The 276,586-nt window shown below is 55.0% G+C and overlaps 10 protein-coding genes across 24 annotated transcripts; 6 read left to right on the top strand and 4 right to left on the bottom strand.

Moving 5' to 3' along the window:
* The first annotated feature begins 16,576 nt into the window (after window positions 1–16,576).
* LOC105485194 (semaphorin 6B) lies at window positions 16,577–58,092 on the top strand. 2 transcript variants are annotated; one of them, XM_071087684.1, is made up of 17 exons: window positions 16,577–16,754; window positions 40,754–40,903; window positions 41,089–41,212; window positions 42,013–42,073; window positions 42,220–42,282; window positions 43,171–43,272; window positions 43,696–43,786; window positions 44,165–44,284; window positions 44,786–44,874; window positions 47,884–48,101; window positions 49,864–49,995; window positions 50,525–50,674; window positions 52,331–52,513; window positions 52,603–52,749; window positions 54,270–54,347; window positions 54,465–54,523; window positions 56,160–57,462. In XM_071087684.1, the coding sequence occupies exons 2-17, from the start codon at window positions 40,783–40,785 to the stop codon at window positions 57,083–57,085; spliced, it is 2,664 nt and encodes an 887-aa protein (XP_070943785.1). In that variant the 5' UTR covers window positions 16,577–16,754; window positions 40,754–40,782; the 3' UTR covers window positions 57,086–57,462. The 2 variants fall into 2 exon arrangements, with proteins under 2 accessions (XP_070943785.1, XP_011745745.2); XM_011747443.3 differs by lacking the exon at window positions 16,577–16,754 and adding an exon at window positions 39,412–39,698 and having other exon boundaries at window positions 56,160–58,092.
* A 2,057-nt stretch (window positions 58,093–60,149) lies between these two features.
* On the top strand, window positions 60,150–63,303 carry LOC105485222 (leucine rich alpha-2-glycoprotein 1). Of its 2 annotated transcripts, none has more exons than XM_011747458.3 (2): window positions 60,150–60,545; window positions 61,594–63,303. In XM_011747458.3, exons 1-2 carry the CDS (start codon window positions 60,406–60,408, stop codon window positions 62,573–62,575), a joined length of 1,122 nt encoding a protein of 373 aa, XP_011745760.2. In that variant the 5' UTR covers window positions 60,150–60,405; the 3' UTR covers window positions 62,576–63,303. The 2 variants fall into 2 exon arrangements, with proteins under 2 accessions (XP_011745760.2, XP_011745753.2); XM_011747451.3 differs by having other exon boundaries at window positions 60,151–60,545; window positions 61,564–63,303.
* Window positions 63,304–65,272: 1,969 nt separating this feature from the next.
* On the top strand, window positions 65,273–78,031 carry LOC105485232 (perilipin 5). Of its 2 annotated transcripts, XM_011747476.2 has the most exons (9): window positions 65,330–65,373; window positions 65,619–65,688; window positions 66,710–66,793; window positions 69,586–69,781; window positions 71,942–72,024; window positions 72,519–72,699; window positions 75,332–75,531; window positions 76,098–76,211; window positions 77,419–78,031. In XM_011747476.2, the coding sequence occupies exons 3-9, from the start codon at window positions 66,731–66,733 to the stop codon at window positions 77,968–77,970; spliced, it is 1,389 nt and encodes a 462-aa protein (XP_011745778.2). In that variant the 5' UTR covers window positions 65,330–65,373; window positions 65,619–65,688; window positions 66,710–66,730; the 3' UTR covers window positions 77,971–78,031. The 2 variants fall into 2 exon arrangements, with proteins under 2 accessions (XP_011745773.2, XP_011745778.2); XM_011747471.2 differs by lacking the exon at window positions 65,619–65,688 and having other exon boundaries at window positions 65,273–65,373.
* A 5,369-nt stretch (window positions 78,032–83,400) lies between these two features.
* On the top strand, window positions 83,401–100,719 carry LOC105487145 (perilipin 4). Of its 3 annotated transcripts, none has more exons than XM_071086040.1 (8): window positions 83,401–83,538; window positions 83,635–83,702; window positions 84,231–84,375; window positions 85,240–85,301; window positions 89,111–92,666; window positions 93,801–93,988; window positions 99,589–99,675; window positions 99,751–100,719. In XM_071086040.1, exons 2-8 carry the CDS (start codon window positions 83,652–83,654, stop codon window positions 100,081–100,083), a joined length of 4,422 nt encoding a protein of 1,473 aa, XP_070942141.1. In that variant the 5' UTR covers window positions 83,401–83,538; window positions 83,635–83,651; the 3' UTR covers window positions 100,084–100,719. The 3 variants fall into 3 exon arrangements, with proteins under 3 accessions (XP_070942141.1, XP_070942139.1, XP_070942140.1); XM_071086038.1 differs by having other exon boundaries at window positions 85,225–85,301; XM_071086039.1 differs by having other exon boundaries at window positions 83,426–83,520; window positions 85,225–85,301.
* A 722-nt stretch (window positions 100,720–101,441) lies between these two features.
* Window positions 101,442–137,953, bottom strand: HDGFL2 (HDGF like 2). Of its 3 annotated transcripts, none has more exons than XM_071086044.1 (16): window positions 137,755–137,953; window positions 134,608–134,684; window positions 134,376–134,514; window positions 118,205–118,405; window positions 114,794–114,910; window positions 114,641–114,712; window positions 111,484–111,643; window positions 111,291–111,366; window positions 110,874–111,183; window positions 108,352–108,455; window positions 106,739–106,812; window positions 106,411–106,481; window positions 105,871–105,972; window positions 104,885–105,098; window positions 103,286–103,412; window positions 101,442–102,710 (listed from the first exon to the last, which is right to left on the bottom strand). In XM_071086044.1, exons 1-16 carry the CDS (start codon window positions 137,824–137,826, stop codon window positions 102,611–102,613), a joined length of 2,016 nt encoding a protein of 671 aa, XP_070942145.1. In that variant the 5' UTR covers window positions 137,827–137,953; the 3' UTR covers window positions 101,442–102,610. The 3 variants fall into 3 exon arrangements, with proteins under 3 accessions (XP_070942145.1, XP_070942147.1, XP_070942146.1); XM_071086046.1 differs by having other exon boundaries at window positions 101,442–102,707; XM_071086045.1 differs by having other exon boundaries at window positions 111,484–111,640.
* Window positions 137,954–138,202: 249 nt separating this feature from the next.
* On the bottom strand, window positions 138,203–140,756 carry LOC139360189 (putative uncharacterized protein CCDC28A-AS1). Its single transcript, XM_071086177.1, has 4 exons — window positions 140,734–140,756; window positions 140,172–140,293; window positions 139,822–139,877; window positions 138,203–138,253 (listed from the first exon to the last, which is right to left on the bottom strand). Exons 1-4 carry the CDS (start codon window positions 140,754–140,756, stop codon window positions 138,203–138,205), a joined length of 252 nt encoding a protein of 83 aa, XP_070942278.1.
* An 11,934-nt stretch (window positions 140,757–152,690) lies between these two features.
* On the top strand, window positions 152,691–165,839 carry LOC105485264 (UBX domain protein 6). 3 transcript variants are annotated; one of them, XM_011747519.3, is made up of 11 exons: window positions 152,691–152,879; window positions 156,711–156,874; window positions 157,264–157,328; window positions 158,291–158,419; window positions 162,405–162,502; window positions 163,207–163,282; window positions 163,899–163,983; window positions 164,100–164,319; window positions 164,399–164,529; window positions 164,615–164,763; window positions 165,219–165,839. In XM_011747519.3, exons 1-11 carry the CDS (start codon window positions 152,797–152,799, stop codon window positions 165,342–165,344), a joined length of 1,326 nt encoding a protein of 441 aa, XP_011745821.2. In that variant the 5' UTR covers window positions 152,691–152,796; the 3' UTR covers window positions 165,345–165,839. The 3 variants fall into 3 exon arrangements, with proteins under 3 accessions (XP_011745821.2, XP_011745832.2, XP_070942148.1); XM_011747530.3 differs by lacking the exon at window positions 152,691–152,879 and adding an exon at window positions 153,296–153,729; XM_071086047.1 differs by lacking the exon at window positions 152,691–152,879 and adding an exon at window positions 154,210–154,351.
* Window positions 165,840–167,455: 1,616 nt separating this feature from the next.
* Window positions 167,456–209,852, bottom strand: LOC105485272 (chromatin assembly factor 1 subunit A). 3 transcript variants are annotated; one of them, XM_071086042.1, is made up of 15 exons: window positions 209,674–209,852; window positions 205,886–205,936; window positions 202,024–202,880; window positions 192,863–192,919; window positions 187,506–187,735; window positions 186,580–186,640; window positions 186,099–186,167; window positions 181,787–182,013; window positions 181,068–181,236; window positions 180,886–180,966; window positions 179,903–179,995; window positions 178,332–178,596; window positions 176,964–177,427; window positions 168,472–168,568; window positions 167,456–167,939 (listed from the first exon to the last, which is right to left on the bottom strand). In XM_071086042.1, the coding sequence occupies exons 1-15, from the start codon at window positions 209,723–209,725 to the stop codon at window positions 167,839–167,841; spliced, it is 2,874 nt and encodes a 957-aa protein (XP_070942143.1). In that variant the 5' UTR covers window positions 209,726–209,852; the 3' UTR covers window positions 167,456–167,838. The 3 variants fall into 3 exon arrangements, with proteins under 3 accessions (XP_070942143.1, XP_070942142.1, XP_070942144.1); XM_071086041.1 differs by lacking the exon at window positions 209,674–209,852 and adding an exon at window positions 209,447–209,640; XM_071086043.1 differs by lacking the exon at window positions 205,886–205,936 and having other exon boundaries at window positions 209,674–209,818.
* A 3,973-nt stretch (window positions 209,853–213,825) lies between these two features.
* Window positions 213,826–253,187, top strand: LOC105485289 (SH3 domain containing GRB2 like 1, endophilin A2). Of its 3 annotated transcripts, none has more exons than XM_011747576.2 (10): window positions 213,826–214,008; window positions 246,344–246,412; window positions 247,079–247,151; window positions 247,996–248,139; window positions 249,297–249,430; window positions 249,629–249,787; window positions 250,006–250,109; window positions 250,753–250,877; window positions 251,109–251,165; window positions 251,706–253,187. In XM_011747576.2, exons 1-10 carry the CDS (start codon window positions 213,964–213,966, stop codon window positions 251,900–251,902), a joined length of 1,107 nt encoding a protein of 368 aa, XP_011745878.1. In that variant the 5' UTR covers window positions 213,826–213,963; the 3' UTR covers window positions 251,903–253,187. The 3 variants fall into 3 exon arrangements, with proteins under 3 accessions (XP_011745878.1, XP_011745883.1, XP_011745870.2); XM_011747581.3 differs by lacking the exon at window positions 213,826–214,008 and adding an exon at window positions 224,716–225,341; XM_011747568.3 differs by lacking the exon at window positions 213,826–214,008 and adding an exon at window positions 244,168–245,665.
* Window positions 253,188–253,472: 285 nt separating this feature from the next.
* Window positions 253,473–271,587, bottom strand: LOC105487154 (MPN domain containing). 2 transcript variants are annotated; one of them, XM_071086873.1, is made up of 13 exons: window positions 271,548–271,587; window positions 271,170–271,456; window positions 269,290–269,526; window positions 261,216–261,348; window positions 259,550–259,634; window positions 259,259–259,355; window positions 258,633–258,705; window positions 258,480–258,556; window positions 256,049–256,217; window positions 255,883–255,953; window positions 255,297–255,386; window positions 254,296–254,388; window positions 253,473–253,635 (listed from the first exon to the last, which is right to left on the bottom strand). In XM_071086873.1, exons 1-13 carry the CDS (start codon window positions 271,552–271,554, stop codon window positions 253,549–253,551), a joined length of 1,506 nt encoding a protein of 501 aa, XP_070942974.1. In that variant the 5' UTR covers window positions 271,555–271,587; the 3' UTR covers window positions 253,473–253,548. The 2 variants fall into 2 exon arrangements, with proteins under 2 accessions (XP_070942974.1, XP_070942975.1); XM_071086874.1 differs by lacking the exons at window positions 258,480–258,556; window positions 258,633–258,705.
* Between the last annotated feature and the right edge of the window lie 4,999 nt (window positions 271,588–276,586).

Below are 276,586 nucleotides of genomic sequence, written 5' to 3'. Positions count from 1 at the left end.
TCACTCTGTCGCCCAGCCTGGAGTGCTGTGGTGCAATCAGAGCTCACTGCAGCCTCGACCTCCTGGGCTCAAGCAATCCTCCCACCTAAGCCTCCAAGTAGCTAGGACTATAGACACACACCACCACACCCAGCTAATTTTATTTTATTATTTTATTTTTTATTTTTGGTAGAGACAGGGTCTCACTATGTTGCCCAGGCTGGTCTCAAACTCCTGGGCTCAAGCCATCCCCCAACCCACCTCAGCCTCTGAAAGTGCTGGAATTACAGTCGTAAGCCAGTGCACTCAGCCTCAAGTCACCATGTAAGCCTGAATAGCCACATGGCTGCTGACTACTGTGTTAGCTCAGATTTCAAACACCTCTTTCACTGCAGGAAGTTCTGTTGGAACCTTGCTGTGGGAGAATCTACTTATCTGTGACTTGGCACAGATATGATGAGAGCTCAGGCCCTGTGAAGTTACAGTTAACTTGATCATTTCTGTCTGTCTAGCAGAAAAGAGAACCCCAATTAGGGCTTTACTGAAATAATGATCATTAACTCATTTGTATCTAGCCGGATCCTTTTTTTTTTTTTTTTTTTTTGAGACGGAGTCTCGCTCTGTCGCCCAGACTGGAGTGCAATGGCCGGATCTCAGCTCACTGCAAGCTCCGCCTCCCGGGTTCACGCCATTCTCCTGCCTCAGCCTCCCGAGTAGCTGGGACTACAGGCGCCCGCCACCGCGCCCGCCACCTCGCCCGGCTAGTTTTTTGTATTTTTTAGTAGAGACGGGGTTTCACCGTGTTAGCCAGGATGGTCTCGATCTCCTGACCTCGTGATCCGCCCATCTCGGCCTCCCAAAGTGCTGGGATTACAGGCTTGAGCCACCGCGCCCGGCCGATCTAGCTGGATCTTAATCTGACATTCCCCCTTAAAAAAAAAAAATCTCGGGCTGGGTGTGGTGACTCACGCCTGTAATCCCAGCACTTTGGGAGACTGAGGCAGGAGGATTACCTGAGGTCAGGAGTTCGAGATCAGCCTGGCTAACATGGTGAAACCCCATCTCTACTAAATATACAAAATTAGCTGGGCATGGTGGTGCATGCCTGTAATCCCAGCTACTTGGGAGGCTGAGGCAGGAGAATCGCTTGAACCTGGGAGGCAGATGTTACAGTGAGCCGGAATTGTGCCACCTCACTCCAACCTGGGTGACAGTGAGACTCCATCCCGAAAAAAACAAAAAACAAAAGCAAAAAAACAGCCTGGCCAACACGGTGAAACCCCATCTCTACTAAAGATACAAAAAATTAGCAGCCGGGCGCGGTGGCTCAAGCCTGTAATCCCAGCGCTTTGGGAGGCCGAGACGGACGGATCACAAGGTCAGGAGATCGAGACCATCCTGGTTAACACGGTGAAACCCCGTCTCTACTAAAAAATATGAAAAACTATGGCCGGGCGCGGTGGCTCAAGCCTGTAATCCCAGCACTTTGGGAGGCCGAGACGGACGGATCACAAGGTCAGGAGATCGAGACCATCCTGGCTAACACGGTGAAACCCCGTCTCTACTAAAAAAATACAAAAAACTAGCCGGGCGAGGTGGCGGGCGCCTGTAGTCCCAGCTACTCGGGAGGCTGAGGCAGGAGAATGGCGTGAACCCGGGAGGCGGAGCTTGCAGTGAGCTGAGATCCGGCCACTGCACTCCAGCCTGGGCGACAGAGCGAGACTCTGTCTCAAAAAAAAAAAAAAAGAAAGAAAGAAAAACTAGCCGGGTGAGGTGGCAGGCGCCTGTAGTCCCAGCTACTCCAGAGGCTGAGGCAGGAGAATGGCGTGAACGCGGGAGGCGGAGCTTGCAGTGAGCCGAGATAGTGCCACTGCACTCCAGCCTGGGCGGCAGAGCGAGACTCCATCTCAAAAAAAAAAAAAGAAATTAGCTAGGCCTGGTGGCACCTGCCTATAATCCCAGCTACTTGGGAGGCTGAGGCAGGAGAATTGCTTGAATCTGGGAGGCAGAGGTTGCAGTGAGCGGAGATTGTGCCACTGCACTCCTGTCTGGGCAACAGGGCAAGACTCCATCTCAAAAAAAAAAAAAATCTCGGACTGTGCAAGGTGGCCCAAAGTGCTGTAATCCCAGCACTTTGGGAGGCTGAGGTGGGCGGATCATAAGGTCAGAAGTTCAAGACCAGCCTGGCCAAAATGATGAAACCCTGTCTCGACTAGCCTGGCCAAAATGGTGAAACCCAGTCTCTACTAAAAATACAAAAACATTAGCCGGGCATGGTGGCACACCCTGTAATGCCAGCTACTTGAGAGGTTGAGGCAGGAGAATTGCTTGAACCCAGGAGGCAGAGGTTGCAGTGAGCTGAGATCACGCCACTGCACTCCAGCCTGGGCAACAAGAGTGCAACTCCGTCTAAAAAAAAAAAAAATCTTGGCCAGGCACAGTGGCTCATGCCTGTAATCCCAGCACTTTGGGAGGCTGAAGTGGGCAGATCACCTGAGGTCAGGAGTTCCAGACCAGCCTGGCCAACATGGTGAAAACTCGTCTCTAATAAAAATACAAAAAGTTAGCCAGGCGTGGTGGTGGGTGCCTGTAATCCCAGCTACTTGGGAGGCTGAGGCAGGAGAATTGCTTGAACCAGGGAGGCAGAGGTTGCAGTGAGCCAAGATTGCGCCATTGCACGCCAGCCTGGCAACAAGAGCAAAACTCTGTCTCAAAAAAAAAAAAAAAAAAAAAATCTCCATAGATACCTAGTTCCTCAAATACTCTTAGAACCAGCCTCAACATTTGATTGGCTCCCTGAGTAATAAGCTAATGAATCATGGACATGTGCTTACTTGACGTTTGGGTGACTCAAGTTTTCAGCTTTGCTTTTCTTTCTTTCTTTATTTTTAGAGATGGGGCCTCGCTCTGTTGCCCAGGCTGGAATGCAGTGGTGCAATCATAGCTCACTGCAGCCTCCAATTCCTGGGCTCAAGCGAGCCTCCTGCCTCAGCCTCCCAAGTAGCTGGGACTACAAGCAAGCACCACCATGCCCTGTTAATGTTTTCAAAAAAATTTTTTTAGAGAAGGGAGTCTTGCTGTGTTGCCCAGTCTCAACTTTTTTTTTTTTTTTGAGACAGAGTCTTACTCTGTTGCCCAGGCTGGAGCGCAGTGGCCGGATCTCGGCTCACTGCAAGCTCCGCCTCCCGGGTTTATGCCATTCTCCTGCCTCAGCCTCCCGAGTAGCTGGGACTACAGGCGCCCGCCACCTCGCCCGGCTAGTTTTTTGTATTTTTTAGTAGAGACGGGGTTTCACTGTGTTAGCCAGGATGGTCTCGATCTCCTGACCTCGTGATCCACCCGTCTCGGCCTCCCAAAGTGCTGGGATTACAGGCTTGAGCCACCGCGCCCGGCCTCAACTTTTTGAGAACTGTACATGTCTTTTTTTTTTTTTTTTTTTTAAGTTTATCTTATCTTTAACTGAACTGAACCTGGAAGAGAAATGTACATGTAAATCCCCATTTTGCAGACAGGGAAACTGAGGCCAGCTCCTTGCCTCCCCTCCATCCCAGACCCCCTCCAAGCTCAGGGGTCCAGTTGCATACCTAGCTTTCCTCATTTGAGCACCCACCCTCCCACTGCCCGCCCAACTTCTAGAAGCAACTCTGAGAACCTGTCTTTCTCCTGCCGCAGCCAAGAACCAGGTCAGCCCAACGCCGGGACATCAAAGGGAATCTATAAATACAGCTGCAGGAGGAAAAATAGACACTTTCCTGGCCCCTCCCAGTCTTCCTTCTCTCCCACTCCAGATCTTTCCTGGCTGGGTTCCCACCCCAGGAGCTGGGCTGAAGCCCTCAACCCCAGGGACCCCCTACAGGAAGGCAGTGGAGGGGAACAGCCGATGGCACCCCAGTTTCCCCCAAGAAACTCAACTTCCTCTGCCCTCTTGTCCCCTATCAGCCAGCTGAGAAAAGAGGGATATGGCCAGGTCTGTCCCTGACAAGTGCAGATGTGGTTCTGACCAGAGGTGCGCATTACCAGCTTGTCAAAATCTTCACTCCCCAGAACCCGGGAATCTTCTTTCCGTCTCCTGGGAAACTTGTAGGGCTTCTGCCCTGTGCTGGGCTCTGGGAAGCTGGCAAGAACAAGGCTGACTTAGTTGGGGCAGTCAAGGAGAGCTTCCTGGTGGAGGTGATACGAGCTGAGCCCAAAGGATGATGGGAATGATGGAGAGGGTGAAGAACAGGTGGGGAGGGGTATGGAAGGGAAAGAGTTCAGAGTCCTCCTTCATTCTTCCCTCTTCATATGTATATATTTCCTCCCCATCTGACCCCTACTCCTCTTTCAGGTCTCAGCTCAATGTTACCTCCTCAGGTCTTCCCTGATGCCCCCAGAGAATTGCTGCTCTTCATTTTCTCTCTTTTTTTATTTTTATTTTCCTTTTTTCTTTTTTTTTTTTTTTTTTTGAGACAGGGTCTCACTCTGTCATCCAGGCCGGAGTGCAGTGGTACCACTACAGCTCACTGCAGCCTCAACCTCCCTGGCTCAAGCGATCCTCCCGTCTCAGCCTCCTGAGCAGCTGGTACCACAGGCATGTGCCACCATGCCTGGCTATATTATTTTATTTTGTATTTTATTTTATTTTTGAGACGGAGTCTCACTGTTGCCCAGGAGTGCAGTGGCATGACCTTGGCTCACTGCAACCTCCATATCCCGGGTTGAAATGATTCTCCTGCCTCAGCCTCCCAAGTAGCTGGGATTACAGGTGCCCGCCACCATGCCTGGCTATTTTTTTGTATTTTTAGTAGAGTCGGGGTTTTGCCATGTTGGCCAGGCTGGTCTCGAACTCCTGACCTGAGGTGATCCACCCACCTTGACCTCCCTAAGTGCTGGGATAACAGGCGTGAGCCTCTGTGCCCGGCCTCCTTCATTTCTTTTCTTCCTGGTCCTTATAATAATCTGAAATCATTGTAGCCAATTACTTGTTTCCCCATTATCTGTCTGCAAATGCCTGGAGAGGGCAGAGACCCTGACCACCTAGATTATCTCCCCGTCTCTGTCTGGAACTCACCTCCACGGGCCTCAGTTTCCCCATCTGTAAAGCAGTGTGGGAGTGTGACAAGTCGCTTCCATGGAGAAACTGCCAGCCTCATTTGTCATTAAATTTACTATTTTTCTTGCAACCGGCTTGCCTGGTTCTGTAGACTCTTGTAATCGATATGATAATTGATGCAGATTTTATGTAAATGACACGGATGTTTATTTCTCCCTAGAAATTCCCCACTGGCCTTGGGGATCCCCAAAGAAGCCGGGGAGGGGAGAGAGCTGTCTCAGCCCAGGTTCCTTGGGGACCCACCCACACTTAAGTGGGTGAGGGCTGAGGGAGTAGTCTTGGAGCATCTGAACTTCCCCTACCCCCTCCTCCTCCCTGGCCTCCAGGCTTTGCCCAAAGGTGAGCAAATCTCTAGACCCTGGGGTGGGGATGGGAATGGGGGGATAGAATCTGGAGACCCAGGGGAAAGACTGAGACAGAGACAGTGAGAGAGGAAAATTGAGAGATGAGGAAGCAGGTGGCGAGACGGACCTAGAGACAGAGACGAAAGGAGAGAGGCCGGGAGGGGTGAGGTGAGAGGGCAAGGCAGGTTCCCCCTGCAGCCTCAGAGCAGACTGGGGACGGACTGCAGAGGGACCTGTCCCCCGCCATGCTTCTGGAGCAGAGGAATGACCTTCCCATCTCCATCCTGGACGCAGCCTCTTGGAATCTTCTGGAAGGGAAAACTGAGTCCAGATAAGGAGAGTCACCAGCCTCACCATTATTGCAGGGCAGCGGCAGGGAGGCTTCCTTGACAGTCTCCTGAACCTTACCAAACACTTATTGAGTGCCTACTGTATGCCAACTCTATGTTGGGCAGTGCTGGACACCACCTTGGTCAGGACAGTTCTGGGACAGGTCCTTGGGCTCCCAGTCTGGTGTGGGGATTCAAACTAAGACATTTACCTTGGGAATGAAGGAGGACGGGTTGAACAGGTCAACCTGGGGGGAGAGGGAGGCAGAAGGCCAGGAGGAGAGAAGAGCCTGTGCAAAGGCCCTGAGGCAGGGTAGAGCTTGGCACCCTAGATGAGCTGAATTAATTCCAAAGGCCCCCTCACCTGCCTGCCCTCCCCTCCTCCCACTCCTCACTGTGTTCCAGCCGCACGGGCCTCCTCACTGTTCCTCCAACACGCCAGGCATGGTCCTGCCCCAGGACATTTGCACGGGCTGTGCTCACCCACCTATTACACTCTTTCCCTAGGTACCTGCATGATTTATTTATTTATTTATTCGTTTGTTTATTTATTTATTTATTTATTGAGACAGCTCTGTCGCCCAGGTTGGCAATACAATTTTAGAGATACAATCTCTGCTTACTGCAACCTCCGCCTCCCGGGTTCAAGTGATCCTCAGCCTCCTGAGTAGCTGGGATTACAGGTGTGTGCCACGACGCCCAGCTAATTTTTGTAGTTTTAGTAGCGATGGGGTTTTATCATGTTGGCCAGGCCAGCCTTGAACTCCTGGGACCTCAAGTGATCTACCTACCTCGGCTTCCCAAAGTGTTGGGATTACAGGCATGAGCCACCGTGCCTGGCCACTCCATGATTTTCTACTCCCTCTTCTTCAGGTCTCTGCTCAGATATCACCTCTTCAGTGAAGCCTTCCCTGACCACCTGTTTAAAAATCTTTCTGCTAGGCCAGGCGTGGTGGCTCATGCCTGTAATCCCAGCACTTTGGGGAGGCTGAGGTAGGAGGATCACTCAGAGCCAGGAGTTTGAGACCAGCCTGGACAACACAGTGAGATCTCTCTATCTCTACAAAAAACAAAATACTTGGCCGGGCGCAGTGGCTCACGACTCTAATCTCAGCACTTTGGGAGGCCAAGGCGGGCGGATTATGAGGTCAGGAGATCGAGACCATCCTGGCTAACACGGTGAAACCCCATGTCTACTAAAAAATACAAAAAATTAGCCAGTCGCGGTGGCGGGCGCCTGTAGTCCCAGCTACTCAGGAGGCTGAGGCAGGAAAATGGCGTGAACCTGGGAGGTGGAGCTTGCAGTGAGCGGAGACCACGCCACTGCACTGCAGCCTGGGCGACAGAGCGAGACTCTGTCTCAAAATAAAATAAAATAAAATAAAATATTTAGCTGGGCGTGGTGGCATGTGCTTGTACTCAAGAGGCTGAGGTGGGAGGATCCCTAGAGCGTGGGAGTTGGAGGCTGCAGTGAGCTATGATCAGGCCACTACACTCCAGCCCAGGGCCACAGAGTGAGACTGTATCTCTAAAAACTAAAATCAAACGAGTGAATCCTCTCCTCTGATCTCTGAACTCTGCCAAGATGAGGGTCCAGTTGTGTCTTGTTCACCACTGTGTCCCCAGCACTGCCTAGTAGAGCCCAGTACACAGTAGGTGTTCAATAAAGCTAGCTGAATAATAGGCCAGCAAGGGGCTCAGTTCTGCTTCCGGGGCAAGGCCCCTGAGGCTCAGTTCTGCTTCCTGAAGGTGTCGGAGGTTTTGTAGCCGAGGCTGAGCAGGCCCCTGCTGGGGTGGGAAGGGTGTGATCTGAGCTCAACACCCTTGATGGCCTCTCTGCACACTGTCAGTGTCACCTGTGTGACTGGCCCTGGTGGCAATGACAAACTGCCACTAGCTGAGGTCATTCACACACACACCCTCCACCATCACTGCCTGTTTCTGCTGTTGCTATTATTTGTATTTATTTATTCATTTTGAGGCAGAGTCTCATTCTGCCACCCAGCCCGGAATGCAATGGCATGATCTTGACTCACTGCAATCTCTGCCTCCTGGATTGAAGTGATTCTCTTGCTTCAGCCTCCCAAGCAGCTGGGATGACAGGCACCCACCACTACACCTGGCTAATTTTTTTTTTTTTTTTTGAGACGGAGTCTCGTTCTGTCGCCCAGCCTGGAGTGCAGTGGCATGATCTCGGCTCACTGCAACCTCCACCTCCCGGGTTCAAGTGATTCTCCTGCCTCAGCCTCCTGAGTAGCTGGGATTACAGGCTCCTGCCACCACACCGGGCTAATTTTAGTATTTTTAGTAGAGATGGGGTTTCTCCATGTTGGCCAGCCTGGTCTCGAACTCCTGACCTCAGGCGATCCACCTGCCTCGGCCTCCCAAAGTGCTGGGATTACAGGTGTGAGCCACCGTGCCCAGGATATTGTTTTTTGTTTCTGTTTTTGTTTTTGGTTTGTTTCTTCGTTTTTTGAGACAGAGTTTCGCTCTTGTTTCCCAGGCTGGAGTGCAATGGCGCTATCTCAGCTCACCGCAACTTCTGCCTCTCAGGTTCAAGCAATTCTCCTGCCTCAGCCTCCCAAATAGCTGGGATTGCAGGCGTGCACCACCACCCCTGGCTAATTCTGTATTTTTCATAGAGATGGGGTTTCTCCACATTGGGCAGGCTGGTCTCGAACTCCCAACCTCAGGTGATCCGCCTGTCTCGGCCTCCCAAAGTGCTGAGATTACAGGCATGAGCCACCGCACCCGGCCATATTGTGTTTTTAATACATTTTTTTTTTTTTCTGTGCTTGGATCTTGTCACCCTTTCTGCACACCAGTTTTGGTTTTTTCTCTATCTTTAAAGAAAAAAATGTGGTAAAACACGCATCACACACAATTTTAACAATTTCTAAGTCACAGTTCAGCAGCATTAAGCACATTCCCGTGGTTGTGCAACCATCACAACCATCCTCTGCAGAACTTTCTCCTCTTCCCAAGCTGAAACTCTGTCCCCGTGAAACACTCACTCCCCACGCCTCTCCCCAGCTCCTGGCACTCCCCATTCTACTTTCTGTCTCTGTGAATCTGATGACTCTCGGGACCTCCTAGGAGTGGAACCACACAGGCTTTGGCCTTCTGCGTCTGGCTTATTTCACTGAGTGTGACGTCCTCAAGGTGCGTCCACATCTGAAGCCTGTGATGGCTGAATCATATTTCACTGTGTCTATGGACCCTCTTATGTAGATCCATGTATCTGTTCTTTGGCAGTTGGTTTGCTTCTGACCTTTTGCTGCTGTGAACATGGGTGTGCAAGGATCTGTTCTGGTCATCTGTTTTTCTCTTTTGACAACACCCTACACAACCATAAGGGCATCAAAGCTCCTTCCCACAGCTTCCAAGAGAGGATGAAGATTAGGAAAAATCACTAAGAGGAAGAAACAAAGAATCTCAGGACCTCCCATGGAAGAGATTACTTACCTTTATTAAGCACCAGCTATGTGACAGGCCCCAGTATTTTTTTTTTTTAATGAGGGGACCGAGTCTCACTCTATCGCCCAGGTTAGAGTACAGTGGCACGATCTCGGCTCACTGCAACATCTGCCTCCCGGGTTCAAGCCATTCTCGTGCCTCAGCCTCCCAAGTAGCTGGGATTACAGGCACACACCACCATGCCTGGCTAGTTTTTGTATTTTTTTAAGTAGAGACAGGGTTTCACCATGTTGGCCAGGTCGGTTTCGAACTCCTGACCTCAGGCGATCCACCCACCTCAGCCTCCCAAAGTGCTGGGATTACAGGCAGGAGCCATGGCGTCTGTCCTAGGCTCCGGCATCTTTTGGAGTATTCTTATGTTAAACAACTTGCTCACAGCTGGTGAGTGGTAAAGCTGGGGGTTGGATGCCACTGTGTGAGCTGCAGAGATCATATCCAGTCCACTATCTGCTTGCTTGCCTCTGATGATAGGCAGCTTACTACCGCATCACTGATTTTAGAGAAAAGAAGGCAGGGGGTGGAAAACAGCCACCTCCTCCAACTCGGGATGATCAGGGAAGGCCTCTCAGAGAAGGGAACGTTGGTAGGGAACAGCTTCCAGGCAGAGGGAACAGCAAGTGCCAAGGCCGGGAGGCAGGAGTGAGCTGAGTGTGCTCACTAGGCCAGAATGGAAAGCCTAGGGGAAGGGAGATTGGTTGATTGATTGGTTGATTGATTGATTGATTGATGGAGACGGAGTCTTGCTCAGTCGCCCAAGTTGAAGTGCAGTGGCGCGATCTCAGCTCGCGGCAAGCTCCACCTCCCGGGTTCACGCCATTCTCCTGCCTCAGCCTCCGGAGTAGCTGGGACTACAGGCACCTGCCACCACGCCCAGCTAATTTTTTTGTATTTTTGGTAGAGACGGGGTTTCATCATATTAGCCAGGATGGTCTCGATCTCCTGACCTTGCGATCTGCCCGCCTTGGCCTCCCAAAGTGCTGGGATTACAGGTGTGAGTCACCACGCCGGGCCTAATTTTTATTTTTTGAGATAGAGTCTTGCTCTGTTGCCCAGGCTGGAGTGCAGCAGCGCGATCATCTCGGCTCACTGAAACCTCCGTCTCCCGGGTTCAAGGGATTCTCTTGCCTCAGCCTCCCGAGTAGTTGGAATTACAGGCATGCACAACCGCATCGGCTGACTTTTTGTGTTTTTAGTAGAGATGGGGTTTTGCCATGTTGCCCAGGCTGGTCTCGAATTCCTCAGCTCGGGCGATCCGCCCTCCTCGGCCTCCCAAATTGCTAGGATTACGGGCGTGAGCCACCGTACCCGGCCAGAGGGGAGATTTTGAATGCGGAGGATGTGACACCTGCCCCTGTCCAAATGACACTCACCTCCTGTGCCTCAGTTTCCTATCTATGCCCAAGGACAGACCCCAGGGAGCTTGAAGGTCCCTGGACACCCTCCCTCCACCCACAGATTCCGTGTTATGGAGACCAGGATGCCACTGCCTCATTTGCCATGCCTAGGGGGAGGGGGGTTCTTCACCAACCCAGCACACACACGGGCCTTTCTGGGGGATTTCTCAGTTTCTGAGAAGGAGGAAGCCTTGTAATTGCTCTAATTTCGACTTATAAATCAGGCGGCAGGTCCTGCTGCTTCCGTCTCTAATTTAATGTTTCCCGCTTGCAAGCATGGTGCTGTCAGCTCCAGCCAGACACACAGCCCGAACCTCGGGCCCAGGGTCTGAGGGGCTGCAGAGGGGGCCTCAGGCACAGTGGGGACCACTGCCTCCCTGGCTGAAGGTCTCCTGTGCACCCAGAGCTTGCATATATAACCCCTCTCTCAATGTGCGAGGAGGCAGCGAGTTGTAGGGAACTCAGGCTGACCGTGGGGACCAGGAGTTCTGGGATCTGGGTTGGAGTCCTTGCCTCCATTCAAAATGTGCAAAGCACCTGGAGCTGTGCAGTGCACACAGTAGGTGCTTAATAAGTTTCTGAGGTTATTATTTCCCTGGATACCTCTATTGCATACTGGGGAGGTGGCCACCATTATGTCCTGTTTTGCTAAAGAGAAAAATAAGTGACTCTGGTCTCACTTTCTGATCAATGGGCCTCAGTTTCCCCTTTGATACAATGAAGGCAAGTCCCGTTGAAATCTCAGACTTCCATTCATTCATTCACCACATGTGTTGAGTGCCTACTGTGTGCTTGGCTCTGTTTTTTTTTTTTTTTTTTTTGAGACGGAGTCTCGCTGTGTCGCCCAGGCTGGAGTGCAGTGGCCGGATCTCAGCTCACTGCAAGCTCTGCCTCCCGGGTTTTTATGCCATTCTCCTGCCTCAGCCTCCCGAGTAGCCGGGACTACAGGCGCCCGCCACCTCGCCCGGCTAGTTTTTTGTATTTTTTAGTAGAGACGGGGTTTCACCGTGTTAGCCAGGATGGTCTCGATCTCCTGACCTCGTGATCCGCCCGTCTCGGCCTCCCAAAGTGCTGGGATTACAGGCTTGAGCCACCGCGCCCGGCAGCTTGGCTCTGTTTTAAGCCTCGTGACACAGTGGAGTCCTGGACAGACCTGGGAACTTGACTGTCTTGGGGAGGGATTGGAAGAGAAACGAGTAAATGCATGAGAGAAAGTCTTATTGGTGAAAAGTTGAGCAAAGCCATCAAAACAGGGTAAAGAGAGATGAGGAGGGAAATTATTATTTTTTATTTATGTATTCAGTTTAGAGACAGGGTCTTGTTCTGTTACCCAAGCTGGAATGCAGTGGTGCAATCCTAGATCACTGCAGAGTGATTACTGAAATGAGGGAGGTTAGGGAAACATTGGAATTGAGATTTGGGGAAGGTGAGGAAAGGAGCCATTTGGACATCTAGGGAAAGAGTGCACCAGGCAGAGGGGACAGGCAGTGTACAGGCTCTGGGGCAGTACAAGCTCTGTGCAAACCCTACATACTCAGAGACACTGGCTGTCCCAATAAAGCTGTACCCTTGGCATTTCAGAATGGAGCTTCCTCCTCCTCCAGGAAGCCCTCCTGGATCTTCAATGACAATCATGATTAGGCTGAAGAAGCAAGGTGGGGAGGCAGTCCATGTCAGGCTCCAGGGCACCAGGCAGGGGGACAGGGAAGAGGTCTAAGAGACCCCACTCACTCAGCCCAGGTCACACTCACTTGCCTTAGGACCCCTCCAATTAGGGGATCCCTGAGACACTAATGTCCTGAGAATTCTTCCAGGACAGCGGCACCTTCTTCTTAAAAGCTGGGGTTCAAATCCTGGCTCCACCATTTCCTGGCTATGGGATCAGTCAAGTCACGGCTCTCTGGGCCTCAGTTTCCACCCTTGAAAATGGAATAATAGCATAATAGTCCTAGAATCGTGGGGGTGCATATAGCAGAGGCCTAATATGTTAACTCATCATTATAATTATTAATATATGCGCAATACAGGGCATATTTTGGGCAGCAGGCCCAGGGATGCTGTGTGGTTTTTGGAAAGGGCTCCACCCTCTCTGGGCGCCAGACTCCCCCAAAGCCTCTCAGCAGCTCCAGGAGGGAATTGGAGGTTGAGAAAGGGTCCTCAACAGAATCCCTGCCCCATTCCGCGAAGAGTCAGGGGTCAAAGAACAGGGAGCGAGGAAGGGTCAGAACCATGCGGCCACCACTCCCCCAGCCCCGGGGCTCCAGGCGGTTAGCTCCGCGGAGGACCAGCTGGGCGGATTTAGCCGGCGCATCTGCCGCCTGAGCAGCTGCCGTTCTGGGGGGGCCGGAGGGGGATTTGGGACGAGGGAAAAATCTGTCCGAGGAGAATCGCGTCTGCGCGGCCCAGCTGCCCGCTTGAGCTGGGGGGACACCCCGAATCCGCTCGGACCCCGGGCCCCTCCCCCGCCGCGACCGCCCCCACGTGCCTCTAGGGGAGGGGGCGTCGGGAGGCTCTGACGTCACATGTGGCCCCAGCCAATCGGAGCTGCCCTTTCGGAGCCCCCAGGGGATTCCCTGGCCTGAGCAGAGACCCGGGGGTGCAACCTGGCAGTGAGGACCCCCAGTCTGGGGTTAAAGAGGGCCTGCACCTGACCGGGAAAACTGAGGCTGGGGGCCCTTTGGGGAAGGGATGGGACGCAGGCGACCTCTCTGAGCGGCTGCCCGTGAGCCTGACTCCAGCCCGGCCCAGAGAGGGCCAGGGACCCCCGGGAGTCACACAGCGGGGCGGCGAGGCGAGTGGTCCTGATGGGGGCGCACAGGCATTGGGGCGGGGCTTCCCTTCCTCGCAGGCGCCGGCAGTAAGGGGCCGAGCTCAGCCTCACCCCATCCCGGGGGCGCCGAAGGCCTTCTGACCTCCTCCGGGTCTCCCCGGGCCTCCTCGGACCCGGGGCCGCAGCCCGGGCCGCACTGGGAAGGTGTCGGTGGCCGCGGGCGCTCGCAAAAACCCGCACTGGAATCCACCCGGTCGGAGCAGGACGGGAGCGCTGCGCTGCCAACGCGCCCGCCCAGGCCGGGGAAACTGAGGCTCAGCGGGGCAGGTCTTTGCTCAGAATCCCACGGCTGGGAGGGCGCTGCTGGCTCTGGTGACCTCGGGCAAGGCCCTGCCCCTCCCTGGGCCTCCCTGGCCCGTCCTGCCGCTGTCCTCCAGGTCAGGGCTCAGACAGCCAGGAGCCCTGGGCGGGAGGAGGGAGACGCCCGGCCTGACCTTGCCCCGGTCCAGGACATGAAAGACCCATTCATGGTCGCAGAAGCCTGGGTGGCAGCTGAGCCACCGGTGGGGGTGGGGCCTCCCTCAAGGCCTTTGTCCCGGAGGTCTCTCTGCCTAGAACGCCCTCCCTGCACACCCCCTACCCCCACCTCCTGCTTGGATCTATGGTCCCTCTGAGACCTCCGTGTCACCTCCTCGAGGTCCTCCTGGACCTCCAGCCAGTCTATCTCAGCCTGCAGTTCTGTGCCCACTGGTTTCTATATCCCCAGGCTAGACAGAAGGCACGGGGCAGTTTTGTCTTGTTGACAGCTCAGTCCAGGATCTGGTACACAGTAGGCTCTCAATAAATGTTTGTTGAATGACTGGGGTGCAGAACTGCCCAGCTGGTCACAGTCAAGAAGTCAGGAGAGGGAGGGGATGCCAGAGGCTGGGTACAGCACAGGGAAGGGAGTGTAGGTGGGAGGCTGGGCCCCTCCCTCGTGGAGCAAGCCTCAGTGGCCCCCAGTGGGCAGGACACCCAGCGGGGTGGGGACCAGACACCAGCAGGTGCCTTGGCTGATTTGCCTGGGATGCTGGGGCGGCCGGAAGGCGGGAAGGGCAAAACCACCAGCAGGAAGGCCTGGCTGCTCCCGGAGGTTTGTGGTCACCAGAATGGCCCTGGGAACGTGCCGAGGAATTGGAAGACCAGGGCTGTCTCCATGGGTGCCAGGGAGCCTGCAAATTGCCCTGGGCCTGGGGTGGCCTGGGGAGTGGGGTTCAAGTTCTGACACCCAGTCCCCACTGAGTGGCTGCTGGAAGCCAGTACACAACCTTTCTGGACCCCTTGGATGGCAGGGAGCCAAGGATGGGGCATAGTGGTCCCAGCACTCAGTAAGTGTGCAAGAAAAGTCACGAGCTACATAATAACAAAGTGTTGGCTGGGCTCAGTGGCCCCGCACTTTGGGAGGCCAAGGTGGGAGGATCACTTGAGGTCAGTAGTTCAAGACCAGCCTGGGCAATGTAGCAAGACCCCGGTCTCTACAAATAATAACAAATTTTTTTTTTTTTTTTTTTTTTTTTTGAGACGGGGTCTCGCTCTGTCACCCAGGCTGGAGTGCAGTGGCCGGATCTCAGCTCACTGCAAGCTCCGCCTCCCGGGTTCACGCCATTCTCCTGCCTCAGCCTCCCAAGTAGCTGGGACTACAGGCGCCCGCCACCTCGCCCGGCTAGTTTTTTGTATTTTTTAGTAGAGACGGGGTTTCACCGGGTTAGCCAGGATGGTCTCGATCTCCTGACCTCGTGATCCACCCGTCTCGGCCTCCCAAAGTGCTGGGATTACAGGCTTGAGCCACCGCGCCCGGCCTATAACAAATTTTTAAAAACAATCATCCATCCTCTCTCTCCCCCACTTCTCTATTATCTATCTAAATTATAGAAAAACAGAAAAGAGGACCGGCGCGGTGACTCACGCCTCTAATTCCAGCACTTTGGGAGGCCGAGGTGGGTGGATCACCTGAGGCCAGGAGTTTGAGACCAGCCTGGCCAACATTATGAAACCCCATCTCTACTAAAAATACAAAAATTAGCCAGGCATGGTGGCAGGCACCTGCAATCCCAGCTACTTAGGAGGCTGAGGCAGGAGAATTGCTTGAACCTGGGAGGCGGAGGCTGCAGTGAGTCAAGATCATACCACTGAACTCTAGCCTGGGTGACAGAGCAAGACTCCATCTCAAAGAAAGAAAGAAAAAGATAAGAAAAACAGAAAAGACAAGAAAAAATAAGTGTTTACAGAGCATCTACTGCATCGAGAGAGGTCAGAGCGACCAGGACAGCACTCAGTCCGGTGGGGGAGACGTACAGGGTCACATCCACATGGGGAGGTACTTTGGGCGGGCAGGGGCACTGAGGCAGGAAGAGGGGCCCCTGCTGTCCTGAATTCATTTGAAGGGTCAGGAAGGTTACAGGAAGGTCTCTGAAACCTCCAGGCTCTGCCCTGGGGTCTCAAATTCATGGGGGGACCTGCAGTCCTCGAAGAACTCCTTTCTGGGCCAGACCCCACAGGGCGCTGGTGACAGAAGGGCAGGTCCGGGAGAGGTGAACCATGTAGATCTCTGCGGCCAGTTTGCTCAGGTTCAAAACCCCCTGCCACTCTCTAACTGGGTGACCTTGGACAAGACTTCCCTGTGCCTCAGTTTCCTGAAGTGTCGAGTGAGTGTTGCTAAATGGAATGCTTGTGGATTGAAGAAATGGCCTCGTCTATGAAGGGGGCCACCCAGACCGCAGGGTTCCTGACAGCCTCATTGACCCCATGGGCTGGGTGTGATTGGAGCTGGATCCTGGGGACGCGAGTTTGAACAGAGGGGACCAGGAGATGAAGTTGGAGCGGCTCAATTAATAAGCCCACCACCTGGACCAAAGCATGGTGACCCCCTTGGGTCTCCCCCAACAACCCACCCAAACGCCACCCACCGGCTCCGCCCTCCGCTCCGCGCCGCGGTCGCTCCGGGCCGGGTTTTGCGCGGCTCCAGCTTGGCTTTGGGGAGGTGGGGGGGTTGCTGGAAAGGGGGGGCGGAGGTGGCAGAGCCGCGAGTCGCAGCGGCGGCCGCGGCGGGCGGAGGAGATGCGGCCGCGGCGCGCCCCCGGTCCGGCCGCCGCGCAGCGCCCCCCCGGGAGCCGACGCCAGCGCGCGGGGGGCCGGGGCTGAGCCCCCTCCCCCAGCGCAGCGCCGCGGGCCCGGGGGCGGGGTGAGCGCGCGCCCCCAGCCCCCCTCCCCAGCCGGGGATGCCGGGCTGAGCGCCCCGGCCGGGACAGGTGCGCGCACGGACCCCCCCAGCCCGCGCCCTCCCGCCCTCGCGCCTCCCGCCCGCGCACTCGCGGCGGCCGCGGCTCCGAGGTAAGCGCCCCGGGGCGTCTGCGGAGGGGGTTGGGGGAGGCGCGGGGATGGGGGCGTCTGTCGGCACGCAGCTAGGGGGCCGAAAGGCTGGCTGGGGTGGCCGGGTCTGGCGCTACGATTGGGGGGCCTGCGGGCCCTGCCACTGGGAGGGGACGGATTTGGGCTGGGGAGGGGGTTTGGGGAGCGCTAGAACGAGGGGAGGAATCTCTCAGCCACGCAACTGGGGAGGGGACCAGATTGGAGAGGGGGTCGCTGGCGGTATGGAGGGGTCCGGTTGGGGTCCGGTGGCATCGCTTTGGAGGGGCTGGATTTTGGCCTGGGGCGCTCCCTGAGGCTCCATTATGGGGGTGTCTAATGGCACTGCAACGTGGGGGGGCGCTTGGATTGTTGACTGGGGGCCTGTATGTGCAGCTAGGTTGGGGGTTCTGTCGGCACCGCAGCGGGTGGAGATTTTGTCCTGGGGGGGCCCGGAGGAGACATAATAATGGGGCTCGCGGCTGCGCCGCTGGGGAGCTGGATTGGGGCCCAGGTGGGGGGTTCGGGGCAGGCAGGGGGCCTGTTGGTCGGGGGTTGGGGGTGGCGTTGGGGGGCGGGGTCCTGAGAGCCAAGTCGAGGCGACGCGGGGCTGGTGTGGGGGTCCTGACACCGGGAGGCCCCTCCGCCCCACTTCGCGTGCCCCACTTCGCGTCCTGCCGCCGCACCTTGGGCGCCCGAGTCCTCTCCGGCCTCCTGTCCAGCCCAGAACAGGACGAGTCCCGGCTCCAGGCCGCGAGGCAGGGGTCACAGTGGTGTTGGAGGGGAGGGCCGGCCGGTTTGGATGCCCCCCGCCGCAGTGGGGGCCTGGGGGTTCGGGGCCCCCCAAGAGCTGACAAAAGGACAAAGAAAACGTTTCTCTCCACGCGCGCCGGGATGGGTGGGGGGCGCCGAGTGTGGCCCCCTCCCGCGGGCGCTGATTGGTCCCCGGGGCGGGGGTCACGTGCCCCTCCTGTCCTGCTCTCCGCCTGTGGGCGCCCTCCGAGTTTGGGGCACCTCCCAGAGGGGGCGCTACTGTCATGAACCCCCACCTCTGCCCCGGCCGGGTTAATGCTGGAGCTAGGAGCGTTTGCAGGCGTCCTGGGGTTGGGGGAGGGATTCGCAGACCCTCGCCCCCGCCCCCATGTGGCCCTCCCTCTCTCGCTGAGGTCTTTGACATCCTCTACCTGAGGCTGTCATCTTTGACCCCTAGACTGGAGCGGAATAGGTGCTTGGAGTTACTGGGGTGCCCTGAGGCTTTGGGGTTCTGGGTTTGGGTTGAAGGAGGGAGGAGGGGGAGAGGGACTCGTGGCTGTGGTGACTGAAGGAGGCCTCTGCCCCATTTGCAAAATCGCATTTCTATTTTTCTGTGTTCCTTTAGCATGTCAGAAGGCCCAAACTCCCTCTCCAAAATAAAAATTCCGGACACCTGGGGCATCCGCCTTGCCCCCAAACCCTTTCCCACATCCCAGGAGACCAGTTTCTTTCAGGGGTGGGACTTCGGGCTGTGCCTGCCCCATTGCTTTAAACTCTACTTAGGGAGAGTACAGGTTGTCGGGTGGGTGGAGGGGGATGGCTGGGACCGAGGCTGAGTTGGAACCCACCTGGAAGGGGGTCTTAAACTCTACGGGAAGTTGTCTGGGAGTCACTGCCACCCACACAGAGACGCCTCGGATATTGGGTAGGTGGCAGCCTGGCGTCAGCCTCTTGTCTGTTCTGAACTGGCCCATTCCCAACAGCAGGCAGGGAAACTGAGGACCGAGGAAGCCGCTGAAACCCAAGAACCCTGCTGCATCCCAGCTCCTCGCTGAGGGTTGCCCTGAAGCTGTGCTCCTCCCTTCTTCCCCTTGACTCTGGGCTATGCAGGATTCAGACCTGGAGCTTTGAGAGGAGGCGCTTCGCTGTGTGGCCTCAGGCTGGTCCCTAGTCCTCTCTGGGCTTCAGTCTCCCCGGGAGATGTGCTTTGGTTTTGGACTGGAGTGGGGGGAGGTGAGGCAGAGAGAGGTCGCTTGAAACTGTCTTGATCTGTGCCTGCCCCACTTTGCCTCTGGTTCCCCCAGCAGACTCCACTGCGGCTGAGCCCCGACAGGATCTTAGGGCCCGTGTTGCCTCCTTGGCTTTGGAGTTGTCTCCAAGCCTAGGTATCGAGTCCCCCCAGGAGGGTCCTTTCCCCCTGAGACCTCAGTCCTTGCCTCTGTCTGATGGGCATAGAAGGGGCTGGAGATGTGGCATGTCCTCTGCAGTGGCCACACCGAGCTGGCGGCAGAAGTTTGCTGGGGTTACCGGGACTGGGCCTGGAAGATAGAAATCAAACTGCCCTTGGAAAGGTGACCATGACGTCAGCCTGCGGGACAGGTGAGCTGGATCCCCAGGGACTGAAGGATATCGCTGGTCACCGTCCGTCTCCCAGGAAGGAAGGTGTCCCGAGCTGACCCTGGGCGTGGCCCTGTCCTGTGGGCCTGGAAAGGGAGATGCTGGAGGGAGAAACTTCCAGGGCAGTGGTCAGGACAGGTGGGAGCAGGGAAGGCTGCCCGGAAGAGGGAGTACTGGGACTGGGCTTGAAGGCGGAGAAGAATTCTGCCAGGAGGAGAGGGGGACAGGCATTGCAGGCAGAGGGAACAGCAAGGCAGGGTATGTTGGAGGAGGCCTGAGTGGCTGGACTATTTAAGAGGACCATGAGGTAGGTAGTAGCCTTGAATGCCAAGCCGAGGAGCGAACTTTATCCCAAGGGCAATAGGGAGCCATGGAAAGTTATAGAGCAGGGGGGAGGGGCATGGGTCACATTTCAGATCTTGAGGAAGGGTAGCTACAAGGAGACAGGCTCCTTGGAAACCAAATGCATTGCTGGAAGGAGTGGTGAGCTGCCCCTCATGGGAGGCAGGCCAGCGGGGTTGGACGGCCGTCTTTCCAGAATCCTGGATGAATAATCCTGATATTGGTCAGGCCCAAGTGACCTTCTAGATTTTTTTTTCTTTCAATTTCCAGGTCCTGTGGGTTTTCTGAACTGCTGTCCTGTTTAAGATAGCAGGGTTCTGAGATTCTCAGGTGTTTAAGGGGCTGTGGGCCTCAGGCTGTGGTTCCTCCAAAACCCAGCTGTGATTTGGTTGGGCTGTGGCTTTCTCTTGGCCATGGTGGTGCGGTTCTTCTGTCCCTGTCTTCATGTAGCAGCAGTAGGGAAACAGGCTCAAAGCAGCCGAAGACTCAGGCCCCAGCCACCAGCCCCATGTCCTCTGGCTGAATTATCCCAAAACAGACCCTTCACCCTAGACACCCTCACCATCATGAACGGCAGTGCTGAGGTCAGGCATGTGGCCATAGGAACCCAGGCACACAGTCCTCTTTCCTTATCACAGTCCTTCATCACCTCTCCTCCAGGGACATCCAGATGAAGTGCAGACATTAGGACAAGTAAGAAAGTAGCGGTGGCTCATGCCTGTAATCCCAGCACTTTGGGAGGCCGAGGCGGGCAGATAACCTGAGGTCAGGAGTTCAAGACCAGCCTGGCCAACATAGTGAAACCCCGTCTCTACTAAAAATACAAAAGAAAATTAACCGAGTGCAGTGGCAGGTGCCTATGATCCCAGCTACTTGGGAGGCTGAGGCAGGAGAATCACTTGAACCCAGGAGGCAGAGGTTGCAGTGAGCCAAGATCGCGCCATTGCACTCCAGCCTGGGCAACTTCAGCCTGGGCAACAAAAGCGAAACTTCATCTCAAAAAAAGAAAGAAAGAAAGAAAGAAAGTTACTTGAGGCCGAGCGCAGTGGCTCACGCCTGTAATCCCAACACTTTGGGAGGCTGAGGCAGGAGGATCACTTTTGGGAGGCCGAATCAGGAGTTCAAGACCAGCCTGGCCAACATGGCGAAACCCCGTCTCTACTAAAAATACAAAAATTAGCCGGGCATGGTGGTGGGTGCCTGTAATCCCAGCTACTCAGGAGGCTGAGGCAGGAGAATCGCTTGAACCCAGCAGGCGGAGGTTGCAAGGACCTGAGATTGTGCCACTACACTCCAGCCTGGGGGACAGAGCAAGACTCCGTCTCAAAAAAAAAAAAAAAAAAAGGAAAAAGAAAAAGTAAGAGACTTGGGAGGCTGGGGACCACCCTTCGGGCTCTTTGGGTCCCCACTACTTGCCACCCTCAATGGCCCTTCTCCATCTGGCCCCAGGGGCCAAAGGTGGCCACCCCAGGGCCCCACTGGGAGGTAAAGCCCACTCTAGACTACATTTCCCAGGATGCACCATGGCCCGGCTAAGCCAGCCTTCCAAGGACGGACCTAGGAGGGAACTTCCCAAATACGGAGCCCAGAGGAGGATTGTGGGTTCTCAGGTGGGCCTGATTCCAGGCAATTAGGTCAATCAGTCAGTCAACAGATGCTGCCAGCGGCCCCCGTGTGCTGTGCCCTGTGCTGGGTAATGCTAGGATCCCAAAGAGGTAACCTTAACTCCGCTGTCTAGTTGGAGGGGCTTCCAGGCTAGAGGAAGAGAAACAGGGGCAGGCATTGGCCCCCTGTGCTATGCGTTTTCAGGGCTAGGGCAGAGGGAGCAACTGGGGCTAGGGAAAGCTATACCCTGCCTCATGGATCAGGGAAGATGTACCAGGAAGGGGCATTGTAGCTAGGGCCATGATGGATGTTTAGGAGCTCACTAGGGGGTGGCCATATGTTTTCTGATGATTGCAGAAGAACCTCCCTCCCCTGAAGGCCATGGACTCAGAGCCCCTGGGGAAGTTGAAGTAGCAATTCTGAATTATCTCCCTTAGAGGCAGCCGTAGCATTTGGATCAGACTGACTTGAGATTGAATCAGTTTCTTCTCTCACTTACTCATGCCCCCTCTCTGAGCCTCAGTTTCCCCATCTGTAAAACGGGTTGCTATTCTGCCTCCCTTAGGGTTGACCATTTAAATGAGAGGATGCAGGCAAAATGCCAAATATAGTTCTCTTGGACTTCTGACTCCAGAAAAAGGAACAATCTTGCAAAGCAGAAACTGGAGCTTCTGGTCATGATCTCATTTGGAGCTGTGGGAGCGTTGCTTGCATTTAACAAGTGGACTGATGTTTAGTGAGCACCTGTTAAGTGCCAGGTGCCACGGACCCAGCAACGACCAAGGCAGACTACTGTGTCCGGTCCTTCTTGAATTCCCAGCTGGGCGGGGGGTGGGGGCGGGCAGGGGAGCACAGACACTAACTAGAGAAAGTGACAAGGTAAATCAGGTATAGTCAGTGCCCTGAAGACAATTATCCTGGAAGTGACTGAGAAGGCCGGGGCTGTGTTCACTGAGGCTGTCGGGGAGGGTGTCTCTGAGGAGGTGACATTTGAGCTGAGACCTGGAAGATGAGAAGGAGCTGGTCGTGCAGAGATCTTGGGAAGCAGCACTCCAGGCAGAGGGCATGGCCCGTGCAAAGGTCCTGGGGCAGGACCTCACCTGGGGTATTGGAGGAACACCAAGGAGGCCCATGTGGCTGGAGCAGAGTGCGGAGGGGGAGAATGGGAGGAGGGAAGGGCAAGGAGAGTACAGGCCGGTCATGCAGGGCCCTTGTGGGCTGCAGTGAGGACTTGAGCTTTGATCCCCAGGGAGGTGGGAGCCATGGAGTGCCGCGGGAAGAGTACAGATGGGATCTGACTCTTGGTGCCCTCTGGTGGCATCTTTGGGAAAGACAGACGGGGCAAGGCTGCAACTGAAGACCAGGTCCTGGTAATAATTGATGGGGGTGGGCCAGGCAAGGGCAGTAGAGGGGGAAAAGGTGGATGGATAGGGAAAACTTGCTGAGATGGATGTGAAGAGGCTGAAAGCTCCTTTCTCTGGGGCAGGGCAGTGCTGTGGTTAAGAGCGCAGCGTCTGGACTCCTGGGCCTGGGTTCAAATCCCAGCTTGGCCATTTCTGGGCTGTGCGACCTTGGGCCCATCCCTTGGCCACCCTGGCCCCGAGTTTTCCCACTTATGGAATCGTCAGAAGAGCCCCTCTCACCTCCCCTGCTGGGCTGAGGGACAGGGCTGGGAGCATGGGGTAGGCGCCCCGTAAGTGTTTGCTGTCGTCCGTCTTTGAAGGTCAGTGCCTCAGGCTCTGGGGAGCAATGAGGCACAGATGGGGGTGACAGGTTCCCTGAGATGACCCAGCAAACCGGGGGGCCCCTTCCCCTCAAACGCTGTTCTCCACAGTTTGACGGTTCTCAAGCCCCATCCCCCAGTGCCCACGTCACTCTGCCAGCCCCTCCACCATTCCTGAGCCCTGACTCACCAGGACTTGTGGTCCGCTCTGACCCCGGGCCTTTCCCCTGGGACCTATTTCCCGCCTTTGTCTTCTTCAAGTTCATTCACCAGGTCTTCCGTTCCCAGCAGCACTTGGCACTCCTGAGACCCCCCACCCCCATTCCCCACCACAGGTCTCAGCGGGGACCCCCTCCAGGCCTCTCACACCGGTCCCGACCACTTGGGGATCCCCGGCCTCTGGGGAGGGGCAGTGACTGGCGGAATTCTGGGGGAGGAGTTCAGCAGTGGGGGGAAGGGCGCCCAGAACTCCAAGTTGGAGGGGAAAGGCTCCTCGTCTGCCCCTAGATCAAGCTCCCAAAGGCGGGGCCATCTTTCTTTCTTCCTCCCTAAGTGGAGTCCCTATAACAGAGCCTTATTCTCCTCTGAACCCCACAGCTGGGTCCCAAGCTCAGGACCCACCACTCTGTACTTCCTCCAAATCGGGTCTGAAGGGAGGACCTGTCCATCCCCAAACCTGCTTGGGAATCTGTGGGTGCCTGATGCCCCAGCCCCAGCCTGGATTCCCTGGAAGCCCCAGCCTCCCCGAGCCGCCCCTCCTGGACCCCTTAATTACCCGCTGGGTGTAAATGACACTTTAATTTCCTCTGAATGGTCGTTGCAACCCCCCCCACCTGCCACCCATTCCTAATTACAAGTTGCTGTTTCCGACTTGCCTCCTGGTGGCCCAATTTCAAAACAGTAATTAAAATTAATTACCCAGGAGCCCCCTCCCCAGAGGGGAGGAGGCCCAGGAGCCCCAGAGACATATCCATGTCCCCACTGGAGGTTCTGCCTGGGCTCCCACACCCTGACTTCCCAAGCGGCCTGGGGACAGGGACAGCCTCTCTCTGGGTCTCTGCTTGCCTGTCTGTGAAGTACTTTAGCTGGCCAGAAGCGGTGGCTCACGCTTGTAATCCCAACACTTTGGCAGGCCGAGGCAGGTGGATCACTAGAGGTCAGGAGTTCGAGACCAGCCTGACCACCATGGTGAAACCCCGTCTCTACTAAAAACACAAAAATTAGCCGGGCATGGTGGCACGTGCCTGTAGTCCCAACTACTTGGGAGGCTGTGGCAGGAGAATCGCTTGAACCGGGAGGAGGAGGTTGCAGTGAACCTAGATCGTACCACTGCACTCCAGCCTGGGTGACAGAGCAAGACTCTGTCTCAAAAAAGAAAAACAAAATGTAGGGTGTGCCACCATCATGGGCAGGGAACGCGTTGTGAGCACTTGGTAAATGTCAGCAAGAGGTGACCTCACACAGTGGCTCACACCTTTAATCCCAACACTTCGGGAGGCTGAGGCAGGAGAATCGTTTGAACCCAAGAGTTCAAGACCAGCCTGGGTATCATACCCCTCTCTACAAAAAATTAGCCGGATGTGGTGGTGCACACCTGTAGTCCCAGCTACTCAGGAGGTTGAGGCAGGAGGATTGGTTGAGCCTGGGAGGTCAAGGTTGCAGTGAGCCGAGATCACGCCACTGCACTCCAGCCTGGGTGACAGAGACCCTGTCTCCAAAAAAAAAAAAAAAAAAGAAAAAGAAAAAAAAAGTCAGCAAGAAGCAAGATCACCTTTGCATCCCTGGCACCCTTGTGTGCTATGTGACCTCAGCAAAATGGCTTAACCTCTCTGAGCTTCAGTTTTTCATCTGCAAACAGGGATGAGCATGCTGGTCTCTGAGGGTTGATGCGGGCAGGAAATGAGTTCATATGCGGGAAAAGCATGGCGCATAGCAGGTGCAGCCTTCCTAAATCTGTTCTTGAATTCCCGCTCTCCTGGCCTGCTGTGAGTTGAATGTGGAAGGCGGCTCAGGGTAGAGTCCCATCCTCTGCAAAAGACGCACTCAGCATTAATTGAGTGCTTCCTGCATGCTGGGCTCTGTGCCAAGCCCTGGACGTGCACAACCCCGAGCCATGTTGGTGCACAGTAGGTGTTTAAGAAGTCTGGAATGAACATATCCTTGCAACTATTTTAATTAATTTATTTATTTATTTGAGATGGAGTCTTGCTGTGTCGCCCAGGCTGGAGTACAGTGGTGCGATCTCAGCTCACTGTATCCTCCACCTCCCGGGTTCACACCATTCTCCTGCCTCAGCCTCCCGAGTAGCTGGGATTACAGGCGCCCACCACCACGCCCACCTAATTTTTGTATTTTTAGTAGAGACGGGGGTTTCACCATGTTGACCAGGCTGGTCTCGAACTCCTAACTTCAGGTGACCTTCCAGCTTCGGCCTCCCAAAGTGTCGGCATTACAGGCGTGAGCCACCGCACCCGGCCGACTATTTTATTTTTAAACTATTATTATTATTATTATTATCATTCTTGTTATTATTTGAGGCAGGGCTCTCTGTCATCCAGGCTGGAGTGCAGTGAGGCCATCACAGCTCACTGTAGCCTTGACCTCCTGGGCTCTAGTGATCCTCCCACCTCAGCCTCCCAAGTAGCATGTCGCACCACACTCAGCTAATTATTGCTATTTTTTTTTTTTTTTTTTGAGACGGAGTCTCGCTCTGTCACCCAGGCTGGAGTGCAGTGGCCGGATCTCAGCTCACTGCAAGCTCCGCCTCCTGGGTCTACGCCATTCTCCTGCCTCAGCCTCCCAAGTAGCTGGGACTACAGGCGCCTGCCACCTCGCCCGGCTAAGTTTTTGTATTTTTAGTAGAGACGGGGTTTCACTGTGTTAGCCAGGATGGCTATTTTTTTTTAGAGATGGGGTCTGGCTGTGTTGCCCTGGCTAGTCTCGAACTGGCCTCAAGGGAGCCCCTGCCTCAGCCTTCCAAAGCACTGGGATCACAGGCGTGAGCCACCTTGCCCGGCCCCGTTGGAACTATTTTATAAGTGGGGGCTCTTCCTGGGACATTCATTCAGCTGATTTGTTGAGCACCTACTGTGTGCCAGGCCCCATGCTGGGTACTGGGGTCACAGCAGTAACTGAGACACACCCCCTGCCCCTGTGGAGCCAATGTTTTTATCCTCATCTTTCAGAGGAGGAAACAAGCTCAGAGATGGGAGGGTTCTAACCCATGGCAGTGCAGCATCACAACAGTTAATTAAGCACGTATCACGATTGCTCATTACCCCTCGTGAGAAGCCGATGTGGATGGTTATCATGCTTGGTTCGCTGATGGGGAAACTGAGGCTCTGAGAACTGAGGACTCGGTAAGGGAGGTCAAGAGTGGAGGGGAGGCCGGGCACAGTGGCTTAGGCCGGGTGCAGTGGCTCACACCTGTCATCCCAGCACTTTAGGAGGCCGAGGCGGGCAGATCACCTGAGGTCAGGAGTTCGAGACCAGCCTGGCCAACTTGGCGAAACCCCATCTCTACTAAAAATACAAAAATTAGTCAGGTGTGGTGGCGTGCACCTGTAATTCCAGCTACTCAGGAGGCTGAGGCAGGAGAATCACTTGGAACTGGAAGGCGGAGGTTGCAGTGAGCCTAGATTATGCCACTGCACTCTAGCCCGGGTGACACAGGCTAGAAAAAAATAAATAAAAGTGGAGGGGAGGCTCACAAGCCACCTCCCAGGCTGGGCAGGGATGAGTTAACCGACATCCAGTAGGATGGGGGGTATGGGAGCCTCTCTCTTCTGCCCCACCCCTCATGCCCAGGCCCTAGGGACTCCCTCCAGCCTTCCTGCCAAGTTCCTAGACAGCCCCAGAGCCTGGCTGGGCTATGATGGGGGCTACCGAAGCAGCTGGAGGGGCAGCTGTAAGCAGAGCCCGTAACCAGACCTGGACGGCCCTGGGGCCCCGTTGCCGGGACCAGGTTACTCGATCCCCCTGGGGACGCTGGCCCTGGAGCCAGAATACTGGGGCAGCCGGGACGATAGGGAGCTCCTTGTATGGAACTGGAGACAGACATCCCACCCCCGTCCCTTGTGCTGTGGCAGATGGAGAAATGGAGGCTCCAAGCCTGCCTGGGATCACTGTCTTTTATCGTGGAACAGAGACGCCCAGAGAGGGTGTGTAGCTGGCCAAAGGTCACACAGCAAGGTCATTTAACCTAAAGTGAATGCTTGTGTGCCAGGCCCTGAGCTGGTGTCTTTATTTTATGGACAAGAAAAAGAGACTGGCTGGGCACAGTGGCTCACGCCTGTAATCCCAGCAGTTTGGGAGGCCGGAGTGGCAGGATCACTTGAGGCCAAGAGTTTGAGACCAGCCTGGCCAACATAGCGAAACCCCATCTCTACAAAAAGTACAAAAATGGACTGGGGATGGTGACGCACACCTATGATCCCAGCTTACTGGGGAGGCTGAGACAGGAGGATTGCTTGAGCCAGGGAGGTTGAGACTGCAGTGGGTTATGATGGTACCACTGTACTCAACCTGGGCAACAGACCAAGACCCTGTCCTTGGGAACAAACAAGAAATGAGGCTGAGTGTCATGTCTGAGTGAAGGGGAGAGTCCCAGGAGTCCTTTCTGCGACGTGCCAGCCTCCCCGTCCACCTTGACCTTCTGTCTCTTCCTCTAGTGGTCCCAGTCTCCACGCTTTTTCCTCTGCAGTTCCTTCCCCTTGGAGCACCTTCCTCACCTTGTCACGAGGTCTCCCCTTCGACCTTCAGGCCTCAGCTCAGATGTCCCCTGCCCTAATCATTCCTCGTGTTTTTATGGTCGTGCTTATTATTGTCAGAAGCTATTGAGTTCCGATGTTGGTTAACGTGTGTAGTGTACCCCCGTCTCCCCCACGGGGCTGGGAGCCCCATACTGGTAGGGCTTTTGTAGTTGTCTCGGTCATGGCTGTGTCCCCATGCCCGGAGCACGTGTCTGGTATACAGCTGGTGCCCAATAATTACTAATCCAATGAGTAAGTGAATGACTTCCAGTTTGGGGCGCAGGGAGCCAGAGCTGGACGTAGTTGCTTCCAGGTTGGCGGTTGAGTGAAGACGAGGGCAGGGTGGTTGTGGCTGGGGGAACCCAGAGAAATTGAAGCCCAGTCAGGGCAGTCAGAGAAGGCTTCCTGGAGGGAAGGGACACGCATGCATGGCCTTGACTGGTGAGCAGGAGTCAGCTGTAGGGCTTGGAGGACAGAGAGTGAGGTTACTATGTCTGACTGGTTGGGAGGGCAGCTGGGCCTTGAGAAGGCTAAAAAGGTTCCCCAGCAGTGGGGACAGCCTGAGCCAAGGTCTGCAGGAAGGGGCTGGAAATGCCTGATAGTAGGTGAGGGCAAGAAGAAGGTTCAAGTCATTCCTAGGGCGGGAGGTGTCCTTGAACATTGAGGTGTAAAAAAAATTGGTTCTTCTTCTGTGGGGCACTGGGGAGCCATGGTAGGCCTTTGAGCAGGGGAGTGGCAGGGTCAGAGCTGAGCTTGGAATACACAGTAAAGGGGTGGCTTGGTGGTGGTGCCGGGGTCAGAGAGGAGAGTGGGCATTGTCCTTGAAGGACAGCTCAATACCCAGGCTAGGAATGCCCCTTGGGACAGAGCCAGGGACCAAGCCAGCTTGTGGAAGCAAGAAAGATTCAAAGTAGATTGAAAGTAGAACTTCCATGCTCAGGCAAAAAAAAAAATAAGGCCCTGGCGCCGTGAGTCACGCCTGTCATCCCAGCATTTTGGGAGGCCGAGGCAGGCGGATCACCTGAGGGTAGGAGTTCAAGATCAGCCTGGCCGACATGGCGAAACCCCCGTCTCTACTAAAAATACGAAAAAATTAGCTGGGCGTGGTGGCAGGTGCCTGTAATCCCAGCTACTCGGTGGGCTGAGGCAGGAGAATCGCTTGAAGCCAGGAGGCGGAGGTTTCAGTGAGCTGAGATGGAATGAGGTTGAGTGAGCCCAGTGCACTCTAGCCTGGGCAAAAACAATGAGACTCCGTCTCAAAAAAAAGAGAGAGAATTTTAGCTACAGACCAGCTATCAGGAAACAAAAAAGATGTAGAAAGAAACATATTTCACCTGCTGTGTATTGGTTCAGATTATTACACTCTTTCTTCCTCATGGAGGTGATTTAGGGTTGAATTTTAAATCACCCACAGTGTATAGATGGGGAAACTGAACCCTGGAGAAGGGAAGTGACTGTCTGCAGTCAAACAGCTGAGGCAGAGCTGGGGTTTGAACCTGGGCTGTGTGGTTCTGGAGCCAAACCTCTTCTTCTGGGACTTTTTTTTTTTTTGAGACGGAGTCTCACTCTGTCGCCCAGGCTGGAGTGCAGTGGCCGGATCTCAGCTCACTGCAAGCTCCGCCTCCCGGGTTCACGCCATTCTCCTGCCTCAGCCTCCCGAGTAGCTGGGACTACAGGCGCCCACCACCTCGCCCGGCTAGTTTTTTTGTATTTTTAGTAGAGACGGGGTTTCACCGTGTTCGCCAGGATGGTCTCGATCTCCTGACCTCGTGATCCGCCCGCCTCGGCCTCCCAAAGTGCTGGGATTACAGGCTTCAGCCACCGCGCCCGGCCTATTCTTTTTTTTTTGAGACAGAGTCTCACTCTGTTACCCAGGCAATGGCACAATCTTGGCTCACTGCAACCTCCGCCTCCCCGGTTTCCGTGATTGTGCAATGGTGCGATCTCGGCTCACAGTAACCTCTGCCTCCTGGTTCAAGCGATTCTCCTGCCTCAGTATCCTGAGTAGCTGGGATTACAGGCATGCACCATCACGCCTGGCTAATTTTTGTATTTTTAGTAGAGATGGGGTTTCTCCATATTGGCCAGACTGGTCTCAAACTCCTGACCTCAGGTGATCCACCCACCTCTGCCTCCCAAAGTGCTGGGATTACAGGCGTGAGTCACTATGCCCGGCCCCAGCAAGGAATTATTTTTATTTTATTTTATTTGAGACAAGGTCTTGCTGTGTCACTCAAGAGTGCAGTGGTACAATCTCAGCTCTCTGCAGCCTCAACCTCCTGGGCTCAAGCGATCCTCCCACCTCAGCCTCCCAAGTAGCTGGGACCACAGGCACACATCACCACCACGCCCAGCTAATTTTTGCATTTTTTTGTAGAGATGGGGTCTTTCTATGTTGCCCAGGCTGGTCTGAAACTCCTGAGCTCAAGTGATCCTCCCGCCTTGGCCTCCCAAAGCTCTGGGATTGTAGGCATGAGACACCACACCCGGCCCAACCAGCAATTGAGTCCCAGTGGTGTGCTGGACCTTGGGGGCAGAGGTCATTCGCCAGGACTCATCTGCCCTGCCTCAAGGGGCTTCCGGTGCAGCGAGGTAGATGGGCTCTGAGCAGTCCCATAGGGGGCAATTGTTTTGTTTATTTATTTATTTATTTTTATTTGTTATTGTTTGATTATTATTATTTTTTTGAGGCATAGTTTTGCTGTGTCACTCAGGCTGGAGTGTGATGGCGCGATCTCGGTTCACTGCAACCTCTGCCTCCCAGGTTCAAGCAATTCTCCTGCCTCAGCCTCCCGAGTACCTGGAATTACAGGTGCGCACCACCACGCCCGCCTCATTTTTCGTATTTTTAGTAGAGACAGGGTTTCGCCATGTTGGCCAGTCTGTTCTCGAACTCCTGACCTCAGGTGATCCACCCGCCCCCCGCCCTTGGCCTCCCAAAGTGCTGGGCTTACAAGTGTGGCTCACCATGTCTGGCCTCATTATTTTTTTCTTTTTCTTTTTTTGAGATGGAGTCTTGCTCTGTCACCCAGGCTGGCGTGCAGTGGTGTAATCTCAGCTCACTGCAACCTCTGCATCCCCGGTTCAAGCGATTCTCCTGCCTCAGCCTCCCGAGTAGCTGGGGCTATAGGTGCGCACCACCACGCCCAGCTAATTTTTGTATTTTTAGTGGAGACGGGGTTTCACAACATTGACCAGGCTGGTCTCAAACTCCTGACCTTGTGATCCACCTGCCTCGGCCTCCCAAAGTGCTGGGATTACAGGTGTGAACCACCATGCCCGACCCCAGGTGATTATTTTAATTGTGGAATCCACACATGAAGCTGCACCTCTCAGAGTTTGTGATGCACGTGGATCCCTGCAGGATCTTGATCAGGTGCAGGCCTGGGTGAGCGGGCCTGGGCCCCAGGATTCTGCATTTCTGACAGTGGTGGCCATGCTGCTGTTCCGAGACCCACACTCCCAGCAGCCTGAGTGTGATGGGGGAGGAGAGGAGGGCATAACGTGGGGAGGGCAGAGACGTCCGGGTTCCAGGAAGGTGTAGGGGGAGCCTGTCTTAGATGACCGGAAGTGAGGAAGTGAGTTGTGTGTGTATCTTTGGGAAGAGTGCTCCTGGCAGAGGGCACAGCCTGGGCAAAGGCCCTAGGGCAGGACCATGCCTGGCCTGTTGGAGGAACAGCAAGGAGGCCCGTGTGGCTAGAGTCAAGTCAGGGGTGGGAGAGAACGAGGAGGAGAGGGTAGACAGGGGATGAGGCAGGTCGTACAGGGCCTTGTGGGCTGCAGGGAAGACTCCGGCTTTGACCCCGAGGCAGGTGGGAGCCATGGAGGGGTAAGGGCAGAGGAGGGACGGGACCTGACTCATGTGCTCAGAGGCGTCCTCTGGTGGCTGCTTCTGGAAGGACAGTCTGGGGACCAGGGCAAGAGGGGACTGGGCTGGGCTGGGCCAGGCAGGCGGGGATGCGAGTGGCCACGGTGTGGATGGGAAGCGGTGAGTTCTGCATAAACTCGAAGGCAGAGGCCGCAGGAGTGGCTAATGCTGGCTGTGAGGCTGGTGGAGTGGGGTGTAGCGGGGAAGTCGAGATGAGCTCCAGGTGCGGCCTAAGCCATCAGCTGAGACGGAGGACGCAGGAGAAGTGGGGCCGAGGAGGAGGGACATCGACCATCCGTTGACCCCGATTGGATCGGTAGCCTCAGCGCCACTCCAGCGAGAACCCCGTTAGGGTTTTTGTTTTATTTGTTTGTCTTCAAACTCACAGCCGGATCCTAAACTTTACACCGAAGCCTCAGGGACCAAGAACAGCCCAGACACGCTGGCCTGGAGGAGAGAAGGTGGGGTGAGAGCTCCCCCAGGAAATTCAGGCCCATGACAGGGCGGCAATAGCTGGGGCCGCGTGGTTCTGGGGTTGCGCCCAGCATGGCTCAGGGTGAGACTTCATGAGTCCCATGCGTGGAGCGGCTGAGGGGCAGCTGTACCCCGAATCCGGAGCTGGGGGAGGCCCGGCTAGAGTCAGGACTGTGGGTGTCATCAGGTATAGACGGGGTTTAGAGCCCCAGGAGTGGACAGGGCCGCCCAAGACGGGCGTGAGTGGAGGGAAAAGAGAGACGGGGAGGTGGCGGTCGAGGAGGGTGCAGGGCGGGACAAAGTTGGGAGTGAGGCTGGCGAGTGTGGGGCACGGGGGGCCACCAGAGGACAGAGCTCCTAGGAAGAGGAGCTGAACTAGGGGGTCCTCGAGGACATTTCCATCCCCGAGCCTCAGTTTCCACATCTGCACAGTGGGCTCGTGTTTGCAGAGCTGGAGGGACAGCCGGGGGTCTCCGGGAGGGATCTGTTGCTTTCTGGCCCCTCTCCCGCAACAACGCGCCCCCACAGCTTACATGCAAGTCCCCAGGGTTGCAGGCAGGAGTCCCCCAATCCCTGGGGCACGCAGACATGTGGGTGCACGGGTGCCCTGGAGAACCCTGCACACCACCGGCAGCCCCGTGGCTCCCTGTGACCAGGTGTCCGGCAGCCGCAGCGTGGCAGGTGGTGGGGCCGCTTCCGGGCGGGCAGGCGCCGAGCGGCTGCTGGCGGAGGCTCCTCGAGTTTCATGGAGAGAAGCAGATGGCCTTGGGGGTAGCGGGAGGTGCACAGGCCTCGGGTAACCCCAGATTGAGGGGGTAAACTGAGGCCAGGTAGATGGGGTTCGTTGTGAAGTGGCCCGGACTCCCCGCAATGAATATTTGGGGTTCCGTTGTGTGTTATTATCAAAATAAGTAAAATTGAGCGGGATCTAATGTGGGCTTTGTGATCCCTGACTTTGGGCAAATGACTTTACCTTTCTGTGCCTCAGTTTCTGTCTGTATAAGGGGCCTATTAAGAGAACTTACCAGGCTGGGCGCGGTGGGTCACGCCTGTAATCCCAGCACTTGAGAGGAGGCTGAGGAGGGTGGATCACTTGAGGCCAAGAGTTCGAAACCAGCCTAGGCAACATGGTGAAAACCGGTCTCTACTAAAAATACAAAAATAAGCTGGGTGTGGTGGTGCATACCTGCAATCCCAGCTACTCAGGAGGCTGAGGCAGGAGAATTGCTTGAACCCGGGAAGCCGAGGTTGCAGTGAGCAGAGATCGTACCACTGTACTCCATCCTGGGCGACAGAGCGAGACTCTATGTCTCCAAAAAAAGAAAAATAGCACTCATCCCTTGGGGGTGATGTGAAGATTAAATGAGTTAAGTACTTAAGACAGTGCCTGACACCTAGCAAGTGCTTTGTGTTTGCTAGGTGGTTTTTTGTTGTTGTTACTTTATATTTTTGAGACAGGGTCTCACTTGGTCGCCCAGACTGGAGTACAGTGGCCCAATCATAGCTCATTGCATTCTTGAACTCCTGGGCTCGAGCGATCCTCCTGCTTCAGCCTGGAAAGTAGCTAGGACTAACAGGCATGTGCCACCACACCTGGTTAATTTTTTATTTTCTGTAGAAATTGTGGGAGGGTGTCTCACTATGTTGCCCAGGCTGGTCTCAAACTCATGAGCTCAAGCAATCCCCTTGCTTTGGCCTCCCAAAGTGTTTTACAAAATTAATACAAAAATTAACTGGGTGTGGCAGTGCGCACCTGTAATCCTAGCTTCTTGGGAGGCTGAGACACGAGAATCGCTCGAACCTGGGAGGTGGAGGTTGCAGTGAGCCAATAGTGAACCACTGCACTCCAGCCTGGGCCACAGAGTGAGACTCTGTCCTCGCCCCTCCCCCACTGCCACCAAAAAAAAAAAAAAAAAGCCGGGCATGGTGGTGCACACCTATGGTCCCAGCTACTCGAGAGGCTGAGGCAGGAGGATCGCTTGAGTCCGGAGCTCAAGGCTGCAGTGGGTGGTGATTGTGCCACTGTACTCCAGCCTGGGCGACAGAGCCAGACCCTGTCTCTTGAAACAATGTTTAAAGAAATAGTTTCTAGAGTTATATACTATTCTGATAAAACACATGAGGCTTGGCCGGGCGCGGTGGCTCAAGCCTGTAATCCCAGCACTTTGGGAGGCCGAGACGGGCGGATCACGAGGTCAGGAGATCGAGACCATCCTGGCTAACACGGTGAAACCCCATCTCTACTAAAAAAAAATACAAAAAAGTAGCCGGGTGAGGTGGCGGGCGCCTGTAGTCCCAGCTACTCGGGAGGCTGAGGCAGGAGAATGGCGTAAACCTGGGAGGCGGAGCTTGCAGTGAGCTGAGATCCGGCCACTGCACCCCAGCCTGGGCGGCAGAGCAAGACTCCGTCTCAAAAAAACAAAACAAAACAAAACAAAACAAAAACACATGAGGCCGGGCGCGGTGCCCCACACCTGTAATCCAAGCACTTTGGGAGGCCGAGGCGGGCGGATCACAAGGTCAGGAGATCGAGACCATCCTGGCTAACACAGTGAAACCCTGTCTCTACTAAAAACTACAAAAAACTAGCCAGGCGTGGTGGTGGCAGTAGCCTATAGTCCCAGCTACTCGGGAGGCTGAGGCAGGAGACTGGCGTGAACCCGGGAGGCGGAGCTTGCAGCAAGCCGAGATCGCGCCACTGTACTCCAGCCTGGGCGACAGAGCGAGACTCCATCTCAAAAAAAAAAAACCACACAAGATGAAAGACACACCATGTCACACCTATTAGAACGGCTACTGTCAAAAAACTGGAAGGTTGCTGGGCTTGGTGGCTCACACCTGTAATCCTCGCACTTTGGGAGGCCAAGGCGGGTGGATCACCTGAGGTCAGGAGTTCAATACCAGCCTGGACAACATGGTGAAACCCCATCTGTACTAAAAATACAAAAATCAGCTGGGCGTGGTGGCACGTGCCTGTGGTCTCAGGTACTGGGGAGGCTGAGGCGGGAGGATCGCTTGAACCCGGGAGGCAGAGATTGCGGTGAACCAAGACCATGCCACTGCACTCCAGCCTGGGTGACAGAGCGAGACTCCATCTCAAAAAAATAATAAGAATGAAGGAGGCTGGGCATGGTAGCTCATGCCTGTAATCCCAGCACTTTGGGAGGCCGAGGTGGGTGGATTGCCTGAGGTCAGGAGTTCAAGACCAGCCTGACCAACATGGTGAAACCCTGTGTGTACTAAAAATGCAAAAAAAAAAAAAAAAAATTAGCCGGGCATAGTGGCGTGCACTATGCAGTCCCAGCTACCTGGGAGGCTGAGAAAGGAGAATCGCTTGAACCAGGGAGGTGGGGGTTGCAGTGAGCTGAGATCATGCCACTGCATTCCGGCCTGGGAGACAGAGCAAAGCTCCGTCTCAAAAAAAAAAAAAAAGGGAAGGAAACCATGACGCAGGTCACAGTGTGGATGCATCTTGAGGCAATCACGCTCAGTGAGAGAAGCCAGACACGAAAGGACAAACACTGTGTGATTCCACTTCTAGGAAGTCCCTAGAGTCATCAGGTTCACAGAGACAGTGGCATGGGAGGTGCCAGGGGCTGGGGAGGGGGGTGAGGAGTGAGTGTTTCATGGGGACAGAATTTCAGTTTGAGAAGCTGAGAAAGTTCTGGAGATGCTGGTGGTGATGGTTGCACAATTATGTGGATGTTCTTTTTTTTTTTTTTTTTAATTTTTTTTTTTTTTTTTTTTGAGACGGAGTCTCGCGCTGTGTCACCCAGGCTGGAGTGCAGTGGCGCGATCTCGGCTCACTGCACGCTCCGAAAGCTCCGCCTCCCGGGTTCACGCCATTCTCCTGCCTCAGCCTCCGAGTAGCTGGGACTACAGGCGCCCGCCACCACGCCCGGCTAGTTTTTGTATTTTTAGTAGAGACGGGGTTTCACCATGTTAGCCAGGATGGTCTCGATCTCCTGACCTCGTGATCCACCCGCCTCGGCCTCCCAAAGTGCTGGGATTACAGTTGTGAGCCACTGCACCCGGCCGCCCTTAACCGTTTTTAAGTACACACAGTTCACTGGCATTAAGAACATCCACATGCCAGTGAACTGTGTGTACTTAAAAACTGGCATTAAGAACATCCACATGCCAGTGAACTGTGTGTACTTAAAAACGGTTAAGGGCGGCCGGGTGCAGTGGCTCACAACTGTAATCCCAGCACTTTGGGAGGCCAAGGCAGGCGGATCACCTGAGGTCAGGAGTTTCAGACCAGCCTGGCCAATATGGCAAAACGCCGTCTCTACTAAAAATACAAAAATTAGCCGGGCATGATGACGGGCGCTTGTGATCCCAGTTACTCAGGAGGCTGAGGCAGGAGAATTGCTTGAACCCAGGAAGCCGAAGTTGCAGTGAGTCGAGATCGCGCCATTGCACTCCAGCCTGGGTGACAGAGCAAGACTCTGTCTCAAAAAAAAAAAAAAAAGAAAAAGAAAAAGAAAAAAAAAAGTGCACTCACTCCTTGGGGGTGTTATAAAGATTAAATGAGTTAATTTAAGTACTTATGATAGTGCCTGGCACCTAGCAAGTGCTCTGTGTTTGCTAGTTTTGTTGTTGTTGTTGTTGTTGTTGTTGTTTTTGAGACGGAGTCTCGCTCTGCCGCCCAGGCTGGAGTGCAGTGGCCGGATCTCGGCTCACTGCAAGCTCCGCCTCCCGGGTTCACGCCATTCTCCTGCCTCAGCCTCCCGAGTAGCTGGGACTACAGGCGCCCGCCACCGCGCCCGGCTAGTTTTTTGTATTTTTTAGTAGAGACGGGGTTTCACTGTGTTAGCCAGGATGGTCTCGATCTCCTGACCTCGTGATCCGCCCGTCTCGGCCTCCCAAAGTGCTGGGATTACAGGCTTGAGCCACCGCGCCCGGCCTGTTGTTGTTTTTATTTTATTTTACTATTTTGAGACAGGATCTCACTTGGTCGCCCACAGTGGAGTACAATGGCCCAATCATAGCTCATTGCATTCTTGAACTCCTGGGCTCAAGCGATCCTCCTGCTTCAGCCTTGCAAGCAGCTGGGACTACAGGCATGTGCCACCACGCCTGGTTAATCTTTTATTTTCTGTAGAGATTGTGGGGGGTTGTCTTGCTATATTGCCCAGGCTGGTCTCAAACTCGTGAGCTCCAGCGATCCTCTTGCCTTGGCCTCCCAAAGTTTTACAAAATGAATACAAAAATTAACTGGGCGTGGCAGTGTGCACCTGTAATTCCAGGTTCTTAGGAGGCTGAGACACGAGAATCGCTTGAACCTGGGAGGTAGAGGTTGCAGTGAGCCAAGATCATGCCACTGCACCCCAGCCTGGGCGACAGAGCGAGACTCTGTCCACCTCCCCCGGCTCCCCGCCCCCCCTTAGAAAAAGGCCAGGCATGGTGGTGCACACCTGTGGTCCCAGCTCCTTGGGAGGTTGAGGCAGGAGGATCGCTTGAGCCCGGAAGTTCAAGGCTGTCGTGAGTGGTGATTGTGCTACTGTACTCCAGCCTGGGTGACAGAGCCAGACCCTGTCTCTTAAAACAATGTTTATAGAAACAGTTTCTATAATTAAATATTATCTGATAAAACACAAGATGAAGGGCACACCATGTCACACCCATTAGGATGGCTACTGTCAAAAAACCAGAAGGTGGCCAGGTGTGGTGGCTCATACCTGTAATCCTAGCACTTTGGGAGGACAAGGCGGGTGGATCACCTGAGGTCAGGAGTTCGACATCAGCCTGGCCAACATGGTGAAACTCTGTCCATACTAAAAATACAAAAATTAGCTGGGCGTGGTGGCACGTGCCTGTGGTCTCAGGTACTCAGGAGGCTGAGGCGGGAGGATCGCTTGAACCTGGGAGGTGGGGGTTGCAGTGAGCTGAGATCACGCCACTGCACTCCGGCCTGGGAGACAGAGCAAAGCTCTGTCTCAAAAAAAAAAAAAAAAAAAAAAAAAAAAAAAAAAAGGGAAGGAAACCCTGACACAGGTCACAGTGTGGATGCATCTTGAGGCAATCACGCTCAGTGAGAGAAGCCAGACACGAAAGGACAAACACTGTGTGATTCTACTTCTAGGAATCCCTAGAGTCATCAGGTTCACAGAGACAGTAGCATGGGAGGTGTCGGGGGGTGGGGAGGGGGGTGAGGAGTGAGTGTTTCATGGGGACAGAATGTCAGTTTGGGAAGCTGAGAAAGTTCTGGAGATGCTGGTGGTGATGGTTGCACAATTATGTGGATGTTCTTAATGCCAGTGAACTGTGTGTACTTAAAAATGGTTAAGGGCGGCCGGGTGCGGTGGCTCACAACTGTAATCCCAGCACTTTGGGAGGCCAAGGTGGGCGGATCACCTGAGGTCAGGAGTTCAAGAGCAGCCTGACCAATATGGCAAAACTCCCTCTCTACTAAAAATACAAAAATTAGCCGGGCGTGGTGGCGGGCGCTTGTGATCCCAGCTACTCGAGAGGCTGAGGCCTGAGAATCGCTTGAACCTGGAAGGCAGAGGCTACAGTGAGCCGAGATGGCACCACTGCACTCCAGCCTGGGTGACAGAGCAATACTCTTTCTCAAATAATAATAATAATAATTAAATGAAAATGGTTAAGAGGACAACTTTTATGTTACATGTATTTTAGCCATTTTATTTTATTTTTTTATTTTTTATTTTTTTTGAGACGGAGTCTCGCTCTGTCACCCAGGCTGGAGTGCAGTGGCCGGATCTCAGCTCACTGCAAGCTCCGCCTCCCGGGTTCACGCCATTCTCCTGCCTCAGCCTCCCGAGTAGCTGGGACTACAGGCGCCCGCCACCTCGCCTGGCTAAGTTTTTGTATTTTTAGTAGAGACGGGGTTTCACTGTGTTAGCCAGGATGGTCTCGATCTCCTGACCTCGTGATCCTCCCGTCTCGGCCTCCCAAAGTGCTGGGATTACAGGCTTGAGCCACCGCGCCCGGCCTATTTTAGCCATTTTAAAATTTTTTTTTATTTTTAATTTTATTTATTTATTTATTTATTTATTTATTTTTTGAGACGGAGTCTCACTCTGTCGCCCAGGCTGTAGTGCAGTGGCCGGATCTCGGCTCACTGAAAGCTCCGCCTTCCGGGTTTACGCCATTCTCCTGCCTCAGCCTGGGTTTCACTGTGTTAGCCAGGATGGTCTCGATCTCCTAACCTCGTGATCCACCCGCCTCGGCCTCCCAAAGTGCTGGGATTACAGGCGTGAGCCACCGCGCCCGACCGCCATTTTTTTTTTAAAGGCACAGGGCAGACATGGCTCTTCGGTAGGTTCTGGGGTAGGGGCTAGAAGAGCCCGTGATATGAGGGAAGGGGAGGCCGAAGGGGAGTCTGAGGTCAGGAGCCTTGAATCCCAGGGAGAGGCTGGGGCCTGGACTCAGGGGTCCCTGGGAGCCACAGGAGGCTGTAGAGTAGGGGAGGAGCCAGGGAAGGAAACTCTGAAGGAAACAGGGCCGTGCCCTGAACACACGTGGAATCCGGGTGCTAGCTGAGTCACAAATCCTGGAAGCTCAGGGTCGTGGAGAGGAAGCCCTGCCGCTCTATGCAAGGTCTTCCTGTTTTTGGAGGAGGCAGGCACTCCAGGGCCGATAGTCTCGAATCACCTTCACCTCTGGGGGCTCAGAATCCCTGAGCCACAAAGCTGGGGCAGGGCTGGGGGATACCCCTGCTGCTCAGACAGGGAAATGGGCACGGAGCTTGCCCAGTACTTCCCAGAAGGACGAGGCTGCTGAGCTTCTCATTCGGGGCTCCGGGACCTGGACTGTACCCCTTTCTGGTAGGGGGTGCCCTGAACTGAGACCTTCAGGCATGGAGGGCGGGGACTCAGAGGTTGAATTCTGCTTCCATGTCATTACCTGGGTGGGAGAGGGCCTCCACTCCACACACCTAGAAGTTTCTGCAAAATTACCTTGAATGGGAGTGAGAAGCAGGCCCCCTTGAGAGGTAGTGAGGCGCCTGTCATGGAGGTATGCAAGCGGAGGACGAAAAGGCTGGACTTGAGAAGGAGGTCAGACCTCCAGGGTCACAGAGGCCCTTGGCATGGGGAATAGTCTGTGACTCTGTAGTTATGTAGTACTGTCATTCCCAGCTTGTGGCATTTTTTTTGTTTGTTTTTGTTTTTTGTTTTTGGATGGAATCTTGCTTTGTTGCCCAGGCTGGAATGCAATGGTGCGATCTTGGCTCACTGCAACCTCCACCTCCTGGGTTCAAGGGATTCTCCTGCCTCAGCTCCCCAGCAGCAGGGATTACAGGCATGCGCCACCACGCCAGGCTAATTTTTGTATTTTTTTTTTGTAGAGATGGGCTTTCGCTATGTTGGCCAGGCTTGTCTTGAACTCCTGACCTCAGGCGATCCTCCCACCTCGGCCTCCCAAAGTGTTGGGATTACAGGCGTGAGCCACTGCACACAGCCAGCTTGTGGCTTATAAAATTCCAACTGTCTTTGACTTTTTTTTTTTTTTGCCTTTGAGTTTAATATTTTTGTGTTTTAATTCGAAGGATTTTTATGCGTGTATTTTGAGATTGCATTTTTAAATGTGTGTTTTAGGATATTCGTATCTATTATAATTATTATTATTAGTTTTTAATTACTGAATGCATTTTTGTTTGAAGTCGTTTCCTGGGCTTTCACGCACACATGACCATAAAGCTGTTCTGATAATTAAATCAGTGCTGTATATTATTATTATTATTGCCACTATTGTTATTATTAATTATCATCCCCGGGGGCAATTTTTCTGGGATTTGAAGGAGCGGCTGAGGCTCTCGCGTGCCCTCTTGTGGCCGCGAGTCGGACAGCAGGCCGCTCACCTCGCCGCCCCTCACCCGCAGGCGTCACCTCCTGTCGCCTCGCCCTCGCCATGCAGACCCCGCAAGCGTCCCCTCCCCGCCCGGCCCTGCTACTTCTGCTGCTGCTACTGGGGGGCGCCCACGGCCTCTTTCCTGAGGAGCCGCCACCGCTCAGCGTGGCCCCCAGGGACTGTGAGTCTGGGGGTATCTTGCGGGGGATGGAGTCCCGTGGGAGTGTCTGGGTTCCCGATTGGGTCTGCTGCCCCCACTGGGGAACTCAACCAGTTCAGGAGACACCCCTAGAAGGGGCATGACCTCGAGCCGCCCTCTCTTCACCCCCAGCCCTTGCTCACACCCCTCTCCACCCCCTCACTCAGACCTGAACCACTATCCCGTGTTTGTGGGCAGCGGACCCGGACGCCTCGCCCCCGCAGAAGGTGCTGAGGACCTCAACATCCAGCGAGTCCTGCGAGTCAACAGGACGCTGTTCATTGGCGACAGGTATTGCTGGGGACAGCGAGGAGGTCTGTGTGACTGAAGCAGAATGAGCGAAGGGGGGAGAGAGAGGAGGGGAGTGCAGGGAGGGGACGGGACAAATCGTGCAGAGCCTGTTGGGTCATTGGGAGGACTTAGGCTTTGACCCGGAGGAAGGTGGGAGCCACAGAGGGTTGTAGGTGGAGGGAGGACTGGACCTGACTCAGGTGCTCACACGCGCCCTCTGGTGGCTGCTTCTGGGAGGGGGCGAGAATGGAAGCCAGGGGACCAGGGTAGAGGGGACTGGGCTTTCCAGGCTGGCTATGATGAGGCTGGACCAGGTGGAAGCTGTCGTGGGGAGAAGCGAGTGTGAGATTACGGGGCTTCTAGGGATGGGCATCCCAGGAAGGAGAGATGCCGGACAGATCAGATGCTTTGGAGAGAATGTGGAGGATGGAGAAGGGACCACTGGGCTTAACCACACAAGGTCACCAATGATGTTGAGCAGGGCGACTTCCTCGGCATGGGTGTGACCGGGGAGAGACTGGTGGGCGCCTGGGAGGCGCCGAATGGGGCACCTGGCCTAAGGCCATGGGACGAGGTGTTGGGGGCAGCCCGTGGGGCGTGTCGGGCAGGAGGTGGAGGGCAGGGTATGAAGTCCTGCTGGGGCCCTTAGGAGGGGTGTGGTCGGCGCTGGAGTTGCTGGTGTCAGAGACGTTGGCATGTGCCTGCGTGCCCCCGTGTGCACGCCACATTGGCAGTGGGAAGGATGGAATGGGAGAGAGCGGTGGAGCCCCCATGTCTCACTAACTATGCCCCTCCCCCAGGGACAACCTCTACAGGGTGGAGCTGGAGCCCCCCACGTCCACGGAGCTGCGGTACCAGAGGGTGAGGAAGGGGTGCAGGTGGGAGTGGAGGGGTAGGGCGGGGGGGCTTGGCACTGCACCGCAGGGCTGGGTGAATTCGGCCCTGCATGACGGGATCACTTAGGGCTGCTGGGACCCGATACCCCCTCACCAGCTCTCTGTCTGCAGAAGCTGACCTGGAGATCGAATCCCAGCGATATAAACGTGTGTCGGATGAAGGGCAAACAGGAGGTGAGTGAGCCCTGATTGGGTCCCGGCCCCCGCAAATCAGCCCTGGCATTACCCATGCCCCGCCCCAATCAGGCCAGGCCACGCCCACTCCGCCAGCCCTGGCCACGCCCCAACCCACCTCCTGTCAGCCCTGGCCACGCCCAACCGCCAGCCCTGGCCACATCCCCAAACAACCATGGCCACGGCCACGTCCCCACTCAATTGGTCCTAGCCCGGCCCCCAACCTAGCCACAATTAGCCATAACCACGCCCCAAATAGTTCTGGCTACGCCCACACCTCTGCCCCAGTCAGTCCTACCACTACCCCCATTCTCGTTCCAACAAGCCCAGGCCATGCTCACACCCCACCCAATCGCTCATACCCCACCCAATCGATCAGGTCCCCATCCCGACCCCTCCCCTATCAGCCCTGCCCGCCCCACCCCGCCCCTGGCCCGCCCCAATAAGCCCAGGCCACACCCACCCCACCAACTCTGGCCATGCTCCCAACCTGGCCCCAATCAGCCATAACCATGCCCACCACGCCCCAGTTAGTTCTGGTCACGCCCATGCCCCACCCCAGTTGGCCCTGACCACACCCAGGGCGGATCCTTCTCCTCCTCCATCCCAGGTTGGGACTCTGCTGTTGCCATGGTTATGCCCACAGTCTGAACATGCCCACAATCCTGGCTTTGCCTGCACTGCTGATACAGTGTTACCCTGTCTGGGCCGCACCGTGTCCCCAGCCAGTCCTAGGTTCAGCCCCTGCCTTGACCCCAAGGAGGGCCCCAGACTTGGCCATGCACACCACAGACCGGCCCTCCACCCACAAAGCTCAGGTTCTGGCCACGCCTGTGACCATGAGCACGCCCACATCGCGCTCCCCACTTCCTCCTGTCCCCACCCCAGGGCGAGTGTCGAAACTTTGTAAAGGTGCTGCTCCTTCGGGACGAGTCCACGCTCTTTGTGTGCGGTTCCAACGCCTTCAACCCGGTGTGCGCCAACTACAGCGTGAGTCTTAAGACTCCCTGCGCCCCAGGTCCAACCTCCAGGCCTCTGCTCGCCCGACCTCTGCTGGCCATGACTTTTCCCCAGGCCATGTCACCTCCTCCAGGAAGCCTTCCTGGATATACTCTCCCTGCCTCCTGCCCCTGAGCTCAAGAGGAGTCACTGCTGTCCAAACAAGGCCTGTACAGGGTGCCAGGGAAGCCATAGCTACTTAGACAATGAGCCAGTTGCAGGTCTAACTAGAGATCGACTCTTAAACCCATTTACAGATCAGTAAACTGAGGCCCTGAGAGATTAAGTGAGTGGCCAAGGTCACACAGTAATCCATGGTGGACCAGGATTCCCCCTAGAGTGGGGGGCTGAGGGAGCCAGGGGCTGCTAGGTGGGGTCAGGAGATCTGTCACTCAGCCCCCATGGTCCCTGCAGATAGACACCCTGCAGCCCGTGGGAGACAGCATCAGTGGTATGGCCCGCTGCCCGTACGACCCCAAGCACGCCAATGTTGCCCTCTTCTCTGGTAAGTACCCCCCCAACCTCCATCTGATCAGCCCCAGCCAGAGGCAAGACCTAGCGTTTTCTACTCCAGCGTCTGGGTCATTTAGAAGGCAGCTGGATGGCCACTCATCCCAGCTGTGACGTGGGCAGACTCTTAGCCCAGGTTTGGGGCTCAGCTGGGATTGAGGCTCAGCAGGGCTCGGGGCTTAGCCAGGGTCAGGGGCTCAGTTAAGGTCAGGGCTTGGATGGAGGTGGGGCTGGGATGGGATCAGGGCTCAGCCTGGAGACAGGGGCTCCCCTAGGCTCAGGGTTCAGTCTCAGAAAATCGAGTTTCGACCCACCCAGCCCCTGGCCTCTGCGGTCTCATCTCTTGCCTGCCTTCCCCACCCACCCCATCCAGACGGGATGCTCTTCACAGCTACTGTTACCGACTTCCTAGCCATTGACGCTGTCATCTACCGCAGCCTCGGGGACAGGCCCACCCTGCGCACCGTGAAACACGACTCCAAGTGGTTCAAAGGTGAGACCAGGAAGAGCAGTGGGCCCAGACCTGGCAAGGCCCAGAACCTGACGTTTATCAAGTCCCCCCACCAGAATAAGAGTCTCAGAGGAGCTGGGTGGGAGGATTTCCACCACATCTTTGGAATCTGTTGGCCTTTTTGAAGGCTGGAAAGCTAGAGGAACAAGTTTAGTTGGATCTAAAGTAGAACCTGCTGGAAGTGGGTGGCTTAGAAGCCCAAAATGGAACCACAGAAAAGATACAGCAAGACTCAGCTCTTCAACGCATGAGGGAGGAAGATAACAAAAAATAGTTGATGTTGCCATTTGCAGCAAGAGACACAGCGATTTTAGGCTCTTCTGACCTCCCTTCCCCTGCAAAAAACCAAACTTTGAGTCTGTTTCATTTTGCCTGGGTAACCAGCCTAGGTCCCCCCTTCACCATAAAAGCCAGTGAGTTCTTAGCCCCAGAAATCCCCTTTGTCATGTCAGGGGCTGAGTTCTGACCCCTCCTCTCCTGCAGAGCCTTACTTTGTCCATGCGGTGGAGTGGGGCAGCCATGTCTACTTCTTCTTCCGGGAGATCGCGATGGAGTTTAACTACCTGGAGAAGGTGAGGCCAGTGCAGTGGGGCATGGAGTTGAGAGGCTGTGATCATGCAAAGTAGAGGGGGCAGAGGTGGATCCATGAATGCCTACATGGGGCAAGAGGGTCCTGCCCTCCATTTCTGGTTCCCAGGGCCTCCCTTCCAGCCATGATCAGGCCCCGAGCCTGAAGGCATCTACAGAGCAGCCGTGGAGCACTCAGTCCTGACGACGGACATGAGTTGGAAGTCAGATACACCTGGTGCCGTTGCTGTTCACCTGTCCACCCACCCAGCCACAATCACTTATCCATCCTTCATCCCCTGTCCATCCGTCTACCTGCTCACCCTCCCACTTACCCATCTGCCTGTTTTTCAGCCCACCCACACTTTCATGAATCCATTAATCCATCTACTCATCCACCCACTACCCATCCATCCATCCATGCACTTATCCATCTGTCCACGCATCCATCCACCCATCAGTTCATCCAACCACCTTTCCATCCTATCCGTCCATGAGTCCATCCCTCAGTCTGTCCATCTAGCCATCATCTTTCCATCCATCTGCCAATCCATTCATCCATCCGTCCATCCCATCCACCCATCCATGCACCCACCCATCCATCCATTTATCTACCCATCCATCCATCCATCCATCCCTCCATCCCTCCATCCCATCCATCCGCCAATCCATCCACCCATCCATTCGTCCATCTACCTGTCCAGCCACTCATCCATCCATCATTCATCTATCCATCCATCTGCCAATCCATCCACCCATCCATTCGTCCATCCACCCTTCCATCCCATGCATCGATCCATCTCATCCACCCACTCATCATCTATGCACCCACTTATCTATCCATCCATTTATCTGCCCATCTACCCACACACCCATCCATCCATCTATCCATCCATCCATCCATCCATCCATCCATCCATCCATCCACCCATCCATCCACTCACCCATCCAACCATCCACCCACCCAACTCACCAATCCATCCATCCATCCACTCACCCATCCAACCATCCACCCACCCAACTCATCCATCCATCCATCCATCCATCCATCCACCCACTCATCCACTCACCCATCCAACCATCCACCCACCCAACTCATCCATCCATCCATCCATCCATGCATCCACTCATCCACTCACCCATCCAACCATCCACCCACCCAACTCACCAATCCATCCATCCATCCATCCATCCATCCACTCACCCATCCAACCATCCACCCACCCAACTCATCCATCCATCCATCCATCCCATTCATCTGCCAGTCCATCCACCCATCCATTCATCCATCTACCTATCCAACCACCCATCCATCCATCCATCCATCATTCATCTGTCCATCTATCTGCCAATCTATCCACCCATCCATTCACCCTTCCATCCCATCCATCCATCCACCCACTCACCCATCCATCCATCCACCCACTCACCCATCCTACCATCCACCCACCCAACTCACCAATCCATCCATCCATCCAACCATCATCCACTCACCCATCCAACCATCCACCCACTCAACTCACCCATTCATCCATCCATCCATCCATCCATCCACACATCCATCCATCCGCCAATCCATCCAGCCATCCATTCATCCATCCACCCTTCCATCCCATCCATCCATCCACACATCCATCCATCCGCCAATCCATCCAGCCATCCATTCATCCATCCACCCTTCCATCCCATCCATCCATCCATCCATCCGTCCACCCACTTACCCATCCATCCATCCATCCACCCACTCACCCATCCTACCATCCACCCACCCAACTCACCAATCCATCCATCCACACATCCATCCATCCGCCAATCCATCCAGCCATCCATTCATCCATCCACCCTTCCATCCCGTCCATCCACCCTTACATCCCATCCATCCATCCATCTCATCCACCCACTCATCATCTATGCACCCACCCATCTATTCATCCATTTATCTGCCCATCCACCTACACATCCATCCATCCATCCATCCATCCATCCATCCATCCATCATTCATCCATCCATCCATCCACCCATCCATTCATCCATCTACCTATCCAACCACCCATCCATCCATCCATCATTCATCTGTCCATCCATCTGCCAATCCATCCACCATCCATTCATCCATCCACCCTTCCATCCCATGCATCCATCCATCTCATCCACACACTCATCATCTATGCACCCACCCATCTATCCATCCATTTATCTGCCCATTCACCCACACACCCATCCATCCACCCACCCACTCACTGATCCAACCATCCACTCACCCAACTCACCCATCCTTCCTTCCTTCCTTCCTTCCATCCACCCACCCATCCATCCATCCATCCATCCATCCATCCATCCACCCACTTATCCATCCATTCATTCATGCACTTATTCACCTATCCATGCATCCGTCCATCCATTCACCTAGCTTTCTCTCCATCCATCTGTTCATCCATCCACCCACCCATCCATCTACTTATCTACCAACTGCCTAATTACCTTGTCCTCTGTCATCATCTCCTCCATTATCTATCATCCTTTTTCAGACGTATTCATTTATCCATCCACCCACTCATCCCTCTATTGTAATCATCCATCCATCTATTCATCCACTCATCCATCCATCCAGGCATCCTGTGCTGAAGTGCACAGACTGCCACTAACTACTATTGTGACCTTGGCCAGTCCCTTCCTTTTATCCGTGCCTCTTATCAGTTTCTCCATATGTACGATGGGGGGATATCAGTAGGCAGCCCTCAGAAAGAGTGTAAGAGATGTGAGAATAAAACATTTCTTCACGGAAGCAGTGATGATTACGGTTGTCACTGTTGCTATTATCATCACTGACATTCCCACTGGGGATTTCTGCAAGGGAAGCCGGTGCCCAGAGAGGAACGGTGACTGGCCGGGGTCCCACCAGAGCCAGGGTCAGACTCCTCCATCCCGGCTTGGGTGGTGGGTGGTACAGCCTGTGAGCAGCCCTTCCTGGGACACAGAGCTCAGGCCTCCGTCTGTCCACTGTCACGCCCAGGTGGTGGTGTCCCGCGTGGCCCGAGTGTGCAAGAACGACGTGGGAGGCTCCCCCCGCGTGCTGGAGAAGCAGTGGACGTCCTTCCTGAAGGCGCGGCTCAACTGCTCTGTGCCCGGGGACTCCCACTTCTACTTCAACGTGCTGCAGGCTGTCACAAGTGTGGTCAGCCTCGGGGGCCGGCCCGTGGTCCTGGCTGTGTTTTCCACGCCCAGCAACAGGTCAGCGCCCACCAATGGGAGCGAACTGGGAGCATTTGGTAGGCATGGGTAGAGAGGGCTTGCATTCACTCCTCAGATATGCCCAGGGTCCTAGGTTGGGCACCACTGGATTAGACCCCTGAGAGGCCTCGGCCCCAGGCTGGGGTGAGACAAGCTGACAATGACCCTCTAAGTCCCTTTGGTCAGAACTGGGCCAGAGATATCCTCATCCTCTGCCTTTGGGGAGAGGAGCAGGGAGGGCTTCCTGGAGGAGGGGACATTGGAACTAGGCTTCAGGTGTGAGATGGAGGAAGAGGGAAGGGTGTTCAAAGTTGGAGAAACAGCACATGCAAAGGTCCTGAGGCTGCAGTGAGTTCGGTATATTTAAGGAATCTCGAGAGGGCCTGTGTGGGAAGGGAACCAGGGGAGAATGGACAACACGAGGGCAGGGAAGTGATGGGACGGATCAGGCAAGGCCTTGTGAGCTGCAGGCAGAAACCTGGGCTTTTTCCTGAGAGCACTGGGAGTCATGGAAGAGTGAAGAGCAAGAGGGATGAGATCAGGTTTGCATTTTTGTTTGTTTGTTTTTGAGACGAGTCTCGCTCTGTCGCCCAGGCTGGAGTGCAGTGGCACTATCTCGGCTCACTGCAACCTCCGCCTCCCGGGTTCAAGCATTTCTCTACCTCAGCCTCCCAAGTGGCTGGGATTACAGGCACCTACCACCACTCCTGGCTAACTTTTTTTGTATTTTTAGTAGAGATGGGGTTTCACCATCTTGGCCAGGCTGGTCTTGAACTCCTAACCTTGTGATCCACCCGCCTCGGCCTCCCAAAGTGCTGGGATTACAGGCGTGAGCCCCCGCACCCGGCGATTTGGTTTTTTTTTTGAGACGGAGTTTCACTCTTGTTGCCCAGGCTGGAGTGCAGTGGTACGATCTTGGCTCACCACAACCTCTGCCTCCCCAGTTCAAGCAATTCTCCTGCTTCAGCCTCCTGAGTAGCTGGGATTACTGGCGCATGCCACCATGCCCGGCTTATTTTGTATTCTTAGTAGAGACGGGGTTTCTCCACTTTGGTCAGGCTGGTCTCAAACTCCTGACCTCGTGATCCACCCTCCATGACCTCCCAAAGTGCTGGAATTACAGACGTGGGCCACCGTACCCGGCCCAGATTTTCGTTTTTAAAAAGCCTGCTTGTGGGCCGGGCACAGTGGCTCATGCCTGTAATCCCAGCACTTTGAGAGGCTGAGGAGGGCAGATCACTTGAGGTCAGGAGTTTGAAACCAGCCTGGCCAACATGGTGAAACCCCGTCTCTACTAAAAATACAAAAATTGGCTGGGTGTGGTGGCAGGCACCTGTAATTCCAGCTACTTGGGAGGCAGAGGCAGGAGAATTGCTTGAAGCCGGGTGGTGTAGGTTACAGTGACCCGAGATTACACCACTGCACTCCAGCCTGGGCGACAGAGCAAGACTGGGTCTCAAAAAAAGAAAAAGCTTGCTGGGGAATGGGTTCTAACAGTGGCAGTGGGGAGGCAGGACATCCAATGAAACAGGGATGGGGGCCTGGACAGGGGGCGGCCTCGTAGACCCTGAACTGTGGTCCAATCTGAGATGTTACTTAGGAGGAACGGCTGCATTTGACAGATGCGGGAGGGACACGGGATCTCTCTGGCGCAGGAAGACTGAAGATTCGCTGGATCCTGCAGACAGAGGCTCCTGCATGTGATTGTCTGAGATGGGGCCTCCCAGTGGGCTCACCAAATTCTTTCATCCCAACCCCTCAGCATCCCTGGCTCGGCTGTCTGCGCCTTTGACATGACACAGGTGGCAGCTGTGTTTGAAGGCCGCTTCCGAGAGCAGAAGTCCCCCGAGTCCATCTGGACGCCGGTGCCGGAGGATCAGGTGCCTCGACCCCGGTGAGAATCCCCCCCATCCTGAGTCACGTGCCCAGATGAGGTCCTGATCCCCAGGGCCAGGGACTGAGGCTTCCAGGTGGTTATTTAGCTGATGCTGAGTTCAGCTATACCCATTATGCAAATAGGAAAAACTGAGGCTGGGCGCGGTGGCTCACGCCTGTAATCCCAGCACTCTGGGAGGCTGAGGTGGGCGGATCACCTGAGGTTAAGGGTTTCAGACCAGCCTGACCAACGTGGCGAACCCCTGTCTATACTAAAAATACAAAAATTAGCTGGGCGTGGTGGCACTATGCCTGTAATGCCAGCCACTCGGGTGGCTGAGGAGAAGAATCGCTTGAACCCAGGAGGTGGAGGTTGCAGTGAGCCAAAGCACTCCAGCCTGGGCGACAGATTGAGATTCCGTCTCAAAAAAAAAAAAAAGAAAAAAAAACTGAGGGCCGTTGGGCAAAGCAATGGGTACCCCTGGTGAACCAGTCCCCTTTATGAGGACCTTTGCGTTCTTCCTGACCACACCCTTTGCCACCCCCAGGCCTGGGTGCTGCGCAGCCCCCGGGATGCAGTACAATGCCTCCAGCGCCCTGCCGGACGACATCCTAAACTTTGTCAAGACCCACCCTCTGATGGACGAGGCGGTGCCCTCGCTGGGCCACGCGCCCTGGATCGTGCGGACCCTGATGAGGTCAGTCCTGGAGGGGCACGGCGTGGCGAGGGGAGAGAGGATGCAGATGCTCAACACAGCTGAGCCCATGGCTGCCGGCGCTGCCCAGAGAGCTGGAGACAGAGACACAGACAGAGAGGGAAAGATGGAGAGACACTAGGAGAGAGATAGAGAATAAAGAGATAGAGAGGCATCAAGAGGTGACAGGCAGGGTGCCAGGCACAGTGGCTCATGCTTGTAATCCCAGCACTTTGGGAGGCCGAGGTGGCCAGATCACCTAAGGCCAGGAGTTTGAAACCACCCTGGCCAACATGGAGAAACCTCGTCTCTACTTAAAATACAAAAATTAGCCAGGCGTGGTGGCAGGTGCCTGTAGTCCCAGCTACTCGGGAGGCCGAGGCAGGAGAATCACTTGAACCCAGTGAGCCAAGATCATGCCACTGCACTCCAACCTTGGGCCAGCGGGAGACTACGTCTCAAAAAAAAAAAAAAAAAAGAGGTAGACAAACAGACACACACTAGGAGAACAAAGGAGGAGAGAGACAGAGACAAGGAGAGAGACAATCAGAGACAGACACCCAAAGAGACAGACAGGGAAGAGACTAAAAGAGAGAAAGAGACTAAAAGGTACACAGACACACATACACATCAGGAGAAAGGGGGGCCGGGCACAGTGGCCCACGCCTGTAATCCCAGCACTTTGGGAGGCCGAGGTGGGAGGACCACTTGAGGTCAGGAGTTTGAAACCAGCCTGGTCAAATGGTGAAACCCTGTCTCTACTAAAAATACAAAAATAATCAGCTGGGTGTGGTGGCGGGTGCCTGTAGTCCCAGCTACTTGGGAGGCTGAGGCGGGAGAATCACTTGAACCCAGGAGGCAGAGGATGCAGTGAGCCGAGATCACGTCACTGCACTACAGCCTGGGCGACAGAGCGAGACTCTGTCTCAAGAAAACAAAACAAGGCCGGGCGCGGTGGCTCAAGCCTGTAATCCCAGCACTTTGGGAGGCCGAGACGGGCGGATCACGAGGTCAGGAGATCGAGACCATCCTGGCTAACACGGTGAAACCCCGTCTCTACTAAAAATACAAGAAAATTAGCCGGGCGAGGTGGCGGGCGCCTGTAGTCCCAGCTACTTGGGAGGCTGAGGCAGGAGAATGGCATGAACCCAGCGGGGCGGAGCTTGCAGTGAGCCGAGATCGTGCCACTGCACTCCAGCCTGGGGCACAGAGCAAGACTCCGTCTCAAAAACAAAACAAAACAAAACAAAACAAAACAAAAATTGGCCAGGCGTGATGGCACGCACCTATAGTCCCCGCTACTCAGGAGGCTGACGTAAGAGAATCGCTTGAACCTGGGAGGCGGAGGTTGCAGTGAGCTGAGATTGTGCCACTGCACTCCAGCCTGGGCGACAGAACGAGACTCTGTCTCAACAAAAGCGACAGGGCCAAGTAGAGTCTGGTTTGGGGTTATGTTTCTGGCGAGTGTGCCCACGTGCCTGTGTGATCACCCATGTCTCCGGCATCCATGCACACACGCATTTGTTGCTGTCACGTGGTGTGTCACTGTCTGTGTGCACCCGTGTAACCATGCCCATGCCCGTGTTGGTGGCAGGTGGTGGCTGGAGGACCCCTGGGGGATATGGGGCCAGCCTGACCCTCCCCTGCCCTGTCCCCCAGGCACCAGCTGACTCGAGTGGCTGTGGACGTGGGAGCCGGCCCCTGGGGCAACCAGACTGTTGTCTTCCTGGGTTCTGAGGCAGGGACCGTCCTCAAGTTCCTCGTCCGGCCCAACGCCAGTACCTCAGGGACATCTGGGCTCAGTGTCTTCCTGGAAGAGTTTGAGACCTACCGGCCAGACAGGTGGGTCCAGGCAAAGACGGGGAGGGGTCGCCAGCAGGAGGGGAGATGGGCTGAGTTGCCCTCAGCCTCACCACTCTGCTTGTCCCCAGGTGTGGACGGCCGGGCGGTGGCGAGACAGGGCAGCGGCTGCTGAGCTTGGAGCTGGACGCAGCTTCAGGGGGCCTGCTGGCTGCCTTCCCCCGCTGCGTGGTCCGAGTGCCCGTGGCTCGCTGCCAGCAGTACTCTGGGTGTATGAAGTGAGTGTCTACCCCAGGCCCGCCATGGGCAGGAAATGAGGGAGGATGGGCACAGGGAGGGAGAGCTGGGTTCCAATCAACAGCCCAACAACATCCTAGTCATTGAGCTGGGCAGAGGGCACGGCCCATGCAAGGCCCAGGGGCAGGACCACGCCTGGTGTGTTGGAAGAACAGTGAGGTGGCCGGTGTGGCTGCAGCAGAATGAGCAAGGGGGAGAGAGGGAGGAGGGGAGGACGGGGAGGGGATGGGAGGGGACGGGGCGGTTTGTGCAGAGCTTTGTGGGCCTCAGGGAGGACTTGGGCTTTGACCTCGAGGGAGGTGGGAGCCATGTAGGGTTGCAGGCAGAGGAGGGACTGGCCGTGACTCCGGTGCTTACAGGTGCCCTCTGGTGGCTGCTCCAGGAGGAGACTGCAGGGGAAGGAGAACCAGGGACCACGGCGGAGGCCGTTTCCCTGTCTCTAAAATGGGAGGAAAGCTAGGATGCATGCCAGTGCTGGCGCACGCCTGGGCTCCGTGTGAGCCGTCAGTGCAGAGGACCCTGCCTCCTGCCCACCGTTATCGCCACGATGACCCAGTGGCTCCAAGTCCAAGGGCACAGCCTCTGGCACGAGGCCTGGGCTCCCATCTCAGCTCTGCCGCTTGGGCAGACGTTTACTTTCTGGAGCCTCAGTTCACTTACCTGTAAAATGGGGAGTGAACAGTGTCCTGCACACGGGTTTGTTCTAAGGACTCCAGGAGTTGCTATTAAGAGGAGGGACTGGGCTTCATAGCTCACGCCTGTCGTCCCGGCACTTTGGAAGGCCAAGGCAGGAGGACTGCTGCTTGAGCCCAGGAGTTCGAGACCAGTCTGGGCAACACAGCATAGTGAGACCCTGTCTCTAAAAAAAAAAAAGTCAGCAGGGCGTGGTGGCACACATCTGTGGTCCCAACTACTCAGAAAGCTGAGGCAGGAGGATCACTTGAGCCTGGGAGGTTGAGGCTGCAGTGAACTATGATCATGCCACTGTACTCCAGCCTGAGTGACAGAGCATGACCCTGTCTCTTAAAAAAAAAATTAAATTTTAATTTAAAAAAATTTTTTTTAATTTAAAAATTAAAAAAACGCCAGGCATGGTGGCTCGCACCTGTAATCCCACCACTTTGGGAGTCTGAGGCGGATGGATCACCTGAGGTCAGGAGTTCCAGACCAGCATGGCCAACCTGGTGAAACCCTGACTCTACTAAAAATGCAAAGATTAGCCAGGTATGGTGGTATGTGCCTGTAATCCCTGCTACCTGGGAGGCTGAGGCAGCAGAATTGCTTGAACCTGGGAGGCAGAGGTTGCAGTGAACCAAGATGCTGCCACTACACTCCAGCCTGGGCAACAAGAGTGAAATTCCGTCTCAAAAATAAGTAAATAAATAAATAAAATAAAAATAAAGAGGCAGGTGCTTGGAACAGGGCCCACAGGTCACCATCACCGTTGAGGCTGTGTGAGTGACTTGGACACTTGTCCCATTCGGTCCCTGGTCTGCTCTAGGAACTGTATCGGCAGTCAGGACCCCTACTGCGGGTGGGCCCCAGATGGCTCCTGCATCTTCCTCAGCCCAGGCACCAGGTACTGTGGGAGAGGGAGGTGGGTGGAGGGTGTGTCAGACCCGCCCATGATCCAGGATCCCCTGGATCTCTGACTGTGAAAGGGGCCTCTGCTGACGGTGCCTCCTCTCCCCATTAGAGCCACCTTTGAGCAGGACGTGTCCGGGGCCAGCACCTCAGGCTTAGGGGACTGCACAGGTGAGTTGGGAGAATGGCAGGCTAAGACCCCCTCCCCCACTACCATGGGGGAGGGGAGGGAGGAGGCTACAGGACCCTCGAATCCTCTGGGAGGTGGGTGGGGAAACTGGACTCCATCAGAGCTTTAGAAAGGCATGGAAAGGTCTTTCTATGCCTTTCTAAAGGTTATTGGGGAGGGAGATAGGGGAAGAACAGAGACCCCAGAAGACAGACACACCAAGAAACAGGCTTTGACAAGGACGAAGAGACAACAGAAGGCAGACAGACAAACTTCAATAGGACAGAAGGGGCCCGGCGGTGGCAACTCCTGCCTATAATCCCAGCATTCTGAGTGGCCAAGACAGGAGGGTCACTTGAGGTCAGGAGTTCGAGACCAGCCTGGGCAACATAGTGAAACCCTGTCTCTAAAACAAAAACCCAAAAATAATCCAGACGTGGCAGTGCATGCCTGTAGTCCCAGCTACTCGGGAGGCTGAGGCAGGAGGATCGCTTGAGCCAGGGAGGTGGAGGCTGCAATGAACTGTGGTCAGGCCACTGCACTCCAGCTTGGGCAACAGAGCAAGAATCTGTCTTTTTTTTTTTTTTTTTTTTGAGACAGAGTTTTACTCTGTCACCCAGGCTAGAGTACAGTGGTGTGATCTCAGCTCACTGCCACCTCCATCTCCTGGGTTCAGTTGACTTGTTGGCCAGGCTGGTCTCAAACTCCTGACGTCAGGTGATCTGCCCGCCTCAGCCTCCCAAAATGCTGGGATTACAGGTGTGAGCCACCGTGCCTGGCCGAGATCCTGTCTTTAATAAAACAGAGGTATCTGGAGGCAGGGTCGCACTGAGCTGCACCACTGCACTGCAGCCTGGGGGACTCTGTCTCAAAACAAAAACAAAAAAATTTAAAAATAAAACAATTAGGCCAGGTGAGGTGGCTCATGCCTGTAATCCCAGCACTTTGGGAGGCAGAGGTGGGCGGATCACGAGATCAGGAGTTTGAGACCAGCCTGGCCAACATGGTGAAACCCTGTCTCTACTAAAAATACAAAAATTAGCTGGGTCCACGTGGTGGCGTACACCTGTAGTCCCAGCTACTCTAGAGGCTAAGGCAGGAGAATCACTTGAACCTGGGAGGTGGAGGTTGCAAAGAGTCGAGATCACCCCACTGCACTCCAGCCTGGCACACAAAGTAAGACTCCATCTAAAAAAATAATAAAAAGGCCGGGCACAGTGGCTCACGCCTGTAATCCCAGCACTTTGGGAGGCCGAGGTGGGCGGATCATGGGGTCAGGAGATCGAGACCATCTTGGCTAACACGATGAAAATCTCTACTAAAAATACAAAAAATTAGCCTGGTGCGGTGGCGCCTGTGGTCCTAGCTACTCGGGAGGCTGAGGCAGGAGAATGGCGTGAACCCGGGAGGCGGAGCTTGCAGTGAGCAGAGATCACCCCACTGCACTCCAGCCTGGGCAACAGAGCGAGACTCCCTCTCAAAAAAATAAATAAATAAATAAATAAATAAATAAATAAAAATAAAATAATAATAACAACAAATAAAAATAATGAAAAAGAGGACAGAGGGCCTGAGGAGGTAGGAGAGGTGCCCGGGCCCCCCCTCGGCCCCGCTAACCCCCCTGTGCTCCCCCGCTAGGACTCCTGCGGGCCAGCCTCTCAGAGGACCGCGCGGGGCTGGTGTCGGTGAACCTGCTGGTGACATCGTCGGTGGCGGCCTTCGTGGTGGGAGCCGTGGTGTCCGGCTTCAGCGTGGGCTGGTTCGTGGGCCTCCGTGAGAGGCGGGAGCTGGCCCGGCGCAAGGACAAGGAGGCCATCCTGGCGCACGGGGCGGGCGAGGCGGTGCTGAGCGTCAGCCGCCTGGGCGAGCGCAGGGCGCAGGGTCCCGGGGGCCGGGGCGGAGGCGGCGGCGGCGCCGGGGTTCCCCCCGAGGCCCTGCTGGCGCCCCTGATGCAGAACGGCTGGGCCAAGGCCACGCTGCTGCAGGGCGGGCCCCACGACCTGGACTCGGGGCTGCTGCCCACGCCCGAGCAGACGCCGCTGCCGCAGAAGCGCCTGCCCACCCCGCACCCGCACCCCCACGCCCTGGGCCCGCGCGCCTGGGACCACGGCCACCCCCTGCTCCCCGCCTCCGCTTCGTCCTCCCTCCTACTTCTGGCGCCCTCCCGGGCCCCCGAGCAGCCCTCTGCGCCTGGGGAGCCGACCCCCGACGCCCGCCTCTATGCTGCCCGGCCCGGCCGCGCCTCCCACGGCGACTTCCCGCTCACCCCCCACGCCAGCCCGGACCGCCGGCGGGTGGTGTCGGCGCCCACGGGCCCCTTGGACCCAGCCTCAGCCGCCGATGGCCTCCCGCGGCCCTGGAGCCCGTCCCCGACGGGCAGCCTGCGGAGGCCGCCGGGCCCCCACGCCCCTCCGGCCGCCACCCTGCGCCGCACCCACACGTTCAACAGCGGCGAGGCCCGGCCTGGGGACCGCCACCGCGGCTGCCACGCCCGGCCCGGCACAGACTTGGCCCACCTCCTCCCCTATGGGGGGGCGGACAGGACTGCGCCCCCCGTGCCCTAGGCCAGGGGCCCCCCGATGCCTTGGCAGTGCCAGCCACGGGAACCAGGAGCGAGAGACGGTGCCAGAACGCCGGGGCCCGGGGCAACTCCGAGTGGGTGCTCAAGCCCCCCCCGCGACCCACCCGCGGAGTAGGGGGCCCTCTCCGCCACAAGGAAGCACAACCAGCTCGCCCTCCCCTCACCCGGGGCCGCAGGACGCTGAGACGGTTTGGGGGTGGGTGGGCGGGAGGACTTTGCTATGGATTTGAGGTTGACCTTATGCGCGTAGGTTTTGGTTTCTTTTGCAGTTTTGGTTTCTTTTGCGGTTTTCTAACCAATTGCACAACTCCGTTCTCGGGGTGGCGGCAGGCAGGGGAGGCTTGGACGCCGGTGAGGAATGGGGGGCCACAGCTGCAGACTCAAGCCCTCCCCCACCCCTGGAAAGGTCCCTCCCCGACCCAGGCCCCTGGCGTGTGTGGGTGTGCGTGCGTGTGTGTGCCGTGTTCGTGTGCAAGGGGCCGGGGAGGTGGGCGTGCGTGTGCGTGCCAGCGAGGGCTGCTGTGGGCGTGTGTGTCAGGTGGGCCACGCGTGCAGGGTGTGTGTCCACAAGCGACGATCGTGGTGCCTCCAGCGGCCTGGGCGTTGGCTGAGCCGACGCTGGGGCTTCCAGAAGGCCGGGGGCCTCCGAGGTGCCGGTTAGGAGTTTGAACCCCGCTCTGCAGAGGGAAGCGGGGACAATGCCGGGGTTTCAGGCAGGGGACACGGGGAGGGCCTGTCCAGAAGTCACATCGGCAGCAGCTGTCTAAAGGGCTTGGGGCCTGGGGGACGTTGAAGGTGGGCGGGGCCCCTCTGTAAATACGGCCCCAGGGTGGTGAGAGACTCCCATGCCACCCGTCCCCTTGTGACCTACCCCCTCTGACCTCCAGCTGACCATGCATGCCACGTGGCCGGCTGGGTCCTCCACCCTCTCTGGAGTTTGCCTCCCCCAGCCCCCTCCCCATCAATAAAACTCTGTTTACAACCACCGGCCCCCATGACTCTGGCTCTGCTCTGCCTCCTAGGGGTGGCATGGGTGGGAGGGCACCCTCAAAAGTCAAGACCAGGCCAGGTGTGGTGGCTCATGGCCTGTAATCCTGGCACTTTGGGAGGCCGAGGTGGGTGGATCACTTGAGGTCAAGAGTTCAAGACCAGCCTGGCCAACATGGCAAAACCCTGTCTCTACTAAAAATACGAAAAAATTAGCCAGGTGTGGTGGTGGGTGCCTGTAATCCCAGCTACTCGGCCGACTGAGGCAGGAGAATCGCTTGAATCTGGGAGTCAGAGGTTTCAGTGAGCTGAGGTCATACCACTGCACTCCAGCCTGGGGTGACAGAGCAAGACTATCTCAAAGAAAGAAAGAAAGAAAGAAAAGGCTGGGTCAAAACAAATCTGGGGAGCTGAGTGTGGGAACGTCTTCAACTGCATAGCAGCCAGTTTCTTTCTTTTTTTTTTTTTGAGACGGAGTCTCGCTCTGTCGCCCAGGCTGGAGTGCAGTGGTGTGATCTCGGCTCACTGCAGCCCCCACATCCCAGGTTCAAGTGATTCTCCTTTCTCAGCCTCTCGAGTAGCTGGGACTACAGGCACCCACCACCATGCCTGGCTAATTTTTGTAATTTTAGTAGAGACGGGGTTTCATCATATTGGTCAGGCTGGTCTTGAACTCCTGACCTCAGGTGATCTGCCCACCTCGGCCTCCCAAAGTGCTGGGATTACAGGCGTGAGCCACCATGCCCGGCCAGCCTTATGAATTTTGTTTTAAGTGGGACAGGAAGTCACCAGAGAGTTTTAAGCAGGGATGTGATCTGATTTCATTTTAAGGGATCATTTTGTTACTGTGTCACCACATTTCACAAGCCTTCCTTTCTCTCAGCCCATGTTGATTAAGACCTATGAACGGCTGGGCTCTGGGGACAGGGCAAGGCACAAGACAGATTGAGTGCAGTGGCTCACGGCTCAGAGAGACTGAGAGGATTCCTTGAGCCCAGCAGTTCAAGACCAGCCTCCTCCTACAAAAAAAAATTTTAAAATTAGCTGGGCATGGTAGCATGTGCCTATATTCCCAGCTACTCGGGAGGCTGAGGCAGGAGAATTGCTTGAACCCAGGAGGTGGAGGTTGCAGTGAGCCGAGATCGTGCCACTGCACTCCAGCCTGGGCAACAGTGCAAGACTCGGTCTCAAAAAAAAGAAAAGAAAAAGTCATAGGTGCAGATAAAGCTGACACATCATACCTAAATATTTAGAACTCAACAAGAATGCAAGCACTCTGTAGCCAAGTCCATGAGATGCAGCCAAAGCTGTTCTCAAAGGGAAATTTGTAGCCTCCAAATGCATTTAATAGGAAATGAGGAGGAATGGAAACAATAGCATGGATGTCAGATTCAGATGAAGAGAAAAAGGGGCAGAAAGAGCCCTCAGAGATCTGAGTTCAGCTTCATAGATGGGGAAACTGAGGCCAAGAACAGTTAAGTCACTTGCCAAAGGTTACAGAGCAAAGCTGTTTATGACAGAGCTGGAATTCAGAACCAGGTTTGGTTCCTCCCAAGCCACTGTCCAAGAACCATAGAGACTTTTGGCTTTACTCACTATTGAATTGTATTTTTTAAATGACTTCATTTAAAAAAAGCAATATCAACATACCACGAAGTCAAGACAAGAGTTTTTTTGTTCTTTTCTTTTTTTTTTTTTTTTTTTTTTTTTTTTTTGAGACAGAGTCTTGCTCTGTGCCCCAGGCTGGAGTGCAGTGGCGCGATCTCGGCTCACTGCAAGCTCCGCCCCCCCGGGCTCACGCCATTCTTCTGCCTCAGCCTCCCGAGTAGCTGGGACTACAGGCGCCTGCCACCTCGCCCGGCTAATTTTCTTGTATTTTTAGTAGAGACGGGGTTTCACCGTGTTAGCCAGGATGGTCTCGATCTCCTGACCTCGTGATCCGCCCGTCTCGGCCTCCCAAAGTGCTAGGATTACAGGCTTGAGCCACTGCGCCCGGCCTTTTTTGTTCTTTTCAGTGAGCTTTCTGGTTGCTCAAGTTTATGGTAAATAACTCCTCTTGCTAAGAGCTGTCGCTATCTCCAAGAATGGTGCCTTGCAAACCTTGATCCTTGAACTCTGGGTTGGGGGAAGTGAGGATGCAACTAGAGAGACTCTTGGATGTCCCCCAAAAATCAGGAAACAAGGAAAGAAAAACCTGGGTTTTAGAAGCAGGGTCAAAAAGAGGTTGAACAGGAAACAATTTCCAGGAAGCAATTTTGTAATCCTGACCCCTCCCCTTTTCCCGCCTGGCTTAGCCTCAGCCCCTGTCAGGAACTGATGGGGGTGGGGACTTTCCCGGGGTTGGTTCCCCGGCCCCCAGTCCAGGCAGGTATAAGGCCACCTCCCCAGGCCAGGACAACCCAAAAGCAAAAGAGAAGAGCTACTATGGCCTCTTGGAGCCGACAGCGACCCGAAAGGTAGGTCCCCACACTACCTGTCCTAGGCAGGTCTGACCCACATTCCAGCTGACCCACTGAAGTCACAGGGAGCAGATACAGACCTGGAGCCTGGGACAGATCAACCTTAACTATGACAGAAAGACTGACACATACACACAGACACACACACACACACACACACATCCCTGCAGAAGCCCAGGTGGGCATGGGCAGGATGGAGCCGGGGGAGGCTTTTTGTTAGAGGTCTGGGGCCACAGTGACCAAGGCTGTCCAGATCATGTCTGATGGCTGCTGGGCCAGGGAAGCCCTGGAGACTGAGGGGAAGCCCCAGGCTTCCAAGGGTGCTAAATGTAAACCACCCCTTCCCAAGGCCAAATGCCCACCCTCAGACCGGGCCAAAGCAGGATACACTTTTCATGTTCAGAGGCTGCAGTGAGCTATGATCATACCAATGCCCTCCAGCCTGGGCAACCGAGCAAGACCCTGTCTCAAAAACGTGAACCTGAACATCTGTCTTCCTCCAAGCACCCAACTGGTCAAGGCTGGACAGAAAGACCAGGATCCCAGAGCAGAGAAGTCTTCATGGAAAAGAGGGCATTGGAGCTGGGGCTTTGCAGGATGAATAGGAGTTCACATCAAAACACAGAGCCAGGGAGACAAGGACTGACCCAGAAAACAAGCCAGATCAGAAGAAACTAGCAAGTTGGACTGTGAATAATTAGCAGCTCATGGGGGCTAGGCTGGTGATGGGGAAGTATACTCATATTATGTGGGAGTTACACCCAGAAACTCAACTTTCCTAGAATTGTAATTCTCCCTGCAACAGGCGCCACTTCTGGCAGCTGTGGGGGGTGAGGGTAGAAGCTGGGAGAGGAGAAGGAAGCAACTGCCCTAGTCCAGGTAAGAGATGAGGCAGCATAGTCCAGGCTGGCAGCCGCAGAGATGGGAAGAAGTGGGCAAATTTGGGGGTGTATTTTCACCTAGCTGAGTGTATTTTCACTGTGGGTTAGTAAGCATCTTCTGTTACTGCCTGCAGCCCAGGGGACTTTCAACCCCATCTTTCTAGAACCCTGTTCCTGCTGCTGCTATTGGCGGCCTCAGCCTGTGGGGTCACCCTGAGCCCCAAAGACTGCCAGGTGTTCCGCTCAGACCATGGCAGCTCCATCTCCTGCCAACCACCTGCCAAAATCCCCAGCTACCTGCCAGCCGACACTGTGCACCTGGCCGTGGAGTTCTTCAACCTGACCCTCCTGCCAGCCACCCTCCTCCAGGGCGCCTCTAAGCTCCAAGAATTGCACCTCTCCAGCAACAGGCTGGAAAGCCTCTCACCCGAGTTCCTGCGGCCAGTGCCGCAGCTGAGGGTGCTGGATCTAACTCGAAACTCCCTGACCGGGCTGCCCCCAGGCCTCTTCCAGGCCTCAGCCACCCTGGACACCCTGGTGTTGAAAGAAAACCAGCTGGAGGTCCTGGAGGCCTCGTGGCTGCACGGTCTGAAAGCCCTGAGGCATCTGGACCTGTCTGGGAACTGCCTCCGGAAACTGCCCCCTGGGCTGCTGGCCAACTTCACCCTCCTGCGCACCCTTGACCTTGCGGAGAACCAGTTGGAGACCTTGCCCCCTGACCTTCTGCAGGGTCCGCTGCAGTTAGAACGGCTACATCTAGAAGGCAACAAATTGCAAGAACTGGGAAAGGATCTCCTCGTGCCGCAGCCAGACCTGCGCTACCTTTTCCTGAACGGCAACAAGCTGGCCAGGGTGGCAGCCGGTGCCTTCCAGGGCCTGCGGCAGCTGGACATGCTGGACCTCTCCAATAACTCGCTGGCCAGTGTGCCCGAGGGGCTCTGGACATCCCTAGGGCAGCCAAACCGGGACATGCGGGATGGCTTTGACATCTCCAGCAACCCCTGGATCTGTGACCAGAACCTGAGCGACCTCTATCGTTGGCTTCAGGCCCAAAAAGACAAGATGTTTTCCCAGAATGACACGCGCTGTGCTGGGCCTGAAGCCATGAAGGGCCAGACGCTCCTGGCAGTGGCCGAGTCCCAGTGAGACCTGGGGCTGGGGTTGAGGGTGGGGGGTCTGGTAGAACACTGCAACCCACTTAGCAAATAATCCTGCCTTTGGCCAGGCGCGGTGGCTCACGCCTGTAATCCCAGCACTTCGGGAGGCCAAGGCGGGCGGATCACGAGGTCAAGAGATTGAGACCATCCTGGCTAACACGGTGAAACCCCATCTCTACTAAAAATACAAAAAAAATTAGCCAGATGTGGTGGCGGGCACCTGTAGTCTCAGCTACTCGGGAGGCTGAGGCAGGAGAATGGCGTGAACCGGGGAGGCGGAGCTTGCAGCGAGCAGAGATTGCACCACTGCACTCTAGCCTGGGCAACAGAGCGAGATTCCGTCTCAAAAATAAAAAATAAAAATAAAAAACAAATAATCCTGCCTTCTACAGGTGAGACTCAGGGCTGTCCATTATGGCTGGGACCCCGTTTCACCCACGCATGCTTCTAAAACACACGATGGACTTTCCTGACCCGTGCCCAAGATGTGCCCTCTCTCTGGAATGCCGTTCCCCGTTTCCCAGATCTCTTGATCTCTGGGTTCTCCCAGCCCCCTTGTCCTTCCCTCCGGCTGAGCCCTGGCCACACTGGGCCTGCCTTTCTCTGACTCTGTCTTCCCCAAGTCAGGGGGCTCTCTGAGTGCAGGGTCTGGTGCTGAGTCCCACTTAGCTTGGGGTCAGACCCAAGGGGTTTAATAAATAACTCTTGAAAACTGGATAGGATGAATTGGCTTTTGTTGTGTTCCTAGCATCTTCTCAAATCAACTTCCTAGGACTCCAGGGTGCAGGAGGAAAAGAGGCATGGCCCAGGCCCTGGGGTGTGGGAGGCGGTCTCCCTAGGGGGTGACAGTTGGGATCAAAGACCTGTGACTTTTCCTCTCCCTTCCCCCATCCTGGGACCTAACTGGAAATAAAACCTTGACCGTTGCCCGGGTGTCATTTTACCAGTGGATTTCTGCCAGGGCTTGTGTCCTAGGAGAAGGTTTAAGTTAAACCAGATTGCCCAGGTCTCCAAACAATTTGTCATGCCGGCCTGAGATCATCTAAGGGGGCACCTGCCCCGTGCAAGGTTGCAGGGGCGGGATGGGGCCGAAGGGATGGGCGGGGTCCCAGGCCCACCTGCTTATATGGCATTGACCATGTGGGGGCTATAGTCAGATTTGGGAGACCCTGGGGATTGGGGATATGACCAGTTTTCGCAGCTCCCTAAAAAATGGACGTACACCCTGGTGCCGTGGCTCACACATGTAATCCCTTTGGGATTACAGCACTTTGAGAGGCTGAGGCAGGCAGATCACGCAAGGTCAGGAGTTCGATACCAGCCTGGCCAACATGGCAAAACCCCGTCTCTACTAAAATACAAAATACAAAAATTAGCCAGGCATAATGGCATGTGCCTGTCATACCAGCTACTCGGGAGGGTCAGGCACGAGAATCGCTCGAACCTGGGAGGTGGAGGTTACAGTGAGCCAAGATCGTGCCACTGCACTCCAGTCTGGGCGACAGAGTGAAACTGTGTCTCTAAATAAGTACATAAATAAATAGACCATGCCTACATCTGTGGTCATTCCAGGCACGGCAATGAACAGGCAGGGTTCTGGGGTCCAGCAGGGCTAGGTTTGAATAGGATCCCTGGCCGGGCGTGGTGACTCATGCCTGTAATCCTAGCACTTTGGGAGGCCAAGACGGGTGAATCATGAAGTCAGGAGTTCAAGACCAGCCTGACCCATATGGCGAAACCCCGTGTCTACTAAAAATACAAAAATTAGCTAGGTATGGTGGCAGGCGCCTGTAATCCCAGCTACTCGGGAGGCTGAGGCAGGAGAATCACTTGAACCCAGGGGGTGGAGGTTGCAGTGAGCCGAGATTGCACCACTGCACTCCAGCCTGGGTGACAGAGTCAGATGCTGTCTCAAAAAATAAATAAATAAATAAAAAGGAATAGGATATTCACCTGCTATGGTATGCAGGGCAAGTGATTTACCATATCTGAGCCTCAGCTTGCTCAGCTGTAAAATGGGGATCCTAGGGAAAGGGCAGGCCTGGCTTCTGGTTAGTTAAGGAGCAGATTAAGAAATAAAAAGAAGCTGGGTGCAATGGCTCACACCTGTAATCCCAGCAATTCGGGAGGCTGAGGTGGAAGGATCACTTGGGCCTTAGGGGTTCAAGACCAACCTGGTCAACACAGGGAGCTCTCATCTCTACAAAAAGTAAAAAAAAAAGTTAGCTGGGCGTGGTGGTGTGTGCCTGTGGTCCCAGCTACTCAGGAGGCTGAGGCGGGAGGATGACCTGAGCCTGGGAAGGCAAGGCTGCAGTGAGCTGTGATCACACCACTGCACTCTAGCCCTGGGCAACCGAGCAAGACCCAGTCTCAAAAATCGATAAATAATAATAATTAATGATAAGAAAAGTCATCAGCGACTTGGCCAAGGTCACTCAGCAGGGCCATGGGGGCTGTGATCGCATGGACCATCTCCATGGCAACAGCAGTGAGGGTGACAGGTGGACAAACTTGGTATAATAAAGTATAATAGATCAGTCTTTTGCATCCAGCGTTCCCAGATTGCTATGGCAACCGCAGAGCACGGGGCTAGCCCAAGGAGAGGGCGAGGGAAGCCTGGAGCCACACCCCCTGGGCACGCCCCCGCACGGCCTCTCCCCATTGGTCAGTTCCGGAGGCCCCCACTCCGCAAGCAGATATAAGATGGGCGGGGCCGGTGAGCAGGGGGTGGAGACTTCAGCGTGGGGTCAGCGGAGACACCTGGGGTCTGAAGCCGCTCGCGCACAGGTGAGTGCCCTGAGAGCGGCGTCCAGGGGCGTCCCCCGGGCTCAGGAGAGGAGCTCCAGATAGGGTGGTTGGGCGAAGGTCTGGCGGTGTGGGACGGGTACGACGGGCCAGAGCAGGTGGCTGGGACCCTTGGCCCAGTTGGCCCCAGCTCAGGACCCAGTTGGGCGAGGACCAGTCCTGAGAGGACGCGGGGTGCAACCGGAGGGATCGCAGGCGGCAAGTCGAACTCCCCCCTCTAACTCTAGCTGGCTGCGTGACCTTGGGACCAGTGTGGATCTGTTGCGTGCCTCAGTTGCCCTGCCTGTCAAATGAGCTGTGAGTGGACTAGGACCACTCAGTAGCTATCACCTCCAGCCGTCCGGGGTGCTTGGGCAGTTCTGGGCCCAGGCAGGGGCTGCAGGGGTAGCAGGGACCTCCCCCATCTAACAAAACAGGAAACAGCCCAGAGAGGTGAAGGCGCTTGCCAAAAATCACACAGCAGGCCAGGTGCAGTGTCTCATGCCTGTAATCCCAGCACTTTGGGAGGCTGAGGCGGACGGATCACTTGAGCCCAGGAGTTTGAGACGTGCCTGGGCAACACGGTGAAACCCCGTTTCTACTAAAAATTAAAAAATTAACCGAGCATGGTGGCACGTGGGTAATCCCAGCTAACTGGGAGGCTGAGGCGGAGATTGCAGTGAGCTGAGATGGCGCCACTGCTCTCCAGCCTGGGCAAGAGAGAGATTCTGTCTTTTTTTTTTTTTTTTTTTTTTTTTTTTTGAGACGGAGTCTCGCTCTGTCGCCCAGGCTGGAGTGCAGTGGCCGGATCTCAGCTCACTGCAAGCTCCGCCTCCCGGGTTTACGTCATTCTCCTGCCTCCGCCTCCCGAGTAGCTGGGACTACAGGCGCCCGCCACCGTGCCGGCTAGTTTTTTGTATTTTTAGTAGAGACGGGGTTTCACCGTGTTAGCCAGGATGGTCTCGATCTCCTGACCTCGTGATCCACCCGCCTCCGCCTCCCAAAGTGCTGGGATTACAGGCTTGAGCCACCGCGCCCGGCCAGATTCTGTCTTTAAAAAATAATAAATAAATAAATAAAAATAACACCGCAATTAATGGTAGCATTTGAACCCAGGTCTCTCTCACCTCAGAGACCATGCTTCAAGTCACTCCAGCAACCCCACCTTGCCAGAGGCTCATTATTAGACACCTTCTGTGTACAGAGCTCTGGACATGCATTGTCTGAACCCCGCAGAATGCCCCATTATTCAGATGAAGAAACTGAGGCCCCAAGAGGTTTATTTGACAGGATCTGACGCCTGGGCAGGTGCCCCCCCTTACTCAATCCTGCCCTGCAGGGTGACCCTGTTTGCAGCACGATGTCCGAAGAGGAGGCGGCTCACATCCCCAGACCCAGCGGCTCAGATTCCCAGACCCAGCAGGTGAGGGCTGCGCCTCCCATGGAGCGGGGACACAAGGAATTGTGTGGGACAGTCCCTTCTAGGAGCGTTTCAGGCCAGGTATCCTGCCCCACTCCTCTCCTTGCTGGGAAAACCTGACTCATAAAATATTTTGGTCCATGGAGGAGACGGTCTATTTCCTAGTGGGGGCTTAATGAGGCCCTGGGAGGGGAGTGTCTCAAAGACACCCAGCTGGCTTTTGTGGCCCCTACCCAACCCTTTCCCTCTCCTCTGATCCCTGGGTCTCCACCTGTATCCTTTTGTCTCCACGTCCACCATCATGGCGCCCTCAATAACAATAGTAAGAGCAGCAATCACTGTATCGGTTGCAAGAGTTCCATGTATATTGGCTCCTTGAATACCCCATCACAACTCTAGTAATGCATTTCGTAGATGGGGAAACCAAGGCACCGAATGGTTCAGTTCCTTGCCCAAGTTCACACAGCTTGGAGGCAGTTGAACCAGAAGTGAACAGAGGCCATTGTGCTCCAGGGGCGGTGCTCTGAACCCCCAAACTCTAACATCTCCTCCCTCGAGCAGACAGATCACAGTCGACCCTTTAACAACACGGGTTTGAACTGCACAGGTCAGGCTGGGCACGGTGGCTCACGCCTGTAATCCCAGCGCTTTGAGAGGCCAAACGGGCAGATCACCTGAGGTCAGGAGTTTGAGACCAGCCTGGCCAACATGGTGAAACCCTGTCTGTACTAAAAGTACGAGAATTAGCCGGGCATGGTGGCAGGTGCCACCTACTGTATTCCCAGCTACTCAGGAGCCTGAGGCAGGAGAAACGCTTGAACCCTGGAGACGGGGGTTGCAGTGAGCCGAGATCATGCCACTGCACTCCAGCCTGGGTAACAAGAACGAGACTCCATCTCAAAAAAAAAAAAAAAAAAGGCCGGGCGCGGTGGCTCACGCCTGTAATCCCAGCACTTTGGGAGGCCGAGGCGGGCGGATCACAAGGTCAGGAGATCGAGACCACGGTGAAACCCCGTCTCTACTAAAAATACAAAAAATTAGCCGGGCGCGGTTGTGGGCGCCTGTAGTCCCAGCTACTCGGGAGGCTGAGGCAGGAGAATGGCGTGAACCCGGGAGGCGGAGCTTGCAGTGAGCCGAGATCGCGCCACTGCACTCCAGCCTGGGCGACAGAGCGAGACTCCGTCTCAAAAAAAAAAAAAAAAAAGGTGGGGTGGTGGCTGCCTGTAATTCAGCTAATTGGGAGGCTGAGGCAGGAGAATCTCTTGAACCCAGGAGACAGAAGTATGCAGACCTTTTCCAACCAAATGCAGATCAAAAAATATAGTATTTGGCCAGGTGCAGTGGTTCACGCCTATAATCCCAGCATATTAGGAGACTGAAGCGGGAGGATCACTTGAGCCAGGAGTTCAAGACCAGCATGGGTAACACAGCAAGACCCCATCTCTATAAAATAAAATAAAATTGGCCGGGCGCGGTGGCTCAAGCCTGTAATCCCAGCACTTTGGGAGGCCGAGACGGGCGGATCACGAGGTCAGGAGATCGAGACCATCCTGGCTAACACAGTGAAACCCCGTCTCTACTAAAAAATACAAAAAACTAGCCGGGCGAGGTGGTGGGCGCCTGTAGTCCCAGCTACTCGGGAGGCTGAGGCAGGAGAATGGCGTGGACCCGGGAGGCGGAGCTTGCAGTGAGCTGAGATCCGGCCACTGCGCTCCAGCCTGGGCGACAGAGTAAGACTCCGTCTCAAAAAAAAATAAAAAATAAAAAAAAATAAAATTAGCTGGGCACAGTGGTGTGCACCTGTAATCACAGGTACTTGGAGACTGAGGTGGGAGGATTGCTTGAGCCTGGGAGGCTGAGGCTGCAGGGAGCCATGCTTGAATCATTGCCCTCCAGCCTGGGCAACAGAGCAGGACCTTGTCTCTATTGAAAACAAAAAAATTGTGACCAGGCGCCGTGGCTCAAGCCTGTAATCCCAGCACTTTGGGAGGCTGAGTTGGGTGGATCACCTGAGGTCAGGAGTTCGAGACCAGCCTGGCCAACATAGTGAAACCCTGTTTCTACTTAAAAAAAAAAAAAAAAAAATTGGCTGGGCGCGGTGGCTCACACCTGTAATCCCAGCACTTTGGGAGGCCGAGGTGGGTGGATCACCTGAGGTTGGGAGTTTGAGACCAGCCTGACCAACGTGGAGAAACCCCATCTCTACTAAAAATACAAAAAAAAAAAAAAAAAAAGCCAGATATGGTGGTGCATCCCTGTAATCCCAGCTCTTCGGGAGGCTGAGGCAGGAGAATCACTTGAACCCAGGAGGTGAAGGTTGCACTGAGCTGAGATCACACCATTGCACTCCAGCCTGGGCAATAACAGCAAAACTCTGTCTTAAATAACAATAATAACAATAACAATTGCCAGGTGTGGTGGCGGGCGCCTGTAATCCCAGCTACTTGGGAGGCTGAGGCAGGAGAATCATTTGAATCCAAGAGGAGGAGGTTGCAGTGAGCTGAGATGGTGCCACTGTGCTCCAGCCTGGGTGACAAGAGTGAAACCCCATCTCAACAAAAGAAAACAAAATTGTAATGTTCTGTGTACACCATGGGAAGAGGAGCCTGTGAGTTAAGGAACCATGACATTCTCACATCCACATGTATCTTCACTGCCTCTACATGGCGGGGTGTTCAGTACTCTATCCTTCCACTCTACCATCCCTTGTCCTGGCCTAGAGAGGGGAAGTAGGTTGAGGTATGGCTGGGGCCCCACTTCCCCCAGGGCCCCCCTGATGCCAGCCTTTCCCACAGAATGTGGTGCAGCGTGTGGTGGCTCTGCCCCTGGTCAGGGCCACGTGCACCGCGGTCTGCGATGCTTACAGCGCAGCCAAGGACAGGCACCCGCTGCTGGGCTCTGCCTGCCGCCTGGCTGAGAACTGCGTGTGCGACCTGACCACCCGTGCCCTGGACCACGCCCAGCCGCTGCTCGAGCACCTGCAGCCCCAGCGTGAGTGCCCCAGCTCGTTTTCCCAGAACTGTGGCTTGTCCCCGTCCCATCCTCCTTGGTCTATCTGCATGACATTCCTGGGAGTCATCTTCAGCCTAGCCACCTGTCCCACTGCCATGCCACCTCTCCTCAATCTCTGCACTTAAGTCCCTCTTTAATGTGATCACCAGCTGGGCATGGCGGTTCATGCCTATGATCCCAGTGCTTTGGGAGGCCGAGGCAGGAGGCCTCACTTGAGGCCAGGAATTCAAGACCAGCCAAGGCAACATAGTGAGATCCTGTATCTCAAAAAAAAAATTTTTTTTTTTAATCTGGCTGGGTGTGGTGGCTCATGCCTGTAATCCCAGCACTTTGTGAGGCTGAGGTAAGCAGATCACGAGGTCAGGAGTTCAAGACCAGCCTGGCAAACATAGTGAAACCCCATCTCTACTAAAAATACAAAACTTAGCCAGGTGTGGTGGCAGGCACCTGTAATCCCAGGTCCTCGGGAGGCTGAGGCAGAAGAATTGTTTGAACCTGGGAGGCAGAGGTTGCAGTGAGCCAAGACTGCACCATTGCACTCCAGCCTGGGCAGCAGAGTGAGACTCCATCTCAAAAAATATATATATATGTGTGTGTGTGTGTGTGTGTGTGTGTGTGTGTGTGTGTATATATATATAAAATCTGATCCCCTGCCAGGCATGGTGGCTCATGCCTGTAATCCCAGTACTTTAGGAGTCTGAGGCAGGCGGATCACTTGAGGTCAGGAGTTCGAGACCAGCCTGGCCAACATAGTGAAACCCCGTCTCTACTAAAAATATAAAACTTAGCCGAGTGTGGTGGCAGGCACCTGTAATCCCAGGTACTCAGGAGGCTGAGGCAGGAGAATCGTTTGAACCTGGGAGGCAGAGGTTGCAGTGAGCCAAGACTGCACCATTGCACTCCAGCCTGGGCAAGAGAGTGAGACTCCATCTCAAAAAAATATATATATATATATATGTGTATATATATATATGTGTGTGTGTGTGTATGTATGTGTGTGTATATATATAAAATCTGATCCCCCGCCAGGCATGGTGGCTCATGCCTGTAATCCCAGTACTTTAGGAGTCTGAGGCAGGCGGATCACTTGAGGTCAGGAGTTCGAGACCAGGCTGGCCAACATGGTGAAACCCCATCTCTACTAAAAATACAAAAATTAGCCAGGCATGGTGGTGGGCGCCTGTAATCCCAGCTCCAACGGAGGCTGAGGCAGGAGAATCGCTTGAACCTGGGAGACGGGTCCCAGGGTCCAGTGGCAAGCCGAAATTGTGCCACTGCACTCCAGCCTGGGTGACATAGCTAGACTGTGTCTCAAAAATAAATAAATCTGATCTCCGGCCCTCTCCCCTTACCTGTTTACTGGTGGGGCCCCTCCTCTCTGTCCGTATTCCATCTGTCTCCCTGTTCCCCCTCGTTTGTTGGCCTGACGTGCCTTGGGTCCATTTGTCTCTCCAGGCCCCTTCCCCTCTGTGCCTGCCTCTGCCTGTCCTGAGCCCTGCAGCCTCCGCTCTGCAGTTCTCACATTTCTGTGGACCCCTGAGCCGATGACGGGGTGAGGGGGTGGGGGGGACTGTAGGACCCTTGGCCTATAGTCTGACCCATGAAGAAGGTCACCTGAGGGTCCCAGCCTAGCACCTCCTCACCTGCCTCTCAGCCAGATTCTGTGCCCTTGAGTCTGTCCGCTGGGCCATCTGAGCTGGGCACAGCTGCAAAGTCACCTTGGTGCTGGGAGAATAGGGTGGGTGGCAGAGCCCAGGCAGGAGAACAGAGGAGGCAGTGCCCAACCCAGTGGCATACCCACACCCTCAGGGCCCCCAGTCTCACCTAGGGAGGCAGCCAGGTCCCCCTGTGGTCTAAGCCTTCTCCACATCTCCCTCTGCTGGCGTCTGTCTCCAGGAGCCTCAGGTATCTGCTCCAGCGTCTTGGTGGCTTCTTGCTGTAAGGTCTCAGGAAGCCTGTGCCTCTCCTGGTGTGGGTCTCGTCTCCGTCATTCTCTGTGGTCTCTCCCTGTCTCTCCTGGTCTCCTTCCTTCTCTGTCTCTGCTTCTCTCTCTAGCATTCCCTCCCTCTACAACTCTCACTGTGTCCCTATCTCCCTCTGCATCTCCCCGAGTCTCCTTGCCTCTCTCCCTCCCTTCAGTGGCCTCCGTGAACAGTTTCGCCTGCAGGGGCCTGGACAAGCTGGAGGAGAAGCTTCCCTTTCTACAGCAACCTTCGGAGACGGTACCCCAGATAACTAGACATGGGGACCTCCAGTGGGGGCAGGCCAGAGTAGAGGTGGGAGGGAGGAAGGGATGGTGCCAGCCAGGCTTTTAGTTAACTCGAGAAAAAACAGCCAGGTTAAGATAACTGCAATATATATATACACACACACACACACACATATATACACACACATACATGTATATATAGTATACATGTACATATAGTATATATACACATATATTTACATGTATATATGTATGTGTGTATATGCATATATAGGTATATGTGTGTGTATATGTGTGTGTGTATATATATGTATTGCTAGTAAGGGCGGGTAACTGCCTCAACACCCTCTGAGGGAAGGGTTTCATCATCCCTTTTATAGGGGAAACTGAGGCACGGAGCCAGGAGGAAGTCCAGGGATCTTTGAGTCCCAGCCCCAGGGAACTAGGGTGGCAGAAATGGAGCTGGAGTCCCGCGGTGCCTGGAGTAGGGGGGGCCCTTCCTTCCAGGTGGTGACCTCGGCCAAGGACGCGGTGGCCAGCAGTGTCACGGGTGTGGTGGACCTGGCCCGGCGTGGCCGGCGCTGGAGCGTGGAGCTGAAGCGCTCTGTGAGCCATGCCATGGACGTTGTGCTGGAAAAATCAGAGGAGCTGGTGGATCACTTCCTGCCCATGACGGAGGAAGAGCTCGGTGAGGACGACACCCTCATCCCTAACCGCTGAGTCCTCCTGCCCAGTCCACATCCCCCTGTGATACAGATCAGAGAGGTCTGAGACTCACCCAAGGTCACACAGCAGATCAGGAAACACAGTACTTGAAACCAGGCCCGTCCTCCCTCCCAGTCACTTCCATGGTCTCCTAACCTGCATCCTGCCAGGAGTCAGAATACCCAGACCCTAAGGGCGTATAGGCCTTTTAGACTTGAGGTCCCAAACTGGTGGACCCCCAAATGCCCATGCAGTGTGTTTTAAATATTTTCATTCTTTGCATGCATTTAACAACCAGATTTTGCATTACATGTCCCAATTCTTGGCTTGTTTTGAAAAACTAGAGACACTCCCAGGCACGGTGACTCACGCCTGTAATCCCAGCACTTTGTGAGGCCAAGGCGGGCAGATCACGAGGTCAGGAGATCGAGACCAGCCTGGCCAACATAGTGAAACCACATCTCTACTAAAAATACAAAAAATTAGCTGGGTGTGTTGGTGGGTGCCTGTAATCCCAGTTACTTGGGAGGCTGAGGCAGGAGAATCACTTGAACCTAGGAAGCGGAGCTTGCAGTGAGTCGAGATGGCACCATTGTACTTCTGCCTGGGTGACAGACCAAGACTCCATCTCCAAAAACAAAAAACAAACAAAAAAAAAAACCGCAGTGAGGCATTGATTAGGTACTTCTTGTGTGCCAGGCGCTCCTGAATTTTTTTTTTTTTTTTTGAGACAAAATTTCACTCTGTCACCCAGGCTGGAGTGCAGTATTGCGATCTCAGCTCACTACAACCTCTGCCTCCTGGGTTCAAGCGATTCTCCGGCCTCGGCCTCCTGATTAACTGGGATAACAGGCGTCCACCACTACACCCGGCTATTTTTGTGTATTTAGTAGAGATGCAGTTTCGCATGTTGACCAAACTCCTGACCTCAGGTGATCCGCTTGCCTTGACCTCCCAAAGTGCTGGGATTACAGGCGTGAGTCCACCACACCCAATCACCTTTTTTTTTTTTTTTTTTGAAATGGAGTCTCGCTCTGTCGCCCAGGCTGAAGTGCAGTGGTGTGATCTCGGCTCACTGCAGCTTCTGCCTCCGGGGTTCAAGTGATTCTCCTGCCTCATCTTCCTGGACAGCTGGGAATAGAGGTGCATACCACCACATCTGGCTGATTAAAAAAATTTTTTTTGTAGAGATGGTGTCTTGCTATGTTGGCCAGGCTGGTCTCCAACTCCTGGGCTCAAGTGATCCCCCTGCCTTGGCCTCCCAAAGTGCTGAGATTATAGGTGTGAGCCACTGTGCCTGGACTATGATATATTCTTTTTTATTTTCACCATGTCTTGTGTGGATTTTTTTTTTATTTTTTCATTCTTTTTTAAATTTTAATCTTTTTTGAGATGGGGTCTTGCTCTGTTACCTAGGCTACAGGGCAGTGGCGTGATCATAGCTCACTGCAGCCTTGAATTCCTGGGCTCATGTGATCCTCCTGCCTCAGCTTCTCAAGCAGCTGGGACTACAGGCACACGCCACATTGTGCCCGGCCCTGGCTAATTTCTGTATTTCTTTTCTAGAGATGGGGTCTTGCTATATTGCCTGAGCTGGTCTCAAAGTAATCCTCCCTAGGCTCAAGCAGTCCTCCTATCTCAGCCTCCCAAAGTGCTGGGATTACAGGTGCATGCCGCTGCACCCAACCTATATGTTTTAAAGGCTGCTTAACCCAGCACTTTGGGAGTCCGAGGCAGGCGGATCAGTTGAGCTCAGGAGTTCTAGACCAGCCTGGCCAACATGGTGAAACCCTACTAAAAAAACAAAACTTTAGTAGAGGTTTCACCTCTACTAAAAATAGAGGTGAAACCTCTACTAAAAATACAAAACTTAATCGAGTGTGGAGGTGCACGCCTGTGGTCCCAGCTCCTTAGGAGGCTGAGGCAGGAGAATTGCTTGATCCTGGGAGGCGGAGGTTGCAGTGAGTTGGGATAGCGCCATTGCACTCCAGTCTGGGGGACAGAGCAAGACTCCATCTCAAAAAAAAAAAAAAGAAAAACTTTGGGAGGCTGAGGCGGGCGGATCACGAGGTCAGGAGATCGAGACCATCCTGGCTAACACGGTGAAACCCCGTCTCTACTAAAAATACAAGAAAATTAGCCGGGCGAGGTGGCGGGCGCCTGTAGTCCCAGCTACTCGGGAGGCTGAGGCAGGAGAATGGCGTGAACCCGGGGCGGGGGGCGGAGCTTGCAGTGAGCCGAGATCACGCCACTGCACTCCAGCCTGGGGCACACAGCAAGACTCCATCTCAAAAAAAAAAAAAAAAAAAAAATGGTTAAGCAGTTTGGGGCCAACGTGCCTGGGTTCCAATCCAGATATGCTTCTTGCATCTTGCAGGATCTCACCTCTCCCTTGCCTCAGTTTTCCTCTGTAAAACAGGACCCACCATAGTGCCTACATCTTACAGCTTGGGGAAGACCAAATGGGTTGATGTCAGTCGAGGGGAACTGTGAATGTGGGAACCTGTGGCTTCTGTACCCAGAGGTGGGAGAGCAGAGGTGGAGAGGGGGTGGCCGTGCTGACCCCGCGCTGTCCCCGCGCTGTCCCCGCGCTGTCCCCGAATCCTGTCCTCCAGCGGCACTGGCGGCTGAGGCCGAGGGCCCGGAAGTGGGTTCGGTGGAGGATCAGAGGAGACAGCAGGGCTACTTTGTGCGCCTCGGCTCCCTGTCAGCGCGGATTCGCCACCTGGCCTACGAGCACTCTCTGGGGAAACTGAGGCAGAGCAAACACCGTGCCCAGGACACCCTGGCCCAGCTGCAGGAGACGCTGGAGCTGGTGAGAGCCCGCGGCCTACCCCTGCTCCAGGATGCAGGCCAATCAGTATGGATTGAGCGCCAACTGAATACCGGATCCCGGGCTAGCCCGAAGTGGGAGGCGGAGCTGGGTGCAGCTGTCTCCAGCTGTGTGTATTCAGCGCTGGGGGACCCGGGCCTGGAGGAGCCCAGGGGTGTCATGACTCTGCCTGGGGAGTCGGGGAGGGGTTTTGTGGAAGAGGGGAAGGAGGAGCTGGAATTTAGAGCGAGTTAGGGTAGGTCAGAAGAGAACCTTCCTCTTCTGGTGCCCTCCTCATCAGAATCCTCCCATCCTCAGCGCGTCCCTCCCCACAGCAGCCACCAGAGGGCACCTGTGAGCCCCTGAGTCAGGTCCGTCTCTTCTCTGCCCACAGCCCTCTATGGCTCCCACCTGCCTTGGGGTCCAAGCCCAAGTCTTCCCCAGGGCCCTGCACAACCTGCCTCTGTCTCCTAAATGCTTACTGAGGCCAAATCATTGGTCCTGGACCCCACCCCCACCCCCACCCCCAGATCCCTCAGCTCTGAAGACCACCATCTCTGTCCTTGCAGATAGACCACATGCAGTGTGGGGTGACCCCCACCACCCCGGCCTGCCCCGGGAAGGTGCACGAACTATGGGGGGAATGGGGCCAGTGCAATCCGAAGACCCGCCGCCGGAGCCAGGTGAGACTTTCAGGGCGCCAGGTGAGACCGCAGGAGTGCCAGGTGAGGTGGTGTCTGCCGCCAGGCCGTGGAGGAAGACGGGGAGTGACGGTTTGCAGATCAGCCCAGTGCTGTCGGGGACCCAGCTCAAGCTATCTCAAACCAAGTGCGGAGTCAGCTAGTCGAGGTGTCCATGGGGGGAAACTGAGGCAGGTTTAAGTCCCACTGTGTGTTTATTTTACTTATGTATGTATTTTGAGATGGAGTTTTATTGTTTTATTATTTATTTATTTTTGAGATGCAGGGAGGTGAGGGAAGAAGGGGTGCTGGCCCAGGCAGGCAGTTGTCCCTGGCTTCCCGCTCCTTCTCTCTTTCCCGCCCTCCACATTCTCTCCCTGATCCTATAGCCTAGAAACCATGTCTCCACCTTCCACTTTATTTATTTATTTATTTTTTGAGACGGAGTCTGGCTCTGTCGCCCAGGCTGGAGTGCAGTGGCCGGATCTCAGCTCACTGCAAGCTCCGCCTCCTGGGTTCACGCCATTCTCCTGCCTCAGCCTCCCGAGTAGCTGGGACTACAGGCGCCCGCCACCTCGCCCGGCTAGTTTTTTGTATTTTTTAGTAGAGACGGGGTTTCACTGGGTTAGCCAGGATGGTCTATATGTCCTGACCTCGTGATCCGCCTGTCTCAGCCTCCCGAAGTGCTGGGATTACAGGCTTGAGCCACTGTGCCCAGCCCACTTGATTTTTATTTATTATTTATTTGAGATGGAGTCTCACTCTGTCGCCCAGGCTGGAGTGCAGTGGCGCGATCTCAGCTCACTGCAACCTCCGCCTCCCGGGTTCAAGCGATTCTCCTGTCTTAGCCTCCTGAGTAGCTGGGACTACAGGTGCCCATCACCACACTTGGCTAATTTTTGTATTTTTGGTAGACACGGGATTTTGCCATGTTGACCAGGCTAGTCTTGAACTCCTGACCTCAGGTGATCTGCCCGACTCGGCCACCCAAAGTGCTGGGATTACAGGTGTGAGCTACTGCGCCCAGCCCCATTGTGTGTTTATAAAGGAGACCAAGGCAGGGCTGGGTCACATTCTGTGTCTATGGGGGACAGGACTATGAGGTCTATGAGACAGGTTGACAGCCCCACTGTAGGTCCATCAGAGAAACTGAGGCAGGACAGCAGTCCTGGGCGTCCATAGGGGGAACTGAGGTCCCTGCCCCCTGCAGGCAGAGCTGGAGACGCTGGTGCTGTCCCGCAGCCTGACGCAGGAGCTACAGGGCATGATAGAGGCACTGGAGTCCAGTGTGCGGGGCCTGCCCCCCAGCGCCCAGGAGAAGGTGGCTGAGGTGCGGCGCAGCGTGGACGCCCTGCAGGCTGCCTTCGCTGATGCCCGCTGCTTCGGGGATGTGCCAGCAGCCGTGCTGGCCGAGGGCCGGGGTAGCGTGGCCCGTGCACACGCCTGCGTGGATGAGCTGCTGGAGCTGGTGGTGCAGGCCGTGCCGCTGCCCTGGCTGGTGGGACCCTTTGCACCCATCCTTGTGGAGCGACCCGAGCCCCTGCCTGACCTGGCGGACCAGGTGGATGAGGTCATCGGGGGCCCTGACCCCCGCTGGGCGCACCTGGACTGGCCGGCCCAGCAGAGAGCCTGGGAGGCCCAGCACAGGGATGGGAATGGTGATGGGGACGGGATGGGTGTCGCCGGGGACATCTGTGAGCAGGAACCCGAAACCCCCAGCTGCTCGGTCAAGCACACCCTGATGCCCGAGCTGGACTTCTGACCACATGGGCCAGTGGAGGCTGGGAGGAAAGGCCACCTGCATGCCCAGATCCCTGCTGCCCACACGTAAGCACGAGGTCTTGGCCTTGACTCTTCTGTAGAATCAGACCCAACTCAGGATCCCTGACCACGTTTTTGGTATTAGACTCTCCCATTTTTTCCTTGCACACATGGACAAAGAGGCCCAGGGGGAGCAGGACCTCGAACCCAATTCAGGCCAGCTTGAGCCACGAGCTGGTTCTTCACCTGTGTCCTGCTCCCTGGCTCCATGAAGCTAATCCAAACCTCTCCAAGAGGCTGGGCACAGTGGCTGATGCCTCTAATCTCAGCACTTTGGGAGGCTGAGGCCGGTGGATCATCTGAGGTCAGGAGTTCGAGACCATCCTGGCCAACATGATGAAACCCCATCTCTAAAAGAAAAAAAAAAAAAAAAAAGCCAGGCGTGGTGGTGTGCACCTGTAAGTCCCAGCTACTTGTGAGGCTGAGGCAGGAGAATTGCTTGAACCCGAGAGGCGGGAGGTTGCAGTGCGCAGAGATTGCGCCACTGTACACCAGCCTGGGTGACAGAGCAAGACTCTATCTAAAAAATAATAACAGCCTCCCCAAGAAACAAACACACATTTTGCCCAATGCCTGCTGTTTGGGGCTTTGAAAAGTGAGCCCTGACTGGGTGTGGTGGCTGACGCCTGTAATCACAGCACTTTGGGAGGCCAAGGTGGGAGGACTGCTTGAGCCCAGGAGTTGGAGGCTACAGTCAGCCATGATCTGGCCCCTGCACTCTTGCCTGGGTGACAAAGCAAGACCTTATCTCATTTTTTAAAAAAATACTTTCCAGGGAAACACACCTTTTCCCCTATTTGGAACTTGGAAAAGGGAGTCCTCCTCCTCCCTCAGTTTTTACATCCTGGACTGGTGGGTTCCCCGAAGATGCCCGTGGGCTGAGCTGCTCAGCCTGCCACACCCGCTTGCTTTGCTGTTTGAGATTTGCCCCCAGAATAAAGGTCCTTTTTGATGTTGAAAGGCCCATGTGTGTTCCAGCCAGGGTGGGTCTCAATCCCAGGGGGCTGGGGGCCACGGAGGTGTGTCACCGCAGAGACGGAGAGGGAGGGGCTGTGTAGAGCCAGGGTTCAAGATCTGGAAGAATGGTGCTTCTCTGACCTGCCTGTCATCCTGTCTGGGATCCATCATTACTGCCCAGCCCACGTGGGGTAAGCATTGCAACTTAAAACTAGTCGGGCAGCCGGGCGCAGTGGCTCAAGCCTGTAATCCCAGCACTTTGGGAGGCCGAGACGGGCGGATCACGAGGTCAGGAGATCGAGACCATCCTGGCTAACGTGGTGAAACCCCATCTCTACTAAAAAATACAAAAAACTAGCCGGGCGAGGTGGCGGGCGCCTGTAGTCCCAGCTACTCGGGAGGCTGAGGCAGGAGAATGGCGTGAACCCGGGAGGCGGAGCTTGCAGTGAGCTGAGATCCGGCCACTGCACTCTAGCCTGGGCGACAGAGCGAGACTCCGTCTCAAAAAAAAAAAAAAACTAGCCGGGCAAAGTGGCGAGCGCCTGTAGTCCCAGCTACTCGGGAGGCTGAGGCAGGAGAATGGCGTTAACCCGGGAGGCGGAGCTTGCAGTGAGCTGAGATCCAGCCACTGCACTCCAGCCTGGGCGACAGAGCGAGAGTCTGTTTCAAAAAAAAAAAATTGTCGGGCATATGGCTCACACCTGTAATCCCAGCACTTTGGGAGGCTGAGGTGGGAGGATTGTATGAGCCCAGGAGTTTTGACACCAACCTGGGCAACATAGCGAGACCTTCTCTCTACAAAAAATTTTAAAAATAGGCATGGTGCGAGCCTGTGCCCCAGCTACTCAGGAGGCTGAGGCAGCAGGATCCCTCTAACCCAGGATGTTGAAGCTGCAGTGAGCTTTGATTGGTAACCACTCCGCTCCAGTCTGGGCAACAGAGCGAGACCCTGTCTCTAAAAATAAACAAGAGCATCGCCCCTTCGGTCGCATGGAAGCTGTTCGCATCTTGGTCCAGGTGAATTTCGTGGAAATTGCAGGGAGCAGAACAGAAGGGGAAGGAGTCAGATAGAGCAGCTGTCTTCCCACCTCCTGGTCCTGCAGGAGCTGGTCTTGCTGTGGTCTCTCCATCTGCGCTGGTCAGGATGGGAAGACAGAGGCAGGGCAAGGGCCATGGGCTGGTCTCGGGGGTTCCCTCCTGTCCTCTGACCGCATTTCTGGCTGCTCCGTCAACTCCCCTGGGACTGGGTAGGGTGTTAGGAAACCATAGCGTGGTATGGTGAGGTCAGGGTGGCCCCTGACTTCCCTGGGACGTGGTCCAGAGGGCGGCTCTGGGATCTCCGACCACTTCCACCAGCCAAATCCACCTCCCTGATCCTGTTCTGGAACTTCCCACAAGTCCCCGCTGCCCACAGACCAAACTCTTCACCTTCCAACTTCCTCCTCCAGCCTGACCTGGATACTTTGCTCTTCGCCCATGGAAGTGGGCACATTCCCACCTCCGGGCCTTTGCTGAGGCTGTGTGGCCACCTGGAATGCCCTTCCCACCCCCTATCCGTCCCTCGGACACATCTCATACATCCTGAAGGCCCAGCCTCAATGCCGCCTCCTCCAGGAAGGCTTCCTGGGCTCTATCCCAGCTGGATACCTCCCTCCTCCGGTCCTCCACAGGTCACCTTCTCAAGGTTTCTTGCCCTTTCCACCTTGACTTATAACGACAGGCAGCCTTGTCTTTTCCCACATGAGGCTGGGGGCTCCTGGCAGGGCCAGGCCTGTTGAGGATGATCAGAACACACAGGGATAAGCATTTTGGCAGAGGGAACAGCTTAGGGAAAGGCACAGCAGTAGGGAAATCAGTTTCACTGGAGCAGAGGTGAGGAAAAGAGAATGGGTTGAGCTAAGCTCTGGGATTTATTTATTTATTTATTTATTTATTGAGACAGAGTCTGTCTCTGTCACCCAGGCTGGAGTGCAGTGGCGCGATCTCAGCTCACTGCAACCTCCACCTCCCGGGTTCAAGTGATTCTCCTGCCTCAGCCTCCTGAGTAGCTGGGACTACAGGCGTGTGCCACCACACACAGCTGACTTTTGTATTTTTAGTGGAGATAGGGTTTCGCCATGTTGGTCAGACTGGTCTCAAACTCCTGACCTCAGGTGATCCACCGGCCTTAGCCTCCCAAAGTGCTGGGATTACAGGCATGAACCACTGTGCCTGGCCCATTAATTTGTTTAATTTTTATTTAAAAATATTTTTTGGGCGGCCGGGTACGGTGGCTCACGCCTATAATCCCAGCACTTTGGGAGGCCAAGGTGGGTGGATCACGAGGTCAGGAGATCGAGACCATCTTGCCTAGCACAGTGAAACCCCGTCTCTACTAAAAATACAAAAAATTAGCCGGGTGTGGTGGCGGGAGCTTGTAGTCCCAGCTACTTGGGAGGCTGGGGCAGGAGAACGGCATGAATCCAGGAGGTGGAGCTTGCAGTGAGCCGAGATGGCGCCATTGCACTCCAGCCTGGGTGACAGAGCGAGACTCCGTCTCAAAAGAAAAAATATATATATTTAAATATACATAAATATATGTAAATTTATTTTATTTATTTATTTTTCGTTTGAGATGTGGATCTCGCTCTGTCACCCAGGCTGGTCTCAAACTCCTGATCTCAAGCCAATCCTCCTGCCTGGGTCTCCCTAAATGCTAGGATTACAGACTGAGCCATGGCACCTGGCCTGAGGTATATATTTTTTAAAGGGAGAGGGGATCCAGGAGGGCCTCTTGGAGGAAGTGATATTCGAGGAAAGATTTGGAAGGAGGTGAGGGATATGAGAAAGGGTGCTGGAGGCAAAAGCAACAACCTGCATGAAGGCCCTGAGGCAGGGTGTTGGGGGCTAAGCAGGCACAGTCACGTGTGTCTTTGAGGGACTCCACTGTCCTGGTGTGTTATGGGAACAGTGAAAAGGCCCGTGTTACTGGAGCAGAGTGAGGAGAAGGAAGAGGGGAAGGTGGGGAGAGGATGAGGCAGGTTATGCAGGGCCTAGCGGGCTGTAGGGAGTGGGGACTTGGGCTTTGACCCCTGGCTCCTACCCCGGGGAAGGTGGGAGCCATGGAGGGTGCTGGGCAGAGGAGGGGCAGGTCCTGGCTGGGATGTTTGTGATCACTTATTTATTTTTTCTCCCCACACACTGGGCTGTGGCCGCCCTTTGGGAAGGGGAGGGGCACCCAGAGCTCTCCCAGCCACCCTTGGGAAGCACTGGCTGGTAGGAGAGGTTGGGGGACACCCCCCCGTTGTTCCCCCACTGTTTAGCAAACACAGTGTCGGCTCCAAGGAGACAGACGGCCTGGGAATCATCAGATCCTGTGGCTGGACCCTCCCTCCTCCCAGCCCAGTGCCCAGAGCCACCCATGGGGTCTGCCCTCTCACCCCCAATAACACAGGGCTAGGAATCCTGTCTCGGAGGCAGGTAGGAGGGGGACACAGCCCAGGGTGGGCGTCACAGCCATTCCTCTGCCCACCCACCCACAGCCAGCCCAGCACATAGGCTGGGCTCGGCACGAAGGTTCCGGGTCTGGGTTTGAATCCCGTCCTAACCAGTTTTTTTTGGAACAGGACGCCTTCTCCAGGGAGCCTCCGTGGGTTGGCCCAAGCCCCCCAGGTTGGGTTTTCACTCCTAGGGTGCCCCCAGCTTGGCTGGTGCTCCATCTTGGTCTGCATTTTGGTCTAAGTCCCTTCTGGAGAGTGACAGGCTCCCCTCCACACTGAGGACACCCTCTGCTCCTCGCAGAGACCCTGAGACCCTGAGACCCTGCTTCTGCCTGGGTAACGCAAAGGTAGCATTTGTTCAGTGCATGACCTCATCTCACAGAGGCTCACAATCACTCTCTGTTGTTCTACTGAGCCAAACGGTATTAAGCACCAAATGTACGCCAGGCACTGTTCTGTGGGAACCTGTGGGGAGGTGTTCCAGGCAGAGGGCACGGCCCGTGCAGAGGCCCTAAGGCAGGACAGTGCCAGGTGTGCTAGAGGCACAGCAAGGAGGCCTGTGTGACTGGGGTGAAGCAAGTGAAGGAGGAAGCTGGACACTACGGGACATGGTGCAGAGTACGAGACAGGAAACTGAGGCACAAAGATGGTAACGAGTCAAGGCGTCCTGGCACAGTGGGGATTTGAACTATACCCATCTTGTGGATGGAACTGGAGGCAGGATGGGCACATAGGCAGTCCCTCGGGGGGGAAGGGAAGGGAGCCCAGCTGGCCTGTGAGCCACTCAGCCTGGTGCAAGCTGTGGGCAGGGAACAGGGGAAAGGTGCTGGGCCCGGGCCCACACTGGGCTGGGCAGGTGGTCACGTGACCGTCCAGGCTGCCTCCCCCGGGCCCATTGGCCGCTTGCCCCTGCCGGCTGGGCCTGCGCCTGCCCTGGACCCTATAAGGCCAGGGAGCCGAGGGCAGAGCCAGCTGCCAGCCGGGCCAGTCCGTCCTCAGGGGGACCCTCGCGCAGTCCAGGTGAACGGGGCCGCGTCTGCTTCAGTGACACCAGGGTGAGGCCAGGCCTGCAGGTGGGTGTCGGGGACTGCTGAGGCTCTCGGGAGGAGTGGGTGTGGGATGGGAGGCTGGGGAACCCCTATTCACGCACCTTCTCTACCCCCTTCCAGCTTCTCACATTCTCACTATGTCTGCTCCAGACGAAGGGAGACGGGATCCCCCCAAACCCAAGGGCAAGGTAAAGAAAGGAAACGGGGGGCAGATTCTTGCTGGGGCCTGGAGATGCTCCAGAGTCAGGGAAGGTGACCTCCATAGTCCTGGGGTCTCACGTCTGGAGAGGTGCTTCCTTGGTGGGCTGGCGGGGAGGCTCTGGGAGCCATGATGCCAACCCCTTCCTTCCTGACCCAAGCTGGAGGTGGGGGACCCACGCAGACCTTGGCACCTTCCCCAGCGGGTGACCTTGGGCCGGCCTCAGCTCTGCCCCTCTCTGAGCCTCAGTTTCCCCATCTGTGCAGTGGAGGTCCTGGAAGGAAAAGGTCTTTGGAGAAAAGGTCTTTGGAGATCTTTTCCTCTGTGCACGGGAGGCAAGCTGAGTCTGCCCATTGCCCAGGTGTGGAAACTGAGGCTGAGTGGCTGAAACAGTTTCCCGAGGTCACCTGGGAGCAAGGGGCTGGGGCGGCACTGGGCTGATCGATGCTTCCTGGGACCCCTGTCCCTGCCGAGGCTTGGCCCGCTCATCCTGCACACCTCCCCCTCCCCAATGCAGACCCTGGGCAGCTTCTTTGGGTCCCTGCCTGGCTTCAGCTCTGCCCGGAACCTGGTGGCCAATGCACATAGCTCGGCGAGAGCCCGGCCAGCCACTGACCCCGCAGGAGCGCCTGCCGCCGAGGCTGCCCGACCACAGGCTCAGGGTGAGTGCCGGCCCAGCTGGGGGTGCGGGGGAACTCTACACATGGACCTGGGAGGAGGAGCTCCCCCCGCAGGGACTTCTGGCCATTTGGCGAGCCCTCCATATTTGCCTGTGTGGGGGACATCTTGTGGCGGATGGGGAAACTGAGGCATAAATATGGGGGGTGAGTGACCGAAGGTGGCTTTCAACCCAGCCTGTCTCCCTGCAATGCCCCCCACTCAGTCCCTCGGCCATTCCCCCACCCTGCACCCCGTTTCTGATGCACCATGGACCAGGCTGGGTGCTCTGCCCCTCTGGGCTCATCAGAGTGAGATCCAGACTCCCAGGCAGAAGCAGCAGCTCCCCTGGGGTCACACAGCCCGGGAGCTCCCCAGCCTCCTGTGGCTCAGCTTGAGCAATCAGGGACAATGACAGGGAACCCAGGAATGGGGCGGCCGCCTGAGCTGGGCCTCCCTCTGGGCCCAGAGCCCCAGGCAGCTGACTTCTGCTCCACATACCTTGGCCTGGCGACAGGCAGCAGGCAGCTGCAGCGGGGGCGGGGTGGGTTGGGCAAGGGGCTGCTCCCCGACCCCAGGCTCTGTGAATCCCGGGACTCAGGGTGGGTGTCCAGCACCCAGCAGAGGAAGTACCATGGAACCCTGCTTCGGGGAACAGCGGCCCTAGGCTTGGGGGGAGCCCCCAGCACTGTTGGGGGGAGACCAGTTCTGGCTGGTAGCCGTGGATGTCACCTCCTGCTGTCCCTGGCGGGGTAGCTGAAACATTCCTGACCTTTCAGGCCGTGCCTGGCTATTGCACAATGGGCAGCCCGGTAGATGGTCCTAACCTGCATCCCCTCGCCCTCCCTGACCAGCCCCTGTCCCCACAGTGGCCGCCCACCCAGAGCAGACGGCCCCATGGACGGAGAAGGAGTTGCAACCTTCGGAAAAGGTGAGAGGCACGTGCAGGGCAGGGTCTGATGTGGCAGGAGCCCTGGGGGTGCCCCCTCCTGGGACATTTTAGCTCCTGCCATCTGGGGGGCTGCTGTGGGCCTCAGGGAAGGCAGACAGCCTGGGGATCCCAGGCAGAGCTTCCCCTCTGAGCCTCTATTTCCACATCTGTGAAATGGGTGCGGTGCTACCTCACTCTAATCACGTAAGGCTCCAGTCTACACAGGGCTGTGCCTGGCACGATGCAACCAAATCAACAGCAGCGTAACCACTTTATTTCTTCTACTTTTATTTTTTTGAGACGTAGTTTCGCTGTTTCACCCAGGCTGGAGTGCAATGGCACGATCTCAGCTCACTGCAACCTCTACCTCCCAGGTTCAAGCGATTCTCCTGCCTCAGCCTCCCGAGTAGCTGGGACAAGTGCCCACCACCATGCCCGGCTAATGTTTTTTTTTTTTTTTTTTTTTTTTTTTTTTTTTTTTGAGATGGAGTCTTGCTGTGTCGCCCAGGCTGGAGTGCAGTGGGATGATCTCAGCTCACTGCAAGCTCCGCCTCCCAGGTTCACACCATTCTCCTGCCTCAGCCTCCCGAGTAGCTGGGACTACAGGCACCCACCACCACGCCTGGCTAATTTTTTGTATTTTTTAGTAGAGACGGGGTTTCATCGTGTTAGCCAGGATGGTGGCGATCTTCTGATCTCGTGATCTACCCACCTCAGCCTCCCAAAGTGCTGGGATTACAGGTGTGAGCCACCGCGCCCGGCCTTAATTTTTGTATTTTTAGTAGAGATGGGGTTTCACCATGTTGGTCGGGTTGGTCTCGAACTCTTGACCTCGTGATCCACCCACCTCAGCCTCCCAAAGTGCTGGGATTAAAGGCGTGAGCCACCACGCCCGGCAAGAGGAGCTGTTTTAATCAGCATTTTCCAGACGAGGATATGAGCTCAGAGAGGGCATGTGACTTGCCTAAGGACACACAGTGAGTGTTGGGCAGGAGAGGGTAAAAAGCTGTGACTTGAATCTGGGTCTCTCCAACTACAGAGCCCAAGGTGCTCACCTGAGCCAAAGTTAGTGGGGAGACGGGTTCTGAGAAGATAATTTCAGGGCTTCTCAATCTCAGTCCTGCGGATATTTGGGGTTGGATCATTCTCTGGGGTGGGGCCATCCTGGGCACTGCAGGGTGCCGAGCAGCATCCCTGGCCTCCACCTACTCCGTGCCAGGAGTCTCCCCAAGTTGTGACAACTACAGATATCTCCAGACATCACCCAGTGCCCCCTGGAGGCAGAATCACCCAGTTGAGAACTTACTGAATTAAAACAGCACCTTGGCCGGGCGTGGTGGCTCATGCCTGTAATCCCAACACTTTGGGGAGGCTGAGGCAGGCAGATCAATTGAGCTCAGGAGTTTGAGACCAGCCTGGCCAACATGGTGAAACCCCGTCTCTACTAAAAATACAAAAAGTAGCCGAGCGTGGTGGCAGGCACCTGTAATCCCAGCTACTCAGGAGGCTGAGGCAGGAAAATTGCTTGAACCCAGGAGGCAGAGACTGCAGTGAGCTGAGATTGTGCCACTGCACTCCAGCCTGGGTGACAGGGTGAGACTCTGTCTCAAAAAACAAACAAAACAGTACCTCATAGGTACACCTGAGTGTTAGAACTCCTAGGCTATCACCGTCATTCATTTTTGCTTTTATTTTTTTACTTTTTTTTTTTTTTTTTTTGAGACGGAGTCTCACGCTGTTGCCCAGGCTGGAGTGCAGTGGCGCGATCTCGGCTCACTGCAAGCTCCGCCTCCCGGGTTCCCGCCATTCTCCTGCCTCAGCCTCCTGAGTAGCTGGGACTACAGGCGCCCGCCACCGCGCCTGGCTAATTTTTTTTTTTGTATTTTTAGTAGAGACGGGGTTTCACTGTGGTCTCGATCTCCTGACCTTGTGATCCGCCCGCCTCGGCCTCCCAAAGTGCTGGGATTACAGGCTTGAGCCACTGCGCCCGGCCTATTTTTTTACTTTTATTACTATTTTTTTTTTTTTTTTTTTGAGACGGAGTCTCGCTCTGCCGCCCAGGCTGGAGTGCAGTGGCCGGATCTCAGCTCACTGCAGGCTCCGCCTCCCGGGTTCACGCAATTCTCCTGCCTCAGCCTCCCCAGTAGCTGGGACTACAGGCGCCCGCCACCTCGCCCGGCTAGTTTTTTGTATTTTTTAGTAGAGACGGGGTTTCACCATGTCAGCCAGGATGGTCTCGATCTCCTGACCTCGTGATCCGCCCGCCTCGGCCTCCCAAAGTGCTGGGATTACAGGCTTGAGCCACCGCGCCCGGCCTACTTTTATTACTATTAATATATATATATTTTTTTGAGACCGAGTCTCACTATGTTGCCCAGGCTGGAGTGCAGTGGCGCGATCTCGGCTCACTGCAAGCTCCGCCTCCCTGGCTCACGCCATTCTCCCGCCTCAGCCTCCCAAGTAGCTGGGACTACAGGCGCCCGCCACCATGCCTGGCTAATATTTTGTATTTTTAGTAGAGACGGGGTTTCACTGTGTTATCCAGGATGGTCTCAATCTCCTGACCTCGTGATCCGCCCGTCTCGGCCTCCCAAAGTGCTGGGGTTACAGGCGTGAGCCACCGCGCCTGGCCTACTTTTATTATTTTTTTGAGACAGAGTCTTGCTCTGTCACCCAGGCTGGAGTGCAATGGCGCGATCTCGGCTCACTGCAACTTCCGCCTCCTGGGTTCAAGTGATTCTCCTGCCTCAGCCTCCAGAGTAGCTGGGATTACAAGTGCCCACTACCAGGCCCAGCTAATTTTTGTATTTTTAGTAGAGATGGAGTTTCACCATGTTGGTCAGGCTGGTCTCGAACTCTTGACCTCAGGTGATCCACTTGCCTTGGCCTCCCAAAGTGCTGGGATTACAGGCACGAGCCCCAATTACTCCTTGTAATTACATGGGGTCTCACTGTTGCCCAGGCTGCTCTTAAACTCCTGGGCTCAAGCAATCCTCCCACCTTAGCCACCCACAGTGCTGGGATTACAGGCGTGAACCACTGCGCCCAGCCTGAATATATTATTATTTTTGAGACAGAATCTTATTCTGTTGCCCAGGCTGGAGTACAGTGGTATGATCATATTTCACTACAGCCTCAACCTTCTGGACTCAAGCAATCCTCCCGCCTCAGCCTCCCAAGTAGCTGGGACTACAGGTGTGCACCACCACCCAGCCAATTGTTAAAATTTTGTAGAGACTGGGTCTTGTTTGGTTACCCAGGCTGATCTTGAATTCCTGGGCTCAAGTGATCCTCCCACCTTGGGCTCCCAACGTGCTAAGATTGCAGGCATCAGCCATCACACCCAGCCTGGATATAATGATTTTTAATAAGCAGTTTTGGTCTCCCTGGTGTCACTAGGGCACCAGGCTCAACATTTGCCATGAATGGAGAATAAGCAGGAGGAACAGAGAGGTAACTGTAAGACCTGCGCCGAGTCCAGGCCTGGGGACCTTGGTTGAGTCCAGGCCTGGGACGTGCTGTCATGGACGAGGCCTGCCTACAGCAGGGGAAGGGGATGCGTGAGAATGAAAGAGGCTGGTGCTGTGAGCTCATGAGGACTTTGTCCTGGAGAGCCAGGGTGCCACCCTACAGCCTGATGAGTGGTTGACCAGGGTTGGGGTGAGGAAGCAGCTTGCTTTTTGAGAAGGTGGGGGCCTCTGGGTGGCTGCAGTTCCTTGCCTCAAGGCACACTAGGGGGCTGGGCTGGCGGACATCGGGGTGGAGTATGCCTCTCAGTCCTTCTCTTGATCACCTGTGTCCTTTCTCAGCAAATGGTGTCCGGGGCCAAAGACCTGGTGTGTTCCAAGATGTCCAGGGCCAAGGATGCCGTCTCCTCCGGGATGGCCAGCGTGGTGGATGCGGCTAAGGGAGTGGTCCAGGGAGGCCTGGATACCACTCGGTCTGCACTCACGGGCACCAAGGAGGTGGTGTCCAGCGGGGTCACGGGGGCTGTGGACATGGCTAAGGGGGCCGCCCAAGGGGGTCTGGACACCTCGAAGGCTGTCCTCACCGGCACCAAGGACACGGTGTCCGCTGGGCTCACGGGGGCAGTGAATGTGGCCAAAGGGACCGTACAGGCCGGTGTGGACACCACCAAGACAGTGCTGACCGGCACCAAAGACACAGTGACTACTGGGGTCATGGGGGCAGTGAACTTGGCCAAAGGGACTGTCCAGACCGGCGTGGACACCTCCAAGGCTGTGCTGACTGGCACCAAAGATGCTGTGTCCACTGGGCTCACAGGGGCAGTGAATGTGGCCAGAGGAACCATTCAGACCGGTGTGGACACTAGTAAGACTGTCCTAACAGGTACCAAGGACACCGTCTGTAGTGGGGTGACTGGTGCCGTGAACGTGGCCAAAGGAACCATCCAGACCGGCGTGGACACCACCAAGACTGTCCTAACTGGTACCAAGGACACCGTCTGCAGTGGGGTGACCGGTGCCATGAACTTGGCCAAAGGGGCCGTCCAGGGGGGCCTGGACACCACCAAGTCTGTGGTCATGGGTACAAAAGACACAGTGTCCACTGGGTTCATGGGGGCAGCGAACGTGGCCAAGGGGGCCGTGCAAACTGGGCTGAATACAACCCAAAATATCGCAGCAGGTACAAAGGACACCATCTGTAGTGGGGTAACTGGTGCCATGAACTTGGCTAGAGGAACCATCCAGACAGGCATGGACACCACCAAGACGGTCCTAACAGGTACCAAGGACACTGTCTGCGGTGGGGTGACCGGTGCCATGAATGTGGCCAAAGGGGCCGTCCAGGGGGGCCTGGACACCACCAAGTCTGTCCTGACTGGCACTAAAGACGCTGTGTCCACCGGGCTCATGGGGACAGCGAACGTAGCCAAGGGAGCCGTCCAGACGGGTGTAGACACAGCCAAGACCGTGCTGACCGGCACCAAGGACACAGTGACTACCGGGCTCATGGGGGCAGTGAATGTCGCCAAAGGGACTGTCCAGACCGGCGTGGACACCACCAAGACCGTGCTGACCGGCACTAAGAATACAGTCTGCAGTGGGGTGACTGGTGCCGCGAATGTGGCCAAAGGGGCCGTCCAGGGGGGCCTGGACACCACCAAGTCTGTCCTGACTGGCACTAAAGACGCTGTGTCCACTGGGCTCACGGGGGCTGTAAACATGGCCAAAGGGACTGTCCAGACCGGCGTGGACACCACCAAGACTGTGTTAACCGGTACCAAGGACACCGTCTGCAGTGGGGTCACTGGTGCAGTGAACGTGGCCAAAGGGGCCGTCCAGGGGGGCCTGGACACCACCAAGTCTGTGGTCATGGGTACGAAAGACACAGTGTCCACCGGGCTCACGGGGGCAGCGAACGTGGCCAAGGGGGCCGTCCAGACGGGTGTAGACACAGCCAAGACCGTGCTGACCGGCACCAAGGACACAGTGACTACCGGGCTCATGGGAGCAGTGAATGTCGCCAAAGGGACCGTCCAGACTGGCATGGACACCACCAAGACTGTCCTAACCGGCACCAAGGACACCGTCTGCAGTGGGGTCACCGGTGCCATGAATGTGGCCAAAGGGGCCATCCAGACTGGCATGGACACCACCAAGTCTGTCCTGACCGGTACCAAGGACACTGTCTGCAGTGGGGTCACCGGTGCCGTGAACGTGGCCAAGGGGGCTGTGCAAACTGGACTGAAAACGACCCAAAATATCGCTACAGGTACAAAGAACACCCTTGGCAGTGGGGTGACCGGTGCCGTGAACGTGGCGGAAGGGGCCGTCCAGATGGGTGTAGACACAGCCAAGACCGTGCTGACCGGCACCAAGGACACAGTGACTACCGGGCTCATGGGGGCAGTGAATGTCGCCAAAGGGACCGTCCAGACTGGCATGGACACCACCAAGACTGTCCTAACCGGCACCAAGGACACTGTCTGCGGTGGGGTGACCGGTGCCGCGAATGTGGCCAAAGCGGCCGTCCAGGGGGGCCTGGACACCACCAAGTCTGTCCTGACTGGCACTAAAGACGCTGTGTCCACTGGGCTCACAGGGGCTGTGAACTTGGCCAAGGGGACTGTCCAGACCGGCGTGGACACCACCAAGACTGTGTTAACCGGTACCAAGGACACCGTCTGCAGTGGGGTCACTGGTGCCGTGAACGTGGCCAAAGGGGCCGTCCAGGGGGGCCTGGACACCACCAAGTCTGTGGTCATGGGTACGAAAGACACAGTGTCCACCGGGCTCACGGGGGCAGCGAACGTGGCCAAGGGGGCCGTCCAGACGGGTGTAGACACAGCCAAGACCGTGCTGACCGGCACCAAGGACACAGTGACTACCGGGCTCATGGGGGCAGTGAATGTCGCCAAAGGGACCGTCCAGACTGGCATGGACACCACCAAGACTGTCCTAACCGGCACCAAGGACACTGTCTGCGGTGGGGTGACCGGTGCCGCGAATGTGGCCAAAGTGGCCGTCCAGGGTGGCCTGGACACCACCAAGTCTGTCCTGACTGGCACTAAAGACGCTGTGTCCACTGGGCTCACAGGGGCTGTGAACTTGGCCAAGGGGACTGTCCAGACCGGCGTGGACACCACCAAGACTGTGTTAACCGGTACCAAGGACACCGTCTGCAGTGGAGTCACTGGTGCTGTGAATGTGGCCAAAGGGACCGTTCAGACAGGTGTGGACACAGCCAAGGCGGTGCTGAGTGGCACTAAAGATGCAGTGACTACTGGAGTCATGGGGGCAGTGAATGTGGCCAAAGGAACCATGCAGACTGGCGTGGACACCTCCAAGGCTGTGCTAACGGGTACCAAGGACACCGTCTGCAGTGGGGTGACCGGTGCCATGAGCATGGCCAAAGGGGCCGTCCAGGGGGGCCTGGACACCACCAAGGCAGTGCTGACCGGAACCAAAGATGCAGCGTCTGCTGGGCTCATGGGGTCAGGGAACGTGGCAACAGGGGCCATCCACACTGGCCTCAGCACCTTCCAGAATTGGTTACCTAGTACCCAGGCCACCTCCTGGGGTGGACGTACCAGTTCCAGGACCACAGACAATGGTGGGGAGCAGACTGCCCTGAGCCCCCGAGAGGCCCCGTTTGCTGGTGTCTCCAGGCCCCCAGAGATGCTCAGCGTAGGCCCGGAGCCTGTCTGGGAAGCTGCAGCCACAACCAAGAGCCTTGCGACTGACGTGGCCACGTTCACCCAAGGGGCCGCCCTGGGCAGGGAGGACACAGGGCCTTTGGCCACCACACACAGCCCCGACGAAGCCCCACGCTTGGCGATGCTGCAGAATGAGTTGGAGGGACTGGGGGACATCTTCCACCCCATGAATGCAGAGGAGCAAGGTGAGGGGATGCCCGGGTTCAGGCACAGCTGCTAGCGGGCCCTTGACTTTTTTTTCTTTTTTTTTTTGAGATGGAGTCTTGCTCTGTCACCCAGGCTGGAGTGCAGTGGCACAATCTCGGCTCACTGCAATCTCCGCCTCCCGGGTTCACGCCATTCTCCTGCCTCAGCCTCCGTAGTAGCTGGGACTACAAGCACCCGCCACCATGCCCGGCTAATTTTTTGTATTTTTAGCAAAGACGGAGTTTTACCATGTAAGCCAGGATGGTCTTGATCGCCTGACCTCATGATCCTCCTGTCTTGGCCTCCCAAAGTGCTGGGATTACAGGTGTGAGAGACCGTCCCCAGGCGGGCCCTTGACTTTTTTTAAAAAGACGTATTTATTTGGTTTGGGCTCAAATGATCCTCCTGCCTCAGCCTCCCAAAGTATTGGGATTCCACATGAGAGCACCTGGCCCTTTTTCGTTTTTTTTAGAGACAAGGTCTTGCTCTGTCGCCCACACTGGAGTGCAGTGGTGTGTTCATAGCTCACTACAGCCTCAACCTCTTGGGCTCAAGTGATCCTCCTGCTCCAGCCTCTCAAGGAACTAGGACCACCATGCCCGGCTATGTATTTTTTTGTAGAGACAGGTCTCCCTATGTTGCCGAAACTGGCCTCAAACTCCTGGGTTCAAGTGATCCTCCAGCCTCAGCCTCCCAAAGTACTGGGATTACAGGCATGAGCCACTATACCCAGCTTCATTTTTTATTTTTACTTAATTTTGAGGCAGAGTCTTGCTCTTGCTGCCCAGGCTGGAGTGCAGTGGCACAGTGTTGGCTCACTGCAACCTCCATGCTTCCCGGGTTCAAGGGATTCTCCTGCCTCAGCCTCCTGAGTAGCTGGGATTATAGACGCCTACCATCATACCTGGCTAATTACTATTATTATTTTGTATTTTTGGTAAAGATAAGGTTTCACCATGTTGGCCAGGCTGGTCTCGAACTCCTGACCCCAGGTGATCCACCCGCCTTGGCTTCCCAAAGCGCTGGGATTACGGGCGTGAACCACTGCGCCCGGCCTCACTTAACTTTTATAAAGCCCAAGCCCCAGTGCTCTGAGGGGCTTCTGGGACCGAGCAGTGCACCTTCCTTTCCAGCTCAGCTGGCTGCCTCCCAGCCCGGGCCGAAGGTGCTGTCGGCGGAGCAGGGGAGCTACTTCGTTCGTTTAGGTGACCTGGGTCCCAGCTTCCGCCAGCGGGCATTTGAACACGCGGTGAGCCACCTGCAGCACGGCCAGTTCCAAGCCAGAGATACTCTGGCCCAGCTCCAGGATTGCTTCAAGCTGGTAAGAGCTTCCCTCTACTGCTGCCCCTTCCCCAGGGCACTTCTTAGAACCCCTGCCCAGGACTCACCTAGCTGAAGATACTGACTGAGCGTCTAGGAGACGATGCCGTCAGCACCACCGATGGCCATGGGTCTGCACTCATGGGGCTTGCCTCCCGGCAAGGGCGACAGAGCTAGATCAGATCTTTAAAGACAGCGGGTAGCCGGGAGCGGTGGCTCACGCCTCTAATCCCAGCACTTTGGGAGGCTGAGGCACGCGGACCACTTGAGGTCAGGAGTTCGAAATCAGCCTGACCAACAGAGAAACCCTGTCTCTACTAAAAATACAAAAATTAGCCAGGCGTGGTGGCGCACGCCTGTAATCCCAGCTACCTGGGGGGCTGAGGCAGGAGAATCACTTGAACCCAGGAGGCGGAGGTTGCAGTAAGCCAAGATCATGCCACTGCACTCCAGCCTCGGCGACAGAGCAAGACTCTGTCTCAAGAAAAAAATAAATAGGCCAGGCGCGGTGGCTCAAGCCTGTAATCCCAGCACTTTGGGAGGCCAAGACGGGCGGATCACGAAGTCAGGAGATCGAGACCATCCTGGCTAACACGGTGAAACCCCGTCTCTACTAAAAAATACAAAAAAAAAACTAGCCGGGCGCGGTGGCGGGCGCCTGTAGTCCCAACTACTCGGGAGGCTGAGGCAGGAGAATGGCGTGAACCCGGGAGGCGGAGCTTGCAGTGAGCTGAGATCCGGCCACTGCACTCCAGCCTGGGCGGCAGAGCGAGACTCCGTCTCAAAAAAAAAATAATAAAAAATAAATAAATAAATAGGCCAGGCGCAGTGGCTTAAGCCTGTAATCCCAGCACTTTGGGAGGCCGAGACGGGCGGATCACGAGGTCGGGAGATCGAGACCATCCTGGCTAACACAGTGAAACCCCATCTCTACTAAAAATACAAAAAACTAGCCGGGCGAGGTGGTGGGCGCCTGTAGTCCCTGCTACTCGGGAGGCTGAGGCAGGAGAATGGCATAAACCCGGGAGGCGGAGCTTGCAGTGAGCTGAGATAGGCCACTGCACTCCAGCCTAGGTGACAGAGCGAGACTCCGTCTCAAAAAAAAAAAAAAAAAAAGAAAGAAAGAAATAAAGACAGTGGGTACACAAAGATAGCAAAACAATGTCTGCAGAGGGAGATGTGGGCTGAGCAGGAAGGCCGTCCCTCTGAGTCCCGTCCTGACTGATGGGGAGACAGCTATACAAAGCCCCCCAAAAGCAGGGACAGGACAGCAAGCTACCGGGGAGCAAGCTCGGTGTGTTCGGGGGATGGAAAGGCGGCACTGTGGCTGGGGAAAGTGAAGCCGGGATGGGCTCCAGGGAGGCCACAGGGCCTGGGGCAGCAGTACACGCAGGAAAGGACCCAACTCAAGGTGACTCAGATGCACCCAGGGGTCGCGTGCCCTGGCCAGAGTGGTCCTCTCCTCCCACTGGCCCCGCTCTCTTCCTGTGGCCTAGGGTCTCCCCTTTGGCAATGTGGACGTTGGGGTTGGATCATTCTTTGGGGTGGGGTCATCCTGGTCCCTGCAGGGAGCTGAGCAGTGTCCCTGGCCTCCAGTCTCCCCCTCCCCAGTCCTGAGGGCCAACATTTGCTCTAGATGCCGTTGTGCATCCCTGGAGGCAGAATCTCACAGGACTGCTGTAGAGTTCTGTTTTTGTTTGTTTGTTTTTTGAGACGGAGTCTTGCTCTGTTGCCCAGGCTGGAGTGCAGTGGCGTGAACTCGGCTCATTGCAAGCTCTGCCTCCCGGGTTCATGCCATTCTCCTGCCTCAGCCTCCTGAGTAGCTAGGACTACAGGCGCCCACCATCACGCCGTGTTAAATTTTTTTTTGTATTTTTTAGTAGAGATGGGGTTTCACCATGTTAGCCAGGATGGTCTTTTTTTTTTTTTTTTTTTTTTTTTTGAGACGGAGTCTCGCTCTGTCGCCCAGGCTGGAGTGCAGTGGCGCAATCTTGGCTCACTGCAAGCTCCGCCTCCCGGGTTCACGCCATTCTCCTGCCTCAGCCTCCCGAGTAGCTGGGACTACAGGCGCCCGCCCCTGCGCCCGGCTAATTTTTTGTATTTTTAGTAGAGACGGGGTTTCACCATGGTCTCGATCTCCTGACCTTGTGATCCGCCCACCTCGGCCTCCCAAAGTGCTGGGATTACAGGCGTGAGCCACCGCGACCGGCCGACCAGCCAGGATGGTCTTGATTTGTTTTTGTTTGTTTTTTGAGACGGAGTCTCGCTCTGTCGCCCAGGGTGGAGTGCAGTGGCGTGAACTCGGCTCACTGCAAGCTCCGCCTCCCGGGTTCACGCCATTCTCCTGCCTCAGTCTGCTGAGTAGCTGGGACCACAGGCGCCCGCGATCACGCCGGGTTAATTTTGTATTTTTTAGTAGAGATGGGGTTTCACCATGTTAGCCAGGATGGTCTTGATCTCTTGACCTCATGATCCACCTGCCTTGGCCTCCCAAAGTGCTGGGATTACAGGCATGAGCCACTGCGCCTGGCCGGGTGTTGTTTTTTTGAGACAGTGAGACAGGGTCTTGCTCTGCCACCCAGGCTGGACTACAGGGGCTTGATCATGGCCCACTGCAGCTTCAAACTACTGGGCTCAAGAGATCCTCCCCGCTAAGCCTCCCAGGTAACTGGACAACTGGCACGACCACCACACCCAGCTAGTATTTATTTGTATTTTTAGTAGAGAGTAGATTTTGCTATGTTGCCCAGGCTGGTCTTAAACTCCTGGGTTCAAGTGATCCTCCTGCCTCAGCCTCTGGGTGCACCTGGTTAATTTAAACTTTTTGTAGAGATGGGGCCTCCCTATGTAGCCCAGGCTGGTCTTGAGCTTCTGGGCTCCAGCGATCCCCTTGCCTCGGCCTCCCAAAGTGCTGGGGTGACAGGCGTGAGCCACCGTGCCCAGCAGTCACAGCTGTTACATGTTGGTGGACAGCAACCCCACCCCAGCGGACCGTGCGAGACCTCGAGATGCCGCCCTCGGTCAGGATTCCTGGCATGCAGCCCAGGCCACTGTGTTTTCAGTTAACATCCAGGGGTCTGTCTGTGACAAGCTGCAGTTTTGTTTTGTTTTTTTTTTTTGGAGACGGAGTCTCGCTCTGTCACCCAGACTGGAGTGCAGTGGCCGGATCTCAGCTCGCTGCAAGCTCCGCCTCCCGGGTTCACGCCATTCTCCTGCCTCAGCCTCCCGAGTAGCTGGGACTACAGGCGCCCGCCACCTCGCCCGGCTAATTTTTTGTATTTTTAGTAGAGACGAGGTTTCACTGTGTTAGCCAGGATGGTCTCAATCGCCTGACCTCGTGATCCGCCCGCCTCAGCCTCCCAAAGTGCTGGGATTACAGGTGTGAGCCACTGTGCCCGGCCGACAAGCCACAGTTTGAGGGTCTAACCCAGGGTTCTCAGTGTGGATGACCTGCCCCCAGGGGACATCTGTGGTTGTCACAACTGGGGCAAGCCCCTGGTGGAGGGAGTGGAGGCCAGGGACGCTGCTCAGCACCCTGTAGTGCCCAGGGCGGCCCCACCTCAGAGAACCATCTGGCCCCTGTGTCCACAGTGCTGGGGGCCAGTCTGTCCTGGGGACCCTTGGGACACCTCACATCACTGTGGCCACCCCCAGCTGGACAGTCGCTGCTGTACCTCTGGCACGTGGGCCCACGGCACACTTGGAAGGTGTTCTGTAAACGCCGTGGAGGAATGAAGGAACGGGCCCACCCTCGTGACGCGGTGCGAGCGGCTGATCACAAAGCCTTTTCCCACCTTTGAATCCTCACAGCAAAGTAGCCTGGGCCAGAGCTCAGCCCAGACACTTTTCAGAAGGGGAGACGGAGGCCACAGAAAGAGAAGAGCTGTGCTCAGGGCCACACGTGCAGGATGCTGGGCTGGGAAATGGGATGTGGTGTGTGACTCATCATGCCTCGCTTGTTCCTTTAAGTGCTACTGAAGGCCTTGGATATCCCAAGAACCCAGGCCTGCCCTCGATGTGGGGATGCCATTGTTGGGGAAGACAATTCATAGATGAATGTTTAGGGTGTCGGATGATGCTTGGAAACATGGAACATGTACCCGGATAAGGAAGTGGCTGTGCTGGGGCTGGTCACCCTGAAGAGGGGACTCTTGAAGTCAGGTCTAAATGACAGGGAGTGTGTCAGAATGGGCAGGAGGGTGATCTGAGAAGAGGGCACAGGCCGTGCAAAGGCCCTGGGGCAGGACTATCCCTGGCGTGTTGGAGGAACAGCAAGGAGGTCTGGGTGGCTGGAGCCGAGTGAGGAGGGGATGGGGCAGGTCAGGCTGGACCTGGGCTTCCACCTCAAGGGAGGGGGGAGCCCTGGAGGGCTCTGGGCAGAGGAGTGACCTGATCCAAGGCGGGTCTCATTTAAAAGGATCACTCTGATGAGGTCAGGCCACCGGGCGGGGGAAAGGGCCGGAGGTGGAGACAGTGGGATGTAAACCCAGACCAGTGTTGCCGGACGTCAGGAGTCACGCTGTGGTGGTGCGAAGCAGCTAGGCTCTGGGTGTTTTGAAGTCAGAGCTGCCCGGGTCCGATGTAGGTGGTGAGAGAGAGGGGACCCCAAGAGACCCCTGAGGCTTGTAATCTGAGCAGACAAGGAGAGCAGGGGCCTGAGGGGAGGCCGGGTGGGTTGCAGAGTGGATATTAGGAGCCTGGCCTTGGACAGGGTGAGGGGAGATGCCTGGGGGAGCAACGAGGGGACTCGTCTGTCTACACAGCTGGCTTCAGGTGTCCAGCACTGGTGCGGCGAGGGCTGGGAGGGCGACAGCAGTCTGGAGTTGACATTTTGACTGCCTGCCGCATCCCCACCAGCCGTTGAGATGATGAGGAAGATGGGGTCCTGTGGACAGGGTGGCAGGGCGTGGGTGCCACGTGCTGGGGACACAGCAACGAGGACAGAGTCCTGAGCGCTCCCCCTCAAAGGGCGGATAAACACAAAGTCAACGAACACCAAAGCTGCACGCTGTGCCCCCGAGGAGAGGAGCAGATATGACGGGAGGGACTGGGGCTGCCACACCACGGGCCGGGAAGGTTTCGCCAAGAGTCACCTGGAGCTGAGGCTGAACGCAGGCCTTGTGAAGGGCCCAGGAAGCAGGCTCTGGGCTGAGTGGGCAGTGTGTGCAAAGGCCCTGGGGCAGGAGGCTGCTGGAGTGGCCGCAGGGCAGAATGGAGCCAGTGTGGCCGCAGTGGAGACAGCAGTGGGGTATGATGGGAGATGAGGCCAGAGGTGTCCCAGGGGCCAGCCCACCAAGGCCATGCTGAGGAGCTGGGTTTTATCTTAAGGGTACTGGGCAGCCACAGGAGGGTTTAGGAGTGAGGAATGACATGACACCACGAATGCTGTGTTACATGTCTCCCTGATGACCTCGTGGGGAAGTGTGAACTACCACTTCTTTCTGCGAAATAACACGTCCACTTGTGGTACAACTGATGTGGAATTCGCGGCCTTTGTCCCAGGACTCTGAATGTGCCCAGGTCCCGGGACGGGGGGAGGTGGGGGCTGTGAAAGGTCATTTGCCGAGAAGCCGTCATCTCCCCACTGTACTCTCTCTCCAGATTGAAGAGGCCCAGCAGGCTCCAGACGGGCAGCCGTGTCTGGACCAGGGCTCAGGTGCCCGTGTGGAGGATGCTGCTGTCCAGGAGGTGGGTCTGGCACATGGCTGGGGTCCCCCCACCCCGCCCGTGGGTCTCCACTCACCTCGCACCTTCCTCCCACAGGAGCGGGACGCCGGGGCTCTGTCCAGGGTCTGCGGCCTTCTCCAGCAGCTGCACACGGCCTACAGTGGCCTGGCCTCCAGCCTCCAGGGCCTGCCCGCCGAGCTCCAGCAGCCGGTGAAGCGGGCGCGGCGCAGCCTCTGTGAGCTCTATGGTGTCGTGGCCTCGGCCGGCTCTGTAGAGGCGCTGCCCGCAGAGCAGCTGGTGCAGTGCCACGAGGGTGTGCACCAGGCGTGGCAGGGGCTAGAGCAGCTGCTGGAGGGCCTACAGCACAATCCCCCGCTCAGCTGGCTGGTAGGACCCTTCGCCTTGCCCCCCGGCGGGCAGCAGCTGTAGGAGCCTGCAGGCCCGGGGCAGGGTTGCCCTGCTCTGCCCAGGGAGGAGCTGCCTCAGAACATTCTCTCCAGCCCCAAACCTGGATCGGTTTCCTAAAGCCCTAGACCTTTGGGGCTGCAGCTGGCTGAGCTCTGAGGGGCTGCGGAGGCAGTGACCTTTTGAGCGGAGCCACCCCACGCCCTGCTCCGGGCCTGCCTGCACTTCCCACCTCCTCCCCAGCACTGCTTGCTCCCCTCGGAGCCTGGGGTCACTCAGCCGCCAGTCAGGAGCCTTCCCTTGAAGACCCTGAGCGAGTACTGCAATTAGGAAAGAGAAAAAGCAGCATGCCCAGTCTGGAAGGGCATCCATTTGCCCTGATAGCAACCCTTTTATATCTAGCAGGGCTCTTCCAGTCCTGCAGTACGGGCCCCCAGCTACCAGCAGTGCAGGCAGCGTTGTGGCATCCCAGGCTCCAGGCAGCTCCGTCCTTGTGCTCAAAGTGGGTCTCTGGCCTTAGCACACCTTGAGGGTTTTAAGAACCACATTCTCTCATACTAGAAGGTACTAGAAAATGTAAAACTTGGCCGGGCGCGGTGGCTCACGCCTGTAATCCCAGCACTTTGGGAGGCCGAGGCGGGCGGATCACGAGGTCAGGAGATCGAGACCATCCTGGTACAGAGCGAGACTCCGTCTCCAAAAAAAGAAAATGTCAAACTACCATCATCCCAAGGCAGGCTGCTACTGCCTTTGCTGACCCCTGGGGTGGCCTCACAGTGGGGACAGAGCTGCCAGGAGCCACAGCAGCCACAGCTGGGGCTTTGCACCAGCCTGGCTTGAGACTGCACGATTTGCAGGGGGTGGGGGGTACAAAAACAAGCAAACAGGCTTCTCTTGCCTCCAGCTGCCCACCAGAGGCCTGGCCGGGCACCTGGGGCTCTGAGGCCCCCGGGGAGGCTGGGCCCAGCGGCTGCCCCTGGAGAACACAGGCAAAGGGCTTCCTCACAGGGAACTGTGCCTCATGGAGGGATCGGACAGGGCTGGGAACAGCCACAGAGGCTGCGTGCCTGTGACACGGCACCTTCTCCCCTGCACGCTCCCCTGGGTCCTCAGGACCCACCCACCCAAGCGCTGGGCTGCAGAGGAAGCGGGGCTGGGGAGACTGTGGGCATCAGAGACACGGGCGGCAGCGGACCCACCCACCTGGCAAGGTCGCCCGACCCGGTGCTCTCAGGCTGGCCCAGGCCGTGGAGGCTGGCAGGCTCAGGTCAGGTGTGAGAAGTGCGCTGCGGCTGTGCTCAGTGCAGGGGGAAGAGCCGTTCAGCCCGGCCTCCCCAGGAAGCCATATCCCCACTCACCCGGTAAGAGAACCTTTCTATCACCTTCCCACACACTCCTAGGACACGAGCCCAGGAACCCCAGACCCGGGGGAGAGGAAGGGTGGAGGGACTGCTGGTCCCCAGGGGTCACGGTGTGCACCAGGGACCGTGAGGGGCCAGGGCATTCAGCTCAGCTCTGAACCAGGGAAGCCGGCACAGCAGGGGCAGCCTCAGGTGAGAGGGGACGGGTCAGGAGCCTTCCTGAGCCTTCTCAGCCTGACACCCATGGCCAGCGGAGGCTAGGACGCCAGACACAGCCATTTGCAGAAATCCGGCACAGGGACTGCAGCTTGCGTCCAGCCAACCAAGCATGGAGCCGGGGCTCAGGAAGTCCCTTCCCGCCATACCACAGCCTAATTCTTACTGGGACGGAGGCAACTCGGCCATGCTGGGCAGGAGGACAAACCCGAGATGCCACTGTGGAATTAGCAACTTCGGTGCACGGTGTGACTTGCTAGGGGCCGTGCCCATGTGACAGTCCCTTATGCAGAGAAGGAAAGAGAAGCCCAGAGTGGAAGGGCAACTTGCCCAAAGTCACACAATGTGCGGGCGAGTCCAGGCTGGCCCCTGAGGCCCACGCCCCTTGCACACTGGAGACCACTGTCAGCTAGCAGTGGTCCTCAGGGAAGGCCCGGTCTCCACCCTCCCAGCCCAGCCTCAGGGGCCCTCGCCCTCCCCACATCTGACCTGCTCACCTGCCTGGATGCTGGGCTGCCAGACACAGAAAGCATCAAACCCCAGCCTCCTGGGTGGGGGGCGGGGAGCAGGCATCAAAGCTTAGCAGCCCCGGTTTCTCCCTCTTGTCTCCTGGGAAGGGCTTGCTCCCGCCCAGCTCTCCCGCCACCGGCCTTTCAGGGTTGGGCTCGATGGCTCAACCCAGGCTCAAACAGGCCCAGTGACGCTGCCAACTGCTCCCCAGCTCAGGCCCCCACTGCACCAGCAATGCTAGAAAACCAAGCCAATAAAAGTGATTTCTTTTTTCATTAAAAAACCCTTTATAGTCATTTCATGGTGGTTGGAAATCACAGAAATTAGGCAGAAAAAAAAAACCCAAGGGAACCAATACAAACAGCATGGCGTTCCCCACAGTTCTCCACTCTGCTCTCCCGTGAGCCGGGGAAGGAGAGGGGCAGCCTGAGCTCGGGCGGGGGCGGGGCCTGGCTGCCCATGGCTCAGCTCTCCTCGTCCAGGGCCTCCGAGTCCCCCCGTGCCCTCTCGCGCTCCTGCCGGTCGCTCCCAGGCCTGTCCAGGTCGGGGCCCTCCCGTAGGCTGCTGGTGGGAACAGCAAAGGCAGTGTGAGGATGCCCTCCCGCCCCTGCCCTGCCTGTGGGGCGGTCAATGGGACGGGCACTGAGGAGTGGACGCCCCTTTGTGGCACCTGAGGCTGGAGTGCCACCCTCCTATCTGCCTGTCTTCTGCCACTAGAGACCACAAACATTTCCAGGGTCCCCACGCTGGCGCCAGCCAGGCCTAGCACAAGGCAGCTGCTGTGTAAGCGACTGACTCCACTGAGCCTTGTACCAGACAGCAGGCCACGGTGATGGGTGCCAGGTGCCCGTGCTCAGGGCCTGCCTGGGCCACCCTGGAGGCTCGGCAAGAAGCCGCCTTCCCGGGAGGCCAGGGGCAGGCAGCTCAAAGCCCTGGAACTGCCTCAGTGGGGGCCACTGGAAGGAAGTGCCAGCCAGCGGGGCCCTGGGGTCAGCTGTGAGGATGGGAGGCCCCTGCATGGGGGGTGACATCCCTGGGACCCTTCCCAGAGGGACTGGCACAGGAGGAGCAGCTCAGACACGGTGTGCATCACGCCACTGCCGCTCAGGAAGCCACACCCCACGGCCCGGGACACTCACTCGTGCAGGTCTTCAGAGGAACCACACCTCGGCCCCTCCTCCGAGTCCCGACCCTCCTCGTGCTCCTTGTCCTCCACACTCTCCCCCTTCTGCGACGTGGCCTCGCCATTCACCGGGGCTGAGAGATCTGAGTGGGACAGAGGGGTCACAGGTCACTGCTGGGCTCCAGCTGGGAACCCCAGAACCCTTCCCCCTCGAGGACTGGACCAGGGTTTGAGCTGAGCACCGTGGGTGACGCATGCCCATCCACCTGGACCCCGGCACCTGCTGCCTGGTCTGCAAGCTCCCGACATGGAGGCCGGGCTCTGCATGGTCCCATCCTGCAGCCGGCCCCAGCCCCAGCCACACTGGCCCGGAGAACTGGGGGCCCAGGAAATAAGGGAACGTCGGCAGCCCTGAGAAAAGCCCACAGCAGCCTGGGAAAGACAAAGGAAGATGAGGTTGGGCACGGGGGCTCACAATCCCAGCACATGGGAGGCCAAGATGTGAGGCTCACTTGAGCCCAGGAGTTCAAGACCAGCCTGAGCAACATGCCAGCAACCCTGTCTCTACAAAAAATACAAAAATTAGCGAGGCCTGACCAGGCACAGTGGCTCACGCCTGTAATCCCAGCACTTTGGGAGGCCAAAGCATGCGGGTCATGAGGTCAGGAGATCTTGGCCAACACAGTGAAACCCCGTCTCTACTAAAAAACACAAAAAACTAGCCGGGCGTGGCGGCGGGCGCCTATAGTCCCAGCTACTCGGGAGGCTGAGGCAGGAGAATGGCGTGAACCCAGGAGGCGGAGCTTGCAGTGAGCTCAGATCTCACCACTGCACTCCAGCCTGGGGGACAGCGCGAGACTCTGTCTCAAAAAAAAAAAAATTAGCAGAGCGTAGTGGTGTAGGCCTACAATCCCAGCTCCTCTGGAGGCTGAGGTGGGAGGATGGCTTGCCACCAGGAGGTCAAGGTTGCAGTGAGCTGTGATTGTACCACTGCACTCCAGCCTGGGGGACAGAGCGAGACTCCATCTCAGAAAAAAAAAAAAAAAGAAAAGAAATAAAGACACCAGCCTCCGGCTGCCCCCCTGGGCCGCAGAGTCCTGTCCCAAGTTTGCCCATCCCATCTCCAAAGGGCTGCTCTGCATACCTGTGATGGGGCCATGTCAGCCCAGCAGCCCCGAGGGTCACACCCCCGTCTCCTGTTGGACCACCAGGCAAACAAAGGCACCTGAGGCCTTCGCCCCCAAACCTCCACCGACTGCATCTCTGAACAACGTCCCACTCTGACCCTGCTGCACAGAGCCACCCCCGCTCTGGGCGTCCCGGGGCTGGAGGCGGTGGAGGCGTGTGGTGTCATGCACTGTTCCCGTCACCCCTCTGGCGTGAGCTCCAGGTTGCCTGTACCCTGGCTGCCTGGCATACAGTGGGGCTGAATGCCTCTCACTGGCTGCCCCGGGGATGAAAGCCGGGTTTGCGCGGAGACCCCAACAGGACACAACACTCTGGCGGGTTTGGGGCAGAGAGCAGAGCTGTGCTCCCCTTCTGGAACGTTCTGCAAAGCATCTGCTTCTTCAGCTGAGGAGACAGAGATTCAGGGCCCACCCCACCTGCCCCTCACCGGTGCTGGGCTTGTCTTCCGCCTTCTCCTGGGGAGCCTCCTCCCCAGCCAGCTCCTCCCCGGCCAGCTTCTCCTCGGCCTTCTCCTTCTCCGTCCCAGCCTTGTTCGCTTTCTGCACCGCCTCGATCTTTGGGCCGAGGACCCGTGACTTCAGCCGGGTGTAGACTTCTGCCGCCTTCTCCATCACGTCCTTGTTCGCTTTGTAACGGCGAATCTGGCCACCAAGAGAAGAGGCCTGGCTCACCCAAGTGCAACAGCCCTAGCCCGGGCTCTGGGCCCCCTGCCCCGGCAATGCACCCTCCCACAGCGCCTCCTGGGAGTACAACTCTGTATGCCAGGCGTTTCTTTTTTTTTTTTTTTTTTTTTGAGACAGAGTCTCGCTCTGTCACCCAGGCTGGAGTGCAGTGGCACAATCTCAGCTCACTGCGACCTCCGCCTCCCAGCTTCAAGTGATTCTCCTGCCTCAGCCTCCTGAATAGCTGGGATTACAGGGGTGAGCCACCGCGCCCGGCCAGCAACGGGCATTTCTTTTTTTTTTTTTTTTTTTTTTGAGACGGAGTCTCGCTGTGTCTCCCAGGCTGGAGTGCAGTGGCGTGATCTCGGCTCACTGCAAGCTCCGCCTGCCGGGTTCACGCCATTCTCCCGCCTCAGCCTCCCAAGTAGCTGAGACTACAGGCGCCCGCCACCACGCCCGGCTAGTTTTTTTTTTTTTGTATTTTTAGTAGAGACGGGGTTTCACCATGTTAGCCAGGATAGTCTCGATCTCCTGACCTCGTGATCCACCCGCCTCGGCCTCCCAAAGTGCTGGGATTACAGGCTTGAGCCACCGCGCCCGGCCAGCAACGGGCATTTCTACCCGGCAGCCCATGTCCTCCTCACCGACCCAGGGCTGCCCCAACAGGAACCTGCTGGGGGCCTGGGCTCCCGGGCAGACACCTGCTCCCAGCTCCCCCGCCCGCACCCTGCACCTCTGGTTCCCGCCATACCTTTTTCAAGGTGGCCACCACGTCTGTGTTCTTCTGGAGGATCTGAGAGGTCACCTGCAGGGTGCCCAGCTCCTCTAGGGCATTCAGGCACCTCTTCACGTCCTGCAGGGTGGGGTGGGAGTGAGGGGGACGGCCTGGCCGAGGGGTCCCCAGGGGTCCCAGGGCCCCAACGGGCGGAGGAGTACATCCTGGGCTCTCCCTGAGGGGGGCGGAATCTGCAGAACAGCCCCACCCCCAAGCCCCTGTCCGGCTGACGCGGAACTCCAGGGACAGGCAGATACTTGGGGTCCCAGGTGCGTGGGCGTTGGTCCTGGGGGCCTCCACGAACCACCTGCCGGGAACACTGGGTGCTGCATGTCAGGACCGGCTCCCCCAGGGCCCTGGGCCAGGAGACCCCATACGCTCACTACCAACTGGAACAGACTCCCGGCCCACCCACCCGCAGGACCCCGGCTGTCTCAGTTTCCCCAGACTTCTAAGGGAGCCCCGCGGGGAGGTGGCAGTGGGAACTGCTTGGCTCAGGGGCCCCGAGGGTCCTACCGGGCTGTCGACCTTGAGGGCGAACTTGATCTCACTGTGCAGCTTCTGCAGCTTCTCCTCCACGGAGGGCTCTGGGCGGGGGAGAGAGCACCGCATGGGCCCAGGCAGGGTCACGGGGGGCCAGCTGCTCGGGGACAGGAGACTGAGAGCCTCTGGAGGAGTTGAAATGGGGGCCCCAGGTCTGCAGGCTCAGCCCCCAACCATGCAGGCACCCCCGATGTGCTGAGCATCCTCTCTAGGGATAGGCAAGACAGGCCGGCCACGCGATGGCTGTCCCCGTTCCCCTCATCGAACTCAGTGTGGGCAGTGCTGGGCAGCCAGGCCTCACCTTTCTTCTTCTCTACCTTCCTGTCCATCGAGAAGCCCTCGGACCGCTTCCGGGTCCGCTCCACCTTCACGGGCCTGTGGAGAAGCGCTCCCCTTAGTCAGGCCCCGCCACCGGCGCTCTGCCACTGAGGGGCTAGCACCCGAGGGGGTGGACCCAAATCCGCTGCAAAGGAAACCTTGGGAGGCCCTGAGAGCTAAGCCAGGAAATGGGAGACGGGGAGGCCCTGCCATGGCCTAGGCCTAGGGCAGACCAGGGCGGACGCAGGCTCGAGCTGACCAAAGATACAAGCCTTTCCCTGGGTTCTTAAGAAATCCCGGGATTCTTTTCCTCGTTCACGTAGCCAAGGGCTGGCTTTTTCTACCCGAGTCAGTGAGCTAGGAAAAGGCCCTCAAGGGTGACACGCATGCAGGAGGGGAGGCCCATTGCTGAGGCTTGGTGCTGCGTGCCGCTCTGCACCCTGTCACTGCCATACCCTCATGCCAAGTCCTCATGGGCAGGTTTGCCCACCCGAGGCCAGATGCCATTTAGAAAGTGGGCTGGGGAACCGGGCGCGGTGGCTCACGCCTGGAATCCCAGCACTTTGGGAGGCCGAGGTAGGTGGATCACGAGGTCAGGATCTGGAGACCATCCTGGCTAACACGGTGAAACCCCGTCTCGACTACAAATACAAAAAATTAACCGGGCATGGCGGCATGCGCCTGTAGTCCCAGCTACTTGGGGGGCTGAGGCAGGAGAATCGCTTGAACCCGGGAGGCGGAGGTTGCAGTGAGCCGAGATCGCGCCACTGCACTCCAGCCTGGCAGAGCAAGACTCCATCTCAAAGACAAAAAGAAAAGAAAGTGGGCTAGGGCTGGGTGCGGTGATTCATGCTTGCAATCCCAGCACTTTGGAAGGCTGAGAAGGGCGGATCACAACGTTAAGAAGTTGAGACCAGCCTGGCCAACATGGTGAAACCTCGTGTCTACTAAAAATAGAAAAATTAGCTGGGAATGGTGGCAGGTGCCTGTAATCCCAGTTACTCGGGAGGCTGAGGCCGGAGAATCGCCTGAACCCAGGAGGCAGAGGTTGCAGTGAGCCGAGGTCGCGCCACTGCACTCTAGCCTATGAGAAAGAGCGAGACTCCGTCTCAAAAAAAAGAAAAAAGAAACCGAGCTGGGAGATGGGCTGTCTCCCCACCATAGGGGAACCAAGATGCAAGCCCCTAGGCCGGGGTGCAGTTTCTCCCTCCTCCTCTGCTCTGTAGACACTGGGGATGGACTGTTCTCTGGGATGGGTCGTTCTGGGCCCTACAGGGCGCTCAGCAGTGTCCCCGGCCTCCACTCGCTCCATTCCCAAAGCACCCCCCAGTCATGACAACCACAGATGTCCCTGGACGTGGCCCAGTGTCTCTGGGGGCGGGATCACCTCGGGGGAGGCCCCTGGGCTGGGAAAAGATCCCGCTCCCGCAGCAGCGATTCCTACGCAGCCCATACAACCCAAGGACCAGGAACTTCTACTGGGTCTGGCTCCAAGGCTGAGCTCAGAGCTGGGGCTGCCCCTGGAAGGGGTGAGGGTTGCGGGGTGATGCAGCGGGCAGGGTCCCCGGGGTGTGGAGGGGGCGGAGCAGGGCTCACTTGGCTTGTGGTTTCTCCTCGGGCCGTGCTCTCTTCTCCTTCTGGCCAGGTTTCCTGGCGGGCTCTGTGCTTGGGGACTGCAGCTTCTTCGCTGATTTCTTGGCCTACAGCAGTCAGGAAGGGCGCGTTGGAGCAGTGGAAAGGGGATTACCCAGACCCCTAGCCCATCCCACTACTAGGGGACGCAGCTGGACCCTTTCTGCTGCCCTCCACACTGTTTGAAGGTGCTGGGGCAGGATGGGAGGGGAGGGAGGACCTGGTGTCCGGTCCTGAGTGGATCGTGGAGTTCTTGGAGCCCAGGCCCACCCAGCAGAGGAGCAGCCCCCTGCACTCTTCCTGCCCAGCAGTCCTGGGCTGTGGCTGGAGCGCCTCCTGCACCAGGAGTTCCGTGCCCTTTCTGTGACAAAGGGAGTGACAGAGAGAACACGGCGTTGTTCCTGCTTTCCCCAAAGAAGGCAGGCCTGGCCGAGAGACACGTGGGGTCCAGGGCTCAGTCTAGGTCAGACTCTCTGGATTCAGGCCACACTGCCTGAATCTCCACGAGGGTAGAGGGCGTGATAGGGCCCGCAGCCCCACACGTGATACAGGTAGAGGCCCAACAGTCACCACTCTAGGAGGCCTCCTACCTGCTCCCACGCTCACCTGCAAGCTGCACCCAGCGGCAGCCAGAGGGCACCCGAGAGCACCCGAGTGAGGGCCTGTCCCTCCCCTGTCCAGTGCCCTCCGTGGCTCCCACCTCCCTCAGGGTCAAAGCCCAAATCCTCCCTGCAGCCCACGAGGCCGTGTCCGGCCTGCCCTGTCCCCTCCCCTCCTCCCCGCCCTCCCCTTTTCCCTCTCTCCCCTCCTCCCTCTGCTCCAGCCGCAGAGGCCGCCTCGCTGTTCCTCCAGCACACCAGGAGCAGCCCTCTGGGCTTCTGTGTGAGCTGCTTCTCCTGCCTAGAATGTGTCCCCTCCCAGGAGTCTTCATAGATCCCCTCCCTTCAATCGGAGTCTTTTTTTTTTTTTTTTTTTTTAAGACAGAGTCGGCCAGGCGCGGTGGCTCAAGCCTGTAATCCCAGCACTTTGGGAGGCCGAGACGGGCAGATCACGAGTTCAGGAGATCGAGACCATCCTGGCTAACATGGTGAAACCCCGTCTCTACTAAAATACAAAAAAATTAGCCGGGCGAGGTGGCGGGCGCCTGTACTCGCAGCTACTCGGGAGGCTGAGGCAGGAGAATGGCGTGAACCCGGGAGGCGGGGCTTGCAGTGAGCTGAGATCCGGCCACTGCACTCCAGCCTGGGCAACAGAGCTAGACTCCGTCTCAAAAAAAAAAAAAAAAAAAAAAAAAAAAAAAGACAGAGTCTCGCTCTGTCACCCAGGCTGGAGTGCAGTGGCACAATCTTGACTCACTGCAACCTCTGCCTCCCGGGTTTACGCCATTCTCCTGCCTTAGCCTCCCAAGTAGCTGGGACTACAGGCGCCTGCCACCACGCCTGGCTATTTTTTTTGTATTTTCAGTAGACATGGGGTTTCACCATGTTAACCAGGCTGGTTGATCTCCTGACCTCGTGATCTGCCTGCCTTGGCCTCCCAAAGTGCTAGGATTACAGGCGTGAGCCACCGCGCCTGGCCCATTCGGAGCCTTAAACTCAAACGCAAGCCTTTGGAGTCTACTCACACCTTCGGGGTCCACCCTATTTAAGAGAAACCCCTTACACCACAGTTTACCCTTCTCCTTAGCAGCAAATACTCCGGACAGCACGCACTACCCTGATGTCATCATCTGTACAGCTCCTCCCTCGTTTTGAGACAGGGTCTTGCTCTGTCGCCCAGGCTGGAGTGCAGTGGATTGATGACAGCTCACTGTAGCCTCCAACTCCTGGACTCAAGCAATCCTCCCACCTCAGCCTCCTGAGCAGCTGGGACTACAGGCGCACACTACCATGCCCAGCTATTTTTTTTTTTTTTTTTGAGATGGAGTCTTGCTCTGTCACCCAGGCTGGAGTGCAGTGGCTGGATCTCAGCTCACTGCAAGCTCCACTCCCGGGTTCATGCCATTCTCCTGCCTCAGCCTCCCGAAAAGCTGGGACTACAGGTGCCCGCCACCTCGCCCGGCTAGGTTTTTGTATTTTTTAGTAGAGACGGACTTTCACCATGTTAGCCAGGATGGTCTCAATCTCCTGACCTCGTGATCCGCCCGTTTCGGCCTCCCAAACTGTTGGGATTACAGGCGTGAGCCACCGCGCCCGGCCCAGCTAATTTTTAAAGGATTTTATATAGACGGGGTCTCGTTATCTTGCCCAGGCTGGTCTTGAACTAGGCTGAAGTAATCGTCCCACCTCAACTGCCCAAAGTGCTGAGATAACAGGCCTGAGCCACCATGCCCAGGACCCTCACTCCCGTGAACCCCTCAAGGCAGGCGTTTCTGGGCCCACACACTGCTTTCCTGCTGTGTCCCGGAACCGGGGACGCTGCCTCGTACCTAGTAGATGCTCGATGAACGTGTGAATGCAGGGACTCCGGGCGCCCTCCCGGCTCACCTCTCTCTCCAGCTCGGCCTCGGGCTCAGAGTCAGAGGAGGACGGGGGACCCCGGCCCCGGCCCTTCCGTCCTCGCTTCTTGACGGGCTCATCGTCCTCCCTGAGCTCGTCCCCGCTGCTGCCGCCGCTGCCCCGCTCAGCCTCCCCGCGCTCGGCCCGCTCGCGCCTCCGCTCCTTCTCCTCCTTCTCCTGCTCCCGCAGGCGCCGCAGCTCCTCCTCCTGCTCGCGCCGCCGCCGGGCCTCCAGCTCGCGCCTCCGCGCCTCGTCCCGCCGCTTCCACTCACTGATGCGGTCCACCTCGTCGCTGTCACTGGAGGCGGAGGGCGCGGTTGGGGACCTCCGTTCCTCCCTCGGGAGCCCGCCCTGCCCCTCAGCCGATGGAGGCGCCGCCAGGGGGACCCCAGCCCCAGCACCCACCTGTCACTGCTGGAGCTGGACGGAGGTCGTTCAGGCTTCGGTTTCCGCCCTCGCGGCTTCGGGGGAGGCTTCTCGGCTACAGCAAGAGGAGGCGGCGGTGACCTTCCCTTCCAGGGCTCCAAGGTGACCAGGGGACTGCCCGGGAGCGCCCCGGCACGGGCCAGCCAAGAGGCTGCGAGCACCAGGACCCTACCTGGCTTCCTGCCCCTCGGAGGCTTCTTCACAGACACGTCGGAGTCGGAGGAGGAGGAGGAAGACGAGGAGGAGGTCGCCGACCGCGCCACGGCCACCGTCTCAGGCTTGGCCCCGTCCGAATCTGCCTTGGAGTCGGAGTCGGAGGCTGACGGCGCCTTCTGGGGAGAAGCAGGGACAGGCGTGAGCATCAGGAAGCCCCCCGTGAGAAGCGGGGCGCCCCAGGCCAGAGGAGGCTCCTGCACCCCGGCAGCCGCCAGGCTCTGCAGGCCCCGGCTCCGAACCCCTCCGACCCACAAAACCCACCTCCGCCCCAAGTGGAAACCGGGATCCCAGGCGGCCCTGGGCACGCGGGCAGCTGCTGGCCTTTCACCTCATCTTCCTCAGTGAACCGGGGTAGATCAGAACCCCGGGGGAACTTCTCTGTGCAAAATCCTGCGTGGAGGCCACGCCACACAAGCTGCTCTGCTCTACCGCCTCCACCCCTGAGTACCCTGCCAAACACGCATGCCACACACAGACACACCACCACACACACACCACCACACACACACCACCACACTACACAGATACCACACACACCACAGATAACACACACACCACAGACACCACACAACCACACACACAGACACCACACACACACCACCACACTACACAGATACCACACACACCACAGATAACACACACACCACACACACACCACCACACTACACAGATACCACACACACCACAGATAACACACACACCACACACAGACACCACACAACCACACACACAGACACCACACACACACCACCACACTACACAGATACCACACACACCACAGATAACACACACACCACACACAGACACCACACAACCACACACACAGACACAACACCACACAGACACCACAGATACCACACACACCACAGACACCACACACACCACACAACACACACCACACAGACACCACACACACCACAGATAACACACATACACCACACAACCACACACACACCACCACACTACACACCACCACACTACACAGATACCATACACACCACAGATAACACACACACCACACACAGACACCACACACACCAGATACCACACACACCACAGATAACACACACACCACACACACAGACACCACAACACCACACAGATAACACACAACACACCACACACACAGACACCACACACACCAGATACCAGATAACACACACACCACACACACAGACACCACACACCACACAGATACACACCACACAGATAACACACACACCACATACAGACACCACACACACCACACAGATAACACACCACACACACAGACACCACACCACCACACAGACACAACACCACACAGATAACATACACACCACACAGATTAACACACACACCACACACAGACACACTACACAGACACCACACACACCACACAGATACACACACACCACACAGATAACACATACACCACAGACAACATACCACACACACCACACAGATACACCACACACCAGACACACCACACACCCACAGACACACACATAAACCACACACAACACACCCCACAGACAACACACCACACACATACCACACACACCACACACAGACAACACACACACACCACACAGACAACACACACATCACACACACACCACACACCCACAGACACACACCCACACACCACACATACCAGACACCACACACCCACAGACACACACCCACACACCACACATACCAGACACCACACACCCACAGACACACACCCACACACCACACATACCAGACACCACACACCCACAGACACACATCACACACCCACAGATACACATACCACACAGACAACACACACACCACAGACACCACACACGACACACCACGCACACCACACACAACACAGACAACATACACACCACACACACAGAGATAACACACAACATACACCACACAGACACATACGCCACACACAGAAAACACACATACCATACACACACCACACACAACACAGACACCACACACACAGACCACACACGCATAACACACATACTATACACACACCACACACACAGCACACACACACACCATACACATACACCACACATAGACCACAGACAACACAGACAACACATACGGATACACACACCACACACACAGATAACAACACACACACATCACACACACCACAAAGACACACATACCCCCCACACACCAGATAACACATAACACACCAGACACACCAGACACACACACACCTAACACACAACACACAGACCACACACATACCACACAGATAACACACCACATCATACACACACAACACAGACATATACACCAGATACACCACACAGACAACACACAAAAAAAAACATACACACAACACATGTACCACACACACACCACACACACGGACACACCAGACACAACACACAGATACAAACAAACACCATACACATACAGCAAAACATAATGCAACACAGGACATACACAAGGACATACACATGGACACATACAGACACACGAACACACTATGCACACAGGGACACACACGCACACACACAGGCATCACATATACTCACATTGGAACACAGGCACAACACACAGAGGAGAGGCACAGCACACACACACACAGGCACAGGGACACAGGCACCAGAAAAGGCACGACAGGTGCACACACAACACACACATCACACATGCACAGCCTCCACACACACTGCACACACACGTACATGGTCACAAACATGCATGCACACAAGTACACACACACACACGCACATGGACACGCGTGCACAGAGACACACAATATGCTCACACATGCACCGGCACACACCTCTCTTTCTTCTCTCCCTCTCGCTCTGTCTCCCCTCTTCTCTCTCCCTCTCACTCTCTCGTTCTCTCGCTGTCTCACTCTCACACAGGCACCTCAGGACTGCTTCCCTCCCTTCTGATGCCAGCATCCCAGAATGCCCCTTTCCAAACCGGACAGTGGGCTCCTGGAGGCAGCGTGGCCATAGCGAGGTGCCATGCTCAGGGCAGACGCGGTCCCCTGGGGTTCCCTGCGGCCTGGGTCCCACCCCCTCCAGAAATGGCCCACTCCTGTCCTGGGGACAGTGCCAGAGACCGCAGAGGTGCCCCAGGAGTGGGCATGGGAAACAAAGTCAAATGCACGCTACCTTTTTTTTCCGTCCCCCCAGGGGGCCCCTCCGCGGCGCCCGGACCACTGCTTTCTTCTCAGGTGTGAAGTCCTGGGGGACAGAAGTGAGCTGAACTGGGGCCCACTGGCAGCCACCGTGCTTCCCTGTCCTCCCAAGGAGCCACCAGCCCACCTGGTCGCTGGTCTTCTCCGACTCAGATGAGCTTTCCGAGTTCTCCTCTTCGGACGGGGACACGCTGGCCTGATCCAGGTCGCTGGAGGCCTTTCGGGCTCGTTTTGAGACCGACATCTGGAAAGGGAACCGCCTGAATGCTCAGCGACGGGCAGGCCGGGCTCCTGGCAGGAAGCCTCCCGCTGACTGCCCACCACCCGCGAGAGCTGAGCTCTGGATCTCTATGGAGGGCCAGCAACCCTGTGAGAACCTATCAAAGCCAGGGATCCTGAACCTCAAGGACATTATGCCTGGTGAAAGGAGCCAGTCACAAAAAGACCTTATAGGAGGTCCCTAGGGCCATCAGATTCACAGAGACAGAAAGTAGGGTGGGGACACCAGGGCTGTGGAGCGGGGTGGGAGTGAGTGTTTCATGGGACAGCATTTCAGCTTGGGAAGACGAGAAAGTTCTGGAGATGATGGTGGTGATGATTGCACAACCACGTGAATGTGCTTAACACTGCCAAACAGTGCACTTAAAAATGGCTAATTTTGGCTGGGCGCGGTGCCTCATGCCTGTAATTCCAGCAATTTGGGAGGCCGAGGCGGGCAGATCACCTGAGGTCGGGAGTTTGAGAACAGCCTGACCAACATGGAGAAACCCCATCTCTACTGAAAATACAAAATTAGGGCCGGGCGCGGTGGCTCACGCCTGTAATCCCAGCACTTTGGGAGGCCGAGGCGGGCAGATCACGAAGTCAGGAGATCGAGACCATCCCGGCTCACACAGTAAAACCCCGTCTCTACTAAAAATACAAAAAATTAGCTGGGCATGGTGGTGGGTGCCTGTAGTCCCAGCTACTCGGGAGGCTGAGGCAGGAGAATGGCGTGAACCCAGGAGGCAGAGCTTGCAGTGAGCCGGGATCGCGCCACTGCACTCCAGCCTGGGCGACAGAGCGAGACTCCGTCTCAAAAAAAAAAAAAAGAAAAAGAAAATACAAAATTAGCCAGGTGTGGTGGCGCATGCCTGTAATCCCAGCTACTCAGGAGGCCGAGGCAGGAGAATTGCTTGAACCTGGGAGGTGGAGGTTGCGGTGAGCCGAGATCGCACCATTGCACTCCAGCCTGGGCAACAAGAGTGAAACTCCATCCCCACCCCCCACCCCCCCTAAAAAAGAAAGAAAAAAAAGAAATAATCCTTGCTTGGCTCAGAAACCCCTCATAGGCCGGGCGCGGTGGCTCAAGCCTGTAATCCCAGCACTTTGGGAGGCCGAGACGGGCGGATCACGAGGTCAGGAGATCGAGACCATCCTGGCTAACACCGTGAAACCCCGTCTCTACTAAAAATACAAAAAACTAGCCGGGCGAGGTGGCGGCGCCTGTAGTCCCAGCTACTCCGGAGGCTGAGGCAGGAGAATGGCGTAAACCCGGGAGGCGGAGCTTGCAGTGAGCTGAGATCCGGCCACTGCACTCCAGCCCGGGCTACAGAGCAAGACTCCGTCTCAAAAAAAAAAAGAAACCCCTCATATACTACAGGTATTTTTTTCAAGCTTCTCTATGTTTTTTGCATTTTCCAAGTTATCTACTATAAATATGGCTTATCACTTTAGAATCAAAAAATAATGCAAAATACACGTTACTCTATCAAAATAATTTGCTGCTAGAATCTTTCTACACCCAAATAAGAAGTGGTCAAAAGGCAGGACAGAGACTATACCCAGGAGAATGGAAAACACACATCTGCACAAAACCCTGTCAAGAAACGTTCACGGCAGCCTGATCTGGAACGGCCCAAAAGTGGAAACCACCCAAATGGCCAGTGACAGGTGGATCAACACACCGTGTTCCCTCCACACACTGGAATCTGACCCAGCCAGGAAAAGGAAGGGAGGCGGCCGGGCGTGGTGGTTCATGCCTATAACTCCAGCACTCTGGGAGGCCGAGGCGGGCTGATTAGGAGGTCAGGAGTTCGAGACCAGCCTGGCCAACATGGAGAAACTCCATCTCTACTAAAAATACAAAATTAGCCGGGCGTGGTAGCAGGCCCCTGTAATCCCAGCTCTTCGGGAGGCTGAGGCAAAAGAACTGCTTGAACCCGGGAGGTGGAGGATGCAGTGAGCAGAGATCATGCCACTGCACTCCAGCCTGGGCGACAGAACTAGACTCCGTCTCAAAATATATAAATAAATAAAATGAATGGAGCTGACCCAGGCCGCAGCACGGATGCACCCTGAGGACGTCAAACTTGGCGAAGGAAGGCAGACACAAAGGCCATGCAGTGTGTCATCCCATTTCTATGAAATGTCTAGGACAGGCCCCTCCACAGAGGCAGGAAGGGGATGCGTGGGTGCCTGGGGCCAGAGGAGGGGCTGTGGAGTGACAGCTGATGGAAGACCAGTTTTCTTTCTGGGGTGATGGAAATCTCCTGGAATAATAGTAATGGCTGCACAATTCCGTGAACACACTAAAAACCACTGAGGTGTATACTCAGGAAGGATGAACCTCATGGTATATGGACTATAACTCAATTTTTGTTTAATGCATACTGAAAAACAGTTATATTAAAGAAAGGGGCCAGGCCAGGCACCATGGCTCACGCCTGTAATCCCAGCACAGGAAGGCCGAAGTGGGTGGATCACGAGGTCAGGAGATCAAGACCAGCCTCGCCAACATGCTGAAACTCTGTCTCTATTAAAATACAAAAATTAGCCAGGCGTGCTGGTGGACGCCTGTAATCTTAGCTACTTGGGAGGCTGAGGCAGGGGAATCTCTTGAACCCAGGAGGTGGAGGTTGTAGTGAGCTGAGATCATGCCACTACACTCCAGCCTGGGAAGAGAACGAGACTCTGTCTCAAAAAAAAAAAAAAAAAAAAAATTTAGCCGGGTGTGGTATGATGGTGGGTGCCCATATTCCCAGCTACTGGGGAGGCTCACGCAGGGTAATCGCTGGAACCCAGGTGGCGGAGGTTGCCGTGAGAGCCAAGATTGTGCGCCACTGCAATCCCGCCTGGGTGACAGAGGCAACTGTGTCTCAAAAAAATAAAAAGGCGGCCAAGTGCAGCAGCTCAAGACTGTAATCCCAGCACTTTGAGAGAATAACGTGGGCAAATCACCTCAGGTCAGGAGTTCAAGACCAACTTGGGCAACCTGGTGAAACCCCATCTTTACTAAAAATACAAAACTTAGCCCGGCGCAGTGGCGGGTGCCTGTAATCCCAGCGACTAGGGAGGCTGAGGCAGAAGAATTGCTTGAACCTGGGAGGCGGAGGTTGCAGTGAGCCGAGATCACGCCACTGCACTCCAGCCTAGGTGACAGAGTAAGACCTTGTCTCAAAAAAAAAAAAAAAAAAAAGGCAGGGGAGGGACAGCAAGCTGCCAGGAGAGACATCAGGGCGAGGAGATGAAGGGCCAGCCCGCCTTGGTCCTCCCCTACCTTTAGCGCAGGCGTCTTCCTCTTCAGGCCACTGTTGTCGCTACTCTTGTCTGAGTCCGAGTCGCTCTCCATCCTGTCGCTGGCAGCTGTGGCAGTCACCGCTGTGACGGCCATGACTCCCCGGTCCTCGTCGTCCTCGTCAGCCTCACTGCCGCCGGCGGGGTTGGCCTCAGGGGCCTCGCTGTCGGAAGAGCTCACCGGCTGTGGGAGTCGGGGCAGAGACTGCGCGTCACCGCCAGTCTTGGGCGGATTTCCCCATCAAGACTGTGACCCAGAGGACAGCAACCGCACACGGGATCCTGAATGTCAGGGGTGTTGTCTTCTGGCTTTACAAACGGGGAAACTGAGGCCCAGAAGGGCCGGAGAACGAAGGCAGGAGAGTGAAGTGGATTCGTGTATGGTGGGCACTGGGGTTGGGCCATGGGCTTCAGGGTTAAACCTGGGGCAAGTAACTTCAACCTCTCTGTGCCTCAGTGACCACATCTGGGCAATGGGGATGGCTCAGTTTTGACCTCAGAGGCCTATGACCAGGAAAGCATGGAAGTGGGAGGTAGAACACCTAGGGCAGTGACCAAACCATGTCAAGAGGTTCAGAAATGGTTGCCTTGTCCAGGCGCGGAGGCTCACGCCTGTAATCCCAGCACTTTGGGAGGCTGCAGCAGGCAGATCACCTGAGGTCAGGTGTTCAAGACCAGCCTGGCCAACGTGGCAAAACCCCATCTCTACTAAAAATACAAAAATTAGCTCGGTGTGGTGGCAGGTGCCTATAATCCCAGCTATCAGGAGGCTGAGGCAGGAGAATCACTTGAACCGGCGAGGTGGAGGTTGCAGTGAGCCGAGATCGCACCATTGCGCTCCAGCCTGGGCAACAGTGAGACTCTGTCTCAGAAAAATAAAGAAAGAAAAGAAATGGGCCGGGCGCGGTGGCTCACACCTGTAATCTCAGCACTTTGGGAGGCCGAGGCGAGCCGATCACGAGGTCAGGAGATCGAGACCATGCTGGCTAACACGGTGAAACTCCGTCTCTATTACAAAATACAAAAAATTAGCCAGGCGTGGTGGCGGGCGCCTGTAGTCCCAGCTACTCGGGAGGCTGAGGCAGGAGAACGGCGTGAACCTGGGAGGCGGAGCCTGCAGTGAGCCGACATCACACCACTGCACTCCAGCCTGGACGACAGAGCGAGACTCTGTCTCAAAAAAATAAAGAAAAGAAATGGTTGCTTTTTTTTTTTTTTTTTAAGTCATTCAATTATCATGAGGAGGAAGCCAAACTAGGACAAGACCTCTGGGCTTCTACCATCCAGGCACTGCTATTTCTCCTACACTCAAAATGCCTGCTCAGGCAGTGACAGCCACAGAAATCACAAACACCTACTGATGCTTCCTGTGTGCCAGGCACATGACCGGGTCACACACTCAGCCAAAGTCTGCTGAGCAGTCATGAGTGTCGGGCACTGGGCCGGGGGCATCAAGAATATAGAAGTGACCGTGGTATGCTCCCCTGCCCCTGGGAGCTGATTTTCTAGCGGGAGACCCTGAACATTGCCATTTAAACACAGACAATTCCAAATCGTGGTGACAGGCAGGAAGAAAACACGGGCGTATGGTTGTGAGGATTCAGAGAGGAGGAGGAGGGCTGGTGGCTCACGGCTGTAATCCCAGCACTATGGGAGCCAAGGCAGAAGGATCATTTGAGCCCAGGAGTTCAAGACCACCCTGGGTAACATGGTGAAACCCCCTCTCTACAAAAGGTGCACATATTAGCGAGTTGTGGTGGCGGGGGCCTGAGGTCCCAGCTGCTTAGGTGGTCGAGATGGGAGGATCGCTTGAGCCCAGGAGGCAGAGGTTGCAGTGAGCTGTGATCACACCACTGCACTCCAGATTGAATGACAGAGCAAGACCCTGTTTCTAAAAGAGAGAGAACCCGGGCGCGGTGGTTCACGCCTATAATCCTAGCACTTTGGGAGGCTGAGGTAGGTGGATCATGAGGTCAGGAGTTTAAGACCTGCCTGGCCAAGATGCTGAAACCCTGTCTGTACTAAAAATACAAAAAACGTTAGCCAGGTGTGGTGGCGGGCGCCTGTAATCCCAGCTACTCGGGAGGTTGAGGCAGAGAATTGCTTGAACCCAGGAAGCGGAGGTTGGAGTGAGCCGAGATCACACCACTACACTCCTGCCTGGATGACAGAGTAAGACTCCCTCTCAAAAAAAAAAAAAAGAGAGAGAGAGAGAGAAAAGAGAGGAGAGCATTTAGCATTGGGTGGTCGGGGAGGCCCCTTGGAGGATGTCACATTTTCACAGAGGAGTTGTCAGAAGCATGGGAAGGGGTAGGAGCTAGCCGCGTTCCAGAGAACAGGAACGGCACCAGTAAAGGTCCCCCTGGGAACCGGAAGCAGCAGACATAAACCCATATGGGGCACAGAGAAGGTGGTGGAGGTGGTGAAAAGGAAGATGAAGACTTAGGCCGTGGGTGGCTCATGTTTGCGGGAGGAAAATGTATGAGCACCAGGTGTATTTTTCGTATTTTTAGTACAGACGGGGTTTCACCATGTTTACCAGGATGATCTCGATCTCTTGACCTTGTGATCCGCCCGCCTTGGCCTCCCAAAGTGCTGGGATTACAGATGTGAGCCACCGTACTCGGCAGAGATGGCGATTTTTTTTTTCTTTTTCTTTTTGAGATGGAATTTCACTCTTGTTGCCCAGGCTGGAGTGCAATGGCGCGATCTCGGCCCACCGCAACCTCCACCTCCCAGGTTCAAGCAATTCTCCTGCCTCAGCCTCATTACTCATTCATTCAGGGACCATCATGGGACACCTGCTAGATCCTCCAACAAACGTCATGGGACACCTGCTAAGACAGCTAAAACGTAGTCCCTGCTGTTGGGGAGCTCATGGTCTACCGGGGAGACAGACAAGTCCATGCGGTTACAACAAACTCAAGCTGTGCTGCCACAGCTCCCAGCAAAGGCACCAAGCAGCACGCAGGCCAGCCTCGCCAGCATGGAACACCTGACCGAGTGATTTCAGGATTTCAGGTCACTTCTTTTCTCAATAACTGCTTTTTTTGAGAAGAGAGAGAGAGACTGATGTTTTGTTTTTGAGACAGAGTCTTACACTGTCACCCAAGCTGGAGTGCAGTGGCGCGATCACGGTTCACTGCAGCCTCAACTTCCTGGGCTCAGGCGATCCTCCTGCCCCAGCCTCCTGAGTAGCTGAAACTATAGGTTTGCGCCACCACACCCACCACACCTGGCTAATTTTTTTGTCTTTTTTTTTCTTTTTTTGGAGAGATGGGGTTTCACCATGTTGCCCAGGCTGATCTCAAACTCCTGGGCTTAAGCAATCCTCCCATCTTGACCTCCCAAAGCTCTGGGATTACAGGTGTGAGCTACCGCACCCCGCGAGATTTTTTTTTTTTTTTTTTGAGACAAAGTCTCGCTCTGTCGCCCAGGCTGGAGTGCAGTGGCACGATCTCGACTCACTGCAAGTTCTGCCTCCTGGGTTCACACCATTCTCCTGCCTCAGCCTCACGAGTAGCTGGGACTACAGGCGCCCGCCACCACGCCTGGCTAATTTTTTTTTTTTTGTATTTTTAGTAGAGACAGGGTTTCACCATGTTAGCCAGGTTGGTCTTGATCTCCTGACTTCGTGATCCGCCCGCCTCGGCCTCCCAAAGTGCTGGGATTACAGGTGTGAGCCACCGCGCCCAGCCAAAATTGAGATTTTTAAAAGATACATTCTCTGAAAACAACCCAAATGTCCATTAACTGATAAACAAATGTGGTATAACAATAGAATATGACTTGGCCATGGAAGGAAACCAGGCTCTGACCCAGGCCACAGCATGGATGAACTTTGAGAACGTCATGCTCAGGTGACAGAAGTGAGAGATGAAAGGCCACACGGTGTGTGATTCCATTTCTATGAAATGTCCAGGATAGGCCCATCCGGAGACAGAAGGTGGATCCATGGTTGCCTGAGGCTTGGCGCGGGGAAGAGAACTGTGAGGATACCTAGCAGGTAGAGGATTCCTTTGTGGAGCGCTGAAAATATCCTGGGCCGGGCGCGGTGGCTCACGACTGTAATCCCAGCACTTTGGGAGGCCGAGGCGGCCGGATGAGGAGGTCAGGAGATCAAGACCATCCTGGCTAACATGGTGAAACCCCGTCTCTACTAAAAATACAAAAAATTAGTCCGCCGTGATGGTGGGCACCTGTAGTCCCAGCTACTGGGGAGGCTGAGGCAGGAGAATGGCGTGAACCTGGGAGGCAGGGCTTGCAGTGAGCCGAGATCATACCACTGTACTTCAGCCTGAGCAACGAAGCAAAGACTCCATCTCAAAAAAAAAAAGAAAAAAGAAAAAAAGAAAATATCCTGGAATTAGCAGAAATGGTACACTGAGAAGGTACTAAAAGTTACTGCAAGGTATACTATTAAATCATATTAAAATGGTGAAGTTATCTCGATGAAAAAAAAAAATCATAAAACAGGTCGGGTGTGGTGGCTCATACCTGCACTCCCAGGACTTTGGGAGACTGAGGCAGGTGGATCACCTGAGGTCAGGATTTTGAGACCAGCCTGGCCAACATGGAGAAACCCTGTCTCTACTAAAAATACAAAAATTAGCTGGGTCTGGTGGTAGGCGCCTATAGTCCCAGCTACTCGGGAGGCTGAGGCATGAGAATCACTTGAACCTGGGAGGCAGAGGTTCTGCCTCTCAGAGAACTGAAATCACACCACTGCACTCCAGCCTGGGTGACAGAGACTCTGTCTCAAAAAAAAAAGCCAGGCACAGTGGCTCACACCTGTAATCCTAACACTTTGCGAGGACAAGGCAGGCAGATCATGAGGTCAGGAGATCAAGACCATCCTGGCTAACATGGTAAAACTCCATCTCTAGTAAAAATACAAAAAATTAGCCAGGCATGGTGGTATGTGCCTGTAGTCCCAGCTACTTAGGAGGCTGAGGCAGGAAAATCGCTTGAACCCAAGAGGCAGAAGTTGCAGTGAGCCGAGATAGTGCCACCGCACTCCAGCTTGGGCAACAGAGCAAGACTGTCTCAAAAAAAAAAAAAAAATGAAACACAAACGCCCCATTCTCCTGGTGTGATGACCAAGATGGCATGTGACAGGCTGGAGTGGGGCATGCATGATGTCCAGGAGACAGCAAGGTGGAGGAGATAAGGGTTTGAGAACGGGTTAGAGGCACGTCACGGGGTTCGCGGGTGATGAGGCCAGGAAGGACAGGCAGAGTGAGGACCACGTTTGTGACTGGGTGTTGCGACTGGGCCAGAGGGAGCAGGGAGGACACGGTGCAGGGCTGGGTGGATGCTGCAGGTGAGGCCAGCATCTGAGTAGCAATGCCCAGACAGAATGGAAGTGGGGGTTGAGGAATGTAAGCGTCAGTGCTGGTCAGGAGAGGTGGCCAGGAGGAGGGAACCACAGGAGGGAACCTTGGCCCTTCCTCACTTTCCCGGCTCCCTCCAGGCTTAGCCTGTTCCTCGCGCGCCCTGAGGAGAGGCTGGGAGCCCACAGCAGGCGCACACCAGCCTCCGTGTGCACAGACGCAGGCTAGCCGTCCCCAATCAGCACACAAGGAAAATGAGAACCGGGTTTGGCAACGCCCTCGCTGCTCAGCCCCGAGCACGTTTTGTCCCCCTTTCATCTTCATGGCCCAAGCAACAGGGCCCTGTCTGTGTAATTTTTGACAAGATTAAAAAGGGTAATACTAAGTAGGTCAGGCCCCAAATGGAGAAGGCTGAGAGTAATAACGCTCTCAATAACGCTCTCATGGCCAATCTCGATCACGCCTCTCCACAGAGCCTTTGGGGGAGGGCTCGCACACCTGGGGTTTCTCTTTGGAGCATCCCTGGTAAGGAGACAAGGGCTGGGGGTGGGGAGTAGCAGCTCAGAGATGAGGAGCCCCAGGCTCCTTCCAGGTTGCTCCCTCCACCCAGCCCCGCCCCTGACCCAGCCCTGATGCCCCAGGATCTTCCACAGGAGGAGCTGGTGAGTGCCACGAACCTAGGAGCCACCATCAGTTACAGGACTTATCAATGCCCCCATCTAACCGGTGGGCATGACGAGCCTGATTCTGCAGATGAGGAAAAAAGGCAGAGAGAGGTCAAGTAACAGCTCAGGATATCACAGCGAGTAACTACAGACCTGAGATGAAAGCATGAGCTAGTCTTGGCCTCGAAGCCTGGGTCACAGCCACTCCTCATTAAAAATCCTTCCTGGGCCAGGCGCGGTGGCTCAAGCCTGTAATCCCAGCACTTTGGGAGGCCGAGATGGGCGGATCACGAGGTCAGGAGATCGAGACCATCCTTGCTAACACGGTGAAACCCCGTCTCTACTAAAAAAAAATGCAAAAAAGTAGCCAGGCGAGGTGGCGGGCGCCTGTAGTCCCAGCTGCTTGGGAGGCTGAGGCAGGAGAATGGTTCTCCCAGGAGAACCCGGGAGGCAGAGCTTGCAGTGAGCCGAGATCGCGCCACTGCACTCCAGCCTGAATGACAGAGCCACACTCCGTCTCAAAAAAAATAAAATAAAATAAAAATAAAAAAAAAAAATCCTTCCTTTAGTCCCATGCCATGGTTTAGTCCTGTAATCCCAGCACGCCGGAAGGCTGAGGCAGGAGGATCACTTGAGCCCAGAAGTTCCAGACCAGCCTGGGCAACAAAGTGTTGCCTGTCCCTATGAAAAAAATAATGGCCGGGCACGGTGGCTCATGCCTATAATCCCAGCACTTGGGGAGGCTGATACGGGCGGATCATAAGGTCAGGAATTCGAGACCAGCCTGGACAATAGGTTGAAACCCCATCTCTACTAAAAATATAAAAATTAGCTGGGCTCAGTGGCGCACACCTGTAGTCCCAGCTACTCATGAGGCTGAGACAGGAGAATCACGTGAACCTGGGAGGTGGAGGCTGCGGTGAGCCGAGATGATGCCACTGCACTCCAGCCTTGGGCGACAGAGCAAGACTCCATCTCAAAAAAAAAAAAAAAAGAAAAAGAAAAAAATAACAAGGCTGGGGGTGGGGGGCGGTGAGCCACGCCTGTAATTCCAGCCCTTTGAGAGGCTGAGGCAGGTGGATCACCTGAGGTCAGGACCATGTCTGTACTAAAAATACAAAAATTAACCAGGCATGGTGGTCGGCACCTGTAGTACCAGCTACTCGGGAGGCTGAGGCAGGAGAATTGCTTGAACTTGGGAGGCAGAGGTTGCAGCGAACTGAAATGGTGCCACTTCACTCCAGCCTGGACGACAGAGCAAGACTCCACCTCAAACAAAACAAACAAACAGACCAAAAAACCCTCCTTCCTCTTGACCACCTGTGACCTACTCTGTGCCTCTGCAGCCCCGTCAGGCAACTGGGAAGACTGCGCATGTCCCATAAGTGGGGAAACTGAGTCTCTGGGAGGGAAGTGACTTCCCCTACACTGTGCATGTGGATAAAGACGGGACCCCTGGGCATCCTGGGGTCGAACAGCAAAGGTTTTAGGAAATCTAACCCACACCAAGAGGTTTGGAGGACATGAATGCTGTAGGTACAGAGAAGAACCCAGCAATAAAAGGCCAAAGCCAGGCCAGGTGCAGTGGCTCACGCCTGTAATCCCAGCACTTTGGGAGGCCGAGGCGGGCAGATCATGAGGTCGGGAGATTGAGACCATCCTGGCTAACATGGTGAAACCCCGTCTCTACTAAAAAAATACAAAAAAATTAGCCGGGCGTGGTGGCAGGCGCCTGCCTGTAGTCCTAGCTACTCGGGAGGCTGAGGCAGGAGAATGGTGTGAACCTGGGACAAGGAGCTTGCAGTGAGCCGAGATCGTGCCGTTGCACTCCAGCCTGGGTGACAGAGTGAGACTCCATCTCAAACAAAACAAAACAAAACAAACAACAACAACAAAAAATGGCCAAAGCCAGCCAACTTCCAGTCCCCCCAGCTGAGAGTGAGGGAAACAGCTCATTTCTCCAGCTGTCTTAGAGGATCAGGGTGGGGGGTGTGACTAAATTGGAAAAGGGAAGGTCAAATCCAGCTTTGCCTCCCTGTTCCCAAATATCCCCTCTGCCATCCACCGAGCGCTTCCTGAGTGTCGATGTGTAGTTTCTCACTGGACTCTCCCCAGGAGCCCGCTGAGAGGCCAGCACTACCAAATCCTCTGTTTTAGATGAGGAAACTGAGGGCCGGGCACGGTGGCTCATGCCTGTAATCCCAGCACTTTGGGAGGCTGAGGAAGGAGGATCACCTGAGGTCAAGAGATCGAGACCAGCCTGGCCAACATAGTGAAATCTCTACTAAATAATACAAAACTTGGCCGGGCGCGGTGGCTCACGCCTGTAATCCCAGCACTTTGGGAGGCCGAGACGGGCGGATCACGAGGTCAGGAGATCGAGACCATCCTGGCTAACTCGGTGAAACCTCGTCTCTACTAAAAATACAAAAAAAAAATCAGCCGGGTGTGGTGGCGGGCGCCTGTAGTCGCAGCTACTCGGCTGGCTGAGGCAGGAGAATGGCGTGAACTCGGGAGGCGGAGCTTGCAGTGAGCCAAGATCGTGCCACTGCACTCCAGCCTGGGAGACAGAGCGAGACTCCATCTCAAAAAAATAAATAAATAAATAAATAAATAAATAAATAAATAAATAATAATACAAAAATTAGCTGGGTGTGGAGGTGCATGCCTGTAATCCCAGCTACTAGAGAGGCCGAGGCAGAAGAACAGCTTGAACCTGGGAGGCAGAGGTTGCAGTGAGCCAAGATCATGCCACTGAATTCCAGCCTGGCAACAGAGTGAGACTCGGCCTCAAAAAAAAAAAAAAAAGGAAAGAAAAGGGAACTGAGGCGCACAGAGAGGATGTCAATGGTCACAGGGGATGTCAATGGTCAAGATTCGCAGTGAGCACAGGGCAGAGCCAGGCCTGGCTCCCAGGCCCACCTGCTCATACAACAGGCTCTTGGCCCCAGTTCCTCAGTTCCTACTTTTTTTTTTTTTGAGACGGAGTCTCACCCTGTACCCCAGGCGGGAGCGCAATGGCAGGATCTCAGTTCACTGCAGCCTCCACCTCCCAGGTTCAAGTGATGGTCCTGCCTCAGCCTCCCAAGTAGCTGGGATCACAGGCACCAGCATATTTTTAGTAGAAATGGGGTTTCACCACGTTGGCCAGGCTGATCTCAAACTCCTGACCTCAAGTGATCCACCTGCCTCGGCCTCCCAAAGTGCTGGGATTAACAGGCGTGAACCACTGCGCTTCCCAGCTCCTACTTCTGAGAGGTTATTCCCAGGGGCCCCCATCCTCCAGGGCCTGCCCCCGGCTTGCACCAGCCAGAAGGAAAAGAATGCCAGCCTGGGAGCTGGGGGGCCAGGGAGTCGGAGGATCTGGGAGTCGGGGAGACTGCGAGCTGGGGTCCTGGTTTCTGACCCCAGCTCAGCTCTGTTGCTCACAAGCTTGAGAACCTTGGACAGGTCTCTCTACCTCTTCATCTACCAAACAACAGGGATGTATCAGGTGGGATCCTTCTAGGCCAAATGTCTAGAGACATTCTGGTCATCAAGGTTAGTGGTGGGCGCTCCTGGCATGGAGTGAGTAGGAGCCAGGAATGCTGCCCAACACCCTGCAGTGTCCAGGACAGACCGTATGCTGCAGAATGGCCGAATGACCTGGCCCCAACTATCACTGCTATACTCTGTTGTAAGGTACTGATGCTGAGAAACCGTGGCCTATGTCTACAAGGCCTCAGACACCACCTGGGTTCCTCTGGGCATCTAAGCAAACCTTTTTTTCTTTTTGGGGGGACAGAGTCTCATTCTGTCACCCAGGCTGGAGTGCACTGGCACAATCTCGGCTCACTGCACCTCTGCCTCCTGGGTTCAAGAGATTCTCTGAACCCCCGAGTGGCTGGGATTACAGGTGCCCACTGCCACACCTGGCTAATTTTTATATTTTTGTAGAGGCGGGGTTGCACTGTGTTGGCCAGTCTGCTCTGACCTCCTGACCTCAGGTGACCCACCCTCCTTGGCCTCCCAAAGTGCTGGGATTACAGATGTGAGCCCGGCTAATTTTTGTAGTTGGGTAGAGGCGGGGTTTCTTTTCTTTTTTTTTTAGATGGAATCTCACTGTGTCGCTCAGGCTGGAGTGCAGTGGCTAGATCTCGGCTCACTGTAAGCTGCGCCTCCAGGGTTCACACCATTCTCCTGCCTCAGCCTCCAGAGTAGCTGGGACTACAGGCGCCCGCCACCTCGCCCGGCTAATTTTTTGTATTTTTTAGTAGAGACGGGGTTTCACCGTGTCAGCCAGGATGGTCTCGATCTCCTGACCTCGTGATCCGCCCGTCTCGGCCTCCCAAAGTGCTGGGATCACAGGCTTGAGCCACCGCGCCCGGCCATATATATTTTTTTAGTAGAGATGGGGTTACACCGTGTTAGCCAGGATGGTCTCGATCGCCTGACCTCATGATCTGCCCGCCTCGGCCTCCCAAAGTGCTGGGATTACAGGTATGAGCCACTGCGCCCGGCCTAATTTTTGTATTTTTGTAGAGACGGGGTTTCATTTTGTTGGCCAGTCTGGTCGTGACATCCTGACCTCAGGTGACCCCTCCTCGGCCTCCCAAAGTGCTGGAACTTCAGGCGTGAGCCCGGCTAATTTTTGTAGTGTTAGTAGAATGGGGTTTTGCCATGTTCACCAAGCTGGTCTGGAACTCCTGACCTGAAGCAATTCACCCCCCTTGGCCTCCCACAGTGCTGAGGTTACAGGTGTGAGCCATCACGCCTGGCACATCTGAGCAACCCCTTGAGTCTCATTCTGCTCATCTACTCAATGGAAAAAATAGTTTCCACTCTTGGGTGTGCTGGCTCATACCTGTAATCCCAGCACTTTGGGAGGCCGAGGTGGGCAGATCACGAGGTCAGGAGTTCGAGACCATCCGGGTCAATATGGTGAAACCCATCTCTACTAAAAATACAAAAAATTAGCCGGGTGTGGTGGTGGGTGCCTGTAATCCCAGCCACTCGGGAGGCTGAGGCAGGAGAATCGCTTGAACCTGGAAGGCGGAGGTTGTAGTGAGCAGAGATCACACCACTGCACTCTAGCCTGGGTGACAGAGCGAGACACATTCTCAAAAAAAAAACAAAAACCTCCCGTCCAGGCCACTCTGAGGATTACTATGAGGACCAAAAGGCGATGCAACTGGAACCAGGCCAAGCTGCCATGTTTCACCTACTGGCTTGGCGAGGGGATGGGACCCAGGCCTTCCTGTCCGCTCTTGGTGGCATTACTACTTGCGCTAAGGCTGTTAAAAAAAATGAGCCTGGGCTGGAATGTGGTGGCTCACACCTGTAATCCCAGCCCTTTGGGAGGCCAAGGTGGGTGGATCACCTGAGGTCAGGAGTTCAAGACCAGCCTGATTAACATGGTGAAACATTGTCTCTACTAAAAATACAAAATTAGTCAGGCATGGTAGTGGGCGCCTATAATCTCAGCTACTCGGGAGGCTGAGACAGGAGAATCGCTTGAACCCGCGAGGCAGAGGTTGCAGTGAGCCGAGATTGTGCCACTGCACTCCAGCCTGGGCGACAAGAGCGAAATTCTATCTCAAAAAAAAAAAAAAAAAAAAGAGCCTGTTCTCTGCATCGTGGTGTGGACCAAGTTTCAAGATATAAAGTTGGGTGAATAAAACACAGTTCAGAATTACATGCTTAACAACAGAAAACTGGGGATGGTTTTCTAGGAATGAAGAATCTGGGAAGGATGTTATGGGACTGGGAGCTGCAGCTATCTTGAGAGGAAAACAAAATAGAGTGACCAGCAGGCAGGAACGGGAGTGAGACTGGCTTCTCACTGTAGGCCCGTTTGTTCCTTTTGAATTTTTAACGTCTGTATTCCCACTCAAAACATAAAAACAAACTAATAGGCGGGGCACGGTGGCTGATGCCTGTGATCCCAGCACTTTGGGAGGCCAACGGGGGTGCGGATCACCTGAGGTCGGGAGTTCAAGACCAGCCTGTCCAACACGGTGAAACCCCGTCTCCACTAACAATACAAAGATTAGCCGGGTATGGTGGCTCATGCTGGTAATCCCAGCTACCTGGGAGGCTGAGGCACAAGAATTCTTTGAACCCGGGAGGTGGAGGTTGCAGGGAGTCGAGATTGCACCACGGCCCTCCAGCCTCGGCAACAGAGCAAGACTCCGTCTCTAAATAAATAAATAAATAAACAAACAAATAACTTCAAAGATGGAAAAAAGAGACGGGGCTGGGAATAATGGCTCATGCCTGTAATCCTAGTACTTTAGGAGGCCAAAGTGAGAGGATTACTTGAGGAGTTTGAGACCAACCTGGGCAACATAATGAAATCTCATGTCTACAAAAAATACAGAAATTACCTGGGTTACACAATTAAATCTACGCCTCTAGGAAAATGGCCGACAAATCTGCATCTTTCCTTTTTTTTTTTTTTTTTTTTTTTAAGTCCCAGCTACTCGGGAAGCTGAGGAGGAAGGATCACCTGAGTCTGGAGGGTTGAGGCCGCAGTGAGCCATGACTGTACCACAGTATCCCAGCCTGGGCGAAAGAATGAGACCCTGCCTCAGCCGGGCGCGGTGGCTCACGCCTGTAATCCCAGCACTTTGGGAGGCCGAGACGGGCGGATCACGAGGTCAGGAGATCGAGACCATCCTGGCTAACACGGTGAAACCCCGTCTCTACTAAAAAAATACAAAAAACTAGCCGGGCGAGGTGGCGGGCGCCTATAGTCCCAGCTACTCGGGAGGCTGAGGCAGGAGAATGGCGTGAACCCGGGAGGCGGAGCTTGCAGTGAGCTGAGATCCGGCCACCGCACTCCAGCCTGGGTGACAGAGCGAGACTCCGTCTCAAAAAAAAAAAAAAAAAAAAAAAAAAAAGAACGAGACCCTGCCTCAAAAAAAAAAAAAAAAAAAAAAAAAAAGAGACAGCTCGGATTTCCACAAAGCTGTGCTTCCAAACACCGGATATGTACTGGCTACATCAGAAGCATCCAGGACAGGACAGGCACGGTGGCTCACGCCTGTAATCCCAGAATTTTGGGAGGCTGAAGCAGGCGGATCACCTGAGGTCAGGAGGTCGAGACCAGCCTGGCCAATATGGTAAAACCCCATCTCTATAAAAATTAGCCAGGCATGGTGGTGGATGCCTGTAATTCCAGCTACTCAGGAGGCTGAGGCAGGAGAATCGCTTGAACCCGGGAGGTGGAGGTTGCAATGAGCCGAGATTACATCATTGCACTCCAGCCTGGGCGACAGAGCAAGACTCCATCTCAAAAAAAAAAAAAAAAAAAAAGGGCCGGGCGCGGTGGCTCAAGCCTGTAATCCCAGCACTTTGGGAGGCCGAGACGGGCGGATCACGAGGTCAGGAGATCGAGACCATCCTGGCTAACACGGTGAAACCCCGTCTCTACTAAAAAATACAAAAATCTAGCCGGGCGAGGTGGCGGGCGCCTGTAGTCCCAGCTACTCGGGAGGCTGAGGCAGGAGAATGGCGTGAACCCGGGAGGCGGAGCTTGCAGTGAGCTGAGATCCGGCCACTGCACTCCAGCCTGGGCGACAGAGCGAGACTCCGCCTCAAAAAAAAAAAAAAAAAAAAAAAGACAAAACTTGGCAAGAAAAACTTCAGAGCTCCTATCCTACACGATTAAATCTATGCCTCTAGGAAAATGGCCCAGGAATCTGCATTTTTTTTTTGAGATGGAGTCTCTCTCTGTTGCTCAGGCTGAAGTGCAGTGGCACGATCTTGACTCACTGCAACTTCTCCTTCCTGGGTTCAACCAATTCTCCTGCCTCAGCCTCCCAAGTAGCTGGGATTACAGGCACCTGCCACCACACCGGGCTAATATTTGTATTTTTAGTAGAGACTGGGTTTCACCATCTTGGACAGGCTGGTCTTGAACTCCTGACCTCATGATCCACCAGCCACAGCCTCCCAAAGTGCTGGGATTACAGGCGTGAGCCACAGTGCCCGGCCAGGAATCTGCATCTTAAACACACGTTCCATCTGGAAGCATAGATGGGCTAGAGAAGCTAAGAGCAGCAGTGGCCTCAACTAAAGCTACTTCTCATCTTGGGGGATCTGTACAGGGCTTGTTTAATTTCCTTTCCTCGAAGACAGGCCTCCATACAGTGCTTAGCAAGCTGTAGGTGTCCAATAAATATTAAATGGTGTGATGATTCACCAGGAGGTAATGAGCTCAGGATGGAACCAAAGAGAAATTGACCTGGGGCCAGAAAAAGATCTCACGCAACAGCTACCTTGAAGGATTTCCGACCTATCCATCCAGGCTGGGGACAGTCACAGCCTGGGGAAAGATGGCAAGTATGAAACCAGGAAAACCTCAGTTTCCTAGACACACCACAGGTGTTGAAGTAAACTACCCTCAGCATGCAACATCAGTGGGCCCCAGACCCCTGAGAAGGGGCTGCCAGATCCTCGGCGCTCAAAGTACAACTGTTGAGTGAATCCTCAGTTCTGGACCATGAGCTCCCAGAAGACAAAGGACTGTGCCTGACTGTTCCTGGTCCCCATGACACATGTGCATGGCAGGTGTCACCATCGAAACATCTGCGGATCCTGGAGCAAATGCTCACAGGCACCACCCAGCCCAGGCCGAGACGAAGGAGAGGCACAGACAGGCCTCAAGACCCCGGGTTCTCAAGCAGGACCAGGCACCGCAAAGAGACTCCATCCTCCACTCACAAAAGCCAAAGGCTGGGCCCCTCCTGCCTTCCTCCACTCAGACCACCTCGGGGGTCCTTTTCTTCCCTAACGGCCAAGCTTTCCCTAGCTTGTGGTCAGTTCCCTGGGCCTCCCTGCCAACTTCATGCCTGCCCCTGCTAAGCCTGGGCTACCCCTGGCCCCCAGCCTCTCACAGAAACCTCAAAAACGTGTGGTTACAGCGGCGGAAAGAACACCAACCCAGTTTCCCCACTCCCCATCTCACTCCAAAATACTGAAGAGTAAGGCACCTTTCTCCCATCCTTCCACGGCCTTTTAGCCATTTGCCTTCCACTGTTCTATATTCCTTTCTTTCCCTATTTCTAGAAACCCATTTGCCAACGACATGTCATCTGATTCTTGATGTTTTTTTCCACCTGAGAACGCTCACGTCTACACACCATGGCCTTTTCACTCCTCTAAAATCTGGCAGTAACAGTGGAAGAGGGGACTGTTCTCAAAAGAAAAAATCGTGTTTTCCTAAGAAAACAAAGTTTTAAGAGAGCTATGACAACACTCTGTTAGAAACTTGGGCTGGCTGGGCGCAGTGGCTCACCCCTGTAATCCCAACACTTCGGGAGGCTGAGACGGGCGGATCACCTGAGTTCAGGAGTTCGAGACCAGCCTGGCCAACATGGTGAAACCCTGTCTCTACCAAAAATACAAAAATTAGCTGGGCATGGGAGAGGGCACCTGTAATCCCAGCTACTTGGGAGTCTGAGGCAGGAGAATCAGCTGGACCCAGAGGCAGAGATTGCGGTGAGCCAAGATCCCGCCACTGCACTCCAGCCTGGGCAACAGAGCAAGACTCTGTCTCAAAAAAAAAAAAAGGATGGGCGCAGTGGCTCACGCCTGTAATCTCAGCACTTTGGGAGGCCAAGGCGGGCAGATCACAGGTCAGGAGATTGAGACCATCCTGGCTAACACGGTGAAACCCCGTCTCTACTAAAAATACAAAAAAATGGTGGTGGCGGTCACCTGTAGTCCCAGCTACTCGGGAGGCTGAGGCAGGAGAATGGCGGGAACCCAGGAGGCAGAGCTTGCAGTGAGCCAAGATTGCACCACTGCCCTCCAGCCTGGGCGACAGAACGAGACTGTCTCAAAAAAAAAAAAAAAGAAAGAAAAAAGAAACTTGGGCTGATTCTAGAGCAGGGGTTCTTGCCAGGGCTGATTCTGTCCCATTCCCCTCCACCCAGGGGACACTGGGCAATGTCTGGGGACATCTATCATCACCATGAATGGGGTGGGGGTGGCCTTGGCATGGAGTAGGTGGTGGCCAGGGACACTGCTCAGCACCTGCGGGGACCCGAACGCCCCACCACAGGGAATGATCGCGCCCCATGTGTCCACAGTGCCCAGGCGAGAGACCCTGTCTGGAGGCCTCTCGCCTCAGAAGCACCCTTCGCGCTCGCTCTCCACCACGGGTACTCACCGGAGGGGCGCTGTAGCTGGCGTGGGGGTTGTTCTGGATCTCCCACAGCCCTTCATTGAAGCCTTTCCTCTTGTTCGGTTTCCCGTACTTGTCTTTACATTTGTCATAGGGGAACAGGTCCTTGGGTCCCAGGAAGGCTCTGGAGAAGGGAAACGGGGACCAGTCTCAGGTGAGTGTGGCCACCCCAGGAGGCACCAGAGGAGAAAACCAAGCCCCAGCAGGGGACACTTACGTTTCGTGCGTGCCAAAGAAAAAGATGGGGTACTTGTTGGGTGGGGGCTTCACGGCGCCGTCAGCAATGTCATCAATCTGCAGTGAGAGGCCAGTCAGGGGCGGCTTTACCCACGGACCCAGGACATCACCAAGAAATCAGCCAAGTTATTTGGGGCAAATCACGCTGGGAGGAGGGGAGCCTTCAACCCGGGAAGCAGCAGCCCCTTCCCAATGGGAAGCTGCATTCTTCTGCGTCCCCTCCACTGCAAAGCTGTGCCTCATCCAGAGAGATCGCCCCTGACTACAGGGAGAGAGCTGGCCCACCCAGGGCAGGTGCTCTACATGAGCAAAGCCAGATCCGGCCCTCTGAAGCAACCAGGGCGTGGGGCCAAGCTCAGCGTCTATGGACTCCCAGGACCTTCCCTGGGGACCCCTCCCGCAAAGAGGGGCTCATGGGTGGTCCCCCAGAGGATGCAGCTGGCAGCTCCAAGGATGCAGAGGGTGGGGGGTGGGCTACAAGAAACGGCCCTGAGCATCCAGGAAGTCCCACCCTCTCCCTGCAGGCCCATGGGCTCCGGCAGCTGTCAGTCACCTCCCCACTGGAGGCTAACAGCCCCTTCACTTCCAATCAGGTGCTTGGAAACGTCTGGGGCTAGGAGAGCAGGCTGGAGAAGGGGGGACGGGGTAGAGAAAAGCGAGTGCTCTGGGAAGAAGAGAGCTGGGAAAGGGAGGGAAGTGCCTGGAAAGTTGCATTGCTCTGGTCTCCCCCAAGAAAGTCAGCGCGAGCACAGCAGGCTAGAGTGGTTTCTCCGCTCCCAATGAATTCCTTCCCCATCCACCTCTCCAGGTTCTGGGGGCTCCTGATCTTCCCTGCCCCACTCACCCAGCTTCCTTCTTGCTTGGGTCTCCTCGGAGCTACTCTCAGAGTCCCGGCCCCTGGGCTTGGCCATGGGCAGCCAGGCCCAGCATCCCTCTCCCACCAGAAGCATCCCAAACTCAGTCCACCCAAGGACCAGCCTGGCATGCTTCACAGGCCCCTTTTCCTCCTGCCTCACCCAGGACCCGCCCACGGTACTCCAAGGCCCATCCATCCCAGCGGCAATGCCAGCTTCAGCCCTGGGCTAGTTCTGGACCAGGGCACCGTTTGGCCTCCCCTTCCACGGCCCCTCCCTGCTGCCCCAGCCTTCCACCCCCAGTGCCAAATTCCTCAGTCCTGCCCGGCCAACTCTACCAACCTCAGCCCTGGGAGACTCAGCCCTAAGACCTGGGGATGACAAAAGCCTGGGGTCCCTGCTCCCCGCTGGCCTGTCCCGCTCAGAGCCTGGAACTCACCCCCTCCACACCTGGGACTCCAAGGTGCAGAACATCCTTCAAGCCAGGACACTTGGGACTATCCAGGTCCTCGGGACCCCAGTTTCCATAAAGGGGCATCCAAGGTCCCTTCGGCCAGCCCCCTTCCCTCAGATGCGCTCCCACTCCCTGGGCCTGTGCCTGTCTCCATTTCAAGCATTAGGGTTGGACCACCCCACCCTCAAGTCCCTCCAAAACCAGCTTCTACATCCTCCTCCCCACAGGGGGCCAGTTCCCAGGGTCCCCCAACAGCCCTGATGCTGACTTCATTCTAAGGTCTAGTTCCCTGAGTCCCAATGACCCTGTGAACAGAGCCTCCAGCCCCATTACCCCAACCCCAGCACCTCACTCAGAAGTCCCAGCTTCCCTTAGCCTTGATCCTCAACTTTCCCCCATGACTACGTCCTCCAATCGTGGACCCCTAGCACATGGCCCTCGGCCCCCCAGCCCCTCAAAACTGGGCTTCTGCAGGACCTGCAATGGAGTGCTTCAGCCTCCCATCACATCTGACCCCTGGCCTCAAATCTCAAGTTACCCAGTTTGGCTCAAACTTGAACCTTGAGCCCTCAGGCCTGGGACCCCCAGACCCTCAGGCGAGGGTCCCTCAGGTCCCAGACCCTCCCAGACACCCTGCACCTGGCTCCTCGAGGCACCCCGGACACCCCCAGATACACAAGGCGCGGCTCCCTCCGGCCCAGGACACCCCCGGACCCCCAGGGCGCAGCTCCCTCAGGCCTAGGACCCCCAGACCCCCAGGGCGAGTTTCTAAGGCCCTACATACCCCTAGAACCCCAGGGCACAGCTTTCTCAGGCCCAGGACCCCCAGACCATTGGCGCGCAGCTCCTTCAGGCCCTGGACACCCCCAAACCTCCAAGACGCGGCTCCCTTGGGCCCAGGACACCCCCTAGACCGCCACAGCATGGCTCCCTCAGGTCCAGGACCCCCGTTCCCCCAGGGTGAGAATTTATCAGGCCCCAGAGCCCCAGGGCACGGCTTCCTCCGGCCCAGGACCCCTAGAACGTTGGCAAGCGACTCCTTCAGGCCCCAAACACCCCCAAACTCCCAAGGTGTGGCTCCCTCGGGCCCAGAACACCCCCAGACTCCCAGGGTGCGACTCCCTGAACCCCAGGACCCCCACAACACAAGGGCGAGAGTCTCTCAGGCCCCAGACACCCTCAGAACCCCTGGGCGCGGCCCCCTGAGGCCCAGGACCCCCAGACCCCAGGGCGCAGCTCCTGCAGGGCTCAGGAAGCCCCAGAACACCTAGGCGTGGCCCCCTGAGGCCCAGGACCCCCAGACCCCGGGGCGCGGCTTCTGCAGGGCTCGGACACCCCCAGAACCCCAGGACTCAGCTCCCTGAGGCCAAGGACCCCCAGACCCCGGGAGGGGCTCCTGCAGGTCCAGACCGCGGGTCCGGCAGGATGCGAACACCCCCAGACTCCAAGAACACGGCTCCCTGCAGCCCAGGACCCCCAGACCCTAAGGGCGGGGCTCCCTGAGGCCCAGGACCCCTAGACCCCGGGGCGCGGCTCCTGCAGGCCCCGGACACCCCCAGACCCCCAGGGCGCGGCTTCGGCAGGCCCCGGACACCCCCAGACCCCTAGGGCGCAGCTCCCTGCAGCCCAGGACCCTCAGACCCCCAGGGCGCGGCCGCTTCGGGCCCCGGACACCCCCAGATCCCAGGAACCCCAGACCCCAGGGGCGCAGCTCCTTCAGGCCCAGGACACCCCCTGCCCTCCGGTGCGCGCCTGCCTCCGGCCCGGGGCCCCCGCTGCCCCACCCCCCCCAGCGGCCCCATCACCCGCGCGGCCTCACCCGGGCCGGCCAGTGAGGGTAGCCCTTCATCTTAGCGAACACCAAGTCCCCAGGCTTGAAGGCGTGTGGCATGCTGACGGCGGGAGGCCCAGGCCGCGGAAAGCGGCTGCGGCGGCGGCGGCAGCAGCGGCGGCAGCGGGAGGCGAAGCCGGGGGCGGGAGCGGGACGCCAAGGGGGCGGGGGCGGCTGCCTGGGCAGCCTGCCGGCGCGCGCTTATTGGGCGTTGCGCCAACGGAAGTTCAGCCCTCCGGCCGTCACGGGCCTGCAAAGCCGTCGTTCAGGACCACGTGCAGAGGACAGAGAAGCTAGGCGACCAATGAGAACAGAGGTTGGAGCACAGTAGGTAACGGGATTGGATAACGGACAGAACCAAGGGGCGTAACCCAGATACTCTAATGGGAGGTTATGGGAGGTGAAAGGGAAAGGTGGGAGGAGACGAACAGAGGCGCTAAGAGAGTGAAGGGGTGGAGCTTAAGGGAAAGAGGCGGGACATAGACCGCTACAAGACAAGGGGATATAAGTAGGGCAGAACATTGGATACCGCAGAAAAGAAGGCCAATCAGTCAACGCAAGGGGCGAGTCATTGACAGCCTCTCTCGCTCAGGAGGAGGGGCTTAAAGTAGAGATGCAAGACACTGGATACCACAAGAGAAGCGCCTCAAGGTAGGGAGCAGGCATTGGCCATTACAAGAGGCGGGGCTTCAGCGGGAACGTCGGCCATTGGCTATCGAAAGAAGAGCGATACAACATAAAACAGGGACGGGAGATTGCCAGCTCGAGGGGGCGGGGCTTAGAGGAAGGGGCAGGCTCTCGGGGAGCTCTTAGGATAAACAGTAGCAAAATGCACAGAATAGTTATTTCTTCACTTAGTTAAAAACTTACTGAGTACCTACTATATGCCAGGGCCGCCAAACGCCCCACAGACATATTCATTCAAGAAAAATGTACTGAATACCGTGGGGCCAAGGCGCTTGATTGTCCTGGGCTTTCAGTCTCTGCACTTGGAAAATGGGGCCCATGATGGTTCCGATCTTACAAGATCTTATAGGATTGTGAGGACCCTGCTCTAGACTGAGCCGGGCAACAGGAAATACAGGAAGTATTAGAAGCTATAACTCGGCCGGGCGCGGTGGCTCAGGCCTGTAATCCCAGCACTTTGGGAGGACGAAGCGGGCGGATCACGAGGTCAGGAGTTCCAGACCAGCCTGGCCAACATGGTGAAACCCCGTCTCTACTAAAAATACGAAAATTAGCCGGGCGTGGTGGCCGCTCACCTATACCAGCTACTCGGGAGGCTGAGGCAGGAGAATCACTTGAACCCAGAAGGTGGGGGTTACAGTAAGCCGAGATCGCGCCACTGCACTCCAGCCTGGGCGACAGAGCGGGGGAAAAAAAAACAGAAGAAGCTATAACTCTACCTTCCAGGAATCAAGTATACCAGGGCCAAGAAATGTTAACTTTTTAAATTCGTTGATGTTGTTATGTTTTGTTTTGCTTTTTTTTTTTTTTTTTTTGTAATTAGGATCCATGGTAAGAACTAAAAAGAACCAGGGTGCTTGAGGAAAAAAAGCTGAATAATGGAGACGACTTCTCTCCTGGGGGATCACAGAGGGTTACTGGATGAAGTCAGTTTAACCAGACACTGGGAGGATGAACAGAAGTTGGACGCTATAGTGAGGCGAGCCCTGGGAGGGCATGAGGAGCACAGGGAAGAGCAAAAACAAGCATCTGATCCTTACTTAAGGTCAGGAGTACTAGACCAGCCTGGCCAATTTGGTGAAAGCCCATCTCTAGAAAAAATACAAAACTTAGCCAGGCGTGGTGGTGGTGCCTATAGTCCTAGCTACTTGGGAGGCTGAGGCAGGAGAATCACTTGAACCTGGGAGGCAGAGGTTGCAGTGAGCCGAGACCGCGCCACTGCACTGCAACTTGGGTGACAGAGCGAGACTTCGTTTCAAAAAACAAGACCAGGCGCGGTGATTCACGCCTGTAATCCCAATACTTTGGGAGGCCGAGGTGGGTGGATCACTTGAGGTCAGGAGTTCGAGACAACCCTGGCCAACATGGTAAAACCCCATCTCTACTAAAAATGCAAAAAATTAGCTGGGCGTGGTGGCGCGCACCTGTAATTCCAGCTACCCAAGAGACTGAGGCAGGAGAATCGCTTGAACCCGGAGGCAGCGGTTGCAGTGAGATGAGATCGTGCCACTGCACTCCAACTTGGGCGACAGAGAGAGATGGGACTTCGTCTCAAAAAACTAAATAAATAGCCGGGCGCGGTGGCTCACGCCTGTAATCCCAGCACTTTGGGAGGCCGAGGCGGGCGGATCACAAGGTCAGGAGATCGAGACCACGGTGAAACCCCGTCTCTACTAAAAATACAAAAAAAAAAATTAGCCGGGCGCGGTTGTGGGCACCTGTAGTCCCAGCTACTCGGGAGGCTGAGGCAGGAGAATGGCGTGAACCCGGGAGGCGGAGCTTGCAGTGAGCCGAGATCGCGCCACTGCACTCCAGCCTGGGCGACAAAGCGAGACTCCGTCTCAAAAAAAAAAAAAAAAACCTAAATAAATAAATAAAATAAAAATTAAACATAGGCCAGGCGCCGCGGCTTACACGTGTAATCCCAGCACTTCGGGGGGCTGAGGCAGGCGGATCCCTTGAGGTCAAGAGTTTGAGACCAGCGTGGCCAACATGGTGAAGCTTTGTCTCTACTAAAAATACCAAAAATATTGGCCAGGTGTGATGGTGCATGCCTGCCATCCCAACTACTTGGGAAGCTGAGTCAGGAGGATTGCTTAAACCCGAGAGAGAGAGGTTGCAGTGAGCCGAGATTGTGCTAATGCACTCCAGCCTGGGCGACAGAGCAAGACTCTGTCTCAAAATAAGAACAAAAAGAAAAAACATAGACTTACCATATGACCCAGCAATTCCATTTCTAGCTGCTAGGGACTGAATTTTGTATCGTCCTCCCAAATGCACATGTGGAAGCACAGACCGCCCATGGATATGGCCTTTAAGGAGGCTGACCAGGCACAGTCACTGACACCTGTAATCCCAGCATTTTTGGAGGCCAAGGCAGGTGGATTACCTGAGGTTAGGAGCTTGAAGCTAGCCTGGCCAACATGGTAAAACCCTGTCTCTACTAAAAATACAAAAATTAACCTGAAGTGATGGTGCATGCCACCATTTTGGCCAGGCTGATCTTGAACTCCTGACCTCAGGTGATCTGCCCACCTTGGCCTCCCAAAGTGAACCACAGGCGTGATCCACTGGTGTGAGCCACCAAGCCCGGCCTGAGGTGTCTTTTTAGGATGATGCAAACTTTCCAAATTTAGATTGTGATGATGGTTGTACAATTCTGTAAATACGTTATAAACTTCATTGAATTATATACTAAAAGAAGTGAAATTGATGGTATGTTAATTACATATCAATAAAGCTGGGTGACCATGGTACCTGATGCCTGTAATCCTAGCACTTGAGGTGGGAGGATTGTTTGAAGGCAGGAGTTTGAGACCACCCTGGCCAGTATAGCAAGACTGTCCATACTAAAAATAAACAAACAGGAACTGGGTGTGCTGGCTCACGCCTGTAATCCCAGCACTTTGGAAGCCTGAGGCAGGTGGATCACGAGGTCAGGAGTTCAAAACCAGCCTGGCCAAGATGGTGAAACCCCATCTGTACTAAAAATACAAAAATTAGCCAGGCGTGGTGGCAGGCGCCTGTAATCCCAGCTACCCAGAAGGCTGAGGCAGGAATATTGCTTGAACCCAGGAGACGGAGGTTGCAGTGAGCCGAGATGGCACCACTGCACTTCAGCCTGGGCAGTAGAACGAGAATCTGTCTAAAAAAAAACATACATATATGTTTTTATATATAAAGATGTATTTACACATTTTTATATATTGTATATATATTATATATATATTTATATATTTTTTTATATACATATACACACAGCCTGGGCGCGGTGGCTCACACCTGTAATCCCAGCACTTTGGGAGGTCAAGGCTGGTAGATCACAAGGTCAGGAGTTCGAGACCAGCCTGACCAACATGGTGAAACCCCATCTCTACTAAAAATACTAAACAATTAGCTGGGTGTGGTGGCACACACCTGTAATCCCAGCTACTCAGGAGGCTGAGGCAGGAGAATCGCTTGAACCTGGGAGGCAGAAGTTGCAGTGAGCCAAGATCGTGCCACTGCACTCCAGCCTGGGCAACAGAGTGAGAATCCATCTCAAAACATAAAGAAACAAAGAAAGCCTTCTTTTTTTTTTTTTTTTTCCGAGACAGAGTCTTGCTCTCTTGCCCAGGATGGAGTGCAGTGTCATGATCTCGGCTCACTGCAACCTCTGCCTCCCGGATTCAAGTGACTCTCCCACCTCAGCCTCCTGAGTAGCTGGCACTACAGATGCCCACCACCACGCCCGGCTAATTTTTGTACTTTTTAGTAGAAACGGGGTTTCACCATATTGGCCAGGTGGTCTCGAACTCCTGAGCTTGCGATCTGCCTGCCTCGGCCTCCCAAAGCGCTGGGATTACAGGCGTGAGCCACCGCACTCAGCCAAAACCATTTTTTAAAAAAGATCCTTTAGCCTGCTACATTGAGAAGGGCTATAGTTAGAATTTCCAGTTAAAATTCAGTATGTCAAGTTACATCTGAAAAGCAGATATACACATCACATGATTTTCTTTGTTTTAGAGACAGGATCTCACTGTGTTGGCTAAGGTGATTGAGAACTCCTGAGCTCAAGAGATCCTTACACTTCTGTCTCCCAAAGTACTGGGATTAGAGGCATGAGCCACAACATCTGGCTGAATGATTTATTATTATAAATATCTCCCCATACAATTTTTATTTATTTATTTATTTTTATTTATTTATTTATTTTTTGAGACGGAGTCTCGCTCTGTCGCCCAGGCTGGAGTGCAGTATCATGATCTCAGCTCACTGCAAGCTCCACCTCCCAAGTTCACGCCATTCTCCTGCCTCAGCCTCCCGTAGTAACTCGGACTACAGGCGCCCGCCACCACGTCAGCTAATTTTGTGTATTTTTAGTAGAGACAGGGTTTTACCATGTTAGGGAGGATGGTCTCGATCTTCTGACCTCGTGATCCACCCGCCTCAGTCTCCCAAAGTGCTGGGATTACAGGCGTGAGTCACCGCACCCGGCTTATTTATTTATTTTTTTTGAGACAGAGTCTTGCTCTGTCACCAGGCTGGACTGCAGTGGTGCGATTTTGGCTCACTGCAACCTCCACCTCCCGGGTTCAAGTGATTCCCCTGCCTCAGCCTCCCGAGTAGCTGGGACTACAGTGTGCACCACCACGCCCAGCTAATTTTTTGTAGAGATGGGGTTTCACCATGTTGGCCTCTCTGGATGGTCTCCATCTCCTAACCTCATGATCTGCCTGCTTCAGGCTCCCAAAGTGCTGGGATTACAGGCGTGAGCCACCGCGCCCGGCAGCAATTATTATTACTATTATTTTTTTTTTTGGAGATAGGCTCTTGCTCTCTTGACCAGGCTGGAATGCAGTGAAATGATCTCGGCTCACTGCAGCCTCTACCCTTCGGACTCAAGTAATCCTCCTGCCTCAGCGTCTTGAGTAGCTGGGACTACAGATATGTGCCACCACACCTGGCTAATTTTTAATTTTTTATAAAGACGGGGTCCCACTTTGTTACCCAGACTGGTCTCAAACTCCTGAACTCAAGCAGCCCTCCTGCCTCGACCTCCCAAAGTTCTGGAATTACAGGTATGAACCACCTTGCCCGGCCCTATGCAATTTTTTTTTTTTTTTTTTTTGAGAAGGAGTCTCACTATATCACCCAGGCTGGAGTGCAGTGGTGTAATCTTGGCTCACTACAGGCTTGACCTCCTGAGCTCAAGGAATCTTCCTGCCTCAGCCCCCACAAGTAGCTGGGACTAAAGATGTGTACCACCATGGCAGGCTAATTTTTTTTTTTTTTTTTTTTTTTTTTTTTTTGTAGAGATGGGATTTCACCATGTTGCCAAGGCTGGTGCAATTTTTCTTTTCCTTTTTTTTTTTTTTTTTTTGAGACGGAGTCTCGCTCTGTCGCCCAGGCTGGAGTGCAGTGGCGCGATCTCGGCTCACTGCAAGCTCCGCCTCCCGGGTTCACGCCATTCTCCTGCCTCAGCCTCCCGAGTAGCTGGGACTACAGGCGCCCACAACCGCGCCCAGCTAATTTTTTGTATTTTTAGTAGAGACGGGGTTTCACCGTGGTCTCGATCTCCTGACCTTGTGATCCGCCCACCTCGGCCTCCCAAAGTGCTGGGATTACAGGCGTGAGCCACCGCGCCCGGCTCTTTTTTTTTTTTTTTTGAGACAGAGTCTTACTCTATCGCCCAGGCTGGAGTGCAGTGGCGCGATCTCGGCTCACTGCAAGCTCCACCTCCTAGGTTCACGCCATTCTCCTGCCTCAGCCTCCCGAGTAGCTGGGACTACAGGCGCCTGCCACCACGCCCGGCTAATTTTTGTATTGTTAGTAGAGACGGAGTTTCATCATGTTGGCCAGCCTGATCTTGAATTCCCAACCTCAAGTGATCCGCCAGCGTCGGCCTCCCAAATTGCTGGGATTACAGGCATGAGCCACCGTGCCTGGCCTGCAATATGTTTTAAAAGCTATCTGTTACACAGGCTGCAACGTAGACGAACCTTAAGGACGTTATCCTCAATGAAATCAGCCAGACGTAAAAAGACAAGTATTGTCTTCTATGTGTCCACTTGTAGGAGGTCCCTAGAGTTGTCAAATTCTAGAGAGGAAAAGGAGACTAGAGGTTACTAGGGGTTGGAGGTAGTTATTACTTAATTAGGCGGAATTTACGTTTCACAAGATGAAATGTAATGATTGCTGTAAAGGTTGCACAACAATGTGAATGTTCCTGAGGCCACTGAACTGTACACTTAAAAGTGGTTAATGGGCTGGGCAGGGTGGCTCAAACCTGTAATCCCAGCACTTTGGGAGGCCGAGATGGGCAGATCACGAGGTCAAGAGATCGAGACCATCCTGGCTAACACAGTGAAACCCCGTCTCTACTAAAAAAATACAAAAAACTAGCCAGGTGTGGTGGCAGGTGCCTGTAGTCCCAGCTACTCGGGAGGCTGAGGCAGGAGAATGGCATAAACCCGGGAGGCGGAGCTTGCAGTGAGTAAACCCGGGAGGCGGAGCTTGCAGTGAGCCGAGATCTGGCCACCGCGCTCCAGCCTGGGCGACAGAGCGAGACTCCGTTTAAAAAAAGAAAAAAAAAAAGTGGTTAATGGCCGGGCACGGCGGCTCACACCTGTAATCCAAGCACTTTGGGAGTCTGAGGCAGGCAGATCACAAGGTCAGGAGATCGAGACCATCCTAACACAGTGAAACCCCATCTCTACTAAAAATACAAAAAATTAGCCAGGTATAGTGGTGGGCACTTGTGCCAGCTACTCAGGAAGCTGAGGCAGGAGAATGGCATGAACCCAGGAGGTAGAGGTTGCAGTGAACCGAGATCGCACCATTGCACTCCAGCCAGCCTGGGCAACACAGCAAGACTCCTTATCAAAAAAAAAAAAAAAGAAAGAAAGAAAGAAAGAAAGGCGGGACACGGTGGCTCACACCTGTAATCCCAGAACTTTGGGAGGCTGAGGCAGGTGGATCATGAAGTCAGGAGTTCTAGACCAGCCTGGCCAAGATGGTGAAACCCCAACTCTACTAAAAATACAAATATTAGCTGGGCATGGTGGCACATGCCTGTAATCCTAGCTACTCGGGAGGCTGAGGCAAGAGAATCACTTGAACTCGAGAGGCGGAGGTTGCAATGGTTAAGCCAGGTGCAACCTCCGCGCCCGGCCTATTTTGTTTTTTAGTATTATTATTTTTTGAGATGGAGTCTCGCTCTGTCGCCTAGGCTGGAGTGCCGTGGTTCAATCTTGGCTCACTACAATCTCCACCTCCCAAGTTCAAGCAATTCTCTGCCTCAGCCTCCCAAGTAGCTGGGACTACAGGTGCCTGCCACCACCCCAGGCTAATTTTTGTATTTTATTTCTAGTAGAGACAAATTTTCGTCATGTTGGCCAGGCTGGTCCTGAACTCCTGACCTCGTGATCCAACTGCCTCAGACTCCTAAAGTGCTAGGATTACGGGCGTGAGCCACCACGCCTGGCCTGTTATTTTTATTTTTTAGTAGAAACAAGGTCTCTGGCTGGGCGCGGTGGCTCAAGCCTGTAATCCCAGCACTTTGGGAGGCTGAGATGGGCGGATCACGAGGTCAGGAGATGGAGACCATCCTGGCTAACGCGGTGAAACCCCGTCTCTACTAAAAATACAAGAAAATTAGCTGGGCGTGGTGGTGGGCGCCTGTAGTCCCAGCTACTCGGGAGGCTGAGGCAGGAGAATGGCGTGAACCCGGCGGGGTGGAGCTTGCAGTGAGCTGAGATCGCGCCACTGCACTCCAGCCTAGGGCACAGAGCAAGACTCCGTCTCAAAAAAAAAAAAAAAAAAAAAAGAAACAAGGTCTCACTGACCAGGCGCGGTGGCTCACGCCTGTAATCCCAGCACTTTGGGAGGCCGAGGCGAGTGGATCACGAGGTCAGGAGATCGAGACCACCCTGGCTAACACATGAAACCCTGTTTCTACTAAAAATACAAAAAATTAGCCGGGCGTGGTGGTGGGCGCCTGTAGTCCCAGCTACTTGGGAGGCTGAGGCAGGAGAATGGCATGAAGCCGGGAGGCGGAGCTTGCAGTGAGCCGAGATCATGCCACTGCACTCCAGCCTGGGTGAGAGAGTGAGACTCTGTCTCAAAAAAAAAAAAGAAAGAAAAGAAACAAGGTCTCACTATGTTACCGATCCTGGTCTTGAACATCAGGGCCCAAGCATTCCTCCTCCCTTGGCCCCCCAATGTCCTGGGATTACAGGAGTGAGCCACTGTGCATGGTTGAATAAGTTTTTAAAAATTACCCAGAGGTTGGGTGCGGTGGCTCACACCTGTAATCCTAGCACTTTGGGAGGCTGAAACAGGTGGATCACCTGAGGTTGGGAGTTCAAGACCAGCCTGACCAACATGGAGAAGCCCCGTGTCTACTAAAAATACAAAAAAGTAGCTAGGCGTGGTGGCAGGTGCCTGTAATCCCAGCTACTCGGGAGACTAAGGCAGGAGAATCCGGGAGATGGAGGTTGTGGTGAGCTGAGATTGCACCACCGCACTCCAGCCCAGGCAATAAGAGCGAAATTCCGTCTCAAAAAACAAAACAAAACAAAAAAAATTAGCTGGGTGTGGTGGCACATGCCTGCAGTCCCAGCTTCTTGGGAGGCTGAGTGGGGAGGATTGCTTGAGCCCAGAAGGGGTTCTAGGCTACAGTGAGCCATGATTTTGCCACTGCACTCCAGCCTGGGGAGGAGAGTGAGACCCTGTCTAAATAAATAAATAAATAAATAAAATACAATAAAATAAGAAAAAAGGAAAAGAAATATCCTCCCAAAGTGCTGGGATTACTGGCGTGAGCCACCGACAGCTCCTGGCAGAAATGTTGAATTATTCCATTTCATAACTTCATCCGACATGAGGAAGATAGTCAAGGAGAGTGTCATGGTGGAAGATGATTGAGGTAAGACAGATGAAGAGAAGTCCCTTCTAGTAAAGGAGAATGCCTAGGCAAAGGCGCAGAGGTGAGCTGGAAATAATTCCAGGTAACTGAGGCAGAGGTGGAAACGTGGGCAATAACAAGAAAAGAGGTTTCTGAAACCCCCAGAATACTTAGAACCTGAAATAGAAATTTATTAGGGCCTGTTAATGTTAGGACCTCCTTAGACCAGGCTGAGGGGCCCCATAGGATTTTATTCTTGGAGAAGTGGGGTGGGTCTCTGCCACTTTCTTTTTTTTTCTTTTGGTTTTTTTTTTGAGATAGAGTCTCGCTCTGTTGCCCAGGCTGGAGTGCAGTGGCAAGATCTCACTCACTGCAAGCTCCGCTTCCCAGGTTCACACCATTCTCCTGCGTCAGCCTCCCGAGTAGCTGGCACTATAAACACCCACCACTGCGCCCTGCTAATTTTTTTTGTATTTTTAGTAGAGATGGGGTTTCACTGTGTTAGCCAGGATGGTCTCAATCTCCTGATCTTGTGATCCGCCCGTCTCGGCCTCCCAAAGTGCTGGGATTACAGGTGTGAGCCACTGCACCTGGCCAGGTCTCTGCCACTTTCTAGCTGTGTGACTTTGGCCCAGTGTTGTACCTTTATTTCAGTTATAGGGTATACAATTCCTTATTCACAACAATGAGCTGTAATTTTCTTTTCTTTTCTTTTTTTTTTTTTTTTTTTGAGACGGAGTCATGCTCTGTCACCCAGGCTGGAGTGCAGTGGCCGGATCTCAGCTCACTGCAAGCTCCGCCTCCCGGGTTCACGCCATTCTCCCGCCTCAGCCTCCCAAGTAGCTGGGACTACAGGCGCCCGCCACTTCGCCCGGCTAGTTTTTTGTATTTTTTAGTAGAGACGGGGTTTCACCATGTTAGCCAGGATGGTCTCGATCTCCTGACCTCGTGATCCGCCCGTCTCGGCCTCCCAAAGTGCTGGGATTACAGGCTTGAGCCACCGCCTTTTCTTTTCTTTTCTGAGACGGAGTCTTACTCTGTCGCCCAGGCTGGAGTGCAGTGATGCAATCTTGGCTCACTGCAACCTCCACTTCCCTGATTCAAGCAATTCTCCTGCCTCAGCCTCCTGAGGAGCTGGGACTACAGGCACGTGCCACCATGCACAGCTAGTTTTTGTATTTTTAGTAGAGACAGGGTTTCACCATATTGGCCAGGATGGTTTCGATCTCTTGACCTCATGATCTGCCTGCCTTGGCCTCCCAAAGTCCTGGGATTACAGGCGTGAGCCACTGTGTCCACCCTTTTTTTTTTTTTTTTTTTTTTTTTTTTTTTTAAGACATGATCTTGCTCTGTCACCCAGCCCCTTCCGAGGTGGCTGCTGTATGCGGCTGTTGGCGGGAGGCCTCAGTTCCTCACCACGTGGGCCTCTCCGTGGAGCTGCTTGAGCTTCCTCCCATCATGGCGGATGGCTTTCCCCAGGTGAGTGAGCCCAGAGAAAGAGCAAAGAGGAAGCATCAGTGAATTTTATGTCCTAGTTTCAGAAGTCCCACATTGTTGCTTCTGCCTTATTCTATTGTTAAAAATGAGTCACAAAGTCTAGCTGACAATCAAAGAGAGAAGAAATAGACTTTGCCTTTCTTTTTTATCTTTTTTCTTCCTTTTTTATTTTTTATTTGTTAAGATAAGATCTCACTCTGTCACCCAGGCTGTAGTGCAGTGGCAGGATCACAGCTCCCTGCAACATTAACCTCCTAGGCTCAAGTGATCCTCCCACCGCCCACTCCCTAGTAGCTGGGGCTGCAGGTGTGCACCACCACACCGGCGTAATATTTTGTATTTTTTGTAGAGAAGAGGTCTCACCGTGTTGCCGATTATGGCCTCAAACTCATGAGTTTGGCCAGGCATGGTCAATCACACCTGTAATCCCAGCACTTTGGGAGGCCAAGGCAGGCAGATCACTTGAGGTGAGGAGTTGGAGACCAGCCTGGCCAACATGGTGAAATCCTACCTCTACTAAAAATACAAAAATTAGCTGGGTGTGGTGGTGAACACCTGTAATCCCACCTACCTGGGGGGCTGAGGCAGGAGAATTGCTTGAAACTGGGAGGTGGAGGTTGTGGTGAGCCAAGATCGCAGGCACCACTGAACTCTAGCCTGGGAAACAGAGCAAGACTCCGTCTCAAAAACAACAACAACAACTCATGAGCTTAAGCAATCTGCCTGCCTCAGCCTCCCAAAGTGCTGGGATTATAGGCATGAGTCACTGATTCCAGCCTGTCGTTTTCCATATAAAATATTAAGAAATGATGAAAAGAGTCTGGGCACAGTGGCTCATGCCTGTAATCCCAGCACTTTGGGAGGCTGAGGCAGGTGGGTCACTTGAGGTCAGGAATTTGAGACCAGCCTCGCCAAGATGGTGAAAACCCGTCTCTACTAAAAATACAAAAATCAGCTGGGCATGGTGGAGCATACCTGTAATCCCAGGTACTCAGGAGGCTGAGGCACGAAACTCGCTTGAACCTGGGAGGCGGAGGTTGCAGTGAGCCTACATCACACCACTGCACTCCACCCTGGGCGACAGAGTAAGACTCTGTCTCAAGGCCGGGCGCAGTGGCTCAAGCTTGTAATCCCAGCACTTTGGGAGGCCGAGACGGGCGGATCACGAGGTCAGGAGATCGAGACCATCCTGGCTAACACGGTGAAACCCCGTCTCTACTGAAAAATACAAAAAAAACTAGCCGGGCGAGGTGGCGGGCGCCTGTAGTCCCAGGTACTCGGGAGGCTGAGGCAGGAGAATGGCATGAACCCGGGAGGCGGAGCTTGCAGTGAGCTGAGATCCGGCCACTGCACAGAGCGAGACTCCGTCTCAAAAAAAAAAAAAAAAAAAGAATTAAAAAAAAAAAAAAGACTGTCTCAAAAAAAAAAAAAAAAAAGCAACAACAAAGAAAAGAGTAGTACAACCAACTCAGTATGTTCTTTTTTTTTTTTTTTTGGAGTGCAATGGCGCAATCTCAACTCACTGCAACCTCCACCTCCTGAGTTCAAGCGATTCTCCTACCTCAGCCTCTCAAGTAGCTGGGATTACTGGCGCACACCACCACATCTGGCTACTTTTTGGATTTTTAGTAGAGATGGGGTTTTGTTATGTTGGCTGGGTCGGTCTTGAACTTCTGACCTCAAGTAATCCACCCGCCTTGGCCTCCCAAAGTGCTGGGATTATAGGTGTGAGCCACTGTGCCCAGCCCAATTTTTTTTCCTCTTTTAATAAGACAGGGTCTGGCTCTTTGCCCAGGCTGGAGTGTAGTGGTGTGATCATAGCTCACTGCAGCCTCAAACTCCTGGGCTAAAGCAATCCTCCTACCTTGGCCTCCCGAAATGTTGGGACTGCAGGCCTGAGTCACTTGTCCAACCCATGTTATTTCAATTTCAGTCTTAGAGTGGGCTGTTTCCTTACCTGGAGGCCTCTCCTCCCTCAGTCTTTGTGTATCTCATTCCAACTCCTTTTTTGTTTTGTTTTGTTTTTGTTTTTGTTTTTGTTTTTTTTGAGGCACAGTCTCCCTCTGTTGCCCAGGCTGAAGTGCAGTGGTGAGATCTCCGCTCACTGCAACCACCACCTCCTGGGTTCAAGCGATTCTCCTGCCTCAGCCTCCCAAGTAGCTGGGATTACCGGCGCCGGTAGAGACAGGGTTTCACAATGTTGGCCAGGCTGGTCTCAAACTCCTGACCTCAAATGATCCGCCGGCCTCGGCCTCCCAAAGTGCTGGCATTATAGGCATGAGCCACCACGTCTGACCCCCAACTCCCTTTTTTGGAGGCTTGTTTTAACTGTCACTTTGTGTATCTTCTTTGCGAATCGCACAGCCCAAAGTACGCCACTATTAACTGGTTTCTCTGTCTTGTTCACCAAAGTGGATCCCCAGGTCCCAATTGGATGCATCCTCTTAAACAGCTTCTACCTAGGGTAAGTGGTGGTGGTGGTGGTGGTGGTGTTGGTGGGGTGGGGGGCTTCAGGGACCAAAACAGGGCCAGAAGGTGGGGGCCTCCAATACCCCACATTAAATTGGGACTTTATCACGTAAGCTCTGGGGAGACAGGGAAGGTTGGATTTTTGTTTGTTTTGCTTGAGGCAGGGTCTCTCTCTGTTGCCCAGGCTGGAATGCGGTGGCTTGATCACAGCTCACTGCAGTCTCGACCTCCTGGGTTCAAGTGGTCCTCCCGCCTCCGCCTGCCAAGTAGCTGAGAGGTGCGCGCCACCACCCTTGGCTATTATTTTATTTTACTTTTTTTTTTTTTTTTTTGGGACGGAGTCTCGCTCTGTCGCCCAGGCTGGAGTGCAGTGGCCGGATCTCAGCTCACTGCAAGCTCCGCCCCCCGGGTTCACGCCATTCTCCTGCCTCAGCCTCCCGAGTAGCTGGGACCATAGGCGCCCGCCACCTCGCCCGGCTAGTTTTTTGTATTTTTTAGTAGAGACGGGGTTTCACCGTGTTAGCCAGGATGGTCTCGATCTCCTGACCTCGTGATCCGCCCGTCTCGGCCTCCCAAAGTGCTGGGATTACAGGCGTGAGCCACCGCGCCCGGCCTTTTTTTTTTTTTTTTAAATAGAGACGGCCGGGCGTGGTGGCTCACGCCTGTAATCCCAGCACTTTGGGAGGCCGAGACGGGCGGATCACGAGGTCAGGAGATCGAGACCATCCTGGCTAAAACGGTGAAACCCCGTCTCTACTAAAAAATACAAAAAACTAGCCGGGTGAGGCGGCGGGCGCCTGTAGTCCCAGCTACTCGGGAGGCTGAGGCAGGAGAATGGCCGGAACCCGGGAGGCGGAGCTTGCAGTGAGCTGAGATCCGGCCACTGTGCTCCAGCCTGGGGGACAGAGCAAGACTCCGTCTCAAAAAAAAAAAAAAAAAAAAAAAAAAAAAAAAATAAATAAATAAATAAATAAATAAATAAATAGAGACGAGGTTTTGCCATGTTGCCCAGACCGGTCTCCAACTTCTGGAATCAAGTAATCCTCCCGCTTGAGCCTCCGAAAGTGCTGTGATTGCAGGCGTGAGCCACCGTGCCCAGCTTAGGTTGAGCAGCGAAAGGGACAGGGCCCAGTGCTTTCTCTGCGAGGTTCAGTCGTCCTGTCACCGTCTGTCACCGTTTGGGGAGCGCCACGGAAGCTGCCAGGCAAGGCACTGACTCTAATCGAGAGGCGCACTCGTCGCCCTGGCAACGGAGTCCGGAAGAACCACAGAGATGCGGCTCCAGCGTACAGAGCGGCCGCCCTGGGCCAGCGAGGCACCGAGCGCTAGAGAGGCACTTCTAGCCTATTGTCACGTGGTCGGCCTCGGGAAGGCGGGACTTCCGGCGGCGCGGTATTTTTTTTCCGGTGGCTGGTCCCGGGCGGCCCCTCCCCGACTGGGCCCTGTGCCCCCCGCCCCCGCGGCCCCTCGCCGCCGGGCCAGCCGCCACCATGAAGAAATTCTTTCAGGAGTTCAAGGCCGACATCAAGTTCAAGAGCGCGGGACCCGGTCAGAAGCTCACAGAGTCCGTGGGGTGCGTGAGGAACGCAGGGGCGGCCGGGGAGAGGGGTCTGGGGCCTCGGGCGGCTCGGGAGATCGGAGAGGGCGAGGGGCTGGGGAGCGGCAGCCGAGAGTCAGGGGAGCGGGAGAGGCTCCGGGGGCGGGGCAAGCGGGGCCAAGGATGGGCGTCAGGGGGAGGGGAGAGAGATCTGGGGTCAGGGCAGGAGGGGGCGGGTGTGAGCCGGGGGCGGGGCAAGGGAGGCGGGGGGAGGGGAACATGCGCAGGGGGCGGGGCAAGGGGGCCGGGTGGGAGGGGAGGTCTCGGGGGCGGGGCCGCAGGAGGGTCCGAGGCAGTGGCGGGGGATTAGGGCGGCGGGGCTGCAGGAAGTTGGGGGTCAGTGGAGCGACCCTGGGGGAAAAAAGGGATGATCAGTTCTGAGACGGGTGATAAGGGAGAGGTCTGGGGACCCGGCTGGTCCTTAAGTGGCCGGGATGATTTGGGGGAATCTAGGTGACCATGGATGAGAGCTGAGCTTGGAGGAAGACGCACAACTGTGGGGTGGGGTGGTGGACAGTTGTTCTGAGGCATCCATGGGAAGAGGGGTTCTGGACTTGGGATCTGGAGCACGTGGGAGGCTGATAGGAGACCAGGAAGAGTCTGGAAGGCCAAGGAGGCCGGGGTGGGTAGCGTCTTCAGTCACCTGGGAGGGGCTGAGGAAGGTGTGTGAGGAGTCTGGAGGTGAGGGACTCTGACAGATGGACTGTGACACGGGAGGGGCCTGAGAGGAGAAGACCGGCGAGATTGACGCGTCTGAGCAGGCTGGGAGAAAGGCCTTCTCTGCGAGGCTTCTCTGCCAGGTCACTGTGCCAAGTGGATTATGGAGGTGAGAGAGGAGGGGAAAGGAGATAAGTGCCGGGCAGGCTTCCGGATCGTCTAGGGAGGACTTGGAGAGAAGGGCCTGAGCAGGGCTGAGCCAGCTGGGAGGGCAGGTGGAGGGCCGGGAAAGAAGTGGCGCTGGAGAGGGTGCGAGGCTGAGGGCTGCTGGGCTGAGAAAAGGGAAGCTGGAAGAGCTGGGGCTGCTGCAGGGAGCTGGCTGGCCAGGGGGTGGTGGGGACTGATGGAGAGTGACTGAGGAAGGAGGTCAGCCAGGCAGCCAGGGTAGGGGTCTGTAAGCAATAATGGAAGGGATTGTGAAGGGGTGGGGGCTGGGAGGGGGTAGGAGGAGAGGCAGGGAGGTGGCAGGAAGTGGGGGTCAGGGAATCACGGGTTGGTGGGGTGGTGATGGAGGTAGGGGCATAGCGAGGAATTCAGGGTTCCTAGGGGAGAGCAGGAGAGCAAAGGCTGAGTGAGAGAGGGAGGGGGGTCAGGGAGAGAAGTGGACAAATGGGGGGAGCCCTTCATTGATTCAACCAGTAGTGGGTGGGGTTAGGACTGGGCGTGACAGGAAGGATGCAGGGCATCAGGGTGATGGCTGGGTCAGCCCAGAGCCTGGAGGAGAGGGGAAGGTAAGAGGGGAGACTCGGGAAGGGAAGGGGTGCGGAGGTCCCCTCTGGAGCGAGACTGGATATCCAGGGTGTGTGGGGCGTGTGGGCACCAAGTCCTGTTTTAGGCTGCAGTGGTGGACAGGAGAAGGCCTCTGCTGTCCCAGGGCTCACCTTCTAGAGGGAGCTGATGGACAAATAAACCAACAGACCTCAGAGGAGGGCTCAGGCGGTGCCCAGGGCCTTGAAGGAGGGTGAGCAGACGCCATCAGGTGGTTTGGGAAGGCCTCTCCCAGGACACAGTGAGACTCAGCCGTGGGGAAATCAGCCCCCTCCTTCTCTCCCTGTGGCAGCTCTAGCCCTTTCCAGATCCCCTGTCCTCCTCCCTCCCCGCAGGAGAACACTGTGGGCAGAAGGCACAGACAGTGCAGGGCCTTGCGGCGGGGAGCAGCTGGGGTATGGGAAGAACCGCGGGGAGCCCAGGGGAGCCAGGCCAGGGGAGGGCAGTGGGCCAGGCCGGGAAGGGCTCTCCGGCCGAGGGAGGCTTTAGGATTTCGTGGTGGGCGGGCGTCGTGCAGTGGAGTGATGCTGACGCTCCCTGGCTGAGGTTGCAGAAGGGTCCCTGTGGCTGCGCAGGGCGGGCAGGGTCCATGACCGGTTGGGGTGAGGTGCCCTGGGAAATGCCATTTTGTTGGAAAGACCTAGATATCGGATGGGGCTGGGATGGGTCTTCATGAGTCATCTCCTCTTCCACCCAAGATGCTGCGCTGTGGGAGGACTAGATAGGCAGGGGTGGGCACGAAGCTAAGCCTCGAGACGAGGAGGGAGGGCTGCCCGAGTATCTAAGCAGAGCCAGAGGAGTACAGGGCTTGAACTGAGAGCCTGGCCTCCAGGAAGTTTTAATAGACTTACGACATGGAAAGTGACACAGTCCCTGAATTCACGGGAGGGGCCTGAGAGGAGACAGGCGAGACAGACGCGTCCGAGCAGGTTGGCAGAAAGGGCTTCTCTGCCAGGCCACTGTGCCAAGTGGATTATGGAACCCTCCTTGGTGTAGGGCTCAACAGGGCGGAACCGCGAGTCCATGAGCTCTTGGTACTTGCACAGCCCTGGGCCTGGCATGGAGTGGCCAGGGCGAGGCTGGTTCTGCTGTCCGCTGACCCCAGGGTCCTGCCACAAGGGTGGTGTGGCATGGGGCACATTGCCCGGACTTCCTGACCCTCTTGGGTTTGGGAACGGGATGGTGAGGCCTCCCTGGCAGCTTGTTAGGAGGAGTCAACCAACCAAGCCGGCCGGCTCCCAGCAGGGGGCCCAGCACACAGTAGGTGCTCAGCAAACGAAGCTGTGACCTGAGGGTGGAGACTCTCACAGCAGGGAGTGGGGGAGGATGTGGCATCCCTTGAGTCTCCTCAATTCCTGAGGATGTGGGCTGGGTGCTGTGGCTCATGCCTGTAGTCCCAGCAGTTTGGGAGGCCCTGGTGGGAGGATCATTTGAGGCCAAGAGTTGGAGACCAGCCTGAGCTACACAGCGAGACCCTGTCTCGATAGAAAAATTAGCCATGCGTGGCCGGGCGCGGTGGCTCAAGCCTGTAATCCCAGCACTTTGGGAGGCCGAGACGGGCGGATCACAAGGTCAGGAGATCGAGACCAGCCTGGCTAAATACGGTAAAACCCCGTCTCTACTAAAAAATACAAAAAACTAGCCGGGTGAGGTGGTGGGCGCCTGTAGTCCCAGCTACTCGGGAGGCTGAGGCAGGAGAATGGCGTAGACCCGGGAGGCGGAGCTTGCAGTGAGCTGAGATGCGGCCACTGCACTCCAGCCTGGGCGACAGAGCGAGACTCCGTCTCAAAAAAAAAAAAAAGAAAAATTAGCCATGCGTGATGATGCTTGCCTCCAAGTCCCAGCTACTCGGGAGGCTGAGGCGGGAGGATTCCTTGAGCCTGGGAACTCAGGGTTGCAGTGAGCCGTGATCGTGCCATTGTACTCCAGCATGGGTGACAGAGCAAGACCCTGTCTCAAAAAGAAAAAAAAAAAAGGCCCTGAGGATATCAAGGTGCCTTCGCCTCGGGAGGGGTGCTGCCACCCCATTTTACAAACGAGGATGCTGAGGCCCAGTGGGGCAGGACTTGCCCTGTGGTGCAGAACTGACTGGAACCAGCATCTCCTTCCTCCAGGGGCTCTTCCGCTTGCAGAAGAACCATCTGGTGGCTGCGGGTGGCCCCTGGGTAGCAGGCGTCCTGGCCCGCATAGGCAGGGACACGTCTGACTGGTGGTGCTGGTGGCAGGAGCTGGGGAGCAGCAGAAGCTCCCCTGTGTGACCGCACGTCAGGTTTGCCGGCCACCTCAGGAGGATACACTCGCTCTCCCTCGGTCTGTCCCCAGGGAAAAGGCCCCCAAACAGAAGTCCAGCCAGCCGGCCCCGAGGCCGCCCCGCCAGGGACCCACCAATGAGGCACAGATGGCGGCCGCTGCCGCCCTGGCCCGGCTGGAGCAGAAGCAGTCCCGGGCCTGGGGCCCCACGTCGCAGGACAGCATCCGAAACCAGGGTGAGATGTGGCCCGCCCCGGGCCCAGGTCGGGGCTGTTTGAGGTTCCCAGCCTTAGTGCCTGGCCCTGGACGCAGAAGTCCAGGGCCTGGAAGCAGCTGTGGGGGTGTGAGGGTCACCCTTGGGAGCGACTCACCAAGGGCAGGTGCTGGGGGAAGGGCAGCTTCCTGGGGAGCGGGTGGGAGCAGAGACTTGGAGCAGAAACAGGGACTGCGCAGGCAGTGGGGTGCTGGCTCAGGCTGAGGGGACCTCCAGCCTGACCTCCAGCAGCAGCAGGCTGGGGTGTTGTGCATGGCTCACGGGCCCACCCCAGGAATGAGGGGGCTCGGGCCAGGACAGAGGCGTGCTCACCACCCTGGCTCTGCTTCTCCTTCTTGGGCTGCCTTCCAGTGAGAAAGGAACTGCAAGCCGAAGCCACCGTCAGCGGGAGCCCCGAGGCCCCAGGGACCAACGTGGTAAGAACAGCCACTGGTGGCACTGTCCCACGCTGAGGGGTGGGGACAGCTTGACTTCATCATGGGGGAGATGTGGCCACTGCCCTTGGGGCTCCAGGGTGGTTAGGAAACCTTGCCCTGCAAGGTGGAGGCGGGTTGTGGTGGAACATGGTGTTGTCCGGACCTTCGGGGCTCGGCAGCTGAGGATGCTGGCTCAGGCCTGGAGAAGTGGGCCTGAGGTACATAAGCCCATCGCTCCTTCCCCTTAACCCGTTAAGGTGGATGCAGTTACAGTTCTCACTTTTCAGAAAGAGAACCGGGGTTGAGAGAGGTCAAACCAGCTGTCCTCTCTCCTATACCCCCAGAACCAGCAAAGACAGGACTGGCTAGTCTGTGGCTTCAGAGCCTGTCCCCTACCACTGCCTGCTCCTGCCTGGCTTGGAGGTCAAGGGGCTCCGTGGAGACGGGTGGAATCAGGGAGGCCTTCCTGTAGGAGGTGGGCCTTGAGAGCTCTGCTGAAAGGAGTTCTAAGCAGCTTGATCCTCGAGGATTCAGTGAATTTTAGCACGCAGGGACCTTAGAGATGGCCTAGAAACGGAGGCCCAAAAGTCAGGCCTTGTCCAGGGCACTGTGCCCATGGACTCCCACACAGAGCTCCTTCCTCACCAGCTTGGGGACAGGACCAGCAGGAGCCCAGCTGCCGTCTGCTGAGTGCTTCCTGCGTGTCAGAAGCTGCTCCGTGCTTTCCTTTCCTTACCTTGTTTAGTTCTGAATAGGCTCCACAGGGACATTTGACATACCAGGGAACAGGCTGAGGGATCCAGTCACTTGGCCAGGGTGTCTCCCATGGCCACCAAGTGGAAGGGACAGCATGGGGGCTAGAGATGTCTGGTTCTGCGGGCCACACTCAGGACTGTGGTGCTCGGCGAGGCTCGGGGTGGCTTCTGTCCACAGTCCAGACTCGGACACTTTCACCGCCCCAGGTATCTGAGCCCAGAGAGGAAGGCTCTGCCCACCTGGCCGTGCCTGGTGTGTACTTCACCTGTCCGCTCACTGGGGCCACCCTGAGGAAGGACCAGCGGGACGCCCGCATCAAGGAAGCCATTCTTTCGGTGAGTGGCGCCCCGTGTGCTCCTGCCCCAACCTGTAGCTTCCTGTGCCTGCGCCACCCCCCATCGGAAGCCCAGGTGGTACAGGTCCCTCCCAGAGTCCCCAGAGCCCACTGCTAGTAGTGAAGTCCCTCTTCTGATACCCCGAATCCAGGCACACCATTGTGTATGCATCCGTATCTCCTCTCTCCCAGCTAGGTTTGTCTTTCTTTTTGAGATGGAGTCTCACTCTGTCACCCAGGCTGGAGTGCAGTGGTGCATTCTCGGCTCACTACAACCTCTGCCTCCTAGATTCAAACGATTCTCGTGCCTCAGCCTCCCAAGTAGCTGGGATTACAGGTGCCTGCCACCACGCCCAGCTAATTTTTGTATTTTTAGTAGAGATGGGGTTTTACCATGTTGACCATGCTGGTCTCGAACTTTTGCCCTCAAGTGACCCACCCGCCTCAGCCTCCCAAAGTGCTGGGATAACAGGTGTGAGCCACCGTGCCTGGCCTGGTTTTGTTTTTCATAAAAAGTTATGTATTATTTGCTTCAATACAGAAAGAACTTCCTACAAAATTAGCTGGGTGTGGTGGCATATGCCTGCAATCCCAGCTACTCGGGAGGCTGAGGCAAAAGAATTGCTTGAATCTGGGAGGCGGAGGTTGTGGTGAGCTGAGATCGTGCCATTGCATTCCAGCCTGGGCAACAAGAGCGAAACTCGGTCTCAAAAAACAAAAAACAAACAAACAAAAGAACAAAAATAACTTCCACAGCATCTTTTTTCCCCTAATACAGCAAGTCCTCACTTAACACCATCAATAGGTTCTCAGAAACCTCGGCTTTAGCCTGGGCAACATGGCAAAACCCTGTCTCTACCAAAAACAAAAACAGAAACAAATTAGTTGGGCATGCTGCCGTGCACCTGTAGTCCTTGCTACTCAGAAGGCCAAGGTAGGAGGATTGCTTGAGCCTGGGAGGTGGAGGCTGCAGTGAGCCGTGATCAGGCCACTGCACACCAGCCTGGGTGATATGTGAGACCCTTTCTCAAAAAGTAATAACAGTGGCCAGGCGCGGTGGCTCACGCCTGTAATCCCAGCACTTTGGGAGGCCGAGGCAGGTGGATCACCTGAGGTCAGAAGTTCAAGACCAGCCTGGTCAACATAGTGAAACCCTGTATCTACTAAACATACAAAAATTAGCCAGGCATGGTGACAGGCGCCTGTATCCCAGCTACTCGGGAGGCTGCGGCAGGATAATCACTTGAACCCCGGAGGCAGAGGTTGCCGTGAGCCGAGATCGTGCCATTGAGCTCCAGCCTGGGCACTGGGCGACAAGAGCAAAACTTCATCTAAAAAAAAAAAAAAAAAATAGTAACAGTTCCATGGAGACTCTCCAGACTCACACCTACTCCAGCAGTGTGTGCGAAAGCACCCGTGTCCCCATCCTCTCACCGTACTGTAAATCACCAAACTTTGATCTTTACCCCTATTGACAAGTGAAAATAACATCCCAGGATAGATTTAATTTGCACTTTCCTTATTTTAGGTTGGGTTGGCCATGTTTCATATGAAAATGCATCCTTTGGGCCGGGCGTGGTGGCTCAAGCCTGTAATCCCAGCACTTTGGGAGGCCGAGACGGGCGGATCACGAGGTCAGGAGATCGAGACCATCCTGGCTAACACGGTGAAACCCCGTCTCTACTAAAAAATACAAAAAACTAGCCGGGCGAGGTGGTGGGCGCCTGTAGTCCCAGCTACTCGGGAGGCTGAGGCAGGAGAATGGCGTAAACCCGGGAGGTAGGGCTTGCGGTGAGCTGAGATCCGGCCACTGTACTCCAGCCTGGGCGACACAGCGAGACTCCATCTCAAAAAAAAAAAAAAAAAAAAGAAAATGCATCCTTTGTACATTATTAGATAGTTTGTCTTTTTCTTAGTGATTTGTAGGCACTCTTTATATATTAGGCAATTCAGGCTTTTGCCTATGATATGAGTTGCACATATTTCCCTGTAGTTGCTCATATACTGGCTCTGCTTATGGTCGCTTTGCTGCGTAGGATTTTTTGATCTCTGTATAATTAAATGTGTCAGTCTTATTTCATGGCTTTTGGGTTTGGGGCTATTCTTAGAAATGCTTTACCCACTTCCATGCTGAGAGAATTCTTTTGTGGCCTCTCCAGGGTTATTTTATTTTATTTTTTTGAGACAGAGTCTTGCTCTGTCACTAGGCTGGAGTACAGTGGTGCAATCTCGGCTCACCGCAACCTCCGCTTCCCGGGTTCAAGGGATTCTCCTGCCTCAGCCTCCCAAGTAGCTAGGACTACAGGTGCCCGCCACCACGCCCGGCTGACTTTCGTATTTTTAGTAGAGATGGGGTTTCACCATGTTGGCCAGAATGGTCTCGATCTCCTGACCTCGTGATCCACCCGCCTCGGCCTCCCAAAGTGCTAGGATTCCAGGCGTGAGCCACCACGCCCGGCCTCCAGTGCTTTTCTTCTGGCTTCTCACTGACTGCTGGCTTGTTGTTTCTATGGTTGAAGCTTTGATCCAGCTGGAGCGTGTTATTATGTAACACGGCAGGGTGGCGCTGATGTTATTTTTTTCTAGATCTTTGCTCAGTTCTCTTCTCAGCCCCACCTGTGGAGAGCACCTGTCTTTTGCTCACAGCTGTGAAATCCCACCTTTCTTACAAAGTACATTCCTGTATGGATATGGTCGCCTTCCTGGCCACTGTTGCTTCGTCCCTTGTCTGTGCACGTACCCAGCTCCTGACCTAAGCCTGGCAGCCAGTTGCCCAAAACGCCCGAGGGCCGCTTTTGGAGCTGACGCCCTTCCCTTGGCAGGTGTGCTGTCCCGGGCACTCTGATCCCCAGGAAGCTGTTGTCCTGGGGACGGCAGGGGTGTCTCGCAGCTCTGCCTCTCTCTGCAGCCGCGTGCTCTGCCCCACTCCCCACATCACCTCGGCAACTAAACCGGCAGACTGGGCTGGGTCCCAATTTTCTGTTGGCTTGAGCCCCGGCTCAGCGTGTGGGTCATGGGTCTGTGTGACGCAGGGGGCTGCTGAGGGACCCTGTTGTGCAGTTGAGGGTGGGGGATGGTGGGTGGAGCTCTGGGCTGCCTGGGCAGGTGGCCCGAATCCTGACACGTGGTCCTGGGCGGCCCTGCTGTTCACCCGCCCTCATCTGGGCAGCCCAGGGAGGTGCGGGTGGCAGCCCTGCTTCTCAGGCCATGGGTGGCTCTCTGGGTGTGGCCGTGTGCGGTAGCTGTGCCGAGCGTGAATGGATTTGTGCCTCAGTGTTGTCCGGTTGTTACCTGTTCTCAGCCTCTCCGTGCTGGGACGCTGTACCTCACAGTCAGCAGGGCTGGCTCTGGGAAACCCCAGGAATTCCGGCTGTGACTTCTCCCCTCCCCTAGTAACATAGGCGGGACCTCGGGGTGGGGCAGGGGCTGGGGGTATCCATCTTCCAGCCATTGAGTTTCAGACATTGAGGGTTGCAGACTCATCTGTGTCCTCTCTGCCACCTGCCATCCCTGTGACAAGGGGCCTCTGGGTCTCTTTCTTGACATGAGACCCGGGAGTCGTTCCAGAACGTCCATCATGGGGCTGTGAGGTCAGGAGGGATGCGGTGTCCATGGTGGCGGGAGGTTCTGTAAGGGGCAGCGCGGCCTTGGTGGATCTCAGCACTGAGGTCGGGTTCTAAAGCCAGAGTGTGAGGCAAAGTTCTGTCACGTCACACCGGCCCCCAAGTCCCGTGGGTCTAGCCTTGAGAAGGCGGAAGGGCAGACTTGAGTTCTGCTCCGTCTTGGCTGTGTCGCCTCTGCCCTGGCGTGTGGGCAGGGCCGGGGTCTTCGAGGGTCTCTCTTTTCCTTTCTGTGATGAGTGCACAGCTAAGGGCTGCTCCACGCCGCCGCTCTGCCTTCCTCTTCCTGTCCCTGTTACCTGGGCAGCGGAGGGCCGTGTGGCCGGGGTTCTCAGTGAGCAGCTTTCCCTGTTTCCCTCCTCCCAGCACTTCTCCACCGACCCAGTGGCTGCCTCCATCATGAAGATCCACACGTTCAACAAAGACCGGGACCGGGTGAAGCTGGGCGTGGACACCATTGCCAAGTGAGTGCGTGGCCCCTTTGCCCTGCCTGGCCCCTCCGGCTCGCCCCAGCACCCTTCCCACTGGGGCTGTCACCCTCTCTGGTCCCCTCATGACCTGCTGAGGTGGGCTAGGAAGGGAGCACAGGCCGAGAGTAGTGAGGCAGCTCCACCCAGAGGCCTCGGGCAAAGGACTGGGCCTCTTTGGGTCTGTTTACCCATGTGTGAAATGAAGGTGTTTATGGAATCAGGGGTTGCCCACCCTGGCTTCCTTGGGGACCACTCGGGGAGCGTGTGGAGGAGGCGGGGTCCCACCCCACTCCCCGAGTCTCAGGATTGGGGGCAGGCCTGGAAGTCCACGCTGCCCGCCAGCCCCGAGGGAGCCCCCCACAGGAGCCCCCTGCTGCCGCTGCGGCCCCCCGGCTCTGGCTCTCCACTCTTCCGGCCCTGTGGCTCCCCCACCGCTGTGGTTAACTGGTGCCCTTCTAGGACTGGTGGGACAGTGAGGGGTTCCATGGGGCTCCTTCCGGCACCAGGGGTGGGCTCCGTGGGGTGTGCGAGGTATGCCTTCCACCCGGAGACGGTCTCCTGCCCTGGGGTCACTGGGCCGCTTCTTCCCTCTGACTAGAGGCCAAGTGTGGCTGAGCCACTGACCTGGGGCAGGAGGCACAGAGGGGCCGGGCGGGCAGCCTCGGCTGTGCCCCACTCACCCTCTCCACCTACCCCAGGTACCTGGACAACATCCACCTGCACCCCGAGGAGGAGAAGTACCGGAAGATCAAGCTGCAGAACAAGGTGTTCCAGGTGGGCGTGCCTTGTGGCCCCTGGGCCCAGGCTGGGGGTGGGGGCAGCCGGCCTGCAGGAGCCGGTGGTGGCCCACACCAGGCAGTCCCTGGAGGAGCTAGCGAGAGTTGAGCCCCAAGCAGTGAAGCGTTTGGCCAGTAGAAGGTAGCAGGACAAGATAGGGGGCAAGATTTTAATGCACCAGTCACCCCAAATCAACAAATTCTGCCTCTCCTCACCCACATCCTTTTCCTCCTCTTCAGTTGGGCTTGTTTGGGAACATGTCGGCAGTGGGGAGGTTTCTCATGCAAACCAGATGTCTGGTTCTTCTGGGGGAAACGGCAGGGTCTGGCCGCCCTGGCCTGTGTTAGCCTTGCTTCAGGCCCCAGCAGTATCTGGCTCCTCAGCCTCACTCTTCGTGCCTGGTTGTGACTTTTTCCTCTGTGCGGAGCTGGTGGAGACTCCCACCTTAGAAAAGCAGGTTTGCACCTAGTACTGAGGCACCCCCAGGGCTGGGCCCCATACAGGGGTCAACAGCTGCTCCCAATAGCGAGAGCTGGGCCCCTGGACCGGGTGAGGCGTGGCCGGGCCATGGAGGAAGCCAGGGGTCCCCAGTGACCCCCATCTCCACCCCCAGGAGCGCATTAACTGCCTGGAAGGGACCCACGAGTTTTTTGAGGCCATTGGGTTCCAGAAGGTGTTGCTTCCCATCCAGGATCAGGGTAAGCGGACAGGGCTTGGCTGAGTGGGGAATGGGGACAAGGGGCCTCGGGGCAGGAGGGCCCGGCTTGGGGGTCTCTCTGCTGCACAGTGACACCCATATCCTGCCGCGCTGTAGAGGACCCCGAGGAGTTCTACGTGCTGAGCGAGACCACCTTGGCCCAGCCCCAGAGCCTGGAGAGGCACAAGGAACAGCTGCTGGCTGCGGAGCCCGTGCGCGCCAAGCTGGACCGGCAGCGCCGCGTCTTCCAGCCCTCGCCCCTGGCCTCGCAGTTCGAACTGCCCGGGGACTTCTTCAACCTCACGGCAGAGGAGATCAAGCGGGAGCAGAGACTTAGGTGGGCCTGGTGTCCGCGGAGCGGAGTGGGGCAGGGTGGGAGAACCCGGGCCAGCTCCTGACCTGGCCCTCATGTGCAGGTCCGACGCAGTGGAGCGGCTGAGCGTGCTGCGGACCAAGGCCATGCGGGAGAAGGAGGAGCAGCGGGGGCTGCGCAAGTACACCTACACGCTGCTGCGCGTGCGCCTCCCCGACGGCTGCCTCCTGCAGGGTGGGCACTTGCGACACTCAAGGGAGGGTGGCTTGGGTTGGTGGGGGCCCTGGGCCCCACCTCCTCTGACCTCCCCACTCCCCAGGGACCTTCTACGCCCGGGAACGGCTGGGGGCAGTGTACGGGTTCGTTCGGGAGGCCCTGCAGAGCGACTGGCTGCCTTTTGAGCTGCTGGCCTCGGGAGGGCAGAAGCTGTCGGAGGACGAGAACCTGGCCTTGAATGAGTGCGGGCTGGTGAGTGTTGGCCCGCAGGGGACTGCTGACCCGGTGCCTCTGCAGGTTCTCCGGGGACCGGCACAGCCCCTCAGGAGGGAGCCTCCTTGTTTCAGAACAGGGGGCCTGGACAGGTCCCTGGGTTTGAATCCCACTTTCCCACTTACTGGCAACAGGGCCTTGAGCGAGTTCAGAACTACTCCACACCTCAGTTTCCCCTGTCAAATGGGAGCAGTGACTCATGTTAGCTAGTGCAGTAAGTTTAGGCTTAGGTTCTGGGAGTCCCGGAGGGAGAGGGCAGGAGGCCGGGGTGTGAGCCACAGCCTCCACCAGCTGAGATGGCTTCCAGGCCAGGGTATCCCCGAGCCCAGCTTGCCCGCTGAGTTTCCCGCAGCGGGAAGGGCCGACTGTGCTAGGCTCTGTCCTTCCACTGCACGGCCACGTGGAGACAGAATGACAGCCTGCCCCCACCGCAGGTGCCCTCTGCCCTCCTGACCTTCTCGTGGGACATGGCTGTGCTGGAGGACATCAAGGCTGCGGGGGTCGAGCCGGACGCCATCCTGAAACCTGAGCTCCTGTCAGCCATCGAGAAGCTCTCTTGAAATAAAAGCAGGGTTGGCCTCAGCCCTGTGGGTCTGTCTCATGCTCTCCCTGTTCCTCCCCCCACCACCCCAGGGCCTCCAAGCCACCTCTGGAAATACTTGGCTCTGCCCCATGGGCACGGGAGGGGCGCCAGCTAGCTGTGGAGCTGTGGAACTGGGCCCCGTGGCAGAGCCCCCATCTCCTGGGGGCTGTGGAGATGCGCCCAAGCCCCCGAGGGAGAGGCCTGGGGATGCCATCAAATCTAAGCCCTCCCTAGCTGCTGGTAACTGTGTCATGAAGCTGCCAGGCAGACACACGTGGCATCTCCCTGGGCAGGAGAGCAGGCATGCAGCACGGGTCCCGTTCCCGTGTGCTGTGGGTGGCAGCAGCTGCGCCTGGCACTAGGGCTGCTCTGTGGATGTGGGTGATGACGGCAGGAGGGGACGCTGGCCTTCCCGCACACAGACCTGCAGTTAGTAAATCATAAGCCCAAATAAACAGGGTGTTTGAATCTAGTTTTTTGGTGCTCCATTGAAACCATGGGACACAGGGCAGGCTCACCTGCTATAGAGCAGGCGGCACGGGGGCTGGGCATGGCTCCCTGTCAAGGCGGCACCAGGCGGATACCTGTTCTCGGGCCAATGCCTGGCCACAAGTGCCCGATGAGCCACTTGCCTGGGGAGGAAATCCCATGCGCTAGGGGAGGCTGTGCTGTGCCCACAAAGGCCCAGTCCCCGCGGGCCTCCCCCAGCTTGGGAGGCGAGTGCTGTCACAGGCCTGGCTTCCCTGTAGCCAGAGGGACAGGGCGTCCTGAGACAGCCACATCCTCTTCCTGGAACCTGCAGATGCGCGACTTCACCTGGCAAGAGGGGCTTGGATTGTATGATGAAAGGTCTTGAGCTGAGATGATCCTGGGTGGTCCAGGACCCAGTGTCCTCACAAGAGGTGGCAGGAGGGTGAGGCAGAGGTCAGAGAGAGACTGGAAGAGGCTGCACTGTGGCTGTGAAGGTGGAGGAGGGGGCCCTGAGCTGAGGGATGCAGTGCCTCTGAGTACTGGGAAAGTCTCAGGAGGGCCTGGTCTTCCTGCCCACAGCTTGATGTCAGCCTGGTGAGGCGCGCGTGCACTCTGACCCCCAGGCTGTGAGATGGTGACTGTTGCTTTAAACCAGGTGGTCTGCGGTGTGGCAGCCCCAGGAGACACAGGGACTCCGCCCTGCAGTGTGGAAGGCATGCGTACGCCGGGCCCACTGCTGACTTGGGGATGCAGGTTTGCACCTGGGGGAGGTGCCCAGGGCCTATGCTCCTGCCCCTGACCTTGCATTGGTCCCTCCCTCGCCCCTGATACTGCCCTAGCTGGTGTGGGCACCCGGCCTGTTGAGAATGAAGGCTGTCACTCCAGTCTTGCGTCCCTGCAGGCCCCAGGACCTGACTCCAGGTTGTCAGGAACCCCTGACTCTGGGTTGTCGGGAGCCCCTCTAAAGCTCGTCGAAGGTGTGGCACAGGGGCAGCCTCTGCTTCATGCACAGCCGAATCCTGCTTCCCAGCAGGAAGGCCTGGCCGGGGCCTCCTGCCGTCCCTGACTGGGTGGATGGAGGTAGCTGACACCTTTCCCACATGGGGTTCCCTGAAGGGAAGCTTAGATTTCAGGTGGGGTGTGGCCAGGAGCAGGGCTGGCGAGCGTGACCCTCCCCGTGGCTGCGTGTGCTCTGAGCTGCTCAGCACCACAGAGTCCTCCCTCGGGGACAGTGGGGATAAAGCCCACTCAACGTGGGGCAGGGAGGAGGTCACCTCCTAGCTCCAGCACTCACAAAAGATGCACCCGACCTAGGGGTGGGCTCTCACGAAGTCTCAGACTCCAAGCCAAACTCAGCTCCCAGCAGCTCTGGTTTGAGGAAGGAGACCCCAGCAGGTCCCCGGGAACACCCCCTCCTAACCCCCCAACCCAGGGCAGGAGGGATCGCTGGACAGAAGCATATGCGGAAAACCTGCACCTTGACCCAGGTCAGCCTGGTATGAGGATGACTTAGTGTCAAACAGATGGGACAGCGCTGTTGCAGGGCACAAGGCTGGCCCCAGACACGACGCACTCGGAGAGAAACACGATGTTCTCAGAAAAGACAGAGCAGCTCAGTGCTAGAGAATAAGTTTATACACTGCCTCTTTACACACTGCCTCGTTTATACATGGGGCCCGTGCACATGGCCAGGTGGGTGGTCCTGGCTCTTCAATTCATTTACAAGTACTGGATTCCACGCCTGCTCCTGTGCCCGCAGGCTTCCCCGATAGGCCAGCAATCTCAATAATGCTTTATTAAAGGGCAGATTCATATGCAGCTCTTGGGGGAATTTTTACAAATATCAAAGGAACTAATCCAGCATCCTATATAGAACTCTGCACACCTTGGGGAGGTCCGTGAAGCAGGACAAAGTGCTCTTTACACAGGAATCGAGTCGGTTCAAGTATCTGCTCCGTGGGGAGGACACCCTAAGCGTTCTACGTACGTCACCACTGCTCTCACGACGCGCCCAGTGGGCTCGCAGGCAGGGCGGCCTTGCCGGTGTCCACCCCCACACCACCCCCAGCTCCGGAAGTGGCTCCACACGGGGCTTGGACCTCTGCAGGGCAAGAAAGGGAAGGTCTTGAGCTGGCTGTGCCTGCTGGGCTCCCTGGGGGAGGACCTGTTGCCTCATGGGGCCTGCAACGGCCCCAGGGCGGAACCCTTCACCTGACAGTGGGGGCAGGCGGAAGCTGGGGCATTGTGCCCCTTCTAGAGGTGACCTGCTCACCTGCTCTCAGGCTGACCCTGCCCCCCACCACCTAGGCACACTCCTCCCGCACAGCCTGCTGCAAGGCCTCTGCACTTCCTCTTTGGGGAGTCCTCCAGAAATCCACCTGGCCCTCCCTTGCCGCCTCAGTGCAGTCTTCCCTGACCCCCATCTAACGTCCCGCCACCTGAGACTCCCAGCACAGGCCCTTGTGGCTCTGCCCAAGTGGCAGAGGACATGGCAGGATAGGAGCCACTTCCAGCTGCAAACCCTCCTGGCAGCTCACAATGGAGCGAGTCTTAGGCGGCGCCATCCCTTCCCTGTTGAGGTTTACCTCCCCCACCCCTCACCAGTGCGTTCTGCTATCTAGAGCCCTTCTCACCCGCAGCGTCCGGGACATCCACGATCATACACTCGCCCTCCTCCTCTTCCTCCTCCTCTGTGTCTGCCTGGAAGCCGTCCATGTCCTCAGCACCAACCTGGAAAGACAAGGTACATGGCCATCACCATTACAGGAGGCAGCCACACTGGTGCTGGCGGGGGTGGGGGGCCTCTGCGGGTGTGACCCCTCCCTCCCACCCCCAACACTGAAGGGAACCCAACATCCAGAACCCAATTTGGTAACAAACTGTCCAAATGTGAGGTTTATTCGAGAGGCCACAACCAGAGAACCTTGGGGGTTCCCTCAAATGAACTGGATTCATATCTCCACAAATGGCCATCATTGCCGACTACAGAATAATCTCGTCGGTGACAGGCCACATACCTGATAGTGGTCCCATCAGATTACAACTGTATTTATTTTTATTTTTGATTTTTGAGATAGAGTCTCACTCTTGTCACCCAGGCTGGAGTACAGTGGCACAATCTCAGCTCATTGCGACCTCCACCTCCTGGGTTCAAGTGATTCTCATTCTTCAGCCTCCTGAGTAGCTGGGATTACAGGTGCATGCCACCACGCCAGGCTAATTTTTGTATTTTTAGTAGAGACGGGGTTTCACCATGTTGGTCAGGCTGGTCTCAAATTCCTGACCTTGTGATCTGCCCGCCCCGGCCTCCCAAAGTGCTGGGATTACAGACAACTGTATATTTACTTATTTGGTATGTATATATTTTGAGACAGAGTCTTGCCCTATCATCCAGGCTGGACTGCAGTGGTGCTATCTTGGCTCACTGCAACCTCCGACTCCCAGGTTCAAGCAATTCTCCTGCCTCAGCCTCCCGAGTAGCTGGGATTACAGGTGCCCGCCACCATGGACAGCTAATTTTTTGTATTTTTAGTCGAGACGGGGTTTCACCATGTCGGCCAGGCTGGTCTCGAACTCCTGACCTTGGGATTCGCCCGTGTCGGCCTCTCAAAGTGCTAGGATTACAGGCGTGAGCCACCGTGCCTGGCCTTTGCTGTGCCTTTTCTATGTTAGAGACACAAATACCACTGGGTTGCAAGTGCCTACAGGGTTGAGCAGTCAGTCAGTCACCTGCTGCACAGGTCCACAGCCCAGGAGCCCTGGGCTCTGTACCACATGGCCCAGGCGTGTGGCAGGCTGTCCATCTAGGGTATGTAAAAGCAACCTAGCCCATCAGCACAACCATGAAATTGCTTGAGGACACCTCTCAAAACACATCCCTGACGTGAAGCGATGACTGTGACTTGTGATTACTTTTCTTTTTTTTAGATGGACTCTTCACTCTGTTGCCTGGGCTGGAGTGCAGTGGTGCGATCTTGGCTCGCTGCAAGCTCCACCTCCCGGGTTCACGCCATTCTCCTGCCTCAGCCTCCCGAGTAGCAGGGACTACAAGCGCCCACCATCACGCCCGGCTATTTTGTACTTTTTAGGAGAGACGGGGTTTCACCATGTTAACCAGGATGGTCTCGATCTCCTGACCTCGTGATCCACCTGCCTTGGCCTCCCAAAGTGCTGGTATTACAAGCGTGAGCCACTGCGCCCGGCCTTTTTTTTTTTTTGAAGTGGAGTCTCGCTGTCGCCCAGGCTGGAGTGCAGTGGCCAGATCTTGGCTCACTGCAAGCTCCGCCTCCCGGGTTCACGCCATTCTCCTGCCTCAGCCTCCTGAGTAGCTGGGACTACAGGCACCCGCCACCACGCCTGGCTAATTTTTTTGTATTTTTATTAGAGACAGGATTTCACCATGTTAGTCAGGATGGTCTCGATCTCCTGACCTTGTGATCCGCCTGCCTCGGCCACCCAAAGTGCTGGGATTACAGGCGTGAGTCACTGCGCCTAGCCTTTTTTTTTTTTTTAAGTAGAGACAAGGGGGTGTCACTATGTTGCCCAGGCTGGTCTCGACCTCCTGGGCTCAAGCCATCCTCCCACCTCAGCCTCCCAAAGTGCTGGGATGACAGGTGAGCCACCGCACCTGGCCCTAGTGAAATTCCTGAGCCGTTTCCATTTGCTTTCCCCAAAGGAGAAAGACAGGATGCATGGAGGCCACCACGAGCCTCTGCATCAGTGCTGACCCTCCGTGCATGAACACAAGCCCCTCCCAGGACACAGAGCCACACTTATTTCAGCAGGGAGGCTTGTCCTCAAAACACTCCAGGAAGTCTTCCTCTACAAAAACCTCCATTCGCCTAGAAAAGTGACCGCACAGCAACACAACGGCCAGGCAGTAGGCTGGTTTCGTGGGCTGTCACATAAGAGCACAGCGCCTGGCCAGACAGACTGGGTTCCTATCGTAGCCCCATCAATGCCTGGATAGGGGCTCCCCTCCTGGATCCTCTTCAGTGGCTGGGAGCCCAGGCTGTCCCTCTCCCCAGGCAGCATGGGTTGACCCTGTGAGGACATAGGAGAAACAGTCCTGCTTTGTCACCCAGGCTGGGGTGCAGTGGTGCAATCATAGGTAACTACACCTTCGAACTCCTGGCCTCAAGTGATCCTCCTGCCACAGCCTCCCAAAGTGCTGGGATTACAGGCATGAGCCACGGAGCCTGGCCTATGGCCATTTTCTTTTTTCTTTTTTTTTTTTTTGAGACGGAGTCTCGCTCTGTCGCCCAGGCTGGAGTGCAGTGGCGCGATCTCGGCTCACTGCAAGCTCCGCCTCCCGGGTTTACGCCATTCTCCTGCCTCAGCCTCCTGAGTAGCTGGGACTACAGGCGCCCGCCACCGCGCCCGGCTAATTTTTTGTATTTTTAGTAGAGACGGGGTTTCACCGTGGTCTTGATCTCCTGACCTTGTGATCCGCCCGCCTCGGCCTCCCAAAGTGCTGGGATTACAGGCGTGAGCCACCGCGCCCGGCCGGCCATTTTCAACTACCTTTTTGAAAGAATAGTTAAGCAAAGAAGAGTCTAAGAGTCCCCTGTAGACTCTGCTGAGGGACATTCTGATTTGGAGGTGTCTGGGGACATTAAACAAAAGGAACACGCCAATTTCTTCAGAGCCACCTCAAGTCACTGGGCCCTTGCTCCACACAGGAGACGTGCTGACACACTAGGCTTTTTTTGGATCCAAAATTTTTCAGAGCAATCACCACTCTTCACCCTTCAGGCTCAAGACAGGCTTTAACACATGACACCAAGCCGGCAGCTTGTTTCACAGGGATAGCTGTCATCTCGCCAGCAACACTGCAAGTGCTAAACGCAGACACGGAGGAGCGCAGACTATAGAAAACGGGAGTCAGGAAAATGTTTAGCGACTACATGGGATGAAGATGGTGTCACTAACATCTACGCCTTTTTTTTTTTTTTGAGATGGAGACTTGCTCTGTTGCCCAGGCTGGAGTGCAGTGGCACAATCTCAGCTCAAGTGCAACCTCCATCTCCTGAGTTCAAGTGATTCTCCTGCCTCAGCCTCCTGAGTAGCTGGGATCATGGGCATGCACCACCATGCTCAGCTAATTTTTGTGTTTTTAGAGATGGGGTTTCACCACGTCGGCCAGGTTGGTCTCTAACTCCTGGCCTCTCAAGTGATCCGCCTGCCTCGGTCTCCTAAAGTGCTGCAATTACAAGCCTGTGCCACCGCACCCAGCCACCTATGCTTCTTTAGTTTTATCTCGATCACATAATGTTTTGTCGGCAAGGGCAAACACATCCTTCCTTGTATTTTAAAATTTTTAAATAAAACGGAGGCCCAAAGAGTTGAGGTGTCCTAGGGCTTCACAGATACATGGCACTTCACCCCACTAGGTCAGAATGCCTTATGAGTATCTCTTTTGAGCTCTAAATAAAAAGATTTAAAGACTCCTTGGCTCAGGTCTGTAATCCCAGTACTCTGGGAGGCCGAGGCAGGTAGATTGCTTGAGCCCACAAGTTCAAAGACCAGCCTGGGCAACGTAGCAGGACCCAATATCTACAAATAATAATAATAAACCTCTTCTTGCATGAACATGGATGAAGCTGGGAACCATTATCCTCAGCAAACTAACGCAGGCACAGAAAACCAAACATCGCATGTTCTCATAGGAACATGTGGACATAAAGAGGGGAACAACAGATACTGGGGCCTACGTGACGGTGGGAGGGAGAAATTCAGAAAAAAACTTTAATACCCAATAAATCATCTATACACCAAACCCCTGTGACATGAGTTTGCCAACCTGCACATGTACCCCTGAACCTAAAATAATAAAGGGCAACAGGGCAACACCCTGTTTCTTTAAATTAGAACAAAACAAGAACAAAACAAAAAAAGATGAAAACTCTCAAATCGGGACAAAAAGTGTAACCTAGTAAAAACATATGGACGTACACCCACTTGCAGATGAACGGCTTATCACTACCCGGGGTGCAGAAGCATCAGTCAGCAGCTTTACCAAATGCCAGGAGGCTGGAGAGAGGATCGCTTGAGCCCAGGAGTTGGAGACCAGCCTGGGCAACATAGACCCTGTCTCTACAGAATACTGAAAAATTAGTTGGGCATGGTGGCACGTGTGGTGCCAACCAATTTTGGCACGTTTGTCTCAAACTGCAGGAGGTTCAGCGCTGGAGGGTAAGCATCAAGCTGGGCCTGGGTCTCCACTCCTTCACGTGTGACCTTCGTGCGTCCACTGCACTGCTGAGCCCCAGGAGGCCCTCACCTGGGCCACGCAGCAGAGACCACCAATCACGCACATGCAGCCACCACTGCCATCCATTAGCAGGTGAGATGCCATGTTTTGCTGACTCCAAGGCCCTCCCAACCTCTCTGACCCACTCTAGTTAAACTGGGTGCACCCCTCTTTCCTTGTGGTTAGGGATGATAATAGGCACTCACTGTCCCCAAAACACAGTAACTCACACGTGGTGCTGGGCGTGTGGGGCTCAGGGCGCCATTTTCTGGGTGGGGAAATGCAGGTTCCACATGTTGACAGGGAGCAAGAGCAGTGCTTGGGAGGCCGAGGCAGGGCACCACACCCCAGCTGGGAGAGTCAGTTGCCACATCAAATCAGTGGCGGTGGGTGGGGAAGGAGGCCGTCCAGGGTCTGGACTGCTGTGTGGAGCATGAGACCCCGAAGGAACATCTGAGGGACACAGGGGTTCCCAGGGGAGGGCTGATTGGTAAAGGCCCTGGAACATTGCTTGCATAGTGACACAGCCAGATAGGACCTTCCCGCCCCAATCATTTTCAGACTGGGGAGCTCTGGTTCCCTCTAAGGCTGTTCAGGTGACCAGGGAAAAAAGCACTGCTCACACAGGGCCTGGACAAAACACGTCCAGCAAAGCTGTGTGGGGGCCTCCTGGGGCCCCAGCTCCAATGCACTGGGCTCCCCTTGGCGCCAAGCGGCCTCCACAGAGCCAGGGGAGCTATGCATATGACACGCTGTAAAGGCACAGAGGCTCTAGGGAGTGCCAGGAACAGTTTCAGTCACAGCCCCAGACCCTTTGGGATGTTCTGATGGCCCCTCCTGCTGTGACAGTTGAGGGAGGTTTGCAGCATATCAAGGCCCCGCTATGCTGGCAGCATCATCTCAGGAGCCATTTCTCTCGCCTCCCTGCCCCTAATGACCACCTTTTTTTTTTGAGGTGGAGTCTCACTCTGTTGCCCAGGCTGGAGTGCAGTGGCGCGATCTCGGCTCACTGAAAGCTCTGCCTCCCGGGTTCACGCCATTCTCCTGCCTCAGCCTCCCGAGTAGCTGGGACTACAGGTGCCCGCCAACACGCCCGGCTAATTTTTTTTTGTATTTTTTAGTAGAGACGGGGTTTCACCGTGTTAGCCAGGATGGTCTCGATCTCCTGACCTTGTGATCTGCCCGTCTCGGCCTCCCAAAGTGCTGGGATTACAGGCGTGAGCCACCGCGCCCAGCCATTTTGTTGTTGTTGTTGTTGCGCAGGCTAGAGTACAACATTATGGTCTCGGCTCACTGCAACCTCCACCTCCTGGGTTCAAGCGATTCTCCTGCCTCAGCCTCCCAAGTAGCTGAGACTACAGGCGCCTGCCATCATGCCCAGCTAATTTTTGTATTTTTAGTAGAGACGGGGTTTCACCATGTTGGCCAGAATGGTCTCGAACTCCTGACTCAAGGTGATCTGCCCACCTCGGCCTCCCAAAGTGCTGGGGTTACAGGAGCGAGCCACCGCGCCCAGCCAACAACCACTTTTAATCTCAGAGAAGAGGATGCACGTGGGGGCCTGGGGTTATCCACTGTCTTGCTCCTTGTTCCAAGTCTCTGAAAACCTGTAACTCCATCAGATCGTGGCCTCGGAGGAAAGCCTAAGGTTCACAGGAACAGATAGGTCTGTGTTAAGAGTACAGATTAGAAATGAAACTCAGGGAGCCAGGCACAGTGGTTCATACCTACAATCCCAGTGCCTTGCGGGGCCAAAGCAAGGGGATTGCTTAAGCCCAGGAGTTGGAGACCAGCCTGGGCAACATGGTGAAACCCTGTCTCTACAAAAAATTAGCTGGGTGTGGTGGCATGCACCTGTAGTCCCTCTCAGCTACACAGGAGGCTGAGGTGGGAGAATCGCCTGAGACTGGGGAGGTCAAGGCTGCAGTGAGTGGTGATCTTACCACTGCACTACAGCCTAGGCAACAGAGTAAGACTCCCGACTCAAAAAACACAACAAAACAAAACAAAAAAAAAAAAAAAAAAAGAGAGAAACTCAGTTACGAACAGTGTGATAAGGACAAAAAGTATGCAATGAATGTTACTAAAGCTGATCTATGGCCAGGGGTGGGTGCCAGGGGCCACTGGCTCTATGGGCATGGGAGTTTTTTCCTAAGATCAGGCAGTGCCCCCACCACACACCCCATGGCTCCATGCACTTGTGCCTCTGAGGCACCCATGAGGCTGGAATCACACAGCCATTCATTCCCCTTACAGGCTCCTGTCTGTGGCTTACACTGGGCGGCGTTCTGCATATCCCCGTGTCTGAAAGACCGATCAGAGTGCCTGGCACACAGTAAGTGCTTAATAACTGTGCTTGAATGCAAAATTCAAGAACCGCTGAACAAAAATAAAAATGCTACCACATGGGATATTATTCGGTGTGAAAAAAAAATGAGCTATCAAGCCACGAACAGACATGGGGGAACTGTCAATGCATACCGCCAAGTGAAAGGAGCCACACGCGGTGCGATTCCAGCTACAGGGCAATCTGGAAAAGGCCGATCCACGGAGACAAACAGGCTGGTGATTTCCAGGGGATTGGACGGACAGAGCACAGGGGCCTTTCAGCAGGGAGAGGCCTCTTTGTTCAGAACAGTAAAGGTGGACGCACAGCATCCAACATCCATTCAAATCACAGAACCCTCTACACCAGGAACCAGCCCTAACAGAGACCGTAGACTCTGGGTGGTGGTGATTTTATGTATTGATTTTTAGAGACAGGGTCTCGCTGTCGCCCAGGTTGCAGTGCAGTGGCATGATCATAGCTCACTGCAGCCTCAATCTCCTAGCCTCCAGCAATCCTCCCGCCTTAGTCTCCTGAGTAGCTGAGACTACAGATGCATGCCACCGCCACTGCTTGGCTAATTTTAAAATTTTTTCTTATAGAGATGGAGTTTTGTCATGTTGCCCAGGCTGGTCTCCAACTCCCAGGCTCAAGTGATCCTCCCACCTCGGCCTCCCAAAGTGCTGGGATAACAGGCTTAAGCCACAGTGCCCGGCCTGAGTGCAATGACTGTAACCAGTCCACTGCTCTGGAAGGTGATGTTGGTAAACGCGTGGCTTGGCTTGGCTTTGGGGAAGGAGGTGTATGTGAACTTTCTGTACCTTCCAATCGATTTTGCTGTGACCCTAAAACTGCTCTAAGAGTAGTTTTAGGCTGGGCACAGTGGCTCAAGCCTGTAATCCCAGCACTTTGGGAGGCCGAGATGGGCGGATCACGAGGTCAGGAGATCGAGACCATCCTGGCTAACACGGTGAAACCCCATCTCTAAAAAATACAAAAAAACTGGCCAGGAGAGGTGGCAGGCGCCTGTTGTCCCAGCTACTCGGGAGGCTGAGGCAGGAGAATGGCGTAAACCCGGGAGGCGGAGCTTGCAGTGAGCCGAGATCTGGCCACTGCACTCCAGTCTGGGTGACAGAGCGAGACTCCGTCTCAAAAAAAAAAAAAAAAGTAGTTTTAAAAAAACACAAAAGCGCCGGGCGAGGTGGCTCACGCCTGTAATCCCAGCACTTTGGGAGGCCAAGGCAGGTGGATCACGAAGTCAGGAGTTTGAGACCAGCCTGATCAACATGGTGAAACCCTGTCTCTACTAAAAATACAAAAATTAGCCAGGTGTGGTGGTGCACACCTGTAATCCCAGCTACTCAGGAGGCTGAGGCAGGAGAATCGCTTGAACCCGGGAGGTAGAGGTTGCAGTGAGCCGAGATCGCACCACTGCACTCCAGCCTGGGTGACACAGAGCAAGACTACATTTCAAAAATAAAACAAAACAACAAAAAACAAACAAAGAAAACCGCCCCCAGGGGCACCCACTGCCCGCCCCACCTCACCTGGCCGTCGTGCCTGCGCTTCTTCATGAATTGGGTGATGCACATGCTGCCCGCTGACTTCCTCTTCAGTGAGATGGGAGTGCCCTGGCTGGGTCCCGTGGAGGGGACGCTGCCACTGTCCTCTCTGGGGGCCGAGGGCACTGAGGTCACGTAGCTCCACTGGCATGGCACGGGCAGGTGCTCCTGCTGGAAGCTCTGTAGCACCTGCGGGTGCACGTACCAGCACATCCTGAAGTCGGGCCGCTTCTCGTACACTGAGTTCTCGGAAATGAGCCGCTTGAGCCGGGACTTAGAGGGGATGGCAGCGTCCTCGCTGGTGGTGTGCAGGCAGGTAGTGGAGGGGCTTGGGGGGCTGCCGGTGTGCTTGCTGAGCAGTCCCCGGCGGCAGTGCTCCTGGAACTCCCGGATGATGACCTTGCTCCCGTTCACGTTGCCATGCAGGAGCGGCAGCAGCTGGGCCAGGACTGGCGGGAGGGAACATGGACGGGCATGAGGTTTGGGGAGCCACCTATCACCACAGGCCAAAAACCAAAACACACACAGCTCCTCCTCGCCACTGAGGCTCCGGGCATGGCCAGCTTCAGGGATAGGTGGCCTCATGAGGGCGGTCGTAAGACAGGGCAGCACCCACGCACCTGCCCAGAAGTGAGCCTTGGCCGGGCACATGCGTTGCCAGGGCTGACTTCAAATGCCTGCTGTTCCTACCCAAATGGCAGCCCTGCTCTCCTTGTGTGCCATAGTCCCTCCCCAGTTTTTTGAGTTTTTTTTTTTTTTTTTTTTTTTTTTTAGATGGGGTCTCGCTCTGTCACCCAGGCTGGAGTGCAGTGGCAGTATCATGGCTCACTGTAGTCTGGAACTCCTGGGCTCAAGCAATCCTCCCACCTCAGCCTCATGAGCAGCTGGGATCACAGGTGCATGAGACCATGCCCAGGTAATTTTGTATTTTCTGCAAAGATGAAGTTTTGCCATGTTGCCCAGGCTGGTGTCGAAGCACTAGGCTCAAGCGATCCTCCCACCTTGGCCTCCCAAAGTGCTGGAATCACAGTCTTGAGCCACTATGCCCGGCCCCTCCCTGGCTTTTGAGAAAGCGTAGCCCCCACTCCAGCACACTCTGCGCCTGAGTCCTGGTTGATAAAACAAGCCTGGACCTGCCTCGTCCTGCCGCTGGGGACATCATCGAATGTACGGATGTGTGCGGGAAGAGGGCTGGCCTCTGTTATTTGTGGAAAGAACATTTGCATCATGGACCCACTAGCCTATGAGACTCTTGCCCTCAGCCCTGAAATTAGCTGGGCCCAGGAACAGGTGGGTGGCCCGGCCACGCCCCTGAGAAGGGGAGGCCCTGTCTGAAGCCCCACCCACACTCACTCTGCTGGTCTCTGTTCTCCCGCTTGGAGGCCTTGGAAGCCTTGGGCGTCTGCTCCTCCTGGACAGGCACGGTCTCCAGGAAGCAGGCTGCGAACTGCTGCAGTACCTTCAGGTCGTCGCCTGCGCAGTCTCTGTCAGCTGCCCACACGCAGCCAATCTTGACGGGCTGCAGGACGCGAAAGCGCTTCCCCTTAGCCAGGAACTCGTCCCACTCCTTGGCCTTCAGTTTCTGGCGGACCTTATGGTTCTCAGGGTCGGCACACTCCTTGTGGGTTAGAAAGCAGAAGTTTATTTGGGGTTCATGCTCCCCTATGCCCGGGCACTCTTTTGAGGTTCCAGTCTCAGCTGGCTGGGGAGCCAGAGGAAAGGACAGGGGCGCAAAACTCACAGTGTCAGGGCCAGGGCAGAGCACACCGTGCGCTGGCTGCCCCTCTTCCAGATGGAGTAATTCACACCTGGTCTCCTTTGGGAGAGTCACAAGATATTTCTGAGCTCACCCATGAGGCCTCTTTTAACACCCCTCTGAATTTCTGGTGAATGTGTGATCGTGGAGCTGTTTAACAGGGTCGGGTGCCTACCCACATGGCCCGGGCATCTGGCAGACACATGTAGGGCCTGAGACCACTCTCTGACAGACAGTTCAGGCCTTGGTGGTCAGATATGCACAAGGAATGCATAGCCCTCCAGCACAACCATGAGACAGTCCCACCAAATCCCCACTTCCCAAACAATAGGCCTGAGATACTCCCACCAAATCCCCACTTCCCAAATGACAGGCCTTCAGAGCCCCAAAACAACTTGCTTGAAAGAAAGTTCCTGCCGGGTGCAGTGGCTCACCTGAGGTCAGGAGTTCAAGACCAGCCTGGCCAACATGGTGAAACCCTGTCTCTACTAAAAATACAAAACTTAGCCAGTTGTGGTGGCGCATGCCTGTAGTCTCAGTTACTCGGGAGGCCGAGGCAGTAGAATTGCTTGAACCCGGGAGGTGGAGGTTGCAATGAGCCAAGACCAGGCCATTGCACTCTAGCCTGGGTAACAGAATGAGATTCCGTCTCAAAAACAAAAAAAAAGAAAAAGAAAGAAAGAAAGTTCCACAACCTTACGGAATCCAGAAAGGGGTGGCAGGCAGGTTCACCTGCAGAGACGTGGGGAATCTTCTGGAGAGACAGGGAAGTTCTATGTTTTATTTTGGGTGGTGGTTACCCACATTCACTTGATTGTTATAAGTCATCAAATGCAAACTTATGATGCACACGTCTTGCTGCATGCTGACTGTATGTCAGCTAGGGTGGTTTCCAGCCTTCTAACCCAGACCACGGCCACGCTCCCTCACCAGGGTGTCTCCTCCTATGGCTCCCCTCACTTGCAAGCTCCTCCTCTGTCTGCCACCCTTCCGGGTAATACCAAGTTCAGGCCCAGCCATTCCCACAAGTGAGCTTGCTTGCTGAGAAGGCAGTCCAAATCTCGTATGGCTGGGCTGGGACCCCCGTCACCCTGCCAGGTCAGGCCACTGAGCACCAGTCCGGAAATGAGCTTTTTCTGAGCCAGTGACTCCCTCTTCACTCCCTCACCTCTGTCACACCTTCGTCCTCAGACAGGTACCCATGGGGCACAAAGAAACCATCGTCCTCATCTTCATCCTCTCCCATGTCGTCGTCATCATCCTCAAAAGGAGAAAAAAAAAAAAAAAGAGTTCAGCAGATAGAAAAGCAGAGTATATGCCTTGTTAAAAACATAAAGTAGGCCAGGCGCAGTGGCTCACACCTCTAATCCCAGCACTCTGGGAGGCTGAGGTGGGTGGATCATCTTAAGTTAGGAGTTCCAGACCAGCCTTGCCAATATGGTGAAACCCCGTCTCTACTAAAAATACAAATCTTGGCTGGGCACGGTGGCTCACGCCCGTAATCCCAGCACTTTGGGAGGTCGAGATGGGTGGATCATGAGGTCAGGATCAGGAGATGGAGACCATCCTGCCTAACATGGTGAAACCCCGTCTCTACTAAAAATACAAAAAAGAAATTAGCTGGGCGTAGTGGCGGGCGCCTGTAGTCCCAGCTACTTGGAAGCTGGGGCAGAAGAATCACTTGAGCCTGGGAGGCAGAAGTTGCAGTGAGCTGAGATCACGCCACTGTACTCGAGCCTGGGCGATAGAGTGAGACTCTGTCTTAAAGAAACAAAAAAATGTAAAGCTGTGAACATCTGCTCGGCATGGCCTCCTGACAGACACTGTGAGCGTCGGCAGAAAGCCCACTAGGTCACAGCAGCTGGGCAGTCAGGTGGAAATGGTGCGTGGCAGGCCGGCAGGAGGCGAGAGGGGGCTGTGGGGCCATGGTGCAGATGCGGACGGGCTCCCACCCCCAGCAGCCATGTGGGCGAGTGTCACCAGATGAGATTTTGGGAGAGGAGGTACGTTCGGGTTTCAGGCCGCACAGCAGGTCAAACACCAGCTGTCAGTGAGTGAACACAGCTGGGCTGCGTCCTTAGCCCCTCACTGTGGGACAGGGACTCAAATACAAGCCATCTGTCAGTGAACACAGCTAGGGCACATCCTTACCCCCTCACTGTGGGACAGGGACTCCCCGGGCTCCTCTTCTTCCCACTCCTCATCACTGTCCACCTCATAGTCGAGGAGCTTCTGAGAAAAGAAACACACGGGACTCACAGCTGCCTTCAGGGCTGGAGGAAAAGGGCACAGTGAGGAGATGCAGGGACAGAGGCACTCCGGGGCCGGCTCACCGTGTCCTGGGCCCAGGGGTCTCGTGCGCGGATGAGCACCGTCTTCTTGTTCCAGGTACCCCAGTAGGCCGGCCGGTGGTTCTCACAGAACTGCAGGAGCTTCATCCTGCTGAACTTCCTCCTCTCGGGAACGCCATCGCCCTTCCCACGCTCCACGATCACGACGTCACTGAGAAGGAAAACCCCAGGCTCAGGATTGCGCTGCCTTACAGACGTGCTCACAAACCTCTCGGGAACCTCCCAGTGAAGATGGCCTAACAATTCTAGAAAGATGGGCATTTGTTAAAAAGTAGCATTGCCTATCCCCAAAGAAAGGTCAGGAACATGGACTGGAAGGACAGACGGAGGAGGGTGCAGCCTGCAGGGGAGAGGGAAGAAGGCTGCCCAGGTGCAGCTGCAGAGCATTTTTACCAAGGGAGGTTCTGTGGAAACAGGAAATTTGCAAGATGGGGGGAGGGGAGGGGTATCCTTCACTGGAGACCAGCAGGGAAGTAAGATTCCTCCAGGAAGAGCAAGGAAGACAGGGAGAGGAAGACTTCAGGGGCTCACAGGAAGGCCAGGTGGAGAGAGGCCTTAGTCAGCACCGAAGTCCAGGGCCCGAGGGCACTAGGAGGCAAGCAGCAGAAGGACCCCAAGTTCCCACCTCGGGGACCCCAGGGTTCAGGATGCTGCCCTCCAGCGTCACTAGTGGGTGAAGGCCAACCTCCTCAGGCTCTGACCTGTTAAAAATATCTGCATTCCGGGTGGAAACCTGGGTGGGTCCGGACCTCAGGGGCCGCCGGCCTTTGAGGTCTTTCAAGAAGGAGAACTCGCCGCTCTGCTGCTGGAGAAGCTGGTCTAGCTGACTGCAGAGGTCTGGATGGAAGGCGGTCCGACGCCGAGGGGCCAGGACCATGTGCTCTTTAATTTCAAAGGGGGCAAACTTCCCACAGGAGCCAGCCAGGGTCTGAAATCAAGAAGAGACCCGATGGGGTCTTCCAGCAATGGGAGAAAGGAGGCACCATGGACGCACACAGCGGGGTGCTGGTGGGATTCATCCAGGCTAAGGTCAAGGTGCAGACTCAAAAGCCCAGGCACTGTGTGGGTCCACAGAGGCGAGTTTCCAGAGATACAGGGCAGAGGGAAGACTGGTAGTCTCAAGGGCTGGCGGTGGGGGGACAGACTACAAGGGAGCTGTTTTGAGTGATGGAAATAGTGTATTATCTTCATTATGGTTAGCTGGCCCTGTAATTTGTCAACACAAATGTCCTGAAAAGGGTGTATTTTATTGGATGTAAATTATATCTCAACAAACCTCGCTTTAAAAAAAAAAAAAGGCCGGGGGCAGGGGCTCATGTCTGTAATCCCACCACTTTGGGAGGCCGAGGAGGGCAGATCACCTGAGGTCAGGAATTCGAGACCAGCCTGGCCAACATGGTGAAACCCCATCTCTACTAAAAACACAAAGATTAGGCTGGGTGTGGTGGCTCATGCCTGTAAACCCAGCACTTTGGGAGGATGAGGCGGGTGGATCATGAGGTCAGGAGTTCGAGACCAGCCTGGCCAAGATGGCAAAACCCCGTCTCTACTAAAAATACAAAAATTAGGCCAGGTGCGGTGGCTCATGCCTGTAAACTTAGCACTTTGGGAGGCCGAGGCGGGTGGATTGTCTGAGCTCAGTTCGAGACCAGCCTGGGCAACATAGTGAAACCTGGTCTCTACTAAAATACAAAAAATTAGCCGGGCATGGTGGCATGCACCTGTAGTCCCAGCTACTTGGGAGGCCGAGGCAGGAGAATCACTTGAACTCGGGAGACGGAGGTTGCAGTGAGCCGAGATCGTGCTACTGCACTCCAGCCTGGGGGACAGAGCGAGACTCCGTCTCAAACAAAACAAAACAAAACAAAAATTAGCTGGGCATGGTGGTGGGCACCTGTAATCCCAGCTACTCAGGAGGCTGAGGCAGGAGAATCACTTGAATTCGGGAGGCAGAGGTTGCAGTGAGCCCAGATCGCACCACTGTACTCCAGCCTGGGAAACAGAGCAAGACTCCTCAAAAAAAAAAAAAAAAAAAAAAAAAAATTTTTTTTTTATGAAAGATCACAACTCCTCTTCTTTTTTCTGAGATGGAGTCTCACTTCACTGCACAGCCTGGAGTGCAGTGGTGCAATCTCGGCTCACTGCAACCTCTGCCTCCTGGGTTCAAGTGATTCTCCTGCCTGCCTCATGAGTAGCTGGCATTACAGATGCCTACCACCATGCCAGGCTAATTTTTGTATTTTTAGTAGAGACACCATGTTGGCCAGGCTGGTCTCAAACTCCTGATTTCAGGTGATCCACGCGCCTTGGCCTACCCAAGTGCTGAAATTACAGGCCTAAGCCACCGCACCTGGCCAAAAGGAGAAATGTCAGTATAATAAAGACACTGTAGCTGGGCGCGGTGGCTCACCGGTAATCCCAGCACTTCGGGAGGATAAGGTGGGCGGATCACCTGAGGTCAGGAGTTCAAGACCAGCCTGACCAACATGGAGAAACCCCGTCTCTACTAAAAATACAAAATTAGCTGGGTGTGGTGGCGCATGCCTGTAATCCCAGCTACTCGGGAGGGTGAGGCAGGAGAATCGTTTGAACCTGGGAGGCGGAGGTTGTGGTGAGCTGAGATCGCACCACTGCACTCCAGCCTGGGCAACAAGAGTGAAACTTCGTCTCAAAAAAAAAAAAAAAAAAAAAAAAAAAAAAAAAAAAAAAGACAGACACTGTAACGAAGAGGTAACAGGCTGAGACAAAATATCAGAGGATCAAATACCAGACTATGTTTTAAAAAAAAAAAAAAAAAAAAAAAAAAACCTCTTACAGAGCAGAAAAAAAAAAAAAAGAAAATACTGTAGAAAAATAGGTTAAAAAAAAAAAGGAATTGGCAAGTCATAGAAGAACTAAAATGGCAAACGAAAAGAAAAAGATGCTCAACTGCACCAAGAGTCAAGTAAAAATGGGAAGTAAAACAGTATAAATTTTTTTTGTAATCCATCAGACTGGCAAAGTTAAAAGAAAATTAATCCCCATGGAGTGATAGCAGAAAATGGGAGATTTCCACGTATTGCCAGGAATGTGCATCTAAGTTTCCCGTCTGGCGGGCACTCTGGCCATGGCTCCTGACGCTTCAGCAATGTGCTATTTTGTCCTAGAGGCAAACTCATGCTTAGTTGGCTGTCCCGGAGGAATGCATGTGTGCAGAGAAGCATGCGCAGGGGCCCCCACTGCACCACTGAGGGGCATAGAGGCTGAGATAGTGGCAGGCTCTGTGGCTCACGCCTATGATCCTAGCACGTTGGGTGACCAAAGCGAGAGAACTGCTTGAGCCCAGGAGGTCGAGACCAGCCCTGGCAACACAGTGAGACCCAGTCTCTACTAAAAATAAAATCAGGGAGGCTGAGATGGGTGGATCATCTAAGGTCAGGAGTTCAAGACCAGCCTGGTCAATATGGTGAAACCCCGTCGCTACTAAAAACACAAAAAATTAGCTGGGCGTGGTGGCGGGCACCTGTAATTCCAGCTACTCGGGAGGCTAAGGTAGAAGAATCGCTTGAACCCAGGAGACAAAAGTTGCAGTGAGCCGAGAGATGGCGCCACTGCACTCCAGCCTGGGTGACAGGGCAAGACTCCGTCTCTAAATAAATAAATAATAATTTTTGTAAAAAAAGAGAGAAACTGTAAACCGTATCATTGCATTATGAAGCATTATGCAGCAGTGAAAATACATGATGTGGATCTCTGGCTGTCACGACAGGATGTGTGGGTACAACAATGTCACACTGTGCACCTTCAAGATATGCAATTGTTGTCAAATGCTTCAAGATACAAAGGACAGGCCAGGTGCTGGGAGTCACGCCTATAATCCAAGCACTTTGAGAGGCCAAGGCTTAGAGGATCATTTGAGGCCAGGTTGTCGAGACCAACCTGGACAACACAGCAAAACCCAGTCTCTACAAAAAATTAAAAAATTAGGCCGGGCATGGTGGCTCACGCCTGTAATCCCAGCACTTCGGGAGCCAAGGCGGTCGGATCACCTGAGGTCAGGAGTTCAAGACCAGCCTAGCCAACATGGTACAACCCCGTCTATACTAAAAATACAAAAATTAGCCAGGTGTGATAGCATGCGCCTGGAATCCCAGTTACCTGGGAGGCTGAGGCAGGAGAATCACTGGAACCCGGGAGGCAGATGTTGCAGTGAGCTGAGATCGCACCACTGTACTCCAGACTGGGCGACAGAGTGAGACTCCATCTCAAAAAAAAATTTAAAAATTAGCCAGGCGTGGTGGCACATGCCTATAGTCCCAGCTACTCGGAAGGCAGAGGTGACAGGATCACCTGAGCCTGAGAGGTCAAGGCTATGGTGAGCTATGATTGTGCCACTACACTCCAGCCTGGGTGACAGTGCGAGACCCTTCCTCAAAAAATAAAGGCCAGATATATTAAAAAGAATGAAATACATCTAAATGTGGCAACGTGGCACAAATCTGAGGTGGCTAAGTACACGTGTATAAACACAGTGAGTGGAGCAGGGAAAGGCACTGAAGAACCCCTGACATCGGAGATGGGGTAAAAGGGAAGAGGGTAAAAGGAAAGGAGGCTGCGGTTTTCATGCACAGATGGTGGCTCAGGAGGTCTGAGATGCCAGGTGACCGATGCCAGGCAGGGAAAGTAAACCTCTGTGAATTCTACTGTTGTTTTACAGCTAACCTTGCTCCCTCAAGCGTAAGTTTCCCACGGGTAAAAACATGGTGAATTTCTCCTACGCCTAACACAAAATTATTCATGAAGTAACTTCTGAAAACAGCGCTGTTTAATCAGACACGCCACTTTTTACCTCTTTGGGACAAGGCGAAGGACAAAATATTGAGCCTCAAGACTTTACTAGAAATAGAAGTGCCCGAGGTCACCGGAGGCTCCCATCCTCATGAGAGGAGCTGGCTGGGGAGAGGCCCTTTCATTTTCAGAAAGGAAAAGTCGAACAGAGCTGAAACCCGAAAGCAAAGGCAGCCGGCTGCTCACCTTGGGGGCCTGTGGAGTCTTTGGTTTCTGGAAGAACCTCGTGATTTCGGCCTTCTCTGCTTTAATGCGCTGTGATGTTAAGAGACGGTGATGAGAAAGAAGAGAGGAAGAGAAATAGTACATGTTGCAAAACATGCAAAGGCCCCAGAACCGAAGCTCAAGCGTTTTAGCGTGAAGGCACTACTGTGATTTTTAGCTCTCAAAACCCACGGACCCAAAACCGAGCCAGCTAATCTCAAAATGTCCGAGTCGCCCTTGTGGGCAGAAATGCCAGGACTGCGGGGCCAGTAGGCATGTGACAGGTCAGCACTGGGAAAAAGCAACAAGAACGCATCTAGACAGACCCGCCCCTCCCTGTGGGCGCCATTTGGTTTCCCCAAACCAAGAGAATATTAGGTGTCGGCTGTGGCAAGAATTCCCACTTTGGGCATCTGCTTCTCCAACAGGCTGGGATGGGGAAGCTCTGTGGGAAACGCTCTACCTTCTCTTCTTCTCTTAACCGTTTCTCTTCTTCCTTTTTCCTTTTTTCCTCAAGTTTAGCCCTGTGAGACAGCAAATGACATTTCAGCCAACTCTTTGCTTTGGCTCTGGAAGGGACCGCAGCACTCAACTGTTAGTATATGACTAGTATTTCATTTTACATTAAATGAATATAAGTTATTTTCATGTTTACTATAAGGCTTTTACATAGGTCTTCACAATAAAAATGGAAAAGAGTTGGCCGGGCACGGTGGCTCACGCCTGTAATCCCAGCACTTTGGGAGGCCGAGGCAGGTGGATCACAAAGTCAGGAGATTGAGACCACCCTGGCGAATACGGTGAAACCCCGTCTCTACTAAAAATACAAAAAAATTAGCCAGGCATGGTGGTGGCGCTGGTAGTCCCAGCTTCTCAGGAGGCTGAGGCAGGAGAATGGCGTGAACCCGGGAGGCGGTGGAGCTTGCAGTGAGCTGAGATCGCGCCACTGCACTCCAGCCTGGGTGACAGAGCGAGACTCCGTCTCAAAAAAAAAAAAAAAAAAAAAAAAACAACAAGGAAGAGAGTCAATAAAATTTTTCCTGTGACTAGAATATATACAAAAAAACCTTTAGCCAGCCGGTGCATAATTAGCACAGACAAAACCCACAATCCTGCGATGCAAATGTCTAAGTTGGTTGGGAACTGGAAGGACAGTCAGCAGAGACAAGGGGCCCGGGGTGAGTTGGACGTAGAGGAGCACAAAAGAGCAGGGAGCTGCTTTCCACCACTCCCACGCTGGGGCCGCACGGGCACCTCACGCGGGAGAAATGGGAAGGAACGGAAGGGTGCCGCCATCTGCCTGCAAAGTGGAAAGGCCCCATCAGAGTGGCCAGGAGCGGAATCCAGCAGCAAGGAGGCAGGCCCAGCACGGCCTCTGAGGGCACTCACTCCAGGGCTTCCTGCCTCTCCTTGCGCCGCTCCTCCTTGAGCCGCTGCTTCTCCGCCTTCTCCTTCTCATCCTTCTCCCGCTTCTCCCGCCTTTCCTTTTCCTTCAGCTCCTTCTCTTCCTCCTTCTTCTTCTTGGCCTCTTCCTTGGCCCGCTTGGCCTCCTCTTTCAGCTTCTCCTTTTCTTCCCTTTCTGCGCGTAACTTGAGCTGCTTGCCCAGACGCTCCTGATCCTACAAGACAGTGTGGCAGGTGACAGGTGGCCCTCCCTCCAGCTCCCAGGAGGAAGCTCGGTTCAGAGCATGCAGGACAGCTGGGCCTGGATGGGAAGAACAGAATTCAGGGACCAAGACCGGGCGCAGTGGCTCACGCCTGTAATTCGAACACTTTGGGAGGCCGAGGTGGGTAGATCACCTGAGGTCAGGAGTTTGAGACCAGCCTGGTCAACATGGTGAGACCCTGTCTCTACTAAAAATACAAAAATTGGCCGGGCGCGGTGGCTCACGCCTGTAATCCCAGCACTTTGGGAGGCTGAGGCGAGTGGATTACCTGATGTCAGGAGTTCAAGACCAGCCTGACCAAGATGGTGAAACTCCATCTCTACTAAAAAAAAAAAAAAAACTAGCCAGGCGTCGTGGGCACCTATAATCCCAGCTACTTGGGAGTCTGAGGCGGGAGAACTGCTTGAATCCAGGAGACGGAGGTTGCAGTGAGCCAACACAGTGCCACTGCACTCCAGCCTCAGCGACAGAGTGAGACTCCATCTAAAAAAAAAAAAAAAAAAAAATTAGCCAGGCGTGGTGGCAGGTACCTGTAGTCCCAGCCACTCAGGAGGCTGGGGCAGGAGAATCGCTTGAACCAGGAGACGTAGGGTGCAGTGAGCTGATGTCACACCAGTGCACTCCAGCCTGGGTAACTAAGTGAGACTCAGTTAAAAAAAATAAATGAATAAGAAAGAATTCAGAGACCAGCTCCAGGAGGAGCCTCCAGTCAACAACCTTACACAGAAGTGATTTTATTTTTTTTGAGATGAAGTCTACTCTGTCGCCCATGGTGGAGTGCAGTGGTGCGGTCATAGCTGGCTGCAGCCTCGACCTCCCAGGCTCAAGTGACCTCCTACCTCAGACTCCTGAGTAGCAGGGACTATAGGCATACGTCACCATACCCAGCTATTTTTGTATTTTTCCTAGAGATGGGGTTTTGCTGTGTTGCCCAGGCCGGTCTTGAACACCTGGCCTCAAACAATCCCTCTGCCTCAGCCTCCCAAAGTGTTGGGATTATAGGCGTGAGCCACAGCACCCAGCCACAGGAGTGATTTTTATAATCCATTATGCATCCTTCCATCATGAGAAAAATGTTAAGAATTAGCCCTGTGTCCCGGTACTTGTGGGCAATTCAATGTAAGATTCATTTCAAACACAATCCTGCTGGGCGCACGGGGCTCACACCTGTAATCCCAGGACTTTGGGAGGCTGAGGCAGACAAATTGCTTGAGGCCAGGAGTTTGAGACCAGCCTGGCCAACAAGGTGAAACCTCAACTCTACCAAAAATACAAAAAAATTAGCTGAATGTGGTGGCGCACACCTATAGTCCCAGCTACTCAGGAGTCTGAGGCACAAGAATCGCTTAAACCCACAAGGCAGTTCAAGATCACACCACAGCACTGCAGCCTGGGTGACAAAAGCAGGACTCTGTCTGAAAAACAAAACAAACAAAAAAACATTATTTATTTGGAGATAGAGTCTCATTCTAGTGCCCAGGCTGGAGGAAGTGCAGCAGTGCTATCTTGGCTTACTGCAACCTCCGTCCTGGACTCAAAGCAATCCTCCTGCCTCAGCCTTCTGAGTAGCTGGGACCACAAGCACCTGTCACCACACCTGGCTAATTTTTGTAGAGACGGAGTCTCACTATATTGCCCAGACTGATCTTGAACTCCTGCGCTCAAGTAATCTGATCACCTCAGCCTCCCAAAGTGCTAGGATTACAGGCATGAGTCATTGCAACCAGCCCAGGAATTCTTTTTCTTTTTAGTAGAGACAAGGTCTCATTATGTTGCCCACGCTTGTCTCAAACTCCTGGGCTCAAGAAATCCTCCCACCTTGGCCTCCCAAAGTGCTGGGATTATGGGGGTGAGCCACTGCACTCAGCCTTGTTTCAAATTCTTTTTTTTTTTTGAAACGGAGTCTCGCTCTGTCACCCAGGCTGGAGTGCAGTGGCCGGATCTCAGCTCACTGCAAGCTCCACCTCCTGGGTTCACGCCATTCTCCTGCCTCAGCCTCCCAAGTAGCTGGGACTACAGGTGCCCGCCACCACGCCCGGCTACTTTTTTGTATTTTTTAGTAGAGACGGGGTTTCACCGTGTTAGCCAGAATGGTCTCGATCTCCTGACCTCGTGATCCGCCCGTCTCGGCCTCCCAAAGTGCTGGGATTACAGGCTTGAGCCACCACGCCCGGCCTCAAATTCTTTAAGGGAGTAACACTTCATCACTACATTCCTCATTCCGAAGACTTGGCAGTGGCCTGGGACACTGAATCATTTACGTAATCTGAAGTTCAATGTTAAACATGCTGAGCCGGGCGCAGTGGCTCCCACCTGTAATCCCAGCACTTTGGGAGGCTGAGGCAGGCGGATCACTTGAGGTCAGGAGTTCGAGACCTGCCTGGCCAACATGGTGAAACCCCATCTCTACTAAAAATACAAAAATTAGCTGGGCGTGGTGGCAGGCGCCTGTAATCCCAGCTACTCAGGAGAATGAGGCAGGAGAATCGCTCGGAACCTGGGAGGCAGAGGTTGCAGGGAGCGAGATCGCGCTGCTGCACTCCAGCAAGGGCAACAGAGCAAGGCTCTGTCTCAAAAAAACAAAAACAAAAACAAAAACAAAAACCCACGCTCACCTGCCCAGCTCCACAGGTACCCGCTCCTAACACCGCATGAGGACCACGTGTCATCCAATATGGGCTTCCCACGTGTCTGGAGTCTGACAGCTCAGCTTTCAGTTTGGGTTAGGAGTATCTGCCCTTGTCTCTAAGGAAATATTCTAAATGTATTCCAATACATCTCTGGTAGCTTTAACAAAAGCCACGGAGACACGGCCTGGAAGATGTCTGATGTTCATTTCCTGCCAGCGTCCTGTGTGACTGCATCTGACATACGAGACACATGAGGAAGATGACCGTCTGGACTGAACAAGTAGACTATAAACATAACTGGGTGGAGAAGAGTCTCCCGCCCTGTTGCTAAGCAGGAAATAGAAGGCTTCTAGAAACTGCAGGTAAATCAGGTGTCTTCAGCCACACTTGGGTATTTTCTCCGCACCCCCAACCAGGTATGCAGGACTCGGAGATTCCAATGAGCTTAAAAGAGCTCTTGTTCCAAAGAATGAGATAAACTGTAAAAATAAAAATCAGGCCAGGCACGTTGGCTCACACCTGTAGTCCCAGCACTCTGGGAGGCCGAGGTGGGTGGATCACCTGAAGTCAGGAGTTTGAGACCAGCGTGATATGGCGAAACCCTGTCTCTACTAAAAATACAAAAAAATTAGCCAGGCGTGGTGGTGTGTGCCTGTAATTCCAGCTACTCGAGAGGCTGAGGCAGGAGAATCGCTTGAACCCAGGAGGTAGTGGCCGCAGTGAGCTGAGATTACACCACTGCACTCCAGCCTAGGCAACAGAGACAGACTCCGTCTCAATAAAAAAAATAATAAAATAAAAATCGCCGGGCGCGGTGGCTCACGCCTGTAATCCCAGCACTTTGGGAGGCCGAGGCGGGCGGATCACAAGGTCAGGAGATCGAGACCACGGTGAAACCCCGTCTCTACTAAAAATACAAAAAATTAGCCGGGCGCGGTTGTGGGCGCCTGTAGTCCCAGCTACTCGGGAGGCTGAGGCAGGAGAATGGCGTGAACCCAGGAGGCGGAGCTTGCAGTGAGCCGAGATCGCGCCACTGCACTCCAGCCTGGGTGACAGAGCGAGACTCCGTCTCAAAAAAAAAAAAAAAAAAAAAAAAATCAACCCCAAATCTGACCCACAAAAACTCAGTGCGGCCCTCAGGAAGCTCGGGAAACACCCAGTGAACATCAGGAAGCTCAGGAAACCCTGAGTAAACGCAGAGCCCGTGGTCACCAGGGCCCTCCTGTGAGCTGGCACTGGGTAGGCAAAGCCCAGAGGCCTTCCTTGGAGTTTTGGTTTGTTTCAGTATGATCTGACATTCAATTTCTCTAATCTTTAAGCTATAAGTAAAAAGCCCCCTGCGGCCACGCGTGGTGGCTCAGGCCTGTAATCCTAGCACTTTGGGAGGCCGAGACAGGCGGACTGCCTGAGCTGAGGAGTTTCAGATCAGCCTGGGCAACATGGTGAAACCCCATCTCTACTAAAATACAAAAAATAAAAAAAATAAAAAATTAGCTGGGCATGGCAGCATGCACCTGTAGTCCCAGCTACTCAGGAGGCTGAGGCAGAAGAATTGCTTGAACCCGGGAGGCAGAGGTTGCAGTGAACCAAGATCGCGCCACTGCACTCCAGTCTGGTGACAGAGCGAGACTTCGTCTCAAAAACAAAACGAAACAAAAGACCCCTGCATTGCTGTGTGGAAAATGTGGTGATCCCCCCAGAGAATAAGAGACTCAGCAGAGTCACTAAAGGATAATCACCCACTAAGTGTAGGGGCTATTAAGAAGTTACAGCACTTAGGAATAAGTGGAACTTCAATCCCTATTAAAGAGACAGGACTGGCCGGGTGCGGTGGCCCACGCCTGTAATCCCAGCACTTTGGGAGGTCAAGGCGGGTGGATCATGAGGTCAGGAGATCGAGACCATCCTGGCTAACATGGTGAAACCCCGTCTCTACTAAAAATATAAAAAATTAGCCAGGCGTGGTGGCAGGCGCCTGTAGTCCCAGCTACTCGGGAGGCTGAGGCAGGAGAATGGCGTGAACCTGGGAGGTGGAGCTTGCAGTGAGCCGAGATCACACCACTGCACTCCAGCCTGGGCAACAGAGCGAGACACCATTTCAAAGAAAAAAAAAAGAGAGACAGGACTACAGGGAAATGTACTACGTTTTTGGAAGGTAATTTGAAGCTACAATGGGATGCTGAACCATTAAGACAGTGGTAGTACTACTGATAAAAGCTTAGAAAAGGCCACACACAAAACCTTAGGACTCACTCAGCAAAGCAAAAAATGACACAATCCACAATCCATGAAGTCCAAGTACTTAAAATGAAGCAGGAATCAAAATGATGGTCAGAGAAGGCTGGGGAAAACATAAAAACTGGACCAAAGGAACTCCAAAGGGCTTTGCTTACTATTTAATGCAAAAAGCACAGCAGGTTAATTTTCTATTTCAGGGAAAATGTCTTACTCTTTGCAGTCTGAGCTTGTTCTTCTCTGTAGAGCCTTTGACGAATTTCTTAGTTATCTGAAACAGAAGACGTTTATCTTTAAACATGGGTTATTTCAATCGCTTCGAGCAAAAGAGAAACCTTTCCAGGTGATCAGTTTTTCCACCAATAGAACCAAAATGTCATAGTAGGGTCACAAACTCCAGTTAGCATGCACACATGTGTGTATCTGGAATTAGATAACAGGGGAGACTGTGGAGGCAGATAAAGAAATGAGTGAAGCATGCCATGCACAAGACAAAGAAGGCAAGCTGAGAAATAAAGGCAACAGACAAGGCTGGGCACAGTGGCTCATGCATGTAATCCCAGCACTTTGGGACTTTGGGAGGCCAAGGTGGGCAGATCACTTAAGGTCAGGAGTTTGAGACCAGCCTGGCCAACGTGGCAAAACCCCATCTCTTCTAAAAATACAAAAATTAGACGGGTGTGGTGGCGGGTGCTTGTAATCCCAGCTACTCAGGAGGCTGAGGCAGAAGAATCACTTGAACCCAGGAGAAGGAGGTTGCAGTGAGCCAAGATTGCACCACTGTACTCCTCCCTGGGCAACAGGGTGAGACTCTGTCAAAAAAAAAAAAAAAAAAAAAAAAAAAAAAGACAGCTGGCCTGGGCAACAGGGAGGATGGATTTGTAGCAAATGAGAGAGGACCTGCCTGTCCAAAGGGAATGGAGCTCTTACAGGAACATAGGTCCCTGTTTGCTGATCCTTCCAATTTCTTCAAGAGAAGCTGATATTGGGAATTTCATGTGAATTTTTTTAGGTGTTAAAAAATGAACACAGATGGGCACAGTGGCTCATGCCTGTAATCCCAGCACTTTGGGAGGTCAAGGCAGGAGGATCGCTTGAGTCCAGGAGTTCAAGACCAGCCTGGGCAACAAAGCAAGACCCCGTCTCTAAAAAAACTTTTTTTTTTTTTTTTTTTTTTGAGACAGAGTCTGGCTCTGCCGCCCAGGCTGGAGTGCAGTGGCCGGATCTCAGCTCACTGCAAGCTCCGCCTCCCGGGTTCACGCCATTCTCCTGCCTCAGCCTCCCGAGTAGTTGGGACTACAGGCGCCCGCCACCGCGCCCGGCTAGTTTTTTGTATTTTTTAGCAGAGACGGGGTTTCACCGTGTTAGCCAGGATGGTCTCGATCTCCTGACCTCGTGATCCGCCCGTCTCGGCCTCCCAAAGTGCTGGGATTACAGGCTTGAGCCACCGCGCCCGGCCTTTTTTTTTTTTTTAAGACGGAGTCTGGCTCTGTCGTCCAGGCTGGAGTGCAGTGACCGGATCTCAGCTCACTGCAAGCTCCGCCTCCCGGGTTTACGCCATTCTCCTGCCTCAGCCTCCCTAATAGCTGGGACTATAGGCGCCTGCCACCTCGCCCGACTAGTTTTTTGTATTTTTTTAGTAGAGACGGGGTTTCACCGTGTTAGCCAGGATGGTCTCCATCTCCTGACCTCGTGATTCGCCCGTCTCGGCCTCCCAAAGTGCTGGGATTATAGATTTGAGCCACCACGCCCGGCCTTAAAAAAACTTTTTAATTAGTTAGGTGTTGTGGTGCGCATCTGTAGTCCCAGCTACTCAGGAGTCTGGGGTGGGAGGATCATTTGAGCCCAGGAGGCTGAGGCTGCACTGAGCTGTCCAACCTGGGTGACAGAGTGAGACTGTCTCAAAAAAAAAAAAAAAAAAAGGTTACTAAATCAAATAAAACATGTCTCCAGGCTGGTTTCCTGTGCACCACTAATTTACATTCTGTCTAGCTCAACTCTGCTTTTTATTTTATTTTTGAGATGGAGTCTCACTCCTGTGGCAGAGGCTGGAGTACAGTGAGTGCCATGATCTCTGATCACTGCAACATCCACCTCCAGGTTCAAGCGATTCTCCCTCCTCAGCCTCTCAAGTAGCTGGGATTATAGGCATGCACTGCCACGCCCGGCTAATTTTTGTATTTTTAGTAGAGACGGGGTTTTGCCATGTTGGCCAGGCTGGTCTTGAACTCCTGACCTCAGGTGATCCACCCACCTCGGCCTCCCAAAGTGCTAGGATTACAGGCGTGAACCACCATGCCTAGCCAACTCTGCTTTTTAGAGTGTGGAGTGAAAGCTTAAGAAAAAAGGGAAACTTGCTGGGGTTGTCTAGGACCTCTACATTCTAGGGCACAATATTTTCTATCACCTACCTTCAAACTGAGCATGAACTACTAGGAATTACCAATAGGACCCATGGTGTGAGTCACCATCCACCTGAATGGTCCCAGGGAGGAAGACGAACAGGGAGTCTGGACTTTGGCCTAAACTATCTCCCACCGGGACAGAGAATCCTGAAAACCAAACTAGAAGTGAAGAGCAGTGGGAAGACAGGCTTAACACTGGGAAGAAATAGTTCTTTGGGTTAATTGCAGACTTGCAGCGTAAGGCTGAAGTTGAACTGAAAAACCAAAGGCCCATTTTCCTAGCAATGGTCTGATGGCTCAACAAAATTATGGAAGCGAATTTTTTTTTTTTTTTTTTTTTTTGAGACGGAGTCTCACTCTGTCGCCCAGGGTGGAGTGCAGTGGTGCAATCTAGGCTCACTGCAAGCTCTGCCTCCCGGGTTCAAGCGATTCTCCTGCTTCAGTCTGCTGGGTAGTTGGGACTATAGGCGCCCACCACCATGCCTAGCTAATTTTTTTGTATTTTTAGTAGAGACGGGGTTTCACCGTGTTAGCCAGGATGGTCTCGATCTCCTCTCCTCGTGATCCACCTGCCTCGGCCTCCCAAAATGCTAGGATTAAAGGCGTGAGCCACCCCACCTGGCCAACAGTGATTTCTTTATCTGGGAAAGCTGAATCCCTGACTAGGCCCTCACAGAATAAAAGCTTCAGATGAATGAACTCAAGAAGACAGCCTTTCCACCTGGGTCCCACTGAGTCCTTTCTGGGCTAAACCTTTCTTTAGGGAAAGGCCAAGTCGTTGTGAGAAGGCTGCCCATGTTGGCGGGAGCTCCTTCACCACCGAGATCGGGCAGGGTGCTCAGTCTTTACTGAGAATGTGGCAACAGAAATGCCAGCCAGAGGCAGCCTCACCAAATGCTGCAGAAAAAGCATGTCTTTCCAGCATCCATTCTGCCTGCCAAGGCTATGTGCCCCCCGCCCCCCTCTGAGGGATTTAACTGCAGAATGTGGGACGCGCAGCTCTCCGGGGCTGCCCTTTGTGTTCAGAGATTATAGTATGGAATGTGATCTTGGGGCGCGGGGAACTCAGTTGCTTAGTCCTGCCCATACCTGAAGCTCAGCTGCACAATCTCCTGCCTTTTACAATGCTCCCCCCTCTGCTGTGAGTCCAGGAATAATAGACTTGATGTGACCTGCAAGAGCCCGCTCAATAATCCCCAACAACCAAAACAGAGCAATTATGGCTTAATTTAAAACCAGTATCTCTTTTATTTTACCAAACACTCAGACAGACCTTGATGTCTGGCGGAACTTTATCTTCTTGAAATTTGACCCAGGTGTTTATAGATCTCACTCTCAAAATTCTATGCAACGCTGCCACATTCTACCCAGCTGCAGCCGGGTCACACAGCACCCTCAACTGCCAAAAACGTGATCCAGGATCCCAGAAGGAAGCCAAAACACAAAACCCGACAATCCCAAGGAGTCGGGACAGAGCTCACTATGTGTGGGCATGAAAATTCCTGCACCCTTTCCCGGATAATCCTCTCAGAGCCTATGGACTCTGACTTTATACTAAAGGGTATCTAATTTCCAAGCCCAGACCAGATAAGCAGATAAAACCTAACAGCAGGGAAGCGAAGGCAGGGGGAAAAGAGAAAACCTGAAATTGGCCCGAGTAGAGTGCAAGCTGGGAAAATAAGAACGCACAGTTCTCCTTAACAGCCCAAGGCCACTTGTAGAAGGAAGCTCAAGGGAACAATCATTTGGTGAAAGCCAAACACAGAAATAACAGAACTGAGAAGACAGCTCTGTAACCCACACTATGGGATATCACGCAACAGAGAGTTCGATCTTTCCATCCTAACATAAAAAACATCTAAGACACCCCTGAGTAACAAAGACAGATATTTACAGTATATGTTATACACAAGGAAACAAAATGATACTGGGTGTTTCCTAGAGATCTCTCTGGATATGCAGGACACAGAAAAATACAAAGTGATGATGATGATAATAATGGCAACCTCCTGGGAGAACAGAGGGCTGCGAGGTTTCCATTCTTTCTTTCCTTTTTGTTTTTTTGAGACAGGGTCTGACTGTTGCCCAGGCTGGAGCGCAGTGCAATCATGACTCACTGCAACCTCTGCCTACTTGGCTCAAGTGATCCTTCCACCTCAGCCTCCCAAGGAGCTGGGACTTCAGGTGCATACCACCACCCTGTTAATTTTTGTATTTTTTGTACAGACAGGGTTTCACCATGTTGGTCAAGCCAGTTTTGAACTCCTAGGTTCAAGCGATCCTCCCACCTCGGCTTCCCAAAGTGCTGGGATTACAGGCATGAGCCACCACACCTGGACCATTATTTCTTTTAAACATGGAGAATTTATTACAAATGTAAGTTCAAGTATATGGAAAGAAGTTCCAGCAATCTCAGAAGAGAGGCAAGCCAAAGATTCCAGGAATACAACTGCACCAACATGATCATTTGTGGAATAATCATCTCGATCACTAACAGAAAAGGCTAAATTACAAGTCTGATTGCAAACAAACTTCAGAAATGGTTCTTTCCCACAGGGTAGAAAACTCTTAATACTAAAAAGGAACACTTCAGCCATTCAAAGCACGGATCTTTCTAAATCATTGTTTTCCAAAGTGAGATTCTCCAGATCCTGCAGTACTAAAACAACAAAAACCAAAACAAACAAAAACACGCCCTGAAGCTCCCTGAAAAGGGACAGCAGGATCTGTATAGAAACAAACTCCCATTTTCTTTTAAAGAAGGAAAAAAGAAGGCAAGCCAGCCCACAAAGTACAGTGGCAATGGCTGCCCCGGGGCTCAATGCAGATTTCACTGTACCAACTCCACGAAGAACAGACCCCAGTGACAAGCACACAGATTACACAGCAGCACGAAACAATCTGCAAGCTTCCTACCAGCTCGCCCTTGCACTCTGGAAAGAGCTGCTGGTGGGGAGGGAAAGTGTGAAAACAATGTATTCCCCAGAGTAACAGGGGTTGTCGGCAGGGGGTGGCTCGGACCTCATGGCAAGGAAAGGTGTTAAGAGTTAGGTACCAACTGGCCAGCACGGTGGCTCATGCCTGTAATCCCAGCACTTTGGGAAGCTGAGGTTGGTGGATCACGAGGTCAGGAGTTCGAGACCAGCCTGACCAACGTCGTGAAACCCCGTCTTTACTAAAAATACAAAAATTAGCCAGGCCTGGTGGCACATGCCTGTAATCCTAGCTACTTGGGAGGCTGAGACAGGAGAATCACTTGAACCCAGGAGGCAGAGGTTGCAGGAGCCGAGATCACACCATTGCACTCCAGCCTGGGCAACAGAGTGAGACTTTGTCTCAAAAAAATAAATTAAAATAAATTAAAAAAAAAAAAAAAGTTAGGTACCAAGTATGAAGCAAATCAACCAACCCAAAAATGCAGGACTCCTCAAAGGTACAGAGATAACTTAGGGGTTGGGGGTGAAGTCTCTTCCAGCTGGGATCTCAGGGAGCCCTGCCATCAGGGCATGCGGAGGCCTCCTGATAATCACTTCCCTCATAGCTTTGGTGACTGACAGGCCCTCTGGGAGTGGCTGTGGCCGCTTTCTGCCATAGGCTCTGGGCCAGCTTGAAGCCTTTACCACTTGCAAATTATCTGAAGAGTTGGGATAATACTGCCTTCGAGTGCATTCCAAAACCTCGAACCTGTGTTCAGAACAAGATCTAGCATCCTAAATGCAGGGTTTCCTAAATGTCGCACACTGGGTTCATGTGCTCAGCTGTTTTAGAAAGCAGGTAGGATGTGTCACCATGATGACCAACGAGGGGACTTCCCAGTTTGCAGACTAGGCTGTGGACATGGAAACAAACTTAATGGAAACATGTGCTTGTGTCCTGTTTTTTTTTTTTTTTTTTTTGAGACGGAGTCTCGCTCTGTCACCCAGGCTGGAGTGCAGTGGCCGGATCTCAGCTCACTGCAAGCTCCGCCTCCCGGGTTCACGCCATTCTCCTGCCTCAGCCTCCCGAGTAGCTGGGACTACAGGCGCCCGCCACCTCGCCCGGCTAAGTTTTTGTATTTTTAGTAGAGACGGGGTTTCACCGTGTTAGCCAGGATGGTCTCGATCTCCTGACCTCGTGATCCGCCCGTCTCGGCCTCCCAAAGTGCTGGGATTACAGGCTTGAGCCACCGCGCCCGGCCCTGTTCTTTTTTTTAATTTTTTTTCTGAGACGGAGTTTTGCTCGTTACCCAGACTGGAGTGCAGTGGCGCGATCTCAGGTCACCGCAACCTCTGACTCCTGGGTTCAAGCAATTCTCCTGCCTCAGCCTCCAGAGTAGCTGGGATTACAGGCACACACCACCACACCCAGCTACTTTTTTGTATTTTTAGTAGAGACGGGGTTTCTCTATGTTGGTCAGCCTGGTCTCGAACTTCCGACCTCAGGTGATCCACCCACCTCGGCCTCCCTAAGTGCTGGGATTACAGGTGTGAGCCACCGTGCCCGGCCATGTGTCCTGTTCTTGCTAAACGGCTGCAACACACCACAGGACGAAATTCTGCAAAGCGGCAGCAGCCTGGAAGAAATTAAAGTGATCGAATGTACACTACAGGATGGCCAATGGGGAAAGACTTCAACTCTGATTTTGGGAGACTGTGTGGTGCCTTAGGTAGAAGTTGAAATGTGTACATCCCAGTCTGGCACATTTAGCATCTTAGAAAAGGGTACTAGGCTTAGTACCTGAGTGATGAAATAATCTGTACAACAAACCCCCATGACAAGAGTTTACCTATATAACAAACCAGCACACACAAAAAAAGAAGACCGGGGCAGTGGCTTATGCCTGTAATCCCAGTACTTTGGGAGGCCAAGGCGAGCGGATCACTTGAGGTCAGAAGTTTGAGACCAGGCTGGCCAACGTGGTGAAACCTGTTCTCTACCCGAAAAAATACAAAAATTAGCCAGGCATGGTGGTGGGCACCTGTAATCCCAGCTACTCAGAGGCTAAGGCAGGAAAATCTCTCGAACCCAGAAGGTGGAGGTTGCAGTAAGCTGACATCATGCCGCTGCACTCCAGCCTGGGCGACAGGGTGAGACCATGTCTAAAAAAAAAAAAAAAATTTGCTCCATTTTTTAATCAACATTTCATGAACCTAAAGAGGAAGTCATTTTTTCCTTTTGCCTCTTCTCAAGTGAAAGACAAGAAATGATGTCATTCGGAAAAATAAATGGTCCCGGCCAAGCCTGTGATCCCAGCATTTTGGGAGGCCAAGGCCTCCCCTCACCTGAGGTCAGGAGTTCAAGACCAGCCTGGCCATCATGGCAAAACTCCATCTCTACTAAAAATACAAAAATTAGCTGAGCCTGGTGGCGGGTGCCTCTAATCCCAGCTACTTGAGAGGCTGAGGCAGAATTGCTTGAACCCAGGAGGCGGAGGTTGCAGTGAGCTTAGATGGCGCCACTGCACTCCAGCCTGGGTGACAGAGCAAGACTGTCTCAAAAAAAAAAAAAAAAAAAGAAAGAAAGAAAGAAAAAGAAATGGTTCCTTAGAGCTCAAAATCCCAAAAGCGAACAAGGTTGGTGGTTTATAGTCCAGGTGGTCTACTGTACCTGCTTACAGGTAGAGATTAAATGACCCATCTCAGGATCTACTCTCATATAAAGAACCAGCATGAACAAACAAAACTGCTACAAAACCAAAAACAAAAAAAAGGCACTGTCTCTTCTGGTTCTACATACTTAAGATAAAAAGTAAAAATATATAAACCAAAAAAAGACACCATTAAACACAGCATGGAACTTGTGACTGATTTTATCAGTTTGGTCCATAAGATCCTAAGGACACCATCGTGCTAATAAAAAAACAGTAACAGAGACAGTCCATGCAAAAGTCCCTCTTATGGGGTCCTTAAAAATGGTTCCAGATGGGGTCTCACTCTGTCATCCAGGCTGGAGCACAGTGGTGTGATCACAGCTCGCTGCAGCCTCCAACTCCTCAGCTCAAGTGATCCTCCTGCCTCGGCTTCCCAGGTGGCTGGGACTACAGGCATGTGCCACCATGCCCAGATAATTAAAAAAAATTTTTTTGCAGGGCTGGGTGCAGTGGCTCATGCCTGTAATTCCAGCACTTTGGGAGGCCAAGATGGGCAGATCACTTGAGGTCAGGAATTCAAGACTAGCCTGGCAAAGATAGTGAAACCCTGTCTCCACTAAAAATATAAAAATTAGCCAGGTGTGGTAGCGCACACCTATAATCCCAGCTATTAGGGAGGCTGAGGCAGGAGAATCGCTTGAACCTGGGAGGCGGAGGTTGCAGTGAGCAGAGATCACGCCACTGAACTCCAGAGGCTGGGTGATAGAGTGGCTCTGTCAAAAAAATAAAAATAATTTTTTTTTTGTAGAGATGGTGTCTTTGTTGTCCAGGTTGGTTTTGATCTTCAAGCGATCCTCCCACCTCGGCCTCCCAAAGTGCTGGGATGACAGGCATGAGCCACTGCGCCTGGCCCCAGGTGAGGTTTTTTAGATGGGTGGCTGTGCTGACTCTACAGAATTCCCCATGTCATGCTTCCTGCCGTCTCACTGCCACTTCAGTGCTCAATGCCTCCATAGCCCCGTCCCTATGCTTGGATGGGAGGGGCACAGAGAGAGCTGGACCTGGAATCTCAAGTGAGGGGTTACAGCACCAGCTCAGATCCTAATTCCCTAAAATGGCTAAGCTATCACTAATTAGATGTAAACAACGAAGGCAAAACAGCAGGGTGTTATCCACACAGTACACCAGGTACACTGTTGATGAATTAAGTCCCAGGCGCATCACAACGAATGCAGAACCGAACACTGAGTTTTGATACAAGAACTCCGTGTCGAGTCCCAGGACCCAGCCTGTGGCCCCGCTCACTCTGCCACAGACCAGCTGGGTGACCCGGTGGAGACTGACAGCGTGCTCTGAGATCCATGAGCACTGATGTGTAGGGACTCCATGGGAGATACTCACTCTGCGCACGGGCGTGGAGGTGGGGAAGGGACTGGTGCTGCTGTGTCGCTTTGTGGGAGCAGGCGGCCCCTCGGGAGAGCTGGTGGAAGAGGGAGAGCTCAGGGATGAATGGCTGAGTACAGAGTCTTCTTCAGGGCAAGATTCCAGCGCCCCGCTCTCAGGGGTCATGTCCTTGCCTTGGGGTGTGGCTGGAGGGGACTTGGTTTGGGGCGGTCTCACAGCCAAGATGTCCTGCAAGACCACCATGGGCACCTTCCCTCTGAACAGGATGCCCCCAGCTTCACTCCAACTGTCCTGCTCCTTTCTGGAGCACAGTCTCAGACCACTCGTCAGCTCCGGGCAGCTCTGTGGTGAACATTCCTGGGAGTCACCTCTCCTCCCTGCACCTCCACAGCCAACACCCTCCTCCTCTGTTTTGTAAGGAATGTTTGAAAGGGTCTCTCCAGGAAATGCCAACTTGTCGTTCTGATTGGCCTTCAACGACCCCTGCTGATCCCTAGTGTCTTCTCGGTTGCCATTTACTGCTTCCCTGGAGGGAGAAGCTTCAGAACTCAGTTTACTGTGGTCCACAAGACTGTCTGGCTGCTCATTTGAGTCCTCTGTCAAATCAATGATGACTGTGCTCTGGCCAACACTGGTTTCGACTCTGTTTCCTAAAAAGTTATCTAAGGGACCCTTCCCGTTGACAAGTTTTGGTCTAAAGTCTATGTCAGAACCCACAGGACAGTCGTTTTCCAAGGTGTCCAAAGAGGCCTCCAAATCGGGGCTTTTACTCTGCACAGAAGTAACCTGATCATCTGACATGTCATCGTCTTTCCCCTTTGGGACAAGATTCAGGCGCTTAAACGGCAGACGGGCTGAAACAAAGAGAAAGCCATCTTTAGTGAACGTTTAAAGTTACAACCACTCATGAGCTTGAAAATTATTGACTTGTTGGGACACAGGCGTGGGGGATAATTTTAAAGTTTAAAAAGGGTCTATCTGGGCGGTGGCTCACACCTGTAATCCCAGCACTTTGGGAGGCCAAGGCAGGTAGGTCACAAGGTCAGGAGTTCGAGACCAGACAGACCAAAACGGTGAAACCCTGTCTCTACTAAAAATACAAAATAGCTGGGTGTGCCGGGCGCGGTGGCTCACGCCTGTAATCCCAGCACTTTGGGAGGCCGAGGCGGGCGGATCACAAGGTCAGGAGATCGAGACCACGGTGAAACCCCGTCTCTACTAAAAATACAAAAAATTAGCCGGGCGCGGTTGTGGGCGCCTGTAGTCCCAGCTACTCGGGAGGCTGAGGCAGGAGAATGGCGTGAACCCGGGAGGCGGAGCTTGCAGTGAGCCGAGATCGCGCCACTGCACTCCAGCCTGGGCTGGGCGACAGAGCGAGACTCCGTCTCAAAAAAAAAAAAAAAAAAAAAAAAAAAAAAAAAAATAGCTGGGTGTAGTGGTACGTGCCTGTAATCCCAGCTACTTGAGAAGCTGAGGCAGGAGAACAGCTTGAACCCAGGTGCTGGGATTACAGGCGTGAGTCACCATGCCCCACTTCAACATCCTAATTTAAAAAAAACCAAAATCCTGGCCGGGCGCGGTGGCTCAAGCCTGTAATCCCAGCACTTTGGGAGGCCGAGACAGGTGGATCACGAGGTCAGGAGATAAAGACCATCCTGGCTAACACGGTGAAACCCCGTCTCTACTAAAAAATACAAAAACTAGCCGGGCGAGGTGGTGGGCGCCTATAGTCCCAACTACTCAGGAGGCTGAGGCAGGAGAATGGTGTAAACCCAGGAGGCGGAGCTTGCAGTGAGCTGAGATCTGGCGACTGCACTCCAGCCTGGGCGACAGAGCGAGACTCCGTCTCAAAAAAAAAAACAAAAACAAAATCCTGACAAGTCTTTTAGCAGAGCTACTGCCAGAATTTCAAGAGACATTTTTTGATTTCAGATCCAGTTCATATTCCAAATTTATTTATAATGGGTGAAAATCTCATTTGATGATAACTGCATCTGGTTCTCAAGTAGAAAATACACAGACATATTTGTGGACAGGGTTTTTTGTTTTGTTTTGTCTTTTTCCTGGCCTCAGCACCCCAGGCTCTGTTAGGCTTTTCTCATCAATCAGACTGTTCTCCCAGAGCCTGCCAGGATTCGGGCTCGTTAGGAGGGACACAGAAACACTTTAGAGAGTGAACATCCCAAGGAACCTATGTTCACTTACTTCCATGCCAATTCATCTTTTTATTAACTATTTCATCATGTAATAGACCAAATAAAAACCTGTTTTTTTTTTGGGGGGGGTTGTTTGTTTTGAGACAGTCTCACTCTGTCACCAGGCTGGAGTGTAATGGTACACCCTTGGCTCACTGCAACCTCTTCCTCCCGGGTTCAAGCAATTCTCTTGCCTCGGCCTCCCAAGTAGCTGGGACTACAGGTGCCCCCCACCATGCCCAGCTATTTTGTATTTTAATAGAGATGGGGTTTCACCACGTTGGCTAGGCTGGTCTCAAACTCCTGAGCTCAATCTGCCCACCTTAGCCTCCCAAAGTGCTAGAATTATAGGTGTGAGCCACCGTGTCTGGCTTCTCCCTTTTTTTCTTTTAAGAGACAGAGTCGGCCGGGCGCGGTGGCTCAAGCCTGTAATCCCAGCACTTTGGGAGGCCGAGACGGGTGGATCACGAGGTCAGGAGATCGAGACCATCCTGGCTAACACAGTGAAACCCCGCCTCTACTAAAAATACAAAAACTTAGCCGGGCGAGGTGGCAGGCGCCTGTAGTCCCAGCTACTCGGGAGGCTGAGGCAGGAGAATGGCGTGAACCCGGGAGGCGGAGCTTGCAGTGAGCTGAGATCCGGCCACTGCACTCCAGCCTGGGTGACAGAGCGAGACTCCGTCTCAAAAAAAAAAAAAAAAAAAAGAGACAGAGTCTTCCTGTGATCCAGGCTGAAGTGCAATGGTGTGATTATAGCTCACTGCAGCCTTGAACTTCCGGGCTCAAGCAATCCTCCCATCCCAGCCACTCAAATAGCTGGTTTTACAGGTATGCACCCACTGCACCCAGCCCAAGTTTGAAAAACCCAAAACTGTAGTTTCTAAAAATACAATCTGGGCTGGGCACGGTGGCTCACATCTGTAATCCTAGCACTTTGAAAGGCCAAGGCAGGGGGATCACAAGGTCAGGAGATCGAGACCATCCTGGCCAACATGCTGAAACCCTGTCTTTACTAAAAATACAAAAATTAGCTGGGTGTGGTGGCACACGCCTGTAATCCCAGCTACTTGGGAGGCTGAGGCAAGAGAATTTGCTTGAACCTGGGAGGCAGACGTTACAGTGAGCCGAGATGGCATCACTGCACTCCAGCCTGACAAGAGTGAGACTCCGTCTCAAAAAAAAAAAAAAAAAAAAAAAATCCGACCACTCATGTGGCCTAAGGGTAAATGCACTCCCCGTTTTACACAGAAGGATTTGGGAACATTTATCTTCCAGGACAACAGTGGTTTTCCACGGGGGCAGTTCTACCTCCCAGGGGACATCAGCCACATATGGAGATATTTTTGGTTGTTACAACTTGGAGGATGCACTTACTGGCATCCAGTGGGAAGACACCAGGGCTGCTGCTAAGCTCCCTACAATACACAGGACAGCTCCCCAGCTGCAGGTTACAAAATGCCAATTGTGGGTGAGTGGAGGCCTCGGGGTTTACTTGTGGGAATCCCACCAGACATTACTGTGTGAAAAGCATTTTCCCAGCTTCCTAGTCTGAAGAGGGACTGTTTCTCTCCCTTCTAGCTCCATGCTTCCACTGAGGTCTCCAACAAGAGACAAGGAAGACTATAAACTAGGAACAACTCTTTAACCCATTTCCAAATAATTACCTTGTATTAACTTCTTAACTGGAAAAGCTGGTCTATCTTTGCAATCCATGGCTGCAAATAAAAGTGTCAAAGGGTAAATTGTTAAATGTTGCAAATAATCAAGTTAGCAAACACATATGTAGAGCCAATTATGTACAAGGTGGAGGCAATTCTGACCCCTCTGCCCTCGGGGGCCATTTGGCACAGTCTAGAGATGCTTTTGGTTGTCATGATGTGGGGAGGGCTCGAAGGGATGCTTTTCACATCCGGTGGGTAGAGGCCAGGGATTCTGCTAAATATCCCACAATGCAATGCACAGCACGCCACAATGAAGAATTATATGGCCAAAAAAAAAAAATTTTTTTTTTTTTTTTTTTTTGAGACAGAGTCTTGCTCTGTCGCTGAGACTGGAGTGCAATGGTACGATCTCAGCTCAATGCAACCTCCACCTCCCGGATTCAAGTGATTATCCTGCCTCACCCTCCCAAGTAGCTGGGACTATAGGCGCGTGCCACCACCCCCAGCTAATTTTTGTATTTGTAGCAGAGACGGGGTTTCACCATGTTAGCCAGAATGGTCTCGAACTCCTGACCTCGTGATCTGCCCGCCTCGGCCTCCCAAACTGCTGGCCACAGCTCCTGGCCTCAAAATGTTAATAGTTCGAGAAATCCTACCCTAGACACTGTCATGTCTTGTTTTATTTTCTTTGTGGCATTTAATCTGAAACTTTCGTGTTTATTATGTCTCTCCCTAAACAAAATGCCAACTCTATGATAGCAGAAAGATTTGTTCCATGCTGCACCTATGGTACCTGGTTAGGGTCTGGAATACATCAGAAAGCCAGCTAAGAGAGAAACAGGAACTGTTTCATGAAATTAAAGTGGAATGAGTAAAAGTAGGGATGAGAGAAAACATCGGATTACCTATTTCATTCACATGATCCCCAAACATCTTCCTCCAACCCAAGCCCCCACACCACCACCAAATTTGTAAAATTAGAAAAAGGATCCTTTCCTTTTTAAAGAGAATTCATGAAGGTACCACAATTTAAAGCACCTGGAGCATGCCAGGCAGGAGCTGAAGTGCTATCAAGAGATGATAAGACAGGCCGGGCGCGGTGGCTCAAGCCTGTAATCCCAGCACTTTGGGAGGTCGAGACGGGCGGATCACGAGGTCAGGAGATCGAGACCATCCTGGCTAACACAGTGAAACCCCGTCTCTACTAAAAATACAAAAAAATTAGCCGGGCGAGGTGGCGGCGCCTGTAGTCCCAGCTACTCGGGAGGCTGAGGCAGGAGAATGGCGTGAACCCGGGAGGCGGAGCTTGCAGTGAGCCGAGATAGCGCCACTGCACTCCAGCCTGGGCGACAGAGCGACACTCCGTCTCAAAAAAAAAAAAAAAAAAAAAAGAGATGATAAGACAGAACATTTTCCTGCAAAAAAAATCTCAAGAAAAGCATCTAATAATATCAAAGCAGATGCCGAAGTGACCATAAATAGAACCGAGTCTTTAGATAAATACCTTAAACAGAGTAAGTTTAGGAAGTTCACACTTACCAGGACATCTGGCTTGGAAAAACCTAGTTATTTTGGTTAATCTACGTATGTTTTATAAGTGTTATATGAGTATTTTTTAAAAGCAGACTGGAGCTTCCTAAAAAACTTCATCATCCGGCCGGGCGCGGTGGCTCAAGCCTGTAATCCCACCACTTTGGGAGGCCGAGACGGGCGGATCATGAGGTCAGGAGATCGAGACCATCCTGGCTAACACGGTGAAACCCCGTCTCTACTAAAAAATACAAAACTAGCCGGGCGAGGTGGCGGGCGCCTGTAGTCCCAGCTACTCGGGAGGCTGAGGCAGGAGAATGGCGTGAACCCGGGAGGCGGAGCTTGCAGTGAGCTGAGATCCGGCCACTGCACTTCAGCCTGGGCGGCAGAGCGAGACTCCGTCTCAAAAAAAAAAAAAAAAAAAAAAAAACAACTTCATCATCCATACATGAAACCACCCCACCCTCTGCCCCAAGCTTAGCGAATAAGTAAAGGTACTGAGAAAATTCGTTTCCTTTCTAGTCACTTCAGAGAATATCATTCTCAAGTTTCCAGTTACCAAAAGACATGGATTTCTACACCCAGCTGAAGGATATGATTTTTAGTCACTTAACTTTGTTTTCAGGACAATCACAAAGATCTGTGTGGTTTTGAGTCACTAGCTTTGATGCAAGTGGAACAGAAACAACCTCACTAAAAACAGGACCCCCCTCATTAAAAAATCCTGTATATAAAACGGAGACTCCCAATCCAGGGATCCAAAGATACACACAATTAACACATATGTGTGTATAAAGTTACTAACTGCTCTTTATTCTGCGATTACATCCTAATTTTATTTGGCACTAAAATATACTTTCCTTTCATGATAGTATGGTCCTAGCGAGTAGCAATTTTTTTTTTTTTTGAATTAAATATCCTGGCCAGGCATGGTGGTTCACACCGGTAATCCCAGCACTTTGGGCGGCCGAGGCGGGTGGATCACTTGAGGTCAGGAGTTCGAGACCAGTCTGCCCAACGTGGTGAAACCCCGTCTCTACTGAAAAATAAAAAAATAGCCAGGCATGGTGGTGCAAGCCTGTAATCCCAGCTACTCAGGAGGCTGAGGCAGAAGAATCACTTGAACCCGGGAGGCAGAGGTTGCAGTGAGCTGAGATCCTGCCACTGCACTCCAGCCTGGGCCACAGAGCAAGACTGTCTCAAAATAAATAAAATAAAATAAAATAAAGTTAAACATCCTGACTTAAAACATCACAGCTCCAGGACAGTACCAACTTTATATTAATTTCATGTCTCCGTGAAATCCCAAAGGCTAGAAGGAACTACAGCCACGATTTTCAACCAAGGAGGAATCTGCTGCATAGGGAACACAGGGCAATGGTATTTTTGGTTGTTACTAAGAGTTGGGGAGAGGGGCTGTTACTGGCCTGCAAAAGGCGGAGACCAGGGATGATGCTCAGCACCCTGCAGTGCCGTGCCCAGGACAGCAACAAATATCAACACTGCTGAGATTGAGAAACTGGACTGGTGTCCATTCTAGCCCTTCATTCGTTCACATTATTTAGTGAGCACCTACTATGTGCCAAAGCGTAATGCCAAGCGCTGCCAAAGCGTTATGTAATGCAGAGTCCAGCAAGGGAGAGGAGCAGTCTGGTCTTCCTTGGCTCACCCTCCCACGTTTCGGGAAGGCTTGTTGTGGGATCCAAAGACCCCGTTCCAAGGCACAGGGAGGAGAAAGTCACGGTGCTTATCAGGCAGTAGCAAGAACTTGGGAGTCCCAGCCTCCTGGCCATCCCCACCATCCGGGTCTCTTACCCGGGCTTGCCCCGACCCGCAGAGGCATCGGTCCCGGTCCCCGAGCTCGTGCGAGCTCGGGCCTCAGTTTCCCCACCCGTTGCAAGATCCAACATGGTCAAGGGACACAAACGCACCCAGTAACCTTCAGGGCAAGCCCTTTCGTTTCCCTGGGCCTCAGTTTCCCCTGTCGGCTCCTCCGACCCGTTGCCCCAGAGGGCCCTGGAGGGACGAACTGACCCAAAAGCGCCGGAAACAATATGGTCGCGGCTACAACAATAACGTCAAGGAGGGTGCCCTTGGGGACGCCAGGCCTTCGCTGGGGATGAGAAAACTCCAGGGGGTGAACGCCCGGCCCACAGGACCAGGCTCGGCGCTGGGAGGCCCGTCCGCCTCCCATCGCCGCCTCGGCCCGTCCAGGCCGCGCGCCGCGCCCCCCCTTCCCCTCGGCGCGAGCCCGAACCGACCTGCGGTGGCTCCCCTGGCGCCGGGCGCCCCGCACTCCGGCTCCTCCAGCATCACCCCGGCAGCGGCTCGAGCTCCTCTCAGGCGGCGGAGGCGCGGGCTCCCCTCAGGCGGCCGCTGCTCTTCGCCCTCCCGCCCGCGCCGCAGCTGCTGCCGCCGCGGCCGCCGCGCTCGTATTTGGCGGGAATCGCGACTACCCCAGTGGTCCGCGCGCTAATTGGGCGAGCCCGGGTCACGTGACGGCCCGCCTCGGGAATTGAGGAGCGCCGGGGGCATCCTCGCGAGAGCCGTGACTTCTATTCCTCCCAGGGCTCGCCCATTGATATTTCCGCGGGGGACGGGGCTTCCCCTCGGAGGCCTGTCATTGGCTGGGAGGAGCTGCCCTGCGATTGGGGAAAGAAGGTGTCAAGCTGATTGTCCTGGGCTGTGACTGGCTGATCGCGTGGGATAGTCCCTAAGAGGAGGGAGGCCCAGGCTCTTACGTCACCAGGAGAACGTTTTACGCAGGGCGCAGATGACAACTTCAAAGTGGGATTTAGATGAGGAACCTGGAGTTTTGAGTTTATCCTAATGGGACATCGGCTAAATATAGCAACAGCAATTAAAATTATAAATTGCTTTCTACAAGAACTATAAAACGAAGTCTGGGGAGCGCTTCAGACGTATTTGACATTCAGTAAATAACATGTAGAATGAACGAAATGGACGAAATGGTTTCTGGTTTAATCCTCGGGAAATTGGCACATGTTATTTCTCTGCCTAGAACAATCTTTTCGCAGCTCTTTTCCTGGATAATTTATACTTTTCAGATCTTATATCGGCACCCCAGGAAGCCTTTTCTTCCCCAACCCTGACAAGATCAAGTGCCTACAGCACTGTTCTTTTTCTTAAAGCAATTACAGCTGTGTCTTTGTATTAGTTTGTTATTTGACGAATGAATTAATTTCTGCTTTTGTCATTAGTTCTGACGAGGTAGGACTCATTCCTCACTGGAACCCCAGAACCTGTTAGTAACTGATCATATTTACCAGGTCAATAAATATTTGAGTGAATATATAAATATTTGATTGAACTGAGTAGATCAAACAGATTCAAAGCCTCACACAAAACAGAGAACTTCAGTGTCAGCTTGTGAGTCTAGAAACAGGCTGACTGGCTGGCTGGCTTGCTTGCTTGCTTGCTTTTCTTTCTTTCTTTTTTTCTTTCTTTCTTTTCTTTCTTTCCTTCTTTCTTTCCCTTTCTTCCTTTTTTTCTTTCTTCTTTCTTTCCTTTTTATTTCTTTTCTTTCTTTTTTCTTTCTTTTTTTCTTTCCTTTCTTTTCTTTTTTCTTTCTTCTTTCTTTCCTTTTTTCTTTCTTCTTTCTTTCCTTTTTTCCTTTCCTTTTTCTTTCTAAAGTGTTGGGATTACAGGCGTGAGCCACCGCGCCCAGCGGAAACAGGTTTTCTTCCACACCAATTTAATCTCAGAAGGAGAGGTGAGCAGAGAAGATTGGACTTTAGCCCAAGTTTGAAATTCTATTGAAGTAGATTGGATAATTAAGCCAGTAGTGTTTGTTGGGAAAAGTGTGGAGAAATAGAAAATTTGGGGACACAACTTTGGGCAAGTCATATCATTGCTCAATATTTCATTTTCCCTGTCTGAGCTATGAAGATGTTTTCAACCCCTTCTCTGACATTCTGGTATTTTTCATTGATTTACAGCGGTGGATCACAGTTAAGGGCACATGAACAAGCTCTTATCAGAGCTTATCAGAGCACATCAATAAGCTCTTTCAAAGTATTCCTAATAGCCTCATAAAAATCTTGGGAAGTGAGGTTAGGGTGTATATATTCTGAAATAACCCCCTGATTGACCTAGTCTATTACCTTTTTTTTTTTTTTTTTTTGAGACAGAGTCTCGCTTTGTAGCCCAGGCTGGAGTGCAGTGGCGTGATCTCGGCTCACTGCAAGCTCCGCATCCCAGGTTCATGCCATTCTCCTGCCTCAGCCTCCCAAGTAGCTGGGACTACAGGTGTCCACCACCACACCTGGCTAATTTTTGTATTTTTAGTAGAGACGGGGTTTCACTGTGTTAGCCAAGATGGTCTCGATCTCCTGACCTCGTGATCCGCCCGTTTTGGCCTCCCAAAGTGCTGGGATAACAGGCGTGAGCCACTGCACCCGGCCTAGTCTACTACTTTCTTTTGAGGCTTTTGGAAACTTCCAGCAATCTTCTGCTTCAAAAAATCAACAAAATCTCTCAGCGATTTCAACACTTTTAAGTACCAAGCTTTTTAACTGTAGTCATTTTCTAGTTTCTCTTTTTTGATTCATTTAGTCATTCCAATTAATTATTTCCAATTCATTTTGTACATTTTTATCAATAACGGTTGATATAAAAATCCATATCAATAACCAGGTGTCAACCTGGGAAGTCTTCCTGGAAGAGGCGACACACCACACAGCGTCCTCTTTAGGTACAAAGGGTGGAGGAAAGACTCAGGAATAATGTAGAAGAGGGAAACGACGTTAGCAGAGTCTCATAGACAGCAAGGATTATGAATTATAGAAGAGGAAGAAAGAATAGTTGAGAAGAATCTATGGGGACTGGGAACGGCGGCTCCCGCCTGTAATCCCAGCACTCTGGGAGGCTGAGACAGGCGGATCACGAGGTCAGAAGATCGAGACCATCCTGGCTAACATGGTGAAACCCCGTCTCTACTAAAAATACAAAAAAATTAGCCAGGCAAAGTGGCCGGCACCTGTAGTCCCAGCTACATTCTCCCAGAGGCAGGAGAATGGCATAAACCTGGGAGCTGGAGCTTGCAGTGAGCCGAGATTGTGCCACTGCACTCCAGCCTGGGCGACAGAGCAAGACTCCATCTCAAAAAAAAAAAAAAAGAAAGAAAGAAAACAGAGACAGAGAGAGTTGATGGGGCCAAATTATGCAGGCTTTGTAAAATATGTTAGGAAGTCTGGAGTGTATCCTAAGGGTGGTAGGCCGAATTAAAACAGGGGACTGGTGTGATCTGAATTGCATTCTTTTTTTCTTTAGATGGAGTCTCACTCCATCGCCCAGGCTGGAGTGCAGTGGTGCGATCTCTGCTCACCGCAGCCTCCGCCTCCCAGGTTCAAGCGATTCTCCTGCCTCAGCCTCCTGAGTAGCTAGGATTACAGGAGTGCGCCAACACGCCCAGCTAATTTTTGTGTGTGTGTGTTTTTTTTTTTTTTTGTAGAAACGGGGTTTCACTATGTTGTCCAGGCTTGTCTTGAACTCCTGACCTCGTGATCCACCCGTCTCTGCCTCCCTCACTGCTGGCGTGAGCCACTGCGCCCGACCCTGAATTGCATTCTAGAAGCATCTTTCTGGCCGCCATGCCAGGGCATGAAGACAGACCTAGATGTCTCCATGTGTCACGTGGGCAACTGAATGGATGAACACAGGACAGAGAGAAAGAGAGGTGGCCAGGCACGGTGTCTCATACCTGTGATCCCAATACTTTGGGAGGCTAGGGGAGGAGAGGGTGGATCACCTGAGGTCAGGAGTTCGAGACCAGCGTGGCCAACATGGCGAAACCCTGTCTCTACTAAAAATACAAAAATTAGCCGAGCGTGGTGGTGCTCGCCTGTAATCCCAGGTACTCGGGGGGCTGAGGCAGGAGAACCGCTTGAACTCGGGAGGCGGAGGTTGCAGTGAACCGAGATCACGCCACTGTACTCCAGCTTGGGCGACAAAGCAAGACTCCGTCTCAGAAAAAAAGCAAAAAAAAAAAAAAAGAAAGAAGGGGAGGGAGCCTGAACACTTAGAGGAACTGGATTTAGGTTTAGCTAAGATGAGCAAACAGGAATCTGGAGAATCGTAACCAGGCAGAAGCCCCTTCTACTTCCCAACCTCCCTGGGCAGGTTTAAACTAAGCGCCTTTCCCAAGACGTTAGGGTCACCTCCGGGACTCCAGAGGGCGCTGAACCTGCTACGGCCCCTCTAGGCTCCCCCGGCTCAACTCACTGACAGAGGCGGTGTCTCCCGCGGCAGACAACGTGCACGTGCGCTCTCCAGCCGGCAGAGGGCGCGCGTGCGCAGACGGGGCCGGGGGCGCGCGCGGGGGCCGGCACCGGAAGCGTGCGGTTGCCATGTAATATCCTGGCCGCGCGGGCGCGCGAGCGGCTGAGGCGGCGCCGGGGCGGGCGCGGAGCTGGCAAGCGGCTGGCGGAGGCGGCGCCGACGGGGGCTGCTGAGGCGCGCAGAGGGTCGGCGGCGCCCGGGAGCCTGTCGCTGGCGCGGTCCGGGCGGGAGGCTCGGCGGCAGGCGGCAGCATGTCGGTGGCGGGGCTGAAGAAGCAGTTCTACAAGGCGAGCCAGGTGAGCTCAGGCCCAGGCAGGGGCCGAGTCCTGGGCCCCAGGCTGCCCGGATGAGGGGGCCAGGCCCGACCTGGCTCGGGAGGGGGCCGGAGGGACCGAGGTAGGGACGTTGGTGCGTGTCCCCCGCCGGGTGGGAAGAGCAAGGCACGGACGGGGGCGATGAGGTGGCTCAGGCCCTGCCTGCCATGCGGGCTCCAGAAGCGGGGACAGAACCCCTGGGAGGAGGGGAGAGGCACCCAGGGGCTGCCCAGGGACGCGGACCTCACCCCTCCTCCCCTCCCCTGCAAAGGCGGGGTGCGGGGAGAGAAGGGGAAGAGAGGAGTCCCGAGGCTGTCGACACAGGATTCTTGCCAGATAACCCAGAGCCAGGGAAAATTGCTTCTAGAGCAGTTCTGTTCAAAATCCTCCGGATGGGCAAGGTACAAAGTTGAAAAGGTAGAGGGAGAAGTCAGTTTCCTCTCTCTGCTCCTCGGGCAGCCAGCCCCGTCTCTCTCCCCAGAGACAGGGACTGTCATCGACTCCGTATGTCCCTTTCGTAAGATACGTGTGTGCCTTTCCTTTAAAAACTCGTACACTGATAGCATTTGCCACAGAATCCTGTGTGCTGTGGTTTTCATTACTTGGAGGTCACACTGGAGCGAGATTTCTCCCCCTCCGTCAGCACTGTTGACATCTGGGGCTGGATTGTTCTCCGTGGTGGGGCCATCCTGGACACTGCGGGGTGCTGAGCAGCGCCCTGGCCTCCACCCTCTCCAGGCCAGGAGCACCCCCAAGTCGTGACAACCAAAAATATCTTGAGACATCACCCTGTGTCCCCTGAGGAATAGAATCAATCTCCTTCCCTCTCTACTTCCCTTCCTTCCTTCCTCCTTCCCTCCCTCCCTGTCTCTCTCCCTTCCTTCCTTCTCTTCTTTCCTTCCTCCCTTCCTTCCCTGTCCCCCAGGACTACTGCACTAGACCATACTCCACACTTGTTGGATTTTTTTTTTTTTTTTTTTTTTTGAGACGGAGTCACTCTCTGTCACCCCAGCTGGAGTGCAATGGTGCAATCTCGGCTTACTGCAAGCTCCACCTCCTGGGTTCAAGCAATTCTCCTGCCTCAGCCTCCCCGGTAGCTGGAACTACAGGCATGTGCCACCGCACCCGGCTACTTTTTGTAATTTTAGCAGAGACAGGGTTTCTCCATTTGGCTCAGGCTGGTCTCGAACTGCTGGCCTCAAGTGATCCGTCTGCCTCGGCCTCCCAACGTGCTGGGATTACAGGTGTGAGCGACTGTGCTTGGCCTACTTGGATCTTTTTAATGGGTACATTGTATTTCATTCCATTAGGTGTACCATAATTTATTTAACCAGTTGTCAGTTGATAGATATTTCTGTTTACCGGAATTTTCTGCTACCATTACTACAATGAATAGCCAGTGAATATCTTTGCTTACCAGTGGGATTCGTTTTATAGGATGAATTCCCGGAAGTAGAATGTTGCATCCCAGCCTAAGTGCATTTGATTTGGACAGATAAAGGGTTTTTTGGAAAGTCCAGGACCCATTGCCCATGAATGTGGTGAAAGCTGTGGATCCACTCTCCATAAAACTGGGCACACTTAAAATTTTCACTTTGCAATTTCAAATCCAGCAAGCCTCGAATTTGGCTGGGCACGGTGGCTCACACCTGTAATCCCAGCACTTTTGGGAGGCCGAGGTGGGAGAATCACTTGAAGCCAGGAGTTTGAGAGCAGCCTGGGCAACATGGCAAAACCCCATCTCTACTAACAATACAAAAATTTTGTATTTTTGCCTGTAACCCCGGCTACTAAGGAGGCTGAGACAGGAGAATCTCTTGAATCCAGGAGGTAGAGGTTGCTGTGAGCCAAGATTGCGCCACTGCACTCCAGTCTGGGTGACAGAGCGAGACTCCGTCTTGAAAAAAAAAAAAAAGCCGGCCGGGCGCGGTGGCTCACGCCTGTAATCCCAGCACTTTGGGAGGCCGAGACGGGCGGATCACGAGGTCAGGAGATCGAGACCATCCTGGCTAGCACGGTGAAACCCCATCTCTACTAAAAAATACAAAAAACTAGCCGGGCGAGGTGGCGGGCGCCTGTAGTCCCAGCTACTCGGGAGGCTGAGGCAGGAGAATGGCATAAACCTGGGAGGCGGAGCTTGCAGTGAGCTGAGATCCGGCCACTGCACTCCAGCCTGGGCAACAGAGCGAGACTCCGTCTCAAAAAAAAAAAAAGCCTCAGATTGTTGAATCCTATTGGTCCATGCACTGCAGGGTGAGGTTGTGTGGAATTTGTGTGGATAGAGTCCACCGAGGAATGAGCAATGATGTGTTTTTTTTGTGTGTTTTTTTTTTTTTTTGAGATGGAGTCTCTCTGTCGCTCAGGCTGGAGTGCAGTGGCGCAATCTTGGCTCACTGCAAGCTCTGTCTCCCGGGTACACACAATTCTCCTGCCTCAGCCTCCCGTGTAGCTGGGACTACAGGTGCCGGCTACCACACCTGGCTAATTTTTTGTATTTTTAGTAGAGACGGGGTTTCACCATATTAGCTAGGATGGTCTTGATCTCTTGACTTTGTGATCTGCCCGCCTCAGCCTCCAAAGTGCTGAGATTACAGGCATGAGCCACTGCGCCCGGCCTGAGCAATGATCTTAGCAAATGCTTGGGCCGAGGTGGCAAACAGGGTTCTCTGCCCACAGTTTGGAGAGGCCCAGTGGGAGCAAAGAGAAACAAGTCCCCAGTAACACCCAGCTGGTACCTTTTGTCCCTGGAAAGAAAAAAGTAAGGACCCTGCCAGGTGCTGTGGCTCATGCCTGTAATCCCAGCACTTTGGAGGCTGAGACAGGGGTTCCCTTGAGTTCAGGAGTTCAAGACCAGCCTGGGCAATATAGGGAGAACTCATCCCTACAAAATATCGAAAAGTTAGCCAGGTGTGGCGATGTACACCTGTAGTCCCAGCTACTTGGGAGGCTGAGGTGGGAGGACCACTGGAGCCCAGCAGTTCAAGGCTACAGTGAACTATGATCGTGCTGCTGCACTCCAGCCTGGGCAACAAAGTGAGACCCTGTCTCAAAAAATAAAGTAACAACCCTAGTGGTTGTCTAGGGATATAGATACTTAGGGTCTATCTCTAGACCCCAGGTGATGGTTAAACCCTGGAGAAAGATTTAATCCGGATGAATTTTAGGATTGTCGCTGAGAATAGCCCCACCCCCTTGCCCCAGCAGTTTGAAATCAGATGGCCTGGCCCTGGGTTAGACCTTGCCCAGCAGGCGTCAGACCCTCACCTGCGGATTAGAGCATCGTAGAGCGCTGCTCCCTAGCAGGAAAGATGTTCTCAGAGGTCTCAGAGGAATTCCTGGGCCACTTTGTTCCGTGCCATAGACAGGTTTCTGGAAGCCACCCCCTCCTCCACCCCCAGCGATCAGGGCCTGTGCCCATGTTGTCCTGAGCTGACACCCTCTTTGGAGGAACGAGCCAGGCCTCTCATGCCAGCCACCAGGACTTTGTCTCTCTCGAGGGAAGCAGGATGACCTGCATTCAGATCTGTGAATGGCGCCTTGAAGCCTGGAAAGCACAGTGTGGTGTTAGCTGGGCTTAGGATTGCCTGTTTCCACATCCTGAGGCCTAGTCCCAAAGCACGATGGCCACAGCCCACCGTCAGGGCTGTCGTCTTGGCCTCCTGGTCAATTGTGTCTCGAGTCATGCTCTTAGAAGTCGCCCTGACTGCGTTCCTTGCTCTTCTGCGATCATTGCCATGGTTCCCTCTGACATCTCAGCTGTTATCTGGACATATCCAACTATTTGTGTTTCTTTTTTTGTTTTTAGTATAATAACAACTCTTTCACCCTCTCCTGTGCCTGTTGAAAAGTGACATCTCTCGGGATCTCTCCTTACCTAGTGGTATGAACATTTACTGCATTCTCACCATGTGAACGGGCGGTATGCTTTATACCAGTAGGTCTCAGCTGGTCTTGCTTATCCGGCCTAAGGGTAAAAACATTCCCCCTTTTACACAAAAGGATTTGGGGATGTTTATCTTTCTATAAAACAGGGTCACTTCTGTCTTCCAGGGGACATTGACAATGTCTGGGATCTTTTTGGTTGTCACAGCTTGGTGAGGTGCTGCTGGCTACTAGTAGGTAGAAGTCAGGGATGCTGCTCAACATCCTCCTGTGCCCAGGGCTCCCCACTGCCCCCCCAAGAATTACCTGGCCCCAAATGTCAATAGTACCAAATTTGAGAAACCCTGCTTTAAGATTTTGAAAAAAAATGAGGATAATTATACCAAAACAAAGGAACAAAAAAATCCCCACTGAGCCATTCTTAAGATTTTCCTAGTTTGGCCGGGTGCGGTGGCTCACGCTTTTAATCCCAGCAGTTTGGGAGGCACTCCAGCCTGGGGGATGAGAGCCAGACTTCGTCTCCAAAAAAAAAAATAAAGTAAAAAATAAAATAAAGATTTTCCTAGTTTGTTAAACACAGATAGCCACATGCGTAGTTTGTTTTTTGTTTTTTGTTTTGTTTTGTTTTGTTTTTGAGACAGAGTTTCTCTCTTGTTGCCTAGGCTGGAGTACAATGGCACGATCTTGGCCCACTGCAACCTCCGCCTCCCCTGTTCAAGCAATTCTCCTGCCTCAGCCTCCCGAGTAGCTGGGATTGCAGGCATCCACCACCATGCTCGGCTAATTTTTTTTTATTTTTAGTAGAGACGGGGTTTCACCATGTTGGCCAGGCTGGTCTCAAACTCCTGACCTCAGGTGATCTACCTGCCTCAGCCTCCCAAAGTGCTGAGATTAAAGGCGTAAGCCATGGCGCCCCGCCCACAGGTAGATATTTACATAAAATTCAACATCCAGACCCCAAGGTCAAGCCTACCCCCAAGTCTTTAGAAACACTCACGTATCGGCCGGGTGCGGTGGCTCAAGCCTGTAATCCCAGCACTTTGGGAGGCCGAGACGGTCGGATCACGAGGTCAGGAGATCGAGACCATCCTGGCTAACACCGTGAAACCCCGTCTCTACTAAAAATACAAAAAACTAGCCGGGCGAGGTGGCGGGCGCCTGTAGTCCCAGCTACTCCGGAGGCTGAGGCAGGAGAATGGCGTAAAAACCCGGGAGGCGGAGCTTGCAGTGAGCTGAGATCCGGCCACTGCACTCCAGCCCGGGCTACAGAGCAAGACTCCGTCTCAAAAAAAAAAAAAAAAAAGAAACACTCACGTATCTTTCAGTGTCTGGGCCTCTTTTTTAGCGGGGAGCTAGGTCCATCATAAACGTTTTATGTGTATGTGTATACCGTTTATCATATATGTATTGTGACAACGTGTGTGTGTCTGTGTGTGTGTGTGTATATATATATATATATATATATTTTTTTTTTTTCTGAGATGGAGTCTCGCTCTGTCGCCCAGGCTGGAGTGCAGTGGCACAATCTTGGCTCACTGCAACCAACCTCCGCCTCCCAGGTTCAAGCGATTCTCCTCCCTCAGCCTCCCGAATAGCTGGAATTACAGGCACACGCCACCATGCCCGGCTAAATTTTTGTTTTTTTGTGAGACGGAATCTCGCTCTGTAGCCCAGGCTAGAGTGCAGTGGCATGATCTCGGCCCACTGCAAGCTCTGCCTCCTAGGTTCACGCCATTCTCCTGCCTCAGCCTCCCAAGTAGCTGGGACTACAAGCGCCCGCAACCACGCCTGGCTAATTTTTTTTTTGTATTTTTAGTAAAGACGAGGTTTCACCATGTTGGTCAGGCTGGTGTTGAACTCCTGGACCTAGTGATCTGCCCGCCTCAGCCTCCCAAAGTGTTGGGATTACAGGCGTGAGCCACCATGCCTGGCCTAAACAATTCGTACGTATATGTACACTGCTTATCACATACATGTATTGTGGCAACCATATGTATTAATAAGCCTTGAAAAGGTAAGCACCTGTATTTTCTCCTAATTAACAATGTCAGTTTTGTCTGATATAGTCTCTATGGAATTTCCCTTATGTTTAATGACAGAAACAAAGACTGAAAAATGGTTCACAGAGAAACACAGAACATATTACATGAATCTCAGAAGAACCATGTCTCCCGCTGTGTAGGGAACTATTTTAGAGGAAACACTTTCACTCCTGGCCCCAAATGCCACCATCCACTAATGTTCTTCAGTGTGAACCTTCCAACTGATCTTGAGGAACCTTTATCGCTTGGGCCTGGGGAGGTCAAGTCTGCAGGGAGCCTGATTATACCACTGCACTTCAGCCTGGGAGACAGAGCCAGACCCTGTCTCCAAAAAAAAAAAAAAACACCATTTACAGGGACTTAGAAAAGGGAGAGTTTCCAGTGCTACACACAATGGTTCTATACACAGCTTAAAGGTTTCCAGTTCTTTGCTGGAACTTGATTTGATAGTTGAGAGACACAGGCATCGGGGCTCCTGAAGCAGGTGCACACTCCCATCAGCGCTGTCAGCCGGGGACAGCGCAGACCCCGTCCTCACTCCTCCGCTTGGCGATTGGGAGAGAGTGCTCATGGCATTGAGGGGATGGGGCCAGGGATGCTTGCCAAACATCCTACAATGCAATGTTCTTCCCCCCGCTGCAAAGGAAGAATTCTCCAGCCCTATGTTAGTAGGGTTGAGCTTAAGAAACCCTGCTTTAAACCAGGCTCTAGACTTCCAAGGGTTCTCACAGTGCCCTTTCTAAATTGAGAAACAGAGGCCGGGAGGATCCGGGAGAGAGTGCTGGGAAAGATAAACTTACTTTCTAGCAGGCGAGGCTGTGTTGTTGGTTCCGAGTTTCTGATCTCATCGCTGGTAATGGTAAGAACCTTAGTGGGTTCCAGGCTAGTTCATCTACTTGTTCAAAATTGGTTTGGGCTTGAGTGGGCAGTTTGTGAGTTTTTACTTCTTATCATGAACTGGCCATAGACTGGTTGAAGGCCTGAGCTGGGGAAAGTTGAATCATCTGGAAGAAAGCGGTAAAAGAAATAGCCATCCATCGTGGTCCCATCTCCCTGGTTCCCTCCTTTCTGCCTGTGTGACACCCACTCCCTCAAGAGCCTCCTGGCGTCCGTTCGCAACTAGAATTGGGGGACTAAGGAGGGTTAAAGAACGCCACTAGTGAGAGCTGCTCTCAGAAGTTCCCTTGGTGTGCTGGGGGTTTGGGTGACGTTATTTCCAGGCCTAAGCTGCTAACTGGCTTCCTGATAAATCTTGTGGCCGGGCTGTGTGAGATTGAGAGTGTAACTAGGGATAGAGCTGGCAGCTGCCTGGAATGCTGGCCTTTTTTTTTTTTTTTTTGGGTGTGTGAAAGGAGGGAGAGGGTTTGAATGTTTGAACGGAAAGATTGCTTCAGACTGAGCTAGGAGGAACATTCACAAGCGTCACCTCCTGTAGCTTTGAAATCTGTCTGATGCTCCTTAGGCCCTGGGTTTGTGCCTAGGAGAAAAAGAGAGGCTGGGGGGTTGAGGGAGAACTGTCTGCTGGGGGATCCTGGGCCCCACCTATTGGGGGGCTGTAGGTCAGAGTAAGCAGTGTCTGGGACATGGCTGGTGTTTCAGAATGTCCACGATACTGCTTGTTCTGACCTATTTTTATTTTTATTTTATTTTATTTTTAAGACAGAGCCTAGCTCTGTCACCCAGGCTGGAGTACAGTGGCGCGATCTTGGCTCACTGCAACCTCCATCTCCTGGGTTCAAGCAATTATCCTGCCTCGGCCTCCTGAGTAGCTGGGATTACAGACACATGCCACCACGCCCAACTCATTTTTGTATTTTTAGTAGAGACGGATTTCACATGTTGTTCAGGCTGGTCTCGAACTCCTGACCTCATGATCTACCTGCCTTGGCCTCCCAAAGTGCTGGGATTACAGGCGTAAGCCATTATGCCTGGCCTATTTTTATTTCTTTTTTAATTTTTTGTAGAGACAGTCTCACTATGTTGTCTAGGCTGGAGGCTCCTTAAACCTCACCACTCCAGGTCTTGAACTCCTAGGCTCAAGTGATCCTATCTCCTCGTTCTCTCAAAGTGCTGCGATTACAGACGTGAGCCACCGTGCCCGGCCCTGACCTCTTTTTAGTTTATTTATTGTGGTTTTTTGTTTTGTTTTGTTTTTTTGAGAAGGAGTCTCGCACTGTTGCCCAGGCTGGAGTGCAGTGGCACAATCTCAGCTCACTGCAACCTCTGCCTCCCGGATTCAAGCAATTCTTTTGCCTCAGCCTCCCAAGTAGCTGGGATTATACACTGTTGCCCAGGCTGGAGTGCAGTGGCACAATCTCAGCTCACTGCAACCTCTGCCTCCTGGGTTCAAGCAATTCTTTTGCCTCAGCCTCCCAAGTAGCTGGGATTACAAGCGCGTCACACCACATCCGGCTGATTTTTGTATCTTTAGTAGAGAAGGGGTATAACCGTGTTGACTAGGTTGGTCTCGAACTCCTGACCTCAGGTGGTGATCCTCCTGCCTCAACCTCTCAAAGTGCTGGGATTACAGGTGTGAGCCACCATGCCTGGGTTATTATGATTTTTTAAACATTTTATGTATTTGAGATGCAGTCTTGTTCTGTCTCCACTCCCAAGGTGGCATGCAGTGGCACGATCTTGGCTTACTGCAACCTCTGCCGCCCAGTTCAAGCGATTCTTCTGCCCTAGCCTCCTGAGTAGCTGGGATTACAGGTGCCTGCCACCGTGCCCAGCTAATTTTTGTATTTTTAGTAGAGACGGGGTTTTGCCTTGTTGGCCAGGCTGGTCTTGAACTCCTCAGGTGATCTGCCCTCCTTGGCCTCCCATTGTGCTGGGATTACGGGCGTGAGCCACCACGCACAACCCTGATCTCTTTTTTAAAACCTCACTTTGTGGGGCCACTCTTGGTTTTCCTACCAAAGTGCTTGACTTGTTAAGCCATAAACATGGAATGATCTTTTTTTGTGTGTGTGTGACGGAGTTTTGCTCTGTCCCAGGCTGGAGTGCAGTGGGCCGATCTCAGGTCGCTGCAACCTCCGCCTCCTGGGTCCAAGCAGTTCTCCTGCCTCAGCCTCCTGAGTAGCTGGGATTATAGTGGAGACGGGGTTTCATCATGTTGGCCAGGCTAATGTTGAACTCCTGACCTTGTGATCCTCCTGCCTCAGCCTCCCAAAGTGTTGGGATTACAGGCGTGAGCCCCTGGGAATGATCTTAAGATACAAAAATATGGGGTTCATAACCCCTTAACCTTGGCACAGATAAAAATGTATATCCTTGTGCTGGGAATGACAGGTGATTCCGAGGCCCTTTTGTGTGGGCTGGTAAGGGGCGGTGTTGGTGATTCAGAGGCTGTGCCCGAGACAAGGCTGGTGAGTCCAGCAGCTGCAGGCTGACCTCCGGAAGCCCCGTCTCCCTCGGGGAGGTGCTGGCAACAGATGTAGGAACGGGCTTTGCTTTGTGATGTCCATGTATGATGGGAATGGGGTTAAGTCCACCCTTGCAGGAAGCTCTGGTGACTGAGTCTGGAACGTGCGGCATGTGCTGGTGTGTGCCTTGAGGCATTGGAGCCGGCGATGTGGACCTTGGGCTCCCCCCAGGACGGGCAGGGCTCACTCTCCCCACTCCGCTGTGTTTCTGGCTTGCAGATGGGTGGAACCAGCAGCTGTGTGGAGGCCTGAGCTGTGTGCTGGCTGGGCTGTGTAGACACAGAGGTTTGAGACTGCCCTTCCCCGAAGGAAGCTGGAGGCTCCTTACACCCTGCTGCTCCTCGGGCCTGTCTGTGAAACCTGGCTCGCCTGGCCGGCAGGGTTGGCTGTTGGTGGTCACTGGGCACTTTGTAATCAAGCAGCATCCTGCGTTTTCCCGTCTAACAAACTCCGGTGTCTGCACCCGTGACTGCTGTACATCAGGCCCTGGAAATCAAGTCAAGGTCTGAAAGTTCGGCCAAAAGTTCATCTCTGACTCAGAATCCCGTGTTCACCAAAGACCAGTTAGGGCTCTGTGGGTGCCGATCACCCTGCTGATCTGGGTGTGTGTTAAAACCCAGCCCTGCAGTGCATAATTACATTCCGGGTGCCCCTAATAACAACCTGCGAGTGCAAGATGAGGTGTCTCACCTTATCCCGCTCAGCTGAAGACATTGGGGCCTGTCACATTTTGAGACCCCAGACCTATCAAGCACACAGAGAACGTGATACTGCTCACTCCACCCCTGGCTGCCCCGGGGTGGCCGCTGTCATGTGCGCAGTCCACCTGAGGCCTAAGCTGGCTGTTGGGCCCCTCAGGTGTCTCTGTGTGTTGCATTTTTTTCTCAGAGGAGAAATCTGCGGATTGGGGCCCGTCCTGCTCAGACCTGCCCGTGTCTCTGGTCCAGTGGACTTTGATCCAGGGGCCTAGGGTACAGCCAAGCCTTCACTGCTGCCTTGGCCCTTTTCCGCCTCTGTGATTGTCGCCAGTGTTTTGTAACTGATCTGATCTGGGGAAACGTCGTGTTGGAGTGTGCTGCCAACGTCCGCAGTAGGATTTCGGAGGCAGCTGCAGGTTTCGCCGCTGCCATGGGCATAGCTTAAAGGAGGAGCTCAGAGTGGCCTCCATGTTTCTCCTTTCCAAGCCCCTGAGGTCTCTAAGCTCCAGGAGGGTTGGATGGGGAAGCATTGCCCCGGGGTGGGGGTGGGGTGGGTGTCAGGAAGCTCAAGAGGCTCTGGAGGCATCTCAGCTGGACTTGAGCTCTCCAACTCTAATGGCTTTTTAATGTGTGAGCTGAAGTGTCAGGGGCGGTCTCTTCTGGTTCTCTTTCAAAGCTGTCCCCGGAGAGCGGAGAGCGTATGGAAGAATGTGGTGGCCAGGGCTACAGCGGGTTTTTCTTCTCTCCCTTCTCTCCTGTCCTCTTCTTCCTCTCTCTCTCTCTCTCCCCCCTCTTCTTCCTCTCTCTCTCTGTTCTCACTCTTTCCTTGTCTTTCTCTCTGTCTCTCCCTTCTTTTGCCTTCTCACCCCTTCTTCCTCTCTCTCTCTCTCTCTTCTCCACGCCTTCTTCCTGTCTGTCTGTCTGCCTGCCTGTCTCTGTCTTTCTCTGTCTCTCGCCTTTTGCAGGGCTGGATTTGGCAAGCACATTTTCTGAGCGCTGCAGCTTGGTGCATTTCTGCTCATTTCCTGTTAAGCAGTACCCAGGGCTCCCTGAACTCAGGCTCTGGGAGGACGGCCCTGTCTTCCTTTTCCTCTGCACTCCTAGAAAAACCTGCTGACCAGGCCCTGAGAGCGGGGTCATGGGGAGACTTCCTCACCACAGCAGGAAAATAGACCGACCGTTTCCTCCATTGGACCTGACTCAGCAGCGGCCCACTGACCGCCTGGGAGAGAGGGCTCCAACCTGGCGGGCCGCAGTTCCACACGTGGGTAAGGGGACAAAGCACCCAGCAGGGGTCATGCCGCGTGTCTGTAGGGGTGGTGGTCATGGCAGATACCCAGGATCCAGACGGCCTCAGGCCAGCGAGGGCATGGGGTGAGTGGGCCCACTTCCCTCCCTGGGCCGGAAACGGGCGTCTTCTCTGCCCTGGCCCGGGTGGACAGATCCCCACGTAGTTTCAGGCTGATGGGAGTGGTTATTCCATTGCCTTTGCCACTGGATTATGAGCCCATTGCCGTCAGAGCCAGGCATTTCTGCTCATTGCTGCATCCCCAGTGTTCGGTTTAATGGCTAGCCTGCCCCAGGAAGCCGGTAAATATCACATGGAAGGACGGATGGGCCACTGTGACCCCCACCCTACAGCGGATGGCTGTGTGTCAGGTTTATGTGAGCACGCCCTAGAGGAAGAGGAGAAGCATGTTCCCACCTGGCCTGGGGTACAGTTCAAGCTCTCAGCTGACTTTTGGGAGCTTCCGGAGCCCCTGCCTTGGTCCCAGCTTTAAATGCTACTCTTCCCCTGCATAGGGAACTCACACAGTCAACCCCTCCCGCCCATCCTGTGTGGGGCCCTGTGCTCTCCTGCCTCCTGTCCATGTCACTGGCCTCTTCTACCTCCCAACCCCACTCTCTCCCCACTTCCTGTCTGCCCTATAATGAATGCGTTTCTATCTTCCCTTATCCTTGGCATCTTCTGGGGCTGCATGTGGGAACTGAGTTCTCAGCCCTTGGAGCATCTGGCCTTGGAGTCCCCCATCCACACACCACACGCTGGTGTTTGTGTGAGGTGCTCTCCTCCTGTCGGATGGCAGCTCCTGAGGCTGGGTTGTGCCCAGGCATGTGTGATGGGCCATGTTCCGCTGGGCACTAGCCTGCTGATGAGGTCGCCAGAGACGCTCCCTGCAGAGGCTGAGCTGGGGGGCTCCTTCTCAGAGTGGGGGGCTGTCCTCCACGGGGCCCCTGCAGTGTCCCCGTGGTGGTGGCTCAGCAGCAGCCCTGGTCCGCCAGCCAGGCATCTGACCAGGCTGTGACAGAACACCAGGGGGGCAGGTGGCTGGCAAGGCCTCGGAGAACTCTGTTGGGAACAGGTCCAACTGCTCTGAAAAAATCAGCAGCTCGGAGAATGTTTCTTTTTTTTTTTTTTTGAGACGGAGTCTCGCTCTGTCACCCAGGCTGGAGTGCAGTGGCCGGATCTCAGCTCACTGCAAGCTCCGCCTCCCGGGTTTACGCCATTCTCCTGCCTCAGCCTCCCGAGTAGCTGGGACTACAGGCGCCCGCCACCTCGCCCGGCTAGTTTTTTTGTATTTTTTAGTAGAGACGGGGTTTCACCGTGTTAGCCGGGATCATCTCTCGATCTCCTGACCTCGTGATCCGCCCGTGTCGGCCTCCCAAAGTGCTGGGATTACAGGCTTGAGCCACTGCGCCCGGCCGGAGAATGTTTCTTGTGGTTTAGGGTGTGTGTCCAGCTCCAGGGCTGCAGCTGACAGTCACCTGAACTTGGCCAGGTCAGAGGGGCCTGACTGTGTCACAGGCAGTTTCTGACCCGGAGCCTGCCTGAGCAGGGTCCCGAGGAAGCCGAGCCCGGACGTCTGCTTCCCCCCTTGACTGAGGCCAGGCTGAAGTGTACCTGCTGCTGCCCGGCTGGGCCAGTCTGCTCAGAGTTAGTGGTTCCCTGGCTTGAATGCTTCCCCAAGCTAAACCATTCCCGGCCTCCCCAGCCCTGTTTGCCAAGATTCTTAGGGCTTTCGCCATGGCTGGGCCTGGCTACTCGTTGTGCAGCTCCTTCCCTGGCCTCGGTGCCCAGGCGCTGCAGTGACTTCTCTCTGATTGCCACAGTCGGCCCTGCAGCTCCTCCCCATTCTTCCTGTGGATGGCCCCTTCTGTCTCTGAGCCTGCTGTGTCTTGTGCCTTCGCCACCCCTCTCTGTACCTGCCTTCTAAGCCTGCATCCCCTGTCCCGGCGTTCAGACGTGACACTCTCATGACTCGCAGACCACAGCATGCAGCTGGCTAGCGGTAATGCCCTGAACCGACAGCCAGGGTTCATCGCCTGTCCTTTAGCTTGAACCCATTGGTTGATTCGGCCTCTTTCCTCTTAAATTACTTTTATTTTATCACTTTTAAAATTTATTTTAAAGGGGATAGTGGTGTTTTCCTTGCTCAATAACAGTAACTGGAATAGGCCGGACACAATGGCTCATGCCTGTAATCGCAGCACTTTGGGAGGCCGAGTCAGGTGGATCACAAGGTCAGGAGTTTGAGACCAGCCTGGCCAATATGGTGAAAACCCCTCTCTACTAAAAATACAAAAATTAGCTGGGCATGATGGCGTGTGGCTGTAGTCCCAGCTACTCAGGAGGCTGAGGCAGAAGAATTGCGTGAACCCAGGAGGCAGAGGTTGCAGTGAGCCGAGATCGCGCCAGTGCACTCCAGCCTGGCAACAGAGCGAGACTTCATCTCAAAAAAACAAAAACAAAACAAAATTCGCCGGGTGTGGTAGTGTGCATATCTGTAATCCCAGCTACTCGGGAGGCCGAGGCAGGGGAATCGCTAGAACCCTAGAGGTGAAGGTTGTAGTGAGCCGAGACAGCACCACTGCACTCCGTCTCAAAAACAAAACAAAACAAACAAAAAACCCACACAGTAAGTGGAATAACAAATACAACAGCAACAAAACAATGGAATAAAATCTTCCTGGATACCCCACCCCTGAGCCTGAGGTGTCCTCTCTTGTGAAAGAGCTGTTCAGGCTGGACGTGGTGATTCTTGCCTGTGATCCCAACACTTTGGGAGGCTGAGGCAGGAGGATTGCATTAGCCCAGTTGTTCAAGCTCATTTGGGCAATATGATGAAACCCCGTCTGTACAAAAATTAAATTAGCCAGTCATAGTGGTGCACACCTGTAGCCCCAGCTACTTGGGAGGCTGAGGTGGGAGGATCACTTAAGTCCAGGAGTTCAAGGCTGCAGTGAGCTGTGATCGTGCCATCGCCCTCCAGCCTGGGCAACAGAGCAAGAACCTGCTTAAAAAAGAAAAAAAAATCTGTGCTATAGTAGTGCCCACCTGGAAGTTCCTTCTTGCCAGAATAAGAAATATGGAAGGGGAATTGCGGCAGTTGTGTTCTGACCACATGATTCGTGTGCCTTGTGCCTGTGTTAGCTGCCACACTGTGGGAAATGCCTCACAGAAGGCACGTTGCCTTTTCCCTTGGGGCCTGCTGCCGTACCCTCTGCAGTCTCATCTCATAGGATCGAGGGATCCTGCACACTGGGATTCAAGCTCAGGAAAGAGGGCTGATGGCTTGGTAACAGCCAGGTCCTGAGTGCCTGGGGAAAGGCATGGAGGCTGGAGACCCTGCAGTCAGCATTCTTAGGGAGTATCTCTGGGCACGGTGGCTCACACCTGTAATCCTAGCTCTGAGGGAGGCAGAGGCAGGAGGAGCGCTTGAGGCCGGGAGTTCGAGACCTGCCTGGGCAGTATAGCAAGACTGTGTTCTCCAGGAAAAAAAAAAAAGGTAAAAAAAGAAATAAAAAGAGTTCCCAAACATCACCCAAGCAGTAATGCAAATATCTTCCTCCAGGACCCCCCCATCCAGCCCTGCCTGCTGGAAGCAGAACTGCTGACTGATTATTTTTCTGCTGTCATTTCGGGACTCTACCCCAGTACTAAGCAGAGACCCTTGTTCTCAGAAAGCCCCTGCGGAAGGAAGTTCTGGGAACTTTCTGCCCGCCCTCGCCGCAATCCCCTGCCACCCGCCTCTGTGGGATGAGGCCCCACGGCTGACTCAGGCAGGCATCCATCAGCCTAACAGCCTCACTCATCAGAGTCTCGATTGTTTGAAACAGACGGGCAGCCCTGGCCCTTCAAGACCAGCCTTTGTGGCTCAGAAGAGGGTAGCCCAGGGACCTGGATGGAATTTCTCCATCTCCCAGCCTTCACCCACCCCAGCATAAGATCGTCTTCATCCTCTCCTGAGGCCTCTGACGGTTTTCTCTGAGGTTGAGAATCACCGCTATTATTTTAGGAAGGAAGAACAACCCCCGGAACTGCAGAGCAAGTCTCTTGCTTCTTGCTTACTCTGGTCAAGTCAGTGTTCCACCCATGAGAAACCTTGGAGCTGCCGGCCCCCTGGCTGAGCATAGTGTGGGTGTCCAGGAGGTATGTACTGCCCACTGCAGAGGCCGACTCGGAGGCCGCTGGAATGCTGCCCTGTGGGTGGTTTTGCTCCCCCAGCTTTTACATTTTTATTTCATACTTGCAGAATCCTGTGTATTTTTCCAGTGTTCTCCCACGCCCAGCCTTCCCACAACAGCCTCCCCGGCTAGCCCCAGAGCACCCTGTGCCCGTCAGAAGAAGGCACTAGTGGGCCCCTCTGTTGAGTGGGGTCCCTGTGTCACCATCTAGACTGGCTGAGGGTTCCATAGTGGGCAGCTGCACAACCAGGGAGGGTCCTTGGGGCCCTGAGAGGGAGGGCAGGGGAAAGACCTTTGGTCCGTCTGCTGCAATCATGTTTCTGGAGCCCAGGAGTCCACTCGGCTGTCAAGAGGAGCCGGTAGGGGGTTGCCGTCCTTCCAAGAAGGGTTGCTTCTTACTGCATTCAGAACACGTTCCCCGGGCCGCACGCTGGTCGGCACCAATATGTGGCACAGGACACCTCCCTTGTTCAGGCACCTCATAAAGGTTGTATCATAAAGGGTTTCAGATACAGAAAGACACCTAAGAATGACCAGTTGATGACCAGGTGCCCACCACGCCACCCAAATGAAGCCAGAGCAGGGCAGGCACACCTTTACTGCGCGTGGGGTCACTGCTCCAAAACGTGCGGGATTGTGTGGCAGTCTACACGGCCTGTCAGCAGGATCATGTGCTTTCTTGCTTGGTTTCTTGTACCCTACTTTTTTTTTTTTGAGATGGAGTTTCTTGTCACCCAAGGTGGAGTACAATGGAACGATCTCAGCTCACTGCAACCTCCCCCTCCCGGGCTCAAGCAATTCTCCTGCCTCAGACTCCCGAGTAGCTGGGATTACAGGCACCAACCACCACACCTGGATAATTTTCATATTTTTAGTAGAGACAGGGTTTTACCACTTTGGAAGGCTGAGGCGGGAGGATCGCTTGAGCCTAGGAGTTCCAGACTAGCGTGGGCAACAAAGTGGAACCCTGTCTCTAGAAAAATACCAAAAAAAAAAAAAGCTGGGTGTGGTGATGCATGCCTGTAGTCCCATCTACTTCGGAGACTGAGGCAGGAGGATTGCTTGAGCTTGGGAGGTCAAGGCTGCAGTGAGCCATGATCATGCCACTGCACTCCAGCCTGGGCGACTGAGCAAGACCTGGTCTCCAAAAAAAAAAAAAAAAAAGGCCAGGCCCGGTGGCTCATGCTTGTAATCCCAGCATTTTGGGAGGCTAAGGCAGGTGGATCACTTGAGGTCAGGAGTTCAAGACCAGCCTGGCCTACGTGGTGAAACCCCTTCTCTACTAAAAATACGAAATTAGCCAGGCATGGTGGTGTCATCGCAATTACTTGTAATTACTTGTAATCGCAATTACTCAGAAGACTGAGGCTGGAGACTCACTTGAATCCGGGAGGCAGAGGTTGCAGCGAGCCAAGATTGTGCCACTGCACTCCAGCCTGGGCGACAGAGTGAGACTCTGTCTCAAAAAGAAAAAAGAAAAAATGGAATACACAGAACGGTTACGTAGTGATCATTTGGTGAACATGTTGTGACCAGAGGCTCACAGAAACCTAGCTGTGTGTTTCCCCTGTGAGCAGTGGCTCGGTACTGGCCAACTCTGTGCTTGAGGTAACTTTCTAGAACAGAGCTGCCACGAATAACGAGAAGTGACCAGCTCCTGTGGCGGGCAGGACAGCACTCCTCACAGCTGCCCCTCACCTCCACCCCTGGAACCATGACTGTTCCCTCACATGGCAAAGGGGACTTTGCGGGTTGGACGAAGGGTAAAGACCTGGGGGTGGGAGGTTATCCTGGCTTATCCACGAGGGCCCAGTCCCATCAGAAGGCCCTCAGAAAGCGGAGCACCTTCCCCGCTGTGGTCAGAGGGAGCTGAAACAAGGAAGAGAGAACAGAGGTAGCTGCTGAGGGGCCAGTGCCTGCTAGCTCTGACAATGGAGGGAGGAGGGGACTGTGAGCCAAGGGATGTGGGTGGCCTCTGGATGCTGGAAAAGGCAGGAAAGCCCCAGAACACCCAGAACAGAGTGCAGCTCATAGCGTCTCAATCTTAGCCCGGGGAGATCCCTGTCAGGATCTAACTTAGTGAAGACTTTGTGTTGCTTTAGCGTGTTGTTGAAGACGTGTATGTGGCTCTAAGTCACTAGGTTTATGGCGATTTGTTCTGATGGCAACAAGAAACTCACACAGGTTCACACTGTCTTAAAGCCTTGTCCTGATTATGGTTTTCATCTCAATCCTTAAGAGGCATGTGGGGGGAGACAGAGAGAGGCAGGGGAAATGGAGAGAGGCAGGGGAGACAGAGGCAGGGGAGACAGAGGCAGGGGAGACAGAGGCAGGGTAGACAGCAAAAGGCAGGCAGACAGAGAGAGGCAGAGGGATCAGAGAGAGACAGGGAAGACAGAGTCGGGGGACAGAGAGGCAGGGGAGACAGAGGCAGGGGGACAGAGAGAGTCAGGGGGACAGAGAGGCAGGGGAGACAGAGGCAGGGGGACAGAGAGAGGCAGAGGAGGCCTGTGGAGAGAAAATTGTTTTGTCCTCTGTTAGCTCTCATCCCTGAAATCAACTGAAATCAAGAAAATAGGACCGGTTCACTTTGCTGTGTTGGCTTGAGGTGCCCTGCTAAGAGCTGGGGTTCCATCCAGCCTTCCTTGGCTGTGACGCTCTGTGGAACTAATCTTCAGCTCTGCAGAAGTTGTTCCCTGGTCTCTGGAATCCCACCTTGGTGACTTAAAAGCTAGTGGACTGATAGGAAATTCAGTTCCTATAATTTAACTTGGATTTTGAAAACCGCCCACTCGTTCAGGTTTACACAGAACATGCTATTGCCTGTCTAAACCTGAGGGCACCACGCACCCCGGAAACACCAGAGCAGATCATGTTCAAAACCACTGACTGTCCTGAAGACAGTTGACAGTTCCTGAGTTTGACGGCACGTTTTTTCCGATCCAGGAGCTGGAGCCCACACCAGATACCCACCCGTGACGCCCTCCCACATCTTCAAAACGGGCACTTCCGAACCTTGTCCTGGGCTTGTTTCCAAGCCAGCCTCACTGCTGCAGGCCCCGTGTCTCCCCTTCCTGCCTTTCCTCGTGTCGTGCCCCTCTCTCCTGCATACGCCCAGATCCCACCCATCCTTCAAAGCCCACGGCCACAGCCACCTCCTTCCTGACTCACCCTGGCTCCCTCCCCGCTGGCCTCCTGTCTGTCATAAGGCCTTAGGTTCTTGTGTGTGTGTGAGCCTGGGTTATACGTCTTTCCTTTTTCACTGTACCTGACACAGGTAAATACTCATTCAACCTGACTTGGACCTCAGTGATGGCTCCTGACCATGGCTTTGAAGGATAGTTAGAATTTGGATGTAGGAAGAAGCAAGGAAAGGAGCAAGGAAAGGAGGGAGAGTTTCTGGTGCAGGGAGAGAGCCCTGCCCTGGGCATCCCCTAGGCAGGTGTTGGAGGGAGGCCCCAGCAGCATGGGTCTGCCTTGCCGTGTCCCTCCCCTCCATCCTGAGCCCAGGCAGCATCCATGGGGCCAGTCCTTCTAGGGGAGCGGAAGCCGCCCTGGGTGCTGGGAGGAGCCTGGCTAGCAGACTGTGATGGCAGGGTGGGAGAGATTTGAATATTCTTACTGCTCCTAGCTCAGGCAGTGGCAGCACTAGTCCCTTGTTCTCTGGGGCAATGACAACAGAGAAGCAAACCCTGGGGAGAAGGGCTGCGGGCCCGGGAGGCAGGGCTGCTTTCTCCCCAAAATACAAGTAAGCATAAGGCAGGGCTGCGGCATGCTTTGTGTTGGCGTCGCAGCAGCAGACATCCTGGCAGTGAGGGGTCACAGTCACGGCCACAGGCTCGCTCACGCACAGAGGCACGTTCTGGAAGGCAGGGAGAGCGTGGGTGTGCAGAGGTGGAGGGAGGGCGGGACATCCCCAGGGAAAGAGTTTTATTCACCACGGGCAAGGCGGGAAGTCAGGTGCTCAGGAGGTCAGGATGGGCAGCCGTGCCGTGTTGCCGGCTGGTAGGAAGACAGGAATGCAGGCTGATTGGGAAACAGGAGAAGGGGCACAGAGGCTGTGGCAGCTGCCTGGGGTGTGACACAGCAGCAGGTATGTGTCAGGGGTGTGGGGAATTTTCTACCAACCTTCTTTAAGTCGAGTCATTTCTTTCTTGGTCCTTTACTTCTTTATTTATTTTTTTTCCTTTTTTTTTTTTTTTTTTTTTTTGAGATGGAGTCTCGCTGTGTCGCCCAGGCTGGAGTGCAGTGGCCGGATCTCAGCTCACTGCAAGCTCCGCCTCCCGGGTTTTTACGCCATTCTCCTGCCTCAGCCTCCCGAGTAGCCGGGACTACAGGCGCCCGCCACCTCGCCTGGCTAGTTTTTTGTATTTTTTAGTAGAGACGGGGTTTCACCGTGTTAGCCAGGATGGTCTCGAACTCCTGACCTCGTGATCCGCCCGTCTCGGCCTCCCAAAGTGCTGGGATTACAGGCTTGAGCCACCGCGCCCGGCCTTTTTTCCTTTTTTTGAGAGAGTGTCTTGCTCTGTCACCCAGGCTGGAGTGCAGTAGTGCGATCTTGGCTCACAGCAACCTCCACCTGCTAGGTTCAAGAAATTCTCCTGCCTTAGCCTCCCAAGTAGCTGGGATTACAGACATGAGCCACCATGCCTGGGGTTTCACCATGTTGGCCAGGCTGACCTTGAACTCCCAATCTCAGGTGATCTGCTTCCTTGGTCTTCTAAAATGTTGGGATTACAGGCATGAGCCACCAAGCCCGGCAGTCCTTTGCTTCTTTCCTCCCACCCTCGTCCCCCAGTAGAACCTCAGAATTTGTGATACGGCCATTGACAAATATGTCCGGTGCCGTGAGTGTTTCGGAACCGGGACTTGACTCTGTGGCTGATCTGGAGTCGCTCTGGGCGCAGCGTGAGAGTTCGTGCAGTCAGCCAGCTGTAGACGGTTTTTCCTGGTGTGTGTGGTCCTGTGAGTGCCTCACCAGGGTGCCCTGGAGATGGGTGTAACTCAGGGAAGGCGTGTTCCTTTTCTCCCTCTTCTTAAAGAAGGGCCTGCATGAAGCCTCTTGCTCCAGAAAAACTGGGCTCAGAGGTCATGTCACGGGGTGGAGGCGAAGTCCCTGGCCCCACACCCATCATTCCTCGGGACTCAGTTGCTCAGTGCACAGTAGCCTAGAATCGTAGGGTGGTATGTGGTTTCTAAAGCACATCCACGCCTGAGACAGTTGAGGAACCCAAGAGAGAGGGGTTTGCGTTCCTGCTCAGAGTCACTGCCCCGAATGGCAGAGCTGGAACCATATCCAGTCCCGGTGCCGCCCATCCAGGCACCCTCATCCCGTGTCAGCCTGCCTGCCTCGTGACCTCGTGGCACACCTTTGCTCTGATGTGTTACTGGCACACCTGAGCTCCCGAGGGCAGGGCCACTTCTTATTTGTTTGTTATCTCAACAAATAGTATTTATTATCTCAACATGTACTCAGTGACTGACTCCACCTGGATGCCAGGCCCTGTGCTGCCTCTGCTAGTCCTGTCCCCGTGCTCGGCTCTGCTGGCAGGCAGCTCGTGTTTGAGAACAGGGAACGTGTTTGAGAACAGGGAACTTGGGATGGGTTGGTGACGAGAGCCTGTCCTGAGTGGTGTCCCTCCAAGGATGATGAGCCACAGCGGGGCAGAAGGGGCCCTGGGAAGCAGGCTGTACCCGCCAGCATCTCCCGGGCCTGGGACCCAAACACCAGTCTTCAGAGAGGAGAGGCTGCAGTCTTCTCGCTGCAGGGGAGATGGCGGGGGAACTCGGGCCATGTGCTTGCTTCCTCTGTGCTGAGGCCGTGGTCAGCAATCCTGAGATTCCCAGCCCGGGTTTCCACCACCGACGTCACTGTGTAAGGAGCAGGTGGTGCCTTTGAGCGGCTGGGGGCACCCATGCACCAGAGCCAGTGCACGCGACCTGGCGATGGGCAGGGGTGGCCATTGCAAGGTGACAGCTGCTGGCACCTGACGCTCGTGGAGGGTCCCAGTGCACAGGCGCGGCTGGCTGTGTAGAGCTGCTGACCGCCTCTCACCACCACCTGCCCTGCCCCGTGCTGCCTGGGATGACTTCCAGCCTGGGTGCTTTTGGTAGCCACACCTCAGAAAACCAGCCTCCGTGACTGTGAGCCACCGTGGGCATGAGTCACCTGTCACCAGAGCCTGGTGTCCCTGTGCAGGTGTGCCAGGTGGGCAGAGGAGACAGGTGAAGGCACATTCCTCAGAGCCTGCTCACAGCTCTGCCCACCGCGCATTCTGTAGAGAACCTTAGCACCCTCCTCCCTGCTGGCAGCCAGGCAGGGATTTAGGCGGTTTCTGTTTGGCCTCCGGTGCCTGCCTCTCCCATGTGCTATCCGCCCAGACCTCAGACCTGTCAGTGTTCTTGGGCATCCTCCTAGATAAGAAACTGCCCAACTGTGGGAACTGGGTCCCCAGGATGAGTCAGGATCAGCCTGCCTAGCTCACGTTTTATTCTTTCCAAGTTCTCCCAACCTTGCAGCTCTCTGGGGAGGGAGCCAGCTCCAGGCTGGGAATGGGCCTGGTGGCCTCCGTCAGTATCAGCCCAGGTGAACTGTCCATGAGCCACAAAAAAGAAGGTGGTGGGAGGAGTATCATCTGGCTGCCTTCTGGGTCACTGCGGGGAGTTGCTGCCCCCAGAGCTTAGCCGCTGTCAAGGGGTGGGATGCGGCAAGGACCCCCAAGAGGTTTCCTGGAGTCCTTCATTCTAGGGCGCTAAGCATTGGAGAGTGCTTCCTGTGTCTGAGATGGGACAGCAGGGGCCCCACAAGCAAGCAAGCAAGAGGATAGCAGGAGGGTGGGACGGGCGGGGTGGGCGGGGCAGCCTGGCAGCCATGGGGACATCTGGACGGACGACGGAGCCCTGGTGGCTAAGACCCAGCTTGGGAAGATCCAGGGAGGCGCAGTGAAGGAGAAGGAACAGAGAGAGCAAAAGCTCTGAGGAGGGGTGGGGGAGCACCCAGGCAGATGGGGGTGTAAGATGAGGTGTGAAGGGGCAGGCGCACAAGAGATGAGGCATCAGTGGTGTGGTGGGAGAGGGTCAGGAGACCAGTGATGGGGATCAATCAGGAGGGCTTCCTGTGGGAGGCCTCTCATTAGTCCTTCAGAAATGGAAGGGATCTTAGAGATAGTGAAGATGGTTTCTGTGTCTCAGGAAGGGCTCTGGGCTTTTGGGCCAGTCACCTCAGCTCTCAGGGAGTGAGGGAACTCACGGCCCCTCGTTGAGACCTGTGCACCTGCAGCCTCCCAGCGCTGTCACCATGCCCTGCGGCTCTCTCTCCAAGCCCCATTTCCAGTCTCTTCAAACTGCAGGGCTGTGCGTTGCCTCAGCTCTGCTGTTCAGAAAAGATCCATTTTTGCGAAAGTCTTGGCCAGGCGCGGTGGCTCAAGCCTGTAATCCCAGCACTTTGGGAGGCCGAGACGGGCGGATCACGAGGTCAGGAGATCGAGATCATCCTGGCTAACATGGTGAAACCCCGTCTCTACTAAAAATACAAAAAAAAAAAAAAAAAAAAATTAGCCAAGTGTGGTGGCGGGCGCCTGTAGTCCCAGCTTCTTGGGAGGCTGAGGCAGGAGAGTGGCGCAAACCCGGGAGGTGGCGGAGCTTGCAGTGAGCCGAGATCGCTCCACTGCACTCCAGCCTGGGCGACAGAGCAAAACTCCGTCTCAAAAAAAAAGAAAGAGGCCGGGCGCGGTGGCTCAAGCCTGTAATCCCAGCACTTTGGGAGGCCAAGGCAGGTGGATCATGAGGTCAGGAGATCGAGACTATCCTGGCTAACATGGTGAAACCCCATCTCTACTAAAAATACAAAAAAAAACCAGCCGGGCGTGGTGGCGGGCGCCTGTAGTCTCAGCTACTTGGGAGGCTGAGGCGGGAGAATGGCGTGAACCTGGGAGGCGGAGCTTGCAGTGAGCCGAGATCACGCCACTGCACTCCAGCCTGGGAGACACAGCTAGACTCTGTCTCAAAAAAAAAAAAAAAAAAAAAAGAAAGCCTTATGGTTCCATTGCACGTGGGTGATGTCATCACACTTTGCCCCTTGGATGCAGATCCTCCACGCTGGGTGCTGCCCCCAGTGGGAACACCAGCCTGCGCTCGGTGCTGCAGAGCTGGTGTTTCCCCGCCAGGCGGAGTCTCAGGGGATTTAGCGCCTCATTTGTTTGTGGGTTGGCTTTTTCCTTTTATAAGTTTTCATCGGAAACTGATTTTACCAGTTGTATGTCACACGGCCCTCCTGCCTGGTCCCCAAGCTGAGAAATTACAATGCATGATGCACGAGGCTGATTTTCATGTAGATGTGTTCGCTTGGGCTAGAGCTCCGGGTGTGGCTTGGTCCTAGGAGAGGAGCCCCAAGCACTCACTGGCATCTCCATGTTTGGGTGAAACCCTGTGCACGGGCAAGGGCGGGAGCATGTGTCCCACATAGCTGAGCCCCCTGGTCAGCAGGCCTGTCCTCCCATCTCCTGGGAAGGTAGCATGAGCTCCTGGCTCCCACTCCACCTGCTCCCAGATTCCTCAGCCAGCCCTGGGGCTTTGCCCCTCCCCTTCCACCTGCCCGGACTGCATTCCAGGCACAGCCAGGGTTGGTGGGGCCTGCAGTGGGGATCCCTTGACCTCCCTAACCACCCCTGCCGTCTGGCCTTGGGCCAGGCTCATCCCTTCTAGGCCCTTAGCTGTCCTGTTTATCATGTGGAGACATCTGCCCAGAGGCGGCTGCTGGGCCCGTCTGGCTCTGTCCACTCCTCACGGGATTGTCCTGGAGCTCTTTGGGGTCCTTCTCGCGCCACAGACAGTAGGTCCCAGCTTTCCACAGCAGAGGGCACCCCTCCTTCACCACGCATGGAGGGGTAGGTGGGTCTCTTAGGTGCCAGAGAGTAGCAGGTCGGGCTCAGTGCTGTTTCCTCCTGGGCAGACTGGTAGCGGTGATGGGAGCCCCAGGGCTGCTGGTCATTAGAGCCGAGCCCAGCTCACCACCCAGCCACCATGTGCTGGGAGAGTGTGTGACCCATGGCTTCTGCCAGATGGGCCGTGATGGAGCCCCCACCATTGGGCAGCGCTGGCCAGCCTGGGACCCATACGGCCGCCGGGCGCAGCCCGCAGCCTCCCCCACACCCATGTGGAGCTGGGCCAGGCAGGGTGCGTCCTCAGCAAGGGTTTCCAAGGACTGCTGAGTCACCTTGGGGAGGAGGCCCTTCCCTCAACCAGGGCCAAGGCGCCTTCCCAGCCTTGTTGCAGCTGGAGCTGGATCTGCAGAGAAAGGCCCTGAGCGACCACCCGAGTCCACCTGACCCCTCACTCCCTGCTCCCAGCCTCGTGGTCAGATTCCGTAGCCCGCATCTCGGAGGCCTGTACCACAGCTCTGGGTCGTCTGGGAAGTGAAGGAGAGGCTGGGGTGTGGGACCCTGACCAAGAGCGTAACGTTTGTGGGTATCTCCTGAGTGCCAGGCACTGCCCAGGGTGTGGGGGCGATGAGAGGGCCAGTGAGGGCTGTCCCCAGGGCAACTTGATGTGGGGCGGGGGGTGGCCACGGGAGAGAGCAAGACGCAGCCCCATGCTCTGGGGACTGGCCTGCGACTTGGACTGAGGGGACAGACCCGGAGCCCCCATGCTCCCAAGCCCCTCACAGAAGAAACGCAGAGGTCGAGGCCCAGGGGCCAGGCCAGAGCCAGGGGGTCAGCACGGGAGAGGCCAGGCTGCAAGGCCGTGGCATGGGAAGGGCAGCATGTGGACCAGAGGCCGAGCCTCTCAATGCAGATGAGAGCCAGGAGGCCAGGGAGGAGGCTGTCCCGGGAGAAACGCTGATTGCCCCAGCTAGGGTGGACAGGTCAGGTTCGGGCTGGTGGAGGCCTTCTGGGATGCAGGCCCTGCACAGGGTTCCTTGGGGCTTAAAGTCAGCAGCCAGAGCTGGAGGCCTCATCAGAAAGGCAATGTGGGCTGGACTCCCGCTGGTGACTTCGCTGTCAGCACAGGAGAGGTCCGTCTGGCCCTGGGGCTGCCCTCACAGAGCCTCCGGCCACCAGACCATCATAGATCAGGCCTGACTGTCCCCTTTGTCTCGGGGATGGTGACAGAGCTGCCCCGTGGCCATCACCACTTCGTCTGCGTGACTTCTTTCCGGTGGCTGATTTCCACTCTGCTTCCAGTTCCCCCTGATGCGTCGGCCTCAGACTCTTGGATGGGGCCCCCAGGGCCCATCTGGAGGATTTATCTTGCCTAAGTTTTTTTCTCCCCCTCCTTTTCATGTACCGGGCAAGAGAGCGGTGGCTGTGACTTCAAATGGTATTGGCTCGCTGCCGCACACACAGCAAAGCATTTATCTCTCTTTTGCCAACCTGAGAGTCCCTTCTCTAGCTCCAAGAGCCAGGAGCCAGGCAGGGCAGGGCCCAGACAACCTGAGAGATGGCGTGAATGGCCAGCACCACAGTTGGCAGAAATGCACTCCTGAGGCGATTTAGACTGCGGTGGCTGGGCCTGACCATGGCCCCCAGTGTCTGGCTCTCTTTCCCTACCATGGCACCTAGCCCCACCTCTGGCCAGGAAGTCTGCGGCAGGCCTGTCCCCACAGGCTGGAGGCCATGGCGAACCCAGGCTCTCAGGGGGCCCTCTGTGGCCTGGTCTGAGACAGAACCCATTCTGGTTCCAGTCCAGAGCCAGTATCTCGGTTGCCAGCCCAGGCCCAAGGGACTGCCCCTTTGGCTAAGAGGATGCCTGGGGCTTCCAGAGCCACTGTCCTTTTGCTGCCAGAGCTTCGTTCCCAGAGGAGCCCCTGAACCACCACAGAGGTGGGTCTGTGGCTGTCCCCTGGTGCCCGATCTGGCCATGGTGGCGGCGTCTGGTTTGGGGTTTCCGTGGGAAAATGATTTCAGAAACTTTGTCTCGATTCATTGTTTTCAGTGCCCCCATTCCCAAAGACTGCTTTTTAAAAACCATTCAGCCTTGATGGACAGGAGGGGAGATCTCTGCTGAGAGGCTGGAGGCTTGAAGGACAGTGCAAATGCAGGGCTCTCAGAACTCCCAGATGCTGAGGGGAGCCCCGGCTGTCGGGACCCTTCCCTCCATGCATCACACACAGTGGGTGATGACCCAGTGGGCCCCGGGGCAGAGCCTCCCTCCATCTTCCCTTGGGCTGGGGAGTGGGTTTCTGCCATCTGACTCCTCACTGCCAGGCCATGAGGATCACCTGGCACCCGTGAGGGTCACTTGGCACCCGTGGTGTTCCTGTGGCCCCTCCCACTGCTCCTTTCCCTCCCGCTCCCGGCCTCGTCCCTGCACATGTTCAGGAATGACTACTACTGCTTTCCACCTGGGGATGCCCTGCAGGCTCCCGGACCAGGAGCCCCCGGCCACAACCCCACCCACGCCTGTGCTTACTGCCATGCGAAAGCTCAGAGCTGCTTGCAGCAGTGCAGCCCCTGTGGATAGGTGAGCTTTCATAGTCATCACACAAGGGCCTCAGGTCCGGAGAGTCCCCGTGCCACTGGGGCCACTGCAGGTTTCCAGCAAGGACAGACAGACACATCACCAAGCTAGGAGCCTGGGAGCACACATGGAAAAGGGGACACGAAGGCCAGTGGCTTCCTGTGCCGCCGGGCAGCAGGCCGCCTCCAGGCTGTGCGCGTCTTGGACTTTTTGACTCATGGGAAAGAAGCTGTGATGGACCTGAGGAGGTGGCCATGTGTGTTGGGCAACCAGGGAAGGGCATTGCAGTTGTAAAGGGATTTAGAGACACACGGATATGATACATCCTTATATCCTTTGTCTCTGCCCTCATCCCATGTCAGGGCTTTTTCTACGCTGCAGGGATCCTTGCGTCCCTCCCTGGGGCCTCCACCCCAACCCTGCATTCCAGTTGTTCTGCACACAGGTCTGATCAGGATTCTGCTGCTCCTGCAGGCCTTACCCTGACTTCGCCCCATTCCGTGGCCGACCAGGCCTTGAACACGGCTGCAGTGTTAGAACTGCGCCCACTGTGAGGAGGGGCTGAGCCCTCACCTCCTCCACGTCCCCTTCAGCTTTCTCCTCGTGGTGTCGGGCGCCGCACACAGAGTACCTAGCATGGGGACTGTGAATAGTGGCTCTTGTTCCATGTGTCCTGCCTGCCCTGTCCCTGGTCCTGCAGGTGGCTGGGCCTGGACCCTTACTATGGTCCCCAGCTCCCCAACCCGTGCCCTGTCCCAGAGCTGTTGTCCCCTAGTCCTGTAAATATATGGCCTTGGACAGGCACACAGTGTCACCCCTGTAGTCTTAGCACTTGGGAGGCTGAAGCAGGATTGCTTAAGGCCAAGAGTTCAAGACCAGCCTGGGCAACATAGTAAGACCCCTGCCTCTTTAAAAAAAAAAAAAAAAAATGAGGCTTTCTCACAGGTATTCGCTGTGGTTAACAGCTGTGCCCACCTTGTGGTCTGTGCGCTCACAGAGTCCGCTGAGGAAGACTGCAGGGAGGGATATGGAGGTGGCTCTGTGGCACAGCGTGGGCACCCCCACAGCACCACCAACGCCAATGGGCAGGTGGACACCAGCCAGAGACGCGCTTCCCAGCCGAGGGAGGACAGGTGACCTCTGCTGTGAACCTAGAAATTACCGAGCGCCCCAGCATGACTGCCAGTGAGACCTGAGGACCCTGGGGCCGACCCCTCCGCAGGCAAATGTGGCGCATCCCTGCAGGCTGGGCCACAGCAGCCCTCCCCTGCCCTCCCCCATGCTGGCCTTCTCTTTTAAAAGAGAAAAAAAACACAACCCTGTTAATTCATCAGAGCAGATTGTCTGCTGGGGCACCAAGCCTGAGACGGGCGTTTGTGTTCCGTGCCGTGTGGATCAGGTTTCGCGGCTGAGATGTTTAAATCAGCAGCCAGCTCCACTCGGCAGGATTCGGAATTTTCCTCCTGCTCCTGCCAAGTGGCCACCACAGCTGAGCCTGCCGGGCGCAGGGCAGCAGCCCACATCCCTCTGGGTAAAACCTGGGATTCTCCTGCCTGCGGCAGCCCTGCCCTGGCTCTTGGTCCACAGCATCTTCACAGTTCATTTCTGCGTTTTTCCACCATGTATTCTCTGTTCTTCTGTATGTCACATCCCTTGCTCCTCTCCAAAGAGAGCCAAAGGTCTAAACTCTAATGAATGCCAGGCTTCAAAGGAATAGCCCCCTTCTCCTAGGGGCACAGGAGTCCCATGCTCTGGGGCAAAACCCCTTCTTCGTGTCCAGCTCTGTCATTTCCCAGGCGCCTGGCTCACAGGTGACAAGTCAGGGTCAGGCAGAAAATGCATGAGGCGTGCAGGTGGTGGGTGCAGGTGGGATGCGTGAGCATGGAGTGGGCAGGTCTCCGCTGGGCGCCTCTGGGCAAAGATCTGAAAGACTACGAGCCAGTCTGGCCAAGCCCTGGGGAAGTGTCTGGCAGGCAACAGTGGGTTCCTTCCCAGAAGCCACTGCCAGGCTTGACTGAGCCGGGGCCTCTCCCATGGTGACTTCTCACCTGGCAGGGTTGGCCAAACCTCACTTCCCCCTGCCCCAGGTGGGGACATGTCACAGCCTCTGTGGGAGGCCAGCATCTGAAGCAGGGGCAGAGTCTTCCCTCTTGGGCCTGGCCTATATTTGTTCCAGGACTGGTGAGAGGAGGCGCTGGTGTCGCTCTGAGGATGGCAGCCCTTGTGGGGCCTGCGGCTCGTCACTTGGGGTTTGCAGCTGGTACTCTGACCCCGTCCAGGTGGGGCCCTTGGGGGAGTGGGGAGGGGTCCCCCACCCATCCTGCCACCCTGATACAGGCTCAGTCAGTGGAGGGTGGTCTTTGCAGTCTCCCTCAGCAGGACTGGACTGCTGGGACCATGGCCTCGGTCTTCCCTCCCTACCAGCAGGGTCTCTGACGCAGGGGCATCGGGGCTGGGTGCCGCACAACAGGCAGCTCTTGCCTGGTAGATGGCACCAGGGTTAGGAACGCCCACTCCAGACAGCGAGCCCAGAGGCGCTCTCTGCTGAGCCTCCCTGTGGCGCCCAGCTCTGCCACAGACTCTCGGTCCCCTCCGTGCTCAGCAGTGCTGGTGCTGAGGCCGCAGTGAGTAGGGCTCTGACAGGCAGGAGCCCACGCTTGGTTTCCGCGCTTGCAGCTGGCGCTGCACTTGGCCTGGCTGCCTTGCTTTTCCCGTGTTTCCCTTGTGGCCATTCATCCCTGTGTCCATCTGTGCCAGTTTCTAGTTTGTGAGCCTTGGAGAGAAGGGACCTTACAGGGTCGTGTCCCCTGCCCAGTGCCTGGCCCGTGGGGGACTATCAGTCACCACAAGGGACTTAGCTGGAGCTGAGCAGAGAGACCTGGGTAGTTAGGACACAGCCTCCTGGGTGTCAGGGGTGCGAGGAGTCAGGTGGTTGTGGGGGCTCAAGAAGTCGTTCTGGGGCTCAGGAAGGCAGGGTCCTGGATTCCCAGGTGAGATGGGCAGGCGGGGCCGGGGCCAGAGCCAGAGGCCACCAGATGGGTCTTTGGTGCCATGGCGGGTCCCCAGCCCCTCCCCTCAGAGGCAGGATGTGGTCCCTGCCGGCAGGGCCTCTCCTCCTGCCCTACATGAGGCAGGGGGCTGGGGAAGGGCCCTAACGGAGCCGCTCCCGCCAGCCTGCACACCAGGTCCTGCCTGGGCAGGTCATGGGGCTGGGGTGGCCTCAGCCCAGAAGATGCGGTTTCGCGGCCCGCTGGCTTCAGTTCTCCTCCCGGCTTCCCAGAAGAGTCCAGTCTCACATCAGCCACTCATTTCCCTCTCCGGCAGCCGCTGGCTCTGAGCACGCCCTCTCTCGCCACAATCACAAGAAGTGAAACTGTCCCAGGAAATAGAGTGGAACGCCCCAAAAACACCTAGGGAGGGCGGCTCCTTCCTCCTCCTGCCTTCAGCAGAAATGGAGGGCAGCCTCACTCTCCTGCCGTGCAAGGGCCATTTCCTGCCTTTCACCTGTGCCAGAGTCTAGCCCTCCCGCGGTGGGTGTGACGAGGGGGTTTTTAAGAAGCTTCCAAGGTGTTGTGTGGCTGAGTTGAGAACCACCAACTCACAGGCAGGGAAGGGACGGGTCAGAGGCGTGGGGCCTGGAGGTCGTGTGTTCACTGAATGCCCGGCGCACATGAAGGCAGGTGGACAGAAAGGGTCCCGATGCGTGGGTGAGGATAGTCCCGTGGTGTGGGGGCTTCCAGAGCCAAGCCTTGGAGGAGGGCCGGGAATTCCTTGGGAAAGGGGCGGCTGTCTTTTTGGGCAGGATGCCAGGACACAAGACCAGCAGTGTACTCTGGGCAGGCTACCTTTTGCAGAGCTTGGGGTTGGGGGCATTTGCACTCGTGGTGCCCTGGGCTGTGACCTCCAGGCATGGGCTGGAGGGTACAGCAGGTGCCTGGCATGGGCAGAGCCCCAGGCTCAAGCTTCTCCCGCCCCAGCACTTCCTGCTCTTAGGTCCTGAACTCCTGACTGCCCTGCTGGACACCCCCCAGCCCCACACAGCCAACGCAATGTGGCACCGCAGGGACACTCATGACATCCCTTGGCGACATCTTGTGACAGCTCAGGGCAGGCAAGCACCAACCGGACCTGGAGAGCACCGTGGTTGCCTGGTCCAGGGGCACAGGCCATGGCCCGTGTCAATAGTCACCAGCCCACGGCACACAACACCTCCCTCTCCTGCCCAGGCTGTGTGTGCACATCTTCACACAAGTGATCAGACCCGGGACGTTAAAGTTGCCGATGACTTCAGAGATGGCACACCCTGTGACACTTGGCCCCCAGAGGGCAGGGCCAAGCGTGTGACCTCAGGCAGCCTCCCTCTGGGAGCCTCCATTTCTGGCAGGGCCCGGCAGCCACTCGGCTCTTCATGAAGTGCTGTCTGCTGGGAAGGGCCTCACACTATCCCTCTCGCTCTGTTCGGCATCCCTTGGCGCCAGGCACACATGGAGTGCCCGAGGTGAAGAAAGCAGCGCCTGTGCACCGACAGCGGTGCTGGGGTTCAGGGGCTCCTGCTATGTTCCATGGGACATTTCAGGGCTGTTCTTCGCATCCCAGGCGCTGTCAGAGGGAGTGGTTTGGGAGTTCAGTGCCTGCTTCTGCCTTCTCACTACACGAGGAAAGAGATGCTGTAAGTGCCTGTCATTGTCATCGCTTTCACTGTAGCTGAGAGCCATGAGGACTGAGGTGTGCCAGGCCTGTGTCGACTGCCTTGTGAAACTCAGTGTCCACATGGGGCAGGGGCCAGGCTGTCCCATCCTGAGACACGGGCACCAGAGCACAGGAGAGTGGTGGCCTCCCTGCCCAGCCGCCTGCACCTCTGCTCCTGTCAGCTCCTGCTGCCTCTCCCCACCGAGCTGGCAGGATTTTTTTTTTTAAGTAGACCCCAAATACTCAAGGATGGGGGCAAATCCCCACATTGCTGTCTGTGGGGATGTTTGTGTAGGCACTTCTGGAAGCAGTGTCTTCTGAGCCATGTGTTCCCGGGCTGAGGTTCTGGACTCCACCGTGGCCGAGATGGGGCCTACTGTGGCGGGGTCCCCAGTGGGCATGTGAGTGGCAGTCAGGACACACACAGGCGGGCAGGCTACCCCCACCCTTACCCTCCCTGTCCTGCAGGCCCGTCCTGCTCCACAGGCAGTGTGTGGCCCTGGGGTGCCCACGGTAGTGCCCGAGGTATGTGTCCTGATCACTTGGCCTACTGCCTCTGGCTGTGGATGCCATGTGGCTGGAAGGCCACCCAGGGCCTCCTGTGCTCTTCTTTCTCCTCCCCCTGGGCTCACAGCGTTTCACCTCTTCTGCCCTCTAGCTGGTCAGTGAGAAGGTCGGAGGGGCCGAGGGGACCAAGCTGGACGATGACTTCAAAGAGATGGAGAAGGTGAGGAATAAACTGCATGCTCTGTGTGGTGGCGGCGCTGCTGGGGCCTGACCTCTGCAGGGCATAGTGGAGGCGGCCAACGCTGATGGGCCTGGGTCTGGACTCCTGGGGCCCTGCAGGCGTGGAGAGCTGGGGTGGTGTGGGGGCCTCGTCAGCTGGACTTGACAGGCACCAGCTCTCTCCCCTGCCCTGGGCAGGCAGCTGTGGGGACATGGCTGAGCTGAAGACATGGAGAGGGGGTTGGGGAGTCCTGGTATGGGCTCCTACGGCAGGAGGTGGTGCAGCAGTGGGGGCCTTGTGTGCCTTGGGCCCCCAGTGGCTGTGGAGTCTTTTTTCTTTTTTTTTTTTGAGACGGAGTCTTGCTCTGTCGCCCAGGCTGGGGTGCAGTGGCCGGATCTCAGCTCACTGCAAGCTCCACCTCCCAGGTTTATGCCATTCTCCTGCCTCAGCCTCCCGAGTAGCTGGGACTACAGGCACCCGCCACCTCACCTGGCTAGTTTTTTGTATTTTTTAGTAGAGACGGGGTTTCACCGTGTTAGCCAGGATGGTCTCGATCTCCTGACCTTGTGATCCACCCGTCTCAGCCTCCCAAAGTGCTGGGATTACAGGCTTGAGCCACCGCACCCGGCCTGGCTGTGGAATCTTATATGCTGCTTCTCTCCACAGAAGGTGGATGTCACCAGCAAGGCGGTGACAGAAGTGTTGGCCAGGACCATCGAGTACCTGCAGCCCAACCCAGGTGGGTGCTCTAGCCACTGCCAGGGCCTGCCCCAGGCCCTCTGGCCTCTGTCAGTCAGAGGGAACGTAGGGGATGACAGAACCACCAGGCTCATGGGTGGCAGGCTTCAGGCACAGCTGGATTCAGGGGTGCAGAGACCATCCTTGGCGCCACATGCTGCCTTTCCACCTCAGCCAGCAGCTCAGTCCCCCTGTTGACTTCACTATCATGCCGACTGGTTCCTCGAGGCTGTCCCAGCCTTAAACCCCTCTTCCAGCCAGCAGTCCTGGCAGGGAGCCTCTCCCTCAGCTCACTTGTGGGACCTATTTGTATTGGCCGCCCCCTCACCCAGTGCCCCTGGGATGGGTCTCCCTGGCCGAGAGACGGACCTTTCCCCAAGGAAAACCCAAACACTGGCTCCATAGGAGGCCAAGGACAGTGGGTAGACGCACACCCAGCAGCGTCCACTCAGGCCCTGCCAGGAGCAGGCAGCAGAAGGGACACGGCTCCTCACCTACCCTGGGAGCCTTGGCCTCACCACCCCCCACTGCATATCACTGCTGTGCCTCCTCCCTGGGACCCCCCAGATGAGAGGTATAGCCACATTCCAAGAGGAGCAGCCCTTGGAAGGAGGATGTGTTGCCCCCTGAGGAGCTTGGTCACCTCTCCACCTGCTGCCAGTTCCTTCGAGGCTAGCGGGGGAGCAGGGAAGGGACCCTCTAGGGATTCCACCGTGCTTTGTGTGGCCTGGACTGTCCACAGGCACGGGAGGCAAAGGTGGGGCAGGGGATGTGGGGGCTGCAGCCTGCCAGGGCGGAGGAGTGCAGGCCTCGCAGCCCACACCTACCTGGCCATCCTATCCCAGCCTCGCGGGCTAAGCTGACCATGCTCAACACGGTGTCCAAGATCCGGGGCCAGGTGAAGAACCCCGGCTACCCACAGTCGGAGGGGCTCCTGGGCGAGTGCATGATCCGCCACGGGAAGGAGCTGGGCGGCGAGTCCAACTTTGGTGAGTGGTGCTCTCTGGAAGCCACGCCCACCCTCCCTGGAGGCCACGCCTCAACACAGGCAGGGCAGGTGCAGGTCCAGGTCCAGCCGATGGGGCCCCTTCCTGTAGGTCCAGACCTTCCCCAGCTCAAGCCAGCTGGTTCCCCAGAGTCTGGACGCGCCCCCCCACCCCCAGCATCTATCCTTCCACCACCTTCAGCCTGTTAAGGGCAAACCTAGGCCCTTTTAGGAGCGTGGGGAGGGGGCTGGTTTAACATCCAGTATTGATTGGGATTTTAGGATCCTTTGTTTTGTTCTGAGTTCCAATTTCCAGGCCCTTGGCCTGGAGTGTGGGGGCTGTTAGAAGTTGGGATGGGGCTGAGTGCAGTGACTCACGCCTGTAATCCCAACACTCTGGGAGACCAAGGCAGGTGGATCACCTGAGGTTGGGAATTCAAGACCAGCCTGACCAATATAGAGAAACCCCACCCTGCCTCTACTAAAAAAGAAAATATATATATATATATGATATAATTAGCCGGGTGTGGTAGCGCATGCCTGTAACCCCAGCTACTCAGGAGGCTGAGGCAGGAGAATCACTTGAACCCAGGAGGTGGAGGTTGCAGTAGCCCAGATTGTACCATCGCACTCCAGCCTGGGCGACAAGAGCTAAACTCCATCTAAAAGAAAAAAAAAAGGCTGGGCGCGGTGGCTCACACCTGTAATCCCAGAACTTTGGGAGGCCGAGGCGAGTGGATCACGAGGTCAGGAGTTGGAGCCCAGCCTGGTCAATATGGTGAAACCTCATCTCTACTAAAAATACAAAAATTAGCTGGGTGTGGTGGTGCACACCTGTAATCCCACCTACTCAGGAGGCTGAGACAGGAGAATCACTTGAACCTGGGAGGCAGAGGTTTGAGTGAGCAGAGATCGCGCCACTGCACTAAGTGGCGCGAAACTTCGTCTCAAAAAAAGACGTTGGAAAGGATCCGGGTGTGGTGGTGCACGCCTGTGGCCCCAGCTACTTGGGAGGCTGAGGTGCCAGCATGGCTTGAGCCCAGTTCGAGGCTGCAGTGAGCTGGGACAGCGCCACTGTGTTCCAGCCTGCAAAACCCTGTTTCAAAAACAAAGGCTGAGGAGTGTCTTAGTCCAGTGGTCTCAGGCCCAGCTTCTCCCCAGGCGACGCATTGCTGGATGCCGGCGAATCCATGAAGCGCCTGGCAGAGGTGAAGGACTCCCTGGACATAGAGGTCAAGCAGAACTTCATTGACCCCCTCCAGAACCTGTGTGAGAAAGACCTGAAGGAGATCCAGGTGCTGCTGCTGCGCCAGCCCGGGGCCTATCCCTTCCCCCTGCTGGATGGGGCAGCCCCATTCCTGCCACCCTTGGCACTGCCCTCTGGGTCGCGGGCAGGTGGGATCCCCAGTGGTGCAGGGACAGTGGGTCAGGGCCATGCATGGGGCAGGTCTCTGGCCGCTGCTGGCCTGACCCATGTCCCCCACTATCTCCAGCACCACCTGAAGAAGCTGGAGGGCCGCCGCCTGGACTTTGACTACAAGAAGAAGCGGCAGGGCAAGATCCCTGATGAGGAGCTACGCCAGGCACTGGAGAAGTTCGAGGAGTCCAAGGAGGTGGCAGAAACCAGCATGCACAACCTCCTGGAGACCGACGTGAGTAGCTGGGGCTGCCACGTCCTGACAAGCCCCATGCCCTTGGGAGGCCGGAGGCGGCAGTGACCTGGCCTCTGCAGCAGGGGAGGTTGAGGGTACAGGCCCCAGTCCCCTGTCCCCTTTCGGCCCCCTTGCCTCCTGTGGCTTCACCTCGTGAGTCAGGGAAGGCACAGGACAGTGGTGCTGGCAGGAGCCCCTGAGCCCTGTTGTCCCCACAGATCGAGCAGGTGAGTCAGCTCTCGGCCCTGGTGGACGCACAGCTGGACTACCACCGGCAGGCCGTGCAGATCCTGGATGAGCTGGCCGAGAAGCTCAAGCGCAGGTGAGCCTGGGCTGCCATGGGCCTCTGCCAGCACGCGTGGGCAGCACACCTCACTCTGGGGTGAGCGCATGGCATGGCAGAGCAGCATCCTGGATTCTTTCTGGGGACCCAGTGGAATGGCCTGGGGGGCCACAAGGTTGGAGGAGGAGGAGCCAGGGCTGTGAGAACTCTGAGTCAACACACAGCCCTGCCCCAGATGCAGGCCCTGGCGACTCCTAACCACGTGCCTGTTCCTTCCCTGGCTGCACTTTCTGCTGCCACAGGAACACCCAGGCTCCCTTCCCTGAACACAGAGGCCAGACCTGCTTTGGGGGCCTAGGCATGTGTCGGGCACCAGCTGTGGTAGGGAATGGGGGGGTGGAGGTGGGGGGATGCGACTGGGGGCGTTGTAGGTAGAGGCCGTGGCAGGACCCAGCTGCTTGGCAGTCTCTGAGATGGCTCCAAGGTGGGGGTCCAGGCTGGAGGCCCTCTGGGTAGACATCCCAGTCTAGCTGTGTCCCAGGGTCCATGTGTCACGACCCCACTGACAGCCTCTTCCTGCAGTCCCAGGCTAGGTTACTAGGCAGCAGCATAAATACAAGGGTGGGGCTGCCTCAGCCGTGACACTCACGGGCTCGGGCCACTCACATCTCTCCCTTCACAGGATGCGGGAAGCTTCGTCACGCCCCAGGCGGGAGTATAAGCCCAAGCCCCGGGAGCCCTTTGACCTCGGAGAGCCTGAGCAGTCCAACGGGGGCTTCCCCTGCACCACAGCCCCCAAGATCGCAGGTAACCAGACATGAAGCCATCTTCTGGAGGCACATGCCAGCGGGTGGGAGTGGCCGAGGGCTGGCCTCGTCCTGGCTCTCGAGTGCCAGACCCCAGACCCCTGGCTGCAGCTCTCAGCCCTACTCCATCTGGACCACCAAGGCAGATGGGAAGGGCTGGTCCCGGTCCTCTGCAGAAGGGGCCCTGCCCGATGGTCTTAAGCCCACAACCTCCTCGTTTTGCTTGTTTTAGCTTCGTCGTCTTTCCGATCTTCCGACAAGCCCATCCGAACCCCTAGCCGGAGCATGCGTGAGTGTTCCCAGGCCTGCCTTGACCTCAGTGCTGCCTTCTCAGCCATTCGGGGAGGGTGTTTCTCCTCCTCCTCTGTCCTCTGTCCATCTCAAGCAGGGAGGAGCCAGGCTCGGACAGCAGCGGGGGGCACAGGCCCCACAGCCTGCGAGACGCCACCCCTCTGGGTCTCAGCCTCATTGTGTGAATGAGGGATTGCCAAAGGCACTAGCCCAGTTCTAGGCTATGTGGTGGCTGCAAGGGCTGAGGGCATCTGGTCATTTCTTGTCACCACAGCAGCACTGGGTGTCCCCAGCACCTCCCAGGAGTAGCTTTGGTGACCACTTACCAAGCTTCTCCCATTCTCCCTCCTGGGTGGCAGTAGAGGCCAGACCCCAGAAGAAATGGCAGGGGCAGGGGGTGGCCCAGGCAGGGTGGAGGGAGGCCTCTGCCCACCCACAGGCTCCAGGTCACAGCAGCTCTGAGACCCCAGACTGGGAGGGGTGAGGTGTAGCTGCCCCAGCCCTAGGCGCCATCCCCACAGCCTGCTTCCTCCCCCAGTGCCCCTGGACCAGCCAAGCTGCAAGGCGCTGTACGACTTCGAGCCGGAGAATGACGGGGAGCTGGGCTTCCGTGAGGGCGACGTCATCACACTGACCAACCAGATTGACGAGAACTGGTACGAGGGCATGCTGGACGGCCAGTCGGGCTTCTTTCCGCTCAGCTATGTGGAGGTGCTTGTGCCCCTGCCGCAGTGACTCGCCGGCGCCCCCGCCCCACCCCTCCGTCCACACTGGCTGGCACCCTTTGCTGGGTCTCCTGTATTCCACGGAGCCCCTGCTGCCAGGGCAGTGTCTGAGCCTGCTGGCGCCACTTGGGCCCCGGCCCTCGAGGTACTCCCTTAGCAGGGCCCCACACTTGGGTGACGGGGTTTATCTGGGTGGGTGGGGATGCCTGTTTACACTAGCGCTGACCCCCAACCGTGACGGCTCCCTTCCCCACTCCATGGCGCCGGCCTCCTCCCCGCTCCCCAACTCCTCGCCCAGCTGGCCCAGGCGGGGCAACACTAAGGTGCTCTCAGAAACACTAATGTTCCTCCAGGGCAGCCCCCACCTCCATCCTGACCCCACAGGGGCCCGGCCCACTGCCTACCCTCGAGTCCCACAGCCTTAACGGGATGGGATCGAGCATCCCTGTGGGGTGGCTCAGAGACAGGACCCTGGTTTTAAATCCCCTCCCAGCCTGGTGCTGGCGATGGGCCCTGGCCCTACTCCAGGGCCACTGCACTTCCGCCTCACACATGCACTCCTTCTCCCCAAGGCCAGGGCAGAGGGCCTCACCGCCTCCCCGGCCTGCTGTCAGCTTACAGCCTGGGGACAGAGGCCAGCTGGGATCTGCCAGAGGACAGAGAACATGGTCTCCTGCAGGGCCCTGCCTCCCAAGCCCCACCCTTACAAAGCCAAGTACCTTTTCAGCTTTTTAACTGCCCCCAGCCAGGCCCATGGAGGCCTGTGTCACTCTGGCACGAGCTGCCATCACCAGCCACCCACACACCCCCCCCAGCACACCTCGCATGGGACCACAGCCCCAGCCGCAGCTGCGCTACCAAGGGCCAAGCACAAAGGCTCCAGTGAGCGAGTTCCAGTCCCTGGTGGCCAGGCCTCCCCTTGCCAAGCCACTGCCACCCCATCCTGTGGGAAGTGGCCCCAGCCATCTCCTCTAGACCAACACAGGCAGCCCCAGGGTCCCCAGACCCCTGCCCAGATCAGCAGGTCTGTAGCCCCAACATCTGCTTCGTGTTGCCCAATCCAAAATCGATGAAATGGGGGCTCCTCTGGGCTGGGCCACATTCACATTCCCCTCCCTCTGTGGCCCAGTGAAGCCTCTGGACCCCAGGCTCTGCCCTGCACCCCCCTCGTCAGAAGTACATGAGGGGCACAGACACCCGGCAGAGGTGAGCACACAGCCTTGGGCATGGTCCAGGGCAAACTGAAATGTACACCTGAATTTTGTAAACAGAAGTATTAAATGTCTCTTTCTACAGCCCCTTGCCTCATCTTGGTGCAGGGGTGGGCCTGCCACCCACCGCCTTCCCGAGGGGCAGGCTCCCCATGGCCACACACACCCCAGGAGGTCCCCCCGGCACCCCAGGTGCTCAAGGCAGGTGGGATAGGGCTTGAGGCTTTTGTGCCAGTTCCCAGGTGCAGGGGCTGAGGGGTGCCCTGGAGTTTAATGCCCTGCCCTGGAAGTGAGGAAGCAGGGGTGATGGTACCAGCCCGGGCACCCAGCCACCCTCACCCCAGCCTTGGGGAGACCAGCGTGGCTGGCTGCTGCTTCCATTTCTTTATTACCTGAGCCCATCCGGACCCTCCAGACAACTGGAGCCCACCCTGCCCTGGGAGGCTCAGCTCCCCTGCTTAAGGATGCCGCACACCTGCTCCAGAACGTGGCACAGGCTCTGGTCCTTGGGCGTCCTGCTGGCCAAGGAGATCTGAAACAAGGGGGCTGGGCCTCAGGCTGCACCCGGGGGTCCTAGCCAGCCCGGTACCTCACAGTCTACTGTCCAAGTCCAGCATCCTGAGTGATCCCCCCTGAGACCAAGGCATAGGGCTGGGGTCCCGCAGCACAGCCTGCTGCTTACCCAGTGGGGCGGTATGTAACCGGAGGGCCTGGCTCCTGGGGGCAGTGGTGCTGTGTGGAGGGGTGGAGCTTTCTTGCACGCTCCCGATCCTGCCCCCACCTCAGCCCCTCCCTGCCTGGGTCCCAGACACCCATGGGGATACCACAGCCTCCAGAGCTAGCCGAGAGCTGAGCAGAATGAGCCCCTTTCTATGCCAGGTGGAGGGAGACCAGGAACTACTACCCTGAGACACTCAGGGGTGGCCAGGACCCTGGGCCCTCTGCAGGGGAAACACTCCCAAACCCGCTGCTGGGACCTCATCCAGCACTGCAGGAGCTTAAAGCTCCAGAGTCCAATCAAACCTGGCCTGCACCCTGCTGGGGTGGCTGCGGGGTAACCAGGGTCAGGAGCACTCTGCCAGCTGGGCTGTCACGGGCCGCTGAGGCCCACAGGGCTCACTGCTGCCACCTTTCAGGCTGCCCAGGGGCCCCTCCTGGAGCTTCGTTAGGCCTGCAGGGACTTGGGGCTCACCTTAAGCTTGTCGAGGTAGGTGTGCTCCTGGCTCCAGGGTTCCTGGAGCCTCACGAGGTCAGGGGCACCCTTGTAGAACTCCACCAGCAGCATCTACAGGACAGGGGAGCATGGACTCCCAGACTCCCTCCCAGCCGGAGGTACACCAGCCCCTCTCCTGGGGCTCCAGTCTCAGGCAGCCCCGAGACATGAGCCCAGTCACTAAGAAAGCAACCACAGAGATCGGGGAGGCAGCAGCGTTGCCCAGGTGGCTGCCACGAGAGGTCCACCTGGACCTGCACCCACTGAGCCCAGCTCTCCAGAACCACGCAGGCCTGACATGGCCCCCTGGTTCGGCCTCATCCCCAGCAGCGACACCTGTGAGGTCACAGGTTTGATGAACTAGTGTGGGTTTTGTTGGGTTTTTTCCTTGAGATGGAGTCTCACTCTGTGGCCCAGACGGGTACAGTGGTGCGATCTCGGCTCACTGCAACCTCCACCTCCCGGGGTCAAGCGATTCTCCTGCCTCAGCTTCCCAAGTAGCTGGGACTATAGGCACCCGCCACCACTCCTGGGCTAGTTTTTCTATCTTGGTAGAGACAGGGTTTCACCATGTTGGCTAGACTAGTCTCTCCACCTCAGCCACCCAAAGTGCTGGGATTACAGCCGTGAGCCACTATGTCTGGCTTAGTTTAGTGTTTTTAAATGCACATTGAACACATAATTGTTAAGTGTTCATCCAGGTACCACCCAAAGTCCCTGGGGTTTCTCTACTGGACAGCCTGGCAGAAGAGGCCAGCGCCTTGGAGAATAGCAGGTGGGGAGGTGAGGGAGAGCAGAAGTTGGGGCCCTGGTAAGGGCCTGGGACTCTGTCCTGAGTGATGGAAGAAGACCTGACCCAGGCCCCCAAGGCGCCACCAGCCATAGCTTCCCAAGCCCACCAGTGGGAAGCAGACCAGCCCATCTTGTGTGCCCAGCTGCGCACTGCCAGCCCCCGCCTGCCCACCCTGCAGCGAGCTCACCATCTCGTGAAGGATGTCATTGGTCAGGAAGCTGTCCTGGACGTAGGCCATCTCCACGTCCATGGGGATGCCATAGTCACTGGGCCTTTGCTGGCAGGGACACAGACCAGTCAGAGAAGCCTCACTAGCCCCCAGCCCATAGCAGCTGGGGACAACGGGTAGTGCCTGGGCTGGGAATGGGAGAGTGCACACCTCGGCCCAGCTCTGCACCGGGATCGGCACCTGGTGGTGGGACTAGGGAGGCGGGGTAGCATCTTCCCTCCGGGAGAGGCCCCGAAGAGAGCCAGGGCCCTGAAATGACTTCCCAGGGCTGACCTCTGACTTCAGGGCAGGCTTGGGGAGTGAAGCCAGGCTGGGTCAGGAAGGGAGCCCTCTTTGTGCCAAGCAGCCAGCTACCCATGGAGGTCCCCCGCCCAAGCCCTCACCAAAGCCTCGGCAGGGCAGCAGTCATGTCCCCATTTCACAGACAGAGAAACTGGGGCCCCAACTCTCCAGTGGAGCCCGGAACCAGGGGCCCCTGCCTAGTTGTGACCCAAATGCCCCAGTGTCCCTGGGCCCCCCAGGCTCTCCCAGCAGCCCCACCTACCTCGGGAGGAGGCATCACCCAGAAAGGTGAGATCTTGGACTCGGGGCCTAGGTTGCCAGAGTAGTAAGGGGCTGGCAGAGAAGAGGGAGAGAGGGGCTGGGCCTGGGAGGCTCGGCTGGCCCAGCATCCCCCCTCCTTGCTCCCCCCACCGCCCCATCCGGCATACAGCAGAGCAGGGCGAGGCAGGGCTGGAAGCCGTTGCTGGAGCCCTGCAGCCGCAGCTGGTAGTCCATCTGTGCATCGATGTCTTGCAGAGACGGCAGCGCCGGGCTGTGCGGGTGGCTGTGGTACCAGCCCACCAGGGACAGGCCCCGCAGGAACAGGCTCTGGTAGACCTGGGGAGAGAGGCGCAGCTCAGGGGGCACAGGGACCTGAATGGCTCTAGTGAGCTCATGCAGCCGGCCAGCCCTGAATAAACTCCTGCTGTGTATCAGGCCTGGGGACACAGTGATGACCAAGACAGGCCCTGCCCCCACCACCACTGAGTCCAGTGGGAGCTGGAGAGACAGCCAACAAGTCCATCTGTTAATATAAAAGGCGCACCCTGCCACAAAGCTGGGACGTGGAAGTCGTTTTGTTAACTGCTGTAGCCCAGCTTACGGAATAATGGTCACCACACAGTAAGCACTCAACAAATAGTTAAAAATAGGCTGGGCATGGTGGCTCACGCCTGTAACCCCAGCGCTTTGGAAGGCTGAGGTAGGCAGATCACTTGAGGTCAGGAGTTTGAGACCAGCCTGGCAAACATGGAGAAACCCCTTCTCTACTAAAAATACAAAAATTAGCCAGGTGTGGTGGCACGTGTCTGTACTCCCAGCTACTGTGGAGGCTGAGGCAGGAGGATCTCTTGAACCTGGGCAGTTGGCGCTGCAGTGAGCCGTGATTACACCACTGAAGTCCAGCCTGGGCAACAGAGCAAGATCGTGTCTCAAAAAAAGGAAAAGGCCGGACGCGGTGGCTCACGCCTGTTATCCCAGCACTTTGGGAGGCCGAGACGGGCGGATCACGAGGTCAGGAGATCGAGACCATCCTGGCTAACACAGTGAAACCCCGTCTCTACTAAAAAATACAAAAAAACTAGCCGGGCGAGGTGGCGGGCGCCTGTAGTCCCTGCTACTCAAGAGGCTGAGGCAGGAGAATGGTGTAAACCTGGGAGGCGGAGCTTGCAGTGAGCCGATGCCACTGCACTCCAGCCTGGGTGACAGAGCGAGACTCCGTCTCAAAAAAAAAAGAGAGAGAAAAAAAAAAAGAGAAAAATAAAGAATAGCAGCTGGCACTTAAAGTAGCCTTGAATAGATGAGGCCTGGCACTGAGCATTCAATATTGGCAGCCCTTCACTTTTTATTTTTTTAGATATAGGGACTTGCTCTGTCACCCAGGCTGGAATGCAGTGGCACCATCTCAGCTCACTGCAGCCTCAACCTCCTGGACTCAGTCCATCCTCCTGCCTCAGCCTCTCAAATAGATGGAGCATACCACCATGCCTGGCTAATTTTTTTTTATCTTTTTGTAGAGACGGGGTCTTGCTGTGGCCCCAGGCTGGTGTCGAACTCCTGGGCTCCAGCAAACCTCCTGCCTCAGCCTCCCTAAGTGATGGGATGCCAGGTGTGAACGCCTGGATCCGATGACCTTTCATCGAAGCCACTCATTATACAGACAAGGAAACCAAGGCTCTGAGAGGGGAGGGGGCTGGCGAGGTTTCAGCACCAGGGCTAGGAGATCCAAAAGCAGTGCTCTTAGGCTGGGCGCGGTGGCTCACGCCTATAATCCCAGCACTTTGGGAGGCTGATGCAGGTGGATCACCAAAGGTCAGGAGTTCGAGACCAGCCTGGCTAACATGGTGATACCCTGTCTCAACTAAAAATACAAAAATTAGCTGGTCATGGTGGCGCACACCTGTAATCCTAGGTATTCAGGAGGCTGAAGCAGGAGAATCGCTTGAATCCAGAAGGTGGAGGTTGCAGTGAGCCAAGATCACACCCTACACTCCATCCTGGGCGACAGAGCGAGACTGTCTCAAGGAAAAAAAAAAAAAAAAAAGGCCACGCGCAGTGGCTCACACCTTTAATCCCAGCACTGTGGGAGGCTGAGGTGGACAGATCACAAGGTCAAGAGATTGAGACCATCCTGGCCGGGAGCAGTGGCTCACACCTGTAATCCCAACACTTTGGGAGGCCAAGGTGGGTAGATCATGAGGTAAAGAGATCAAGACCATCCTGACCAACATGGTGAAACCCTGTCTCTACTAAAAATACAAAAAATTAGCCAAGTGTGGTGCCACGCGCCTGTAGTCCCAGCCACTTGGGAGGCTGAGGCAGGAGAATTGCCTGAGCCCAGGAGGTGCAGGTGGCAGTGAGCCGAGATCGCGCCACTGCACTCCAGCCTCAGTAACAGAGCAAGACTCCGTCTCAAACAACAAAACAACAACAAAAAAGCAGTGTTCTTCACCCTTCACCGTGGGGTCCCAGGCTCAGAGGCAGGCATACTCACCTGCACACTTGCTGGGTGTTGACACTGCCAACCACTGGGCAGTTGCCAGGACAGCTATGTCCCTTCCCAACCCTCCCCAGAATGCCACCTCCCAGGCAGCCCCTCACCTCCTCTTCGATGGCAGCTGCAGTCTCTGCATCCCCAAGCCGACTCCGACAAGGGAAGGCTCTGAGCACCGTCAGCACTGTGGGGAGGGGCAGCTGTGACCCCGTGACCCCGGTCCCCCAACGCCCCCTGCCCACCTGGCCCTGGATACCCACTCTGGCTGTTGATGTCCCAGCGGCCCCCCAGGTAACCCACGACCTCACTCCGCGTCAGGTGGCTGTGGAAGTCCTGGGGAAGGGAGCAACAGCAGAAGACTGGCTCAGGCTGTGGCCCTGCCCCAATGCTGGAGCCAGCCTGTGCCCTCATTCTCCTTTTTTGAGACTTGAGTTTTGCTCTGTCACCCAGGTTGGAGGGCAGTGGCACGATCTCAGCTCACCACAAACTCCACCTCCCCAGATCAAGCGATTCTCCTGTCTCAGCCTCCCAGGTAGCTGGGATTACAGGCATGCACCACCACGCCCAGCCAAGTTTTGTATGTTTAGTAGAGATGGGGTTTCAGTGTTGCTCAGGCTGGTCTCGAACTCCTGAGTTCAGGTGACCGGCTGCCTCAGCTTCCCAAAGTGCTGGGATTATGGGTGTGAGCCACCGCGCCTGGCCATGCACCCTCCTTCATACATTTATTGAGCACCCACAGTGTACCAGTAGCAAACAAAGCAGACAAGGTCCCAGGTCTCATGGAGCTGATACGCAGGGGAGCCCTACCCGCTGCCACTGACTGGGCTCCCCAGGCCCCTGCCCAGGCCTGGGAACCCCTTGCCCCTGGACAAGGTGGGCCACACACCAGCAGGAACAGCACGTTGCTGGAAACAGCCACATTGAACGGCTGGAACTTGTTGATGGCTGCAAAGGATGTTACTTCCACCAGGGTGTGGGGGTTCCTGTAGGGGCCAGGAGGGTCACATAGTCTCAGGAACCCCCAGGCTCTTCCCTCGCCCCCACGCTGACTCCCCCCACCCCACAGCTCTGAGGATCTGAGGCTCTGTCCCACCCCCCATCCCTGCCCTTGCTACCCTCAGACCAGCAAGAGATCCAGGTGAGCTGGGGCACGGGCAGAGCTTGAGGTGAGTCTGACCTGGCTGAGTCGCGGCTGCCCAGCATGCAGTAGCGGACCGGGACCCGGATCTTGCTGTCCACCCGCTTCCCTGGGGTTGTGGCCTCTGGGAGGAGAAAAAGGCAGGGTCAGTCCCTCCCCAGCCCAAGTTGGAACAAACTAGGTGGCCACTGGGTGTGGTGGTGCATGCCTATAATCCCAGTGCTGAAGCAGGAGGATCGCTTGAGCATGGGAGGTTGAGGCTGCAGTGAGCTGTGATCACACCACTGCACTCCAGCCTGGGTTACAGAGTGAGACTCTTGTCTACAAAAAAGAAATTTTTTTTCACTTGAAAGCTGAGGTGGGAGGATTGCTCAAGTCCAGGAGTTCAAGACCAGCCTGGACAAGATGATGAGCTCTCTGAAAAAAAAAAATACAGGCTGGGCGTGGTGGCTCACGCCTGTAATCCCAGCACTTTAGGAGGCCGAGGAGGGCGGATCACGAGGTCAGGAGATGGAGACCATCCTGGCTAACATGGTGAAACCCCATCTATACTAAAAATACAAAAAACTAGCCGGGCGTGGTGGCGGGCATCTGTAGTCCCAGCTACTCGGGAGGCTGAGCTTGCAGTGAGCCGAGATTGTGCCACTGCACTCCAGCCTGGGTGACAGAGTGAGACTCCATCTCAAAACAAAAAAAAATGGCCGGGCGCAGTGGCTCAAGCCTGTAATCTCGGCATATTGGGAGGCCGAGACGGGCGGATCACGAGGTCAGGAGATCGAGACCATCCTGGCTAACACAGTGAAACCCCGTCCCTACTAAAAAATACAAAAAAACTAGCCGGGCGAGGTAGCGGGCGCCTGTAGTCCCAGCTACTCGGGAGGCTGAGGCAGGAGAATGGTGTAAACCCGGGAAGCGGAGCTTGCAGTGAGCTGAGATCCGGCCACTGCACTCCAGCCTGGGCGACAGAGTGAGACTCCGTCTCAAAAAAAAAGAAAAAAAAAAAAAAAATTAGCCGGGTGTGGTGGCGCATGCCTGTGGTCCCAGTTACTCAGGAGGCTGAGGTGAAAGGATCACTTGAACCCAGGAGGTCGAGGCTGCAGTTAGCCATGATTGCATCATTGTACTCTGCCTGGGGGACAGCAAAACCCTGTCTCAAAAAAGAGAGGTACAGTGGCTCATGCCTGCAATCCCAGCACTCTGGGAGGTCGAGGCAGGTGGATCACCTGTGTTCAGGAGTTCAAGACCAGCCTGGACATCATTGTGAAACCCCGTCTCTACTAAAAATACAAAAGTTAGTCAGGCGTGGTGGCGTGCACCTATATAGTCCCAGCTACTTGGGAGACTAAGGCAGGAGAATCGCTTGAATCCGGGAGGTAGAGGTTGCAGTGAGCCGAGATTGCGCCACTGCACTCCAGCCTGGGCGACAGAGAGAGACTCCATCACAAAAAAAATAAATACATACATATAATAAAATAAAATAAAATCCAGCACTTGAGCTTGAGAAGTCAGGCAGCCAGTGAAATTGGGCAGTAGGACTGTCTCCAGCCCAGGCCTCGCCGGGTTCCAGACTCACGGCCCAGCTGCCTCTCCATGTTGCCATCTTGGGGGTCCTAGGGAAAGATCAAGGCCCAACCTCTCCCCAGCCTCCTCCCCAACCCGAGCTGTACCCGCCCCCCAGCCTGCTTCCCCTACCCACGCCTCTCACCCGGGTGGGCAGGCTCTGAAGGGTTCTTCCCCGGTGGTCTCCGACTCTTGTCCTCTGCTGAGACCCCCGCCAGAACGTCCTCCTCCTCCTCTTCCATCAGCAACTCCTCCTCCTCCCCTTCACTGGCTGGGCTCTGGAGGGGTTAGGGGTCAGGGACAGTTGTGGGACCCTTGGCTGGGTGCCCCCTACTCTCCCTACTAAGTCCCACCCCAGCCCTTCGGCCTAAGCCGTAGGTGTCATTGCCCCAGCTGACCACTAGAGGGAGGGAGGGAGCAGAGAAGGTCTTAAGCTAAGACCTCACATTTTACTCATTTATATATTTGTAATTTATGTATGTATTTTTGAGACGGAGTCTCACTCTGTTGCCCAGACTGGAGTACATTGGTGTGATCTCGGCTCACTGCAAGCTCCGCCTCCCGGGTTCACACCATTCTCCTGCCTCAGCCTCTGGAGTAGCTGGGATTACAGGCGCCCGCCACCACGCCTGGCTAATTTTGTATGTAGAGATAGGATTTCTCCATGTTGGTCAGACGGGTCTCGAACTCCAGACCTCAAGTGATCCGCCCACCTCGGCCTCCCAAAGTGCTGGGACTACAGGCATGAGCCACCACACCCGGCTGACCGCGGTTTTTTTTTTTTTTTTTTTTTTTTTTTTTTTTTTTTTTGAGACGGAGTCTCGCTCTGTCACCCAGGCTGGAGTGCAGTGGCGCGATCTCGGCTCACTGCAAGCTCCGCCTCCCGGGTTCACGCCATTCTCCTGCCTCAGCCTCCCGAGTAGCTGGGACCATAGGCGGCCGCCACCACGCCCGGCTAGTTTTTTTTTTTAGTTTTACTAGAGACGGGGTTTCACCATGTTAGCCAGGATGGTTTCCATCTCCTGACCTCGTGATTCGCCCGCCTCGGCCTCCCAAAGTGCTGGGATTACAGGCGTAAGCCACTGCGCCCGGCCTGACCTCGCATTTTATAATACAAGCCCTGCAACCTAGGGTGAGCACCGCATTTATGCCTAGTGTTCCATTATTGGAACGCCAAGCATATGGGAGCTATTTACATCCAACTGCTCAAAGTCTTCGCCAAGGTCTGATTGCAAAAATTCAAAGAATTGCAACCTCAGGCATAAATGGATTTAAACTCTCTGAACTCTTTCTTTCCTTTTTTTTTTTGAGACAGGGTCTCACTCTGTCACCCAGCCTGGAGTGCAGTGGCATGATCTTGGCCCACTGCAACCTCTGCCTCCCGGGCTCAAGCCATTCTCCTGCCTCAGCCTCCTGAGTAGCTGGGAGTACAGTTGTCCACCACCACGCCTGGCTAATTTTTGTCTTTTTAGTAGAGATGAGGTTTTGCCATGTTGGCCAGGCTGGTCTCAAACTCCTGACCTCAAGTGACCCACCCGCCTCGGCCTCCCAAAGTGCTGGCATTACAGGTGTGAGCCCGGCCGCCAACTCTGTTCTTATCTGTAAAAGGGCATAATGACCTCTGACCCCATGAATGACCCCATGGGGTCATTTCATCAGGGTGAAATGAAATCATGCGCACAAATCATTTAGCATACACACAGATGCTCCGTTCATTGAGTGAGCTAGCACCATACATAGATGATTTTAATGTCTTTCAGTAACCTTTCCTCCCAGCCGGGCATGGTGGCTCACGTCTGTAATCCCAGCACTTTGGGAGGCTGAGGTTGGTGGATCACTTGAGGTCAGAAGTTCGAGACCAGCCTGGCCAACATGGTGAAGCCCTATCTCTACTAAAAATACAAAAATTAGTCAAGCGTGGTGGTGCACACCTGCAATCCCATCTACTCAGGAGGCTGAGGCAGGAGGATCACTTGAACCCAGGAGGCGGAGGTTGCAGTGAGCTCAGATCACACCATTGCACTCTAGCCTGCGTGATGGAGCGAGACTCTTGTCTAAAACAATAAAAATTAAAAATAACCTCTCCTCCGGTTCTGTCCTAAACCACCCTTGTGGAGGCGACCTCTCTGGGTCACATCTCAGTTCCTGTCCTCGTCACCTTCTCGGCAGCATCCGACCCAGCGCATCCTCCTACCTACAGGGACATGGTCCTCACATGACCCCCGGATCCCATGCTCGCCTGGCTCCCTCTCACCTCCCCTCTCCCTGTTGCTGGCCCCAGGCTGGGTTTTCAGGCCTCCTCCCTCCACACCCCTCCCAGGTGGCCTCGTCCCCTCTCAGGGCTCCAAATCCTGTCTACACCCAATGTTGCCCAGGGTCCTGTCTCCAGCCCAGGTCTCGCCCGGCTCCAGACTCAGGGCCCAGCTGCCTCTCCATGTCTCCATGTGGGGCCTCACAGGGTCACACTCAACACAGCCATGCTGGGCCCAATGAACACCCAAATCTGCCCTTCCCACATCCCCCAGTTTTGGCAGCTCCATCCACCCACTTGCTCAGGACTCCAGCATCTGATCTATCAGCAAACCTGGCGGATACACTTCCAAAAATACCGGGAACCTGCCCACTTTTTCCCTGCTTCATGGCTGGCCTGGGCCACTCCATCATCCCTCACCTGGACCAGCTCCCTCACCTCTGTCCTAGTCCCTAGATCCCACCCTCACCCCCGACAGTCTAGTCCCCGCAGCAGCCACCAGAGAACGCCTGTGAGCACCTCAGTCAGATCCTGTCCTTCCTCTGCCTGCATCATTCCATGGCTCCCACCTTCCTCCAGGTCAAAGCCCAAGTTCTCCCCATGACCCACAAGGACCTGCATGACCGGCCCTGTCCCCTTCCCATCCTCCCAACCTCCTTCTCTCCCCCTTACTCACTCGGCTCCAGCCACACAAGGTCGTCACTGTTCCTCCAACACACCAGGCAGAGTCGTGACCCAGGGCCTTTGCAGGGGCTGTTTCCCAGAAGTCATCATAGCTCCCTCCCTCCCTCCCCACCTTCAGTTCTCTGTTCAAATGTCACCTTCTCAGTGAAGCCTCCCCTGACTACCTTCTTCCCCCACAACACCACCCAAAGACAGGGGTTTTTTACTTCTTTGCCCTCTGCTTTATGTACAGTGCTTAAAACAGGGCTTGCGCACAGTTGGCGCTTACTGAATACATACTGAAAGAATAGTTTCCTGTGTCAACTTAGCTAGGCAACAGTGCCTGGTAATTTAATGGAACACTGATCTAGGCATTACTTCGATGGCATTTGTTACATGTGATTCACTTCTACAGTAAGGTGACTTTCAGAAAGGACATTGCTCTTGACCAGGCTCCACAGCTCACGCCTGCAATCCCAGCACTTTGGGAGGCAGAGGCGGGTAGATCACCTGAGGTCAGGAGTTTGAGACCAGCCTGGCCAACATGGTGAAACCCCATCTCTACTAAAAATACAAAAATTAGCTGGGTGTGGTAGTGGACATCTGTAATCCCAGCTACTCAGGAGGCTGACAGGAAATCGCTTGAACCCAGGAGGTGGAGGCTGCAGTGAGCCGAGATCACACCACTGCACTCCAGCCAGGGCAACAGAGTGAGACTGTCTCAAAAAAAAAAAAAAAAATTTACGAAAACAGACCCAGCTGGTCTTGGCGGCTCACACCTGTAATCCCAGCACTTTGGGAGGCAGAGGTGGGCGGACCACCTGAGGTCAGGAGTTCAAGACCAGCCTGACCAACATGGAGAAACCCCGTCTCTACTAAAAATACAAAATTAGCTGGGCATGGTGGTGGGAGCCTGTAATCCCAGCTACTCGGGAGGCTGAGGCAGAAGAATGGCCTAAACCCAAGAGGCAGAGGTTGCGATGAGCCAAGATCGCGCCATTGCACTCCAACCTGGGCAACGAGCGAAACTCCATCTCAAAAAAATAAAATAAAATAAAGAAAAGAAAAGAAAAGAAAAGAGACCCAGTCACTGAGCCACTAAGGACTTTGCAGCCTCACCTTGAACACCCTCACTTCCCACTGCTCCATCCATACCACCCACCTTCTCCCACCACCAATGCCTTCCACAGGCCGTTCCCACCAAGGAAAAGGAACTGTGGCTGGTTGTGGTGGCTCATGCCTGTAATCCTTGCACTTTGGGATACCAAAGCGGGTGGATCACTTGAGGTCAGGAGTTCAAGCCCAGCCTGACCAACATGGTGAAACCCCATCTCTACTAAAAATACAAAAATTAGCTGGGTGTGGGGGCGCACGCTTGTAGTCCCAGTTACTGGGGAGGCTGAGGCAGAATTGTGTGAACCCGTGAATGGGAGGTTGCAGTGAGCCAAGACCACGGCACTGCACTCCAGCCTGGATGACAGAGCGAGACTCCATCTCAAAAACGGAATTGTATCTTTCGTCCACTATCCAGAACCTCCACTCTTTCGACCCCTTTGCTGATGCAAGTAACAGTGATGACCTGCTTCCTGCTGGCACTGAGGATTGTATCCATATAAGAATTCAACAGAGTCCAGGCACGGTGGCTCACACCTGTAATCCCAGCAGTTTGGGAGGCTGAGGCAGGTGGATCACGAGGTCAGGAGTTCAAGACCAGCCTGGCCAAAATGGTGAAACCCCGTCTCTACAAAAAATAAAAAAATTAGCCAGGCGCGGTGGCTCAAGCCTGTAATCCCAGCACTTTGGGAGGCCGAGACAGGTGGATCACGAGGTCAGGAGATCGAGACCATCCTAGCTAACACAGTGAAACCCCGTCCCTACTAAAAAATACAAAAAAAAAACACTAGCTGGGCGAGGTGGCGGGCGCCTGTAGTCCCAGCTACTCGGGAGGCTGAGGCAGGAGAATGGCGTAAACCCGGGAGGCGGAGCTTGCAGTGAGCTGAGATCCGGCCACTGCACTCCAGTCTGGGCGACAAAGCGAGACTCCGTCTCAAAAATAAATAAATAAATAAATAAATAATAAAATAAAAATAAAAATAAAAAAATTAGCCAGGCCTGGTGGCGGGCACCTATAATTCCAGCTACTTGGGAGGCTGAGGTGGAGAATGGCGTGAACCCAGGAGGCAGAAGCTGCAGTGAGCCAAGATCACGACACTGCACTCCAGCCTGGGTGACACAGCGAGACTCCATCTCAAAAAAAAAAAAAGAGAATTCAACAGAGAAATAGAAGGAAAACCCTTACTACTGTCCAAGAGATCAGAGACGATTATGATAAAAAGAAACTAGTGAAGGTGTTTAAGAAGAAATTTAGGTCGGGTGCGATGTCTCATGCCTATAATCTCAGCACTTTGGGAGGCTGAGGGGGGCGGATCACAAGGTCAGGAGTTTGGGAACAGCCAGACCAACATGGTGAAACCCCATCTCTACTAAAACTACAAAAAGTAGCCGGGCGTGGTGGTGCATGCCTGTAATCCCAGCTACTCAAGAGGCTCAGGCAGGAGAATCACTTGAACCTGGGAGGCAGAGGTTGCAGTGAGCCAAGACTGCACCATTGCACTCCAGCCTGGGCAACAGAGCGAGACTCCGTCTCGAAAAAAAAAAAAAGAAAAGAAATTTGCAATTTGCCCGCCTGCAATGATGCTGTAATTGAGCATCCAGAATATGGATAAGTCAGCTGGGCTTGGTGGCTCACGCCTGTAATCCCAGCATTTTGGGAGGCCAAGGCGGGCGGATCCCCTGATGTCAGGAGTTCGATACCAGTCTGGCCAACATGGTGAAACCCTATCTCTACTAAAAATATAAAAATTTGGCTGGGCGCGATGGCTCAAGCCTGTAATCCCAGCACTTTGGGAGGCCGAGACGGGCGGATCATGAGGTCAGGAGACTGATACCATCCTGGCTAACATGGTGAAACCCCGTCTCTACCAAAAAAATACAAAAAACTAGCCGGGCGAGGTGGCGGGCGCCTGTAGTCCCAGCTACTCGGGAGGCTGAGGCAGGAGAATGGCGTAAACCTGGGAGGCGGAGCTTGCAGTGAGCTGAGATCTGGCCACTGCACTCCAGCCTGGGCGACAGAGTGAGACTCCGTCTCAAAAAAAAAAAAAAAAAAAAAATTAACCGGGTGTGGTGGTGGGCACCTGTAATCCCAGCTACTCGGGAGACTGAGGCAGGAGAATCATTTGAACCAACCCGGGAGGTAGAGGTTGCAGTGAGCAGGATCATGTCGAGGGTCAGGGGTTTTTTGCCACTGCGCCCGGCAGGTTCATGGGTTTTAAGTGCTTGTGGCTCACTGAAGCTTAAGTGAGGATTGCCTTGCAATGAGTAGAATTTCCTTTCTGTCCTTTGTCACAAGTTTAAAAACCTCACAGCTTGTATAAGGTAAGCAGTTGTGGTCTGCTTTTTTTTGTTTGTTTTTTTGTTTTTTTTGAGACGGAGTCTTGCTCTGTCGCCCAGGCTGGAGTACAGTGGCGCGATCTCGGCTCACTGCAAGCTCTGCCTCCCGGGTTCACGCCATTCTCCTGCCTCAGTCTCCTGAGCAGCTGGGACTACAGGCGCCCGCCACCACGCCTGGCTAATTTTTTGTATTTTTAGTAGAGATGGGGTTTCACCGTGTTAGCCAGGATGGTCTCGATCTCCTGACCTTGTGATCCGCCCGCCTCAGCCTCCCAAAGTGCTGGGATTACAGGCGTGAGCCACCGCGCCCGGCTGTGGTCTGCTTTTAACGGGGACTAGTGTTAACGCCTTCATGCAATAAACTTCATACATAAAAAGTTTATAAAAGCATGTACGAAAAGAAGAAAGGACGTTACTCCTGATACTACGGGTGGGCTTCATCCAATCAGTTGAAGGCCATAAGAGCAAACACAGAAAAAGAAACAAGATTTTGCCACAAGACTACAGCATCTGCTCCTGCCTCAGTCTCCTGCCTGCCCTACAGATTTCACACATGGGCATTATTCACATCTCCATTTTGGGGTTTTGTTTATTTTTGAGATGGAGTCTCACTCTGTCGCCAGACTGGAATGCAGTGGCGTGATCTCGGCTCACTGCAACCTCCACCTAGCAAGTTCAAGCGATCCCTCTGCCTCAGCCTCCCAAGTAGCTGGGACTACAGGCGCGCACCACCACACCTGGCTAATTTTTTGTATTTTTAGTAGAGATGAGGTTTCACCATGTTGGCCAAGATGGTCTCGATCTCTTCACCTTGTAATCTGCCTGCTTCGGCCTCCCAAAGTGCTGGGATTACAGGCGTGAGCCACTGCACCTGGCCTACCATCTCCATTTCACATAAGGAAAAAAAAGCATTGGCCAGTGCAGTAGCTCACGCCTATAATCCCAAGAGTTTGGGAAGCCCAGGTGGGAGGATCGCTGGAGGCCAGGAGTTTGAGACCAGCCTAGGCAAACTCCTAGGTGAAACCTCATCTCTGCTAAAAATCCAAAAATTAGCCAGGTGTGTTGGCGGATGTCTGTAGTCCAGCTACAAGGAAGGCTGAGGTGGGAGGATTGCGTGAGCCCAGGAGGTGAAGGCTGCAGTGAGCCGAGATGGGGGCGCTGCACTCCAGCCTGGGCCACAGAGTGAGACCCTGTCTCAAAAAAAAAAAAAAAAAAAGAAAAAGAAAAAAACTAAGGTACACAAAGGGTTCTTGGCCAAGTTCACCCGGCTGGTGAACACTCAAAGAACATCTATTATTATAGCATTTGAAGTTCCCCAGGGCCCCTCTGGTCCCTGCCAACATTTCCAGCCCCCTCAGCCACCCACGACACCAGCATGTCTGTCTTCTTGCCTACGTGACTTTGCATATGCCATTCCATCCTTCTAGAAAGCTCTTCCCTAGCCGGGGGTGGTGGCGGGCGCCTATAGTCCCAGCTACTCAGGAGGCTGAGGCAGGAGAATGGCGTGAACCCAGGAGGCAGAGCTTGCAGTGAGGCAAGATCACGTCACTGCACTCCAGCCTGGGCAAGAGTGAGACTCAGTCTCAAAAAAAAAAAAAAAAAAGAAAAGAAAAGAAAGCCCTTCCCTTCAAGTTGCTCTGAAAAACTCCTGTTCATCCCTCAAAGCCCAAGCTCCCATGTCCCCTCTCTCCACCCCAGTCTTGGAGGGATGGAAGAGGCATGTCACATGGTAAGGGCTCCATCCATGTTTGTATATATTACTATAATACCTCCTCCTGAGACAGCTGTGTCAGGCTGGGCACCCCTCATTCCACAGTGACCTGGGCGGCTTCCTGGAGGAGGCTGCAGCACATACCTCATCAGCAGCAGTGGCAGGCGTGTGCAGCTGGTGCAGCCGGAGCCAGGTGGCCTTGTACTTGTCCAGTTTCTGGCCTTTGTACTTGACAGAGGCCCAGCCACAGCCCGACTTCTTGGCAGGGTTCACCAGCTTCTTGCAGTGGGTGGCCCAGGCGCTGGGTGAGTTGAAGATCTGCCCAGTCTCCTGCCACATGATCCTTCCGTCTGGCTGCAGGTCGCCCAGGAACTTCTTCCCCTGCAGTGACAGTCAGCTGGCTGGGCCTGGGACCAACATCCACCATGCCCTCTCTCCCAGGGGTCCTCCCAAGCCCCACACTCCCTGAGGCATCCCTTTACAGGACTTTCAGGAACGCCTCCCAGGACGGCTGCAGGGCCTCCTCAGTGCCTGGGACTCCAGTTCCACACACCTGATCGGCCTGCACGAAGCTGCCAGCAGGTACCTGCACCCCGCCCACCAGGACCAACAAACCCCTAAGATCGGGGACAGGGTCTGTCTGTCTTGATCACTGCTGTGTCTCTAGGATGCAACACACTCAGCAGTTGCTCAATTCAGAAACTCCCATTCACAAGGTGAACAACGTGCTCCCATTCACAAACAATAATGATAGCAGTAATAGTAATAACACAGGGCCGGGCGCCATGGCTTACGCCTGTAATCCCAGCATTTTGGAAGGCTGAGGCGGGCAGATCACCTGAGGTCAGGAGTTTTGAGACCAGCCTGGCCAACATGGTGAAACCCCGTCTCAAGTAAAAATATAAAAATTAGCCAGGCGTGGTGGCAGGTGCCTGTAATCCCAGCTACTCAAGAGGCTAAGGCAGGAGAATTGCTTGAACTGGGAGGCGGAGGTTGCAGTGAGCCAAGATCATGCTACTGCACTCCAGGCTGGGCAACAGTCTGAGACTCCATCTCAAAAAAAAAAAAAAAAAAAAAAAAAAATGCCAGGTGCCGTGGCTCAAGCCTGTAATCCCAGCACTTTGGGAGGCTGAGGCGGGCGGACCACGACGTCAGGAGTTCGAGACCAACCTGGCCAATATAGTGAAACCCTGTCTCTACTAAAACTACAAAAAAAAAAAAAAAAGTGAGCCAGGCGTGGTGGCGCATAGCTGTAGTCCCAGCTACTCGGGAGGCTGCGGCAGAAGAATCGCTTGAACTGGGAGGCAGAGCTTGCAGTGAGCCGCGATAGCGCCACTGCACTCCAGCCTGGGCCACAGAGCGAGACTCTGTCTCAAAAAAAAAAAAAAAAAAAAAAAGTAATAGCGACCACAAAGAAAGCGCTTAGCACGTGGCAGGCGCCTGCTAAAGGCTTCATTCATTTAACCCTCCCCTAATTTTCCCATGGTGGGGAAATATTCCATTTTATGGCTGGGAAACTGCAAGAAGGCCGCGGGGTGTTGCCCATCTGACCCTGGGCGGGTGGCGGCTCCTTTCTGAGCCTCAGTTTCTCCTTTGTGGGATGGGGTGTTTGGAAATCTACGTCCTCCCAATCAGAAGGACCCATCTGTGCCTCAGATTCCCCTCTCCACATGGGGCTTGTCCTGCAACAAGAGCTCCGGGCCTCAGTGTCCCCTCCACAGGAGCTCCTCCTGCAGGAAAAGAGCTCCGGGCCTGTTTTCCCTCCCCACACTGGGGCTTGTCCTAAAGCAAGGGAGCTCCAGGCCTCAGTCTCCCCCTCCTCACACCGGGGCTCTTCCTGCAGCCAAGGGAGCTCTGGGCCTCAGTTTCCCCTCCCCACACCGGGGCTCGTCCCTCAGCAGGGACGCTCCGGGCCTCAGTTTCCCCTCCCTACACTGCGGCTTGTCCTGCAGCAAGGGAGCCCCGGGCCTCAGTTTCCTCTTCTTGCCCGAGCCGCGAAGGGACGAGGGAGGCGGGGTGCTCACCAGGTAGTAGATGGACAGCACCCCGGCGCCGGGCTCCAGCAGCGCGTCTTTGAGGAGCACCCGCAGCGTGACCGCGCGCCTGGTGAACGCGCCCCCCGGCCCGCCGCAGCCCCCCGCCCCGGCCCCGCCGCCGCCTCCTCCGCTGCCGCTACTGCCGCCGCCGCCGCCACTGCGTCCGCCGCCCGCTCCTGCATTCGGCCGCTCGGGGTCCTCGGCCTCCGCCTCGTCCTCGTCCTCCTCCGGCGCCTCCTCGCCCGCGCCGCCCGCCGGGGACAGCGGCTCCGGAGCTGCGGACAGCGAGAGGCTGCAGGGAGGCCGCGCGCCCGCAGCAGCTGCAGCCCCGCGCCCCGCGCCTCCGCCCCGCCGGGCCCGCCGTACCTGCCATGGCCGCGCCTCCCCGCGCCCGGAGCCCCAGACTCCGGCTTCCCGGCACGTGACGCGGCCCCGCCCCGGAGAGGGGAGGGGGGCCCCAACCATTGGCCGGCGCCGGGGTCGGGGGAAGGACTCGGTGCGCTGGGGTGGGCGGGGAAACTGAGGCCTCCGGGCTGTCCACGCGGGAGAGACCGGGAACTCAGCCCTCCGGGAACATTCGGCAAACTGAGGCTTGAAGCACCGCTCCATGGGGACGGGGTGGTGACCGGGAGCTCATTGGTGCTAATGGGAAAACTGAGGCCTCGCTGTCCAGGGATAGAGGTTGCAAGGTGGAAGCCTGGGGCGGGTGCGCGAGTGGCCCAGCCTGCTGCAAGGAGAGGAGAAGCTGAGGCCTGCGACCACCGCACTTGAGAAACTCAGAGGCCTCGGTCTTTAGGGCCAGGGGAGAAACTGAGGTCCGGGGGAACAATGGGGACTCCAATAGGCAACAGCCTCGCGCAGACGCAGGTGGAGTCAAAATGCTCCAGCCGGCCTCAGTTGCTAAAGAATTAACTCGCACCCTCCTGGGCGGCCCTCGACTGATTCCGTGATTGGACCGTAGCGGAGCCGGCCAGCCAATGATAAGAGTCTCATTTATTTCACCCTCAACCAATCGATAACAAGCTGCTGCATTCCCGCACCAACCAATCCGTATTAACTTTCTGATTACACCAACTCGGATTTGACCAATGGGCAGACGTCCACATAAGCCAATCAGCAGAAACCCTTAGTTCAGAGCGCAAACCATCAGAGGCAGGGACCGGACTTACCAGCCAATCAGCTCCGGGTATAAGGCCAGCCGAGTCCAGCCCTCCATACCCTTGGGCGGAGCAGGGGGCGGGGCCGGGCTGGTTGCGCGCCGGATCAGTGTATCCCCGGCCTTTGTCACCTACCTTGTTTAGGGAAATTCGTCCTCGACCCTGTCCTGGGACCTTCGTCCCCAAGCCTGAGCGCTGGGATTTCCCTCAGTCCCTGGCAGGGCTGAAAGTCCAGGATGGGGACTTCCTAAAGCTCCGGGACGCCGTGGGATGGGCTCAAATACGGGTGGCTTTGCCCAGACCGCAGTCGGGAAGTGGGAACTGGACAGTAGGGGTGCGAGGGAGGCTCTCCAGGGTGCTCGGGAATGTTCTCAGGAAGAAGACTTAACATAGAGCAAGAGCTGGGTACATGTGAACTATTGTTATTATCATTATTATTGTTCAGCCCAGGCACCCTTTAGGGGCCCCACCCTGACCAGCCAACAACCGGCATCCCCAAGGCCTCCAGACGCAGCATGGCCCAAACCGACCTCAGTTTATTTCCCCAAGTCCTTACACACATTCTCTTTGGCTTTTGCCCCTCCCCTGGCTTCCAAAACCCTGAGCCACACCTCCAGCCTCTTGCACCCGAATCCTGGCCGAATCCTGGCCGTCGCAATGGGTCTCAGGCCTCCAAACTCATGCCCCACCCTGTCGGTCTTCCACCGTTGCCCCAGAGGGCTCTTTCTAAGATGCACCTGTTGCCACTGTTACCACCTCCCTCCCATATTATTATTTTTTCTTTTTTTTTCTTTTCTTTTTTTTTGGGACGGAGTCTTGCTCTGTTACCCAGACTGGAGTGCAATGGCAAGATCTTGGCTCACTGCAACCTCCACCTCCCAGGTTCAAGCGATTCTCCTGCCTCAGCCTCCCAAGTAGCTGGGACTACAGATGCACGCCACCACACCCAGCTAATTTTTGTAATTTTAGTAGAGAAGGGGTTTCACCATGTTTGCCAGGCTGGTCTCGAACTCCCAACCTTGGGTGATCCACCTGCTTCAGCCTCCCAAAATGCTGGGATTACAGGTGTGAGCCGTTGCGCCCAGCCTATTTTATTTTCTTTTGGCGACAGGGCCTTGCTCTGTCTCCCAGGCTGGAGTGCACTGGTGCAAGCATGACTCACTGCAGCCTTGGCCTCCTGGTTTCAAATGATCCTCTTGCCTCAGCCTCCAGAGTAGCTGAGACAACAGGTGTGACCACCATGCCTGGCTAATTTTTAATATTTTTATAAAAGAAGGGGATCTCACTATGTTACCCATGCTGGTCTCCAAGTCCTGGCCTTAAGCAATCTTCCCACTCAGGCTCCCAAAGTGTTTGGATTACAGGTGTGAGCCACCGCACCCTGCCCCCCTCCCATGCTCTAAATCCTCCTGTGGCTCCACATTGCCTTAGACAAATACAATGAAAACTAACGACCCTGGCTGGCCGCGTTGGCTCCCGCCTGTAATCCCAGCACTTTGGGATCACTTGAGGTCAGCAGTTTGAGACCAGCCTGACCAACATGGTGAAACCCCATCTCTACTAAAAATTTAAAAATTAGCTGGGGGGTGGTGGCGGGCACCTGTAATCCCAGCTACTCCAGATGCTGAGGCAGGAGAATCGCTTGAACCTGGGAGGTGGAGGTTGCAATGAGCCGAGATCATGCCATTGCACTCAAGCCTGGGCAAAAGGAGCGAAACCCTGTCTGAAAAAAAAAAAAAAAAAAAAAACAAAGATAAAACGAAACAAAAACGAACTCACTGACCTTACTTAGTATAGCTGATACTATCAACTTTAACAGACAGTTCAGTGGATGAACACATTGCCCATAGTCCCACGGCCTTTCTGTGGTTTCTAGAACACCTGTTCTGCTACGTATACAAAGTCTAGCCCTGGTAACTATTAAGGAAATTGAATTTGTAATTAAAAAACTCCCAACAAAGCAATCTCTAGGCCCAGATGGTTTCATTAAGGAATTCTGCCAAAGGTTCAAAGAAGAATTAACACCAATTTCACATAGTCTCTTCCAGAAAATTGAAGGGGATATTTCCCTGTTCATTTTATGGAACTATGACCCTGATACCAAAACCAGGTTTTGGTATCCTTAACAAAATATTAGAAAGTAGAATTCAGCTGGGCGCGGTGGCTCAAGCCTGTAATCCCAGCACTTTGGGAGGCCGAGACGGGCGGATCACGAGGTCAGGAGATCGAGACCATCCTGGCAAACACGGTGAAACCCCGTCTCTATTAAATACAAAAAACTAGCCGGGTGAGGTGGCGGGCGCCTGTAGTCCCAGCTACTCGGGAGGCTGAGGCCGGAGAATGGCGTAAACCTGGGAGGCGGAGCTTGCAGTGAGCTGAGATCCGGCCACTGCACTCCAGCCTGGGTGACAGAGCGAGACTCCGTCTCAAAAAAAAAAAAAAAAAAAGAAAGTAGAATTCAACAATATATCAAATGAATGATACACCATGACAAGTGGGGTTTACTCCAGGGACCCAAGACTGGTTCAATATTCAAAAATTCATCAATTGTCCACCATCTTAAACAGGCTGTGGTAGGCAGAATAATGGTCTCTTAAAGATATCCATGTCCGGCCGGGCGCGGTGGCTCACGCCTGTAATCCCAGCACTTTGGAAGGCCGAGGCGGGCGGATCACAAGGTCAGGAGATCGAGACCATGGTGAAACCCCGTCTCTACTAAAAATAGAAAAAAATTAGCCGGGCGCAGTGGCGGGCGCCTGTAGTCCCAGCTACTCGGGAGGCTGAGGCCGGAGAATGGCGTGAACCCGGGAGGCGGAGCTTGCAGTGAGCCGAGATTGCGCCACTGCACTCCAGCCTGGGTGACAGAGCGAGACTCCGTCTCAAAAAAAAAAAAAAAAAAAAAAAAAAGATATCCATGTCCTAATTCCCAAACTCTGTGAATATGTTAGGATACGTGGCAAACGGGTTTGAAGATTAAAGATAGACGCCAGGCACAGTGGCACACACCTGTAACCCCAGCACTTTGGGAGGCCTAGACTGGAGGATCACTTGTGCCCAGGAGTTCAAGACCAGCCTGAGGGCCAGGCACACTGGCTCACGCCTGTAATCCCAGCAATTTGGGAGGTTGAAGCAGGTGGATCACAAGTTCAGGAGATTGGGGCGATCCTAGCTAACACAGTGAAACCCCATCTCTACTAAAAAAAAAAAAACAATGCAAAAAATTTGCTGGGCATGGTGGCTTGCACCTGTAATCCCAGCTACTTGGGAGGCTCAGGCAAGAGAATTGCTTGAACCCGGGAGGTAGAGGTTGCACTGAGCCAAGATGGCTCCACTGCACTCCAGCCTGGGCGACAGAGCAAGACTCCGCCTCAAAAAAAAAAAAAAAAGACCAGACCAGCCTGGGCAACATAGCAAAAACCTGTCTCTACTAAGTGAAAAAAGTAGCTGGGCGTGGTGGCATGCAACTGTAGTACCACCTACTCTAGAGGTTGAGGCTGGAGGATCACTTGAGCCTGGAAGGTCGAGGCTACAGTGAGTTATGACTGCCCCCCTGTACTCCAGCCTAGGCAACATGGTGAGAACACATCCTTAAAAATGTAACATAAATGGCCGGGCACGGTGGCTCACGCCTGTAATCCCAGCACTTTGGGAGGCCGAGGCGGGCGGATTATGGGGTCGGGAGATAGAGACCATCCTGGCTAACACGGTGAAACCCTGTCTCAACTAAAAATACAAAAAAACACAAAAATTAGCCAGGCGTGGTGGCGGGCGCCTGTAGTCCCAGCTACTCAGGAGGCTGAAGCAGGAGGATGGCGTGAACCCGGGAGGCGGAGCTTGCAGTGAGCCAAGATCGCGCCACTGCACTCCAGCCTGGGCGACAGAGCGAAACTCTGTGTCAGAAAAAAAAGTAAAATAAATTAGTTGGGTGTGGTGCTGCCACCCTATAGTCCCAGCTCTTCAGGTGGCTGAGGCAGGAGGACTACTTGAGATTGGGAGGTGAAGGCTACAGTGAACTATGATCATCTCACTGCACTCCAGCATCAACAACAGAACGAGACACCGTCAAAGAAAAAAAAATTGCAGATGAACTTAAAGTTACTAGTCAGCTAACTTTAAAATAGGGAGATTAGTGTGGATGATCCAGGTGGGCCCAATGTAATCATTAGGGTCCATCAAAGTAAGAGAAAGGGCCAGGCGCGGTGGCTCATGCCTGTAATCCCAGCACTTTGGGAGACCAAGGCAGGCGGA

This window comes from Macaca nemestrina, chromosome 20 (genome assembly GCF_043159975.1).
Source record: "Macaca nemestrina isolate mMacNem1 chromosome 20, mMacNem.hap1, whole genome shotgun sequence".
Lineage (NCBI taxonomy): Eukaryota > Metazoa > Chordata > Mammalia > Primates > Cercopithecidae > Macaca > Macaca nemestrina.
Note: the sequence above shows the minus strand (reverse complement) of the source record. Positions and strands in the feature narration are given on the sequence as shown.

What these genes read in the sequence shown, in the direction of transcription:
- LOC105485194 (XM_011747443.3), top strand. Translation starts at nt 40,783, where the DNA reads ATGCAGACCCCGCAAGCGTCCCCTCCCCGCCCGGCCCTGCTACTTCTG. An exon ending in TTTTCCACGCCCAGCAACAG is followed by an intron (nt 48,102 to 49,863) that starts GTCAGCGCCCAC and finishes CCAACCCCTCAG; the next exon opens with CATCCCTGGCTCGGCTGTCT. An exon ending in AGGCTTAGGGGACTGCACAG is followed by an intron (nt 54,524 to 56,159) that starts GTGAGTTGGGAG and finishes CTCCCCCGCTAG; the next exon opens with GACTCCTGCGGGCCAGCCTC.
- LOC105485222 (XM_011747451.3), top strand. Translation starts at nt 60,406, where the DNA reads ATGGGGGTGGGGACTTTCCCGGGGTTGGTTCCCCGGCCCCCAGTCCAG. An exon ending in AGCCGACAGCGACCCGAAAG is followed by an intron (nt 60,546 to 61,563) that starts GTAGGTCCCCAC and finishes TACTGCCTGCAG; the next exon opens with CCCAGGGGACTTTCAACCCC.
- LOC105485232 (XM_011747471.2), top strand. Translation starts at nt 65,290, where the DNA reads ATGGGCGGGGCCGGTGAGCAGGGGGTGGAGACTTCAGCGTGGGGTCAG. An exon ending in CGAGCACCTGCAGCCCCAGC is followed by an intron (nt 69,782 to 71,941) that starts GTGAGTGCCCCA and finishes CCCTCCCTTCAG; the next exon opens with TGGCCTCCGTGAACAGTTTC. An exon ending in CATGACGGAGGAAGAGCTCG is followed by an intron (nt 72,700 to 75,331) that starts GTGAGGACGACA and finishes CCTGTCCTCCAG; the next exon opens with CGGCACTGGCGGCTGAGGCC.
- LOC105487145 (XM_071086038.1), top strand. Translation starts at nt 83,652, where the DNA reads ATGTCTGCTCCAGACGAAGGGAGACGGGATCCCCCCAAACCCAAGGGC. An exon ending in CCCCCAAACCCAAGGGCAAG is followed by an intron (nt 83,703 to 84,230) that starts GTAAAGAAAGGA and finishes TCCCCAATGCAG; the next exon opens with ACCCTGGGCAGCTTCTTTGG. An exon ending in AGGATGCTGCTGTCCAGGAG is followed by an intron (nt 99,676 to 99,750) that starts GTGGGTCTGGCA and finishes TTCCTCCCACAG; the next exon opens with GAGCGGGACGCCGGGGCTCT.
- HDGFL2 (XM_071086044.1), bottom strand. Translation starts at nt 137,826, where the DNA reads ATGCCACACGCCTTCAAGCCTGGGGACTTGGTGTTCGCTAAGATGAAG. An exon ending in CCAGCTACAGCGCCCCTCCG is followed by an intron (nt 118,406 to 134,375) that starts GTGAGTACCCGT and finishes CGACTCCCACAG; the next exon opens with CCGGTGAGCTCTTCCGACAG. An exon ending in GGAAGACAAGCCCAGCACCG is followed by an intron (nt 103,413 to 104,884) that starts GTGAGGGGCAGG and finishes TGTCCCACTCAG; the next exon opens with ATCTCTCAGCCCCGGTGAAT.
- LOC139360189 (XM_071086177.1), bottom strand. Translation starts at nt 140,756, where the DNA reads ATGGGCGGTCTGTGCTTCCACAT. An exon ending in GGCGGTCTGTGCTTCCACAT is followed by an intron (nt 140,294 to 140,733) that starts GTGCATTTGGGA and finishes TTTTTTTTTGAG; the next exon opens with ACGGAGTCTCGCTTTGTCGC. An exon ending in TTAGTAGAGATGGGGTTTTA is followed by an intron (nt 138,254 to 139,821) that starts CCATGTTGGCCA and finishes CTTGTCTTGTAG; the next exon opens with CGGTCTATGTCCCGCCTCTT.
- LOC105485264 (XM_011747519.3), top strand. Translation starts at nt 152,797, where the DNA reads ATGAAGAAATTCTTTCAGGAGTTCAAGGCCGACATCAAGTTCAAGAGC. An exon ending in AAGCGGGAGCAGAGACTTAG is followed by an intron (nt 164,320 to 164,398) that starts GTGGGCCTGGTG and finishes CCTCATGTGCAG; the next exon opens with GTCCGACGCAGTGGAGCGGC. An exon ending in CGACGGCTGCCTCCTGCAGG is followed by an intron (nt 164,530 to 164,614) that starts GTGGGCACTTGC and finishes CCCACTCCCCAG; the next exon opens with GGACCTTCTACGCCCGGGAA.
- LOC105485272 (XM_071086041.1), bottom strand. Translation starts at nt 209,606, where the DNA reads ATGGGAGGCGGACGGGCCTCCCAGCGCCGAGCCTGGTCCTGTGGGCCG. An exon ending in GGTTAAGAGAAGAAGAGAAG is followed by an intron (nt 186,168 to 186,579) that starts GTAGAGCGTTTC and finishes TTAACATCACAG; the next exon opens with CGCATTAAAGCAGAGAAGGC. An exon ending in GGATGTCCCGGACGCTGCGG is followed by an intron (nt 167,940 to 168,471) that starts GTGAGAAGGGCT and finishes CTTGCCCTGCAG; the next exon opens with AGGTCCAAGCCCCGTGTGGA.
- LOC105485289 (XM_011747568.3), top strand. Translation starts at nt 245,405, where the DNA reads ATGAAGTGCTGTCTGCTGGGAAGGGCCTCACACTATCCCTCTCGCTCT. An exon ending in ACTTCAAAGAGATGGAGAAG is followed by an intron (nt 246,413 to 247,078) that starts GTGAGGAATAAA and finishes TTCTCTCCACAG; the next exon opens with AAGGTGGATGTCACCAGCAA. An exon ending in AACCCCTAGCCGGAGCATGC is followed by an intron (nt 251,166 to 251,705) that starts GTGAGTGTTCCC and finishes TTCCTCCCCCAG; the next exon opens with TGCCCCTGGACCAGCCAAGC.
- LOC105487154 (XM_071086873.1), bottom strand. An exon ending in CTGCCTCGCCCTGCTCTGCT is followed by an intron (nt 255,954 to 256,048) that starts GTATGCCGGATG and finishes CTTCTCTGCCAG; the next exon opens with CCCCTTACTACTCTGGCAAC. An exon ending in GGGTGATGCCTCCTCCCGAG is followed by an intron (nt 255,387 to 255,882) that starts GTAGGTGGGGCT and finishes TGTCCCTGCCAG; the next exon opens with CAAAGGCCCAGTGACTATGG.